Below are 257,711 nucleotides of genomic sequence, written 5' to 3' on the forward strand. Positions count from 1 at the left end.
CAAGCCTGTGGACTAGTTTGGTGTTGTCTTCCAATGTTTTGTGAAACATAATTAGCTCTTGAAGTGTGCAAACTTTTTTTAGTTGAACAACTCCTAATTGTTTTTCATATCAGTAATGTATCCCCTAAAGAAAATTCATGGTACATTTAAGTGATTAGTGCAACTAATGAGGAATAGCTAAGGACCCCGTTAAATGATATTTTAATGCTTATTATATGGAGTGAAAAAATCCTCTAGGCAACATATTCAGTAAGTGACTGCCCCAACAGTTACAAATGCGTTTTTCGGCTTTGAACACTGGGATTCTATAAAACATCCTCCTCCGCAGAGCATACTAGATAATAAACTTAAAATATGTTGAAGGTCAAACACAACAGAGGAACCACGAAGTTATTAATGAACAATGGAGGAGGGAGAACTGTGATTGTCAGTGATGCAGAATGAAGCTTTGTCTTTGTAATGTTCGCTTTTGCAAAGTTCTGTAAAATGATGTCTGAGAAGACTAAAGTGTGGAACAAACAACTAACTTTACTTAGTGCTACTGTAGAACTCTTATTACAAATAATATAAAAATGCTGATCTAGATTTCGGTTTGGCACTCCCACAAAATCCTTTTCTCCACACACCCCTTAAACATTTTGGTTTGCAATCATTACATTATGTTACATTACATCACCCAACTTGGGAGAAAGGCAGGATATAAATACATTAGAAAAGAAGGAGAAGATCACCTTCTAAAAGCAAATACACTTCTCTGTATCCAATAGAGTTTTTTTGTTTTCGTTTTTTGGGATAACTGATAGCTAGGCAACCACAATTCATAGACGTATGATTGGTAATAATAGTTTTTCTTTTTCAATTTTGAATAATTTCTATAAAAGGGAGGAGTAATAAATGGTTTTTTTAAAAAAACAACAACAACTTTTGGAATTCAGACCTGAAATTCACTTTCCTATAAGTCTTCTTCTTTTTCTAATTCATCTACCAAAGATGTTACCCAGGATCCAGGGCTATCCTGCATTTCGATGCATTTTCCCTCAAGTCACCTTCACTCCAACTTGAGTACTTTTTCCTTATTCGAGTTGCATTGAAACCCTGGTTTCAGAAAGCTTTCCTTTTTGTCCAGATTTCTGAGGACAGAGAAACCAACCAGCAATTCTGTCAGGCGAAGACATTGCCATCCAGTCTCCGCCCACTGGGATGGACACACAGTAGGGGATTTCAGTACACATCACCGCGTGCTGAAATTGTATATCCACTGGCAATTTCAACTTGAAACACAGCAAGACAAAACAGCCTAGCTGCATTTGAAGCTGGTAATGCATAAGGTAAAGGACCCCTTTGACATTCAGTCAAAGGCGACTATGGGGTTGTGGTGCTCATCTCGCTACAGGCTGAGGTAGCCGGCATTTGTCCACAGACAGCTTTCTGGGCCATGTGGCCAGCATGACTAAACTGCTTCTGGCACAACAGAACACCATGACAGAAACCAGAGCACACGGAAATGCCATTTACCTTCCTGTCACAGGGGTACCTATTTATCTACCTGCACTGGTCCACATACATACACAATCCACATCACAATGAATACAGAGATGGCCAAACATTGCCAGTGAACATAACCCCTCAGAAGGCATATTCACATTCCTGTTGCACATCCCACCCCAAAGCAATCCCTTTTGCAAGCATTTGCTTCTGCTACTTAGATGTCTACACAAGTGCCTGTAACCAAGAGGAACTTTTCAGTGTAAAATTGTATATATTTGTGGATGTGGCTGCTTCATTTGTTCCTTTATTGAAGGTGAATGAAAAAGATACAATAAAAGTCAGAGGTGGATACACTTTAGAACCACTTATTTACTTATTCTGTTCTTTACTTATTCTAAAACGGTCACATGAATACCAGTCAAGGTAAATGTCCACACTATAAAGTCAGAGGCAGATAATTTTAGAGCCATTTCTTTTACTTTGCATCCATTCAGTTATTTCAGTAAGCAATGTACTTCTTAAAATGTCTCGTGAACTCATGGTAAATGCCCCCACATTAATGCAACTAAGAGAATCCATTAAGCTTTTCTTTGCTAGAAGGTCACCAAAGTAAGAAGAGTTGGGAACAGGAACTACCGGTATATTCTCTTCTACTTACCCAGTGAGAGATAGGTTGCTGGCAATCCAGCATTCATTATGTTTGATTTTAAGCCAATTACCTGCTTTAATGCATGAACATCTGATGCAATGACTTTATACATGCAAGTCCTCCTGCCACAAACATTCTATATAGTTGTTGTTTTTTGCTGATCCTGATGACAGCAAGGGATGGGGTCTTCCAGATGTTGAACTACAATTGCCATAATCCCTGACCATTGGCTCTGCTGCTGGGGCTGATGTGCATTGAACAGCATCTGGATGGTCTAAGGCAGTGGTTCCCAATTAGGGGTCCAGCAACCCTTGGGGGTCCACAGAACACACCCAGGGGGGTCCACGGCCCCATCCCTAATTTTTTGCCATTTTTGCATGGTAATATCACAAATTTTATGGTCTGTTTTAGTGCTGTATGGTTTTTCAATATATTGGCCAAAATCAGTTTTGAAATCACACTGCAATAACAATATTGACCTGGCAATACACAGCAATACATCGCTCCTTGCACAAGGGAGAGCAGGACAGCTGGTTTCAAGGCACCGCTCTGGGCCATCACTTACAGCTGCTCCACTACCGGTTGGGTCAGGGGAGGCTGAGGCAGCCCCTGGGTCTAGTAACCCACTGATGTCTCCCAAGCTGCAGAGGCTGAGGTCTGAGAGAAGGAGAGACCTGAGTACTCGCAGGAGGAGCACTCACCTTCGGGTGAAACAGGGAGGTGAGTCGCTGGGGAATCAGGACCAGCCGCTACCCCGACAAAAATAAAAGGCTGTCGGACCCTGCCCCAGGTTGCGGGAGCAACTTTGTGTTAGGATATTTCTGTTCCACCTTAAAAGGGAGCAGGATGTTTGTGTCACAGCCTGCGTATTTCCTGTTCACAGGATGTTTCTGTTTTGATAGAGCTGTTGTCTCTCTCTCTGTGTGCCTGAGCAGACCGAAGCAGGCAGTCATGTTTTTTCTTTGTTCTGACCAACGCTGAATAAACTTCTAAATAATACTCTCCTGAGTGCAACTTTCGCTGTGCATTATCTGCTGATAGAGCGTGCATCAGTTCTGGAATGTGGAAAGCTATTTTCTGGAGCTCGTGTCGCTAACTGCTGATACTGTATCTACGGGAGGTCGATGGACGTCCAGAGTCGACGTGGAGGCAGTGATGGCCTTTGTCTCCCTGGCAGTATCCCAACACTTTGCTGTATGCTAGATCCTGTCTGAGATCTTGTACCTGTCCTTGCCTGGTTTCCTGAGTCATGTCCTGCCTTGGCCCTGTCCGTCTGACTCCCAGCGGAATCTTTGGATTCTGGACCAGTCCTGGACCACGTTTCACGGGTTACCCCCGGGCCCAGCACAATCATGATATATCAGAATATCACGATGTTTAGCACCTGATATATCACATTCTTAAAAACCAGATACTGCTCCACCATAGTCTGTTTTTTAGTATACCTAAAATTCTTTGCTTAGTAGGGGCTACCCCGCATTTTGTTCAAAAATGTGCTTTGCAGAGGCCATTACCATGGAGTTATCAAGGTTTTCAAAAAAGTCCACAGCTTGGCTTTTGAAAAATAAGGGGGTCCTCACTAATTAGCTAATTGGGAACCACTGGTCTAAGGCTCCTCATCCCTGCCATACAGATCTCTGCAACTTGGTTTCTTAGTGAGGAATTGAATACAGTAGACCCTCCAGATATGAATTAAATTTATTCCAGGGGTCCGTCCGCAACCCGAAAAGTCCACAGGCACGCACATGGCGCGATTGAGTGCTTCTGTGCATGTGCACGGGGTGAAACCCAGAAGTATACACTTCCAGGTTTGCCATGTTCGTAACCCGAAAGTTACGTATCCAGAGCGGTACGTTATTAAACGGGCAATGAAGTTCTTGCTATAACTTGTTAGTTCTCATTAAGATGGCTTGTATAAGAGCCGGCCTGCTTCAAACTGCAAGTGGGAGTTCACAGGACTGAATGCTCCTCCATACAGAGAGAGGGAGATCCGTACATAGAAAACTAGAATGATCTCCCTGCATTGATAAACAAACAGTTTTGGTCTATCCTTCTACCTCACATTTAGTTTTCTATGGACATGGGGTTTTAAATAAATATATATTCTATTATGTAAGACCACACCTAGGATTAATCATCTCGCCAAGAACCAGGAATTAATCCCTTGTTTATGTTACAACAAAAATGTCTTAGAATGCCGCTCATCCTGGCCACTACTGATTATCAAAGTCCTTTGCTTTCCTTATAAAATAGTTTTAACTTCCAGACAGCCTGGCATTACCATTAAAATAATGAAGTTTTACCTCCTAACCAACTTACAAATTGTTTTGTGCCTCTTGTGACATCTCTAGTCTAGAGCATACTACCCAAACTCAGCGATTTCTAGGATCATGCTCTTTGACAAGCCAAACAAGGGGCATTTTTAATAAGTTTGACATTTTCATCAAATTGTATGAATGTTTTTAGTACATTTAGTGTGTGTTTTTATAGCTATGATTTCTTGACCTTTAGTGGATCATTTGCATTACCACGGAAGTTCTTCAGCCTAACATTTCTGCAGCAAATTAGGCATGTCACTTTTCTAAAATAACGAGCACCACACTGAATGTATTATTGCAGCATTGCAGTTGAGAGTTAGCTGTACTTTTAATCAGCCAAAGTTGAGCATTGCTAACTGGAATAAATGAAATTCCACATTAAAGACTACTGTATTTTTTTTATTCAAATTTACCTGTTGGTAAAACCAGTGTGGTAGTGGGGGAGGGGGGTTGCCACAGGGGCAGTTGCCCCGGGCACAAAATTGTTAGGGGCGCAAAATTCAACACGTGTTGCTGCCTCAATACAGCTGCACGCTTCCATTGCTGGGCTCCATTGAAAACAACTTCTCCATGCAAACCAGGAAGTGATCTTTCTAGACAACGGAACAACTCTTATTATCTCTGTGGCTGCAATCTCCTGAGTGATGCAAACACTGTTAGGCAGTTGAATGCACATGCCTACTCCGTCTATTTCCCTCCTTCCCACTCACCCCTCTGCACAGCGCCTGGCTCTGGCAACCCACACTATGCCACTGGGTAAAACAGCATTTTCAGCTATTGTGTTGGACAACTTTAGAGTTGGAAAAGTTACTTCCAAATGTTAGATCAGAAGAATCTTTATTTGCATCAGCCACTAGCCATAGCAATAAAATAAAGTAAAATGTACTGAAGATAGAAGTAAAAACTTAACTATACAAAATACATTTTGGAGGTTCACATCAACAATCAAATAATAAATCTTATTCTAATTGTTCCCACTAAAAACCTTGAAGTTTTTGCTGTCACCTGATCATCTTGAACTGCTAGAATAAAGGACACAGTAGCAATGGTTGAGCGACCCGGCATGGACAGTAGTAGAAGAGTAATAACATCACTCCTCAAATCTTTATAAAGAGTGCAAGCCAGAAGCACATGAGCCACTGACCCAATACTGCCGTCTCCACATGGACATAACAGTTTTTCCAGTGGATTTTTTTTACATCGACCCTCAAGTATAGCCGAAAGCAGTATATTCAACCTTGCAAAAGTGAAAGCGCAATTTGGAATTGTTAAATTTTGCAAACAGGGTGCCAAAGTGTCAAAATGGCTAGGTGGGAAATAATCATACCATTGACAAATTTCCTTATTGTGGCCAAATTATTCTGTCGCTCGATATCATATAGGCGCTGTCTAATTAAATTATTTGCTTTACTGAAGCCCAGATGTTACTGTAAACAGGTTGTTGTGCTATCCCAAATGTATCACTGGTAGAAGTGTTTAATCTTGTTTTTCCCCAAGAAAAGGTCAATCCGGATTAAATTGGGGGAGGCTGGCATTTTGATGCCAATGATGCTGTGTGGATCCTACAAAAAAAAATCTGCATGCATGAGCAGCAATGATCCCACCATAAACAGCCACCTATAAGCACCAAAAAATAAACAAACTCCTCCTTGGAGATATCATCAGGGTAATTCAAGAATTTGTTTACCTCTCTTGCTATGACATCACAGGCCCCATTCTCACAACCTTACCCCACAGCAACAGAAGGAGAAAGCCATTTTGTGGTATTTACTGCTGATACTGTTTTCTTACTTGCAAGTATGAAACAAACTTTGCTTTTAGATGATCTCTGGGTGTCACTTGTTGTTGAAAGGTGTAAAAAGGACTCAGTTGCACAATGGACCTTTAGTGACAGAGACCACTGCTTAGTTTTCTATCAATGTAGTGTTTTGTGTTGATGTAGTGCAGTCCCTGAAATCTGTTCACATAAGAGTCGGGTGGGGGGGCAACATAGATTTAGTCTTCAATGACCAATCATCCTTTTATTATTAAGGATTTTATTTACCCTTTGTGGCAGGTGATGTTTGTTGTTGTTATGTTTTGTTTTTACTTTTATGTTTCATGAAACTTATAATACATTTTCTACTGTTGAATAACTCTGAGCTTTTTTGGACCTCTTGTGGCCATTCCTTTTTATACACCTTACATTCTTCTGCTTTAATATCTGCCTGTAGACATGTATTTTCAAGCCAATGTGGCTTGAAAGCCTTTATGCCCTTTTGGGTGACTATTTCAATGAGATCCTCTCATTTTTCTGCTTTTAATCTGGAAACCACCTGAAAACCACCTTTTGAGGGCAAAAAGCTGGAGTACAAATTTCTTTAAATAAATATGCACCAGAGTCTACTTTTGATATTAAAATAAGGTTACCAGACATCCCCGTTTCCCAGGGACAGTCCCCAGATTTACAAATCAGTCCCTTGACAAAGTCCATCTATTTAGTAGGAAGTTGAAAAGTGTCCCTGGATTCATTGAAAACAATCTGGTAACCTTATATTAAAATAGAACCATAACTAAAAGACACAAGCATCTCCCATAGGAATTTTGTTACAGTGCCTGGTGGTGTACAGTGTATTTCCCCCCCTTAGCTTTGCCTGCGTCAACACAAACTGCAGAACTAAACCAACAGACTGCAAGTTTGAGTGATTATTGTTCTCTGCAGCAGACCTGAATTTTAGGATTCTATTGCTGCTTCTGTTTTACTGCTGTTCAATGAACTGTGTTTTTATAAGTTTTCTAGTTACCTGTAAGCTGCACTTAGACGCTTTGACACCAGGTGATGGGCAATAATAATAATCACTGAAGAATCACATAGTAGCTTTTAATGCTTTCTCATCTTCTTTTAAAAAAAAAGATATAACAGATACCAATATAACGTACCATAAGCAATGCTAGACTACAGCTATTTCCCCTAATGTCCAGTTTTCTATTATCAGGGAAGTTTGGAGTTATTTTTTAAAGGAGGAGCACTCAGACAAAAAAATTCTTCTATCTTTTGTCAAAAACAGTCCAATCCAGGAACAGTTTTACCCCCTTATCAGCTGCTTGCATAAACTGACTCTTAGAACAATTTTATGGATCAGGAAGCCTTAAAAGTCATCTTTATTAGGCTCTGATCAGTGGCTGAGAAAAGCAGCCTGCATTTTTAGCAGGCAAATTTGTGAGGTATGGTAAAACCAGACATTTCCTGCAGAATACCTGCTCAGGTATAATATTCCTAGTGGCAATGAACAGCTACCATCACAAAAGTCACATGAAAATGAGATCAGTCGCAACTGTCCTCTAAAACCTAAAGTTTGAGAGATTTTACCCTGTGCAAGTTTCCCATGCAAGTTGGTTCCGCTCCATATGCTACATGCAACCATTTGTTTTTAGGATATTGTGTCCTGAAGAGTCAAAGTATTTTCAGTACAGGTCAATTCTCACTCAATTATGGATTTTACACTCCCATTGGTACTAGAAGGTGCAGAGATTGCCCGGAGCGATACCATTCAGGATATTGGAGGGGAAGAAACTCTATTATTTTGCTCTTCGAAAACTGTCTTGATCAGCAACTGTGCAGGTGCTTTATGACCCGACCTGTTTCTGCAGCCTGTTTGGGAGAAGGAAGAAAAAACCAGGAAGGAAAGTGTCAAACACATACAGAGGGCATGAAAAACTGTTTTTTTAAAAAGTTAAGAATGCAGAGTCTTCAGAAAGTAAATTTTACACATGCAGCATCACACAACCAATGCCAGCTTCAGATTATGAAGCGCTCTGGGTAAGATGCCCTAGGGTGACCCTCCACACGAGCCACCAACTCTAGGGATGGGGAATAAATTTAGTGTGCGTTGACTTTTAATGAGAACTTACCTTACTTGCAGTTCCTAAAACCACATCGGACAAAAAAAGCCATCTATTCTTCTGATTTGCTCTTCTCTGGATTTTGCCCTGAGGCTCCTTGACCAAAAAATGTGGACCAAATGTGTATATTGTGCAAAAGTGAGCACAAAAATGTATGCGTGTGTAAAAATAACAGAGAAATGTATTATCAAGGGGGGGGGGAATTGCTATGCCTTGACTGCAGAGGGGCCCCTGTAACATCAACGTCCTGGGTACAGTAAGCCTTGAGAACTACATTTCCCAGGGCTCCTTGGGCCCAGGACATTTCTGTTACTGCATTCTTGTTACCCCAAAGGAGGGAGGAAGGGAGAGGATGGTGGGCAGTGAATTTATTGTCAGTGCTTGCAGTCTGCTAAGTTTGGATTTGGAAGAAGGGTAAAGTGATGAAGAGCTTAGTCATCTAATTCACTTGCTTTTTGCAGTATTTCTAATTTGTAAAATAAGATACTGTTGTGCTAATGACCTTACTGTTAAGTTGTAGGTGAACATATCAGACAACACAGCGATTCTTCAAACAGCTCTTGTTTATTCACAGGCCAGAACAGAACTGAACAGAAGCGTTCAGCCAACCTGCTTATATAGAGCGCCACTAGAATGCAACAGTAACCATTTTCTGTAACTATCCAATCACTGAACGTCACTTTCCATCCCTTATTTGCATATGTGGACCTGAGTGAAAACTACAGTATCTCCCTGCTGGCCCAGGGTGAGAACTTCAGTACATAACACTTACAATGTAATTTCTCTGTAAGATTAGACTTTGTGGCGGGAGACTGAGAGATGTACAATGTTATCTGCCTTTCAAAAGGCACTGGAAGTGAATCTGAAATGAACAAGCTGGGACTGAGATTTTATAACGGCTGCCTAAATGATTTAATGGATCAGCATTTAAAATTTGCATATGTGTCTTATGTCACAAAGCATCTCAGACGACTTCTTTTTTAAGAACCCCTTGGGTGTATAAGTGGGCAAACACCACTAGAATTAATATATGCTTCTTTTAGCAGTTATGATCTTACATATCCATACAGCAAGAACAGCTATTGACTTGTGCCAACAATATGACTATCTAGCCACAAGGTGGCATCAGATTATCACAACACATGTTTTTAGCAACTTGGAAGGGAAGCGGGTTTGTTACAAAAGACTAGTAATCAGTCATCAATATTGAAATAAAACAAAGCTGGCCCTGTTGAGATTAGGCCACATTTCTTTTTAACTGCTACAATAAAAAAATAAAAAAATTAAATTACACTGTCGGAACATTCTGCTATTGTATTTTTGAGGATTTTCAAGCTTGCTGATAATTAAAAGCAGTGTACAATAATGCTCTTATCTATTCCTGTGTCCAATTCTTATCCATGGCACAGATTCCCAAAAGCTATATTCTACATATCTGTCTCATGGGGCTCAGAAAATATGTTGTTCCTATCTGTATATCAATAAAATAAATTAGCAAGATTTATATCCTATGTTTGCATCACAAGCTGCTGGTGCAAGATAAATATATTTGAATCTTGGGAGGGAACTAGGCCTTTCCTCCTAGCAGGCTTAGGGGCCCCAGGGGGGCTGTATCCACCCACCCCAATGTTTTTCAAACAAATAATTAAATCAGGAAAACCTTCATTTTTTCTTTCTTAAAAGCCCCTTTCTCTCTCTCAGAGGCCACACAAGCCCCCAGGCACAAAGGTAAACTGGGGACCAGGCTTTGTTTGCCCATCCTATTTAAGTCAATCAAAACCATGCATTCTTAATGTGACTATTTGCTCTTTCAAGTCTGAAAACTTCAATTTCTCCCTAGCAAGCTTGCAGGGGAAAGGAGAAAGGATTTGCTTTTTATTTAAGGTTTTTTTACCACAAGGCACAGGACAAGGGCCACAGATTTGCTTTGAGGTTTCCTTAAAGATTCCTTTTAAAATATTTTCTTCTATGCTAGTCCTACTCAGGGTAAACCCATTGACATTGATGAACCTAAGTCAGTAACGTCTTTTAAGTTCAATGGGTTTACAAACTGAGCAGGACTAGCATAGAATACCACCCACCTAGGCCAAAAGATGTGTATATTGGCAATGATAGGGAGACTTCTGGAGATTTTTGTTGAAATGCAAGGGCTGCTTAGAAAGACAGGGAGATTTATTAAGCCGTTTTCTGTTGTTAGTCTCCCCAACTTCAGCATAATCAGAAGTAGACTGCTTCTAAATCTGGAGTTTCATAGTTAATGTTAAGTAGTGAGTGAACACATCAGACAACACAGCGATTCTTCCAAAGCAGCTCTTTATTTGTAAGCTGAAACAGAACTGAACTGAAGGGCTCAGTCAGCCTGCTTATATAGAGCTCCAGTACCTCGTTACTGTAACAACTTTCTAAAACTATCCAATCACTGAACATCACTTTCGATCCTTCATTTGCATAACTATCTACAGTATCCCCCTGCTGGCCCAGGGTGAGAACTTCAGTACATAACAGTTAAGCTTGTGATCTGTGATATTTACTATTGCCCTATGTTACATAGCTAGCAATATATTCTTATTAATTACAGGTGATTATTATGTAGAACTTACCTCTGACTAACTCATGGGTTCTACATTGCTGTTGTTGGCGCCTGTCTGCCTTGGGAGACAATACTGTGTGATTGTTGCTAGCTATTCCTATCTACTAAATATGCATTCCAGCAGATTGGCACAATAATAGAAAATTATATTAAAAATTATTTAAACGCACAGGATGCCTGTTAAACTCACGTTGAAAACATTGCTGTAGTTACTATGAGAAATAAAACTGGCAAACACCAGGAATGCTTTTAAGGGACTTTCTTTTGTTATTGTTGCTTTTATTCCTGCCACGCCCCATCCCCATGTTAGCCTGACAAGATTAGCATGGCAACTTGTGGAGAAACCAGTCCATTCCAATGTTCATTCACACAGTCATCAGCTATTATCCATTCTGCTGCAATTGCTTTATTTTGCACAAACCTTCCTTCCATTTCCTGATCAGGTGATGCAGAAATATATGTTTGTTTGTTTTTACATAGCTCATAGCACATGACACCCAGGTATATCTCAGCCATCAACAGATGGTTGGCTGGCATCCATCTGTCTCGGGAGACAATGGAGGAGTGCGCCTTTGTGGGGGAAGTCAAACTGTTGGAAGGTTGCAGCACCTGCTGTGGCTGTAGAGATTGATACAGGAGAGACATGTTTTGTTGCAGCTGGAGCAGATGCAGGCGTCTTGTTGTGCTGCTGCAGATGCACCATGGCAGTTCTTCTCTCTGCACTCCTCCCAGCGGTCATTCCTCCTCTGGTCACCGCTGCAGATGCATGATTGTCTGCAAGAGATTCCCCCCGGTTGAAGCTGATGTTGCCAGCCTTCATGTCACATTGGAAACATCTTCGTAACGCAGAGTTGATGTCTTGCCAAAAGCAAGGGGGGTTCTTTATCTGGGATTCAGAAGCAGTACAAGACACAGGTGGTGAAGAAGCCTTAAGATTTAGTTAAACAGCAGGCAGATTACACAGGAAAATATACCATACCAAGCAAGCAACGCCTGCATTCACAACAACAACAATTTATTATTTATAACACACCCATCTGGCTGGGTTTCCTCATAGAATATTAAAAACACAATAAAACATCAAACATTAAAAACTTCCCTAAACAGGGCTGCCTTCAGATGTCTTCTAAAAGTCAGATACAGTGGTACCTCAAGTTACAAATGCTTCAGGTTACAAACTCCACTAACCTGGAAGAGTTATCTCGAGTTGAGAACTTTGCCCCAGGATGAGAACGGAAATTGTGTGCCGGCGGCACAGCAGCAGCAAGAGGCCCCATTAGCGAAAGCACGCCTCTAGTTAAGAACAGTTTCGGGTTAAGAACGGATCTCCGGAACAAATTAAATTCGTAACTAGACTACTGTAGTTGTTTATTTTCTTGACATCTGATGGGAGGGCGTCCCACAGGGTGGGCGCCACTACTAAGAAAGCCCTCTGCCTGGTTCCCCGTAACCTCACTTCTCGCAGGGAGGAAACCACCAGAAGGTCCTTGGAGCTGGACCTCAGTGTCTGGGCTGAACGATGGGAGTGAAGACGCTCATTCAGGTATACTGCTGAGAGCCGCAAAGAGATAGCAGTGGATAGAACCCCACTGTAGCCACTGAGTCACACAGCACCCCAGGCCTGTAGGTCTGCTAAGGCTCAGCTCCCAGGTTCTCCAAAGTTTGTTTGCCTGTCTCATGATGACTTACAGTAGCTGAATTCCCCACATGTGGTGTGGGCCACATGATCTGGGCTACAGCTGCAAAGAATAACTCTAACGCCCATGGGATTCTCCCAATGTAGCCGCTATCTCTTGCAGATATTAAAGCTAGGATCCTCCCAATTTCGTAGAGCTGCATGCTATCTCTTGCAGGCATTTCAGGTGGCAAGTGGATAAGGTAACTAATTTAGCAAATTAAGGCTAACGACTGCCTAGGAGAGCAATGAAGTCCTCATATGGGTGGCATGAAGGACCATTCATAGCAGGTCACTATAAAGGTAAAGATAAAGGTACCCCTGCCCGTACAGGCCAGTCGTGTCCGACTCTAGGGTTGTGCGCCCATCTCACTTAAGAGGCCGGGGGCCAGCGCTGTCCGGAGACACTTCCGGGTCACGTGGCCAGCGTGACGAAGCTGCTCTGGCGAGCCGGCACCAGCGCAGCACATGGAAATGCCGTTTACCTTCCCGCTATAAAGCGGTACCTATTTATCTACTTGCACTTAGGGGTGCTTTCGAACTGCTAGGTGGGCAGGAGCTGGGACCGAAAGATGGGAGCTCACCCCGCCGCGGGGATTCGAACCGCCGACCATGCAGTCGGCAAGCCCTAGGTGCTGAGGTTTTACCCACAGCACCACCCGTGTCCCGTGCAGGTCACTATAGGTAAAGGTAAAGGTACCCCTGCCCATACGGGCCAGTCTTGACAGACTCTGGGGTTGTGCGCCCATCTCACTTAAGAGGCCAGGGGCCAGCGCTGTCCGGAGACACTTCCGGGTCACGTGGCCAGCGTGACATCGCTGCTCTGGCCAGAGCCAGAGCCAGAGCCGCACACAGAAACGCCGTTTACCTTCCCGCTGGTAAGCGGTCCCTATTTATCTACTTGCACCCGGAGGTGCTTTCGAACTGCTAGGTTGGCAGGCGCTGGGACCGAGCAGCGGGAGCGCACCCCGCCGCAGGGATTCGAACCGCCAACCTTTCGATCGGCAAGTCCTAGGCGCTGAGGCTTTAACCCACAGCGCCACCTGCATCCCGCAGGTCACTATACCTTGATGTAAAATATATCTTCCTGTGTGTTTCCCATACAGCTGTATGCCAATGGGCCTAGCATGTTCCCTTTCAAAGTTAATACATTTAGAGTGGGATGATGCTCTTAAGTCTTTTGCAGCAAAGACAATGGCATCTCAAATACAAAGTTAATGAAGCAGCTAATGACCCATCACAAAGTCATTTATGGCTGCAATTCTAAGCACCTAGGTAGGCACCTGTCTATCTCAGGAGACGGTTCAGGAACGTGCCTTTGCATGCCCATTGAATTCAATGGGTCTTACTAATGTGGAATTAGAATTTCATCGCATTTTGCCAGCTTGATTTCACAGTTCACTACAGTTTAAGCTTGTTATCCCATCTTCTTTCCATTCCTCAGGCATCAGGGAGGAACAGTTTATCACCCCGTTGATATCTTGCTCCTTGTGTCCTGAATTGTATGATTTACTTCTGCCGCTTAACCATATAAGTCCATGTTTTCATTGTACTGTAGTGTTTTAATTCATAAATGTGTACTTTATTCAGAACATAGCTGGGTGCTGAAACAAACCGCTCAAGCTCATGTCCATGTGAAAAGAATAATGAACTATGCATGCATGCCTTTAGTTTTTAAAATTCACAGCAGGAAGCAAATTAAGGCTGCAGTTAAAGCAGATTACACCCTACATACCTAGAAGTAAGCTGCATTGAATTCAGTAGGATTTGCTTTGGAGTATAGTGAGAGTGCAGCTTTAGCATTTATAGTCTGCCCCAGCAACAACCAATCTACAAAACAAACAACTTGCATGTCAACAAACACTTCTGGAAAAAATAAAGCACCTTTCAGGACAGCAGCAACTGTACTTCCATGAATATGTAAATAGCACACATTACAAAGCAATGGATGTATGTATAATGGGCATATGTTTTTTTTAAAAAAACCATTTTGTTGTAGAGAACTAAGATAAATATAATTCATAGCAGGAGCAGAATGGGCAGAAGGAAATCTGCCTGATAGCCCATTTTCAACCGACTTCTCTGACATCCTTACCACAAACCCAGCATGGGATTTTTCTTTTCTCAGCAAAGAAATGTTAATTAATATGTAAGTAGCGCTCAGAGCTCTAAATTAAAGTAGGATTCTGAAAGACATTATTGCAAGATACTCATGGTTTTAATTTGTATGCCTCAAGAAAACAAGGGCCATATGAAAGCATAAATTATCTTTCAGAAAACCCTCCACCTACAGATTAAAAAGGGATATCTCAACAGAGGGAAACGCGTTTTTTGTGATCTGTGTGCCTATATGTAGATCAAAAGGTTCTGTTTGTCATGCTACAGTCAACGATAAAGTCAACAGTCCAGGTCCAAGATACGCTGTCAAACTGAGCACCTGCCAGCACAAGACATCTGGCACTGCATTAAAAAATCATTTTCTCCTACAGCGGAGATTTAAGCCAATCATCCTATGAATATTTTTCTGTGCCCAGCCAGATTTGTGCAACGCTAATGGCAGCTGGCTGCACATAGAGATGAAAAACAGCTTCATCTGGCACGGTTTGTCAGGATGTTTTATAACAGGTGAACAGATGGTGGGAAGTTGAGAGGTAAAGATAACAATATTCTCGGAGTTTTGGCTACCAGTTTCATTCTCATATACATATTTTATGCTGGCGGGAGTGTGCAACGTGGGAGAGCTAACAGCAAAGTACTTATGATGTATGTAGCTACCCTTTGTGTCTAAGGTTGCTGTTGACAAAAAAGACCCCTCACACATGCCATAGGAGGGCTTCTAGTTTAGAAAGGTATCCAATTCAAGGGCTTGATTCTAGAAGGTGTGCCTGTCATTTCCTTTGCCCCATGCTACTGGCAAATGTGATGAGCCACATGGTGGCTTTTTACATTGAACTGTCCTAGTCAGGTAACATGGAGCAATCCCCTTTCTAAATCTAAAGCATCGCCTTGGACTCAAGTCATAACAGACAGAAAAACCAACACACACTTTTGTGACAGAGAGAAGAAAAGCATTTTTCCTGTTTCCAGTCTAGCGTGTCAAATGGTCCAAAAAAATCATCATCATCATGCTGCACCACTTGCTTTATTTGCCTGCATGATACTAATTTAATTGCTATTATTGTAGATTTTGGTTTTCACCTTATTTTATGTGTAGGCTTTGTTGTTGTTGTTGGCATGCATCTGTCTTGAGATGCAATGGAGTCTGCCCCCAGGGGTGAAGTCAAACCACAGCGTTTGCAGCTCCAGAATGACCTCCCTGGAGCGTAAGTCTGGGCTGTGTGTATGGAGGTCCTGGGTTTTTATTACTCAAGACATTTATGTTTCTTATTACTTTTTAGCTTTTGTAAAAGTTACAGATATAAAGGTGTGAAAGCACAGATAAATGCTTCAGATATCTGATAAGGGAATGGAGAAATTGCATTATGATTCTTTGTAAGTGTTAAAGGAGGGACCCCCGTTTTGTAAGCAACTGCAACCCAAGTTGTCTTAGCAGCCAACAAACAGAGTGCTTCGCCAATACACTTTCAAATTCAAAGCTCTGGCAACATCAGCTGAAAAGGCCTTGTCCTGGCTCCCAATCAACCAAGCCTCTTGTAGCAATGGGATGTAAAACAAGGCATCCGAGATGCTTCCACTGTGTTTGGGCAGTGGCAGGAACGCGAGAGAAGGTAGGGATTCAAACAGCCTAATCCCAAACCACTGGGTGAAATCCAATGGTGCCCATCCAGTAACAGAATAGACACAATCGGAAGAATGAATTTCCCCTCCTGTATACCGTACCTTCAAAATGTGCTTCAGATGGTTATGGGACCCTCTGGAGAGGATTCTAAGGGCATAAAAAATGCAGGGGGAGGGAAGGGAAGGAAGGAGATGCCTGCTGATGTGAAGGTGGATGTTTTTCACAGAAATGTTAATACAGTGGTACCTCGGGTTAAGAACTTAATTCGTTCCGGAGGTCCATTCTTAACCTGAAACTGTTCTTAACCTGAGGTACTACTTTAGCTAATGGGGCCTCCCGCTGCTGCTGCACAGCCACCGCACGATTTCTGTTCTCATCCAGAAGCAAAGTTCTTAACCCGAGGTACTATTTCTGGGTTAGCGGAGTCTGTAACCTGAAGCGTCTGTAACCCGAGGTACCACTGTATATTTGAGTAAATCTGAATTTACCACATGATATAGGTAACCATTTCAAGGAATGCTAAGCTAAGACCTGACCTGTTTACACATGACAAAGACACAAAAAATGATCTTCTGGGCCTTGGTTGCTGTTTTTCTCTTCTACTTAATGCTGATCTGCTAAAAGGTGCATTCTAATGACATTCTTATTTTGCACAAATGGCTGGTTGTTCTTGCTTCCACGGGACTGCGATGCTTCCAGACGCTGCCAAAATAAATCAAAATCATTCATTCATGAATCTGTAATAAGGGTCTTAAGTTCAGCTCAGAAAGCTGCCGGAGAGGAAAGGAGGTCCTCACCAAAGGACAAACCCCTGTTAATAGCCTGCTCCACAGCTCTGACGCACTCGCCTCACATGTTTGAGAAAACACTCTGTCTCTCTCCCTGGCTCCATTCCACTAATAATGAGCTGGTCAAGGTCTAGTGACACAGGGAAGATTCATGCTGTTGAATAGGCAATATCGTTTCCTTAATGGGGCTTGCTAGACTACATCATAGATAAAAATGAAATAAAAGCCCTGGACTTGGCAAGGGGCGTGTGGGAAAATGAGAGGAACTGCTTAGTACACTTCAGTCCTTTAAAATCTCCTAATGGCAAGGAAGTCTATATGCATTACGTCTCATCAAGGTTAATTTTTTTACTCTCAGCAAAGATGCAGATCACTTTTAGTATGTTGCTTGCCTATACAAAAGAGAATAAGAGATTTGTCATACTGTGACAGGGGGTTGTATAATTAAATCATGGGTAGGCAAACTAAGGCCTGGGGGCCAGATCCGGCCCAATCGCCTTCTCAATCTGGCCCACGGACGGTCCAGGAATCAGCGTGTTTTTACATGAGTAGAATGTGTGCTTTTAATTAAAATGCATCTCTGGGTTATGTTGTGAGGCATAGGTATTCGTTCATTCACACACACACACCATATAGTCCGGCCCCCCACAAGGTCTGAGGGACAGTGGACTGGCCCCCTGCTGAAAAAGTTTGCTGACTCCTGCATTAGATGATCATCAGGGTCCATTCCAAATGTAAAATTATATGGGTCTATGATTCTATTATTCTTGTGTGATGTTATAATAACTCAGGCCCGACACGACTTGGATCTTTTTGGCTTGGTAGTTTCCGTCTTCATAAAAATGACACGGGTCACATGTCAGAAGCAAACACAAAGTCATATCACATGACTTTACCAAATCCAGACCAGCAATCTGCTTGCAGAAGTGACCAACTAAAGCTGTGATCATATGGTACCTGGGAGGATGGTTTAGATCTGCCTCTCAAAGGCGGAGAGAGGGGAAATTGGGAGGAGAAATTGTGGGTGGCTTTTAAAATGTACTTTCACTTGTCTGTCCCTAATCCACCAATCAGTTTCACTGGGTGACTACATCGTAACCATCCTCTGGTTTCCACACTTTGTGAATTGGCGTGGATCATTTTGTAATTAAAATGGCATCATCCACACACAAGAGACAGGTATCACTGTGTCAGAGAAACCCCAAGATGGCAGTACAAAACATCCTACATGGGAGCAAAAAACATAAGGGAAAGAAACCCCCCCCCCAACCCCAACCCCCCATCCTAATAGGAACTGAGCATTCTCAATGGCCACAAAATGCTGACCAACTATTGATGAGGGAAAAGAAAAACTAGGAAAGGGAAAAGGAATTCAGCATTTCGGAAAAGGATATGGCTGAAATTCTGACAAAGGATACGGCAATGTTTTGTTGCAGGATCTACTTGTTCCCAATGAAAAACAAAACAAAAGTACAAAACACATTTTTTTAAAGCAACCAAACACCCCAGCAACCACATAATGCTATTAGAAATGTCAGAGCTGGCAGCAGAATAATAGCCAAGGTGCCAGGTGTTCTGTTATTAATTGCTACTCTTACACATTAGACAACAGCCACATTTTTGTGCCAGCCTAATGCATGTAATTTAATTTTTAAACTACTGTATTAACATAAGGCAACCCTTTCAGAACAAGCCATTTTGACCTTAATGTTTGTGTTCCCTTTCAGTGCCATTTCTGCTTGCATCGCAGCAGGTTCAGTCTTGCACGGCAGAAATTCCACGTCTCTTTTTCTACCCTCAAAAGTGAAGCACACGTTTAGTGCTGCACCTGTTACGTTATGACAAAAGGCGATGAGAACTAGCTCTTAGTTTGCATTTTAGTGCGTCATCTATCCACAAGGCAGAAGTCAAAATTTGAGAAAGGAGATCGTTTGACTGCATGCGGATGGCTTTTAGTTGTTGCAGTTTGTTAATGTAACGAGGCACATCTTTGCATCTGCATTACTTACCTGAAATCAGTATTATATGCCCCTTAGTTCTGTTCTCCCGGTTCCTAAGGAAGCTTTCATAGAACTCTCTCTTTAACCAGGAGTGGCTTCCTTCAAAACCACACAGAAAGAATCCAATCAGCACTCCGTCTTCTGAAAGCTACTAGGCAACACGATCAGGTCTGATCAGTTCATGACATTTTAACAGCACCAATTACAAAACAGAGCAGTTATTTAAGTTGTTGAAATGGGACTGAAGGGAGCACAAAGATGATTCTTGATAAAGCTGTCCTTGTTATAATTTTAGATCAGCACGTCTCCATTGTCGTTGCTCAAACACTTTTTGTGCATATAAGGGCGGTGGTGTGTCCACATGGGACAATGCTGAAATGCAGAAACAGAAAATGTAGACAGACCGATTTTCTGTCTACTGTGGAGGTGTAGAATAGATTGAATTTTAGATTATTTCCACCTAAATGGGACATTCAATGGAATATTTCCATGTGTGCATGAGTAGCAGGAGTGGCGGAATTGCAGGTTCAGGGTCTTTGATTTTCTTAACAATCGATGAATTTGGGCAATTGCATCTGTGCATCAATACCCACCCACAATAAAGTTGATGTAGTGTGCTGAAGGGGTATGGGGTTGTGAGCCAGGGTTGTGAAGTAGCCAAGGCTCTGAGACAAAATTAGGTAAAGTGTCTGGCAGGAGGAAGCACAATTTTACCTTGGCAGTAAGACTTCTTGACAGGGGAAGAGGTGGGTGAGCAACAGCCAGAAACAGCAATAATCTGAGACTTTGACACAGGTCAAAAGAAGTACGAGATTCTTCAAAGGAAATCTGAAAGTGGAGCACAAACAGAGGCAGGTTACAGATTATGCTAGGCACTCTGCCTTCTTTTCTCATAAGCAGCATATTAAAATTACTAGTCATACCCAAATATTATGCCGTCCCCTGCAAAATGCAAACCAAAAGCTATTAGAGCTAGAATTTGAATGGCAAACAAAGGGCAAGGTGCCTCGTTACTTGTAGAATAAACAATATTCAAATGCAAGTGTGAATGTACAGTGTCTCTGCAGAACCAAGAACATGGAGTAGTGGTATTCATAATTTGGATTGGCTGGCCCTTCGTGGTTTGCAAGAATAGGTGCTTAAAACTTTGGGCATTTCTTATTTGATCTGTTTTCTCCCCTCCCCCTTTTAATTGAGCACAATCAGTTCTGACCACTATTGACTTGGTATGTGTTCTAATCAATGTTCATTAAATCTGCTTGTTAACAGGAAGGTGTGCTGCGCACTTCAATCACAGTCCTCCAACTATCTCTGAGTCCTAAAGTAGCAGCGAATGGGTCAATAATCCCTGGCCCTGGGTGGGGTGTCAAGAAACGAATATTCAGCTGATCACTGTGCTTTGCAGGAGGGCGTCCTACAGATACCATCTTATCAGGATGTCTGTTCCGAACTGTGCCAGAATCAGGCCTTTGGTCTATCAGACAGGCACCATCTCTATTGTCTTTTTAGCACCTGCTAAAGACTATTCTCTTTCAACAAGCCTTCTAAGTGGGAATTTTTATCCCAATTGCTATCTTTATTAGATTTGAAATTGTTTTTATATATGCAATTGTTTTTATATGCAACTTTTTCCATAAATGCAGTTGGTAGGTATGTGTATGTGTGTGTGTGTGTATATATATATATATATATATATATATATATATACACACACACACACACACACACACACATAGTATTGTAAAGTCACTTTGAGATCAAGATGCATCCTGGGAAGCAGTTCATATATGAAACTAATAATAGTAGGTCAGAAACAACTATCAGAACAATTATATACACATCTACTCAGAAGTAAGCTCAGTTATGCTTATTCCTAGATAAGGATATACGGGACTGCAGTCTCAGTGGTTGGGTTCTTCACTCTGATTATTTTCCTCTAAAACCTCGCAGTGCACTCAAAACACTCCCTACTAACAGTCTACATAGATAGGTGACAGAAAGGGTATTTCTTCGTAATTACCGTAAATGTCTTAAGTCTAATTTCTATTTACCAGTGAACAATTAAAATGTAACTGTGGAAGCTTTATTGAAAATACTTCTAACACACTACTGCATGTTGATTAAGGACTGGGGGGAAACTGCATGCATTCATAAACGAGATTAAATAAGATCCTAAAAAGCACTAGAGATTTTGATTCTTATCTTCCTAAAATTATCTTGTAAAAGACTATAAATATCGGGAGATGAGTAATGTGATTAGAAAAACTGTACAAAATGAGGATGTTAAGCTTTATGGAGTATAAATTAACTAATATGTGTCTAATGTTCAAGACACCCTTGAGGATCAGATAAATAATTTCAAAAGAAATCTTGATTTTAATGTTCAAATTACTACACTGGAGCTAATTCCTTTAACCCTGATGGGAATCAAACTGAGAATGACTTCCCCTCCCTTCTCAAATCGCTCTGGTAGTAGAAATTTGATTCTCCATCCAATCCAGTTCCCAGAGCTGGCCCAAAACAGGTTGGCACCTGAGGCAAACCACAAAATCTACATCAGGAACAAGGGGAGACTAAAGATCTACATTGGAAACAACAGGGGAATAAAGATCTACATTGAGAACAAGGAAGCCAGCAATCCCTCCTACTCCTCAATAGACTGCTGTAGAGATGGCATTAGGGGTGCTGCTGGAGAGGCAGATCCTGCACCACTGTGGCAGTGGCAGTGACAGCAGGCAATGCATTCTTTGGAGGCTGGATCTGCTATCCCTGTGGATTCTGCCTCCGGAGGTGGTTGCCTCACCTTGCCCTATGCGTGGGCTGGCCCTGCCAGTACTCTTTTCCAAATGCTTGCATTTTTTACAGTTTAGATCAGTAGTGACCAAATGTTCCCTGCCATGGACCACTTGAAAATTGCTGAGGGATTTGTTTGAACAACTTAATTATTTTTCTGCCTGTTGTAGCAATTGTAATGCGCTGTGCTAAATTCCATGTGATGAGCCTGAATAAAGCCTGTGGACCACTGGTGGTCTGCAGAACAGTTTGGGAACCCCGGATTGGATTTATATCCTACCACGTCTCCAGAGCTCATGGCAGCTGACAATATATATTTTAACACACAACACAAAGAAAAATGGTTCTGCAACACAATGCATTTCCCACCCCCACCCCCCAAGGTTGTGCATAAGATGGCACCCCTCCTCTGTCCATACCATGTGCAGAAGCCAAGTGGACTAGCACTTGAATCTTACTTCAGCAGTGTTGATGGGATGGTGTTCAATCTTCCACTGCATCTGAGGGCAACAGGATTGTGTATGATAGCCAGGACAGAGAGTGAAACATATGCAGCTGGGAGATAGCCAAAGGGCTGCCCTTGCTGCTCCCCACCACCAGTGTCTGCTGCCCAAAGTGGTCGCTTCCCTTTACCTAATATTAGAGACAACCCTGATTTTAACATTTCCTTTGGGCAATTTGAATCCCCTTTTTGGCAGCCATTTTAGAGTTGCAGTTCCTCCCATGTCAGGCTTCTTCTTTTTCGCTCATTTCCTAAACATGGAATACCCTGTGGCATGTAGTTCCAGCAACACAGATGAAATGCTGGTTATGCACAGTGGCAGTGGAAGGTGATCACGCTTAGAGGAGAATCACAATCAACTTAAATTCCATTGATTTCAGTGGGTCAACTCTAAACATGACTAAGTCTGGATTCAACTCACAGTGGGTCCCGATATATAAACTCATAGGCACAATCCTGTTCTGTTCACAATCTGCCTGACAAAGGATTGCATGCAATTTGGCTTAAAATCAGCACATTTTGGCTTGCCTGTGGGTATGGCTGGGTATCATATTGCTTATATGTTCCATTAATCCATTAATCTTAAAATGCCATAAATAGATAATCATGGCATCACATCTGCCTCAACTAAGCTCATTTCCAGAAAACTATATTGCTCTCAAAATTAAAGGCTGTCACAGATCCTAAAACATGATGTGTTGCCATTCCTACACGTCCTTTATGGCATTTCTTCTGCTAAATTTGAGTATTTATCAATTACATTTCTATCCACCCCTTCCCTGATCTTAAAGCATTACTTGATTCTACCTCCTGCAATTTATCCTCCTGTGAAGCTGAGAATGATGGCCCCTGGTCACCCGGGAGCTTCAAGACAAAGAATTTGAGCCTGGGTCTCTCCAGTCTTAAACCAACAGTCTAACGCAGCCTGTCCTCTGACATTTCCCGTCATTCTGGGGTTCCTGGACCTTAAATAAGGTAGGGCACTTCCTTGCGTTTACTAGCGAGGCTTGAGAGTTGTGCAAAGTGACTGGTAGTGAACAAAAGGCTACACTCATAACTGCATTACTGTATTGTTACAAGCAACTTTTGAATCCTGGGCAGAACCTATAGAACTTGAGAAAATTCTGACACTTCACACATAACAGAGAAAACCTGAAAGTGAAGCACTAATTGGCTAACTGGAATATCCTGGGACAGTTAGTGCTAACACCAGCAGCAAATCCATCTGAGTGGAGTGGGACTTTTCTCCAAGTGAATGAGTTCAGGACTGCAGCCGCTGCATAAATGAAAATGCTTCCGTGTCCGCTTTTAGGCTTGCATATTACTCTGTTGCGGGACTAAGCCTGCCCGTTGATGCAGACGATGCTGTGGTCTGACTCAGTGCAAAGGAGCTTCCTATGTTCCTACATTCTACTCACACGTTACTAGCTTTCTAAGAAGCTTAACAGCCAACTAAGCGGCTAGAAGCAATGCAAAAGTGTGTGTGTAAGACTAGAGGGAGAGTTACAGAGAAGACATAGCTTAACGATGACAAGCTGGAACCCAATTACCGGTGGGGGGGGGTGAACGACCCTGCGCATGTGCAATCGGTGCAATTCTGTCGAGGCTTCATATACCGCCTTGTGTGCCTGGGCGGGTGGGCAAGATGAGGGCGTCCCCGTCTGATTGGCTGATCTGCTTTCCTCTTGTGCTTTTGATTGGCGAGATGCGAGTAGAGGCGGGGGAAACACAAATATTGCGTCTACCCGGCTTTCTGATTGGTCCGCCTCGCTCTTGTCACAACCCGCCGTGTCCGGATGGCTGTTGCCTGCGCACCGGTTACTACCCGCTCCCCAACCTTCTGTCGTGCGGTTCGGCCTCAGGGATTGGCTGCCCGGGAAATCCTTCCTCCTCCTTTCACCAACCCCGCCCCGACGCGCTCCCACGCACACCCCGCCCCTTGGGTACACCCTGCTGTCCGCTGCGAGGGGGCGAATGAAGTTTGGTGGCTGAAGAGAAAAAGTGGGGCCGCCCGCCCGCCCCCTGCGACGAGCTCCTGGCCCCGCCTCCTGGCCCCGCCACAGTTGGCACGGCCTGCTCGCCGTGAGGAGCCCCGCCCTTCCCTCGCTCTGGTGGGGAGCGTGGCGGCGGTTGCTCCCTGCGTAGTTTGAGAGAGCGCTGAGCAGACACACGCACACGCACACACTCACGCAGAGACATCGGTGCGCGCGCTTCGAACGCTCCTGACTAACGGTAAGTGATGCGGCGAGCCTGGCCTCGCGCGCGCGCGCGCGCCTGTGCCTCCTTATAACGGTCAGAGGCGTCTCCTCACGGAGCCCCCTTTTTTTTTTAATACGCCGGCGGGTAGAAGGCGGGGAGGCTGTAAAGACCGGCTGTAGAGACTCTCCCGCTGCCTCTTGTTCGCCGCCGTGTGCATATATAAAAATGTGCGCCCAGGTACAGGAATACACAGCGCGTGCATTTGTATACAAGCCGCGCGGGCTCTACGTGCTGACAAAAAAGGAGAGTATTTTTCCTCGAGGTCTTGGCGGGGTAGATGCGTCGGTCGAGCTGTTCGTGACCCGTCGGTGTTAGGCCCTATTCTGAAGGAGATGGTAGGAGCCGGAAGGGAACGCGAGGGTCATCTAGTCCGACCCCTTGCGATGCACGACTCGTTTGCCCAACGCGGGGCTCGAACCCGCGACCTCGCTGAGATCCAGAGTCTCCTGCCTGGCCCCTTGGCGCTGCCGTCGGTCGTTCTCGTGGCCCCTGAGGCCACGCTGGCTTGGCAGGCTGCTTGCCTTCAACAGACACAAACACAACAACACCCCCTGGGGGGAAAAAAAGACAATTCACTTCTTGTAGCATTTTATTGTGGATTTTGCTTCTGGTGGCCGTGGTTGTAGTTGGACCCGTGCGCGATTCCTCATAAGTGGGATGCTGGAAGGAAGTGGATGTATGAGTGGGGTAACCAGCTCCTAACATGCGCTTCAGCTATTTCTCTCTCTCTTTTTTGAGGAGGGGGATGTAATCCACACGCAGCCTGGATGAACAAAGGTGGCTCCCCTCTCCCCTCCATCCCTTCCCTGCACATGCTTACATGCGAATTTGAAGCGCTTAAAGCCTAAAAGCAGAATGGTGTTTGTCCTTAGTGTGGTCTTGCATATGTATGCTGAGAGACCCTGGGAGAAGGAGGGAGAGAGATCATTTTTTGAGCATGAGTGCTTTAGCCTTCTGGACAAATACTGGGGATTGCAGGTGAGCTGCTTTCCACTAAGGAGATTAGCCACTAGAAATGTATTATAAATAAGGTAAGCTTTTGCCCTATGGTATTATTGCAGTTTTGATTCTCCATACAAATAACCCATTTAAGGACACTTCATAGATCGGATTAGATTATGCCTAATGTTCTGGGATTTGTAAAATAGAACAAATCTATATTGCTCTGAAGTTCTCTGGGAGGACTTCCTTTTGTTTATTCTTTGCTCCTCTTCCTGTATCTCATGTGATAAAGTGAGAGATACATCACTATATTCAGATTGAGAAATGTGTGGTTTGTGTGGTACTAAATTTCCATATTTTAACTGTCCAGACTGCTCTGGCTCAAGAATACAAATTGTTTTTTAACTTGTATTTTTAAAGAGACAAATGCCTTTAAAGTTCAAAGTAACTCTCTTGTAACTTTCACTGAGGCCTTCTACATAGTGAGGTGAGCTTACAGAAAAACAACTTCTGCAAGCAAGGCTTAGTCAAAATCTTTGGCTCACAGCTACACACCTCATGAACTTGGTATTTTCATGTTCTAACTCCATTTTGAAGATAAATACCCTAAGTAGGAATGGACCTGTCATGGCTGTAGCTACTTGTAAGAGGGGCAAGTTATATATTTGTGTGTGGCCAAAAAGGTCTAGGTAGTTCCTTCAAAAAGATTTCAACTCCGAAGTTCACTTGATTTTAAGAAAGAACTGCATGCATATTTGGTGTGTGTGGATATTCTTTAGTACAAATTTACTTGACCACAATATGTATAGTTGGTGATAAGAGCTGTTCATCCCAGATGCACTTTGTTGAACTCAAAATATAGTGTGATGGTACATAATTTTCTTCAGTATTTTCCACCTTCTGAAACCAGAGACCTACCTTCAAGTATGGCTTGCAATATGTGAATCACATTTCATGTTTGAAGCATCAATGTTCCTGCTTTTTTAATACCATTTAGTGTGGATGCCATCACTTCCTCTTTGACCTGCCTCCTCACCACATATCGTTCAGGCACAGTTATCAAGGCATTTTAAAGTTTATAAGTTGGTTCTTTAGTATATTTTTCTTGTTTTTAGCTGTTTCTCCCAGGTTGTTTGTTGCATTATATGTTCTTTTCTTAACTTTAAAAAAAAAAAAATTGGAAGCCTGGCCATAATGAACCACAAAACAATACTCATTTATCTGTTACCTAAATTTGCTCACATAAATAAACCTTCCACAGTCTGTATGGTGGATTATGTGTAATGCTTGCATAAATGTTTGCAGGATGATGTCTTTCAAGTTGAGTGTAAAATTTGTTTACAATTTCTGTATAGCTTGCTTGCAGAAAGAAGTAGACATAGATATAGGAAGAAGGCTAAGGCCAGTCTGACCAACAGCATTATATTTTCAGCATTGTTATTTTATGTCATATCTTTTGTGTACAGTCGCAGAGTCAGTGTAGAAGAATGGGCTGGTTTTTAATAAAGTATATTGTGCACCTGCAACAGCATAACTAGATCAGTGGTCTTTGGTCCCCAGAAGTTATAGGACTACAACTTCCATCATCCCTGACCATTGCCTAAGCCCTAAAATGGCTGGGGATGGTGGGAGTTGAAATCCAACAATGTTTGGGAACCCAGAGTTGAAGAATACTGACCCAGATAACAAGGATCTTGCTACTAGAGATCTCTTTAATATGAAATTTATAGCTTTTCAGAGTTGAGAATTTCTATTGCTGTGCAATGAGTTCTAGAAATGTTTATAAAAACAGCAGCAATTTTAACCTAGGGCATTATGCTACATTTGTCTTCAATGGGAAGATGTTAGTAAATTATGATTAATTGCTGTGAATATGTTTTGCATTTAAACTTCACTTGTATACAGTTGTATACAATTTAGATGATTCCTTGATAAAACTCACTACTGTGTTTATCTTATCCAGATTTTTCAAAATAATTATTTAAAAATATGAGCCACTGTCTATCTTTTGAGATTCCTTGATGTCCTTTCCCACAGCCTGCTTTTAGAGCTTAATTGGAAAGAAAAATTCTGGTGATCTTAACGTTCAAACGCTTTCTCAAATGTATAGCACACACTATGCAACGGGACTGAAGGATTGACATGAAACTGTGTTTTATTTAACTCAACAGATGCAGTTTATGTTGCTTTTTAGTCGTCAAGGGAAGCTGAGACTTCAGAAATGGTATGTCCCATTATCTGACAAAGAAAAGAAGAAAATCACAAGAGAACTTGTTCAAACAGTCTTGGCCCGTAAACCGAAAATGTGCAGTTTTCTGGAGTGGAGGGACCTGAAGATTGTCTACAAAAGGTGGTTTTCCATCCTTACACTTATAAGTTCTATACAACAAAAGATATTGAATAGTAGAAATAAGGATTTCTTCTCTTATGTGTGAAAAACATATTCAACTTTCCTCAAATATAATTCAATAGCATTGTAGGAATTATTCGTGTCTGCAGTACTTTTTCTGTGTTGTAAAAATGAGATAATTTTACACTTAATAAAAAGTTATGGACTCAGATTCTTCATTAAATGAGGCATACATATTTGAAAACTGTGTTTTAAAGGCTATTTAATGTACTTGAATGTTAAATGTTACATCATTTTATTTTATATAAGCTAGGACTTGATTTTGCTCAAATATAGAAAGGTTGCAGAATTACACTTGTCTTATTCTTCTCGCCTGTTCAACTGTAAATTTAAGAGCTATGGAATGTTGTACTGTCTGCTTAATGCCGTGAAGGAAAATTGTTCTTGCTACCACAGTGAAATTATTTCAATCTTTGTTTCAATAGCTAAACAGATCAAGTACCACCTGTGCTTCAGTGCATTCATAAATCTCTCACAGTTGGAAATGTCATGCCCTGCAAAACTACTTACCACTTTATTTATTTATTTGCCGTATTTTTCGCTCTATAAGACGCACCAGACCATAAGACGCACCTAGTTTTTGGAGGAGGAAAACAAGAAAAAAAAAATTCTGAATCTCAGAAGCCAGAACAGCAAGAGGGATCGCTGCGCAGTGAAAGCAGCAATCCCTTTTGTTGTTCTGGCTTCTGTGATAGCTGCGCAGCCTGCATTCGCTCCATAAGACGCACACACATTTCCCCTTACTTTTAAGGAGGGAAAAAGTGAGTCTTATAGAGCAAAAAATACGGTATTTTATTTGCCAGTTTTCTGCAGTTGAGAAAATGCAATAAAAAATTAAACACACTGTTAAACTGATAATACAAATGAGGACTTACTGATCGTACCCCACTGAAACAAGCCACAATGCCACACTTCAAATTAAGGGACAAAGAGAAAAGTTTTTGCCTGGCAGATAAAAACAGATAAAGGTTGTTCCAGGCATGCCTCCCTGGAGAGAGCATTCAACAAGCCATCATTGAAAAGGCTTGATCTTGTGTTGTCACTCTCCAAACCTCCCATGAAAGAGGCCCACATAAAAGTACCTAGGATGATGATTGTGTTCTAGAGTAGGGTGGGGAACCTTAGGGGCCCCTCTCTTAGCAAAGTCACTTAAATAATGCCGATGTAGCCAGAAATAAAAGAAATCCTGATAACACTGTGCCTGAGGAAAATGAACAAAAGCAATGTATAAATAGGCACATGCTGCTTCAGCAAACACCATTTTACCTTTGCTGGTTGCTAAGCAACTCCTCTACCCTTACTGTCTGGTTGACTTACGGATAACAAAGGTTACCCTTAAATTACAAACTGAATGATCCCTGCTGTAGCACTTCCAACACCCTCCAGGCCTCTATCTCCATTCAGGCCACACCCTTCACTCTGCATCAGCCTAAAGTGATTTGCCTGGCTGTAATGTGTTCTTGAAATGTATTAATGCACCTTCCTTGCCTGGGTGGAGGATAAAAGGTGTGTGTGTATTTAGAAACCTCTGGCTTTTATTTGGCAGAATATAGCTTACTGTACAAAATTAAGTATCTCATTCTACACCCCACTCACTACTGGTATGTGGCCCTTGAGATGGAAAAGATTGCTGGGGGTAGCGCTTCCACAGCCATCTTGAAAGTTTGTTTTCATAAAAACGATAACTTCTATTATAATCTTTCGAAACTTGTCCACAAACTGGCAACTACAATGAGGTACTTGGAAAAAGCCATAATACAGCTATTTTCAAGCCAGTTTGTAAAGTTTGTGAATTCAGGTTAATTTTGAAAGTTAATGCATTACTCTGAGGAAGTAGGCACTGTTAATTTCTGTGAAATATGTAATGGGTATGTATAATTCTTAAAACAATAATCTGGCAGTGTTTCATAATTAGAGTAACCTGTTTCTTTCAGATATGCAAGTCTCTACTTTTGCTGTGCCATTGAAGATCAGGATAATGAGCTAATAACCCTGGAAATAATTCACCGTTATGTGGAATTGCTTGATAAATACTTTGGAAGTGTAAGTTATTAATTAGTTTTTCTAGTCTCTGTAGGTGACATCCAATGATGTCTGCCTGCTTGGGCAGTGGAAATCCACTTGTGTAATGGGACTTGGGTTTCTTTTCTCACCATTTTCTCCCTGCTGCCACACATTCCCAAAATCTGCTCCAGAATTTCTTCCCAACCTCCAGAACAAATTTGGGGGATACATGGGGGGAGAAGAGAAAGCAGAATCCTCACTGACTAAGTAGATACTCACTCAAGCTCCATTGGGTCTCATCCTATATTATAAATTTCTGTAATGAAGTTTTTTATTTATGTAATACACAAATTAAGATGACTTATTTTTCCTGAAGAAAATAAAAAAAATGTTTTAATACACATAAGAAATAACACCCAGTGCTGTCTGTACATGAGTGGAACAGATTTCTGAAGAGGCCTTTCTCTTCCTCTCCTCTCCCTGCAGCCCTCAAAATTTACTCATAAGGTTTGCCAGATCTAGATTAACAATAGATTTGCCCTGGGAGCGGGGCAGGCATGTTGCAGGGAAAGGAAAAGAAGAGGAAGCTTCACTGTGGAAGTTTGCTTATGTGACATTAGTTTTCACCCTCACAGTGCTTTGGGGGAATTTTAATAGTATTCTGCACTCTGAAAAGTGCTGTAAAATAATAAATTTGGTATTTTGATTTTATATTACAGCATGTATGCATTATTACTGTGAATGAGAATAAAAAAGTTATCTATTGCATTGCATTATATAGGTCTGTTTCCTTACTGGGAACTGTTAATGAAGTCTGAAAGTAAAGAATTTGTCAGATATTGCATGTCAAATACCAATACTGTATGTAACAACCAAGAAACTACGGTAGTATTTCTTCCGTCAGCAACTTCACTGAATCTTCTTTGAAGATATTCAGTAGTGTGCTGCTGTTGTTACAAATGCTATTACATAATTCAGAGAACTATGTGGTATATATAAATGAGGCCTGGTTGATGAGCTCAAATGATACACTTATTTAAATGCCTGTTCCTTATATTTTAATGTTACTATTTAAATCAATAATAATATTTTCTCAAAAGTTTGTTCCTTACCAAATCCGTGACATGGCCTTTAGTGATCACACAGAAGATCATGACAATGTGTGTTTCTTTAAAAACTACAGGATCTTAACTTGGCAGTTTAAAGAAGGGATTAAATCTCAACATGTTTTTTCCTATGTTTTCTAGGTATGTGAACTTGATATCATCTTCAATTTTGAGAAGGCTTATTTTATTTTGGATGAATTTCTTTTGGGAGGGGAAGTACAGGAGACCTCAAAGAAAAATGTTCTTAAAGCCATTGAACAAGCAGATCTATTACAAGAGGTAAGAAAATTGTTTTGTTTTGTTTTGTTTTTTGCCAAAGCTCCACCAGCATGCTTTACTCTTTTCTAAGAAAAGCATCTTATTTCTCCAAAAGTTGTTGAAAAAGCTTTTCAGCATGTCTAGCATGTAGCTTCTCCTTAATATTCTTCTGTACAATATTGCTTTACCCACTTCTTATTCTGTTAGCTAGCATCACTATATTCAGTATATAACCTATAAAGAACAGTAATACTGCTTTATTTTTTTAAGGTTTCCTTTCATAATGTGTTTGGTGTTGTATGTGTTGCTAGACATGCAGCTACTGTCTCCATGTGTGTGTCTTCTTGTCTAGGCATTTCTGTTGTTTTTATTCAATTAATTTATATCCGTTTCTTTTTATTCAATTAACTGAATGATTATAACTAATTTTTGTCATACCTGATGCATGTATGCCTCTTTCATTGCTGAAATCCAGAAGCTAGACTCTCTCCTTTGAGACGCTAAGGTATAGTTAACATTAAGTGTTTTAAAAACAAGTAACAGTGCCATAGCTAACTTAAGTAGATGTACACTGTGCATTTAGAAAATAGTTATAACACTAGTCTTAGAACCGTAGCAAATAAAGTAGACTTTTGGGTTGAAACTTTGCACCTCAGCTGCTAACAAAATGCATTTCCTGTATTACATCCTGTTTTTACTTCCTGAGAGAAGCCCGAAGAGACTAATAGAAAACAACTCAATTAACACAGCATCAGAATAATCAATATAACACAGCATAGCATATATCAAAATATGTAATATGTTAAAGCCATAAATCTTTGAAATACGTAAGAATTAACTTAATAGTAAGGGTCCTGCTTCTGGCCTTGTTGTTCCCACCCCATATACTGACACCCTTTACCTAGCCTCATTGGTATACAGATAGCAGCTGCATAAATATTAGTGAACTCTGTTGCCTTTAGTGCACTGATTTAGAATTAGAGTTTCAACACAGTAGTTGGAACAACTCATTTTTTGTTAGGCTACATAAAATTCCTAAATCTTGAGGTGATAACATAGAACTGGCACTACACATGTTTTGAATGTTGGTTCAGAGCCATGTTATAAATACAGCAAGTCTGTTTCTACATAAAGGAACATGGATTTAGCCTGTGTGCTTGTACAGTTATGCAAATGTGAACTTTTGTGGCTTTGTATTGCAAACATGGGTGGTGTTTTGAGATGTGTATTTGCTTTGCTTTGATATGTGTTTTGTTGAAGTCCCATCTTTCAGTCCTCCTGTATCCACTCATTAGTGAGACTTTTAAAATAATAAACCATAAATTTGTGCTGGTAATTAAGTGGCCATCCCATCCAAATACATATTAACTTCTTGGGTTTTGCCACTTCAGAATATATACACTGGGACTACTTGTTTAAAAGCATTCTTCATTAAAAATTCACTGCCTTTAAAATGCTGGTGCACTGAGGAGAAGGCTCAACTGAGTAGAAGTTTTCATACGGATGTTGACAGTGTAGTGATTCTGAATTCCCACAAATACTCTGGCTTGTTCATATTATATAAGAAGCTTTAGAAAAAGTTGCAGAAGGAGCAGGTGGCAAATAGAATACTGTGATTAATACAACAGCCATCAAGACTGTTGTGATTGCATACAGTGTCTTTCAGTATATATTTTTCCATTTTCTTAAAATGTGAGATTCTTTATTCTTTACATGAGGTGTAACCTGCTCATGCTTGTTTAAAGTGCATGTGTGCAGTGCATGTCTGCAAAGTTGGCCATAGGGGCAACAGTCTGCATTACTGAAGTGCCTATGAGCCGAGGTGTTGGATGCAGCAAGTCAAGCTTGTGCAAATAGGGATAGTAGGATAGATGGCAGAGGAAGGCAGAAAAAGGCAATGAGTAGATGGGTGGGCTTTGGTCACTAAACCTCCAAACTTAATCCTTACCTGGGGGTAAGCCCTGCTGAATTATGTAGGATTTACTCCTGCATATACATAGTTAGGCTTGCAACCTCAAACACAGCTGAGAATGATTTTTCTCTTTTAACCTATCCACAGGAAGAAAATGTGATATTGGAAATTAGGGAGGAAGGAATATGAATTAAAGGGGTGGAGGAAGATTTTTTTTTTACAGCTGCAACACTGCACACTTTTGGGAGGAAGCCTTGCATAGTGTTGTTTGTGAGTAAACACACAAAGGACAAGGCTGCAGAGAGATCTGTTTGCTATAGTTGTATGATCTTACTTCATGGTTACTGTTGGTTTAGTTTGCTTTGATCTTAATAGTGCACAGTGCCATGTAGGCTGATAGGAAATTAACAGGTTTGTTTCATAAATACGATTTTACAGAGGTTGGAGTGGAAGGAAGTTGAAGGGAGGAGGATTTCCCTCCCCTAACAGATTTTTAAGTATTATAAAACAGAGGAAATGAGAACAGAAAGATTAGACAGGTGACAGCCGCTCGTACACACATAGCTATACATACTGCATGGGGTTATGGGGAGAGAGTTGAGGGCTGCTGCCAGGAAGAAAGGCAAGCAGAAAAGTGGACCCCATAAGAAGAAGAAGAGTTTGGATTTGATATCCCGCTTTATCACTACCCGAAGGAGACTCAAAGCAGCTAACATTCTCCTTTCCCTTCCTCCCCCACAACTCTGTGGGGTGAGTGGGGCTGAGAGACTTCAGAGAAGTGTGACAAGCCCAAGGTCACCCAGCAGCTGCATGTGGAGGAGCGGGGAATCAAACCTGGTTCACCAGATTATGAGTCCACCACTCTTAACCACTACACACCACACTGGCTCACTGAAGGGTCTGGCAGGGCAGCTCTTAAAGCGCTCTGGGGCTGCAAGTCAGACATAGCAATGCCTCTGTGGCCAGGGTAAAAGAGAAAGAAAAAGGGCGTCAGGGGTGTGTGTACCTCTTCCTCCTCCTCTTGGTAATGTATTTTTGTTGAGTCTATCCACTCTGTGAACTACTGCATGCCATGGTCCCCTCTAAGGATTCTTCAAAGTGCTGGCTATATGTTAAAAAAAAAGTAATGATACAAAGACAAACCATGTGGCAAATGTCATGTCTAGTTTGGCTCTATTATCTGGCTGGCATTACAGTCCAGAATTTATCTGGCTCCATAGTACTAGTACAAAATATTGGCATACTCTGTTCACATAATTTTATGGTGGATTCGTTTATTAACAGAATTTTGGCTGTCCTTGGTAGGCAAGCCAAAAATAGTGGTTGCCAGGACTTTTCTTAGCCATGTGCTCCAGTGACTTGCTATGCTTCCCCTGCAGGACAGGATTGTGGGTAATTCACTGGTTTGACTACTCCAAGTCAAGTTGCTATTGGGCTTGAAGCAACCAAGGAGGTTTTCCCAGCAGGAAAGTATGGTGAGAAGCTTGGTGAACTATGGCCCCAGGGTATCTGTCATAGTGGTAAAACACCCCCCAGCTTTGAGAAAGGATGGGATCATTACACAGCTGCTAGAGTAATTTGCAGCTAGCTCTATAGCTCCCAAGTTTGGGAGCAAAATTGGCCATTTGTTTTGCTTGCCAGAGTGCAGTGGCACACTAGCTGTTGTGAACAAAATTTTGCACATCTGTTTTACAGAGTAATTCTAACCTACCTTTCGATTAAAAGTGTCTGAGGTGGCTAATGAACCATAGTAAAAACAATATAAAATGCAGTTCCTTTTGGAATCTCTTCAAGAAAAAAAGTCCAATATTAAATTGCAGAAGAAAATCCATAGATTTCTCTTCCATACAAATCCCCTTTAAAATCATAGTTTTGCCAGAACAAATCTTGTTTAAGAAATTGCAAGGGAGGTATAGCTGCCCAGCGGAAGTTGTTGAATGTGTGACATCTAAATGTTAAAAGGAAATAAAATAATATTTTCCCCTTGTCAGTTTTACTCTTTCCCATCATCATTTAATTCACATAGACTTTCAGGGTTTGTATAATTGATAGTTTATCTTTTCAATAGTGTGTTAGTTATGTTCTTTATCTTTTCAGAATTTGTTACTGCAGTGCCTGTGTTAGACTTTGTGTTTACATAAAGTTACAAAAACTAAACATTTTAAAATTTTGTGGAATTTTGTGTTTCCTTTACATTGGTTAGTGTCTTTTTGGAAGTTAACCTATTTGTAATGGGTGATGTGTGTGTCATTCCGTTCCTTCGCTTAGGTTGGAATCAGTGCTGCCTTATATGTATGTAACAATCTGTTTGATAAAACAAATGTAAACATAATAAGTAGCTTTTCACTTGGGACTCTCTGTACAAAAGCTAGACAAGGAAGAGTCATTTATCCTGCCTTTGTAGCTAATACCATAATACTTCCTTCATACCCTAACACTGAAGGATTTTTAAAAATCAGTTTGACAAGCTGAAGCACAAGGACAAAAGAAGGACAATCAGTCCTTCCAGGACAGATTGCAAATGCTCTTATTCAATTGTGTATTTTAGAATTACTTTATTATCAAGCACATAGTTCATGGGGAGGGTTACATTAGTAGTACATTTCCATTATTTTTGGAAATTAAGTACTCTGTTAACTAGAACTGTGATTTGTTAAATTAGTGCATCATTGCTTCAAAGTTCTTCATTTCATGTTCTGTGAGTGGACAGTGTGCATGTTCACTTGCAGATAACAAAAAAGATCTCATAAGAATGCATCTACTACTTAAGCTTAAGTTCTGGTGAAAGAAATACTTAAGTCATTGCAGAACTGAGCTCCATGCAACCCATTTAAATCACCTTGGATGTGGCACAAGAAGAAAATATTTTAAGACCAAGAGATGCCTAATCCAGAACAAAGTGGGAACTTGAGAACAAAGATAATCAGAGCTGAAAAGCCATGGGAGGCAGTGTGATATGGAGTAGGGAAAAATGGGAAGAAATGCTTCACTCTTCAGTTGCAAGATGCTTTCCCTCAACCACACTTCATATGCTTGTCTCCCCAAGATTTGCAGACACATTTATTACGGCGAAAAGTAGTGAGCAATAGATGTGTTAAGCCCCACATTCCCTGTTATGGCCCAGTTACTGGTAGTGACTCAGATCTGTGCCAGCTGCCAAACATTGGTTCAGCTCCTAAATACAAGGCAGGCAAGATTCCTGCAGTGATAACTTTTTTTCGTTCAGAGTATTTCCATATGATTTCAAACTTGCAGTTAGCTTGCTGAAGATATGGAGAGGACTTGGGACAGTGTTTACATCTAAAGTGTTCTCCCATGTTACATACTTGGCCTGACTTACAGGTATGGCAGCAGTCCTTTAGCTCTGTCTAGAGCTGTCAGAGGAATGCAAGGCTTTAAAGTTTACATGGGAGGACGAAGATCACATGGAGAAGTGAGGGGATGCCATGGTTAAAAAATGTATTGTGTACTGTGTGCCTATATGCACATAATCTGTCCCTTCTACATGATTTCTAACTTCTTGTAATATTGGAGTGACATAGGGAAATAACAAACACATTGCATACCTAATGTAGTTATTGGGTTTTTGTAATACTTAGCACTGAAAGAATCAGTACCTATGCTTTGCCTCTGAAAGATGTGTGTTTCTGAACTGCTTGCATAAGTTATGAAGCAAGCACCTTTCTGTGTGGTAAAGCTGTTTAATCTCCCTTACAGAGCTTGTGCTTTGAATTAGATAACTGTCATCACCCTATTTGGATGTTTGGTACTTTGACCTCAGCACAGAGTCTTTAAAGTATTCGGTAGAGGCAGGAATATTGAATGAGAACTCTGTCTTGTTCTCTATTGTCTCTTCATCGATGTCTTACATCGTAGTCCTTTGTAGCATGAGGGAATTAATGTATCTTACATAGTACTAAATAGTTTGGGAATGGCATAACTCCACTATTGAAAATTAAATGCTAACTTTAAGAAAGGCTTAACTTCAGCTTTTTAGGTTTTATGTTGTACTCTTCAGAAGAAAACTTCAAAGAGGCTAGCATTCTCTGAGATACTGTCTTTTAAAAACCCATTAAAAATAAATCCAATAGTCCAGTTACATCTTGCAAGAGTTTTCAAAGCTGTTAGTAAGGATGAGATCTGAATTAATGTGATCTATTTGGGGACCAAATCAGACATGGTGGGAACTATAATTTATGTGTCTACCGCACTGTCATATAAAGTTGAGGGTCCTTAACAGTAAATGGCGTCCATGGGAGACTGACCGACTAACTGACTTTCCCATGTACCTCACCTCCCTGTATTCAGTTGCTTCAGACACTTCCCTGTTTCTAGCTCCAGTACCAGAAGTGGATCATTAATGGAAAAAAATGGTTGGCAAAATGAACTGAGAGGAAATAAGGCGCAGGAGGAGGGTAAGGGTGCAGTGTTCTTGCTGCAAGACCTGAGTCCCACCCCCATTTTATATGGGAATGGAGCTGACAAGTAGGAAGTATCTTCTACTGTCAAATATAGCTTGACTCTTAACAAATGCTCTCATTGTGTTCAGAATAACTTCCCCAACCTGAAGCTTGATTAGCTGTTGAAAAAGAAACATCTTGTGGTGTTGAGTTCTCATGTTTTTTATGTGGAGTTCATTGGAGTTGTTGTCTTTGTCACATTTTCATTAGCTTTGTCCTTGATAACACTGACTTTTTAAGCAATGCAAAGAAGCCGTTTACCTGAGAGCCTTAGCGCTCCTCATATGTACAAGTGTGTGTAATAGCGGATATTTTTTCAGATAGTTCTGCTACATTTTTTAAAAAAATGTTTAAACTTCAGACTTGCCAAATTTTCAATTGTGCTTGATTTTGTTTGTAGAGCCAGAATGAAGACTGGGGAGGTTTGTCTGAGGATATCTTATGATTAAGAGCAGTCTAAAGCCTTAGCGTTTTGATCCCATCCATACGATTGGTAACTACCAAATTTACCGTTTTGGTGGCATGGTTTACATGGGTGCTTTGCAGAGTTTTGCACGTGTAATGGAACTCTTGCCTGATAAGTAAAAAGAAGAACAGAAAAGTGGCCAGTGATGAACTTAACCTTGTGCAACACTTGCATGAAAGTATTGAAATATGCTTTGGGTGCTCTTGTCTTATTTTCCTTTCATACTAACAGCATCGGTTTGAAGTGTGTGGTGTGTGGTTTTGTTCTGGTGTTGTTAATCTTTAGGTGTTAATAGAAGTTGGAAGGTTCACAAAGTTTTTTGCTAGGTAGGGCCTAATTATGCATTGAAACATTACCTGGAAGGGCCATGAAATTACCATAGGCCTTGCTGCAGAACTATTTATTTATGCTTTACTAGTCAATTTCATAGGACAAGCCTAATTTACATCTATAGTGCATTGCAACATTTTTGTTGAGTATTTTAGAGGAATATGTTACACAAAAAGGTAAGTGTATTTTAAAGAAATCCCAGTGAACATTCAAATGGATAAACTGAAAACTTTCCAGAGCTAAATTATATACAGAGTAGCAGAAGTACTGTCATACCTTGGGATGAATACGCTTCAGGTTGAGCATTTTCGGGTTGCACTCCGTGGCAACCCAGAAGTAACGGAACGCGTTACTTCTGGGTTTCACTGCTCTCACATGTGCAGACGTTCAAAATGACATCATGCGCAGAAACGTGACCCGCAGACGCGTGTTACATTCGCTTCAGGATGCGAACGGGGCTCCGGAACGGATCCCGTTTGCATCCAGAGGTACCACTGTAGTTTAAAAGCCTGGTATCATTTTTAAAGAAAAAAGTTAATTACATCTTCCAGTTTTTTAAAAAAGCTGAATTTCTTTCAATAGAGTAATGGAATTACATGTAAAACAAGTTAAAACTTATCACACTTATTAATCCTGCCTTACCCCAGTAAGCTTGGGACAGTACAAATCAGGGTGAATAAATGATCTATATTTAAATAATAATCAAAGACCCATTAAAAAACTTCTGTTTTGTTTTATTTTATTTCTATTGCATTTATATCTTGCCTTTTCCCCGAAGGTGCTCAGTGTGACATACATGGTTCTCCCCTTCTTTGTTTAATTCCCAGCAGCTGTTAATAGCAGTTTACTCAATATATACCTTTTAGCAAATTAGGTCAGTAAATGAGCATAGAAATATCAATGACTCAGAATCCTTCTTTTAAAAGTTTTTAACAACTCTGCAGAAGGCCATTAAAGAGGAGGCAGGATGACCCTTCCTTGGGAGGGAATTCTAGAACTTGCGCATGGGCACTGAGAAGACCTTGTCTCTGTTCCCAGGCATCCTTTCAAAGTTGTTGGGACACACAAGAGTGATCCGTTGAAGACTCAATCATGTGCAGGCATTTACAGAAGGGAGTCCTTCAGAAAACCCTGTCCTAAATTGAATGACTTTTAAAGGTTATCACTAGCACTTTGAATTGAGCCTGGAAATGAATTGGAAACCTGAACAGTAGTTGTGAATGGACCATAGCTTTGTGATAGAGCATCTGCTTTGTATGCAGGAGATCCAGGTTCAATTCCTGGCATCTCCATGTAGTGTTTAGAATGACCCCTGTTTGAAACCCTGAGGAGCTGCTGCCAGTGAGTGTAGACAATACTAAGTTAGAAAGACCAATTGTCTTCATTTTCCTGTGTTTAATAGGAAAGTCCCATGGCCCCCAGTAATCTGCCACATTCTTGACAACTGATAGTTTTGAGACAGTTTTCAAAGGTAGCCCCATTTACAGCACATTGCAGCAATCCAGGTATGGTGTAACTAAGGTATTACATTGCCTAACCAGATCTGTAGACTCCAGGAATGGATGTAGCTGGCACATAAGATTAAGCTGAACAGAAACGCACCTGGCCACAGCCAATAATGAATTGGATGTCCTAGAGTTGTTGCTGATCTGCTTGATAGCTGGTGTGGACCCCTAGTGTAGATAGCAGCTGTTGCTAGATCCCACACCACAGGTGAAGAAACAAAAACTTAGGAAGTTGCCTTATTTTGAATCAGACAATTAGGAAGCTGTCTACACTGACTGGCAGTGGTTTTCAACAGGATTATCTATCGGGCCCTACAAAGAGATGACAGGGATTGAACCTGATTTCTGAGCTACAGCCCTTCCTAAAGATATAAGATGCTCCATACTCTAGGATTTGGTTGTCTCTACCATCATTTATGTGTGCCACAGTGATTATATAGAATGATTGCTGCGGGCCATTCTCCCCTTGAATAGACTGAACAAAAGATGAAATTGTTCAAAGTTACAATACATTCATCTGTTCTGTGGATTCTGTCCCTGGTTTGAGTGTGATTGTGGAGTAATTTTCCATCTAGTCATGCTGGTACATATCTTCAGCTCTACTTATGGAGGATACATCATGGCTCAAATAGTAAGTCTTCCCTTCTCTATTCCACTTGGTTGCAAAGTCCCAAACTTGATGAGAGAAGAGACACTTTCGTGTCAGCATTACCTACAATGTGATAGAAATTTGCTTAGGACCTGAGCTGCAAAAATTATGTGGGTGGGCTGCAGTGCAGAATATTGTCATTGAGAAGCTAACAGCTTCTTGACTCAGTGCGCCTGCCCTGACCTAATGTTTTAATTACTTTTGTAATGTTTTGAACCAGTTCATTTTTCACTACCTGTCTGAGGTTGGAAAATGTAAAAAATAAAATGTTTTGTTAAATAATAACAAATCAACTTACTGGTGTTTAGCTATCTTTGCCATTGTCCTACTCAAGAGTGGTTTGCTTAAGTGCTTCTGTGCAATTTGAATTTAAAAGAAAAAAATCGCAAAAGCTCAACATTAGTAAGTCAAACCAGACCTTCACACCCTTCTGGTAAAACTTCTTTCTTCCTTATATAATATTCTGAATGCAGCAAACTCCTTCAGAAAGGCTACACAATGCATGCTCACATGGGGCAAAGTGAAACAGAAGGAGCAAAATCTGATGCGGATGGGAACACTGAGTCTAGGTTATTGACTAATTATTTTTGTATTTTTAAGAACTTGTTCAAAGACACTGTAGGAGGGAATGCTAGTCAAGGTTAAAGCTGATGTAGCTCTTGCTCTGTTGCCTGAGAAGTTAACTATTGTTTCTTTGCAATCTTATGCAGCATCATGAGTTGTGTGCAAAAATGATCTAACAAGAACAGAACATGTTTAGTAAGCATAGAATGCAGACAATGTTGCAGGGGGACGGAGATTGAAAACTGGAGGGAAACTGGAATGGAGTGGCTGGAAATCTTATCTGAACAGGAACACTTCACATTAGTTGAGAAAGTTCATTTTCTTCTCATTAAGATATTACATGTTAAATAAATATAAGACTAACATGGATCCCAGTTGATATTAGAGCAGAAGAATTTTTTTTGGGGGGGGGGGGAGACTTTCCAGTTTAACATTTTCTGGAAAGCCCATATTTTTCATACATAAACACAGTGCTATGGGAATGTCCACAGGCTATTCTTATGCCTGGTTATTGTGCATGAGAATTTGGGCATTCCTATTTAAATGAGAATTCTCAGAAGGGTCTTTGGATTAGTCTTCTTAGAACTGGTCCTGAAACAGTTATATGAATAGTCTGATTGTACAGAAGCTCTTAGAAGTGTGAGAGAATTTAAGATCCTGTTAAATTGGCCTTGGTTGGCAGGAAATCCCAAAAGCCAAGTCTCCGAGTAGTTGGATTAACGGTTAGCTGGCTTGGAATGTTAATACAAGTGGTTTTAAAAATGGATTAGACAGAATGTGGTCATTGTGCTTAGAGATAATTTGCAAGACTACACTTTATTTTTTTGCTGATGGGGGGATATTCTAACAATCCCTTGCTTGCAAATTGCCATGCTGAAAAACACATTGGGTAGAGCGGGGATAGAATTTGATGTAGTCAATGCATTATCAAAAACTGAACAATTTGCGTACTTTAATTTCCACACCTCTTTCTGTGCCTCCACTAAAAAGGAAAAATGACAATTCTATTCAGCAGTAGGCAGGCAAAGTTCTGCCTTCTCTACTTAAATGTAATCATATGCAAACAAATAATGTTTGACTATAGCCATGCATGGTACAGACGAGTCACCACAAGCTTGTGAAATATGGAAGCATGCGTGCACACACACACACACACACACACACACACACACAGAGCAACATTTTTTAAACAAATGATTCATTGATGTCTAATTGCATATAGTTTGTTAAACATACTACAGTGGTGTGCTTTTCAAACCCTGAATAGCATGTTGTTTAATAATGCATGTGATTGAGAAGATTGGTGTAGAAATAGTGTAATAGCATTAAAAGTAGTGTTAAATAAAAAAACCATTTGCATTATTGTATGCATGCAAACTTTTGTACTATTTATAAAGAATGTGCACATTTCTTTTGTAGCCACGTCATGAATACTTTAATGTCCCAGTATACTAAATGACTTCATTCACCATGCATACAGAGACGTGATAGAGCCGATTTACTCATGGCAGAATACTTATCCTCAGCTGGACGAATCCAGTCATCTTGAACAAATTAGTTTATCACATTTGTTTTGCTGTTGTATATTTTTTTTCCCTACCATTTGTGATGTCTGTGTTTTTTCTTTTCATGTGTCTTGTCAGCATGCCATAACTTCCATGTTAAATCTTACCAGTAGCACTTGTCATAGCATGTAGTATTCAAGCTGGAATACGTTGAGCCCAACATTGAAGTTTAAATACGCAAACACCATGGTGACTGTATTTTTCAAACTAAGTATGAATTGGTATTTGTGCATATATTACAGAAATCCATTGATAGTGAATTATTGTTGGACCCGTTAAATGTTCGTTTAATAGATAATGAGAAAAACTTCGTAGGCCATAGAAAAAATTGTTTATATGACTATACTTCAGTGCACTAATGGAGCTGACCCAAACATTGCCGCAACAGGCAGAATATGTGCCTGCAGGTAATCATACAGAAATATCCACAGATATTCTGAGCCACTCTGCAATTTCTATTCAGAAATGTGAACATTCCAAGTGTGAGCAGTGGTAGACTAATTCTGTTTACATTGCTCAGGAGGCTGCTATAAAATAGTGATTGCAAAAATAGGAAAGGGGCAGGATTAGCCAAATGAACTATAAGTAATAGAAAATTCCAGATATACGTGTTTTACTTGAACAAAAATGTCAGTTATAGTTCACAAGTAAGGGGGTTTAACATTCTGAATTTACAACAGTCTGGGATGTATTAGTATCAAATCTTAGGATGTTTTCCCATTACAAAACTTTCCTGTTTTTGTTGTATTGCTTCTGTGAATGTATATGGTAAATGCTGCTTGCATTCTCCTCATGCCTGAATCTTTAAAGTGCTGTGCATGGAGTGCTAATGAGGTGCTGTGTTATGTTATAGCTTTATACGGCTGCATGCTTGTAAATTTCTGTGAATTAGTTTTCATGGCATGTCTATAATAAAGTATTGCATGCACTCCTGACGTGAATGGCTTCTTTTTTCCTCCATCTCTTTGCTATGATATATTTCATGTTTGTGCAGTTGGCCTTTGGTAATTCTAATCTACAGGCATAAAATATGTGAAAACATGTTTGATAAATGATTCAAACTTCAATGCATTAGCATTATTTAAATTGATTCTCAAGCATTACTCAGTTACACATTTTCAAACAGCTGTTAACATTTGTTTGATTGATATTCACAGCTACTATGTAGTTTAAATGCTCCCAGATTGCATCTGGGATCTTAACTAGTTGAGGGTGTGCTTGCTTCATTTACTCATAAAACATTGTTCATTAAGGTGCAAATTAACTTTTAATTTTTTACCCAGTATATGAAAATACACACAACAATAGTCTGATAGTATTTGCATATTGCCCAGAGTTTAGAGGCCATAAGCACTACTTCCTTTAGGTCCTGTCCTGATAGGAGAATATGAACATTTATGTGGATAGCTCCAACTAGCATGGAAGTCTAGCCTATGCTTCACATGGCATACAGTGGCTCTAACCTACCTCACAAATCAGTGAAAGGAAGAAGAAAATACTATCTTCTTGATCTGCAGCTGTTGATGGAACGTGCCCATTCCCAAGTAGTTCTTGTGTGGCAAGGAGCTGTAGTCTGCCTCACAAATGGGAAGAATGCTGCCTTTCACTGCCAATAGATCTATTTGTCAGGAAACACCTTCTTTACACAGAGCAGATTAGGCTAAAACTTAACTGCAGTGCTATCTCGTATCCTGCCCTTCAGTTCCATACACTAGCATGTCTTTCTATCAATGCAGAATGGTGGCAAGTGATCATACTGGTGATTGTATGTACCATCTATGCTAATCTAGAGGTTCTAGGAACATCCCGCCCCACTTGTGATAGTCCAGCTCTTTTATCCTTATATCCATGAATATTTAGAAGCATCGTTTATTTCTATGATATGTAAATGAATAATAAAGGTAAGTTTCTTGTGGTTTTAGTCCCCTGACAATAGCCTTTTCAAAATTTCCAGTTTTAAAATCATGAAGTAGAAATTCTTTTTAATGTGTTTGTCTTTAATCTGGTAAGTTTCGTGGCCCATTTCTGTTCCTTTAGTTGAACATCCAGAAATTCAAAATGCATCTTTAACTATATTCTTTCACATTTTCAATGCTGCCTTTTCTGAAAATTGTTGCCTAACTCTGACTCTCTCTTTTTGGTGCTGTGCCTTGTTTAGGATGCTAAAGTAAGTGTAAACTCTCTGTGTTTATACAAAAATTACAAGTTATGCTTTTAACAGGAAAAACAACATGGTGTGCTTTTCTTAAGGTAGTCTTAGAAACATCTGATGGTCAGCTAACATTACAGTTGCTATCAAATCACTTCAAGAAGTACTATACAAACTTCACATATAAAGTATAGAAATCTAACTTTTTGAAACTAGAAATGTTGATTCTAAAAAGTTTTAGTGGTATCATAGCATTCTTTTATGTCAAACAGGATGGGGAATCTGTGGTCCTCCACTTGTTGTTGGATTACAGTTCCCATCATTCCTGACCACTGGCCATGCCTGCTGGAGTGGGAATTTTAATAGCAATATCCCCTATCTCTGCTCTGAAAACAGAAAATAATTTGCTTCCTCTGTTTGACGACAAAAGAAAAGGGATGGGTGTGTGCGATGAGTACTATTATAAAATGCTTAAACATTGAGAGTGTTCTGCATAACTAGCGACTGCTTGGTGCATATCCTGAATTTCATCAATTCCCTATTAACATAGCACATATGGTTTGCCAGGAGCACAAAATCTGTTCATTCTCTAATTTTCCCTCCACAGGAAGCGGAAACCCCTCGTAGTGTACTCGAAGAAATTGGACTGACATAAACTTCCTTCTTTGCTGATGTCTTGTGTGATGTTTCCGCATAACTAAATGTTCACTGCCTTCATTTATTGTTAGCTAATGGTGTTATGATGCTATTTGTCAGTATTACTGTTCTGCTGAGCTACATCTTTTAGGCCTACAAGAAAAAATCCATTTACTGTAAAATTTAAAAATAAGGGAATGAAAGATTTAAAAACATTTTTCTGGGAGAAAAGGGATATTACAGTGATTTAAGCCACAGTAATTTACAAACATTGATGAGTCATAGATGGCAATTTTAGTGAATATATTTTGTAAAATGTCATACATAATGTATCAAGTACTGTACATTATGTCATACACTGAAAAGAAACAATTCCATATGGCAACCAGTCAAAATGTGTTAATTTGGTTTTGTGTAACCAAAGACTTTTACTATAAAGTCAGCATTTGTTATACTCAGTTTAGGTTGTTAGATTGGGGAGAAACAACTGTTTTTCAGCTGTTCATAATACCAAAGAATTCTATTGAGATCTGCAAGTCCAAGATCTGTTGTGAGATGTTAGTTGCTTTCTTTCTAGCAACAAGGTTGTAAACAGAACTTGTATCAGAATGAAATTGTACAGTGTGAAATTCAGCCAGAAAACTGAGTTAATGTACAAAGGGAACACCAGCTGAGGCTACATGGAATTTTCTGTTAAAAAACTTATTTTTTACTAGCTTAAATGCTTTCTTGATTGCTCATGTGATCCTTTCAAAAGTGTAAAGCAGTATTAAGCCAGAAGTCATTGAGATAGTTGGCATAATCTCAAAGGGAAAAATGTAAGAAGAGAACGTTACAACACATCTGTCTACCTTTCTCCAAATATATCAACTATACTTAAACCGGAACTCAAGTAGCTATTTTGATAATCTGACAATCTGTGTGTTAATCATTGTTTTTCATTTTTCATTCTACTTTGCAAGGATAGGTTTACTCCCTAAACCTATCTTTGAACACTTCTAGTGTGTTCAAATCTGAGCACACTAGAAGCAAACATTACACACAAACTCCTTAAGTCATTGGCATACCTTACCTCAGCTAGTTTTTCAAAAGGCTGCAAAGCTATGCACACTTTATTTGGCAGTAGTAATAATAATAATAAAAACAATAATAGCAATTTATTATTTATACCCCGCCTGTCCGGCTGGGTTTCCCCAGCCACTCTGGGCAGCTCCCAACAGATTAAAAACAGAATAAAACGTTAGGTCCTATTGAACAAAGCAGGATTTACTACCATATAAACAGTTATAGGATCAGGCAACATGAACTTCACAAAGTCAAACTCTGTTTCTGTCTTGCATTTTCCTGCATGTCCTACACTTCACATAGTGCAGAACCCCAGTACAGAACACCTGCTGTTGAAAGCAGTGTGACTTCCTGCACATTGTGTTTGTGTGTGTTACTGCACGCCTTTCCAATAATATGACTATCACGTTCCCCTCCTGTGGGTCTATTTGCTGTGATTACTGTGTTCCAAAGCATCCAAATACTTTATAAGCTGTGCCAGGCATTTGAAAGATCATGGCTTCATGCCATAATCACAAAGGAGAAGTTATGAAAATATCATGTTTGCATAAGATACCCAGGAACCCTGTTCTACATTTCACTCACAGAAAATCTGGAATGAGTTTCAAGAAACGTTAGAGTGGCCCTCTGTGTGATGTTGAAGTGATCAAATTACTTGACATTTTAAAAAGTCGAAAGCAATTTTTTTAATGTGTATTCAAACCATGTTTAAGGTTTACAATGTTGCCTTGTATGTGCTTGGTTGGAAGCTTTGTTGTGACTGTGACATAAGCTGTGTGGACACTGTCTTAGTATCACACCAGTTGAGTTGTAATAAATGTTCATTTTTACTCCATTGCTACGTCTGTCTGTTCAGAAACTTGTGGAAATAATTCGTTTCCTTTTACAGTTAAGAATTTTAATCTTTTTCTTGACAGTTAAATATAGCACTTGTAATGCAGTAGAGGTTTTTTTTAACAGCAAGCATATCATGACAATATACAACATTTTTTTCTAAGAAAAAGTACTTTGTGTTTTTTGGGAGTTTTGTTTGTTAGTTTGTTTGTTTAACCAGTTGTCCATGTTTTAAAACGTAGACATCCAGTCAGTGGAAGCATTAGAACACAATTTATAGAAACAAAACTTTATTGTGTAGCACATCTTAGTTTATAAGGCGTTTTTCTTTTTTCTTTTGTGTTTTTTTCTTTACTTACTTGCAAATCAGTTATAAACAATAGTTCATATACAGCTGGGGGTTTTTGTTTTTCGTTTTTACAATCCCACCCCTCACAGAAGCACCAAATATCTACTTATTTACCTTTAACAAAAGTCATTTCAGTTTTTAAACAAAGGTATCATTCCTCAGGTCGTATCATCATTCCTCAGGTCACCATGAATTCTTGCAGGCCTATAACAATATTCTATATAAGGTGTTTTTCTGTTTTTCCATTATTTCGGAATTAGTATTGTGGTACTCTATTGCAGGGGTAGCCATTGTGGTGCCTTCCAGATATTGTAAGGACTCCCATTAGCCTCAGCCAACATGGCCAGTGGACAGGGATGATGGGAGTTGTAGTCCAGCAACATCTGAAGGCACTGTGTTGGCTCCCCGAGCTCTGTTGTAATTCACAGGAGACATAAATTTTAGAGTCTTGTTTAAAACCATCAACAATTTATCTCCTCAGTTACATTTAGGTTTATCTCAATTGCTGAAGAAAATCAGTGTCTAGATGATAACCTTTCCATTCAAAACAAATTTATTGACAGATTATTGACAGATGGTTGTTTTCTGGCCTTTGGAAATGAACATTATCAACTTAAAGTTCATGGGTAGCAGTGTTAGGAACTGATATATGAAAGATAGGAGCTAAATGGCACCTTATAGCTAGGTTATGGTTGCAACAACGGAATGTCTAGGCACGCTTTTTATAACAAGAATACAAAGCTGAAAACCAAATGAACTGCAGCTAAGATATTATGTTCATTTCCCACATGGTCTAGTCCTTTCCCTGCCCACCCCCCTAATATTCTCTTCTCCAGTCTTCAGAGAGTAGCTGGAAGTAGCAGAAAAAGGCCCTCCTTTCCTTCCACTCTGCACTTTTAATCTGAAATCTTAGGCTCCCAGAGCTCAGAAACTGCTCACTCTAATGAATTTCCCTGCCACTAATGTGCCAAGAACAATGGGAGTTTCGAACACTGATGGGTAAGTAGCCTGCCAAAATAACTCTTTTTAGAAGTTTAGAGTTTTGTTTTGTTCTTAAAGAACTGCAAGGCTCGAAGTTGACTTTTAAATGTTTCACAGTGGTATTTATTTACCTCCGAAGTCAAAGATGTGGGTGTTTTGTAAAAACAAAGTCTAGATTGTGAGACGAGAATAAATTATTCCACTGTGTAATTCACTTTTACTACTTTATGCAAATTGTTCATGGAGAGGGAGGTAAGAGCTGAGCAGCTTGTGAAAGCCATATCCTTAACCACAATAAATGTCTAGTTTCTCTGATTTGCAGTCTTCAGCAGGTATAATCCATCCATTAAAGCATAATTGTGTAGCCCTAGGACTACAGCCACACCAAGCTAGCACTCCCTCTGGCACTCCAAGGATGCTGAATGCAGTAGTGTTGTACCACACCTACAGCTCTGATTACAGCAGAAAATGTTTACCTTATTTGTGATTATTATTTGTTTATTCTCTGAAATAAACTTGCATATAGTTCTTGAGGTTGGGGAACATATAAAAGCTATCTCCCCACCCTGACAATTACTGTAGCCGATTGTACTCTTAGCAGATCCTGCCTTTAGGGGGGAGAGGGTTGCAAATAGTGTGACTGGATGAGGGAGTCGTTTTACGACTGTGTTAGCTCTCAAATGTCTTGTGACTGAATAATGGCCATTCTTTTCCTTCTCCAGCAACCAGCTCCAGTACCCAATCTGCTCTGTATGGTCTCTTGTTCGTATTTACTTGTAAAGAAATAGAAGTGATTGTTTGTACTTCTAGGCGATGTGCATAAAAATAGTTCACAGAAAATGAGTCAGGAAAACAAGAACAATTAACATCATAAAGCCAACACAGTCGTAAAACGACTGATGAAGCAAAAAAGATTAGATTCAGAGTTCAGCAAGGATCTCAGTTGAATGCAGTTTGTAGTAGTTGTGAGCTGTTCATCTGAGCCACCAAAAGAGACTCCCCCAAAGATCTCTGTGATCAGGCTAGAATATCAGGGTTAAGGATATTGCAAATTAACATAGGAACCTTGACCCCATCCTAGTAACCGGGGGCAGCCAGTGAAAACTTTTAAGTGCCAGGTATGTATTTTGTACCAGTTGGAGCTTCTGGGCTGGGCACATAAGAGCATATTGCAATAGTAAAAGTCGAGGTTATCAATGTATATATCATCGTAGCCAGGTTATTCCTGTCCAAGAAGGGCTGTGATTGGAACACTAACCATAGCAGGTAAAAGGCATTCCTAGCCATTAAGCCTCAGCAGCAAAGATGGATCCAGGAGCACCCCCAACCTATGCACCTGTTCTGACAAAAGGAGAGTAACCCCATCCTGGACAGGCAGATGGCCAATCCATCTCCTGGAACTGGAGCTACTCTGGGTTTAAGCTTGGCTTATTACCCATCCATTCCACAAATGCCTCTGGTCAGCATTCCAGACTAGGCTCTGCCTTTCCTGACTCATATGTTGATGAGTCTTAAAAAGTAGAGCAGCATCTTAAAAAGTAGAGACATCACCTTGCCAACAAAGGTCCGTATAGTAAAAGCTATGGTTTTCCCAGTAGTGATGTATGGAAGTGAGAGCTGGACCATAAAGAAAGCTGATCGCCGAAGAATTGATGCTTTTGAATTATGGTGCTGGAGGAGACTCTTGAGAGTCCCATGGACTGCAAGAAGATCAAACCTATCCATTCTTAAGGAAATCAGCCCTGAGTGCTCACTGGAAGGACAGATCGTGAAGCTGAGGCTCCAATACTTTGGCCACCTCATGAGAAGAGAAGACTCCCTGGGAAAGACCAATGTTGGGAAAGATGGAGGGCACAAGGAGAAGGGGGCGACAGAGGACGAGATGGTTGGATAGTGTCTTCGAAGCTACAAACATGAGTCTGACCAAACTGCGGGAGGCAGTGGAAGACAGAAGTGCCTGGCGTGCTCTGGTCCATGGGGTCACGAAGAGTCGGAAACGACTAAACAACATGTTGATGATACCCAGCTCTAGATTTCTTCATAAGACATTTTCCCCCAAGCTGTGAATGACTGCTCCTAACACAGCTATTAAACAGCATTGGCAACATAATTGTGTCCTGCAGCACACCAAAGTACAAGGACCATGGGACCAAGACACAATCCCTCAATGCTCTTTTCTGGCCACACTCTTCAGGTGGTGGGGAGACAGTTCTCTTTATGAGACTTCTCACACTGTAAAATGGATTTTTCTTACTGCTGTGAGATTAACTCAGGGTAGTTTAATATACTATACCAAAATTGTACTTTTCATAGGTGTGGTGTGTCTACCCTAAATGAAAAAAAAAAATACCAGTAATCCTCATTGGTGATGTAATATACAGAAATAATTATTCTCAGTATGTGCCTCTTCTAGACCCAGAAGCCTATTATACCTTTAAAAAGTGTGATGGCAGCATCACCTTAATTTAAAGTGCTCTTCAAATCTATTGTAAACTATTTGTGGCAGTTCTTGGTTACCTGCTTTGTAGCATTATCCAGCTCACAGTTACACATGGAACTGGAGCAGGATTTCAGTTCCTGGCTCAGTCTATACACCTTTCATGTAGTTTGGGTAACTGCTGTATGTGAACTCTGCATACATTTATGTCTGTAACTTGCACAAATAACTTACCTTACAGCAGCTCCCCACTGCCAAATATGATGAGATGGAAGGAGCAGAATCAGGAAGCACATTCCTGCTTTCTGCCCTTTTGGAATTGTAATCACGTAAGACAGCTGAATAGGGCTTATTTAAACCCCTTTGACAGTAAGTTCCAGGCACCAGAAAACCATGAATAATGCTTCTAGGCAAACAGCTTTCAATACCTTTCACATAAGCTCCCCTCAACCTAATATTTTTTATCCCTGGCTAAACTTCTAGAAACCCGCATTCCAAAAAGAGATTGTCTGCTCGCAGTTGATGTTTGCTAAACATCTTGCACTAAAACACCTGAGACGTATGCTTTTGCACAGTGTTTTAATCTGAATGATACATGACTCGGGATCTGAAGTCTAGAAGAGAGTCCCAGGTGGATCCTGCAAACTACAAGAAATAATTACAGGAATCCATATGGCTAAGAATAGATGTCTGAAGCAGGGCTAAAACTGGGCAACCCACTTCCCAATTCTGATAAAGACCTACTTTCTTAATAAAGAATTGCAGTAACTTGTCTTATAGAAGAGGATGCACATTAGTGCTTTGGATCTGTATTCCAATATCAGAACAGCAAACACGTCTTCAGAGGCTAGTAATACTAAACTTTTCCTATACTTACAAGCAAGAAAAAAATACAGTATAAAACACAGCCTCCAGACTCCACACACAGCAGCTCATTTGTTCCTAGCAATACCCCCTGAAATAAGAGCTGTATTTTACACTTTGGAGTAGCTTGTGCTGATCCAGAAAGATGTGATTATGTATACATGTGTTTTATCGTGTGCTCTGTTGCCTTCCACTTGTACTCAGACCAAAACACATTAGCCAAGTTGCTTGTTTTGAACTACTCCCTAAATTGGTGTACCAAAACATTTCACATGCAAACAAAGGAGGATCGCTGCAGAGTAAAAACCATGCCTTGTTAGTTTTGCCCCCACATTAGCCCTAACAGTTCTAAATAATTTTAAAAAGGGCTTTTTGTATCCTATCCACCAAAAAGTCATTTTGCCATTTTAAGAAACAAAATCACGCACTGAATTTATTTACAAATTTCTAAACAAAAAGATAGGTAGAACCTTGGCACAATTGCTTAACTAAGGTACACTGTTTACATTAGAATGGGGGGGGGGGATTTATAAAGACCACCAGACTTCCATGACAGAATAACAAATAATTGGGTAAACAAGTTTTGAAGATTGTGAGATGTATTCCCTTAAATAATCATTGCCAAAAATAAAGATAGCCCACATCAGCTCTATTTCTAGGGCACAGGCAAGTCTCTAGTATGCAACAGCTCTGGTAAGCACCAAATTTTTATATCCACAAATATCTTGAAAAGTAGTTCAGCAACAAATTCAACTATTTCTTCCTCTGCTGCTGGATCGTTTTCTACCTCGACTTCTCGACCGAGAGGAACTTCTGCTACGGCTACGTGTTGGGCTCCTATTGCGGCTCCGGCCTCGCCTCTTCTTACTGCGTGACCGTCGCCTTCCACGACTTCGTGACCTCTCAGGAAATTGTCTTTTCTTACGTTTGTGATAACTCTTTTCCCTTTCAGAGTCTCCATTTCTTTTGCTGTAAGCGTGATCTGGACTTTGACTACTTCTTCTTCTTGACCTGCTGTAATAGTTTTCATGGTATCCCGCTCTATTTCTCCTTTCTGAATATTTACTTGCCTCTTTGGTCCATTCCGAGGTATTGTAAATATCTCTGTTGGCCTCCCAGAACTCATTGTTTGGATTTCTGAACACATGAAGAAAGTTGCAATGCTTTCCTCTTGGACACTTTTGCCTTTCAAACAAACCTGAAAACCAATTTTGAAACTGATTATCAAAGTCTGAAGACAACCGTAATTATAACCTTTGAAAGCTAAACAGACTCAGTGGATACTTCTATGTTTATTTTTATCTGCAAGATATTTCTTATCACAGATGTATGGGTGAAAGGGGTGGATCATGTCTTGTTTTAATAACTGTAGGAAATCAATGTTGCATTTGAAGACACAGTTGGATTCTGTCCCTGTTGCAGATTTTAAGGTGGTGCAGGAGAGGAAGAGCAAATCCCGTTTGTGCAAGCAGAAGTCTGTTGCCTAAGCTGGATGTCACAGCTAGATATTGCCCCTTATCTTGATACCACATGGACAAAAAGCAAGTGCTTTGGGTAAAGGCAACTTGCCCAACAGAAAGGCAAGTTTGAATCAGAGCCATATATGATCTTGTTCACTTTTAGGTGTATTCTAGCAACTGTGATATCTGTTTCTGTCTAACCACATGGCAGTCAAGCGGAAGGCCCATCAACTTGTATCAGACAGCTCAGTGTGGCCCAGGCATCCCTACCAGAGGTATCACTGAACCATATTCAGGGTGTGGAAGCCAGCAGCTCTAGCAAATGCACTGACTCAGAAACAGCTGCTACTGCTGGGCCCTGGCATCATCTCTCATAGGTGCTATCTTGTGTGGTGTATATATATGTACAAATTCCTGTTTCACAATTGTATTTTTGAATATAGGAAATGCTTGATCCTGTGATGCCAAGGTGTAGCATGGTGGGTTTGAATACACATGATATCTCCTGATGTACTTTAAGCTCTCAATGGTGCGGATACTTATTTATTACTTAATGCAGAACGGGGTCTTTCAAATAAGATACTATCCAATGAGTTGATAGGGTGTTGCCCCTATCAGTTGCATTCACTTTAAAATTATAATTTATGTATAATTTAATTACATGAAAAACATTTAGGCTGAAAGATATCAGCTATTAGAACTGGAGGTTTTCACTGACTTACCACAAATAGCTGTTTTCCACCTTGTTACTGGAGAAAATTCACATTGAAGCTGCCGACCTGCATACCATCGACCATTGAATAAAGCAAAAGCCTGCTGACATTCTTGTTCTCTTTAAAAATAAAAAAGTGTTATTAGAACCTCATAAAAGCAATACAATTCAATCAAGTGATATTGCATCAACATGGAGAATTAGCCATCTTTCCTGGGAAAGAGCTTTACCAATATACCCACCCATACCACATAAACCTTCCTTATGAGTTCTCATTCAGTTTACCAACTACTAAATTTTAAATACTTACGTTTGGTACTGAACGTAAACATTTCCTCGAAGATGAGGTTCAAAGTTGCAGCTCACCTATATCAAAAACAGGTTAAAACTTAAGGAAGCGCAGTTTCTTTGTATCCTTACATAGCTGCTTTAGTTGAGTAGTTTACAAGATACCTTATTTAATTATAGCACACAAAATGCACTTTCTTTCATGGTTTGGTGGCCTTTTTTCATGTATTAATAACAATCACAGGACAGACAGATTATCACCCATCCTATGACAGATATGGCTATCATAACATTGATATATGAACATCAAATCGCATCATGGCAACAAGCTGATGATCTTTATCTCCACTTGAGTGGGTAAACAAAATACCTGAACTCCTTCCGATTATTCCAAGTTGCACAAGGAAACAAAACTGATAAGCATAATAATTCTTAACGGATTTGTAATCTAACTGTACCACTGAGGACTAGGGAGGTGGGAGAGCAGAAAATGTGGCATGTTTTGTTGTTATGTCTTGTTTTAGTTTCATTTTAAAAACCGCACACAAGTGCAATCCCTATTATTGTACCCCAAGCTGATGTATGGGGGGGGGGCTATATTCAATTTGGAATGTATGTAATATTTTCAAGTTCTAGGTATGTCAAATTCAAATGCTTGTCTTGTCACCTTCAAGAACCGATACTTAGCCCTTCTGTCTAACCAACACACACTTCAGGATTCAGCTAGATTTTTGACATAAATAACTGGCACACAGTGTGGCTAACCCACACTGCATTAGGCCCATCTGCCTGAAGAACAATGTGCTGTGTAAGTGAAATCCATGAACTACGATTGCTATAAATATTTAACATTGTCTGTGATTCGTCAACTGCACATTCCAAAACAGCTCTCATATAATGCAAAGTAAGAAGTGTTACTTTTTCCTTGATTTAATGGGTTATACAGTCATGGGGAAAAGAAAAGTACACCCTCTTTGAATTCTGTAGTTTTACATATAGGGATATAATAACAACCATCTGTTCCTTAGCAGGTCTTAAGATTTGGAAAATGCAGCCTCAGATGAATAACAACACATGACATATTACACCATGTCATGATTTATTTAACAACAATGAAGCCAAAATGGAAACACAATGTGTGAAAAACTAAGGAATTAAGAGGGACTTGTTCTGACTCCACCCCCACTGAACACACAAACACACAGAGTGTTTCATGGTAGAGATCCTGGTCTAACTGCTTCCTCCCCAATTTTTTACTCTCCACATCTGCATACGAAGGGACATTAGGAATGCCTAGGATGATATCCAAATGTGACGGCCCATTCACACAACAGTCATTCCACTAGCATAAGCCTTGTTCTGGAGTAGCACAAGAGTTACAGTGAGTGTCTTGTGTTTGCAAAAGCTGTTGTGAGACCCCAAGCACAACCACCATGATACTTGGTGATACCTCAAGCTTCTGGGCTACCACTTGCCCAAAATCAGCTTTCAAATTTCTTGCACTAACATTACATTGGATCTCAGCCTGCAATTACTTAAGAGAGTAGCAAAACAGTATTTTGCGTTTTACCTTGAACTGAATAACCTTTCCCACATTCCTGAATTCAGGAAGTACATCTTCATAGAAATCTAGGAACTGTTGGTGCATTTCTTCCTCACTGTACTCCAGGCTTGCATCTGTGTCATAGTCATCTCTTTTACACTGCTCCATCCCAAAAGTGAAAAACATACCCCTAATAAGGAGTGTCTGACTAGAGGTTGGATGGTTATGCCTCCGCGAACATCTTCAATTTAAAGGAAGGAAAGAAAGAAAAAAAGCACTTATTCCAGCTGCTGAAGCTGCAACCATATATTATGCACTTTAGCATAAATACTTGGTCCCTCATACGCATAGGCAATCCGATAAAAAGTTCTCAAGGCACCTTATAAGGTTTGAACTCAAAAACTTAGGTTAGTATAGACTGAGCATGGGGAGCCCATAGCCGAATTACGATCCGTTATGTACCATACAAACAGTTCTATAAAAGAAGTGCATAAAAATTGAAATAATGCGTTGTATTCTTGCCCAATTCTATTTCATAACGTGCAACTTGTAGACTCTTGACCCAAGCAATCTGTCTGAAAAAGTTGGGGAAGCAAAGAATTCAGTACAAAGCTAGATGCGTTATAGACAAATTCACCGAAACTAGCTTGCAGTTTTGTTTGATGTCTCAGTTGTGACTTGTGAAAGTAACATTCCCCCCAGGTCTAGTTAGCTAGCAGCATTTGGGCTTTCTGGAGTCACCATTTCTGTCGGAGGCATACTTTGGTATGAATTACCTAGGTGGATAGATCTCCCCTTTGCCAAAAACGCTATTAATCTGACCCTGAATGCAGTTTCTCAATTTCAGAATCTAGGTTGCATTTGCAGTGAAGCTAAAAACACAAGCACCAACATAGATTTTAGTTCTCCAACAGCTATAATTAACTTCAGACTTTGAAGTGGTTCAATTCTGTCCCATCCATCATTTATTCCTTTAGCTATGCCTGTCCTCCTTTCCTAATTTTTATGGGCTTAATATGCAGTGGGGGAAATTAAAAACTAGAACTTTAATACAAGCAGCAGTAGCAGTTATTTAGATCTTTGATTTAAAATGGAACAGTTCAAGAAACAGCGACTTAGATCCTATATTTCCCCCTCCATGAATGAAAGGTGTTTCCATTCACAGGCTTTTGAACATGAAAAAGCAGAAATCTCTTTCCTATCCCTGTGTGAAAATGAGAGCTAAACTGAAGTATTGAAACAGTAATGCACCTATAGATTCCCTGCCCCCAGCAAAATAAAATGCAAGTCATACCGGTATTTTTAAAAGGCCCATATAGAACTGAATTACCTGTCTCCAAATTTGCAAGCTCCAGTTTTAATATAGAATGGGCAATTGGCACAATCTTTCTCACGTCCCATATTCTCTGGGGGCTCTGGATTATGCCAGGTGGTTCCATTTTCTACCTGGATTTTTTTTATAGAAAACAAGAACATTATATGTGTTAAACTGAATACTGGTCATGAATAAATTCAATTTATCTATGAAAATGGGAGTGATTATAATTGCAAGATGGTGGGAAGAAACAATCTTAGCACTGAAATAGAACGTCACTGAATGGTTTAGGGAAATACTAAAGTCTGCTTTAAATATTGAAATCTAGACCCAAGAAAAGACTGGAGAGGTTTAACCCACTTTGACTTACAAGTGTGAAACTTTGCATACTTGTACACTGAATATACTGAACAATTTTGTTAGGCATCCCAGTAAGCTTCAACAGGCCTTGTACATCCCACTAAATTCAACAGGCCTTGCTCCCAGGAAAGCGAGCATAGAATTGTAGCCCAACTGCAAGTGCTGTTGAGTGTATGCAGAGTGCTAAAATACTTCTGGGCACTGCACTTACGCACTGCAGAAGGCAACTCTCTTTCCAAAGAGAATAACACCTTTTCTATACCATTAGAACCTGTACAATCCCTCTCCTCTGACCTTCAGAGAGACTTTAAAGCACAGGAATCTAATTCAGTCACATCAACAAATTTATGAGCATCTTCATGGTCCATCAGCTCTTAAAAATTATATATCAGGAGTGCATTGAATCTCTGAATGACTGATACCGAACAGCTCCATGTTGATTTTGAGCACATATTCTTAAGAAAATAAAAAGCATATTTTTGGACCAGGATGCGGTCCACACAGTCTAGTTCTTGGCAAAATTCATAGCAAGCTGCAGGGCAAGCCTGTGTCAGGAATTGTATAATCTGTTAAAGAGAGACGTATGGTGCGATACAAGCTAATTACATAACCCATATGAAAGAACAAGCTGCCATTGTTCTCCAGAAAGAAGAGCCTCTCAGTGATCCATTTTCAAAAGCTCTAAACATACCTGACTTTCAGCCTGGTCCAACATCTTCTGCACAGCTTCCTATAAATGGTGCAAACATAGGACTAGTGAAAACCCTGAATGGAGACATCATCTGGTTTCTTCAGTCAAGACCATAATATTCAGGTTTTATATTATGTTCTGTTAGTTTTGTCAAATAAAACTGGAAAAAGCTTCCATGTTACTAAGAATGCCCAAAGAAAAATGTAGAAAACATTCTAGTTACATTTAAATAATTCCCCCCATTATTTGACACAATTCCAAAATTTTGACACAAAGAGCTTAAAGAGCAAACAGAACTGAAGGTTAAAATTTATTACCATATTCTTTCAATTTCCAAGTATCTGCAAGTCAAATAAAGACAGCAGCCCAGTCCTACAAGTGATTTAGCATAGGCATACATCTTTTGAAGACCTTTCTCAACTTCTATTTGAGTTGAGTGGCCCAGATTCACCATCCAGTTTCTTATCACATGGAATTTTCTCCTGAAGGATTTGATGCCAAAGACTGCTGTGAAGATTGTGCCTAGAACCTGGTTTTGAAACAGTTTACTCAGTGATGTCCAGAAGGTCAAACATTCCCAGGCCCACCGGCTGCCACCAATGCAGTGGTGTCTGAGAGGGAAAGAGTCTGTGTAACTAGAGTTCAGTTCCCCAGTATGTATTCAAGCTGGGTACCAGCATACTGAAAGTCCAGCCTGCAAAAAGGAAGCTTCCAATAGAGTAAGGAGAATTAATAACCAGCTTTGGGGTTTCTATTGGACTACCAGAAAGGAGTGCCTTAGGAACCCAGTCACCCAAGTTTAGCAATAATATATTTCCCCTGACATACACACACTTGTTTTGGCTTAATTGTCAGCTTGCACTGATTTCCATTGTACATCTTCCCCCTTCGTTTCTCAATGTCTAGATGCTGTAATGGGCTGGATAATTGCCAATGAACTGAAGCTGAATTCTGAGCACTGGCGGAGGAAGAGGAGTGCGGGGGAGTGCACTGCCCCTGGCAGCACGATCTTGGCAGGGTGCCATCGCGGTTGCCCCCCCCCCGCCCCCACAGGCAACACGCCCTGCCCCCAGGACACACGCCTGCCCCACCCCCACCTGCTCTCTGCCCCCCAGTTCCGTAGCATGAAGCTCCGCCACCGTTTCTGAGTTCACAGATTTGGTAGGTGGCCTGTTCTGGATGGAGTTGCATTCCCTCTGAAAGATCAGGATCACTGACAGGGTGTACTCCTGGATTCTACCTTGTCTGGAAGCGAAGGTGGTTTCAGTGGCACAGAGTGCCTATATTCCTCAACAGGGGTAGTCTTGTGGCTGTGATTCAAACTGCAGTGGCCTCCCATTTAAACTACTGAAACACATTCAACTTGGTGCAGCCCTGAAAGGTGGTTCAGAAGATATAGCTAGTGCAAAATGAGGCCACCAGAGACTTGTTGGGTATGCTGCCTAGGGACCATATATCAATTGAAGATCTGCATTGCCTGCCAATTAACTGCCAAACCCTCAGGGTGCCTTCAAACTCTACAATTCCATTTGCTCTCTATATGCTGAGCAAGGCATTCAACAAATTAACCTACAAGAAGCCGAAAGCATTATATTATGTTCCTTCCCACACCCAGCAAGCTATAGAAAAAGATACATCTTGATGAATGAGTCAGGTAAAGATGAGCTGTAACATCTTTGAGTGGAAAAAATGGTTAAGGAATCGCAGCAGTAAAATTCCTTGTGAAGTTAAGTTCTAAAAAGGAGTTAGTATACGTATACTTGCTACAGTTTCTTTAGAGAGATTACACTACAGTTAAACATAAGAATTCATAGCTTGTGCCCAGAACCTCCCAACAATAATTCTGTGTGTGAGGACTGGCCTAATAGTCACAAGAAACCCTTCCCTCTGCCAGTTCCAGAACAGCAGGGAAGGATAGCCTGGCAGCAGCTTCCAACAAATGTATGAATAGCTGCTGAGAGTTTGTGTCCCTTCTCCCTCATGAAGTGTAATCACAATTGCCAGCTGCAGTGAAGCAGGCTGCCAGAGGGCCCAAATATTTGGGAGCATTCATGGAACATTTCAGGAGAGATTCTATTTTGTCATTCTGTTTCCTGTGCCTTTTAAAAACAATGAAAAATAACAAGCATTTGCCCGGAGCCTTAGTAATAAGGCAAGATACTGCAGCAATAATATTAGCAACTTATATGCTGCCCTGAATAACGAAGGGTGCATCTACATTTACAGTGCTTTCTTAAACATGTCTACTTGGAAGTAAATCCTTTTGAATTCAATGGGGTTTACTCCCAGTAAGCAGGTATAGCATTGCAGCCTCACTTATTCATAATATGTTCCATTTACGTTATGCAGAAGCACTGAAAGAAAAACTTTTCAACCCTCGTGTCCCAACACTATGTACTTTTGTACTTTTTTTTTAGTCCTATTATTACTGTAAGAGGATATGCACTGTGTTTTATCCTCCTAGAGCAGGAATCACCTCTCTCTCTCTCTTCACTTGTTTTTTCCGGTCCTCCTCCTCTTGTTCTTTCCTTTGCTGTTCCTCCCATTCTTCTTTTATTCTTTGCTTTAAAAAACAAACAGAGACTGGCATTATGCTAAATATCTCCATGAAGGCTGAACAAATAAAATAATTTTAGTTGCTATTTGCTTTAACCAATAAGTGATAAATGTAAACTAATTTGCCACTTACTTTTTTTGAGATACTGAAGAAAGCAACATAGGTCATTAGGTGTGTGTAAACTTCTTCCCGCCCCCCTTCATTGCAGATTACAGTTAACACAGAACTGAACGAGCCTTAAAAGTCCAACTTTGCCCTCATCATTTAAAATCAGCCTCCCAACAATCGATGAAAACTTTCCCAGAAATAAGCCAGCCTTAAGCACTATACTTTAGTGCTGTGTTTTCCAAAATTAGTCAAAGGTAAAATAAAGGTGTGAAATCTAACACTGTCCATCTGCCAGTGGAAAAGTCACCTCTGACAGAATTGGTTCTCATTTCCCCCCTGCAGTTCCTCCAGCAACCCTGCTCCAGCAGGTTGCAGGGTTTTCCAGCAGAGACAGATGGAGGTGATGGGTGGCTGGAGAGAGAAGTCCTCTCACACAACCATTGCTTTTTGGTGGTGTTGTTTTTTTAATAAAGACCTCAGTAATTATTTTTATGTTTAGAATGTCTGCTCCAAAAAGGTAGTCAAAGCATATACTGCACCTCTTCCTCCTCTTGACGTTTTCTTGCTGCCTCTTCTTTTGCTTTCCTGATCTTAAAAGCTTCTTGTGCCCTTTCTTCTCGCAGCAACCACTCCTCATGAAGCCTCTGCCTGCAAACAGAATCTGATGAATGCTGGGTTATCACTGAATATCATCAAACTTACTATGTTTTTATTTCTTAAAAAAATAATAATTCTGCCTTTCTATTTAAAATAGTAATATTCAAATTAAGTACTGTTTAAAATAGCAAAAGCACAGCAGTAAAGTAGCAGCCATATGGCTAAACCATATAAGCTAATTACTAATAAGAGTGGGCACCCAGGGGGAAACATGGCCTGGTGTCTAAAAGGTAATAATGATGGTGTCAGACTAAGCAACCTGGGGATAGAATTCCAGGGATCTCTCTTGTGTAGTTGCTCACCTAATCTTCAAAGCAGACGTCTAAAGAAAGGCCTCAGAAGAGCTAGGGGGCACAGGCTCCAATTCATACAGTGCTAACTTATACATGTTTACTTGGCATTTAAAGCACTATGTTCAATGGAGATTACCCCTAGATAGCTATGAATAAGGTTGCAGCCTCAAGACTATTTAGCAGAGTAATTCCTCAGAGTTTTGGACTATGGCCTAAAACAGGCAATTAAACACTGCAACTTTACACTTCACTTGGACAACAGCAGTAGGCTGGAAGGGGAGACGGAATTGGCAAAAGTCACCCCACCTCTGCCAACAAGAAGGTGGAAGTAAAGTCTGGATCCAACCCACCACCTTTGCATTTGGTCTGTTGAGCTAGCTAAGCAATGTTAATATATCATAGGGGCATCCTCTTGTTCCATCACATTTCATTGAATATCAGCCACTGGAACTTTATTCAAAGTAAATATGCATAGAGCTGCCAATTATATGTAATTTTAATTTACCTTTCCTCTTCGAGTTGTTTTTCTTCATCATCTAGGTCGTCATCTTCTAGCTTTTCAGAAACCTGTTCATCTTTCTCTCCTTTTTCTGAAGAGAAAAAAGTGTACCTCTTTTTAAATATATAATATAGATAGCTTACCCTTGCCATGAGGCAAACCACTGCATTCTACACAATCTAAGGTCCAAGACAGTCATCAGTGCATGCACAGAGCCTACGTTCTCAAGATTGCCACAGTCATGAATTACACTTCCCAACCTATGATCAGATGAAGAGGCTGCAGCCTTGTTGACAATGAAATATAATTACCTATTATTTTCAATCTAAAACAACATTTTAAAACACTTTTGAATACCAATGACAACCATCTTCTGAGAGCTGAAATTTAGCTCATATTTCACAAGTAATCTGTGCGGTTCATCAACTTAGCTTTTACCTGAATCTCTCAGTCTTGCTAGTGCTTGTCTCTTTTTCTTCCGTTTCTCTTTCTTCAAAAGGGCTCTGTACTTTTTGTGGCTGAAAATGGAAAAAAGATTCTTCTTGGTTTTTGTAGTAATTGGCCAGCTAACAGTCAACTAGGATTTCTCAAGTGTTGAGCATACAAACATTTATAACAATGTTTTCTTATTGGATTAAAACAACAAACAAATGTTATTTTTTCAGATAGTATTGCCATGGAATTCTACTCAATATGATCCAGAGCAGAACTCCGATGTATAGTTAGCGGAGTAAAAACTTAAACACATTGCAGGATTCCCCAAAAATAGACCAGAGAAAATTATTTCATCTAGCAGAGCTTTACTGCTACTGAAGGCAAATGAGCATAATGGTCACAAATACAATACACTCAGGATTCGATGTAATCCATAAGAAATCCAGTTGCAGCAGACTTAACTTAAACTTACAATAACTTATAAGTCTAAACCTTAACACCAAGCATACTATGTACAGTGGTGCCCCGCAAGATGGAAAACTCGCTAGACGAAAGAGTTTTCCGTTTTGGAGGTGCTTCGCAAGACGAATTTCCTATGGGCTTGCTTCGCAAGACGAAAATGTCTTGCGAGTTCCTGCGGGGTTTTTTCCCTCCCCCCCCTTTTTCTAAGCCGCTAAGCCGCTAATAGCGCTAATCCACTAAGCTGTCAATGGGCTTGTTTCGCAAGACGAAAAAACCGCTAGATGAAGAGACTCGCGGAACGGATTCTTTTCGTCTTGCGAGGCACCACTGTACAGAACACCACACCAGAAGGAAAAGAGATAGAAAGAGAAAGTGAAACTTAGGCTCCTTCTGGTCTATTTTTGTAGTCAGAATGACCCTGACAGAAGAGATAAGAAATTAAGCCAGCTGTACTCAGCTTCTCTGAAGGAATAACCCAAACATCACGAACCACCTGCTTTTTTCTTTCATACAGAAAAGCCCCCAGAACCCTCTTGAATTAATTAGAATAGGAAAGATCTCTACACATCAGATCAATACTTTCTGCACTAAGAAATGCAAACTGATAAGTATATCACAAGAAACCCAGTGGGACTTCAGTGAAGACACGTGTGAGTTTGCCCTGTAAACTGGTTCTTTTATGGCAAAATCCTACGCATATTTATTCAAAGTTCAAAGGCTGCTGGGATTGCAGCCATTAATGTTAAAGTTGAATTGTAAACACTTAATTTACTTGTTTTAATATTTTGCTACAAAACATTTTTTGGAAAAAAAGGAAGAAAGAATGCAAGCTTATTATTTGAACCAAGAAATAGAGGAAAATACAAAACGAATAATAAACAAAAGATAGAAAAACTGGGCAGATTGTCAGTTCTATACAATTTCTAGTTCAAAATGTATACATATTATCAAGTCTAAGAAATGTTTCAACAGCAGTTCCCCAACCAACTATAGAAGTACAATGTCTTTGTTTTAAAATGTACCAAACTTCCCAGTGCCAATCCTTAAGACGTTACTGTACTTCTTTACTATTGAGTTTGCAACAGTTGGCATAGCCTCAGGTGTCTTTTTAATTACATACCAAAGGCCTAACGGCATCCACATAAAAGGGGCACTTATTTTTCTCACTTTCTTGGATCGGATCGGTGACCCTTTCTCTATAAAGGCTTAACGATGTTGCAATTTCACTAAGCATTAAGGGTTTTGCATTCGCTTCAAGCCACAGCGATACTTCAGAGCTCACCACCTACTTATACGTTCCCCGCGGCAGCGCTCCCCTTCCTTCCTTCGCATCACAACAAATGACATCTGCCTGCCTCATGGCTTTGTCCCAGGTACACTTTAATCCCACCCATTCGGAGCTAAGTAGCACCCGAGGCACGCAAAGCCTGTCAGGCTTCCCAGCGGCCCCTGGAGAAACCTCCCCGCCCTTATGAAGCCCAGCTCAACCTTCCACTACCAGAGGCAGGAGGAGCCCAGCTTACACTTGGGTCGGGGGGGGGGGGGGTTGGTGGCGCGCTGCCTCATCACCGAAAGCGCCACGTGTGGGAACCGGGAGCTAAGGCGAGCGGATGAGCGAGCGAGCAAGCGAGCGCCACCTCCGGTTCCCCCTCCGTGCGGGAAGCTCCCCATAAGGGGGACCAGACCCTTCCGCAGAGCCCTCCTTACCTCACTTTCGCCGGCCCTTCTTCCGCCACCAACGGCGGAGACACGGGCGCCGCCATGTTCCACAGTTTCTAAGGCAGTCACGTGACGGGGGACCGCCGGAGGTGACGTCCGCTCACTTCCGGGTTTACTGCGGGGAGGTGAATGGTCTGAAGCTAAGAAACGTAGAAAGCGTCGGATTCTACAGCGCCTCCTTTCCTGCTGCTCTGGAGTTGGAACGGGCTTCCTGTACTCACTTCCAGTGCACAATGCAAAAGCGGCGTTTGAATTAAGAGAGAGGCAAGGCATAGGGAAGTGGACTATCTCTTAAGTTTCTCCCTTTTTCTTTTTTGCACTCTTCTCCCCGGGGTGGAACTAGAATTGTCTATATAGAAATCATTGGGGGAATCCAAAACTTGAAGGCTGCAGACAGAAGCAAAGATAGGAGCCCTTAGTCCTACTCAGAGTATCTCCTGTTAAGATAATGAACTTAAGGTCGTGTCCTTTAATTTAAGGTGAGTAATTGAGTAATTGAATGCAGCCATGGGTGTAGCTGCCCCCCATCAATAAAAATCAATAAACATATGAGGTCCTGTCCCCCTAACAAAAGCCTGCCCCCTAACAAAAAAACTGGCGACACCCATTAATTTAGCCCTTTCAAGTCGCCCGTCCATGTGAACGGAAGCCTTTTGCATGCAGTTAAATGCAGGATTTCAGATTCATAGCTGTCAACCTTCCCTCTTTTTTTGCGGGAAATTCCCTTATTCCAGCGCCGTTTTCCGCTGCTTCCCACTGCTATCCCGGATTGTTAGATATCCCAGATATCCCGTAGACTGTCCCCGGGACAGGTGAGGCTGCTGATCCCTTATTTTCGAGGCTGCTGATCCCTTATTTTCAAATCTGAAAGTTGACAGCTATGTTCAGATTGGGGGTGGGGAAGTTGAATAAATGCCCTTTGCTGCAACCTGTGGGCTGTTTTTATGCAGGGATTTTGGCTGAAAATCCATACCAACCATACCTCTGACCTGCAATGTTGATTGCGCTATGTTGCCTCCTGTTCAAAGACACCCTCTTGTCAGTGGTTATCTCCCCAGTTACAACAGGGCCATGGTAGCAGTAGACAACACTACAGGGTTGTTGAATGCTATTTTCTCAACCTGACCTCCCAACCTGCATTGTGGGGATATAAACAGTGGGCAACGTTACAAGGTTGTGTATGCTACTCTTTCAGCCTTAAATCCCCACAGTGCCATGAAACTTGCTGCATGATCTTGGACAAATCACTATGTCTCAGCCAAACCTACTTCACAGCGTGGGTGGGAGAAGCAAGCATACTGCCTTGAGCTCATAGGAGGATGGGTAGAATTAAAATGGGAGTAAATAAAGAATAAATAATTAACCCCCAACATGCAAAAGAGATGTAATTCCAAAGAACTGTGTTACAGGGTTGTTCTAAACCACTTCCAACTGGCAATATTAATTAATTTATGGTATTTATGGGTTAAAGCCTCAGCGCCTAGGACTTGCCGATCGAAAGGTCGGCGGTTCGAATCCCTGCGGCGGGGTGCGCTCCCGCTGCTCGGTCCCAGCGCCTGCCAACCTAGCAGTTCGAAAGCACCTCCGGGTGCAAGTAGATAAATAGGGACCGCTTACCAGCGGGAAGGTAAATGGCGTTTCCGTGTGCGGCTCTGGCTCGCCAGAGCAGCGATGTCACGCTGGCCACGTGACCCGGAAGTGTCTCCGGACAGCGCTGGCCCCTGGCCTCTTAAGTGAGATGGGCGCACAACCCCAGAGTCTGTCAAGACTGGCCCGTACGGGCAGGGGTACCTTTACCTTTACCTTTACCTTTACCTTATTTATGAATCCAAAGGAGCTCAGGGTCATATACAAGAAACAGTAGGCAAAATACATTGAAAATGAATTAAAAACATACACAAGCTAAAAATGAAATAATAATTCTAGCCCCATTTGTCTTCAATTCAATATGACTTCTGAGCAGACTTTGTTAGGATTGCTAATCATCAATCATCAAAACACTGACTCCTACTACTAAGGATTAAACATCTCATTGTCAAAATAAATGTCTAGATAAATAAAAAAGTTCTTCAGATGATGTAAATCTAGGGTAAGATCATTCCAAAGCTGTGTTTCCACCACAGAGAAGACCTTTCTGCACCCTCTCGCCATGAATCCTGGCAGGGATCAGAAGCAGAGTCCTCTGCCTCTGCGTCACCACTCTGCCTCTCTCATCACCCCCAATTTTAAGGAGGAGGCAGTCCTGCAGATATTTGGACCTTGAGTCTTTTAGGGCTCTACAAACAGTTGCCAACACCTGGAAACCCAGTAGTACAGAGGCAGCCAATGCAGAACTTTTAGGGTCAGAGATACCAGGTCATATATCACTGCCCTACTTAATAACTTGGCAGACACATTCCGCACTAGCTGTAGTTTCCAGTTTGTTTTTGAGTGCAGCCCCACTTAGGCAAAGTGCAATAATCCAAATGAAATCATCAGAACCCAGGTAACTGATAGCAGGTTGTCTTGTTCTTTGAAGGGCCATAGCTGGGAAGAGATGCTCTTTGCTACCACAATCACCAAAACCTCCAACAACAACAGTGAACCAAGGAGAAACCCCACGCTATGTAGCTGCTCCTTCAGCGGGGGTGCTACACGTACCAAATCTGGCTGTCTTTCCGTTTCCTGGACATGAGAAGTATGTGTCCCTAGTACCTTCAGCTTATCAGGGTTCAGTCATAATTTATTGGCCCTTGTTCAGTCTGTCACTGCCCACAGTACATCTGTTGCTCTCCTGATTCAGATGGCAAGAAAACTGGCAGTGCTTCCCCTCATAACCCTGGATGTCTGCGCCTAGCAGTTCCATAGCATGGGAGACAAGATAGAATCACAATTAAGGATCATATATCTCTTTTCACATTTGAAATTGGCTGCAACTGTCTTGTCTTTTCAGTTTACTAGGAAGGGTCAAGCAATTACCAGACAAGTCTTCCAAAATCTTCCAGGACAGTAATATATTTACATACTTGGCCAAGGGAAGTTAATTTTTAGTGCAAAACAGTAGTGATTAACTCCCCCAGAATTTGACACAGTTGGAGGTCTGTGCATAGCTATTAATTAACTTCTATGAACGTCTAGTAAAATTTTGACTGTCCTGGGCATTTAAAGCGAACTAGAGAAAGAAGAGTTTTTGCCACATTGTCCTTATTTCTCCTTTTGGGTCCCTTAGAGCTAAACAAAGATGAAGAGAATAAAGAGGCATGAGGTCATTTAAAGAGAAAAAACTAACCAACTTGGCATAAACCAGCAAAGGAGAACCTGTGGCCCTCCCAAATGTTGCTGGCTTCTAGCATCTCCAACCATTGCCCATGCTCACTGGGACTGATGGGGACTGAAGTGTGACAATATTTGGCAGACCACAGGTTACCCATCTCTGGCATAAATGGTGCAGCAGCTGTTTTGGCTCAGTTTGGGTGTCCCGGCAGCAGCACCAGATTGACTCCTGCTGGTGTGCCTGAACTGCCCTGGCCTTCTTGCTGTCTTCCCCCCTCACGATCCCAGTATGTGTCAGAGATGTTTCTTCCAGGAGGTTGGGTCTGTGGCCCCTCAGATTTGCACAAAACCAGAAAAGTGCACTATTAGTTTGCTTGTGTAGGTTTCTGGTTTTGTGCACATCTGAGGTATCAATATGAGGAAAATGCTCAGTTCAGGGGTGCTAGGAATAGTTAGCATCACAGCTGGAGATGAAAGCAATTGTATTTTCTCAGTGCACACTTTTCAGATTAACTTGCTGTGCTGTGCAGTATAATGCAGTATCTGGTATAGGAATTCTTAATGTGGTTTGCTAGTAAAGGTAAAGGTAAAGGTACCCCTGCCCGTACGGGCCAGTCGTGTCTGACTCTAGAGTTGCATGCTCATCTCGCTTAAGAGGCCAGGAGCCAGCGCCATCCGAAGACACTTCCAGGTCACGTGGCCAGTGTGACGAAGCTGCAGCTGGCAAGCCAGCACCAGCACAGCACACGGAAACACTGTTTACCTTCCCGCTATAAAGCGGTACCTATTTATCTACTTGCACTTAAGGGTGTTTTCGAACTGCTAGGTGGGCAGGAGCTGGGACCGAACGACGGGAGCTCACCCCGCCGCGGGGATTCGAACCGCCGACCTTACAATCAGCAAGTCCTAGGCACTGAGGTTTTACCCACAGCGCCACCCGCGTCCCATGGTTTGCTAGTGCAGTTGTTCAAATCTGAGGGATCAGAGGGGGGAAATGTAGTTCAGGAGCCACAGGAAACAGTTATAAGCACAGCCAGGAAAGAAATGAAAGCATTGAGGAAGTAGGAGGCATGGAAACAGAATGTCTGTCGACTGATCTACCCACCCAAAACTACTGAAAATTTTTTTCTGTGATTGCATTTTCCCCAATCAGATTATCCCCATATTTGGCAAACCTGATTTTGCTTGGGGAAAGCATCAAGATTGTTGTTGTTTGAGGGTAATGTCATGTGAACTACGCAAACAGCTGGAAACACAGTGTGGCTGAGCCCCTGCTAGGTGTAAATAAACTGTGTTCATTTACTTTGCAGTAGCCTGTCCTGCACTGACATCCGAAGCAGGCCGCATGAGTAACCACAACACTTGTTGCTGTTTTGGTTTTTAAAGCATAAGAATATTAAACAGAATGTTTCATCTCCTACCAAATCTCATTACATTTATTAGAGAGCAGCTGCAACTCAGATGCCTTCAACAACATTTACTACCTGGTTAAGAAGCTGTAAGGAGTGAGTGAAAAGGAAATTGCACCGCCTATACAATTTATCATGGAGGCTGGTGGGTATAAAGATGGATTAAAAACAACTCACCTTTTTTAGAGTGGAGTTCCGGAACAAAGCTTTTCTTCAGTTATAAGCTGTGAAGCCCGGAAACCCAAAGTTCAGCTAATCCTGAGATTAGCTGCTAGCCGCAACATGTTTACTTTGGTGATGGGAGAGGGGGGGAGAAGTCAACAACTACAAATCTCAGAAAACTATTGACACTGTTTTTACCAGTGTTGGATGAGCACTCCATCCTTCTTAATACTGTGAAACTGATCAAGGGGTGTGTGTGTGTGTGTGTGTGTGTGTGTGTGTGTGTGTGTGTGTTAAGAACATTGTTAAATTGCCATTTTGTCTGGCATCATCTCCAGAAGCCCCTAATTTTACATAACCAGTGTCTGGTGACCTTAGGGCAAATGGTTAGAAGAGACTCATTCAAATGCTTCTTCACACATCTAGCTGATTATTCTGCACAGAAGGAAGTGGTGAGTAAATCTATTCACCTCCTGTGCTGAATCATGATCTGGGGCCAAGTACATCGCTCCCTGTTTGATTACTGGATGACTTACAAGTGAATGTGGCCACCATTGAAGAGTACAGTGATGTGAGTTGTCTGCAATATTTGATCTGCAGAGGCTATTTCACACATGCAATTCATCCCTTGAAGTTGGAGTCACTGAGTGATGAGCACGTATGTGAAGCTTCAACTCCAAAACCAAAACATTAAACTACTGCTTCATTATACCGCACTGTGGAATGTACATTTACATACCCTCCAACATTTCTCCAATGAAAATAGGGATGTCCTCTTCCATGATGATGATGATTGTTTTATTTATATCCCACCCATCTGACTGGGTTGCCATCCTGCACTCAGCTCTCACCTGTAGCTCCTAGAAGCTGTCAGCATGGGGCAGCAGCCACACCCCAGGAACAGATTTGACTGGCTGCCTAAACCAGGTGAGGGCAGCTGGTGGGTCTCAAACCCTCAGTGAGTAAGTGAGACAGGTTCTAGCAGATTGAGCGGATGTGACCAATAGTGGCTCCAATGGTCAAGAAGGTGGTTTCTGCATTATAGAAGGAAGTGAGGGGCAGATGAGGCTCATCAGTGTGGGAAGGTAGCCCATCTAGAAGAAGGAAAATTCTGATCCTAAACCTCCACTGCCTTGTGGGATATCTTTGGAAAAAGAAAAAGCTAAAGAATCCAGAATGGATCCCTAAGATGGTTGGAATGCACCTCCTTCCAGCAACTCCTGCAGGCAAGTTGGTGTCTAATTGCTCTAATTTCCTTTACACCACATAATTGAGGTTGTCTGGGCAACCCAGGACCTCCATTCACACTGTCCAGGCTTGTGCCCAGGGGAGGTCATTTCAGTGCTGCAAACACAGCAGTTTGACTCTCAATACAGATAGATGCCAACAGCACACGAAGGAGGAAAGGGAGAGTGACAAGAATGGTTTAAAAAATTCCAGCAATATTGTTCCAGAGATAGTTTCACCATGCAAAACAAAAGCAAGTAAAATTGAGCCTCAGCTGAAGTTATTTTGGTATATATGCTACAAGCTTTCAAAGAGTAGAATTCCAAGTATATGTTAATTAGTCTGTGGTTACTACCCAAGATGATGCTAGACACACACCATTTTGCATTACAGAGAAGTCCCAGTGATTTCCTTGGAACTTAGTTTCCCCCCCCCCCATACAACTACACATAAAGGCCAGCTAGACAGAGCCAAATAACTCGTACACACGTGAGTTTCAAGAATGAATACATAAATTATTGTTTGTATTATTTATTTATTTATTTAGTTAGTTAGTTAGTTAGTATACCACCCTTCCTCCAAGGATCACACGGCAGTTTACAGTTTATAAAAATACCAACGTACATAACATAAAAACCAACAAAGCAATAACACCCTCCACACACACAGTTTACACGGCCATAGATTGTTTAATTTGCCAAATGCCTGAGAGAAGAATAATGTTTTTTGCCTGGCACCTAAAGATAGGTAACGAAGGCACCAGGCGAGTCTCCCTGGGGAAGAGCATTCCACAAATGGGGAGCCATTGCAGAAAAGGCCTGTTCTCATCTCGACACCCTCCGGACCTCTCGTGGAGGAGGCACACAAAGAAGGGCCTCAGATGACGATAACAGGGTCTTAGTCTGTTTGCGTGGGGAGAGGTGGTCCTTGAGATACTGCGGTCACATGGTGTATTTGAAAGTCACGCCTCTGAAATTCATTAAGTCTTAGGGCCCTCCAGCCAGCTGGTTGTGTGTGTTCCGTTGGTGATGCTGTGTATCTGACTGAGTACAGTAGCCACAGGTTCAAATGGAGCTGGCAAACAGCATCTTTTCCCTTGATATGTCCTCACATAAAAATGACTGTTCAGGTAGCCTTTACTGTAATGCACAGCTTGGGACTGAGATCATCAATATTCTAAAGCAGACATACTTTCTGCTTCTTCTGAAGCAGCAGATGACATCCAGCAGGCAAAAAGAACATGTTGCCCTCCAAAAGCTGATGGACTCCAGCTTCCATTAATCCCTCCCAGACAGCGTGACTAGTGACCAGGGATGGTAAGAATTTCAGTTCACAGCATCTTGAGGCCACAGGTTCACCACCTGTGCTCCTACAGACTGCTGAATTGTCAAGTTTTACAATGCAAAACGGATTGTTTTTCTCTCTCCCTCATATCCCGTGATCTCCAGGAGGTCCTGTTATGTCACCACAGTGGAATGCAGCAGAATGCCAACAACAATCCAAAACCCTTTGAAAAATATTTACAACTAACAAACATAAAATCAGGGCGAAAGTTTTGTATGGCCATTTAGCTGGGGACAAGATGAGAGGTCGAAGAGTACAGTTCTCTAGACAAGTGTGTTGCTTCCCGGTTGTTTTGTTTACTTCCATCCAAGGCTATTTGTCTACGTGACATATTCTTTTGGCAGGTAACTTCCTTCGCAATTTATGATCGTGTGGGGCAGTATAGTACAAATTCACTAAATAGGTTAAAAAAACCCAGCATTTAAATAAGGTGGTATGTGTGTGGTGTTTATGACTGAGAGGATAAAGTGTTCAGTTGTTGGATATTTATTATATGAAATGTTATGAGAAAGAAATACTTCTTACCTGCTTTATTCAGGTGCACCTAAAGAGATAAAAGGATGAAAACGGATGCTTCCCCAACTGTTTTTGCTAAGATAAAGGGGGTTAATTATTAAACTTTCTACTTCATCATTTCCTAGTTCTGCTGATGCTTTAATCCTGGGTCATTGGAAGTTTAAGACTGCATTACAGTCTTTTTTGTTTTTCCCTGAAGTTTCCAAGTCTGGAAGGATGTTAGGGGGGCTGCTGCTTGCATCTGCCTGGGTTGCTGTTGCATATCCTGAATTTTGCAAACCAGGTAAGATTCCATTTTATGCCTTAACCTTCAGTCGCTGTCGTTTTGACAATCTGGCACATTGAAAACCCAGGACCGTAGTTCTATGTATACTTCGAAGTAAGCCTTAGAAGTGGGACTGATTTCTAAAGAACCATTTCTGAATACGAAATGATACTGGGTTGCCTTTGCAATCAGGAATGCCTTTATTAGGGTTAAAATAACTCTGAGAATCCTGATGGGGCAATTCACAGAAGCTTTCCAATAATATCCTCTTTGTCACCAATCGTTTAACACTGGTTGGCAGGTCTTTGAAAAATAATGACAAATCTGTATAAGCGGTCCATGATTTCTCCACAATTTGTTGGTGGGTGGGTGGCATTCAAATGTACAGATTTTCTTCTTTTATGTCCGAATCCTAAGCAAAGTTATCTGGAAATCCCCACCCCCTGACATCAGTAGAACGTTCCAAGTACAGTAATTGTACTTGGGGGTCTCTATTTCCTGAAATATATTCAGAACACATTTATTTGAAATACCTCTGAACTGCCCTTCATCACATTGCAATATAAGGGTGGGGTATTTTCATAGCTGTCAACTTTTCCCTTTTCTTGCGAGGAATCCTATTCGGAATAAGGGAATTTCCCTTTAAAAAAGGGAAAAGTTGACAGCTACGGGTATTTTTGCTCAACATAACAGGGATAATAATATAAATTAAGACCAACCTATAGAACTACAACATAAAAATACAAGGAGGAGATAAAATCAGAATATGAGCAATAATGATAATAATAATGCTCTGATGCACTGAAGAACACAAATGAATAACAAAGCTCCATTGACTAATTTATACGTGCATGAATATACATTTTACTTTATCCTTTTTCTTTGTAATAGATGCAGAGAATGCTTTCAAAGTGCGGATTAGTATCAAAAGAGCTCTAGGAGATAATGCAGTAAGTGAAATATTTACATCCACTTTTTCTGGTGAAAGTTTTACAAGAGGCCGATTAGTGCTAACTGTGTCGTAAAAGAGATATAAGCTTGCCTATGAAAGTTATTAAATTATCCATCCAGTAAATTTTCTGACAAATTGTTTTTTCCTTCTTTGAGATCTGAGCAACGCTGCTTGAGGAGATACAATGCTTTTCATCCATTTTAAAAACAAACACACTTTCCACAGCAGACTTCCAGACTGTCATTCTTTTCTAAACTACTGTATTTCAAGTACTTACGCTTAGTATGAAACACACAGTTTATGAGGCTGTCAAACCCTATTGGAATCATTATTTTGGTTGTCAGCTGCATAGATCGAGACTATTGAAGGATTAAATGAATGTTATCAAATACTGTGGTCATGTAACTCTCTTTGTTGGAGTAAGCGTATTTTATGTCAGCTTCTGGCTGCTTCAGACATCTCTTCTAGAGAAGGAAACAACAGCTTTTGTTCAGTTGCATGTATACCATATGGTGCCACTTGAAAGAATAACCAGCTGTCCTCTACCCTGATAAGACAAACCTGTATATGAAGGCTCACCAGGGTCTGCCCCTCTACAAGTCCCAATGCTCCTGGATCTACCAAGGCAGCTCTGTCAGCTATACCAGTTATTTTTATTAACATTAACAACATTAACATTTATATACCTCCCTTCATCCAAAGATCTCAGGGAGGTTCACAAGATAAAAATACATAATAAGAATAATTTGTTATTTATACCCCACCCATCTGGCTGGGTTTCCGCAGCCACTCTGGGCGGCTCCCAACAGAACACCAATAACAATAATAAAAAATCAGCAACATCCCTAAACAGGGCTGCCTTCAGATGTCTTCTAAAAGTCAGATACGGTGGACGCTTGGGTTGCGAATGTGATCCGTGTGGGCTGCACGTTCGCAACCCACAGCATTTGCAACCTGTGTGTGCGCATGCGCGGGTTGCGATTCAGCGCTTCTGCGCATGCGCAAAGTGCGATTTAGTGCTTCTGTGGATGCGTGACCGCCGAAACCCAAAAGTAACCCGTTCCGGTACTTCCAGGTTTTGGCGCTCCGCAACCCGAAAAAACGCAACCTGAAGCGTCTGTAACCCAAGGTATGACTGTAGTTGTTTATTTCCTTGACATCTGAAGGAAGGGCGTAGCTCAGGGTGGGTGCCACTACCAAGAAGGCCTTGTAGCTTCTTGCAGGGAGGGAAGCGCCAGAAGGCCCTTGGTGTTGGATCTCAGAAAAGCACAAATAAACAGAACAAGAACAAAACTATAACCACCCCCCATGAACACATGTAAAAGGTTGTAGAATACAGTGGTACTTCAGGTTAAGTACTTAATTCGTTCCGGAGGTCCGTACTTAACCTGAAACTGTTCTTAACCCGAAGCACCACTTTAGCTAATGGGGCCTCCTGCTGATGCGACGCCGCCGGAGCACAATTTCTGTTCTCATCCTGAAGCAAAGTTCTTAACCTGAAGCACTATTTCTGGGTTAGCGGAGTCTGTAACCTGAAGCGTATGTAACCTGAAGCATATGTAACCTGAGGTACCACTGTATTAGTTTATATGAGGAGAGACGCTCCTTGAGGTATTGTGGTCCTTAGCCATTTAAGGCTTTATAGGTCAAAACCAGCTCAAATTAAGAAGGTCCTTAAGTGGACTTTTCCTAAGAAACCAGAGGCTTTTCTCTTGGGCATGGTTGGCCAATCGGTGCTAAAGAAGGATAGGATTTTCTTTATGTATGCCACTACAGCAGCAAGAATTCTACTGGCAAAGTATTGGAAGATGCAAGAACTACCTACTCTGGAAGAATGGCAAACAAAGGTGATCGACTTTATGGGACTGGCCGAGATGACGGGCAGAATCCGTGACCAGGGGAAAGAGACAGTGGAGGAGGACTGGAAGAAATTTAAAATATATCTTAAAAACAATTGTAAAATTGAGGAATGTTAAGATGTCAGGGGGTAAGAGGTAAAGAATTGCAGCAGTAACTAAAAAATTAAAGGAAATTTTATGAAAGGGAATTAAGACAATGGACCTAAGGGTTGCTAAAGAATCATTAAACAAGGATGCAAGGAAGGGGAGGCATGGGGAAGTCAAAAGAAAGAAGGGTATGAAATGAGGAATTTAAAGTTACATGGGTTTAATTGTTATGTGCCTTATCTGTTTTTTGTTTTTCTTTTGTCTGTTCTGTTGAGTTTTTATTACTTGTTTGAAAAATCAATAAAAATTAATTTAAAAAAAAAAATATAGGTCAAAACCAGCTCTTTGAATTGGGCCCAAAAACTAATTGGCAGCCAGGATGAGTGTAACAGGTTCAAAGCATTTTTCCTCAGTGAGCAACCTGGCTGCTGAATTCTGCTCCAGCTGAAGTTTCCGATCTGTCTTCAGAGGCAGCCCTATGTATAATGCATTGCAGTAATCCAGCCTAGAGGTTACCAGAGCATAGACTGCCGAAGTTAGGCATGGGCCACATGCCAAAGCTGATGGAAGGCACAGCAAAGGACCCAGGAATACCCCAAGCGATGTACCTGCTCCTTCAAAGGGAGTGTAACCCCAGCAATAGCAGGCAACTTCCCATCCATCCAGTCTAGCGAACCACCCACTAACAGTGCCTCGGTCTTATTAGAGTGAGTTTGGTGGCTGTCATCTAGTCCATTGCCGGGGCAAGGCAACGGTCCACCACATCCACTGCCTCACCTGCAGATGTAAAGAAGTAGAGCTGTGTGCCATCAGCATAACCCCAAACTCTGCATGGCCCCACTCAGCAGTTTCATGTAGATGTTAAACAGCATGGGAGATAACATTGAGCCCTGAGGAACTCCACACTGAAGGCTCCATGGGGCTTCTCTCCAAGCATCAATGACCATCCAAATAGGACCAGAACTACTGCAAAGCAATGCTACCCATCCCTGACTTGGACAGCTGCTCCAGAAGAATACCATGGTTGATGGTATTGAAAGCCACTAAGACAGGGTGGTCCAAATTTTCATACCAAGTGGGTTGCAAGAGTGCTGCCTTGTCATGCGGGGGCAGGGAGTGAGGTCAAAATTTGATGCCCCCACCCAGATTTAAATACCTAGAACAGTGACATAATCATTGTGAAATATTTTATTTGTATTATATTGTATTTAAGGACGTCAAATTCATTAAAATACCAATTCACCTGATGTGCAAACCTTTTGTATGTCTAGTGAGTCAGCATTCATAGCTATGGGTACATTCGTCTACTGCATCTAACCTACTTTACTGGAACACAAAAGGAATATTTTGAAATTCTAGGAAATTACAAATCATTCTTCCTAACTAAAGAAACAAGGAAGAGAATTTTTAACCGGGATAAAAATTTACATTGGATATAAAGATACATTAAGTTCAAACTTCATTTAATTACAAATGAACTAATCTGAATTATTGCCCAATTAAATGTGGATGCTTTGATTATTTCTAGGTAACATGTTCAAACATAAATCATTTTTGCATTCACTGTTTTGCTCTTTGTTGTTCTTTTCACAGGAGAGATTGGGAACTGGTGATATCCTGGCCAAATCCAGATCCCTAACAGTTGTTGTCTGCTCCCTCTCCCCGCAGCTGTGGCCCAGTTTCCATATTAGAATAATAGAATAGAATATGTAGCTGTGATCACGGGATTCTGGATCAAACTACATGTTCCACCTCTGCTGCATGTCTTCAAACCAAGCCTGACTGCTTTTTCTTCTTTGCTAAGGACTTTGTAGGCCAAAAGGGCACTTGGAATTGTGCCTGGAACATAACCATCAGCTCTCAAGTACAAGTGACAGGCAACTGCTGGCTAAAGTTTCCAGATTTTATCTTTGTAATAAGAGCACCTTTTGATAGGAAGGCCAGATACAAACTTAACTAATTTAACAAATACATTTAACTAATTTAACTAATAAATACACAGCACATTGTAGTTACCTAGTCTGAGTTTCTCATGAGCATGTTAGGTGAAAAGTAATAAAATCTTCTCCCTCTGCCTCACTATCCATAACAGTGTATGTGTGTGTTTTTACAGTATACTTGGGATGCTAATGAAGAATACCTGTTTAAAGCAATGGTGGCTTTTGCCATGAGAAGATATTTCAGCCAAGAAACCACCCAGTGAGTATGCCTAATTTTCCTGTCAGTCAGCCTTCCCCAACCTGGCGCCCTCGAGATGCTTTGGATTAAAACTCCTACCAGGCCCAGCCAGATGCAATTCAGAGCACCCACACTCCAGAATGATGCAGAGCAAAAGACTTGAAACACAGAGCACTTGCTAAAGTAATTTGGGATAAAGCCCAAGGCCCTGCTGTTCCAAAAAAGGAGCCAGCAATCTCAAGTGGTCCAGTAAACTAAACATTCAATTGAACATGCCTAAAGTAAAGTAAGAGCCCAGAAGGGGGAAACTTGTTTCCTGGAAACTGGAAGAAGAATATCAGCAGCTCCTTTTGTTTTATCTCTTTGTCATCACTATCTAGCTTGAAGGAGGCTCTTCTGCATCAGATATTCTGAACAGGTTTACATTTGTTTATAAGCATATTTGCTTTTTGCTGGAGCAAGCAGAAACAGTCCCAATGTAAATGCAAATTTTGCACATCCATATTAAGAAATAATAACATTTTGACAAACAGCTTTCCCCCCAGCGGTGATTTAACCATACTTTGTGTCTTACTTAACAGACCTGTCAAATTATTTGTGCAATTCCTAAAGGACAACACACTAGGCGTTGATCATTCTATGTTAAAACGTACTGTAGCCTTTGTGAGGGGTTTGTTACTTCAGTTTCCATAATCTGTGATTTGTTTAAAATGCTGAACAGATGCTTAGTGTGTCAGGGAAGTTAAACTTCAGAACAGCCAATAAGTAAGAACACTTACTTTCATTCAGATGTGTTATGTTAAATCCTTGAGTGCAACTGGGTTGAGTCCAGACCAGTGCCGGAACTACAGAATTTTCCATAGGGGACAAAAGTCTGCCCTGTTGCCCCCTCTCACTGCAGGTTTGTGCCCCCCTGCTAACATGAGAAGGAAGCCTTCATTCTCTTCCTCCATAGAGGTTGGAGTCGGCACCCACCAATGTCGGGTGGCTCAAGACATTTTGCTGCCTGAAGCGAAGGACAAGATGGCACCTTCTCCCAAGAAGCCAATTTGACTGGTAGTTGAATCTTACTCTAATACTGGTGAAAGGACAGTATCTCCCACTGCGCTTGAGGATATCAGGTTAGCATAGGGAGAACAGGGCAAGTCACATGGCATTCGCAGTTCTGTCCCCTCCCTGCACCTCAGCATCTGCCGCCTGAGGCAGCTGCTTCACTCTGCCTCATTGTCAGGCTGGTCCTGTTTCTTCTCTTTGTCAGCCTTCCACCGCTGCCACCACCAAGAAAGGTATTTCTCCCCTACACTGTGTATGTGTGAGAGAGAAACCTCCTCCAGTTGTGATTTTAATTTGTTTTAATGCTGTATTTTATAGTATACCAATAAGTAGTAGCGGAGGTGGTGGTGCTGGTAAATATGCCTTAATTTTTGTATGTATCATGATGAATGACTCCACACCAATTCCATTGATAAAACTAGCAGCAGATGCAACCGAAATACCATAACATGTTATTAAATCTGTAACTTAACATGTAATATAAAAAATAAAACATCAGTAATAAGTAACAGAAATAGTGTTACAGTGCTGTTAAGCAGCCAGAAGATGTCACCGTTAAACAGAGGTAAAATCCTGTGCCGTTTTTTTACCTCAGGAGACTTTTTTTTTTAAAGAGCCATGTTGCGGATGGATCAAGGTCAGAAGGGCCACCAACATTGGCTCTACACACTGATCATCTCCTGCACTAGCCAAAAAGTGGGTTGGACTTTTTAAAGCCCCTCCTTTCTAGTGTGAGCAGCAGAGATGGTGGCAGAACCTCAGCTGCTGGCTTCCATTTTCCAGCTTTGACCACATGGATGGGCAAAAGCAACAAAAGTGCTTTTGTTCCTAGAGGGGAAAAGAATTATGGGATCAGCTATCATGAGAGACAGATATTGAACCTCCAGGCCACCTTTTCCATTTGCTTACAGACTTGGACTAATTTCTGTGAGGCAATGAAGTGCAGGCCAGAAATGCAGGTTTGCTCAGATAAAGTGCTTTGACACTCTAACACAAGCATTTTTGTAATGGGCTTTTTGCAGTTAGGAAAGTAATGGTGAAATGCTCTGAAAAGTGTGGGGTGAACAAATGATTAATAGGAAGATGTATAAATACCCCACAAGCAAATTGGGGTGAATGCTCGATAAACAGGCCTAAGCTGTAAGGAAGAACGATGAGACAGCAACCTAAAAGATTTGGCTCAATGGGCAATCATTGCCTTCCAGAGTCCACTGTGCGACTGGTCTTCTCTCAGTGCTCCATATCCTGTTTTCCATACCACATCTTGAATTGGGGACGTAATAATAAAGAAGAGCGCCTCCTTAATGAAGGGGCTTGATTTCCAGATAACCTTGAACCTGCCCCCTGTCTTTTGACTACTTAGGACTTGGTTGTCATTATTCCCTGTTTGTTGATAATCCCTTTCTTCTTCTTCTTCTTCTTCTTCTTCTTTGTACTAAACTATTCACAGAATTTCCAACGTATTGCTCTGCAACGTAACAGATCGGGTATCATTTTGGTTTGTTGTCACAGATTCATCCACAAACGCAACAATTCCTAGGAGTGATGTGGAAGCTGCCATAAGGTACTGCATCAGCCATTTATATCTTCTCACAATGTTGTTCTAACCAAACATATTGTCTGTTAGTAAGCATTTGCATTGCATTGCTGGTCAGAATTGCTTAGAGTTGCATTTATAGCTCTCCAGTAATTCAATCTTGTAGGCTAGATTCCAAGAGAGTGCTGTGTTCAAATCTACACAGTGGGCTTCATACTAGAACAGGGTTTTAAACCTATGTTCTCTGACTCCATGCCCAAGACTCATTTTTTCACATAAATTTCCTGTTATCAATGCTTTTATTCACTTTGAGCTATATATACAGTATATCCCTTTCATTTGTATCATTGTAAGAATTGCTTTCTGCTTTTATAAAACACAGTGGAAATGTATTTTTCTCTCATTTCCTCATTTATTTATTTTTTAAATCACATTTAAACTGGGAAGTGGGGAGCTTATTTGAGGGGAGAAGAATATCCCATTTTGGGACCTCCATTGTACGTTAGGAATTTGTTAATGATAGTGCCTGTAAATGGGGAATCCCGGAAGATTTCAGTGGAAAACAGTTGTCATGGGTGTTTTTAACTTGCTATGGAACTTAGGTTGTTGTTTTTTAATCATGTTATCTTTTAGAAGTGTATTGCTTCTGGTTTGAATAAATGCGAATGTGTCAATGAATGAGACTGCATTCTTCAAGAAAGATTAACTTTTAAGCTTATGAGCAGATTAAACTGTTTTCTACAGAGAAACTCAAAACCAACTTCACTGCAATTGTGTGTGTCTGGGGCGGGGAGGGGATTACTGATTTGTTGGACCAGGGTAAGAATAGTGGAATGCACTTTGTTTTGGCTGCTCTTCGAAGCATTTACACTCTGCATAAGAAGATTTACCGTAAGTCTCTTTCTTCATCCAGGGCATGCAGTTCTAGCACCTTGGACTTAGAAATGTTGGTCATCATGATAGGAGATGTTGTTGAAATGTTTGTTATGGTACCATCAGCTCCTATTGCTAAAGGACAGCTAAGAACTAATAAAAATGCTGCCCAGTGCTGAATTCAGGGTGGGGGGGAAACAGAATAGGTTTTTAATGAAATCCACAAGCCCCACACCCCAATTTTAACCAAGCTATGGTCTCCCAGAACATTGTAAAACCAGTAAGAACTCAACGTGTGGTTTGGTAAAAAGGACAAGGTCCTTGTAATTCAAGCACCGCTCCTTTTGATTTTTGCCATCAATTTTGATTTTAATTAATTTTTATAATGTTTTTATAATGTTGCACTGTTTTAGTGTTGTTAGCCACCCTGAGCCCAGCTTCGGCTGGGGAGGGCGGGATATAAATAAAATTTATTATTATTATTATTATTATTATTATTATTATTATTATTATTATTATTATTTTATGTGGCACCACAGCAGCCCAAAGCAGACTGAAGGGCTGAAGTGAAGAGGAGAGGAAGGGGAAATCCCATCCAGTGGTATAACGTTGGATCTTGCCCAAAACGTTTACGTGTATAACAGTTGTCATAAAATGCATCACTATTTTTTCAGTCACCAAAATTTATAATGTGAAAACAAAACAATTAATGAAAGGGGGAAATGAACAAGACGTTCTACTTCGTATCTCTTTTTAAGGAAGAACAAAAACCGAATCAACAGTGCCTTTTTACTGAATGATGATGCGCTGCAGTTTCTGGAAATCTCGTCCACTTTAGCACCACCAGTTGAAGGCTCTGTGCCGACGTGGCTGATTGTGTTTGGTGTTGTCCTTTGCATCATTACGGTTGGAATTGCTTACCTTATAATATCCGGAATCCATCAACGCAAGAGGTGAACGCTGCATGTTTTTATGTTTTTGCATTGGCTTTTAAGGGAACTGTAGGTTTTGGGAGGGAGCGGTTGCTTAAAATGTATTTCCATCCCTTCACTGAGACTTCAAGAGACCTAACAGCAATAATTCAGAAACAAAGAGGTCAGTTTTAAAAAGTTCAAAAACAGAACTTCCAAATTTATGGATTTTCCCAAAAAGTCAAAGGAGAATAATACATTCATGAACTAGCCATATCATAAACATGCCAGGAGAAAACAGTTTCATTTAGCACTTAGCACTTGAATACTGTGAGGCAGGGGATCAGCCAGATCTACTGAGAAGAGTTTGGATTTGATATCCCACTTTATCACTACCCGAAGGAGTCTCAAAGCGGCTAACATTCTCCTTTCCCTTCCTCCCCCACAACAAACACTCTGTGAGGTGAGTGGGGCTGAGAGACTTCAAAGAAGTGTAACTAGCCCAAGGTCACCCAGCAGCTGCATGTGGAGGAGTGGTGACGCGAACCCAGTTCACCAGATTACAAATCTACCGCTCTTAACCACTACACCACACCAGCTCTCCACACCGAGGCAATGGGTTCCATAGCCTAGGTACCATAATGGAGAAGAGCTCTCCCATGTACAAACCAGCTATTCCTTTGAAGGTGGTGGGACACAGAATTGGATCACCGACCTGAGCTGGAGAGCAAGATATATGGGAGGAGGCTGGTCAAATTTGTTGGTCAAATTCATAACAAAAAGGGAAAAGTCATATTTAACTACCAGTTTCTATTTGGGGGCAGGGGAGTGCGGTCTTGCTCCTGCTTCTTGATCTCCCTGCAACTTTCAATACCTGGCCTCTGGCAGCTAAGTTCTAGGGTTGTCACAGGGTGTTATTTTCTCCCCAGTGCTATTTCATATCCATATGAAGTTGCTGGGAGATTTGGAGCAAGGTGTGAGTGCCTGGATCAGTGCCTGGATGCAGCGGTGGGATGGAATAGAGAAAATAAGCCGAGCGTGAATCCTGGCAAGGAGGCGGCAGTGTAGGCGAGTGGTTCCAGTGTCTGATCAATTGGTCCATTGCCTGCCCTGAATGGGGTTGCACCTCCCCTAAAGGAGCAGGTATCAGTCTGGTAGCATTTCTGCATCCAGCTGTGTCACGGGAGGCCCAGGCAGCCTGTGTGGCTAGAAGCATCTTTTACCAGCAGCAGATGGCTGTTCCTAGACAGGAAGAGCTTGACCTCAGTAGCTCAGGCATTGGTGACTTCAGGGTTGGATTTAAGTCTCTGCTCTCTTATGTGGGACTTCCCTTGTGCCTGACCCAAAATCTACAGTTAGTGAAGGATGCCGCAGCACAGCTGCTGACAGGTGTGCGACCCTGTCAACATGCAACATCTCTGCACTGGCTGACAATCTGTTACCGGGCCAAGTTCTAGGTGTTATTACTTGGAACCAGTTTCCTTGTGGGTCCACCTTACTCCATATATGCCCACCTGACATTGCACTACACGTGGCCTCAATGGGTGAATGGCTTTGGGCCATTTGAGGGAGACATGAAAGTGAAGGCAGTCATGTGAACAAGGCCTCTGAAGATGCGGTTGTAGAAGATCCATGTTGCAATCAAGGAAAGCACTTTCCATTTATTTTTAGCAAAGCTCACCACCCAAGGATTTGCAGCAGAACTATATACTTTTATGGCAGTTAGTATTGCTGATATGCAAGTCCTGACTGAGCTTGTTCCCGCATGTATTATGGAGCTGAAGAAATGCTGTGGCTGACCTTTGAGTCTGTTATCTCCCCATAGCAGCTGATGCTTCATCATATATGGCAGGGGAGGGTCCCTGCGAATCAGTGGTTGGCAAGGTCAGAAATCAATCGGGAAATAGCCCAAGAAGAGATTGCTAAGCTGTTCCTTCTAGTCAAGAAGGAAAAAAACAGGGAAATTTTGGTAGGACAGTCATTGCTTTTATCACAATTATATCAGAGGTGGGGTCATCTAGAAAATAAGTGATGTGAAAGGCAGAATAAACAGATGAAAAAATTGGTTGTGACAGAAGCTGTAGGAAAATTTCTAACTGTAAATGAAGTTCATTTTGTTGATCATGAGAGGTTGATGAATGTGCTAGAATCTCAGTTCTTAAAACAGTATTTGCCAACCTGCTGCCTTCCAGCATGCTGGATTGGGTTGGCAAAGGCTATCTTAAACATAGACGATGCCTTGCTGCTGGATTACAGCACACATACTCAGAGATCTCCTAAGATTGCCTTTAGCCAAGAGCTGTGTCAAATTGCATTGGCAAAGAAAAAGCACAAGGAATATGCCTTTCTCCGGTGCAGCCCTCACAGGGCAGACTGAAGATCCGCATTTATCAGGGTGTAGGTTTTGCATCTTTTGAAGGTGTGGGAAGAGGGCTTACTTACACAGCCAGTAACACTCTAGCCTCGCCTGCTATCTGGCTGCACTGCAGCCCAGATGGTACCAATCCACTGTACTAGAATGGGTTTAGGTACGTTGAAATTATGTTTCCCAAGTCAAGCTTCTCGAGGACAATAACTTCCTTCTCTACTCTTTGCAGACGTAATAAGGCACCTGAAGAAATAGAAGGTTTAGAAGATAAATGTGAAGCAACCGTAACAATGGAAAATGGAATTCCCTGTGATAACTTGGATTTAAAAGCTGGTCGTATTAATGGAGTCTATGCAGCAACAGATGACGAGCGGTTCACACCCTTATGAACTGTCTCAGTTTCTCTCGTGCCCTTCCTTGAGACTCTGCCCTCGTTTTATCTAGCAATTAATGATGATTATCGGAGAACAAGAAGAGAGAAAACTTGTGTACTTTGCCTTGTTTTCATTTGGCGATTCCTTTTATAAGCGTGTTCATACATACACACCCAAATTCAGTTCTCATCGAAAGGTTCATGGAAAGAGCAAATCTGACTCTCAATGCTTAATGTTCTTTGGACCTATCAGAGATTTGAGGACAAAGGCCATTTCACAGCAGGAACAGTATTAGTAGGGATAGATGGATCACTCCATTCCTGCTCCTTATAACTTTTGCATATTTAATCCATAAGCTTGTTCCATCCCACATTCAATTAAAAGGAAAAGAAAAATTGAATGCGTGCACTTTAAAAAATTTAAATATTTTTGAACATATTTCCACAAAATTATTCTTTCAAAAACACATTTCAAAATGTGTATTTCTGGGATCCAGGAACAACCATTTGGATTTCTAACAGGACCCCTGTGTAGCATTTAAAAATGCATTTTTGTATGTTTGGAGCCAAAAGCGACATAACAAGATGCAGAGAAGTGTGAAAGCCGAAGAATAACTGCGTAAGGATCTCTATATATTGATGAGGGAGGTTCAGATCACCAAAATCAAATTCTTCAAGCATCCTGACTTGTTACTAGTATTTAAATGTTTAGTTTCCCTTTGCCTTTTACTTTCCGAGTGAGGGGAAAGAGTGAATTGCTTTGATCCAATATATTAACCAACATGTGAGGCCCATGAGAACAGAGAAACATTGAGAACATTGAGGCCCATGAGAACAGAGAAATGGGGAAATGGGTGAGAAAGGAACATTTGCTGCCCTTAGGGGTTTACGGATGATCACTTTTCAGAGACATGTTGTGCTCTTGTTGCTGTCATTGTGCCTTTGAAGCAAGTTCATGATCTCTTCTGGAACGGCTTTTGAAGATTTCTGCAGGGCTTCAAGAAGTAAAGATGGGGGGGGGGGGACTAGCTTCCTGCTCCATCACTGCTGCCAATAGATGTGCATAGTTTGGTGTAACTGTTATGACCACCTCTGGGCTAACACTCAGAGGTTGAACAGAGGGAAGAAGATTAAGAGGAGCTCATAGCTTGAACCGCAGGGAGCAAGATGAAGCAATAATAGTGCATGTACTGATGTTCAGAGGGAGGAAGCATGCTCAATAGCAGGCCTGTACATGCGTCCTTCTCAACTTGCATGCGTCTCTGCCCCTTCATACAAACTGTGCTTACTGTCTTTTCCAGCTGTAAACCCCATTGAGCAAGGGGATGTATGTCTTTTCCATACATGCTATATGGTGTACTTTTTTAGACAATAAAATATACTATTGCTGAAAGCATCTCAGTCTTTTGAGTTCAAGAACTGTAAAGCAGGTATGGATATCACTACACGAGAGTTTCATTGCGGGGGTTCTGTCATGAACCAGTGACCTTGCACGCTTCTTACACTCAGAACTGTTATGGGATGTCTTAGATAGGCAAGATGAGACATTGCTCTGTCTGTCTAATTCTAGTAGCTGCCAACACTCTGCTCAAGCAGAGAAGGGGTACTGGGTATCCACAAACAGGAGTTCACTAATATTTGGGTGTCTCTGCACTTTCCTTTCTACATACATGGAGAAATGGCCACCATACCAAAGGTAACATGTTAAATTAGGCCTGGGTGTATTCAGGAGTTAAGGGAGTAGAGATGTTACTCTAAACTTGTAAGAGCTCATCCAAGCCTTTAAGTGTTTCTGAAATCAAAAGCACTAGGTTCACTCTTATTAGAAAGGCAGCATTAACTAGTGAAAGGCACAGAACTACCACTGAACACAAATATAGTGCTGTTTTTCTTGGACTAAGATATTCAGCATGTAGAAATAGACCTGCCTTGGGCACATGCTGGGGTCAAAGAAAAGTTGCATTCTTGTCCTGACTGGGCTCAGAATCAGAATCTTCCCAGTGCCTTTCTCATCTTCCACAGGAGGTGTGAATGATAGCCACCTGCCATTGCAGAACTCTCATGAATTCTAGGATGACTTCTGGTCCAAGTCTTGCAAGGCAGAAATATTTAGATTGACACTGGATAACAGTTCTGGGTCTAACTCTGCAAATGCACATCCCCTTCCCTACCCCTGCCTCTCATTCTTTGTCATAGGATGTAGGCCTTCTTGACAGTCAAGCAAGACTTGGACTTGGGGGAAATCATATGAGTCTTGGTCAAAGTGCCATACTTGTCCTCCAGATATAAACATGATATTAAATCCTATAGATTTCAGTGGTACCTCCAAGTTGATTTGCTTACAACAGTAGCCTTACAGCACAATTCTATGTACGTCTACTCAGAGGACCATTGACTTCAATGGGGCTTCCATAGAACTACAGCATGGGTGGTTCCCTCCAGATAGTGGTGGACTACAGCTCCTTGTCTTTCCTGACCATTTGTGTTGGTTGATGGGAGTTGTAGTTCAACACCATCTGGAGGACACCACATTGATTGACTCTTAGATTACAGCTTTAAAACCATAAAGAATCCATTCGGTCTTCAGCCGTTGGTCTCTAACATGTGAGTGGGCCCATTAGTGAGCTGCGGCCTAAAATAAGAATCATAGACTCATAGAATTGTAGAGATGGAAGGGACCGTGAGGGCCATCTTGTCCAACCCCCTGCAATGCAAGAATCCACATTTTGCCCAATGCGGGGCTTGAACAGACAACCTTGAGATTGTCTCATGCTCTACTGATGGTATTATTGTAAGCAAAATGACTGTTCTGCCTTACTTGGCAAAAATCGGTACAAGCAAATGAGGCACCCACAAAGCCTTTGAGTCAGACATGACCCTTGTCTTATTAAGAGACAACTTTTTTAAAAGGTCACAGTGATGCTACAACCGCTCACTGAAAAATCTCAACATTTATATCCCATACATTTCCAGGAAACAGGTTGCAGCACTGGAATGAGCAAACAGAGCTTTCCTGATTTTCTGTCCAGGAGGCAGACAGACAATTGATGCATCACAGAGACACCAGGCTGAAAAGAGATAAGGTTGTTAGCACATAATCGGGAACAAAGAAGAGCTGAGATGCTTGATACAAGCCTAATTCTTTGCAGTTTTAAAGGAAAGAGGTTAACAGATTTTAACACAGAGAATACCCTTTCAGCTCCAGAAGTTAATTGGCAATTTACATTTTTAAATTGCCAGCTGAGTAGCTTTGTAGTAAGATTTTTGCAAATTAAGTTTAGCTTAACCATCCAAACCTTAGAAATATATGTTTATTGTTACTGAGCTATCTTCAGCGATGTTAATAGATATGTACTGTAGTACAGAACAATAATAGTACGGTACTATTACGTACCGTTATAGATATTGAAATGTTAAATGTGTATATTATGATTCTGGGTGGGTGGGTGTGCAATAAACAATATTCCCAGTTTAAAGATTTCTGTGAGTGTAAATTACTGGGTAAATCTGCCGAGATGCACTATTGCCACTTTATAATCATCCTAATTCAGAAGACTCCTAGAACATATGCAAAATGGGTCAACTGGGAATGCTTGCTAACATGTTTGAGAAGTAAGGTATTACGTTTTGGGGGAGAATAACCAATGTGGCTGATAGTTAAAAATCGGTCTATCACATTCTACCAAATGTCTGACAGTAGAGGAATTACATTTGAAGCTGGCACCAGAAATATGGCAGTGTCTGTGAACAGCAGGCTTTCCTGAGGAAAGCATTCCACAGATGGAGGTTATAATCTAGTAATTTCTGGAGGGCCACAGGTTCCCCATCCCTGTACCAGCGGCAGAGCATAAGCCCGCGCTGCCCAGGGTGGGCACGCTCCCGAGTGGGGCATGGCGCAGAGAGGGCCCTCACAGGTGCGGGATGGCCGCTTGGGTGCCTGGAGTGGCATGCACGCCCTGCAGCCAGGGGTGGAGTGAGCTGCCCATGGTGGCCATTCGGCATACCATCTGCCCTCGACTCCCAAACCTCCCCCAAGCTGTCAAAACGAAGGCTGAATGCCGCTGGCAAAGCAGCTCCTCCCCTTACCCTGACGTAGGCTTGGGAGTCGAGGGCAGGCGGCGCGCCGAATGTCACCCCCCTCAGCGAGGGCACCCAAGTCGGTCTGCCCCCACCGCCCCCCCCCTTCCTACCCCCCTGCTCTGCACTGGAAGTGATGATAAAGCACAGGTAGTGTGCAGCTCTGGTGCCACCAATCAATAGTGCTGGCATAAAGGTCTGAAGGGGATCAGTGGTCTAGGAAAAGAGGAGTCAGGGGTCTCAGCAGGCCAAAGGAAGAAGCAAGGGGGTGATCTACAGTAGGGGCTGGGAAGCTTTTGCCGTACAAGGGCTGCATTCCCTCACAGGAAGCCTTCTGGGGGCTATGTACCAGTGGTGGTGGTGGTGGGGTGTGAAGAGGCTAAAAGGGGGCAACATCATTAGATGTGACTTCTATCTTTGAGCTGTAGGCCATATTCTAGTCATGGAAAAGTCAAAGGTTTTTACACACACACACACACACAGAGAGAGAGAGAGAGAGAGAGAGGTTTTCACAGTTGAAGGATACATTCCTTCCAAGCGCAAGCATTTGAGGAAGAAGCAGAGCAGTTAGGAGTGTGATCTGGGGAGGAGTAGTGGCCTGAGGGCTGAATAGAGAGGCTTACTCTCCCCCTTAGGCCAGAGAACCCCCCACCCCTGTGTAGAGGAAAGGAAATGGGGAGAAGGACAAGAGGGCAAGCTGGACGAGGCCTCACAGCCAAGTCCACTGCGACGAGGTCTGTTGGGATGACACTGAAGTCTACATATTGGAGCAAGCCCAATCTTTGGCTGCAGATGACTTATTCCCGTTCTGAAACATGTTCTCAGACATCTGTAAAAATTCGCAAGTTTCCCAAGCTCCGAAAATCTGACAGGACAGATGATAACTAGCTGTTATCATTGACAGGATGTTGGGGAAATATTAACTATAAGTAAAAGCCTTTCAAAAGAAAGCCATAAAACACTACAGGTAATTATGCCTCTCCAGAGTTAATTATTCACTTTTGCATACTTAATTTTTTATTTTTTTTAAAAAAACAAATACCTACACACCTATCCTAGGGTTTGCCTTTTTGCTAGTTTAAAGGTATAAAATGCCCAGTAGATAAGATTCTGCCTCTTTCCTCATAGCCAACCTACATCTGAAGGCTGATGAGACAAGCGCTAATAAGGAAGCCTTCTTGAAGGAACCTTGTTTATTTGGTATTTCTTGGCCCAAGAGGAATTATGTTGGCCCAACTCTGCCTTATCTGGAGCTTGGCTCTTCAGACTGTAGCAGGGGATGTGGTTCAAGAGGCTACAGATTTTCTGATGCAATTTAATGCCCGTGCAGAAGACCTGTCTTATGAAAATTCACTTGCTTCATGGAATTATAACACCAACATCACGGACGAGAATGCCAGAAAGATGGTGGGTACCTTTGACTAGCGTTTGTTATTGTGTTTAGGAAATGAACGGAAGCATTGGAAAGATAAAACAATATACAGTATTATAAATAAGTTGGAATGGTGAATGAAATAAAGGACTAAGCCTATTTAGGCAGGATGCCAGTGTGGTGTAGACACTAGAGAGACAGACTAGGACATGGGAGGCTGGGGTTCGAATCCTGGAAGCTCACTGGGTGACCTTGGGACAGTCACTGCCTCTCAGCCTAATCTGCCTCACAGGGTTGTTGTGGGGATTAAATTAAGAGGGGGAGAAACTTGTACACCTCCTTGAGTTCCATGAAGAAAAAGGTGGGGTAGAAATACAAATAATAAAAATTATTGTTATTATTATTATTATTATTATTATTATTATTATTATTGGGTGGGTTTAAACATTATATACTGACTGAGTACTTTGCCAATATTCCCGTTTTGTGGCTTGCATGAATTGAGACTGAAACCCATTTCCAGATGGGCAACAGAAATAAATTATTATTGATTATTAATCATTAGGTAGAACTTTATTTTATTTTATTAAGAATTGTGTCATTTCCAGAATTCCCCATAATGGAAGACAAACTTATTACACAAACTTCAAGAAGGATCTCAGCTACAGTTTCCTGCCCCGTGTGTGCCTCTCACCTTCTAATGATAAAACTTAAGTTGCCACCTCAGCAGCGGTCAAGCACAATCCTGCAAATGTTAGCGGGGGGGGGGGGGAGCAAATTCACTAAAATAAGATTCACATTAGTTTGTGAGCCATTAGCTGTTAAATGAGTCCCATTCTGCTGCTTCCAATAGGAATGAGTTTCTAATAACTTGCTAAGTTGGGTGTCAAACATCTCTTACCCTTGGAAATGTGTTAAGAATAGTTTGAAGATTCCTTTCCAGTATCTGTTTTCAGCAAACAGTGGTGGCTGGCTATATCTCAGCCTGTTATCACTGTACAAGTTCCATTATATATCCATCTAAAACCAGAAGCCATCTTAAGGCCATGTGGTAAAATGGTTTAAATGCCATCAGTGAATAAATAGGGACCACGATAGCCGCCTTCTCTCTTAAATCGAGCCAAGCCCCAGTCATTCTTTTATAAATTATTCTGGGAATAATGTTTTCTGACATTCATTTCACTAGATCCGTGCCGCTATTTATGAACACAGTCCCTCTTGTTTCAGCTTTGGATCTCCCAATTTAATTTCCAGTTTGGGATTTCTGACTGCATTTGACATAGGGCAGTTTTAGTTTGGCACATTTCCCCCCTCTGTTTTGATTGCTAATGAAATGACCTACATGTTTAGCAACACAAATTTCCATTTCAATATAAAAACCTAACAGAAGCGTGCTGAGTCAGGCCAAAGGCCCATCTAGCCCAGACTCTGTGTTCTCACAGTGGCCAACCAGATTCCCATGGGAACCTGAAGTGATCAGTGCTCTTCCCACCTGTGATTCCCAGCCACTAGTATTCAGAGACCTATTGCCTCCAACAGCAGAGGTAAAACATAGTCATTGCGTCTAGTAGCCACTGATTTTATGCTGTTCATCTCAGTGAATCATATACATAGTGGTACCTCAGGTTACATATGCTTCAGGTTACATACGCTTCAGGTTACAGACTCCGCTAACCCAGAAATAGTGCTTCAGGTTAAGAACTTTGCTTCAGGATAAGAACAGAAATCGTGCTCCGGCGGCACAGTAGCAGCAGGAGGCCCCATTAGCTAAAGTGGTGCTTCAGGTTAAGAACAGTTTCAGGTTAAGTACAGACCTCTGGAACGAATTAAGTACTTAACCTGCACACACATACAAATTTTATAAATAAATAGAATAAAGTGTCTGTAGGAGAGGGGGTTATTGGTTTGTTCTTGTTCTTGTTTTTATTATGCACTTTGTGTTCTCATTTTGTATTTTTGTGTTGTGAACTGCCCTGTAATCTTTGGATGAAGGGCGGTATACAAATTTATTAAATAAAAAAACGAATATATTCATGCATCAGCTGCTGATCCAGAGGTTGGAATCTCTCTCTCTCTCCCTTCCCATCTTTATTGGTTTTGGAACAACACACATCTGGAACACTTGATACTTACACATAGAGTTGCCACATGTCCTCTTTTTCCAGGACACGTCCTCTTTTTCATGGGTAGGTGGTCGTCATAGCGATCCATAGTTCAAAGCAGAAGTTGGCAAATGTATCCTCTCTTTTTTGTTCTTCAAAATATGGCAACCCTACAACATAAGTAGTGATCCATGGCTACTGTGCATGCTCAGTGATCATTGGGCTATCTTTGTTAGTGGCAGCTAGCCCTTTAAGGGTTTTTAATGCTTTCTACAGCAAGATCAATGCACTCCTGTAAAACTAAAAGGAGTCTCTTGAGCATGTACAGACCTCCCTCCTTGTTATTTAATTGCAATATTTTGGCTCCCTTTCTGTCAACACCAATAATTTTATAGTATAAAAATACTGGCATAATAAGCAGTTCTAGATGGGACCGAGAGGAAGGCATATCTTCCAAATGTCCCTATTTTCCAGGGACACTTCTGGATTTAGAGAAGCCTGTCCCAGTTTCTGATTTGATCCTGGAATGTCCTGTTTTTGCCTTAGGACATCCCTGATTTCATGTTGGAGGGAATTGAGTTATGTGACCCTCAAGCCAAGGAGATAAGTAACCTCTGAAGGCAGCCCTGTATAAGGAAGTTTTTTTAAAAAATGTTTAATGTTTTATTGTGTTTTTTTATATGTTGGAAACATACCCAGAGTGGCTGGGCAACCCAGTCAGATGGGCAGGGTATAATAATAATAATAATAATAATAATAATAATAATAATAATGGAATAGGATGTCCCAATTTTCATTGGAGAAATGTTGGAGAGTAGGGGAAGGTGCAGAGTAAGTTCCAAGAGAAAGGCAGAGAATAATTTTACACTTTGCCAGGAACAAAGGACAGCTTAGCCCAGAATGGACATTCTTTTGACCCTGCTTAATGAATGCCAGAGACTGCAGTAGATTAACAGCAACACTTTTATCGCTTAAAAGAAGTGACACATCAGCTTTAACAAACACAGAGATTCAGATCTTACTTGTGCTCCAGGGCCCCTCCTTTTTATTGCACATTCGTGATGATTTGTGCTCACAACACTATAGGGGCAGTCATGCACAATCTCAGTTTCAATACTCTTTGCGCCTACAAAAGTTTTGAGGCACTCAGTTCTGTCTGCGCTGACTGGCAGATGCTCCTCAGGGTTTCAGGGGAAGTGTTTTCCCACCAGTCCTACCCAGAGATCCCAAAGATTAAACTTGTGACTTCCTGCAGGCAAAGAGGTTTTCTACCCCCAAGGCTATGGACCTTCATCTGTTCCAACATTCTAGGCATGCCACACTTTCCTGCAAATGTATAATTCATAATTCAAATGGATCTTTTCCAGAATGCAGCGGGCTCCAGATGGTCAGAGTTCTATGAAGAAGTCTCCCAAAATGCCAGCCGTTTCAATGTGGATGACTTTTCCAATTATGCTCTCAGACTCCAACTTCAGTCTCTACAGAGCAAAGGGTCATCTGTATTGCCTCAGGAAAAACAAGGCCAAGTATGTTGCTAAACGTCCCTGTTGAAAGCAATTCATTACATGGTGGTTACAAAATAATTGTTGTTGTTAATTCATTGTCTGGTAATATAAACTATGTGCTGTTATGGAAACTTACACACATTCATGACAAACTATGCTGGAAAACTGCAAACAAGTACTTTTCAGTTTGCAAAATGACTATTTCAGTTCATAATTTCCTTAATTTTATTTATTTTATTTTTTTAATGTGCAGTCCCTGCTTAAGAATGGGAAACTGAGAGAAACAAAAACTGATTCTTAGGGCTCTTTTGCTATCACCTGTAAGCCACGATGCCATACAACATTATATATAATTCTCTATTCCTTATCAAAGTATTTAATGAGGCTTACACTCAGGTAGATGTGCTTAGGATCACAGCCTTAGGCTGCGATCCGAAACACACTTACCTGAAAGCAAGCCCCATTGAACCCTGTGGGATTTCAGAGTAACGTGCAGGATTCTGTTGTCAATGAGGCATTTATTGCTTCCTGTCAGAAGGATAGATTGTTACCTATGCCTTTAAAAACAACATTATCACTGCTATTTTGTAACACACACACACACACACACACACACACACACACACACGTAAAAGGACTGTGACTTTCAGCAGTTCCCCTGCTATTCTTCCCATTGGCTGGATCAAGCAATCCTGTTGGTTATGGTCTATCATAGAGCTAGGAGTGAGGAGTCAGAGGGATTAATTCTGTATCTGAAGTAATACAATGAGGCAAGCTTCCCCATCAGCTGTGATTCTAGAGCTAAGAATGGGTTGGGAAGACCACAAGCAAGCACAGGCTGCTGAGTGACGCTGGCAAAACGGTTCTGCCAATCCAGTTGACAGAGAGGCGTGCAAGCGCAAGGGACTATAACTCTCCATGTCACCGCATGTTATGTTTCCATTAGTATTTTTAAAGACCTGTAGAAAGCCACTTGCCTGGTTACTTGTTGTAAGAATGAACCACCTCTATCCAGGCAGGAAAGTGGAAGAGGGTTCTTCTTTTGTTTCAAGCTACCCATCATGTTTGTTAGCAAATTGCCTAGTAAAAAATAAATAAATCGTCAGCTTACAGCCCTGCTGAATTTATATGCAGGGCTGGTGTTTCAACATCTGTTCATTCAAATCCTTGATCCACCTACACTAAGGTTACCATATTTTTTCCCAATGAATCCAGGGACACTTTTCAACTTCAATGGATTTTGTATGGGGACTGATTTGTAAATCCGGGGACTGTCCCCGGGAAACACGGAGGTCTGGTAACCTTAACCTACACCACTGCCCCCTTTTGGATAAATAAAGCAGTGCTGTGATCTCTTGTTAATAGTTTTCTTATTTAAATTGCAGCTCAGTGCTGTTTTAAACAAAATGAGTACCATCTATAGTACCGGGACTGTGTGCAAACCAGATGATCCTTTTAAGTGTTTTCCCCTGGAACCAGGTACGGTATAAACAACAAACATCTCCTCCCCATAGTCGCCTTTGACTGGACTTATCCGTCCAGGGGTCCGTTACCTTTTACCTTTTTACTGCTAAAACAATAGTAAAACTGATGAGAAAGAGATTCTGTACTTCATGATAAGCATCATTTCTCCATATGGCCACCTGGTGTATCAATGTAAGTGGAACCAAGTAGGAGAGCTGGGGCAGAACATAGGGTGAGAATCCCAGTGACCTAGAGGGAGGACATAGACTGAGGGGGCAGCTATGAGGAAGTGACTTGGCAAGCCCCACAGGGAAAGAGCTGGCGGGACGCAGAGTGGTACACAGAGTAGACCTATTACAATGAATGGCTATAACTTGGTCATGTTCATTCATTTCAATAGGTCTACACCAGGCATAGGCAAACTCGGCCCTCCAGAGGTTTTTTTGGCCTACAACCCCCATGATCCCTAGCTAGCAGGACCAGTGGTCAGGGATGATGGGAATTGTAGTCCCAAAACATCTGGAGGGCCGAGTTTGCCTATGCCTGGTCTACACTGAGGAAAACTTAGTCAAATGCCAGCATCTAGGCGTGATTTTGTTCTGTGAACCGCCCTGAGACCTCCGGATATAGGGTGGTGTATTAACTCAATAAATATTAGTAATAATTAAATAATAATGAGGGGCTAAGTGAAATTGCCTGTCAACAGTACGTACCTGGATGGTAGAGTGGGCAGGCACGCAGGACACTTGGTTGGTCCCATCCGCTTTGCTGAGTTATATTTTATTTCTATTTCCATTTTAGTAATTATTTTGAGATTTGCACATGCACATATAAATTGGATTATTCAAATGTTCAGCAAATCTATGTTCCCCTTTTTTTCGCCTGTCACATCCACTGAACTCTTAAACCTGCAACCTTTTATTGGGATGAATGTGTTTTTGGACCTATTCATGGAGGTATCTCCAACACCGAGGGTTGGCTGGCTGCAGCTCCTTACGGAAAGGACACTTGGTGGCATGTCCAGCTTTGCTGCCATGTAATCTGTGATCCTTCCATATTCAGAAGCTGCGTCACACCAGGGCAGACTGTTTGTCCATCTGCTGCACTGTTTCCACTTCAGTAGTATGCTTTTATGGTGACAGGTTTGGATGAAACCATGGCTGTCAGCACCAATTACTTAGAAAGGCTATGGGCTTGGCAAGGCTGGAGAGCTGATGTTGGCAAGAAGATGAGGCCTTTATATGAAAGTTATGTCCAACTGAAGAATGAGGTTGCAAGAGGAAATGGTAAGTTGCACTTCACGAAAATGGCTCCCCATGTACATGTGATCACCAGCAGGAAATTAAATTATTTCTCTTACTTGAAGCCATGTTTACAGTGGCATATGATGAGGCTGCACACTAGAATTTTTAAGTTTGTTGAATACCTCAGTTATTCTTCCTTTTCATAGATTGCTAGGCTTGTATATAGTTACATACTCCTCAATTCTCCAAGTACCGTATTTTTCGCTCTATAAGACGCACCAGATGACAAGACGCACCTAGTTTTTGGAGGAGGAAAACAAGGGAAAAAATATTCTGAATCTCAGAAGCCAGAACAGCAAGAGGGATCGCTACGCAGTGAAAGCAGCAATCCCTCTTGCTGTTCTGGCTTCTGGGACAGCTGCGCAGCCTGCATTCGCTCCATAAGACGCACACACATTTCCCCTTACCTTTTAGGAGAGAAAAAGTGAGTCTTATAGAGCAAAAAATACGGTATATATTCTTTTCTTTTTTGGCAATTTGTTTTATATTGTGTTGTGAAACTATATTGTTATATATTAGAAGTAAGCCACCCTGAGTGGTTTTCTTTTTTCACTAGAAGTTCAGGATATAATTTTTAAAATATAATATATCGGTAAATCATCTTTGAGGGTGCAACGTTTATCAGCATTCAGTTTCCTGTAAGAAGGCTTATAGCATTTTCTAATATTGTCATTCATCTGCAAAAATACAGGCTGAGCATAGATGGAGGCGCATCGTTTAACACTTCAGCAGACAAATCCCAAATCCAGTGATCCCACAACAGCTTTCTAGGGGAACAAGCAAGAGTTCAGTTCTGTGACTCTGCCCTTTCTCTGACTCATTCCTCTTCCAAGCTCAAAACTTGAGTCTGACCTCTTTACACAGGCACTAAGTTGGGTTACCCCATTCCTTACTGGGGAGAGGGGAATCCCATTTGGATATTTGCTGGGCATTAAAATCCATTAGCATAGTATTTATTTCCCATGACAACGTATCATCTCTTATTTACCTAACAGAAAATATGCCAGCAGTTTTCAGGCCCATTAACCATCTGGAAGGTCATTTATTCCAACCCTCGTCTTAATTAATATGATGACATGCTTTCTAAACCAGTCATGGTCTGATCTCCTATTTTTCCATATTGTTCTTAAAAGAGTGGAAACTTAAACCTTGCTATCATGTGTTCAGAGCGACATAACACAGTGCAAACAACAATTAACAATTCATTATCCTTGCCCAGGGCCATGATATTTCAAATGGGGACTTATTTGATTATTGTGTATAATATATCATCCTTAACAGGCACAAAGAGGTCTCCACATATTTTAACATGGCCAGCATGAATTTGGAGTTGTATTGGATCAGAGCCTGCAAAATGTGCTTTATGTTAATCTGGTTATGATGACTGATTGTTTGGCTGCTTTTCAGGTTACGCTGACTATGGAGCTTACTGGAGAGGAGATTATGAAATACAATTTCCAGCAGAGTATCAGTACAGTAGTGACCAGCTGATTGTTGATGTGGAGCGTACATTTGAAGAAGTAAGATTACATTTCGGAGCGTGGGGTGGGTTTCGTTTTGGGTTTGTTATGTTTTTCTGTACAGAGGCCTGGCTCATTCAAAATATGACTTTAGTCAGTTTGCTATCAGAAAGCTTCTCTGAATCACGCAAATCATTAACACACGCAAGGAAAGGCAGCAGTTATGAAGCTCACTGGGTGAAACTGAGCCATGCTCCAGCCTAACCTACCTTCCCCCATGTTGTTGGGAGGAAGGGCAGGATACAAATGGGATTATTATTTTTCAAGCTCGCCAAAATGGAAACATGAATGAAATAACACCCAATGTGAAAAATTAAATAGAGCTCCTCTCTGTGGTTTCCCCCCCAGATAAAACCTTTGTATGAGCAGCTTCATGCCTATGTAAGGCATAATCTCCAGAGGACCTATACCTCAGGCCGCATTGACCCAAATGGATGTCTTCCTGCTCATTTACTTGGTATGGAAATGTTGATTTAGTAGCCACGGCTGGCATGGGTCTCTCTAGGACCCAACTTGCAGCTTATAGCTTATAAATTTTGTATTTATTTGTAATTCTGCTTTTTCTGTTGAAGGTGACATGTGGGGTAGGTTTTGGACAAATTTATACCCCTTAATGGTTCCTTATCCAAATAAACCAAACATTGATGTATCTTCCGCCATGGTGGAGAAGGTAGGATATGCACAAATTGTCAACTGATTATGCTCAAACAAATACATTGCAGTTTAGGAACATGAATTTTCACCCTGGACTTCAGCTCTGAAAGGCAAATTCATGGTCTTATGGCTATGCCATTAGCATTTATTAGTCTTTATAGTATATCTCAGTTCTCAGAGTACTGATGCTTATGTAGTCACAAGAGGAAAGTATCGAATTGGGGAAACCCCACAATTTGCAAAAATACAAAACATCTGGAGAACACACCCTCAAAGCAGGGATGGAGAACCTATGCTCCTTCAGATGTTGTTGGACTCCAACTCCCATCATCCCCAGCCATATTACTATTACTATTATTATTAATTATTATTATTATTATTATTATTATTATTATTATTACATTGCTTGGCCAGTTGTCTGGGATGATAGGATTTGTAGTCCAGCAACACCTGGAGGGCCATAGGTTTCTCATTCCTGCTAAGGAATTCGCCCTCCCCTCAAACAACAACAACAACAACCTAGCCAATGAAGCCTGATCATGCTCGGTGACCACAGAATGCTGGTTGACTGTTAGGAGAGGAAACAGAAAAACAGGTGGGAGAGGAAATGGAACAAAGTATCCAAAATTACAACCTTTTTGTTGCATGTACATCTTGTATAACTGTCACACTTTCCTTTAGAGCTGTGCATGGCATCTGCTGCTTTTATGGCTAAGCCAAACACATATGGTTGATATCTTCTAATACATTCTTATGCCTCTGGTGTCTTCCTTTTCCTTTTCCTAGAACTAATCACTCCTGCCCCTCAATTCTTTGACATGTTTTACTCAAGAGTAATGACTTCTAGGCAAGCCATAGTTATTCGCTGACCATGTTACTTAATGTAAATACCAGATGGGCAGGGTATAAATAAAAATTAATCATCATCATCATATCATCATCATAATCATCATTGTAAAGGGTTATAAACTCACCAGATTAGCTGAGCCAGAGAACTGCATAAGACAGGAGGTTGCTGAAACCAATGTGGCTTTAAAACTAGAATAGTAACAAAATAGAAAAAGATACCGCTTAGCACTTAAGAAATTAATAATAGTTAATGCCTAAATCCTGACTTTTTTTTTTCAGAACTGGAATGTAACAACCATATTTAAAGCTGCGGAAAGTTTCTTCGTCTCGGTTGGACTCTTTGAAATGACTGAAGGTTTCTGGAACAATTCTATGCTTGTGGAACCCGGTGATGGCAGGAAAGTTGTCTGTCACCCCACAGCTTGGGATATGGGGAAAGGAGACTACAGGTACTGGAAGGCCCTAAGATCCCCCCCCCCCAACTTATTCCCATGGAGCATTTGCATACAGACCACAGGAAAATGAAAACACAGGTGCTTATAGGACTGGAGGCTCCCCTACATATTGTTAAGTCCTGATATGACAGTTGTCCTTCAATTTATATAAAAGATAAAGAAATGGTAAGATAAGGAGATAAGGGGTTTGCATTTGGATGTGGGAAACCCAGATTCAAACCTCTCTATGCTTACTGAGCAGTAAAATCACTACATGTCAGCAAAGAAAGCATTTTTTAATCTGCCCTGAGTACACTGTAGGAGCTTTCTCACCCACCCACTAGGAACAGCAATTTCTAGGTCTAAAATCCATTAGGAGCCCAATTTAAAGCTTGCCCATAAAAGAGTAAATTGATGGTGAGGACACCTGATTCTTCTGGACAACCAATCAAAGCATTACCCAAAAAATTGATGCAGTTTTGTCTGAACTGCATTTGTCTGCAGGATCAAGATGTGCACCAAAGTGACAATGGATGACTTCCTGACAGCACACCACGAAATGGGGCACATTGAATACGATATGGCCTATGCCAACCTTTCTTATCTGCTAAGAAGTGGTGCGAATGAAGGCTTCCATGAAGCTGTAGGAGAGATCATGTCCCTTTCTGCAGCCACCCCCAAACATTTGAAATCTCTTGGCCTTCTGGAGCCCACCTTTCAAGAAGACAGTGGTGAGTTGGTTATGTCAGGACGATGTTGATGTCAGCCATTTTGGTACAAAATGTTCACGGCAAAGCAGTGTGACTGAAGTAAAAATATTGGGAGCAATTTGCAATACTTCAATAAAGTGTAGATTTCAAAACATTTTCAGTATTATAACAATATTGTTTAGTTTGTGTTTTGAAATTAATTATTTGTTCTTTGGCAAATTATTAACCACTCACCCTTTTCTGTTGCTTTTTAAACATTTCTCTCTGTATCATCATCATCATCATCATATATTTATTTATACTCCACCTTTTTACTTCATGGCTTACAGATTAAAAACAAGAACTGCTAAAAACATAGAAAAGGCAATCATTTAAATGCAATTAAACACTGATAGAATTAAAACTATATACATATATATCCGTTTAAAACATTTAAAGCACGATTTTAAGCATTCATGAATTGTTCCCCTACAGCCTTTTTGAATCAAAGGCCAGTATTGCTATTTATTTTTATTTAAATTATTTTTACTGTACTCTTCAACCACAAATGTTTCTCTCAGAGTGCCTTACAATGATAGTTAAGAAGGCAAATCCAGCCTTCAGGCTAGGAAGCTAAAAGCCACTGTACTCAAAAAAGAAAAAAAATTGGGAGGAATGGAGACGCAAAAAGCCAACCAAGGCACTGCTACTTCTTCATTCCAAGCATGGAAGCTTCGTTGAGGGGATTGGGGGTGATTTTTACCAGCCTTTGCTTTGCAGGATTAGAACTGCAATGAAAGTTTGAATCGGCAGCTCTCAGGAGTTAAATTCTCTCTACATCCTGTCAGTTGGCTGTGCTCTTTTCCAGAGACGGATATAAATTTCCTGCTGAAGCAAGCACTCACTATTGTTGGAACGTTGCCTTTCACTTACATGCTAGAGAAATGGAGGTGGATGGTATTTTCTGGTGAAATTCCAAAAGAACAATGGATGAAGAAATGGTGGCAGATGAAGCAAGTACAAGTTTATTAATAATCTGTTGATAACTCAAATTCCCAAATCAAATAATGGATATCGTACATTGATTGGGGGGGACGGACTCCAAGGAAGTCCAGTAAGTTCTGTTTCCGTTATTAAAAAATGGCAAGACAATTCAAGCCAATACCCCTTGTTCTGTAAAGGTTGCTTATGAATTTTTATAGTGCTTTGAAACTAGTAAGTAAAGGGAGTTTATCAGGCAGGCTGAAGGCTCCCTGAACTTAATTCTTGTTTGTTTGTTTCATACCTGACCTAGAAGAGAAGGTTCCAGGGTGGGTTACAATAATACAAAGTAGAATAATTTATTAAAAAACAAATAAAACAATTCCAGTCAAAAGCAACACATTTAGGTCAAATGCAAATGGGAGAGGTGGAGTTCCCACAAAACATCTTAACAGTCAATGTACCTCAGAGTACTAGCAAAAGTACTGCTGTAAAGGAGGGCTGCTTCAATACACTTCAATCTATTGGAGATGCACATGCCTTTAAACCTCACATCCTTCTCTAATACTGATGGAAACTCCTGACATTCTTCTTCTCTGCAGGCGAGAGATAGTAGGTGTGGTGGAACCAGTGCCCCACGATGAGGAATATTGTGACCCTGCAGCTCTCTTCCATGTAGCCAATGACTACTCTTTCATAAGGTATGTCAAATGAGCGCCTTACTCCTGTTATTTGACCTTAAAAAGGTAAAAGGACCCCTGACCATTAGGTCCAGTCGTGGCCGACTCTGAGGTTGCGGAGCTCATCTTGCTTTATTGGCCAAGGGAGCCGGTGTACAGCTTCCAGGTCCTGTGGCCAGCATGACTAAGCCACTTCTGGCGAACCAGAGCAGTGCACGGAAACGGCGTTTACCTTCCCACCGGAGCGGTACCTATTTATCTACTTGCACTTTGACGTGCTTTCAAACTGCTAGGTTGGCAGGAGCAGGGACCAAGCACCCGGAGCTCACCCCGTTGCGGGGATTCGAACCACCAACCTTCTGATCGGCAAGCCCTAGGCTCTGTGGTTTACCAGTTATTAAACAAACCAAAAAACCCTCTGCTATTGTATAGATTGCTTTTTAGAATACAAAGAGTGGGTCTGGCAACAAAATGTGGCAGCATATCCTCTGAATAGGCGCCTGTTCAGGGTTCCAGCAAACATTCTGCTGCCCTCTCCCTTTTAAGCACTTTTGTTTTCTAACTGACACTTAGCATCCTGTAGCTACTACACATGCCCACTCCTCATTGGAGAATTTCTGGAGGTGGTTCCACCATAAGGCTTTTTTAAAATTTATTTTGTACTTCTGCAACATTGAAGGCTCCCAGAGCATGCTGATATGCCCCCCACATCCAGTTTCTTGGTTGGCCTGTTTTGCCTCCAGTTCAGAAGGCACTCAACCACCAGAGCTCTTTCTTAGCAATTTCTGTTCTCACTTCAGCACCTGCATACAGAAGGTCCCAGGCTCAGGTTCTGGGGGCTCCACACACAGCTAGGAAAAACACCTCCCTGAAGACCTGCCACCATTCAGAGCAAATGGTACTGAGACAGATGGACAAATGAACTGACTTGGTATACAGCTGCTTCCTATGTTCCTAAATTAAGGATAATACAGCTGCCTTTAGACTTCTACTCATTCCCTTTGCATCTCCATCTCTTCATTATTCTCCATTGCCCAGTTTAAAACCCCAGGTGTTGACAGGGATGTGTAATTCACCAATGTCCAGGTGCTGAGACCACTAGGCCTGAGCTGTGGTTTGTTTCCTTGAATAAAGATTAACTCAGGTGATATATTGTTTTGTTGTTGTTGCTGACCTATGCCTGATTTAAGCCCTGACAAATGATTTGTCCCTTTTTCCCTTCTCTCTCTCTTGCGCTAGATATTACACGAGGACAATTTACCAGTTCCAGTTTCAAGAAGCACTTTGCAAAGCTGCAGGCCACACAGATGAACTTTACAAATGTGACATTACTAATTCCACAGCAGCTGGTGACAAGTTGGGGTAACAAAATACTGCATAAAACCTGGAAAGAAAACATGCCCTATATTTTAATTTCTCCTTAGGGGAAACTCTGATATGGACTGGACCCCAGTCTGCCTCCACTTGAAAATCTGGGCTGCTTTGCAAAGGAGAGCTGGGAGGACTTAGCTTCCAGCAGAGAAATCAGCAGATGATAAGAGAATAATTAAACCTTCTCTCATCTGCAATTTCCTCCTCTTGCCCAGATGCCTTATGGTAGGAATGGGCAGGCTTGCGGGATACACTTTCATTGGGGTTGTTTTTTTTACTAGATCTCTTGAGATCACATGTTTGCATAGTGGCTCAGTGGGGCAGATGTATGCTTATATTTTATTTTTTTATTTTAAAGTAAAGCTACCACTGAGTACACATTTTGTCCAAGAGTTTGTTTTTGTCACCAGAATAACGGAGATCCACTCTTGGCTTCTCCACCCCACAAGCATCCTTCATTTCAGCAGCCAGAAATGCAGAGAGAGACTTTTTATTGTTTCTATTGTTAAATAGCCGGAAGTCAGAAGCATATATAGTTGATAGATGGTAACATAAAGCCTGCTTTCTGCAGGGGAACTCAGTCATGCGGCCCATCTGGTGGACTGCCTATCAGCTGATAGATGGTCACTTCAAGTCTCACTTGGCTTGGGTAATATTTTGCAACACTACCAAAAAAGAAATTGACCACCAGGTGTCACAGTAACACTAGTGGATTGAAAGGTGGGCAGGACCCAGCAAAGCTGGGGGAATCCAGGATATAGAGCAGGGGCCAGCAAACGTTTTCAGCTGGGGGCCGGTCCACTGTCCCTCAGACCTTGTGGGGGGCCAGACTATATTTTTTTTGGGGGGGGGATGAATGAATTCCTATGCCCCACAAATAACCCAGAGATGCATTTTAAATAAAAGGACACATTCTACTCATGTAAAAACATGCTGATTCCCGGACTGTCTGCAGGTCGGATTTAGAAAGCGATTGGGCCAGATCTGGCCCCCCGGCCTTAGTTTGCCTACCCATGATATAGAGTTAAGAGAAAGCATGGGCTTCATTTTTAGTTGAGAATTTCATTTCGGTCCATCTTCTCTATATGGTGCCACCTTGTGGTCTTGGAAGTCACATAACAGCAAGCATGTGGATGGTGTTTCATGCTTACTTCTTTATAAACCATAGGGCCATGCTTGCCTTAGGAAGATCACAGCCTTGGACCAAGGCATTAGAATCCGTGACAGGAGAGAAGACAATGAATGCAACACCTTTGCTCCACTACTTTCAGCCTCTGCGGTTGTGGCTGGAGAAAGAGAACGCTGGCAGACGGATTGGCTGGGATACAGCCTGGACTCCATGTAGGTTAATGTTGTATTGGTGGTGTGAGTTGTATATGCACAACTAGTTCTTGCCTTCACCACCTTTCCCCACTGTTCGATCATCCCATGGAGAGCACTGAGAAAAGCAACAACTCCACCAGCAATTTTCAAGGCTGGACAGATCGATTCCATTGCCTCAAAGGCTGGGAAATTGTGGTATACAAAAAAAAAAAAAAAAGGGGGGGGGGGAGATCCATTAAAATACAGAAAGGCAGAATGCAACACAATGTAACAGTAAGATCAATACTAAAAAATATAAGTAAAAACATCCATGAAAACACCATAAATTACTGGGTGGTAAAAACAAATTCATGTTTCAAAGGCTCATCTGAATATCATTTTTTGAAAGGCATCTAAAAGAAGGCAGGTAGGATTCCCGCTGCTGGATGTCTATTGGCAAGGAGTTGCACAGGGCACACCTGGTACAGGCCAACCAAACTTCAGCACCAGAGGGATCCATTTCAGAGGAGATCAGTGACTGGAGATTGAAGTGAAGCATTAACAGAACCACTCTCAAAAATCAAGGCAGAGATGTGCTCAGAAGTAATGAGAATTTGTAGGTCAGGTCACATGAAAGTCTCTAGCATTGATAAAACTCTACAATATCTTTGTAGCCCAGCATGTGGTCTCTGCTGATGGATGCAGCATAAACTAGTGGCAAGATGTACATCGGGCATCTATGACGAGAACCAAACACACAACCATCTCTGTATAATAATGATATATGTTGTGGTTGTACACAAGCTATCAAAACACTGGCAGTGCTTTTTTTTTTTTTTTAGCATTAGCTATGTGTATGTTGGGATGCGGGTGGCGCTGTGGGTTAAAACACAGAGCCTAGGACTTGCCGATCAGAAGGTCGGCTGTTCGAATCCCCATGACGGGGTGAGCTCCCGTTGCTCGGTCCCTGCTCCTGCCAACCTAGCAGTTCGAAAGCACATCAAAGTGCAAGTAGATAAATAGGTACCGCTCCGGCGGGAAGGTAAACGGCGTTTCCATGCGCTGCTCTGGTTCGCCAGAAGCGGCTTAGTCATGCTGGCCACATGACCCAGAAGCTATCTGAGGACAAACGCCGGCTCCCTCAGCCAGTAAAGTGAGATGAGCGCCGCAACTACAGAGTCGGCCACGAGTGGACCTAATGGTCAGGGATCCCTTTACCTTTACCTTATGTGTATGTTATGGAAATGAGTTTGGAATTCTGTGTCAAGACCTGTTTGTTTTACTTCATTTTAATCCAGATTCTGATTATGCAATCAAAGTGAGGATCAGCCTGAAAGCAGCACTGGGAAGCAATGCGGTGAGTAAATTCATAGGAAGATGATCTTATGATGATATCTTATGAAATAACATGAACACAGTGTTGGAGCTAGGGGAGGGCAGGAAGGGTGGATCATTCCCAGGTAGCAGTGGGCCTGCCACATTCCTCCTGAGCGCCCTCCAGCTGGAAGGGATGCAGTGACTTGGACGCCCTGCAGGCCCAGCACTGCCCGAAAAAGCATGCTGGCTGAGGCTCATCTGGAGGGCCGCAGGCTCTGTGAAATTGCTCAATGGAGCCCCAGGTTGGGGAAAAACCAATTTAAAATGGCCACAGAATCGATATCCTGGTAATGTAAAATGTTCAAAAGTCACTCCAAGTGCAAATATGATTTCAAGCTCTGTTATCGAAATGTTAAAAGAAAGGCAGTTTAGGATGGGAGCAGTGAGGACGTTTTCAAAAATGAACAGTGAGGAATGAACAATACCAGCTATAGTGGGGGGAACAATCATTGCTCAGTCTCCTTTTCCTCCTTTGCCATTCCACATGCCCAGCATGACCCTAATAATAACTCTGCTTCAAATGTATTTTGTCTATACATCTCTGCCATCTTATTTCTGTATTTAATGTTTGTTTCCATCTCCAGAAACAGGTATGCACTTTATAACCACAGGGGTGAACTATGAAGGTCAGGAATGGAGATGAAGCAACTAGTAGGATACTAGCCTACTCCAAGTGTGATGCAGACTAGATTGGTTTAGGATAGTAGAGGCAACGTTCCCTAGAGATGGATGGTTCCCTCTTAAGTTCTTCATTTGTCCAGTCTTAATTTCAGTTCACCTGACTTCTGTATTAGTTTGATTTTTTTAAAAAAAGTTCTCATTAAAATTCAGACCCATTTCTATATGCATTTCTGCTTATATTCACCTTTCTGTATGCTATTTTGCCTAACAATGTGCATTTTTTGCAAGTTCTCCCCTCTGTTATAATGGATATTTGTACACTGTTCTCACTGTGAACAGAAATGTGATTTAAGCTTCTAGTTCTTAATTTTACCATTTATCCATTTCCCTATGTAGCACAAGAAGTTAATCATATGTTTGATTTATTAGCCAAAAGTATGCTATACATAAATCATATTAAGGCAGAGTGTTACTCCCTGCAGAGTCCATCTGTTTCAAAAGAGTTACTAGGCGACTGAATCTAAGTCAATTGGACTATTGTTTTGAATTTGCAGTACCCGTGGAATGACAACGAAATGTATTTATTCAAGGCAACAATTGCCTATGCCATGAGGAAGTACTTTTTGGACTACCAAAATGAAAGCATAGCATTTCAGTAAGTTAATTTTTTTTCTCATTTAGCTTTGCTGTGGGCAATTGCTACGCAGCACCTGAGAGAGTTCCAGATTCCCCCCCCCCCCCCACAACAATATCACAACCAGTTTTCAAAATAGGAAAATGCACATATTTCAGTGCCCTGGGAACATTCAGAATTTACCTAAAAGGAAGCCCATCAAGACAAGCACTTCTTCATCACAGGTCTATTCTTGACGGCATAGCTGCCCCTATGGTACTGCATTATACTTTTTACAGAAGCCAAGAGGAAGCAAATTCTGCTAACTTTTTAGTGTTCTTGTCAGGGCTGTCTTAAGCATATGTGGCGCCAGGGTGCAAAGATCCACCTGGTGCACCTCCCCTGGTTGCCCAGTCCCAGGCGCGCAGGAGAGCGGAGCTGGGCAGCTGCCTCAGTGTCTCGCTGGCTTGGTCGCCCCCGAACTCGCAGCACAGAGCTGCCCACAGCAGAAGAGCCAGCTGCAGTGCTCTGACCAACGGGTGGGCTCTTCCCCAGACTCAACTCTCAGGCCCCGGACTCTTAGCCTGGTGCCCCTGAGAGCCTGGTGCCCGGGTGCCCTGCACCCCTAGCGTCTATGGGTAAGACGGCCCTGGTTCTTGTGCTAGTGGAAAACAGAAGGCTCATAGCTTAGTGGTAGAACACATGCTTTGCATGTAAAAAGCCTCTGACATTTCTAGGTAGAGCAGGCAAAGATTTCTGTCTGAAATATTGGAATGTCAAAGCCACTGTAGACCAGGTGCACCTAACCACCCTTTTGCAAGTTTTTATCTCCTGCACCAAGACTCCACTGATTTTGATGTCAGAAAAAGGGGGGGGGATAAAGTAGATACAGCCCAAATGAGATTCTCTTTCCAGTCATTACATCAATCATTTGATGAGGGGTGATAATAACCCCCTCTTCTATGCTGATTTGCAGGGATCAGCAGAAGAGGGGGGAAGCTATGTGCCTGTGTGAGAATGTAGAGTATCAACAGGCACCACTGGGCTGTGGTCTCCAAAGGGCTAGGAAGAGATGAGTGTGGCCCTCAGGCTGGAAAAGGTTAGCCACCCCTGAGCCAGATGAAACAATGGTCTGACATGGTATAAGGCAGCTGTGAGCTTATGAGACCACCATCACACTTAACTGCACATTGGTTTTTGCTGGGGGAAGACCCTTAAAATGGTATATCAATACACTGTGCACATTAAAAAACCCCACACCAATTGAACTGCATAGATTTTGTAAAACGTTTTGCCACATGCAATGAGAGTTTTAAACCAGTGACTTTGGTCTTGCTAAGAACTCGTAGCCGTATAAAATGTGACTTAAGTTGGACACTTCTCAGGTGGAAGATGTATGTTTGGGTTGATGGCTAATTGAATAATTTGCCTAAGTTACCTGTGTATATGAAACCATTAGGTAATCTATGTGTACAATCAATATATTCCAATGACAAATATGGAGATCTCTAGGACAGCATATTGAGAAATATCTGCATGGTTTTTTAAAGCTTGTAATTCTTGTAGTAAAGACATTTTTCTCCCCATCAGATCAACGAATGTCCATGTAGGTGACGTGACGCCACGAATCTCCTTCGTTTTTACTGTCAGCATGCCCAATAATGGCACTAATGTCACAGACTTTGTTCCCAAATCTCAAGTGGAAGACGCAATCAGGTGAAATTTTTGCATTGCAAGGAATTAGCTTGCAAGTGAAATGGAAGAAGCGAGAGTGTAGAAGCTGGAATATTGGGGATATTTGGGGGGGACGGACTTGCAATATATGCCTGGCTTCAATCCTACATTCACTTATCTGGAAATAAGTTCCACTGAACTCAGTAAGGCTTACTTCTATATTGTTAAATAAACCCAGTAGAAATAAGTGTAAGCAAACATGGTTTGTCAATTTCCCATGAATTCAGTAGAAATAACAAACCATAGTTAATACAAATTCAGCTTTTAAATCAGCTTTCAACTGCAATTTCAAATATCGGATTGGCAGGCACCCTTGGATTCAAACATAATGTCAGACCATGATTTAACTAAATAAACCAGTTGGAAGTGGGGAAATTGCAGTCAACTTTGCAGTCAATTGCAGAAAACCAGGAGACAATAGTGAAGAGGATGAGAACGACACTAGAAATATGTAAACATTTAAGCCATTTTTTTCACCTTTCCTCTTTTTTTTTTACATGTTGCATGCTTTCTCACATCAGACCAGCTTCACATTTTAGTAGAGCGACAGGAAATATTTTTAAGGTGAATCCTTGTTTACACTGTAATTAGATTCCCACCCACCCCTTTATTTGGCAGATTGTCTCGAGGACGCATCAATGAAGCTTTCCAACTGGATGACCAAACTCTGGAATTTGTTGGTATTCCTCCAACACTGGCAACACCTTACGAACCCCCAGTCACCATATGGCTTATAATTTTTGGAGTCATCATGGGTCTTGTAGTGGTTGGAGTTATCACCTTGATCATCACAGGGCAGAGGAACCGAAGAAAGTAAGTGATGTTTTATAGGCAGTGCATCTCTTACACTGTACAAAATAACTCTGTTCTTCACCTCTCTATTGTGTGCCCTCTGGATGTTATTTACCATCAACTCCCATCATTTATACGGGTGGCACTGTGGGTTAAACCACAGAGCCTAGGACTTGCCGATCAGAAGGTCAGCGGTTCGAATCTCTGCGACGGGGTGAGCTCCCGTTGCTCGGTCCTGCTCCTGCCAACCTAGCAGTTCGAAAGCATATCAAAGTGCAAGTAGATAAATAGGTACCACTCCGGTGGGAAGGTAAACGCCGTTTCCGTGCACTGCTCTGGTTCACCATAAGCAGCTTAGTCATGCTGGCCACATGACCCGGAAACTGTCTGCGGACAAACGCCGGCTCCCTCGACCAATAAAGCGAGATGAGCGCCGCAACCCCAGAGTCAGCCACAACTGGACCTAATGGTCAGGGGTCCCTTTACCTTTTACCCATCATTTATGATAACTGGCTATACTGGCAAAGGCGAATGGGAGTTGAATCCACAGTATTTACAGGGGAGCACATTGGCCATCCCTGATGTAAGAGCTGGGAAAATATAAAGGAACCAAGTTTTGACCCGAATCTGCAAATTCTATTGTTTTCAGTCCCTGTTAGTGAATTGAATCAGCCTATTGAACGTAGGTGCTTGTCAGAATATATATACAGCTCATATTAAGTATAGCATTGCTTTTTCTCTAGTAAAAATTTCCCCTTTGTTGTTTGTGCATATGTTCATGGTTTTTATAGTTGAAACTCAAAAATAATTTTTCTTAATTCGCAGAAGAGCAGCAGAAAACCAGTTAGTCCAAACTGCAGCAGTCAATCCATATGAAGAAGTTGGAAAAGACAATCACGCATTTGGATCTGAAACAGCATTCTAAGAAGGAAACCAGAAAAGCTAATATATGTCTTATTTATCACTGTGTGTCAATGCCAGCAATACAACACACGGAACTGTATTGCTTCGGATTGTGTTTAAAAAAATATAAAGGCTCTGTGTATGCAGGAGCAGATGGACAGAGCACATCTGAGCAGCTAGTGCAGAACTGATTGCTGGTATTCACATTTAAGCAGAATCAATCACCTGTTTTCAGCAGAGAAGGCATGAACCAGAGACCTACCCTTCTAGGCCCATGGACAAATGAGCTACTCAGCCCTTCCAACAAAGTAATAGGCACCCTCAACGCTTATAATACCAACCATCTCTTCAGCATTGCACATGTGGCTCTTGCTCCAGGATATCTGAGTGCGACATCCTGAAATCCAGTCCTAGAAACCCAGAAGGGCAGGATACTTGATCAAGGCAAAACAGCCACACACATAAGTTATCAGGGCCCAGCTATGGAAGACAGTCAATCTGTAATTAGATGTCTTGTCTCTTCAGATGTTTGCAAAAATAACAGCGCATGCCCTTTCCCCTGATAATAATCTCCCTGCCCCTCATTGGGAGTGGCCATTTGCTCCAGCAAGGAACCCTTATGGGCATGGTTGCAAACAGGGGGAAACATCTTGAAATATTGCTGAGAACCTGCCATTCATTTAGGTGCATCTAGGTATGTCTCCATATTAAACTCTTGCTTTCAACAGTCTTTCATGAGTTTTTATCCAAACCAAATGCTGATATAGTGGATGTCGGTATAAGACAGTTAACCAGGTAGCAAGCTTGAAACGTCTTTTGTTTTTATAAAAGCCATTAGAGCCAGTTATGTGTTAACCTTGAAGCACTTATTTTTATTTTTATTTTAAATCCAATTGTAAGAACTGTTTTCCTTTTATTCTAATATCCACAGCTGCAGAGATTTGGTTTTAGCTTAACTAGAGACATGGGTATGAAAAAGTCCAAAAGAACACCGGTAAAGATTTTTCTAAGATTATCTCACATCTTGGGTAACCATTGCAAAACTGTATAGATCAGGAGTAATAGATTCATGATACAATAATCTGATTGTTGTGCACAAGCAGATGTTTCTAACTAAATGTTACTGCTATTTAGAGATGGGAAGGCCTGGAAACCCCCCCCCCCCGGGAAAAACCAGGTTTTCCCATGTTTTTCCCCAAAGCAGTTTCCCCCCCTGGAAAAAATGGAAAAAAAGTGTGTGGAATATTCAAACTATATCAAACTATTATTTTCAATTTTTCTGGGAAAAACTGGTTTTGGGGAAAACCAGGAAGGGGGGGGGGACTCGGGACTGTTTTGTTTTTTTTCCAATTTTTCCAGTTTTTTCCCAGGCCTTCCCATCTCTACTGCTATATGCAAACTGCATTCTACTACAGATCCTCAGCAGCCTTTAGAACTGATAACAAAGCTGTAATCTGAAGAAGAAAAACAACCCATGAATATTTAAATAAAAATTCAATATGTGTTTCTCATGCCATTTCTTTTATTCATCTTTTAGCCGTTTCACTGGTTTAATAAATCATTGGGGTAAGAGTTTCCAAACCAGATTTTAGAGATGGCTCACAAAAGAAAAGGCTGGACAATCCTTCAGTGCTTGTCATCTTCTCTGTGTGGTTCAATGAGAGAAAGCAGATGGCAAAATGTGGGACGTTTTTCAGGCAGCTGTATGAAAAGGAGAAACCAACCAGCTCAGCACTTGCCATTGATTGGTGGCTATTATTATTATTATTATTATTATTATTATTATTATCGTGATTAACAAATACAAAACACACAAAATCAACATGTAACAATAATTAAAACCAACATACAATAAAACAGTACAGCAAGCAGAAGAAATTGGACTAAAAGATCTCCTCTAGCTGTGTAACAAAGCCATGGACATAACTGGGGCACCACCATCACCGAGAAGGCCTTGCCTTATATCACCACCCCATGCGTCACACCCACTTGGGGACCAAAAGGAGCTCCTCCTCCACCACCCATCGCAAGGCCTTGGCTAGTAGGAACCTTAATATGTGGGGAACATTCCGTGCCATAGCATGAAGAACTTTGGAAGGTCATCTACATTTCATTTATTGTTTCGTCTTTGGAAACTTTTGTCAAACAAGCTCCTCTTTGAGCACGTGATGTTCCTTGCTCATCCTCATAGCATTGGTCTATCTAGCCCAGTATTGTGTACTCTGACTGAGAATGGGTCTCCAAGGTCTTAGGCAAAGGTCTTCCCAATCCAAGATGAAGAGAGTCTTCATCTAAGAGGGTATCGGGGATGAAACCTGGGTTGTTTTACATGCCTTCTGAACCTGAACCATCTTCAATGCCCACCACAAATGTGACCAGTCTGAACAGTACCTAGATCCAGGTGCCATAATAATAAAACATGGAGTGTATTTTTGGATCAGTACCTATAAATAGTGCCTATAGCAGTACCACACACTCATAAACTTTTTGAGCGGTGTTAAAACTTTTTTTAAAAAATGAAGTCAGGTGTGAAATGAAGGGTACACAGCTACTGATGCACTTAAGAATAAGGTGGACTAAATCAAAAGAGGTACACAAACACATTTACTTTTTTGTAGGCATCCTAGGCTACAAAAACAGGACTACAGCTTTATTTTTGTACATCACAGCCTTCCTGTTTAAAAAGTCAAAGAAGCTTGTGTGTGTGTGTGTGTGTGTGTGTGTGTGCTTTCCAGGGAAGGTAATGCTTCTCTTATTAATTTAAGCAAACCCTTTGACAAAATAATGCTTTTATGAAAACCATAATCATTCAAGATTCTGTTCAGTTCTGATGTATTATCATTTAAACTCAGGCACCTTAGTCCAAACCACTGCACACACGTGGGACTCCTACACACTTAGTCTTCTCACTACAATGGAGTGACAAGTTCTGTGCTTGTGCGGAGTTTGTCCTCTCCCATTAAAATAATAAGTGAGCCTTTACTGACAAGAGAAGGTCCAGGCGCAACCAGAGGCCTACAGCTGCAAAAGACAGCAATAGCGGGGTGGTCGTGGTGGTAGTAAAATCTCTTTTCTTTTTCATGCCTCAAGTGAACTAGGGCACATACCTCATTCCAGCAGCTGTACATTATTTGATAGATTGCCTGGGAAGCCAACTGCGGGCGATAAAGCCGATAGCCAAGGCAAATCTTTTCGATCACTTGCATATTGTCATACTGCTCATAGGGTTGCTTCCCCAGAGTGAACACCTCCCACATTAAAATTCCTATAGACATGTCCACAGAGTGGAGGAAAACAAGGTATTATCATGGTACATAAAACCCAGAAGGACATTAAAAAATAAAAAAGGTTGCTTTCGGGCCATCTGTTTATTGAGCATTCATGTGGATTTGTTGGCACTAAGTTTGCAGGCAGGTTAAGAAGACGTCTGCTGTTTGTTGAGGTTCCATTCCAATTTGTTTGCAGGGATGTTAGATGATGAGGCATCAGGCAATCATCATCTCCCACTTTTCACTGCGTTTCCCCCATCGCTTTCCTCATTGCAGAATGTCGTATTTTGGTTACGCAAGACCATTCAATCAACTTCAATTGTGCAACATGAATTTGCAAGGTGTGACAATGAATCCCACCCCCAAATAGCAACAGCCTGGAAGCATCCTTATTTGTGTGACAGTTATTTCTCAATATAGGAGCATCATATTCTGCATAAGATGCCCATTAATTATTTCATTCCATTCATGAATCGTTTCTCATAAAATATCCCAAAGCTATTTCACAGTAAAAATATGATGAAAGACCAGCTGTATACTGAATTGCCTCTGCTGTTTAAAAACCCACAGCCTCTCTCACTAATTTAAGTGTTTATAACTTGTTCTCGTTCCGTCATGCATTTTTTGTGCTACCAAGCTACTTCTCTTTGACTTCACAGCTACCTTTTTTTTTTTTCAAAGTGCACTTGAAATATCCACAGGCCAAAAAAGGGAGCATGTCAGTCTCTGTGTGAACTGCTGGCAGCTGGTCCAAATGCTGGCAGCTGGTCCAAATGGGCAGGATGTGGAAAGGTGTGGCACAGTACAAATCGGCAACTGATAAACAGCATCCTTGTACTAGTTGCTGCCACTAGTTGCTGAGAGGTATCCTTTCCTCTGATTTTTGTTTAGTGCTGCTATGGCTCGGCAGAAGCGTTATCTAGATTTGATCATCTATCTGACTGCATATTTTTTAAAGACTGCTGAATTTCCAAAAGTGTGTTAACATCCACATTTTAATTGCTTTGGGACACTGAGCTACTTAATTAGGAAATAACGCCAAGCTGGAGAGAAAAAGAAAGAGAACAAAGAGCTGTCCATGCATTTGGAACTATATTTCCTATATGGCAAAGAAAGTCCATACAATACAGACATTCACAATCTGGGCATAATCCAACAGGGATGCGTCCTGCACAAGTCCTATTGGTTTCACTAGAAGAATTCCTTAGGGTGCATTATATCATCACTCTGTGCCTGATCAGTCGCAGGTCCGTCCATTTATTTAGATAAACAACATCTAAGGGCTTTTCTTCACTTCATGTAGCATTTTCAATAGTTGCATTACATACTCACCAAAGGCCCACACATCCGATTTGCTGCTGAACTTGGTATAATGAAAAACCTCTGGTGCTGACCACTTCACGGGAAATTTAGTTCCTAAAGAACTCACATACTGGTCATCAAGCACATATCTATAAGGCAAGATTCACTGTTTAGGCTTCACGGAACAAAATGAAGGATGTATCCGAGTGACACCTCAGTTGAACCTGCTCTGCTGAGAGGTTTACCCAGATGGTTGTACCCAATGACAGGCCTAGAACTAACCCATAACTAACTTAGATCTATTCATGTCAATAGGTTCACTCTGAGTAAAACTGAGCTGGCTACAACCCAGTAATACAAATATCAAAATATTGGTTATCAAACCACCCATCTATCCATTTTTTGTAGAAGCTGGTTTGGACATGGAATGTGCACTGAAAATTCACAACAACCTTCTGGCAAATGTAAAGTACCGTATTTTTCGCCCCATAGGACGCACCGGCCCATAGGACGCACCTAGTTTTGGGGGGAAACAAAGAAAAAAAATTCCCCCCCCCCAGGTGCGGGGCTGGAGCGGGGGAAGCCCGAGCTTCCCCCGACCCCAGCCCCCAGAACAGGTTGCTATCCGCTAGCCGTGGGAGAGCCGCGCGACTTCGTGCGGCTCTTCCACGGCTAGCGGAGCACTGCGTGAAGCCCCAAGCTTGGGGCGTGCTGAGCTCAGCGCGCCCCAAGCTTCTGGGTGCCGGCAAGGTCTCCGCTAGCCGTGGGAGAGCTGCGTCTCCCATGGCTAGCGGATAGCTTCCTGAAGCCCCCCTTGCTCTCCAGGCTTCAGCGAAAGCCTGCATTCGCCCCATAGGACGCACACACATTTCCCCTTCATTTTTGGAGGGGGAAAAGTGCGTCCTATAGGGCAAAAAATACGGTATGTTTCTTATAAGCAATATCAATATGAAAACTTCCCAAGATCCTTAGATAACCACTAGCTTGAGGCTAGTTTATGGATGGACAAATTTCTCCCCCGCCCCCCGCCTTGCCCCCCAATAATTTACAGCTCACTATGAAGCAGAGATGTTTCTATTTTTAAAAAATCCATCTCAAAATAGTATTTAAAAATTAATTCATATTTTAAGAAGATTCAATCCATATTTTGATACATAAGCCAGGAGTGGGATGAGAATTGCCAAAACATTGTTCAGGCAATCTCTGTATGAAGACAGACAAAAAAACAAAACCCTGAGGGGGTTGTGCACTAAACACTCCCTTACTTCAAGAAGCAGTGGAGAAAGCAGCTTCTTTTAAAACAAACAAACAACCTCAAAACCTTGATTTAGCTGCTGTCTGCGATTCTGGTAGCAGTAACGCAACTCTGATCTTAGCAGCCCGGCCATGAGTTTCTTAAAACAGAAAGACTTGACTGCAGTTTAGTTCCAGATTATTTGAGTAGGAAAATGTGGTGCCTCTTAGGTTCTCATGAGAGCTGCCATTTTTTAATGTCTCGTTAATGTGTGTATTTTTAATCAGCATTATAATATTTTCCCCCATTGACGCTAAAGATTGAGACTTACCTTGTCATTCCAAAGTCGGACACCTTCACCGTAAGATCAGTATCAACCAGGCAATTTCTAGCAGCCTTTGCAGAGAGCACAAGAAACAAAATCAGCTTAGAAACAGATGTGATGCTGATCAGTGCTGTGAATCTCCTAAATCACCCCCCCGCCCCCCAAACAACCACAGGTTGTTAAAAAACAAAAAAATCCACACCCATTCCAAGTTCTGCTTTCCAAGAACTTACCAAATCACGGTGTATGAACTGATGTTCCTCAAGGAAAGCCATTGCTTCACAAACATGGTAGCACATCTCCATCAGTTGAAAGGGATGCAGCTCTTTGCCATGGGCTTTTAAGTAACTAAGCAAGCAGCCATTAGCCATGTATTCAGCCACTATGTAGATAGGATAGGTCTTTGTGCAAACACCATACAATTTAACAAGTTTGGGGTGATTCAGTTTCCTAAAACGAAGTACTGGATTTTAACACTTATATAAACATACACGGGGCACTTGTATGCACCTCCAGAAACCCATGCAATTATTGTCTATTCTCAGTCCCCCCCCCAGAAGCTACATAAAGACATAATAATTAATAACACAGTGTAACGGCTGAGCAATACTAGTTGGATCAAAAATATATTCAAGGAAGGCTTGACATGGCTAGTGCTTAAATAGGGTAAAAGGGACCCCTGATCATTAGGTCCAGTCGTGACCGACTTTGGGGTTGCAGCGCTCATCTCGCTTTATTGGCTGAGGGAGCCGGCGTAGAGCTTCTGGGTCATGTGGCCAGCATGACTAAGCTGCTTCTGGCGAACCAGAGCAGCGCACAGAAACGCCGTTTACCTTCCCGCCGGAGCGGTACCTATTTATCTACTTGCACTTTGTCATGCTTTCAAACTGCTAGGTTGGCAGGAGCAGGGACCGAGCAACGGGAGCTCACTCCGTCGCAGGGATTTGAACCACCAACCTTCTGATTGGCAAGTCCTAGGCTCTGTGGTTTAACCCACAGCGCCACCCGCACCCCTTTCTTCAATAGGGTTTGCAGTGCAAATATAACCCATATTGGCCAGAACATCCATTCATATGCATCACAAATGTTTCTCATCTAAAGAAACACTAATCAAACAATATTGTAAATAACTGACAAAAATGCTTCTTCATACTAAAAACATTGATAGGGCAGACAAAACCTATGGTTATCTTAGTTATGTAAAGGTAAAGGTAAAGGGACCCCTGACCGTTAGGCCCAGTCGTGGCCAACTCTGGGGTTGCGGCGCTCATCTCGTCTTATTGGCCAAGGGAGCCGGTGTACAGCTTCCGGATCATGTGGCCAGCATGACTAAGCTGCTTCTGGCGAACCAGAGCAGCACACGGAAATGCCATTTACCTTCCCGCCGGAGCGGTACCTATTTATCTACTTGCACTTTGTCATGCTTTCAAACTGCTAGGTTGGCAGGAGAAGGGACCGAGCAATGGGAGCTCACCCCGTTGCAGCGATTCGAACCGCTGACCTGCTGATCAGCAAGCCTAGGTTCTGTGGTTTAGACCACAGCGAATCATATAATTTTAGAGTTGGAAGGGCCAAGAAGGTGATCTAATCCAATGCTCTGCAATGCAGTAATGTTTCACGTAACATGGGACTCGAACCCATAACCCAGAGATTAAGAGTCTCGTGTTCTGCTGATTGAGCTGAAGCTGAAATTATTGCATGAACGATACGGATGCTATGTCTACAGTTGCCAAAAAGTTTAAACAATCCCCTTTGGAATATTTAACAGAGGCAATTAAAAATTAGGGAAAGGGTGCTTAAACACTTCACTCTGCCCCCGAGAGCTGCATATTGCCTGTCCCTTTCGTTTATTGATTTCTTGCAAATGTTTTTTTATCACCGTTCAACAAAGGTTCCGAGGGCAGTTTACATAAAAGGAAGCGGAGGAAAAATCTTAAAATACAGAAGACAAAAACTAAAGGGCTTCAAGATCTCAAAAGCCAGATCAATACAATAAGCAGGGCTCACATTAAGGCTGAAAGGCTTGGAAGAACAGGGCGCTCTTTGCCTGGTGCCAAAATGACAACAAAATAGGTAGAATTCTATGGAGAGAACAGGAGCCACCACTGAGAAGGCCCTCACTGTGGCTGCCACCTGCATTGCCTCAGACAGGGCTGATACTGACTGTCAGAAGGATCTCTACTGCAGTTCCTAAGTACGGGTAGGCACATATGGACTTAGTGTCACTTAGGGAAAACCCTTGCTTACATCATGGTTTCAGCTTCTTCCAAGAATTCATCTTCAGACATTGATCCTTCTTTGATCATTTTAACAGCAACGTATTTCTTTTTCCACTTTCCCACCTGCACCACTCCAAACTGACCACTCCCTATTTCCTTCAGCAAGACAATATCTTCACGCTTTAGCTCCCAGGGGCCTAAGTTTGATAGAAAGAGTTGTTATATTAGATCATATATATGTTGTTGTTTTTTGGTGTGGGTTTTTTTTTTTTTTTTTTTTTTTTTTGCTGTTGGAGAAGGGTTTCCTGGGAAAACTATTACTAATTTCCTACCACAGTCAAAAAAGGCTTTCCCCTACCTTTTCCCAAAGGTGCTGTGGATGGAACTTTGTTTGCCTTCGTGGACACTGCATGTCGAAGTCTTGTAACTATACCTAGAAATTAAGTTCACCAAATAAGGTAAGTTTGCTGAGAAAGGGAACCTGTGTCTTAAGATCTGCATGAGAGGCACTGCTGATTGTTCTGTCTATAATCATGGCACACTCCATGGCAACTCATAACAGGGTCTTCTCAGTTATGAGACCCTGGATATGGAAATACGTTTGTCCTCTTTGTTGACGTCTTCTCAACTTCTCTTAAAGAGGTATCCATTTTGTAGCTCAGTGGTAGAGAGCATCTGCTTTGAATGTAGAATGTCCCAGGTTCAAACCCTGGCATTTCTAAGTAGGGCTGGACTCCCAACTTCATCGTCCCTGACCACTGGCGGTGCTGACTGGGACTAGTTGGAGTTGAGGTCCAGTAATCTCTGGTAGGCCACAGATTCCTGATCCCTGATTTATGGGAATAAACATGACCTACTTCCAAGGGGGAATAAATATTTACTGTGACTAAAATATGCAGATAATTGGAGAAATCAAAAGCTATTGTCAAATATAGTTAATGTTCTTTGTCTACTTTTGCCTGGATCTGTACTAGTTATTATCATTTATAGATATAAAGGTAAAGGACCCCTGGATGGTTAAGTCCAGTCAAAGGCGACTATGGGGTTGTGGTGCTCATCTCGCTCTTCAGACCAAGGGAGCTGGTGTTTATCCACAGACAGCTTTCCAGGTCACGTGGTCAGCATGACTAAACTGCTTCTGGTGCAACAGAACACCGTGAGAGAAGCCAGAGCGCACGGAAACGCCATTTACCTTTGAGCCACAGCAGTACCTATTTATCTACTCACACTGGTATGCTTTTGAACAGCTAGATTGGCAGAAGCTGGGACAGAGCAATGGGAGCTCACCCCGTCATGGGGATTCGAACCGCCGACCTTCTGATCAGCAAGCCCAAGAGGCTCAGTGGTTTAGATCACAGCGCCACCCACTCTCCTTATCATTTACCCAGCACTTGAAGATGTAGGATCTTTCCATAATAAAAGAAAACCAATAAATAATTAACAATTTGCTGTCCTTTCTTGAAATTCAACAACAGCTGCCAAGAAGCAGCAACTGCACTGCCCAATGATAGGACCAGCAATGGTAAGCCTTAGTAGAATCTTCTCAGGCTGTAATTCTATGCCCAGTTTGCCTTGGAGTGAGACTCACTGAACACAATGGGACTTACCTCTGAGTAAACATGTTTAGGCACTGCCAGTATTGCCTTTAGGAAGCTGAGGCTAAGAGAGAGCGGTTTGCGCATAAGTCTACCTAGCTGGTCAGAGAATGAAGTAAGGTGAAGATTGGGAATTCCCAGCTCACACTCTTAGACTACAATCACAAATACACCTAGTAGGGAGTAAGACCCATTGAACACAATGAAACTTACTACAAAGTAGACATGGGTAGGATTGTACTAAAAGCAAACACACACAATAGGGAAATTGACATTCATGAACACAATGCAGATCATGAAATGATAAAGCGATTTACCTGCTGAATTGTGCTGATGATAATGAATAAGCTCAGGAACTGAATCAAAACAGTAATTCTCAGCCAGGTAAAACTGTTTTTTGTTGTTTACATTGACATGGTAGTGTTTAACGATTCCTTTTTTATCTCTGGAAAAAATGAAGACAAACCATTCCAAATCTCTTAGAGGAGGGGTTTTTCAAAGCCCACATGGGAGGGCTAAACATTATTGAGGCCCACTAGTCACAAAGGGTGGTAGACAGCGATGGAGCTAGACATAATCACCTGGCTATCACAGACATCATTCACTATTGATAACTAATCCCTTTGGTAACAGCTAAATTATTTGCTACAGCAATTCCCTTGGGGCAGAGTTCTGTAGCTTTCCTCAAGTTTAGACATTGGTTCTGGAGGTATCATGACCTGGGCTGAATCTAGACATATATAAAAAAAAAAACCCTGTGAGAATACTTTTTTTAAAAAAAAAAAAGTTTAAAAATATATATTGAATTTGCCATTAGCTCACCATCGCCATCTAGTGTCACAATTGTATAATACACTTAAAACACACTTTAAATGTTCTATTTGCAGCTGTATAGCTGAGTCTTCAGCCCCTCTTTTCTTTTAGCAGAATTTGCTGATCCAAAGGCTCTAAGTAGAGAGCGCAATCTGTTTTATATTTTCCCCTTCCTTCTGTGTCTCCAAGTGTTTCTGCTCATCTCCTGTAATTTCTTCTCCTTTCATGTGTGTAGCTTTTAACTTATTTGCCACAAGCTGTCAGTTCCTATCATACCTGCTAATTTCTCTCTCCACTTCCCACTCTCTCTGCCCGTTTCCCCATGAGCTTTAATATAGACAAGCAGGTAGCACTGAAACCAGCCTTCAGAATAGGGACACTTTAATTTGAATTATATATGAACACAGATGCAATCTGAATCCAGAAAAAGCAACTGTACAGCTTGGTTCACATTTGAGGGAAGGCCAATACATTAAATCAGGTATACATTATATTGGAGGGGTATATTATATATACCTCGCCTACTTACCTGCAAGTTATGCTGAGTACAGATACAGTGTATTTCCCTGCGTGGCTGGAATTACGAACCATGTATGCCCCATCCTTCCCCTTTTAATAAAAACCAGAAGAGAACCTTTGTAGTAGTTGAGAGGATGGATGCTCTGTTAGTTTTTCACAAAATGTGAGGCCTGTTTCATTGATATACACTTGTACCTTGGTTCTCGAACGCCTTGGTACTCATACATTTTTGCTCCCGAACGCCAAAAACCCGAAAGTAAGTGTTCCGGTTTTTGAACATTTTTCGGAAGCTGAACGTCTGATGGGGATTCCGTCAGGAAGCTCCTGCAGCGAACCGGAAGCAGCGCCTTGGTTTTTGAACATTTCAGGAGTCAAACAGAATTCCAGAACGGATTACGTTCGAGAACCAAGGTACGGCTGTATTAGAGATGTTCTAAAAGTGCATCAAACTATGCTTTTGTATAGCTCCTTACCAATCACCAAGGGTCAGTGCAAGCAAACCATATGCAAGGACGGACATCACCAACACACTGAGAGGCAGATGACATGCTTATGTACATTGTTCACCCTACACACATATAAAAAAAAGTTCTGAAAATGCTTTTTTAAAAAGCGTTTTTAAAAATACGCTGAATTTTCCATTAGACTCACCACCGCCATCTAGTGTCACATTGTATTTTGCACTTAAAACACACTTAAAGCCTTTTATTTGCAGCTGTATAGCTGAGTCCCATGACTCCTTAATTTGCCCCAGGAAAAAAATATTGAGGGGGGTAGGCACAGAATGGAAGATGTTAATTGGGAGGAGGGCTGGAAAGCTCTTAGCCCTCTGAAAGAGAAATAATAACATAGCCACCCATCCTAAACACATTTCCTCTGAATTCAGTTTGTGGTCTAATTATAATGTTTATGCGGAAGAGTTCATTTTCTTCAGGTATTCACAGGGGTCCATTAATGGAGAGGCAGGAGGGGAGTCAGCTGCTTGTCTCATGAGTGTTCAACTCCCTCTTGATGCCCTCAAATTTTAAAGTTAACACAAAATGAATATTTTGAGTTGGCATCTCTTCCACTACAGTCTTCTAATTCCAGGAGTGTCAGGGCCATTAAGTAGACTTGTTTTACTCTCATTGTGAACAGGCAGGTGTGTGGCAGTGATGGGGGTTCTAATTGGGAGCACAGCCTGATCTAGCCTGGCCTCTCTGCATCTGCCGTCAGAAGAATTAGCTATGCAGTGTGAAGCTGCACAACAAACGGGGCGTGTATAGTCTGGCCCTCACTAGCTGCCTTGAGTATCATCAGGGGAAAAGGTGGGGTATAAAATATATAACAGCAGCAGCAGCAGCAGCAATATAAGAAGGCAGCAATTTCAGTTCCAACCTCAACTTTGGCACAATCAGTGATGTTTCCATTCTGCTGAAGTTCTGTTTCTGCCAAATACTACATTATCCATCTCACTGTATGCTATTTAACATAATATAAATCATTCTTTTCATATGCTATGGATTTAATGTAAACAATGACATAATTGTTTCCATACCATTCACTTTGATGTAAAGGAAATGTTGAAACTCTGTATAAAGAAAGTCATTAATGGCGTATTGGTTGTAGGCTATACATATGTATATATAAATAAACATGTTGTGAGTGAATACCAATCGTATTCACTGGATTGATTTTCATTCCAGATCTGGGATAAAAATGTGAAGAGCGGCAATTTCCACTTCCGTTTCTGACTGAATTCTCTGACACTCCCAGCCTGCACTATTACAAAGGAAGAAAGCAAATGCTTGCAGCTAAAGGCAATGCAGAAACCTAATAAATGTGTAGGAATTTTTAAACACTACCTTCTGCTGCAGCAGTTGTTCTGCCTGGGCCCTTGAGAGTTTACCAGCATACCAACTGCAACAAAAGAAATTGCTAACATATTACATTCACAGCACACAATTATTGTGTAATTGCATTATTATGGAGTAACACTTTCATTATTTGAACGAGGATTGAAGAATCACTCCCGCGCAATGAGCATGCCATGATTTTGGAATAAGGTTATCTGAAAAATCACTTAAAGAATATGTTCATGTTGTTAAGCATCCCATGGGACAGGTTAAAAAGTTATGAAACTCACTTTTAAAACCCTCACATATCTACTAAGCAGTGGCTGCTACATGCAGTTTCTAAGTAAATACTTCTGTGAAACCTTTAAAGGCTTAAACTCCTTTGAAAATGAATTTTCAATTACTACTGCAGCATGGATGATTGCTGCCACATTTATTTAATGCTGGTACCGCAACACACACACACCACAGAGAATATATGTATACATCGCTTCCCCCCACCCCAAATGCTTCACGGACATTATCTCATATATCCTTACAATTTTCCTAATTGCTGAAAAGTGCCTCAGCAGTCCTTACAACAGAGTATTGCTATCTACATGTTGAAAATGTTCAGATGAGATGGGAAAATGACAGTTTTTCTAGCACCACCTAAAACGATTGTGACTGGTCTGGGGTGTGTGTGGGTGTAATGGGAGATTTGGAAACCCTTTAGATGGAGGAGGAAGAGTGGGATGCAAACACAACAAACAGTAATAATGTTTGCACAGACAGAAGCATGGGGAAGCTGGCAGTAGCAGTAGTGGTGTGTATATCAGTGCCAGCAGGACAGGGCATTTATATCTCTGCTTGCCTATCCTGTAGTAAAGGTCTTCCTGCACTGAATACTTAAACTAATGCATTGTGCATGCATTGTGCAATGATCAACCACACCCAATATCCGCCTCACTCATTATTAGCAATGCTTTCCTCCTCTTCAGTTGATGACGCTTTAGCTATATCGACGCTTCTTCTGCAAATGCAAAAAAGGCACAATGAGTTCTCCATTTACTCCCCCGGTCATCAGGAGAACTGCAACACTGATATTAATCTACACCTAGGTGATAGTGAGCCAGAAAGACCACAATCTGACTCAGAATAAGGCTGTTTCCTATGTTTCTCACTGAATCTGAGGGAGCACAGCCTAGTCACTCCTGATTTCACAGAATAATTATATGGATTCTCTCTTTGGTATATTCAGCATAGAATATGGAAGTCAAAATGGATGGTGATTTACCCTGGTTTTTCAGTGGCCTGGGATACCTCCTTCAAATAGACACGGGGTGCAAAGCCCTCATTTCTGCAAATGAAAAATACAAAAAAGGTTATTTTTTAAAACCTACATGAAGCACTTGGAAGGAAGACGATGCGCAATAAAATGAAACAAACAGGGACCAGGTGACACGAAGTTGCCATGGTGTTTCTGCTGGTACTGCATGATAATTGGTGCCTTCCATCCATGTGGTATCAGGGGCAGCAATGTGGTTGGTGGATAGTCATGATGTTGCTAGTGTCTTTGTGGAAGTGGGTATCATAATTGGTTTATTACCTCTTTATTATGATTGGGCTTTTCCCATTGCTGCTGGGACAAAATCAATGTAAACTCTGGCATAACAGCAGATTACTCCACTGGCTGATAGGACTGCACAAGTCAAAGCATGTACAGCCAGCTAACCTCTCTGGCACTTGCAATTTTTCCAATCTCAGAGAACTCCAATTCTTATACAAGCACTTCCCATGTTGTAGATGTAGGTAGATCATATGCACAAGTACTCATCATGGTTATTCATAAATAACCTTTGCTGTTTGTATGACAGCATACATATGGTTTCTCCCCATTTTATCCTCACAGAAACCCTGTGAGGTGGATTAGCTGAGAAGGACTTTGAATGAACCAAAGTCTCATGGAGTTCTAGGCTAAGATTTGAACCTAGTCCAAGACCATCAACCGTCCATGGAAACATACTCAGTTCATGCACCATCCAAATTGATCATTAGACAAGCTTTTAACAAAATAACACAGTGGGGTTGTTTGTTAAACTGAGGTAATTCTTTGTTTGAATTCTTTTGAGTACATTGGCTAAAAGAATATGAAAACTATACCTCAGTAATATGGAAATCTCTCTAAACAATGCAGAGAAAACTTACCCGTCCAAATCCTTCACGAGCCACCAATCAGGAGCCTCATCGTTCATAACATAATATTTATTGTTTCTCACAAGAGGAACATCAGAGTTTCCTTTTGGCTCATAATTATAAATAGCTACTGCTTCTTTCAGAAATGACTTGTGAAGTGTTTGACCTGGAGGTTGATGGTTGTACTCGTTGTTCTGAAAGCCGGTAACATAAGATAGGCCACACAGAGAATTAAGAAAAAGAAATCATTGCTGTTTCAACAACAACAACAAATTACACAGCGCTTTTCAAGTGCCCAGTGTACTTTACAAGCATAACCTCATTAATCCTTAAACTGTGGCTAAGGAAGGTCTTTTATCAGCATGAACAGAAAAATCAGTATCTGTAATTTGTACAATTATAAGATGCCAACAAACTATGAACTAATCACTGACCTACAGCACCCTCCCCCACTCCTGTGTCTGCTCACAGCTGCATGTGGCCACTGGGAGTAAAATGCTGCCCATTTCTGAACAATTTGGGACAACGTTATCATGAATGTTTCATGTATATGCAAAGAGAGCACTAGGGGTCGAGAGTCACAAACAACTATTAAAATTGTATCCTGGGTCATCCTGTTTGCTGACTTGCCTGTACAGTCTAGAGCAGAAGTGAATAATCCTGTGCTTGCTCAACCAACCCTAAGCAAACAAGCGACCGGGGGCCACTAGGGGCGCATCGGAAGATGGCTGACAATAACAACTCTCTGACCCACAGGAGGTAATTAGGAGGCTGTGATGGGAGTAAATAGCCTCCCTACCCCCCCCCAGGATTGGGGGGGGGGCTGCCTTTGCCTGCTGTGCCCTATACCACCCCCAAATTTGTGGGGATGGGGGCACTAGGCGGAATGCCCTTCTGTGGATTTCGGTGCTCCTGGACGCCGTCTCTGATCCGCGCCGCTAGCTGCAAGAACTTCAAAAGGAATAATTAGGAAGAAGCGAATGCACATATTTCAAGGAAAGAGGGGGAGTAAAGACTGCTAACAGAAGAGTTCTCTGATAAACAAGACGAGTCGGAGGAACAAGAAGCTATCATGAGAAGATACCGGTATGGCAAAAGGGACTGGATGGGGGAAAAACTTTCCTTTCTTTCCTCTATGTGATTAAATAAGAATCCCCCCCCCCCCAAAGTCAGAAATGCCGTTTTAATGACTTAAGCTGTGGATTTACGACTGTGTGGAGATGAACTTTCTAACCAAAGCATGTTTTAAGAAGAGCATGGAAAGTTTAAGAGCTTTGGAATGACGCAGTTAAAAATACCGTCGCCATGATGGCCAGCTCTGTCGGAGGACTTGAGTCTGGGAGGAGGAAAAGAGATGTTTTTATATTGTGAGTGACTCCTCAGTGGGACTTAAGAACGACAGATCCTGAGATTAATGATGGAAAGAGCGATGTTATTTATGAAAGTGATGATATATGGAAACCACCTCGATACGAGGACTGGATGAACGGAAAATCCACACAGGATATAATTGGTGTTTATCTGCTTAAGGAGATTATCAGAAGAGATCATAAAGAAAAAAAGAAAAAATATACGAACAAGATGAGATGTGGAAACAGCAAGATAAGACTGGATAGAATTATGAACTTTATTTGGACTGATTTGGACATTAACTCAGTAGCAAGAAGATGATCAGAATCCCCCTTCGGATCTTGAAATATGGGTCCCTCCCCTCAACAAAAATTTAAAATTCAGCTTTGTAATTCGGAATTTATGTGATGTGATTTGATTTGATTTGATTGGTCGGGTAATAAAAATTATTTTTTTAAAAAAGCAAACAAGCTACCACTTGGGTTTGCAGAAGAGATGGCCTATGAATGACTACCATGGTCAAGGGGATCCAGTGCGAAAGATACACCAATCTGATTAGGTTTAGGTCATTGATAGTTCACTGCATTTCTTTATGGCAAGTACAGAATTAGCCTTGAAATGGTCAAACGCAGTGAAAATCCTGTCTATGTATAGAGTTGGCACAGATATAATCTAAGATTGTATGTTTTGGCCTGGACTTAGGGGCGGGTGAACTATTTTAGATGCCCAGAGCAGACATTTAAGCTAGGATGCTGGCTCATGAAAACTGAATAAGTTGACTCAGTTTCAAGATTATTAGCAGAATCAGTGCATATGCCAGCTAAACTGACTTAATGGGGGTGGGTCTGGTGGTCTTATCTGTGCTTGGCCAATAGAGATGCTAAACAGCTTGATATCACAAATGACCCTTTGTGGGGCTTGGCAGAGATAGCTGCAGGGTTATAAAATCACACGTTCATGGCCATCTCTTAATAATCTGATTCTTGTGAGGAGTCCCATTTTAGGAAATGTCTTTGTATGTGTAAGCATGTTAACTTTCTGCTATAACCTTCGATCTTCTTTACTGTAATAATTCTGGAATAAAATTATCTAGTACCTATTCGTGGTGTGTTCTGAATAGCTTGGTCCGATCCCTTACAAGTTTTGAGAAGACGACCCTACATGAATATCCTTCACCGTTTATGTGATTACAAAAGTCTACTCTTTCCATCTGTACCAAGAGAAAGATGAGGCAAGGGCCCATCTTCTTTCAAACAGTCCCACATTGTTCATCCTAATGGAAGCAGCATATCTAGAATATAAACAATCCATATTCACTGTGGCAAAGTTTTATTCACCTGTGTTCCTGGTACCGGTGGAAGCGGTTTCACTGCACTGCTTGCACTGTGAAGAATGTAATCTATATCAAGAATTAAGGGGGGAAAGGCTGGGTGAAATTAATGCCCTGAATCTCCACTGACAAGCAGACTTTGGAAAACCCTTATCAGGCAGCTTTGTTTATTACCATAGGAGTAATGGACTATCCCAGAGTGGGCTGCATTGTTCCCTCATTACCTTTTGAGAGCAAAATCTGGTTGAAAACTGTGGGGTTACAGTGTGGACCTTGGTCTAATCCATTTATATTCCTACGCTCTAAACAAGCATGGTATAAACACGCTTCTTTAAAAGCCTGAACTGTTTGAAAAAGACAGTACTTAACTGCATTGTGCTGAAAACCTCAGAGTCTAAAGGGTGGTTGGGAAAAGTTCCTTCCTCCTCATCTAACTGTACAAATTAACTGGCAAACAAAACAGTGATGTTTTGTGCCAAGAACTCGGATGGAGAGCAATATTTGCATGCAGATAGTTTGTTTTGGAAATACTTCAGCTCACTGACATTTGCAGCTTTGTAAAAACAACAGGGCATTGCTTATTTCTTTTCCAGCAAATTTGCTGTGGTTCCCCCCTCACTGTTGGGAAAGGCTCAGTCTGAGCAGTACTACTTCCATCTGCAAGTGGGTTGCTCTTCTTCAAATAAGCACATGTGGTAGGGCAGGCACCCCCAAATGTGGCCCTCCAGCTGTTTTGGGACTACAGTTCCCATCATCCCTGACCACTGGTCCTGTTAGCTAGGGATGATGGGAGTTGTAGTCCCAAAACAGCTGGAGGGCCAAGTTTGGGGGTGTCTGTGGTAGGGGAAAAGCTAGGCTGGAACGCTCTCCTCCAATATGCCAGTTTTCTATATGGACGGATTTGATTGATTAATTGATTGACTGATTGATTGATTGATTGAATGAATGTATGGAGCAGGAGCATCCAATCATGTAAACCCCTACCTGCAATCTGAAATTATACACCCCAGATACAGAGGGTGGTACAGTATTTAACAAAGTTATACTCAGAGCAGACCTACTGAAATTAATGGCGCTAACTTAGTCATACTAAAAGGCTCAGGACCGCAATACCTTAAGGACCACCTCTCCTCATACAAACTGACATAGACCCTGCACTTGTCATCTAATAATAATAATAATAATTCATTTATACCCCACCCATCTGGCTGGGTTTCCCCAGCCATTCTGGGCGGCTCCCAACAGAATTAAAAGCACAATAAAACATCAAACATTAAAAACCTCCCTAAACAGATGTCTTCTAAAAGTCAGGTAGTTGTTTATTTCCTTGACAACTGATGGGAGGGCGTTCCACAGGGCGGGTGCCACTACCAAGAAGGCCCTTCTCTGTGTCCCCTCTCCCTGAGCGGTTTGGAGAGTGGCAACACAAGAAAGGACCTTTCCTGTGGTGGCTCCCTGGTACCATTGGGACTGTTATGATTTTTTTTCTGTGACTGTTTTATTGTTTCTTATTATTGTGTTATGTCAATTATGTTTTTAATGTTGTACACAGTCCTGGGATCTTTGGATAAAGGGCAGTATATAAATTGAATAAATAATAGATCATAATAATTTCAGTGGGCTAAACTGAGTTGAATGTCGCCCATAATAATTACTCACACCATGCATTTAAATCACTAGGACAATGCTTTAAACAGTTATGGTGGTTTCCCTCAAAGAATTATTGGAGCTGTGGTTCATTAAGGATGCTGAGGGCTGTTAAGGAAACCTCTATTCCACTCCAAGAACTACAATTCCCAGAGTGCTTTAACAGTCAGTCACTCTTCACATGGGCTTACTGTTACTGACATCTTTGTTGCTTTTATTGTAAAAGTGTGGTTTTGGTCTGTATACTGCCTTGTGATATTTTATATGAAAGGGCAGTTTGTAAAAAGAAAGAAAGAAATGCAAATGCCTAAGAAAATAAAAATAAAATAAATAATATTGGAAAGGGCACAAAAAGCCTCAAATTTCCATTGTATGAATGATAGAAAGAGATGAAACAACACATTACACTTTCCCCAGATTATGCATCCAGGAGCTGCTTTGCAGGTTTGATTGCAGCACAGGAACTTCCCGTTGGAATAGAATCTGCTGTGGTACTTGTTTAGTAAATCTGTATTGCCCAGAATCTCTGGAAAGCATAGAAAACAGAGGAGGTGGGGGTGGCAGGGGAGAGAGAGGAAGAGACTGAAAATGTTTTCTGCTATAAAACAATAACCTCATATAGACTAATAGTTCAGATGTAGGGCCAATTCACATGGACAAGGTGCAAATGCTGAGAATATGGACTGAGGTCAGGGCTGGCCCTGCCATTAGGCAGATGAGGCAACAGCCTCAGCAAGCAAATGTTCAGGGATGGAAACCAGTGGCGAGGTCATAGTGGATAGGGCTGTGGTTGCCCCAGGGCCTAGCCTGCACCTCCTAGGTTTCTACACTCAGAAAGAGTGGAAGATGTTGTCCTGCTGCAAGTCTCGAAGTAAGATTCAGCCAGGGGTCCGGTCAACTTTTGCTCATGGAACAGGAGGGACTTCATTTTGGTTTTCGGCTCAGGCTGCACAATATTGTGGACCAGCCTTAACTGAGTGTATCAGTGCAGTGTTAACTGTACTAACAGTTTAGAAATGGTTGACACTGCACTTCTATATACGTTCTGCTCAAAAGGAAGCTTCAATGGGACTTATTCCCAGGTCAGCAGATACGGGATTGTAGCTTTAGCCTCTGGTTCAGAGCTCCCGAGTCCTCTGTTGCTTTAAAGCATTTATATACCACTTTACATCACCTTAATTACAAGGTAATGTACAGCATAAACATAAAATAAGACACAAAAGCAAAGGTAAAAGCAACAGATAAAATCCAACTTCTTGCTTTTTTTATTGCTCATACTGAACTTCAACCTGAGCTGGCTTTCCTCATTCTCTTTCATGAAGGGAGCAGTTTTACATACATGGGAAATGCCTTATTTACACGTGTGTGTTTGTGTGTGTGTGCGCGCGCGCATGTGTGTGTGTGTGTGCCTTAACAAGCCTTTTAAATTGAGATCTTTCCCAGCCTGCATCTGTATTGTTTCAAAGGGGTTTGTAAAGACGTTTCGTCATTTGTTGTTTGGTGCCCTGGGCTCCTTTGGGAGGAAGAGCAGGGTGTAAATTACATGAATAAATACCAAGTCAGAACATTGATCCATCGGGCTTAGTGCTACCTACACTCAAAGTAGCTCTGCAAGGGCTTAGGCAGGGGATACCTCCAGCCCTACCAGAAAATCCTGGGGCTGTCCGAATGCAAAGCAGATGCTCTGGCCCGTCCTTATGAAGCTTTCTGCTTCCACTGGAATGAACAGGGGAGCTGTGTGTGTGTCCATCAGCCCTCAGAATGTCAAAGAAGCACTGACGTTGAACTTGTGGTGCAGGCATATACACTATGTATGATAGAAACCAGAGCCATAGCTAGGTGATCTTGCGCCCCTGGCAGAACCATCCAGATTGTGCCCCTAAAGGTAAAGGGTGAAGGGACCCCTGACCATTAGGTCCAGTCGCAGACAACTCTGGGGTTGCAGCACTCATCTCGCTTTATTGGCCGCGGGAGCCGGCGTACAGCTTCTGGGTCATGTGGCCAGCATGACTAAGCCGCTTCTGGCGAACCAGAGCAGCGCATGGAAACGCCGTTTACCTTCCCGCCTGAGCGGTACCTATTTATCTGCTTGCACTTTGACGTGCTTTTGAACTGCTAGGTTGGCAGGAGCAGGGACCAAACAACGGGAGCTCATCCCGTCACGGGGATTCGAACCACTGACCTTCTGATCGGCAAGTCCTAGGCTCTGTGGTTTAACCCACAGCGCCACCCGCATCCCTTAGATTGTGCCCCTAGCCACAGACAAATTGGCTCTTTTTTCTGCCTCTCCTCCAACCATGCCCCTTGCACCCATTCAATTCCTCACTTACTTCACCTTGTAATGAATTCTTTTTTTGTAATGAATTCTTATTGAAGGATGCTGAAACAGATAGAGGTCACCAAGATGGGGAAGGCTGACCTAGATGATGGTATATAGGCATCTCCCCACTTATGTGCGGGTTACTTTCCGGGCCCCTGCGTGCATAAGTGAAGTTGCATAAAGTGAGGAGCAACCCACTTTAATAGGGAGGAGGGCATGGGAGCCAGCTCCTTGGGGTTCCTTCGCCTCGTCCTATAATATTTGAGAAGGCCGCACCCCCCCATTAATGGGCATTGCCATTCAATTAGCAAGCATGCGCTCTATCTCGATTATACAGGGTGGTACTTACCTGCCCCCCCATATATTTTATTCAACTTGACACCCTTGAAGGAGGGTGTGCGAGAGGAGAGAGAGAGAGACAAGTGACTCTAGAGTAGGCAGGCTGGACAGGGCACCTGGTGGAGGGTCTTGGCAGCCGATTTTGCAGGGGCCCCCCTCACCTGCGCCCCTGGCAGGGTCCCACCCAGTGGCGTAGCGTGGGTTGTCAGCACCCGGGGCAAGGAAAGTAATTTGTGCCCCCTAACCTGTGGATTTGCGCCCCCTAACCCGTGAATTTGCGCCCCCTAACCCGTGGATTTACCCTAACCCCAGATGTTGCGCCCGGTGCGGCCGGCCCCCCCTGCACCCCCCACGCTACGCCACTGGTCCCACCTCACCATCCACTAGCTACGGCCCTACTAAAGACTAGCCAGCCACCATAAAACAAATATGCCATTTAGATTGTTACAAAAATTAGTTTTCAATTTCAAAGCGGCTAATCTGCTAAAAAAAAAAAGTTCAATTGGTTGACTGAACTCTGCAAGCCTCCCATCGTGTTTTCTTCTTCAAGCTGGTCTGTAAAGAGCTTTCTCACAAAGGCACTATCAATTTCCTTAAGTCAGCCAAGTTTCATTATGCTACAGTGGTACCTCGGGTTACAGACGCTTCAGGTTACAGACGCTTCAAGTTACAGACTTTGCTAACCCTGAAATAGTACCTTGGGTTAAGAACTTTGTTTCAGGATGAGAACAGAAATCACACGGCGGCAGCAGGAGGCCCCATTAGCTAAAGCGGTGCTTCAGATCAAGAACAGTTTCAGGTTAAGAACGGACCTCCAGAACGAATTAAGTTCTTAACCTGAGGCACGACTGTATTTGGAATGGAAATCCTTTCAGGTTAGCTGTTAAACGTTAAAGAGTCCTCAGAGTCTGATAAAACAGCTTGTTACCTTTATGCAAAGCTTCCAGCCATCGGCTCCGGCTCTCTTCATTTGCAGAGAAAACATACAGGAGGCCACCTTTGTACACAATCTATGCATAGGAGGAAACAGTTTTGTAGTTACTGTGCACTAAAATAAATAATGCACTGCTGGCCTGCCAGATGCTGGTGTATTTCATGCGTGATATGGGTGAAACCAGTATAATTTCAGACTCTGCCATGTGCAGAGAGTTATAAATTACAGTGCATGGCGGGGGAGGTAGATGAATTAATTCAAGCTGTGCATACAACAGATTTGAATGTGTATATTTGGGAAATCAGTCTGAGCTGGGTTTAGATCTGAATCCAGAATCAATATCAGCATAAAAATAAAAAATAAAATGATAAGACGCAATAGCAAAAATATTATCAGCCCAAAAATTCAAATAAAACAAAAACATGTCATCAAAAAGCAGCGTTACACCCAGCATTTATCATAATAACAGCAGAAATGAGTTTAAAACAGCTCCCTATGCCTCAAATGATCTTTCAAAGCATACTTTGCAGCAAAGTATTATCTGGCTAGGAACAAGACAGGCCACTGCCCTAGAAAGGGTGCTCCAAATACAGAAGTTCTGTGGAAACCAAATAATTCATCTCCTAGATGATGTTAACTTTTTGGTCATTTCCTCCGAATCACAAGTCATTTGGTGGCATTCAAACCGTAAAACACACCAGGAAGCATCCACCAAGCAAATCTCCAAAAAGATGGCTTTATATTGTTGCATGCCATCCCAATTTCCAAGCAGTGCAAGGTTCCAGGTGCTTGCCCTCGGTTCAGTTTCCCGGGACTGAGGGGAAACGGAGACTGTGGTGTTTTTAGGATGTATGGTTTATTTATACATATATACAACCTGAGCCTACGATGGAAGGGCTAACGGCATTAACACCCCAAAAAGGTCTTTCTTCTTCCTTGGATTCAAACAGGAATCAGGCATGACTCTGTCTCTCCCAAATGCCCAGCCTGCTGCCTGCCCCTTCTCCTTTCTAGCTCTCTCTTTTCCAACTCCCAGCACTGGCCTTTGCCTACCAGTGAGTTGAAGGAGGATGGCCCACCTATTTGTTATCCGGCACAGAGCCACTTCTTTTGTTACCTCATTGGCCCATACTTAGAGGACCATTACCTCACTAGGAAGCTAGCCTGCCTATTCCAGGATTTGAATCCGTGCTGGATCCAGGAATTAAAGGGGGCTCAGGCATACAGTCTACCCACCCTAAACTCATAACAACACACTTGCTAAAACATCTGGTAAAGGCTTCCTTTCAGCATTGCTGCATTTAAGTTATTGGAGGAGACTTTTTTTCAAGATATCTGAACAAGTATACCAAGCCACTGAAGGAGGTCTTTTGGCTGAAACGTCTTGGGCCACCAGTATATATTCATCAACATGCTGAGGCAGGGCTTTCTCTTTTTGGAGGGGCATTCAAACTATAGGCACCATCCAGCAAAATATGAATTTGCTACCGAAAATATTTTATTGTATACAGTTTTACCTGGAAGGGATACTGCCTCTCTGGCGGGGCTGGTTCATCTAGATTCACTTCCTCCGCACATCGAATTTTCTTAATGTCAATTGATCCTTTTCTGGTTCCTTTTTTCTAAGAACATATAAGGAAGTAGGGAGAAAGTTTCCAACACCCATAAGAAGGAATACATAACATGAAAAGGTGTTAGCCAGAGGTTGAATACCCAAGAATCTCTTACCCGCTTACACTGCATTCTAAGAAATCTATTTCTCACCTCTTTGTCATATTCATAGTAGGAAAGGCTTGTTTTCGTAAGAACAAAGAGTCGTTCTTTGTAATTATTTGGAGATATTTTTTTCTTTTGCTGAGACTTCTTCATCAGCAACTCTTCTAGAATGATTCTGTTCTCCATGGTTTCCATTTTACGGTCACTAAAAGAGCAGGAAATGTTCCAAGTTAGAGAGCACCAATTAACCAACTGCAAAACTGAATCAAATTTGCAATTAAAATAATTCAATGTCAAATCTGAGTCTAGAACATAGCCCTTGTTACATATTATTTACCTACTCTCAAAATAAACAGCAACATAGAAACATTAGTTCCTTTGACTAAAATATAATGCTTGTAAATAGTCCCATTTATTCCAGTGGATCTTGACTTTCAAATATGCATTTATAAATATAACCCAAGCAAAATTATGTGCAAGATGGCAATTCTGAAGCAAAAAAACCCAACAAATTAAAGTGAGCAACAAAAGGAAACATCGGTATATTTCCTAGATTGTACAGACGTAAAGAACGCTCCCCGGCTTAATCCCAAATATCACTGGAAATGTCAAAAAACATAACTTGCACTTATTTTAAAAAGGTTATATGCGTACAGGAATACTAAAAGGCAGTAGAATTCATTATGTGTTGCTATAAGGCGTACAAAATACTAATACTAATAAAATAAAATAAGAAGAAATGAGGCTTACCTCAACAAGGAACTTCCTATGGAGACAATATTCCTCTTCTCATGATGGATTCAAGAGGAAGTATCCTTCTCATTGCTTCTTTTACATATTTACCAAATATAGGAATGTCTTTCAGATGTTATTTGCATACAACTCATATTGTCCAACATCCCCTTTCCCAGTTATAACACACCTGTCTCTTGTTAGTTCGTCCATTTTTTGTACTAAGAGAAATATTTTCCAATGAATTGTTTAGGGTACGTTTTCACAAAGCGACACAACTGGAGTTTTTATTGCTTGTCTGCCACTGTGGGAATGAATGCCCTATCTGCGCAAATGTGATAGTTCCCCCCCTCCCAAGAAATCTGGATAACTGAAGTTAGGACTGCTGCACCAGACAACGCTCTCCCCATTTTGATTTTCACATGCGTAGTGCTTTTAAGGAAGGTTGAACTATTTCCTAGGTAGAAATATTAATTATGAGAATTATAAAAAAAAAATCACACTCAGTGATATTTATTTTGTTTCTTCTTCCAACTTCTCTGCTATCTTTCTTCTAGGGCACTTCCACACAGCTGTTTATTGTGGATGTGGTGCTGCTCAGGCATGCATGTTTTGTGTTGCATCCACACAACATCATCCTCATCAAAATGGCACCCCATATTTCCCCCTTTAATCCAGTTTTATCCAGGCTTCCTAGAAAACCTGATAAATAAATGGGGGAGGAGAACCCCACACTTAGCAGGAATTGTAAATTTGGTTTAAATTGGAAGGAGCGGGGAATACGAGGTGGCATTTTGATTAAGAATGTACCATGTGGACGCTGGAAAAAATTCCACTCATGAGCAGCACTGAATTCACAAATTACCTCCTTCCAGCTTCTGTCTCATTTTGTAGTTCTTGGAGTTTCCATAGTTGTAAAGACCTCATTTCCTCTTGTACCCTGTTGCACTTCCTTTCCTCCAAGCAACCAGGATGCAGCTTTCCTCTGTTGGGTTATTTTGAAATCAGATACCGCTTCAGAACTGTTATAAGGAAAAACTGCTCTGGGGGCGCTCAGGGAACAGTTTTTTTCTTTTAACAAAAGTAATTTTGCACAAATACTACTACACAGTATGTGGTATGTTTTTTTTTTTTTAAAAAAATCTCACCCCATGGCAAATGTAAAATGTGAAAACTTTGCAGAGGTGAAGTCACCATATTGTTAACTTACAGTGTTGTGGCATACATACCTATTCAGAAGCAAATATTTGTGTTTAATGGAGCTTACTCCCAAATGGGTGTAGTGGGTGTAGGCTTGCAGTAATCAAACCAGGTTCAGATTGGAGCTGTACTAATTTGCACACGGGGTTTAGGGGGTGGGGACACACACACCCAAAAAGGCCTTGACAGGCCCATGCATAGTTTATCTGAGGCCTAGGGCAGCAGTCTTGTTAGAATAAAGTTATAAACTCAAACAAAAAATGCAGGAAACCCTGTCCCGCCCTGCAAGGCTCATGTCAAGTGTAGGCCTACCTGGCTGCCCATTGTCCCCCACCCTGGCCTGATCCTTGATACAGTGGTACCTCGGGTTACATACGCTTCAGGTTACATACGCTTCAGGTTACAGACTCCGCTAACCCAGAAATAGTACTTCAGGTTAAGAACTTTGCTTCAGGATGAGAACAGAAATCATGCTCTGGTGGCGTGGCGGCAGCAGGAAGCCCCATAGGCTAAAGTGGTGCTTCAGGTTAAGAACAGTTTCAGGTTAAGTATGGACCTCCAGAACGAATTAAGTACTTAACCCGAGGTACCACTGTAGTACAAAGATGCACCACTATGGTCAATGGCAGTTACCGGAAGAATAAGAAATCCAGATAACAAACTTTTTTATTATAAAAGAATGGAAATGGTTTGTTGAATATTTATGGAAAAAATTGTAAACGGATAAGAACATTATCAGGATTATTGTACTAACCTGCAGTTTCATAACAGTACGTATTTAAAGTAGATGAATAAATGAGCCAAATTAAGTTAATTTGGACATGCAGGAGATATTAAAAATAAATTTTAAGGAAACACAGAAAAAGGGGGAAGGAAGTCAAGTTTTGAAATGTTAAAATGATTGTAAAATTAGTGAAATGTACTGTATAAATCTGGAAAGCTTAAATAATAATAAAAACTATGGTTAATGGCAGCAAGGTAGATTAGGCTGGGTTATTGACTGACCCAACAACAATTGACTGTTGTTTATTGAGATAATAAAACTGGTTTGTCTGCCTTTTGGTGCAAAATATCAGGAATGGATATTTTTGGTGCAAAATATCAGGCACAGGGACGCAGGTGGCGCTGTGGGTTAAAGCCTCAGCGCCTAGGGCTTGCCGATCAAAAGGTCGGCGGTTCGAATCCCTGCGGCGGGGTGCGCTCCCGCTGCTCGGTCCCAGCACCTGCCAACCTAGCAGTTCGAAAGCACCTCCGGGTGCAAGTAGATAAATAGGGACCGCTTACCAGCGGGAAGGTAAACAGCGTTTCCGTGTGTGGCTCTGGCTCGCCAGAGCAGCGATGTCACGCTGGCCACGTGACCCGGAAGTGTCTCCGGACAGCGCTGGCCCCTGGCCTCTTAAGTGAGATGGGCGCACAACCCCAGAGTCTGTCAAGACTGGCCCGTACGGGCAGGGGTACCTTTACCTTTTACCTTTTTATCAGGAATGGAACACAGCAACCAAACCACCGAGGGCAGGGAAGATACTTCCTTTCCTAGCATTGGGTTTTTATTTGTTTCTTATCACCTGATTTACCCGTGAATGTAATTCATTTACAGTTACGGATGTTCATCTATACATACATACATGTATATATTCTAAAAATATTCCCCAACTATGTTGTTTCTACTCTTAAATCTGAGACATCTACACGGTTTACACCGTTGGGAGTGCAGGACTCTTGCGTCTTTAACAACTGTGTGGAAGGTAGCCATGAAACAGGGTTAGCCTCACCTAGTTGGAAAACACAATTGCAGCAAAAGCTTCGCCTGTCAACATTCTATCTACCAGTACTTTTACTAATGGCTTTGCAGCCCACCATTTTGCTTTGGGGTCCTGCATCCCAAAGAGAGCTCCAATTCCCAGAGGGCAAAGTGTACATGCGAACGTGTGCCTCTATGTCCGGGGCCAGGAAAATCCGGGAAGCCGCCACTTCAAAGGCTCGTCACCTAAACTTTCCCCAGCCCTTGCTGGAAAAGCCAGGGGTCGCACCTGGGACCGTCTGCACGCAAAACAAATGCGTGACCACTGCGCTGCTGCTGCTGCCCACCCTACACCTATGCCTTGGGACTGCGTTTGTGCTGCGTGCGACTGGATCTGATCCTGCCAGATCCCTTCTTCTGGTGCATGTCTCCTTTATGCAACCCAGCTGTGTGCTGGGAGGAGGGGGGAATTAATTTCCAGACCGGAAATGCCTCCCGGGCAACGGAGGGAATCACAAACACGCCTCCTCGCCTTCCCTTGTTTACAAAAGGGCTCTCGGAGGTCCCGCCTCTTAAAAGCCGATAGGGTGGCTGCCCTGCTCGTTTGGACAAAAAGGGGCAGGGCACAGCCAATTTTAGAAATGGGCGGGAGCACTTTGTCCGGGCGTTCCTATCATTTGGAAACGGCGATCCTTCCTTTGCATAATAATATTTGCGCTTTATAATGATCGCGGTGGCAGGTGGACTCGAGCGCCGCCTTTGGAGCGGAATCCCAAACGCCTCTCTCGTTCCTCGGGAGTAAATGTCACTTAGTCCCATCGCAGCAGCCGGGATCCGATGCACCGCTTACCCGGGAGTAAGCCCCGTTGGAACACAGCGGGGTTTGCGCTTGAGTAAACCTGCTCTGTGAGTCTGCTTCGACTCGCAGCTTTATGCAACTCGCCCACGCCCTTAGCGCTATTGTATTTGCTCTGTCCGGCCCTCCTGTTTGTTTTCTTTACGCGTTATGTTTTTGTAAAAAAGAAAGTCTAGTGATTTGTTGAGTCATACCGAGCTTGCTGTTTTCCCCAGCACTTCAGCAAGCAGCGTTTTCTGCCGGGTTTGTCCATCTCAGATCGGGGAGAAGGTAGGGAGCCGATAGTGGAGAAGAAAGGGAACAGCTGCGGGACCATGATAAAGCTCACTTTATTTGTGGAAGGGAGGGAATTAAGAAAGCAAAGCAAACTTCTGATGGGCATATTTGCAAAGGGGAGCAAAGCAATTGTGCGATCCTATGCATGTCCTCAGGGGTAAGTCCCGGTGAGTTCCGTAGGGCTAGCTCTTTAGGTAAAGTGCATAGGATTGCCAGCTTAAAACCACTGACTAGTTGAAAAGAAAATCCATTGCTAAAGGGAGCGTGTCGCCCCTTTGCCTAACTCTGACGCCTTCCGGCCCAGAGAGAGAGACTGTGGCTGGACGCTATTTAGATGCACGTCTTCTTTTGGGCAGGTGGTGTGAGGTTTCTTTTTCGGACTTGGTGCTGTTTCCTCAAGGATGGCTGCAAGGAAAGTTGTCAAAACGGTGCTGAGCAGGGAACAGGCGGAAGGAGTTGGCGCTCGGGTTCGCAGAAGCATTGGGAGGCCTGAGGTAAGGAGGCGCCGGTTGTTTCTGTTTCACATGATGCCCTAATGCAGCCTTGGCCAACTTGGTGCCCACCAGTCATTTTGGACTAAAACTCCCGTCAACCTAGCCAGCTCCTGGTCATCCAAAATTGTCACACCTATGTGGTGTTAAGGGGTGGCTAAGGGTACCTGGTGGCGCTGTGGGTTAAAGCCTCAGCGCCTAGGGCTTGCCGATCGAAAGGTCGGCGGTTCGAATCCCTGCGGCGGGGTGCGCTCCCGCTGCTCGGTCCCAGCGCCTGCCAACCTAGCAGTTCGAAAGCACCTCCGGGTGCAAGTAGATAAATAGGGACCGCTTACCAGCGGGAAGGTAAACGGCGTTCCGTGTGCGGCTCTGGCTCTGGCTCTGGCTTTGGCCAGAGCAGCGATGTCACGCTGGCCACGTGACCCGGAAGTGTCTCCGGACAGCGCTGGCCCCTGGCCTCTTGAGTGAGATGGGCGCACAACCCCAGAGTCTGTCAAGACTGGCCCGTACGGGCAGGGGTACCTTTACCTTTACTTTAAGGGTACCTGATATTTTGTGTCACCCCCTTCCCTCATTGCCTATCCCTTTCCCTTCCTCTTTTACTTACACACACACACACACACACTATATATATATTTAAAATCTTACCTTAGAGCAGTGGTACGCAACCTTTTTTTGGCCATGCCCCACCTAAGCATCTCTAAAATCCTGATGCGCCCTCCCTGTGACATATAATTCTTATTATTCAAAAATGTGGAGGAAGCCTAAAAGGCCATTAACTGTTAATAACTCATTCTTGAATTGCCCCCTTTAAAAATCAGATTTCCTCACTGTGGGTCGTGTGCCCCATGTTGGGAACCACAGCCTTAGAGGGTTCAAATGCTCATTTGGCCATGAAGCTCATCGGGGTGACCTTGGGCCAATCACAGCCTCTCAGCCTAACCTACCTCACAAGGTTGTTGTGGGGATTGAATAAGGAGGGGCAGATGAACCATGTATATGCCACCTTGAGCTCCTTGTAGAAGAAAGGTGGGATACAAGTCCAATAGATAATAGTAAACTTGTAGGCACAAATTTGTACCTTGGGTTCTTTAAGTACCTTGCTATTGGTGTATGTATGTTAGGGTGTTTGATGGGGAGCGTAACACAGGGGTGGCTAAGTCAGGGACCTGATGAAGCCCCCCAGCTTATTTTTATCCCCACCTCCCTCAAATCCTACCAGGTTTCACAGTGGCAGCAAAAAAGTGTATTTTTTAAAAAAGGAGATTTAAACCTCTCCACTTAGCAACCTGGTTCATACGAAGACCACACCCTCCTTGTCATCGTATCAATAATGAGCAGAGGAGAGCCATAGCCTCTGCCTCAGGTGATCTGCATGCTCATGCAAGTGTGTGGCACTTCAAGCCCAAAAAAAGGATTAGCCTCCCTGTGTAAAGCAGATTCTTTTCTCTATACTGTCATCTCCAGGGTCCACTGATAACTTGAAAGACATAAGGTGCAATGGCGCTGTGGGTTAAACCACAGAGCCTAGGGCTTGCCGATCAGAAGGTTGGCGGTTCGAATCCCCATGACGGGGTGAGCTCCCATTGCTTGGTCCCAGCTTCTGCCAACCTAGTAGTTTGAAAGCACGCCCAAAGTGCAAGTAGATAAATAGGTACTGCTCCGGCAGGAAGGTACGGTAAATGGCGTTTCCATGTGCTGCTCTGGTTTTGGTGGTGTTTTGCGCCAGAAGCGGCTTAGTCATGCTGACCACATGACATGGAAAAACTGTCTGCGGACAACGCTGGCTCCCTTGGCCTGTAAAGCGAGATGAGCACCGCAACCCCAGAGTAGTCTGTGACTGGACTTAACTGTCAGGGGTCCTTTAGCTTTACCTTTAACAGCATTGGTACTCTCCCCTTCTGGCAATTATGTCGGTAGTTCCCAAATTCTTTACCAGTTAACTCGAATTGAATTCTGAACAGAACAACCCTGCGAGGTAGGCTAGGTTGAGAGTGACTAACTGGCCCCAGATAAACCCAGTGAGCTTCCGTGGCTGTGGGTGCAATCATTTGGCATTCTCCATTGACTTCAGTAACTTAATGTCACTTAATTGGGGCAGGAGTGATTTGAGCAAGCATAGTATACTGACATAAACTTTCATTTACAGATAGGTAGCCGTGTTGGTCTGCCATAGTCAAAACAAAAAAATTCCTTCCAGTAGCACCTTAAAGACCAACTAAGTTAGTTCTTGGTATGAGCTTTCGTGTGCACGCACACTTCTTCAGATACACTGAAACAGAAGTTTCCAGACCCTTCTATATAGTGAGAAGGTGGGGAGGGGTATTACTGTATTTTTCCTTCTATAACACGCAGATTTTTTCTCCTAAAAAGGAAGGGGAAATGTCTGTGCGTGTTATTGAGCGAATGTGTGGTCCCTGGAGCCAATTGGTGTGAGGGGAGGCAAAAAAAAGCAGACAAAAATCAAATCGCGCGTCTCCTAGAAGGGAAACTTGAAAAGAGGAAGCGGCTGCTTTCCGGCATTCTGCCTCAGGGTCTTACTGCCCACCCACCTCTGTTTCCTTGCTGTGTTTGCTCAAACGGAACAAAGAGCAGGGAAAGCCCCTCCCCTCCAGGCAAGCAGAGGGGAAAGCTGAAAACATGCAGGAGGGAGAGAGAGAGCGAGCGAGCTGGCTGGCTTGGGTGGGTAGGTGAGGGAAAACTTTTGCCTTCCTTTCCTCCCTACCCCTCTCCTGCATTCTTAGCCAGCTGCTTCTCTGCACACCCCTCTCCTGCTCCTTGTCCCTTCTGTGTTTTTCCTTCCCTCCCCACTTAAAATGTGGTTAAAAAGCATGGATCCACATGGATCCTCAGGATCTTTGCATTGGGTCAGCCCAAATTCACCATCAGATCACATAGCATGTCCATGGCTACAGCCTGCCCCCCCAAAATCACGCACCCACTGTTGCCTGGGGCTGCAATGGTGCAAAAATGTGGTTAAAAAGCATGGATCCACATGGATCCTAAGGATCTTTGCATTGGGTCAGCCCAAATTCACCATCAGATCACATAGCATGTCCATGGCTACAGCCTGCCCCCCAAAAATCATGCACCCACTGTTGCCTGGGGCTGCAATGGTGCAAAAATGTGGTTAAAAAGCATGGATCTACATGGATCCTCAGGATCTTTGCATTGGGTCAGCCCAAATTCACCATCAGATCACATAGCATGTCCATGGCTACAGCCTGCCCCCCCAAAACCACACACCCACTGTTGCCTGGGGCTGCAATGGTGCAAAAACATGGTTAAAAAGCATGGATCTACATGGATCCTCAGGATCTTTGCATTCAGTCACCCCAAATTCACCATCAGAGCACATAGCATGTCCATGGCTACAGCCTGCCCCCCCAAAATCACGCACCCACTGTTGCCTGGGGCTGCAATGGTGCAAAAATGTGGTTATAAAGCATGGATCCACATGGATCCTAAGGATCTTTGCATTGGGTCAGCCCAAATTCACCATCAGATCACATAGCATGTCCATGGCTACAGCCTGCCCCCCAAAAATCATGCACCCACTGTTGCCTGGGGCTGCAATGGTGCAAAAATGTGGTTAAAAAGCATGGATCTACATGGATCCTCAGGATCTTTGCATTGGGTCAGCCCAAATTCACCATCAGATCACATAGCATGTCCATGGCTACAGCCTGCCCCCCCAAAACCACACACCCACTGTTGCCTGGGGCTGCAATGGTGCAAAAACATGGTTAAAAAGCATGGATCTACATGGATCCTCAGGATCTTTGCATTCAGTCACCCCAAATTCACCATCAGAGCACATAGCATGTCCATGGCTACAGCCTGCCCCCCCAAAATCACGCACCCACTGTTGCCTGGGGCTGCAATGGTGCAAAAACGTGGTTACAAAACATGGATCCACATGGATCCTCAGGATCTTTGCATTGGGTCAGCCCAAATTCACCATCAGAGCACATAGCATGTCCATGGCTACAGCCTGCCCCCCAAAAATCACGCACCCACTGTTGCCTGGGGCTGCAATGGTGCAAAAACGTGGTTACAAAGCATGGATCCACAGGGATTCTCAGGATTTTTGCATTGGGTCACCCCAAATTCACCATCAGATCACATGTCTGTGGCCACAGCATGAAGCACAAAAATGATACATCCACTGTTTCATTCAGAATGTTTTTTCCCTTGTTTTCTTCCTCTAAAAACGATGTGCGTGTTATGGTCAGGTGCGTGTTATAGAGCGAAAAATACGGTACTCAGAAGGGTGGTGGGAATGGGTGATTGGCAGATAGCTGTGATGAGCCTGTTGACGACTCTTAACGACTGCAATAGGTCTTACAGGAAAAAGCAAGGGGTGAAAAGGTGAAAAATGGCTTTGTCATGTATAATGAGATAAGAATCCAAGGTCTTTGTTCAGACCAGGTCTCTCCATGGTTTTAAGTTTGGTGATAAGTTGCAATTCAGCAGCTTCTCTTTCCAGTCTATTTCTGAAATTCCTTTGTAGTAAAACAGCTACTTTGAGATCTTGTATAGAATGTCCTGGGAGATTGAAGTGTTCTCCTACTGGTTTCTCTGTCTTGTGATTCCTGATGTCCGATTTATGTCCGTTTATTCTTTGGCGTAAGGTCTGGCCTGTTTGTCCAATATAGAGAGCTGAAGGACAGCTACTTTGAGATCTTGTATAGAATGTCCTGGGAGATTGAAGTGTTCTCCTACTGGTTTCTCTGTCTTGTGATTCCTGATGTCCGATTTATGTCCGTTTATTCTTTGGTGTAAGGTCTGGCCTGTTTGTCCAATATAGAGAGCTGAAGGACACTGTTGGCTGTTTTACTACAAAGGAATTTCAGAAATAGACTGGAAAGAGAAGCTGCTGAATTGCAACTTATCACCAAACTTAAAACCATGGAGAGACCTGGTCTGAACAAAGACCTTGGATTCTTATCTCATTATACATGACAAAGCCATTTTTCACCTTTTCACCCCTTGCTTTTTCCTGTAAGACCTATTGCAGTCGTTAAGAGTCGTCAACAGGCTCATCACAGCTAAATGCCAATCACCCATTCCCACCACCCTTCTGAGCAATACCCCTCCCCACCTTCTCACTATATAGAAGGGTCTGGAAACTTCTGTTTCAGTGTATCTGAAGAAGTGTGCATGCACACGAAAGCTCATACCAAGAACTGACTTAGTTGGTCTTTAAGGTGCTACTGGAAGGAATTTTTTTGTATAAACTTTCATGTTAACTTAGAAATAAATCTTGTTGAATTCAGGTAGGGTTATGATTGCAACCTAAGACCCTTGTGCCATGCCACAAACTCTGCCTATCATTATCATCATCATTATTATTATGCATTTTATGACAATGTAAACCCACTGTGTCCAACATCTTTGTGTTCCACAGCTGCATAGGATTTAGCATTGAACTCACCCAACAGATTTATCACCCATTTTTTACAGAGCAGCTTGTGATCTGAGTAAAATAAATTATCACTAAAATGACACCAATAACAATAAAATACTAGCATGGATTAAACACGGGGGCATGTCAGAACAAGAGTTGGCACTAAGTCGGGGTGAGAGGCTTGCCCCAAAAGCCTTGACAGCTTTCCTAAAAGCTTTCCTAAAAAGCACTTTCATCCTCATCAAGTGGGTGTGACTTGGAGAACAGGACCACACAAGTTCAGTTGTACATGGTCACTTAAAAAAAAAACACTTTGTAAAATTCTTGCTGTTTTAATTTTCAGTTGAAAAATCTGGATCCGTTTCTGCTGCTTGACGAGTTCAAAGGAGGAAAACCGGCTGGATTTCCTGATCACCCTCACCGAGGTTTTGAGACTGTAAGTTGTTAAGGCGTGCAAGCCTATGTCTGCCGGTTTTTACCATTGCTATAGTACATAGTTTGGGAATGGGCCACAGCTCAAGGGATAGAGCCCGTGGTTTGCATGCTGAAGGTAGCAGGTTCAGTCCCCAATGACATCTTCAGGTAAGCCTGGGAGAGAGAATCCCTGTCTGAAACGCTGGAGGGTTGTTGTCACTCAGTGTAGACAATACTAAGCTAGCTGACCAGCGATCTGGTTCTGTAGAAGGCAGCTTGCTATGTCCCTGAGGCCAGCTGACTTGGGCCTCAACCCATGACAGGTCTCACATGAGACTCATTAAAGAGTTGTTTGTTTGGCTGGTTCTGTGAGATCTCTTCCCCTGCGGGGAGGGGAGAGAGAAAACAGAAGAGCCTACAGAGGCTGCCCACTGTCTCTCATTCCTATATTCCAGTTGAAGTGGCCTACATTGCCCTCTCAGAAAGCCCGGGCTATTCAAGAAGCACCTTGCTATGAACGAACAGAGATATCATCTTTACAATGAAGTAATTCTCTTTCTTTTATTAGTGGCACGGCAACTCATAGCCCCAAACCGGAAAAGTCTGATTATCTCCCTATGGAGACAAAAGGTCACATTAGTGGAAAGGCTAGCTAAACACATGAAAGCTTCGTCTGGCAAGCAATTTCATAGAAACGCTGCATCCTTTTATGCCATTTCTGTTGAGTGGCCTCTCCCACAAATGCACATGCAATTATGGCAGACTGTATTCCTGTTTACGGTCTTTCTTTCTTTTTAATTACAGTGGAAAATCAGTAAAATACATTTAACGTCCTACATTTCAAGCACATGGCTCCCCCGTAAGACTCATGGGAACTGTAGTTTACCCTTCACAGAACTACTATTCCCAGAACCCTTCGCAAACATTTGCCAGGATTCTTGTGCTTTAAATACATGGTGTGTACACAGCCCGTGTCTTTGCTGTCTTATTCCACAGTTTTAATGGATGCTTCCTGTTGCGAACGTTATTATGTACAGTGCTTAGTGAGGTTTCCCTGAATAGCAGTGTACAAATCTTTCAAATATCTGTAAAAATTCTAAAATTACCAAAAAAACCCACCAACCCTCTTACAGTACCTTAAAGACTTAGCAGTTCTACTATGGCCTGACTGTGTGATCCGGAGTCTGAAAAAGGCTATGCTACAAAAAGACTTGCTCATCTTTAAGGTCATGCCAGACTCTTCTTAATGCTTTTGCTGTAACAGATTGTGGAACATTTCTTACATCCCGCCAGCAGGCGGCACTGCTCAGCAGCAGTAGAGGCAAGGATGAGTTTGTGTAGGGCAAAATGATTTCTTAGTGAACACGAGACTTGCAGGGAAAATCTCTTTAAAGATCACCGGCTTTTTAAGCGAATGATGCATTATCAAATCCAGTGGGTAATACCTTTACAGGTACACAAAAGTAAAAAACAACAACACAAAAACCACCCAGGAATTTATTGGGATTTCACCAATGTGACTGTGTAGGAATACAGTCCAAGTAAATATTTATGGGAAAATCACACCTATTTTCCCAGTTCATTCTTTCACTAGCAATATGATTTGTCCCTTAAATTACATTCATTTTATTGGCTTTCAGTTGCCCTCATCTATGCCTCCCCCTCTTCCAGTGTTGCTTTTAGTTTGTACAATAAGTATGCAGGATATCATTCTACCATGTCTAGTTTAAATGAAAAACAGAATGTCTCTGTCTTTGGGGTACCACGAGATACCATGGGGATCAATACAGTACAGTGTAGTGCCATTGATTTCAGTGGGAAAACATTAACAGTCTGTCTAACTCTCCTGTTTAAATCAATAAGATTATAAAATGTTAACTGGCTGAATTATACCCAATATTTATTTGCTCTGTGGGTTTGTTGTTGTTGTTTTTGCTTGCTTATTTTAAGCTGTATTTTTACTGGAAATGTTATTGTAAGTCTCATAAGGCTTTGTTCCATGTTTGGAAAGAAACAATGTCATTTAGATTACAGTTCACTGGGCTTCAGACTACAAACTCCGTTGGAACAAATGCCTTCATGATTGTCAGATGAGGCTATAAAACCTGCTGTGAGCTTGGGCTTCCCTGATGCTCTAAATCTTCTCTTTCTCAGGTAACATACTTACTGGCAGGCGGCTCCATGGCCCATGAAGACTTCTGTGGCCACGCAGGTAGACTGAATCCAGGAGATTTGCAGGTAAGCTAAAGTGATGAGAACAGAGGTTGCCCTGTCTTGCCCTTTCACTTTGAAATTGGTTTTGAAGACTAGAAGTTTTGCAATGTATTTCCCCCCGCTCTGTCGTCTTCCTAGTACAGTGGTACCTCAGGTTACATACGCTTCAGGTTACATACGCTTCAGGTTACAGACTCTGCTAACCCAGAAATATTACCTTGGGTTAAGATCTTTGCTTCAGGATGAGAACAGAAATCGCGCGCCGACAGCGCAGCTGCAGCAGGAGGCCCCATTAGCTAAAGTGGTGCTTCAGGTTAAGAATGGACCTCCGGAATGAATTAAGTACTTAACCCGAGGTACCACTGTACACTGATTTCTGTAATGAGGAGCCTGTGACCTCTCCACCCGTCAAGATTTTGTTGGGACCCAGATTGCCAGCAGCCCCCCATGGCCAGTGGGTCAGGGACGATGGGAGTTTGTGGTACAACAACATCTGGAGTGTCACAGGATCCTCCCTCCTGGGGCAAACCATTGGACTTCAGGATTCCCTGCATCCCAATTTGAGGTGGGTTACAGTGGTGGTACCACCACTCTGTTAAGTTTGTTTGAAAGAGATGAGGTTGGGGAGCTATTTAGGTATCCGGGAGGAGAGGAGAGCTCCCCTGCCTTGAATTGTTTGCAGAAGAGGGAGTTTTGTGAGATGCGGTTTTTCCTACCCGGCCTAAAGAAGTTTATACAGAAAACTTCTCCAGATAGGAGCTCTGCCTTCCCCTGCATTTGGTCATCCTAAACAGAAAAAGAATTAAAGTGGCTTCGGTTTGGGATTGAAGATGGGACCTAGATCTGAAAAGAGTGAAGACCGATACTGTAGACAGGGGTAGTTAACCTGTGACAAACCGCCCCCCCCATCATCCTTGGTCACTGGAGAAGTCTGGTTAGGGTTGGAGTTCAGCAACATCTGGGGGGGGGGTCGCAGGTTAGCCTGTTCCTGTTACAGATGATGTTAAAGCTTCCAAATCCAATTCATTCTAATACAACATTCTAAAGACCTTTAATGCAACCCTACATGTCTATTTAGACCAGGGTTTCCCAAACTTGACTCCTGCTGTTTTTGGACTACAATTCCCACCATCCCTCACCACTAGTCCTGCTAGCTAGGGATGACGGGAATTGTAGTCCAAAAAAGAGCTAGAGACCCAAGCTTGGGAAACCTTGATTTAGACATACGCCCCATGAAGTTCAATGGGGCCTTACTCCCAGGTAAGCGTAGGATTATTGAAGCCCTAGGATATTTACATTCTGGGTCAATTCCCATCATACCACAATCCGCCATGAAACTTTTTGTTTCCTAAGTGTTTAAAACTCATGGATTATTTTTAGCTAATAGCATAACAAATTATTAGACCTGTATTTTTGCATCTTGTTGTGCTTTGGCTAAATAATGCAAGGTGGGGTTGCCAGCTTTGAGCACAACACTGGATCGTGTGTGCAATTTGGGGGGACGGGACTAGGAACTGAGTTTATGCTTCACTTCAGTTTCTGCAAAGCAAAATGTTTCAATTCTCTTACCTGCTCCTTTACCTTTTGGCATATAGTGGATGACAGCCGGCCGTGGCATTCTCCATGCAGAGATGCCTTGCACTGAGGAACCAGCCCACGGCCTGCAGCTTTGGGTCAACCTGAGAAGCTCTGAGAAAATGATTGAACCCCAATACCAAGAACTCAAAAAGGAAGAAGTCCCCAAGCCTTCACAGAACGGCGTGAGTGTGTCCGTCATTTCAGGAGAGGCACTGGGTGTAAAGGTAAACACATTTGCTGACAAACTAGTGAAAAGAGGCCTCTTTTTTAAAAAAACTGTGAACAGTTCTGATAGTTATCTTATGGCTTAGCACAATCTGCAGCCTTTTAAAAAGTGAGTCCCTTGTCTTAACTATACCTTCAGGAGGGGGGAGGGGGAGGTAAAGCCACGGCAGGGCAAAATGAGGGTGTTTGTGAGTGACTTTTCCTTCTCTGATAAGGCGCAGTAAGATTACGGGGCAAGTTACTGTGTACTCCTTGTGTTTACGTAGTCCACATGCTATTGGGGAAGGAGTCCACACTACTGTATTTCCTTGGAAAGCTAATCTGTTGGCAAGGAAAAAGTGGAATGGAAAGAGCCCTTATATACAAAAGGATCTGCTTGCAAAGAAACTCTGTGACCTATGCGCTTAGATTTGTTTGCATGAAAGGCCTGCAGCCAGCTCAGTGATGGAGGAAGCTGTGCTCTCCCTCCTCCTCCTCCTGAACAGAGCCGCTGGCTGGAAAGAAAGCCACATTGCGATTTGAAGGCAGTTACCACACGGTGCTCCTTCAATGGAGCCCTACTGCCACAAAAAGATGTGTACTGTTCAACCTTCCCCAACCAAATGACATTTTCGACTACAAGGCCCATCAGTCCTAGCCAGTATGGCTTGGGGTGATGGGAGTTGGAGTCCAATGACCTCAGGAGAGCACCAGGTTGGGGGTGGCTATCCAAGACATGCTAGATAATAATAATAATAATAATAATAATAATAATAATAATAATAATAATAATAATAAATTTATTATTTATACCCTGCCCACCTGGCTGGGTTTTCCCAGCCACTCTGGGCGGCTCCCAACAGAATATTAAAAACACAATAAAACATCAAACATTTAAAACTTCCCTAAACAGGGCTGTCTTAGATGTCTTCTAAAAGTCAGGTAGTTGTTTATTTCCTTGACATCTGATGGGAGGGTGTTCCACAGGGCAGGCACCACTACTGAGAAGGCCCACTGCCTGGTTCCCTGTTACCTCACTTCTCGCAGTGAGGGAACCACTAGAAGGCCCTCGGAGCTGGACCACAGTGTCTGGGCAAAACGATGGGGGTGGAGACTACAGGCACCGTCAGTGTCTTTAGCAAATGTTTTCTGGCTGCATGTTTCCCCTCAACCTGTCATATGCTTAAAATTCCAATTCACTGAAGTTACATGTTTCAGCTAGTTAATTATGTAACCCCTCAGGGTCAGACAAGTGGAAAACAAGCAGGCCAGTCGTGCTACATCTGCCATTTGTATGGATCTGAATGACTGAGCCTTTAGTTTTAAGAGGATGTAATTGTATGGGATATCATCCCTTTTGCTTACCTTTCTGGAAAGTGTTTTTACTGTCAGTGAGATGCTGTGAGATGTATGAATTATTATTAATAGCATCTCACTTTCAGGAAGCAGTGCCTGTATAGTCAAGCCGTGGTTTGTTCTTACAGCAAGGGAGAAAAGGAGTCGGGGCCTTGTTAGAGGAGGTTGAGTCTCAAGGGTCGTAATCTTGGTATTTCAAGCAAGCATTTTATTGGGGTTTTTTTTCCCTTCTTTTTAACAAGCTGCCTTGCTGTGGCCCATCTAGAAGCACATAAAATAAGTGAGCGAGTCTCATCCTATATACTGTCGAGGCATGCCTTGGTGATATACTGGAATGTGGCTCGCAAAGGAAGCCGGACGCCTTTGTTCTTGCAGTGAACCAACAGCCACTTCCAATCAGGAAAGGTTACAGAGGGAAAACAAGCCGCACAGCTTGCTAAGCCAGTTCCAGCTGGCCCCACACAGAACACTTAAGCCCACCCCACACTTTCGGAGCTGACCCCTGACCCCTGGGCTCTGCCTCTACATTCCACTTCTTTGTTTTATTAACTGAGCCCTTGCCTGTGCAGAAGCAGAGTAGCAGATGGGTTGTCTTGCCCAGGCATTCCTCCATAGCCCACTGTTAGCTTAGAGGCCGCTCAGCCTTATTTCTCATTTCAGTTGTGGCATTTGGTGAGAATTCTAGGAAGAACAATGTCAAAGCAAGGCTAGAGTGGGAGATTCAATGTGGGGAAGGGCCATCTGCTTTGCTCAATGACCGGCACTTCAGGTTAGGGTTGCTAACTTCCCCTGTCTTGAAACCCTGGAGAACCACCAACCTAGAGTGAATGGTCTGGCCCAGTAGACCTATGTTTTCCTGTATCCTTAAAACCTTTCGTCATGGAACTGGCAGTTCCCCCACTGTGAGAAGTGAGGTTACAGGGAAGCAGGCAGAGGGTCTACTCTGCGGAACGCCATCTCTTCAGAAGCCAAGGTTGTAACTATACAACCTTTAGAAGACACCTGAAGGCAGACCTGTCTAGGAAAGTTTTTTAATGTTTTATTATGTGTTTGTATATGGCAACCCAGTCAGATGGGCAGAGTACAAATAAAATAATAATGTATAATCTGGTTTCTCCTCCCACAAGGCATCCTTTTTTAACCAGCCCCCCACTCTAGAGTCTGTATAATTTTTATTTCCTAATAATTCAGCCTCATATCTGAAGAGGTTGGCCAAGGTTGTCCCCAACAGTTAACAGCACAGCTTCTTAGGTGATGCTCTATTTCTGTGGCCGAAGCTGTGTAAAATGCACCCGTCGGGCCAGATTCCTCCTGGACCACAATTTTCAAAAGCCTAGTCTGGTACGTCTAGAAAGAGCATAGCCAATTTATCAGTCTGATATTACTTGGCAAGATGAAGAAAATACACACATTCTGTGGTGCATTAAAATAATTTATGTAGACACGCTATACCAGAGAGACACATTACTCTGTTTTTACATTTATTACCTGCACTGCATTTTTCATTCCTTAAACAATTGCTGAAAGTCTTCCAGGTGGAAGAACTCGAAAAAGTTTCATGAGGAAATGAAAGCTTTGGCTATTTGCAAACCTAAAGCACTAAAACAATCTGCATCCTATTTGCAACCTACCATTGGCAGTTTGACAGCTGGATGATGCTGGGTGGAGTCAGTTGATCAGAAGTTTGGTACAAAGTTTCAGACGCAGAGGGGTGGCAGATGCCTACTTGGATGAAAATTTCTGCAGACTCAGCATGCTCACCTAAGATGTCAGCACTTGGCTTTAGATGCTCATGGGCATGTCCAGCAGCAATGAATTCTGGGAACGGCTACTGTAGCTGCATGAACTGGGTGAGGAGCCAATTAAAATAGAGAGCCCCTGGGTGAGAACTTGACTGTGGCTCAGTTAATCCTGAGTTGCCTGGAAACTAATATTCTACGCTATAGAAAAAAGTATGTTTAAAGTTGGACTTTAGAAAAAACAATCGCTCTAGCAAACTTCATTTTACTATACAGTGGTACCTCAGGTTACAAACACTTCGGGTTACAGACTCCGCTAACCTTGGGTTAAGAACTTTGCTTCAGGATGAGAACAGAAATTGCGCACCAGCAGCATGGTGGCAGCGGGAGGCCTCATTACCTTAACCTCAGGTTAAGAACAGTTTCAGGTTAAGAACAGACCTCCAGAACGAATTAAGTTTGTAACCAGAGGTGCCACTGTATTAGATCAGTATTTGAAAGTTCCTGGGGTAAATAACACCCATAAAGGAAATACTTAATCCACTTTGTGCATGTTAAATACTATTTGTAGCATTTTCCATGCGTTTAATGAGCCCATACTGAAAGCATTGTTGCCACAACAACTAATTCATTGTGCTCAATTTTGGGATCCATCAGACTGAACACAGTCCATGAGCCATGTGGGGTTTGTTGTTATTAGTCGTCTTTTATAGTCTCAAACAGATAAGCTAAAAAAGGCTCATCAAGCCATTGCTGAGCCACAATTATAAATGATGGGCTGTGTTTGGCTTGGTGAGTTAGCCAGTTGTGCAGACATGATGTAAGTGCTTGGGATAGGATATACCCAAAACTCTGCCAACACAGCGTTGACAGATAGGATTTGGCATGGCAGAAATACTATACTCTGATGGCAGATAAACTGGGGGCATAAGGTAGGCATCATGGTCTATCTTTACACATTAGCTCTGACGGAGGAATGAAAGAATCTCTACTTCGCTTTCCACCTTTAACAGTGATTTTAGAAGCTGCTTCCATTGTGAAAGAGAGGCAGCTGCTGCTCATTACTCCAGTTTCTAGTGCTTCACCAATGGAAGACGTTTCACATTGTCTCATCAGTTCAGCCAATTAACGTCAGAAGCTTCATCACCGCATTGCCACCGGCACAAAACCCTTTGCATAAATGTCAACACTGAATATAGCAGCAAATATGTTGACAATCATCACAGGGTCATATTTTAAGTTACTCGTTTTCATTATAATACCTACTTAGACTTGTGTGGAATTCTTTAGCTGTAATTTTTGCATTGTAGGGGGGCTGGACTAGATGCGCCTTGGAGGTCCCTTCTATAAGTCTGTGAATACAGACTGAGTAATATTAGTAAGCATGGCTCATTGCCCAGCTACTGCTATGCAACAAGTTCTAACCATATGCATATATCCCGCATTTAAAAATGAAGATAATGCCTGCAGTTACAGTAAATGTTGTTTGCAAACTCAAGGGATGACTTCACATTGCATACTTTTCTGAAGCTTTTCCAATTGCATGTCTTTAATTTTATCACCTTCTAGCATTCCTCCCATTGTTTTTATTAGCAAACGTGCTATTCATTATGAAGACAAATTAATGCCACATGTAAGCTGTATGGCCTAATGAAATCGTGACCATACCAAGGGGAAGTTGCTGCCCTTTCTAGTGCAGGTATAACAGACAGAAAAACCCACCACCTTCAGATCGGTCGTAAATTCTCTTTCTGCGTGTTGAAGATGCTTTGTTGAACCATTTTAATGCTGGTGCCTTATTACCACGAATAACCTGAAAAAAATGTACGCAAGATGAGCCAAAGTGGGGTTTGCATACCAAAGTAGTCATAAATTCTTTCAACATGTGGCTTCAAATCTTTCCATAAGTACTTTGCAGTGCTGTTTTAAAAGGCATTTTTGATTTAATGCCTCTTTTTGCCTTCCGGAAGGCACCCTTTAAAAAATTCAACGTGATGCATTTCCACTTCTGATTCATTTCCTGACCCAAGATTGCAATTTGTACATTGACTCCGGTACAAGACACCGCTGTTTGAAATTTCATGTTTGAGGGGAACTGGTTTTCCTGTTCCTTATTTTAAGAATAGCCATTCCCTTTTCTAACAAGAAGGCAACATGGATTTGGGTTGTATGAACTGTTGTTTAGTATAGGTTCACAGGGCAGGTTCAACAAGCAGGAAAGGTCTTGGGGGATCTTGTAAAATAATTGGAAGCAAGCACCGTTGGAGAATGCAGTTTGTGTTTCATTACATTTCATCTGATGCCTTTAGGGCATGTCTGCGCACGGAGTTATAAAGGGCTTTTACTAATTCTTATAATCAAAATCCCTGGCATCTGAGTGATGGCAATGTAGGATATTCATTGGGAAAATGTAGCAAAGAGGATTGCGAGAGGATGTTCTTCCTCTCTCGTAAGCCCAGAATTGGGGCATCCAATAAAGTTGTTAGTTGGGAGATTCGGTATAGATAAGAGGAAGGACTTCACACAGCACATACCTAAACTATGCTGCCACAAGATGTAATGATGGCAGCCAGCTTGGACAACATTAAAAGGATTGTAGACAGATTCATGCGGAATAAGGCTATTGGTGGCTACTAGCCAAGATAGCTGTATTAGCTCCAGAACTGGAGGTGGAATGTCTTTGAAATCCAATTGCTGAGGACAACAAGCAGGAGAGGTCTTTTGCTCTCATTTCATTGTGGGCTTCCTGTAAGCAACAGGTTGACCACTGGGAGAACTGGCTAGAAAGACCTTAAGTCTGCCCTAGCAGGGCTGATCTTACATTCTTGTCGTATAAGAAATGGCTGTTAGTATCAGGCACACCATAATGGTATGAATTACATGGAAATTATTAGAAGTAAAGATGATTCTAGTAGAGCAGAGAGATTTCTAGATTTTGTTTACATCGTGTTGGACTATATCTCCCGTTCTCGTGTCTCATTTAAAAAATGCTGACCACAATGTCTGAAGACCTCTTGCATTAGTCCGTGATTGCAGTGCAGGTCTTACCCAAAAGGGACACCTCCAGGGGTGAGAGGTTACTCTCTTTGCTAAATTAATCCCTAATATCCCTGTTGAGCCCCATGGAGTCTGTGTGGGTTTGGAGGATTAGGTTACTAAAACACTGGCAAAGACAGAGAATGAAATAGCTTTGTGCTCACTTTGCCTATTAAATTTGTTTAGAGGAAATTCATTTTCTCCAGACATGCCCCATAGGACTGACTTGCACACACAAAAGTATAGTATTTCCACATAATATTTTTAAATGTTAAAATTAATTGTATTGCTTATTGGTTCTGCAGTTACGTTGGGGTTAGTAGCCATTAGTTTATTTATCTTTCATGAGTTTGACAAGTTTAAAATTGGGTTAGGCAAACTATTGACTATCATTGCATTTTATGGCAGCCAATTCTATAATTTGGGTGAAAAAGTACTTCCTTTCGTATATTCCCCAATTAAGTTGTTTGCACTCTTCCAGTTCTAGTTTTCCAGGTCTTCAATGTCCTTTTTGAGATAGTGACCTGAACTTTAGGCCACATTCAAAATGCTGGCAATTCTATTTTTCAGTCTCTTTCCTAATAATCCGTAGGATGGCTTTTGCTTTTTTTCAGAGCACTGAGTATTCCTTCATTTCCCCCTTCTCTGTTTAGAAGTCTCTCTTCATTAAGCCACGAGCTTGACAGCAAAGCAAATCTTTTAAAACGTATCTGCAGGAGAACTAAACGAAGTGCTCTCTAAATCCTGCAGATCTTTATCAGAAAGAGAACAGTCAGGAGAAAATGCCATGTTTGTCATATGGACCGAGAGAAATGTTCATACCTGAACCTGTTCCAATAGGAGTAATAAGATGGTACGATAAAGTCTGCTGAAGTACAAACGTGTATGGTGCAGAACTGTGCCCACCCATCCTAAAAATGGTTTATTCAGTGCTACTTATCCATATAAAGTATCTTTCTCCTCTTTACGATTCTTCAGCATTTCCTTGAGACTTCACAGTACTTGGCTTCTCAGCTTCTAGGTCAGTGATGGAAAATCTGTGGCCATCCCAATGTAGTTGGACTCCATCAGCCCTGATGGTTGCCCCTTGTTGGCTGAGTCTGATGGGAGTTGAAGTTCAGCCACATCTGGAGGGCCACAGTTTCCCAATCCCAGTTCTAGGTTAAATGCAGGCAAGGTAGCCACTGATGCTGAAAGACCTACACTGTCTTCCAGTACGTTTCTGAGCACAATTCAAAGTGTTGGTGCTGACCTTTAAAGCCCTAAATGGCCTTGGCCCAGTATACCTGAAGGAGCGTCTCCACCCCCATCGTTCAGCCTGGACTCTGAGGTCCAGTGTTGAGGGCCTTCTGGCGGTTCCCTCACTGTGAGATGTGAGGTTACAGGGAACCAGGCAGAGAGCCTTCTCAGTAGTGGTGCCCGCCTTGTGGAATGCCCTCCCATCCGATATTAAGGAAATAAACAACTACTGTATCTGACCTTTAAAAGACACCTGAAGGCAGCCCTGTTTAGGGAAGTTTTTAATGTTTGATCTTTTATCGTGTTTTTAATATTCTGTTGGGAGCTGCCCAGAGTGGTTGGGGAAACCCAGCCAGATGGGCAGGGTATAAATAACAAATTATTCTTATTTATTACTAAAGAAGAGAGGCCTCCTGTTCTTTTCATAGTAGTTTAGAAGAGAGAATTTCAGTAAGCTTAGCTTGCAATGGCAAGCTGAAATTCTCTCTTCTACACAACTTTGAAAGTCACAGGCAGCCTGCACTATTTCAGATCTGCCCACCACATATGCAAGGACTATGCATTTCGGGATTCAAATATCTTGTTGCTGCAACCATGCAGCCATGTGGGGAAAATAACACATGAGCATTTGGAGGCCTTGCTCATGTAATTTTTGTCTCCCCTGGAGACAATTTTTTTTTGAAGGCAACAGTCTGAATATGGTGTCTATTTGAATGGGAGGCTGTGAATCTTGCTCATACATTACACTTTTCTATGCCACCTCCTTGGATTCGGAGTGGGAGTGGGAATTTTTAATTTCAGAACTGAGGCCAGCAGGAGGTCTCCTTATTCAGAGTTGAATTAGCCTTTCACTCCCCCCACCCCCCCTGCCTTCTTTCCAGTTCTTGAATGTAAATATCCATCTTTTTTGTTTTTACTTCGTTACCATGTTTGTTGTTCTGACTCCATGCAATTTCTTTAGGGTTTGTGGCTAGCATAAAAAGAGCCTCTCAAATATTCTTTTGAACAGTTGTGCTGACGCAGATTATAATTGTTTGAAGAGTGCAGCCTAAAATATATATAAATATGCACAATCTACAGGCCCTTCCATTAAATTAACTCAGTGGTAGACAGTTATTCCTGAGGAGACATGTATAGGAATGCTACTGTTCTAGAGGTAGTTTTTTGTCATCATGACCAGTTACAACTGATAGCCTTATCCTCCATTGAAATGCACTGCTGGTGAACTCCCTCTTTGTTTTGATGTGTTTTATGCTCCCAGCCCATTTTCCTCCTCCTGAAATGTAAATTTTCCTTGTTGCTATTCAGTCTAAGGTGTATACCCGCACTCCGACGCTGTATCTGGATTTCAAGCTAGACAAAGGAGCGAAACACACCCAGGCTGTTCCCAAAGGTAGGAAACGTTTCCTTCATCTCATCAAAAATGGAATTTGGAGCAGCTTCAATGGTGATGCTTCAATCTCGTTAATGGTGCCTTGTGATGGGATGAGTTCTTAGTGTGGGCTTAACTTCCATTCCCATTTTTGGCTGTGTGCTTGGGCCTTTTTACACGGCGAAATATCTGAGGGTCTGTTCTGCGCATAGCACCTTTTTCCCACATGGATTGCCAAGTCATGTCAGAGGTATGGCCCAATAGCCGCTTCTGGTGGACCAGAGCAGCGCACGGAAACGCCGTTTACCTTCCCGCCAGAGCAGTACCTGTTTATCTACTTGGACTTTGACATGCTTTCGAACTGCTAGGTTGACAGGAGCAGGGACCGAGCAACGGGAGCCCACCCCATCGCGGGGATTTGAACCGCCGACCTTCTGATCGGCAAGTCCTAGGCTCTGTGGTTTAACCCGCAGTGCCACCCGTGTCCCAATAGGTACATAGTCACACTTGAAAGACTTAATAGCTACAGTGGTGTAATCTCACTGGTGCAGCAGGGCCTCTGGTCTCTCGCCTCCCTCTGTGCACTTTTAAAATCTGCTTTTGAGCATCCCCAACCCTCCGGAGCCAATTTGGAGGTTGGGTGCAGGGACTGAAGAGGACAGGAGAGGAATCTCTGTTGGGCACACAGACGTCTGTTGTGCTGGTGCATATGGCGTGTGGCTTCCCTCCAGGAATAGCCATAAGCCCTGTTCAGTCATTTTTCCATCACGTGGTCACCATCTCATGCCCTCCGTGGGATGCAGCTGCTGGCCCCGCCCTCTCTGTCACATTTCCAGCAGCCCCGTAAATCAAACACAGATTTCTGTGGGTTGAGGTCTGAAGCCAGCAGCCTGCTCTCCCTGTGTGGTTTCTGAATTGTGCGGGGAGCCTCCAGACATAGAGTAGGCCCCCCTTTTCAGACCATTTCCTCTAATGTGTAGAGGGCTGCTGGGCCGCATGACAGGGGCAGAAGCAGAGGAGGCAGGGCAACAAGCACAGCGTCACCCTTTGCTTTGGGCATCGTGAAAGGAGGACTGAGTGAATAGGATGATAGCGAAATAGGCAAATGCTCTGGACCTGGGACTACGCGCATTGTCCGGTAGCTCTTTCGCAAGTTAATGGCTTCACTTCCATTCTTGTAGGAAAAATACGTGTTCCACTGATTTAGGGTCAAACTGTTTGGTATATGGGAAATCTGTGACCTGCTTTTATTTAGTACATTCCAATTTGATTAGAGCAGTTGGATAATGGGATATATTTTTTACCCTTTCTCTACATTGTGCCATTTTCACAATCTAAATTATACTCTTAAAATGTGGTTTGCCAAGTGAGGTAAAAAGTACAATACCCTTTAGGGGCAGCTGATTGGGGAAATTGGGGTGAGGTGGGGGAGAATGAAAAATGCACTTTTCCATTGCTCTAATCAGATTGGTAGCCTCTTGTGGCTGCATTTCATTTAAAGACAGAATGGCAGACAATCCAATCCCATGAACACGTAGTTCAGCCCCAGTTCTTGCAGAAAACAGATGGCTGCTGGCTAGATACTAAGGCCAGTCAGTAAGATTTTTATGTATTGTAAATGCTCTGCCTCAGTTGCAAAGAATCTGAGTTTGGATCCAAAAAACTTATGCACACACTTATCTTGCTACATATGCTATCCTGACTTTGGTAAGGCTCATTTGAATAAAGATTGCCAAGGTATTTTTTTTTTATAGTTGTTATTAAATGAGCTGAGGATCTGGAGTTGCAAAATTCCTTGGCATTTGCCACACATGTTTGTCTGTTAGGTAATGGGCAAAGAATTAGCTGCAAATTCGCTCCATAAGATTTTTCAGCCATTTCTGTGAGAGACGGATGTTTGTTTCTGCACATTTGTGTTTGTATGTAAACAAATTTATGGAAACTCTGGCTTTTTAAAGCAATATACTAATAACCACTGAACAGTTAAGGAGCTGACACATAACTATATCAATAAATACTCATTTGCTATCTTTTGAACTATATCCTGAGTTCAAGTAAATCATTTTTAACACTTCTAAAAGGCTGCTGAAGATTTAAGAAGGGAAGGAGAATTACAGGCTTCTCTCTTAGGTATTTATAGAGCTGGCTTCTTTTGAAGAGATATATGATGAGCATAAAGAGATCACAATCCCTTGATACAGAATATTAGCAAACAATGAACCATTAGTTCCTCAGGGGATTAGCAGAAGCTCGAGAGAACTATAGAGAGCAGTGCCTCCCCCACTTCCTGCTTAAGATGATGTGTGTTGCCCTGAGGGAAGATGGAAGGGGAGAAGACGAGTCCAGGGAATGCATAACCATCATGGACCATCAATAGCCTGAGAGAGCTATAGCTAAGGCTAAAAGATTCCAGGCCAAGGTTGGTGAGCAGGAGTACTGGGTCTTAGAGGAGACCATATAGTGTCCATTACAGACACCTGCTGGAGTGGAGAAGACCAATGGGACATGGTTTCCTGGATGCAAATTGTTGTTAGATCCAGGAAACATGTACTGAAGGTTGTGTCATTCTGTATTTCAGAGACAACATAGTCCTTAATGTGCTAGAAGAAGTCTGCCCTGCTAAGCTCGCATGCTTTCCCTTTACTCTTCTTCAGTGCAGTCACAAGGAGAGATCAGAAGTTTCTGCTTCTGCTTTAGTTTTACCACAGTTTAGCATATCAGCCGAAACCGTCAACTGTGGTTAATCTTAACTATGATTAGTGAAAACAAGCCAGCTTGGTATTCTGTGGCTCCAGTGGGTCAGCTCAGATCAGATCAGCTGGTGTTTTCCGATGCAAGCTAGATTTCTAGCTGAATTCAGCAGTCTTCCTTAGGAATCTGTGATGGGCAAGTGGGGGGCCTGCAACAAAACGTTATGTAGGTTAATGATTGGGTTTAGTGCTGCAGACAACTCCACCTTTCTAGGCCTCCCACTCTGCCATTCTTGCTGTGCCTCCATTTTGCATCCCTTCCCTGTCCCATACTCTTGTTGTGTCAGTTACCATGAAATTCCCCTCTCTCCACATCTGTTCCTATCCTGTGTTCACTGATTTGCTTCTTCACCTTCCACCTCACTTTCAAGTCATGTCTTGATTTTTTTCACCAGCCTTCCTGCTTTCCCTTCTCTCTCCTGCTTCTTGCTCTCAGCTGCGTAGTCTTCTTGCTCATAGTTTGTTCACTTTCTTCTAACCCAGTTTTTGCTTTCATAATTTTTCACCATCAACTTCTAATCTGCTGGGTCTGCTTCCCCTCATCTTGTTAATCTTTTTCCTTCCTTCTGAGCCAGTGTGGTGTAGTGGTTAAGAGTGGTGGACTCATAATCTGGGGAACCGGGTTCGCATCTCCGCTCCTCCACATGCAGCTGCTGGGTGACCTTGGGCTAGTCACACTTCTCTGAAGTCTCCCAGCCTCACTCACCTCACAGAGTGTTTGTTGTGGGGGAGGAAGAGAAAGGAGATTGTTAGCCGCTTTGAGACGCCTTAGGGTAGTGATAAAGAGGGATATCAAATCCAAACTCCTCCTCCTCCTCCTCTTCTTCTTCTTCTTCTTCTTCTTCTTCTTCTTCTCCCCTTGCCCCAAACTCATTGTCCTCCTAGCAGATACAGCCAGGAGCCTGGGCAATGGAAACTTATCAAGCAAGACCTACTTCCAACATATTTTTTATAGCAACAGACATGGATGAATCAGGCAGGCCATGCACACGTATGCAGTTGTGTTTCGGCCTTTGGAAGGGAGTTTGCCTCCTTTGTGTGTTAACATGTTTTTGTTTTGTTTCTTGTACTCCTGGTGTTCCCCTGAGCCTCTGGATGCTTGTGTGGGAGGTTTTAGGTATATAAGTATCACCACTCACCCCAAGAAGCAGAGAAATAAAGGGGACAGGTTTGGAATGGCTGCTGTACAATCTATCCATGTCACAAATTCAGTTATCGGCCCACTGTTTAACTTCTGAAGAAGTCTTAAGCATAACTATATAGCCACAAAATTTGACTTTTTAAGGCTACCTTCCAATCTCTGTCTATTTATGGCGAAAAATTGTGGTCATTTAATTGGAGCTTAATGTGTCAGGATTTTCATGTCGAAATGATGGGGCTTGCTGCTTGTTCTGAGATATGTGCCCAGAGAATGAGAAGGATATAACCTTGAAAGTAGAATTGCTGTGGCTTATTTGCATGTGGTTATTTCAGAGGTGCATCTGCATTTAAAAGAACACATTTACTAACTGTTGCAGACTGAGCAGTAACGCTTTAACGAAAAGATGAGCGCCCTTTATTTATGTTATGAATTGTTTCCCATGAGGCATCCCAAAGCAATTGACAATATAATAAAACATTTACGAAGCAGGTAGAACAGTTGCATATCTAAAAACAATTTAAAAACAATTATATCTTTAAAAAAGCCATTTAAAGCAGCAGTGCATAGGTAAAATCAATTCAGACCCAATATAGGTGCCAACTGGGATAAAGAGAACAGAGTTTTAATCAGGTTACATGGCAATATTTTTTTTCATCCACGTCAAAATGCTAGGCATTCAGCTTGGAAGAAGCAGAGCTGGTGGTCAGATTTAGCAAATAAGGATTTCATCTAGCTGGCGTTCTGGTGGCTGCATCATTGTGTACTTTTAAAGCAAACAATTCCCTTCAAACCAAGTAGGATTTCCATCTGAGCAAAAAATATTTACAACTGGGCTATGAAGCAGCAAACCACCAAACAATGGACTGGCCCCACCAGTTAAATGTCTTTCCCAAGAAAAGGTCCATTTTGTGTCTCCTTCTTACAGAACTGCAGCTGAAGGATAAATGGGCAGTAGTAAAAGGCTAAGCAGCCTGTTGGAGAGGCCTTGGTGGGCTAGAGGTGACATACAGGTCTTAAATTGCCTCCCAGTATAGAAAGTTAAAAGCATATTGGGAAATGATTTATAATGAACTGAAAAAAATGTTTAAAACTACTTTCCAAAAAACAACCAGAGTCGTTTTTGTTGGGGATAACCCATACTGAAATTCCCAGGTGTCAGAAAAGGTTATTTATGTGTGCAACAACTGCAGCCTGTGTTTTGTTAGCTGAAAAATGGAAAGTGAATGAGGCCCCAACTAAAGAGGATTGGCAACTTAAGTTGACAGAATCTGTACAACTTGCAGATTTAACACCTAGAATAAGAGAGCAAGAAGAACATGCATTTAAAGAAGACTGGAAAACATTTATTGAATATATGGAAAGTATTCAGCTGAAATATACAGCTAAAAACGGTGGCAGCATTAAGATAAATTCAACAGAGTAAATAATTTTTGATGGATGTAAAAGTGGAAAACTGATTTGAATGGTTATAGTAAAATATGTAGGGATGTATGTTATGTAAAATCAACCATGGGAAGAGAAGAAGGGTAGACACTGGATATTTTAAAGTTTGTAAAATGTTTATTTGAGATTGTAAAATAGAAAATGTAATTAAAAAAATTATAAAAAATAAGTTGCCTCCCAGTAAGCCTCTTAAAATGGAATAACTTAATTATTTATCCTATTGTTAAACAGAACAGTTAATGAATACATTGGAAAGTCCAATGTATTTTGCTGTAGTGAATTTCTCTCTACTTTGGGGAGGTGTGGGAGGTTGGTAATAATGTTGTTTCATTAGTTATGTTACATCTGAAAATAAGTAAAATATAGTTTAAAAAATGGAACCTTTACACATGGATAGAGTTACACCTATACCTTGCAAATTACAACTTTGCATGGCCTAATACAGGCCTCCATATGTTTAAACTTTCTATGTATCTGACAGTATTTTGCCCTATTACATTTCAGGTTGGACAGCATTTATTTACACGCTCTTTGGTAATGTATATGTTGGTAAGTTGCTTGTTGACTCCACCCTGTTTTGATTACTGGAAACTGCTTCTGTTTTTGAGAACCATTTTTTTATTTTCAAAAGCTAGTACGATCTGTTTTTAGGGGTGAAATGGTATTCAGACGGTTGTAAATGTCAAACAGGCAGCATTTGCTTGCTCTGTAAAAAATTCAGCCTTTAAAGATTAGCAGGTAGCTTCCTATTGGTTTATGACACTGGGTTGCTCCTCTATAAAGCCTACTATGGTCTCTGCACAGTATTTCCTAGAGACTGCTGCTCTGCCTGTGAGCCCACCTATCTATAAACAATACATCTGTGGTTGACCCTTGTTGAGGGTCCTCGTGGCGCAAATGAGCCGCCTTAGTTGTGGCAGGTTGGAGAAAGCTTTCTTTGTTGGGTAATGAAGCGGTGATCTGCAGAGGACCATAGTGATGCTAGATATCCTTTCACAGAATCAGAGAGTCGGAAGGGACCGTGAGGGTCATCTAGACCAACCCCTGCAATGCAGGGATCTTTTACCCCATGTGGGGCTCGAACTCACAACCCTGAGATTAAGAGTCTCATGCTCTGGCTGAGCCATCTCAGCTGAAGCATTTATTTCAAAGTAGAAAACAGATATTGCAGGGAGAACTGTAAAATGCCCCTTATAGAACAATCCTCGGAGGGAAGACCCATCAAGTTCAGTGAGGCTTAATCAGGTAAATGGTTATAGCATTGCATGCTTGGGCATCGTAAATCTTACCTTGCAGTTAAGTTATTCTGTGATCAGCTGTCTGCTTAGAAATTTTCATGAAAGGTTTAATTATTCAGATATGTTTCAGAAACAGTGTGAATTAGCCAGAAATGTTAGCACAATCACTTCTTGAAAAAAAACACCATTTTCCAGGTCCTTCTGATGCTCAGCAAAAAATAGAACCGCACCACACTGCTGTGCTGGACGATGGAGACTGTATTCAGTTTGAAAACAAGGTATTCTGCAACTAATCTGTCTGGCTCCAAAACATCACTCCCACTCCCAGAATGCTTTCAGTAGTTTTTAACGATAGTAAACTGGGTCAGAATGAATCCCAAATAAACCGCCTTAGCAAGAACCCCCAATTAAACTGTTAAAAGAAGTGCTGAACCTGTCTTCATTCCCTTCCTATACTAAATGTTTAAGTGTATTTTGCTTGGTTGTAATTCTTGAGAAGCTCTTATTCTGCAAGAGCCCATTGACTCTTGTGGAACTAGAGTAAGTGGACTGGATTTCATCGGCTTCATTTATTCTTACTCTTTGTATTTTACTCCCCGCACCCTTCAAGCTCCTTAAATTGCAGTTTGCGAGTGCTTTCAGGTGTTCTCTACAATGGAAATGAGGTGTATTCTGGGATACATTCTGACTCAAGGTGGCCCTGAATAGCAGTGTGTCTTCTAACAAATGTCTTGACGACGACTTCTATAATACAGATCCATTCTTTGCCCACCCCTCTCTTCAGATATTCAGTTCAGCTACACTGGAGCATAGGAGGGGCTGTGTTTTTATATCTAAGCTCTCCAGGGAGCCTCTCGCATGCTGGTTATGATATAGCGGTCTTCAAAGAACAGCCAGACAAAGAAATTGCCTGGCTGAGCCCTACAAAACAGGTTGAGAATTGCTGAGCACATAGTAACTGCTTGGCTTATTCCTAAACGTATCACTGTGCATGAAGCAAGGAGCTAGCTACACAAGGTTTGTGCCCCAGTGCTGGCCCAATGGACTCTATTGACCTCATGAACAGTGAGCAAGGAACAGAGGCAGCAACAATGTTGTATATTTGTATGTACTAAAAGAGCTCCCCAGATCCTCTAGAACAGGCTGAATTTTCCTTGGCCCCTTCCTGGTAGGGACAGGGAAGGATTATTGTCTGAAACCCTAGACAGCCACTGCAAATCATTGCACACAAGAGTGGCCCTCTAGATGTTATTGGCTTTGAATTTCCACCAGCTCCAGCTAGCTTGGCTGAAGGGTTAAGGGAGTTTTAGTCCAGCAACATCTGAAGAACCAAAGGTTTAGCCAGCACTGATGTAACCAGTCCTGTGTTCTGACAATAGAAGGTAGCTTCCTGTGTTCGCTCAAGTTGAATCAAAAGCACCTCCTTCAATCTGTTCAAGTTATTACTGATATAGGAGAGTACAGTTTCCATTGGCCTCATTCACACGCCGTGGCAGACATACAACTCAAATGGCAGGGACCTGGCTCCTTCTTCTGCCAAATTGCAAAGAGACGAATCTCAACGCAGTGAGCCAAGAACAAACCATTGTATAATTCATGTTGGGGAGTTAAGATGGTTTGTTTGTTTGTTTTGCATGCCCCTTGAATCCAACTTTTCTTTGTATGCTTAACCGTCTCTAGGCTGGAAAAATAGGTTATATTCTAGGTTGTTGGAAAGAGCAGTTTATTTTGTGAGCAAAATCATAGGAAGTTATAATTTGCTTTCTAAAAAATATAGTCACTTCTGCTTTTGTGCTTTTCCTAAAAAAATTGAACCTGACATGATTCGAAAGTCTTGTTTATTTTTCGGTACGGGCTACACCCTTATGTCTCAAGACAGTTTTGCAATACTAAGACTACAATAGGGTCTGTCGCAATTCTTTTCTTACATAATATCCAGCAATTTATCTTCAGTGCAGCCAGACCCTATGAGCACTGCTAAAGAGACAATGCTGCTTTGACAGGGTAGTTTACCTTAAAAGCTACAACATGCCATAACACAGGAGTGGGATTCTTAAGATGCCTCTTTTATCCTTAGGAGAACTGCCACAGCACAGTAAAAAGTTCTGTCAGTTCCAGTGGGAGGCCCTACACACCAGAAGGAGCTGGAGAACTTATTTTTGCTGTGACAATTTCTGCTACCTCTCTGGAAACTATTCCAACAGATGTTCAGCCCAGTTATGCTGGGGGATGCTCAAGAGTTGGGGTGGGGAAGTTCCCTTGTGGAAAATCTTGGGTGGAGAAGCATTGTCTATTTGTTTTTGGCCTTTAGCTCTCACCAAGCAAATTCGCACAACTGCCCCCTTTGTTTACATGTTTAAATTCACCATATATTTAATAACAACTTGCATGTGGTCCATAGTATTGTATTTAGATAGGATCCAAATCCCACTTTAGGCACAGGGCCCTTTCCAGATGACCTGCTCATTTGGGTTTCACGCTGACTTGCTTGCAGAAAACTTACCAAGAGGTTAGATTGTACCTGGTCTTTATTGAGCATTGATTCTGGTTTTTTTGTGGGGCAGTTATACTGCATCCACCCTGATTTGCTTGGTGTTTATTCGCCTTCCCACTAACCATTTGTTCAGCCCACATGGAGAGGCCATGGGTCATCACTTGGGACAAGCGCTGGCTCATCCTTCTCCCTGAGCTTGGCAGCAGTGGGGAAAACAGCAACATTCCAGGGTCAAATCAGAAACCTGGAAGGCTCTCATAATTCTGGGACTGTCCCTGGAAAGTCGGGACACTTGGAGGGTATGCTGAGGCACCACACTTGTGATCTACTGTATTGTAATTTGCTCCTGCTTTGGGTATCTAATCTCAAAAATCTCAAAATGTAATTTATATGCTGCTGATGGATGCTTTCTGCTCATCCTTTTAGGATCCTGAAGTGAGCCATTTTGTCTTGGTGGCTGGGGAGCCCATTAAGGAACCAGTAGTGCAACATGGTAAATATCTGTTTAACAAGTTGTCTTCTTTTTAAACAAATGGGGCATACAGAACGTGTTTTCATCTTCAACCTCAGTCGTTTATTCTGGAATATCTCCCCCTGCCCTTCTGTTGAAAAGTCCACAGCTGAACATCAGTGACTTGCTGCTTTGGCCTTCCACTGGTATTTATAGGGATATGCCCTATTTGTAAATCACTGTATTTGAGAGGCCTTGCTTGGAATCTTTTGTTACAGTTGTGTTTTGCTCTTGGAAAAACAGGCTGTGGTTTGAGCAGTCAGATCATTCAGATTATTTCCCAATAAATTTTTGAAAAGAAGTGCATAAACGTTGGAAAGCAAAGTACGTACAGTGGTACCTCGGGTTAAGTACTTAATTCGTTCCGGAGGTCCGTTCTTAACCTGAAACTGTTCTTAACCTGAAGCAGCACTTTAGCTAATGGGGCCTCCTGCTGCTCCTGCACTGCCAGAGCCCGATTTCTGTTCTTATCCTGAAGCAAAGTTCTTAACCTGAAACACTATTTCTGGGTTAGCGGAGTGTGTAACCTGAAGCGTATGTAACCTGAAGCATCTGTAATCCGAGGTACCACTGTAAATAAATGTTACCAGCCTCCTAGCAAAGGGACTCAAAGCTGCCAGGCCTTGCCATTGTTACTAGTTATATCTTACCATCATTGCACAAAGCTACTGGCAGGCAAAATGTGAGAAAGGGAGGACGGGTTTGGTGGAGAAGAACCGAGACTGTTACTCCCATGGAATTTCAGTAACTTGCTTACCATCTTCAGAGCCATCTGCATTGATGCAGTGCTGTACATGGCACATAAATGCATGGGTGGGGATGGCTATGAACGACAATGTGAATAATGTTGTGTATGTGTTAGTTGGGTTGAGTCCATGCATTCCTGCAAGTAAATACATGATGTATGAGTGCGTATGATCTCGATGCACACACATGTAAAGTGACTGAGAACTTTCGTGTGCTGTGGCCTGAGGGGGGACCCTCGGCTTCACCTGAATCTGTAGGCCTTTGTCTGTGAGTGTCTGTGGAAACAGTTCTAGAGAAGACTTGAAGGTTGGAAGCAATGTGTCCCTCCCTCTGCCTTGCTCTGCCCTCTCAACCAGATGCAAAACGTGGCAAACTCCTCCATCATTTACAGCATGGTGGCTAACAGTCTGTGGTACAAGGGCCACAGTCACCCATGGCCAGTCCATCAGGGGCTGCATACAAGCAGTGGGTGTGCTCACCCCACAGCCCTCCTCCTTATCAACCAACCAGTCTGATGACCAGGGAGGGGACAGTTTGCATCCCATCAGGGCGCTGTGCTCCACCCACATGTCTACCTCATTTCCCCCTCTTTCTGTTGCAGTGGCCAAAATCAGTGGGGTCAGGGGGCAGATGAGGCACCCAAAGTATTGATTAGCTGCCCCTGATTTATAGAGTCAGATCTTCCCCTTCCACCACTAGCATGTGTGGAATCCCCAAGATTTCCCTTTAATGTGAAGAAGGGAAGAGAAGAACCTGCCGTCAAATGCTATTGAGCAATCCTTGCTCAATTGCTCACTCAGCAATCCTTTGCTCACTCAGGATTGCTCACTCAGCAATCCTTTGATGCAGTGCAACCTCTATGCCAACCTTCAACACAGCTGAGCCCTTGGGAATGAATCTGGGGACCAAAAAGGAGGAGAAAGGAGAAGGAATGAGATGCAAATTGAATTCATCTACAGAAAGCCTAAAGCCCGGAATAATTAAATACTATCCTGAATTTTGCAATTTATATCTTAGGTCCATTTGTGATGAATACACAGGAAGAAATTCAACAAGCCTTTAATGACTTTAGAAATGCAAGAAATGGATTTGAGAGAGCCACCACTTGGAAATCAAAGATTGGAAACAAATGACGTGGGGTAGCAGAACCCAGGCTGATTGCCTTTTTAAAAATAAGTGTGCAGCTGTACACCTTGATCTTTACTGCATTTACTGATTCCATTTGCTTCATTAGTACTGATCATGCGGGTTTGCCACATAGAGCCAAAGTTAGCTATTAAGAGTGTCGTAGATGGGTACAGCTGCATTTTTATTACTCTCAGATATACATGATATATAAACATTCTGTTTATCTGTAATAAAAAGCGTTTTCATCTAAAACGTACAGTCTCATGCCCTTTCTTTGTAAAAGCACTGTTTTAATAAATGAAATGGTTTTGTCAAAATCCTTACAACACAGAAAATGTAAAGGAAAGCGGGGTGTGTGTGTGTCTGTGTGTGTGTAGCTGTAGGAGTGCACCTATTGTAGTATGTATACTTTGTAAGACCATGTGCTGAAGTTTCATGTTTCAGGTAATACCTTTTAAAATAATGGTGGCACACATTGCATCAGTTAGTTTAGTAAATGCTACACCATTGGTAGGGACAGAATGGGATAGGAGCCAACATGTGACTCTTGTTTTCTGCCAGTGTCTGTATCAGATTTAAGACGCAGGCTTCTGCAGGCTTCCATGAAGGCTGTGAAAAAAAGTTTCAATACAGAGAGTTGGATTACAGCTCTCTCTAGCTCAAAGCATCGGCCGTTCTACTGCCGTCTTAAAAGGAAGCTTGTAACATGGAGCACCAAACCCCCTCAGCAGATTTTAACCTTTCCTGGACCACGAATTAATATTGAGTTTCTCTTTGTGTCCAGGTGGGAGATGGATTGATTATTTTTTTTAATAGACTGGGACCTGTAGTTGCCTGCTTCTGGAAATATTTTTTAACTTTTGTATTTTTATATCTAAAAAGTACCTACAAGAAAGAGATGACATTGTTTAAGTGAATTTTACTCTTTTTTTTTAACTGTGCTGTTTACATCTTGTGTATACACTTTAAGTTTACGTGGAGAGTAAGATTCTGGGTATGCATTTTTAAAAATATTAGCAGTTTGTAGAGAAATGAATTTCGAAACGTTCTTCTCCAGCTGTGTGACTTCAACTATATAGCAAAGTGTGGACGTCAACCACAAGGATGTACAAGCCGTGGACAACTGTAAACATATTTATAGTGTCTTTTCTACATCTGCTGCAAGGTTCTGAACATGGATCTGTAAAGGTAAGTGGGCTTTATTTTAGAATTGTCTGCATCAATAGGAGTCTCGAGACCACATGGGTTTTCCTGTCTGAAACGATCTTTGGACTACAGTGGCACCTTTTAAAGTTCTTTCTGGGGTGACTCTTAAGTATTGCATAAATAAACAACTTTGACACATGTAATACCGTCAGAGAAGATTTAACAGCACGGTCCAGCCAATTTAAGCATTTTTCTGACCTGCCAGATTTCCAAGGGGAAGACTAAAGTGCATGTTCAACTAACCCACTGAAATAAATAGTATTTAACTTTTGGCTGACTTCTGTCTTAAGGAGTATATAGAAAACAGTAATGTAATGAATCTACATTCACAGCTGATTGATACTTTTCTTTTTTGGCCACTTAAAATATATATTGTGTTAAACGATAATTCATTTTCAGCGGTGGCACATGACCAAATGGGAACCTTTTTGAGAATTCCAGTATGACAGAACTTTTTGCAATAACATATCCTTCTCTTAAAATTTTCACCCTCAGTCAGTGCTTTTGCTGCATCTCTCCAAACAATTTGTGCATTAGCTGTAAGCCTTCCCTTTCTTTGGCAAGATTAGGAAAGTTGTCTTTTTGACCTATCAGTCACTCTGTTTTTGCACGGATCCACTTTAAAAATAATTAGGTTTTAAATACTGTTCCCAAATAACGTATTTGCTACTGCCCTTTAATATCTAGTTCCTAGAAGTTTTTGTCATTCCAGGACATTGTCAAATGTTTGTGTGTGATTAGAGAAACACCTTACTGCTGTATAATGTACCAATCCAGTCTGAATAATTAAGGCTGAATTCCTATATGGTTTGAGAAGTAATTCTTTGCCAGATCTGATATGAGAAATGCCTTCTAAGGTTGGTTCATGGTGTAAGCTTTCAAAAGATAATATTCTAGCCTCCCTTACAACTTCATTGTGTAAATAGCATATTTACGAGACTTTGAAAGTTTAGAAAAGGCATCAGTGTTCCTCATTTCCTTAACTTGTTACATTCTACTGTTAGCTCCTTCAGTAAATCAGAAAACTGAATTGAAGATTCAAGCAAGAATCCTGTTATGTTCAAATTAACGGGGGTGGGAAGGGGAATGCAACTGCTGGCATTTGGCAAAAATGTGAATCAGCCAGGCCCCAGGGTATTTCTGCAGTACAATGATATAATGCCAATTATATTGCAGAAGCAACATGGATATACTGTGTAGGTCAAACTAAAAAGAGAGAGAGGGTAATCATTACTTCGTGCTAGAGTAGAAGTCAGCCTTTCTGGTATCCTCCATGAAATGATTTCCTTTTATCTTATCAAAATGCTTTTACTGTTAATAAAATTAAGGCTGCAAACTTATGCTATGCATAATTGCTTGGGAGTGGGCTCCACTGTTGACTGTCCTTGCATAAGGATTGGGCTGCCAATGATTTCTACATAGGAATGAGAAAAGGCTACTTTGTGCTTTCTGTTAAATCTCCGGAGGTTTTGAAATCGTTTTTTTTACACCAATTACCTATTATTTGCTGATTTTTCTATAGTTTGGAATATATTTCAGCTGATGCAATTCTATACCTGCCTACTCAGAAGAAAGCCCCGTTGAATTGCAGGGGGCTTATTTCCAGGTCAGTGAGTACAGAATTGCAGCCTGTGGCTCAAAAGTGCTATGAAACATTTTGAGCGGCAGGTTATTCTAAATCTCAGCGACATCAAGCAGCTCTTCTTTCATGTAGAACTATGGGCAGCTTGGTGTGAAGTAGACTGATGGACTGGACTGGCTTTACTATCCTCTTGGCAGGGATCTTATGCTACAGAGAAGAGCCCAAGCTTAAATTATGTCCTTTCTGTAGGGCAAGTGCCTTGAAACACCTATGTGCAGAATTCCCTTTAAGAACATAAGAAGATCCCTGCTGGATCACACCCCAAGACTCATCTGGTCTGCCTTTGGGGGACCCTGTTTTAAAATTTCCCAGCAGTGTATGGCAAAAAGTGTTGGTTTCCCTCACCGTATCATATTACAACAGCAGTGTGTGTGTGTGTGTGTGTGTGTGTGTGTGTGAGAGAGAGAGAGAGAGAGAGATTTCCTGAACTTAACACAATGACTGTAACCTGCCTAATTAACATGGGCTTGGTCCCAGTATGGCAGCAAGTTGAAGCCTGTGTTTCATTAGACAAAGAGAGGATCTGCCTGTGTGTGTGGCGTAAGGCCAGAGAGGTGTTGGAGTTTAAATACAGCTCGGTGCTGCGTACCTGAATCAGTCAAGTCCAGCGGGAGTGCCTATATAGTTGGCCTCTCTCTTATGTATTGTTGCTGTTCCTGTAGCCCCCAGATGCTGGGCTAGGCACTCAACTCCATCACTTCACAAAAGGCCAGATACTGCGCCTTCTGGGAAAGAAGAGGAACCATTGCTTTGGCAGTGCCCCTGACCTGTAAAGACAGCTGCTCTGGTTTGGCCCAATTCAAGCAGAGCTCCTCCCACAGGCTTGGGCCAATAGATGGAGAGACCACAGAGGAAGTTTTGGAAGAGGTTGGTATGAGCTTGGAGAGACAGAACAATGCCTCTCTTGTTGGGTAGGGAGAGTAGCCAGCAGACACTGGGTGGGAGAAAGTGGAATTTAATCATCTCCAGGAAGCAGCAAGGCAGAAGAAACACTGTGTGTGTGTGTGTGTAGAGGCTCTTGTCTGGGCAAAGTAGCTTCAGGGTTCTCCCCTCTTAGCATTTGTGAACCTAATGAAAGGCAGTGACACCCAGGGCCGGCCCACCCATGAGGCAAGGTGAGGCGATTGCCTCAAGTGGAAGGATCCATAGCGGTAGAGAATCCCAATGTAGATCTTTATCCCACCCCACCCCCCATTTCCAATGTCGCTCTTCACTCCCCACTTCTTCCCTGATTCCAAGCAGGAGTTCAGAACCAATGTCCAGGCTTTCCTTTGACCAAAGCCAGGATGTTTGTGGTAAATCTCCATCTGTCTTAAAAAGGTACTTGACCCTATGGACGTGTGCACTGAGCAAAGAAGATTCAGGCTGTTTATTGAGAGGTTTTTTTTCTCCCAGACAGATATTCCAGAAAGAGCTATGAGGGGAAGTTTGGCAAAGCCAAATCTGAAGAGCAGGTGCTGTAAGAGACGGTTTCTTCAAGATGTTTCTTCTGCCCTAGGGGAGAAGGAAGCACTATTTTTCAGGGATCCAAATCTGACTTCCAGGCTTGGATAGTCAAGTGGCCCATTTTTTATTTTTTATTTGTATGCAGTTTTGACTAATGTATTCATTTTTGCAAACAGTGCCCCCACATTATCATTTTTGTCCCCCCCCCCACTAATATATTCATTTTATGCACACCTTCCCCTTAAGTATGCTTTGTTGTAAACATAGTTTGGTGGGAATTCAGAATAACTCGGTCGGTAGAGCATGAGACTCTTAATCTCAGAGTCATGGGTTCAAGCCTCACACTGGGCAAAATATTCCTGAATTGCAGGGGTTTGGACTAAATGACCCTTGTGGTCCGTTCTAACTCTACAGTTCTATGGAGTGCTGCATCACAAAATTCAGGTAAGTACGAATTTTAAAGGATGTCTGTGTTTTAGTTCTTTTATTGTTTCAGAAAGTGAAAACTTGATAGTTTCACCTTTAAATGTGCACTGAATTTAATTTCTGCTCCCATCTCTAGGTGGCCAGCTATCACACCCTGCTCTAACCCAGTAAATAGCCAGGCCACCTCAACACAGCTCAACTGATTAGCCATGGGGATATTCTCTATGTACATGCCTGCTTAATTAGCAAAATTTGAGAGATGAGAGATCAAGCTTATTTTTCATTTAATACAGCAATTGGAAACACAGCCCAATGTTCCAGGGCTACCGCCACAAATTACATTTCATGGCATGTGCCGTGAATATTTATTTCCTCAGGAGTTAAGAAATTTTGTAAAGTACACATGTTGTCAATGAACATATTTATTGGCTTTCTGAACCCTCTGCTCCTTTCAATTCCTTGTGACTAAAAGTCATGATGAGCTACAGTTTCTACATAAAATAAATGTGGTCACAATATTCCGGAAAATTGATCCCATCAATTCTCCTGGGGAGTGCCATTCTTCTTTGGTAGGTCTTGAAAGAGAGCCCTCTTTTGTTGGCTGTTACCATGCATCATCTTTTTAAAACAGCAAGAGCAGATAAAAAGCACATGTTTTTTAACATCCCACTGCATGTCCTTCATGTACTTATCACTTTGAGGGGGGAGTGGGGAAGGTAAAGGGAACTTGGAGAGCTTTATTCAGCCCATGCCTTTTTTGTTCATGAAAATGAGTAGAAAGATATGCCCTCCCTTTCCGGTGCTTCAAAGTTCACAAGAAATACAATTGTGTGTTTTACTTGGTTTTTAACAATGTGGCAAGCTGTTACAATAAATCAAAAACAGAAATCCCAAGACACAGTAGCTAGGGAATATGAGTAGCTTTCAGCTATTTTATATATTCCATTTTGGGGGGAATGTGGCTGGAGCCACCAACCAGGTTCTTTTATCTCCTGGATTGACATTTTTGGTACTGCTTGGTCATAAACCTCTTCCACGTGCCAGTGGCATGGTACTGTACCCTCTGTGTGTATGCCAGGTTAAGGAGCTTCTACAGCTTGGTTCCTGGGTTGCTTGAAAGCAAACCATGTTCCATAAATGTCCTCAAATAATTCATAATTCCCCGTGAGTCAATACTGCAGAGTGTGAAGACCACAGATGCAACTTCAGGAGACAATAGGGTCTTCTGAAATGGAGGAGAAGTCTTAAGTTCCTAAATCTACCTCCCAGTTCTTCTCTCACTGCTCTCTTGTTATATGCTGGACCCAAAGCTATGACTTGGCAGTCTCCCTGGCAACCTAATAGGGAGACACAATCTGTGTTAATGCTGTGAGCACTTCCATCTTGTGCATGCAACAGTATGCTTTACATATCAAGTTAACTGTAAAATGTTAGCCTTGGGAAAAAAGGGACATTGTTGAATGGTTTTCATGGCTACTGTAAGTCAGTTCTTGATGATTCTACTGACTGGATATATGTTTGTTTATCCCAAGGCACTTCTTGGTATGCTAGGGAAATTCTTCATATTTCTTTTCTATGATTAGTAATTCTTGATCAGATTTGAACAAGGGACAGACTCCTGACATTTTGGGTCATTTATCCAACAATATCTCAAGGAGCACCTCTCCCCTTATGAATCGACCCAGACCCTGGCAACCATGTTCGGAGGCCCTTCTTTGTGTGCCTCTTCCAGGAAAGGTCTGGAGGGTGGTAACACGAGAACAGGCCTTTTCTTTGGTGGCTCCCCATTTGTGGAATGCTCTCCCCAGGGAAGCTTATCTGGTGCCTTCATTACATATATTTGGTCATCAGGCAAAAGCATTCCTCTTCTACCAGACCCTTGGCTAATTAAACAACCAATGGCTTTTATTGCTTTTGTTGTTAGTATGCTATGTATTTTTCTGTTTTTATATTGTAAACTGTCCTGTCATGCTTGGATGAAGGGTGGTATATAAATTTAATTAATAAATAATAGAAAAACCATGGGCTGGTGATCCCATATCTGGCATCCTTTGTAACTAATTCTTTAGTTATAAACCTTAGAAAATAACACCTCCTTTAATCCAAGAGTAATTATTTAACCCAGCCTGATATATATTTTTAAGTCTATATTTTTACAGTCTGTATTACATTGGCACATTCAACAGAAATGTGTGCTCTTTGCTACCTAAGGTCTATATATGTAGGCACAGGGCTGATCTTCTGTTTCCGCCCCCTTTCTTACAGAGAACGTCACTTTCCGCCCTGGAGTGGTCAGAGCAGCAGATCAGGAAAGCTTCTAGCCTGGAAGAGCTTCTTCGCATCACCCACTCTGAGGACTGGAAGCTTTGGAAGTGCCGGCTAAAGCTTAAGGGCATGGCCAGTCTGGATTCCAGATCAGCCTCGCATCGCTCCACGAGATTTGCCGCTGCTTTCTATGATATTGAGATACTAAAAGGTAGGCTGACAGTTTATGAACTGAATATTTCTGGATCCACAGTGACATATGTCAGGTTGTTGTCTTGTTTGTACGCAGAGCTGACCCACCCATGAGGCTGGGTGAGGCAGCTGCCTCAGGTGGTATCCTGCAAGCAGCATCACCCCTCTTCCACCCCGCAGAACATCTCCTCTCCTACCAAGTTGGCGAGAGGAGAGGCATCGCTGACAAGTCAGTGGAAGATTCGTCCCCTCATTGGGCAGTGTGGTGGGGCTTTGGTTGGCTTCTCCTGAAGGGAAGAGCCAATGCTAACTCCACTGCTGGGCAGGAAGTGGAAATCAAAAAAGGCTCTTTCCTCACCACCACCCATACCCTGGTCTGATGAAGAAGACTTACAGAGTTTGCGCTCGCATCTGGGTGGGTGGGTGTGTGTGTGGCAGGGTGGCGGCTGTGAGACGTTTCTCTTTTTTGTGTGTAAGTTTTTTTTATTTGATTTTTAACAAATATAAACACATATAAAAAATAATTCAAGATCCATATATCGAGATTGCTCTGAATCTCCTGACTCCCCCCCCCCATCCCTTCCATGGGTCCTAATAATAATAATAATAATAACTGGACATCAATACTTACCCAAGTTTTAACCATCCAAATTATCCATACTTTTGCGAGATGCTTCTCCTCAGGTATCAAAAGGTCTTTGGCCACCCCTGTTTTTATATGAAAGGCAGGTTGTTATGTGTTTTTTGTGCCTCACACACACACACACACACACACACACACACTTGCTGATGGGTCTGCTCCTTGTTCATAAGGTTATGTCAGTGCTCTGAGTGATATAAGCAGGAAGCTGTCTTTTTTTAAAAAAAAAAAATTCCATTTGAAAATAAAGTAAAATAATATTTTAAGAAGTTGAAAATGGTACAGTTAGGAGTCACCATGTGTCTAGAGATGTCACAGACACTGTCCAGTATGTATTGATATAGTATAGCCACTGTACCGAAAGCATCCCACAATCGTGTTTGTGGCGCTTGTTTGGCTGGGAGGAAATGATATTTTGTCGGCAATAAAGCAATGGACTTTTTTTGCTTGGGGTGCTACCCTGGGAGAAGCTGCATGGATCCCTGGAAGGAAAGCAGAAGCCATGAAGCATTTATTCCATGATTTAATGTGCTCACCTGGAAAGGTGTCTACAAACTTGAAAATTCACACCCTGAAAAAAACAAAACCAAAAGCACTGATAGGGTGCTTGATTGAAGTTCTGAGTCTGAAGTGCAGACAGGTGTCAAACCCATTGTTGCAAGCTCTGTATCAGGCATTCTGTCTCATGTGTGCTGAATGCAATATAGGCAGTGGCCTTACATACCAAAGGAGACAAAAAAGAGGAGGAATGTCCTCTAAACCTGCTACAGACTTCTTTAGATTTTCTGCACAAAACTAGGTATTTTTCTTTGTTTCCGCTCACAACACAGTTTGAGCAACTCTGCTCTAAACAAAGCATTTTTCCACTGCAAGGAAAAATGTAAACAGACAGCAATATTTAAAAGGAATGTGCCAACAGCAGCTTGAAATGCAGAAACATTCAAATGCCTGTTTTTATTAGGTGTGCCCTGATGTAAAACACTTTATCAGCTTGGACATTGCTGGGCAGGAGCTTCTTGGACATCTGTTCTTACAAAAAAGAGGAAGAAACAGAGACTAAAACATTGGAAAGGATGCAATGGGCTCTGGTCATACCCTATGGGTGTGCTATGGCATCTGCATTTCTGTAGTTAGACCAAGGGTTGCTAACTCCTGAACTGGCTCTTATAGCTGTCCCTTTTAACAGCCGTTTGATCAGGTGACCAAAGAGCAGGTCATAATGTGTGCCGCCATGTTATGAAAAATTTCACCTGCCCGCTTTGAGCTCATCAGATATTTGCTAAAAGGTCAGGAGAAGGCCAAACATGATTCCCACCCCTTTTCTGGCCAGTTACATCAGAAGAGCTTGACTGGATCAGCCCAAGGGCCCAGTGCAGTCTAACATCCTGAACTCACAGTGACCCAACCAGATGTCTTGGAGAAACCCACAAGCAGAGCCTGAAGGTCACCATGTTCTCCTCAGTTGTGAGTCTCTGCAACTGGTATTCATAAGCTTCATGTCACCCCAAGCTGGATCCCATGATGATGTTGGATTATCAGTGTTGGGCAGCATTGTGTGATCTGGCAGATCATGAGGTTAGTTACCACGTCAGTCCTGCACCTCTTAGGGGGCTGATGATAGAATCTATCATATCTGGGTTTTACAGAACACATTGTAAAGCACAGAAAGGATAAGGGGAGAGATTATAACTACATCAGCTATGGCGGTCAGTTGGTAAAGCTCTCACCTTGATTGAAGCAATTCAGAATTGAGTATGATCCTTCTCTTTCCAAATTGCCATTTCAGAGGTGAGTGTGCATCCCTGCAGGCCAACAGGAGACCATCCAAACACAGAAAGGAAGCACAAACTGGTTTGCAGCAGTGCCAGGTTTTTGCAGGGAAAACTCATGGGAGAACCATGCCCATCAGACATGTGAGGACTGAGCATGGCCATGAAATGTTGACTGGTTCAGGGGTGGGTGGGAATGAAATACCATGGCGGAGGGAGCACTCCACTCTGCCGCATTTCATTGCACAACTCGCTTGGCTCATTTATATTAATAAACAGCAGATGTCATGATGTTGCTTTCCCCCCGTCAGAGTGCAGTGCTGCATCTCACACAGGACTCAGAGAGCAGGCCAGTGAGCTGGTGAGTCCAGTTGTGTGATGACAACTGCCGCTTTTAGAATGGCTCCCTTGTTCTCCAGTCATAGATGAGGAGTGGCAAAGGACTCAGTGCGTGCCGAGGGAGACCTGCGTGGAAGTTGCCAAAGAGCTGGGCACGGCCACCAATAAATTCTTCAAGCCTCCTTGTGTGAATGTCTACAGATGCGGAGGCTGCTGCAATGAAGAGAGCCTAAGCTGCGTGAACACCAGCACATCTTACATATCCAAAATGGTATTTGGACTTTTTTCTACTCTTCTGCAGTTTGTTTCTCCTTAACCGTCAAATCCTATGCAGGTTGACTTTGAAGCAAGCCCCTCTTAATTGAATAGACTCATAGATAGCTCTTTCCTAAGTAAGTGTGTGTAGGAAGACCAGCCACCCAATGGGGTGTCCTCTGGCGTTGAACTCCCATCAACCCTAGCTGATAGGAGTTGTAACCCAAAACACGCAGAGGACGCCATGTTTGGGAAAAACAAGGCCATGAAAGTTGCCCATAGCTATGAATCTATTCACCATGGCAGAGCAAGTGTGGCTGTCCCACATTCACTCATGTCTGTAGAACTATAGACTGCACAATGTGAAGAGGAGGACATGGCGTGAACACATGACAAGGAGCTGCAGGCTATCAAAGATTTCAAGTACATGTTAGACTCATGCTCACCGCATGTCCTTACGGGCGAATTGTAACTGAAGATTCCTAACATGAAGCTCAAGCCTCTATTTTGCTTCATTGAGCAGGAAATGTGGATGCTATTTAACAATGAGGGGAGGCTATTTAACAATGTGTTTTAATAGTGTAAAAATGCTGTATTTCATCTTTCCAGCTCTTTGAGATTTCAGTTCCTTTAACAAATGTGCCAGATCCGATTCAAGTCAAAATTGCAAACCACACCGGTTGCAAGTGCTTAACAAATGCTCAGCGCCCATCGTACACCATCATACGAAGATCTGTTCAATATCCAGAAGAGGATAGGTAAGATGGGCAGTCTTCTCTCTATCCCACTTTTTAAAAAAGATACGCAATCAGTTATGAAGCTTTTCTGAGTGTTCATGAATTGTATGCATTGTTCCAAGATCAGTGGTTATCCGATGTTTTTAAAAAGTATGTTTTTCAATGCTACAAAGAAAAGTTAATGACTACTTGGTAAAACAATGTAGAAATATGTTACATAACATATAGACTTCTCTTCTAGCAGCATTTTTTAATTACTATGGCATCTTTAATATTTACATTTTTAAAAAAGAGAGTCAAAACTGTCACAGGCAGCTGTGGCAAATTAATAAACAGCAGGCAGTTGGAATGTATCGAGGCCCCAGTTTGATGACTTAGCAAATGTAATTCCTTGAACTGTTCCTTTGACAGCAATGAGGCTTCTGGTCGAAGTTCCTAAGACACGTCTCTAAATGCAGAAGCTTCTCAACAGACTCTGAGCCCCAATACACCACGGCCATATGCCGTCTGCCTACTTAACTCAGCCTTTCCCCAACCTGGTATATTCCTGATGTTCTGGGCTGTAACTACCATCTGCTTCATCCAGCATGTTTGTGCTGGCTGGGTGCGATGAGAATTGTAGTCCAAAATATGAGGAAGGCACCAAATTGAGGAACCTTGGTTTAATGTATTTGACTAAGCGTAGGGACACGGGTGGCGCTGTGGGTTAAACCACAGAGCCTAGGGCTTGCGGTTGGTGGTTTGAATCCCCACGATGGGGTGAGCTCCCGTTGCTCGGTCCCTGCTCCTGCCAACCTAGCAGTTCAAAAGCACGAAGTGCAAGTAGATAAATAGGTACTGCTCCAACGGAAAGGTAAATGGCATTTCCGTGCGCTGCTCTGGTTTTCCAGAAGCAGCTTAGTCATGCTGGCCACATGACCCGGAAGCTGTACGCTGGCTCCCTCGGCCAATAAAGTGAGATGAGCGCCACAACCCAAGAGTCGTCCGCGACTGGACCTAATGGTCAGGGGTCCCTTTATCATTACCTTTAATTAATTTGACTAGTCCTGCCCCCAAGCTGGCTCTCAAATGCCATTTTTGCATGTATTTATTTGAATATTTATATACCACACTTCCATAAGAAATATATAACGAAGCGGTGTGTATACATCAGTTACTTTTTAAATGTGTTCTTAACATATTTATTTGGCCTTTTGTTTCTTTCTAGTTGTCCTCAAATAAACAAACTGTGTCATAGTGGCTGGATGTGGGACAGCGATAAATGTGAATGTGTTGTAGACAAAGATCGTCCTGGCAGAAGGGAAGGTATATACTAGTACTACTTATATACTCACTTTAATAGCGAAATCTGGACCAGTTAAAATAACAACATAACAACATTATGAATAACAACATTATCAAACTGGAATAGGTGGGGTGGAGGTGATTCCCGCCCCCCCACTTCTGTAACTCTGTATCCAGGAACAAAAGAGTGAATCTGGGCAGATTGGTAGTTAAAAGCATTTTGCTTTTGCTAGAATCAACTGAAATGAGAAGCTCAGTCAGACAGAAGTAACACTCCTTCATTTGAAGCAAAGCATTTGTCCTCCTCCCAGATACTCCCACCCAACTTTACATGCGCAGCGGGATTATCACCGTCGTCGTCATCATCATTATTGATTATTCTAGGCTATGTGCACCTGGAAAGATAGTAAAATCTGGGCAAGTTTCAAGAGCAATTTCCTCATGATATGGCATGAGAACCTGATGTTCAAAGCCGGTGGGAAGAAAATACTTACCAAGTGATTTCTAGCCATTGCTGAGACAAATACTGCCCCACCCCTGGGAAGAGAAGCAACTCCAGATAATTGTGATTGCAATTAATGACCTGGAACAAAAGCGCTGCACAGGAGTGCCTGGCGTGCTCTGGTCCATGGGGTCACGAAGACTCGGACATGACTAAACGACTAATCAACAACAACATATGGCTGTGTATACATCATACATCATACACATAGTGCTGCAGGGGGGAACTGCAGTTCCTAGAATACTTGGGGTGTACGGTACACTTGAAATGTATGTATATTGCTGTCATGACTTTTAAAGTCCGTATCCATACAGACTCTGTTTATTTCTGCTAGAATATCAACTTCATCATAGTTGTATTCTTTTCAAGCTGTGGATTCCATAGTTTTAACTGTAGGTTGATAGGAGTTCAGATTTCTGGACGCACAGTGCCATAAATAGTGCATTTTATAGGTTAAGTTCAAGTCTTGCTGTACACCTGCAGGATATTACCTTTGAGTGACACCCTATATCTGTGACGTATAGCGAAATGATGAGGTGCCAACATTTTCGGAAGACGGTGGGGAGTTTTATAAATCTCTCTCTCTCTCTCTTTCTCCCTCTCTCTCTCTTCCCTCCAAAACATGTGCCAGGACTCCCTCCACTTGCTGAACTTGCAATGTGTGCACCAAATATGAACTTTGATGAGGAAAATTGCGAGTGCATCTGTAAATGGAAATGCACTGGCAATTTATTTCAGAACAAAGAGAACTGCAGCTGTTACTTGTGTACAGAGAACCAAGACAGCTGCCTTCAGAAACACAAGGCGTTTAATGCAGAAACATGCAGGTAAGCCTTCCTTTACATTTGAGTTCAATGCTGCATGCTTGGTCCACACCCAGGTTGATTGATTCCCACCCCGGGTTGAAATTTGTACTAAATGATAGGGCTTGTGTAGAACGTAAATCTCCCATGTAACAAAATGATAATGAATGAAGATCCTCCATGCAATGTGGAGCCATTCTGTACCTCCCTTCCCATGATCATAATGGACATAGTTTTTTCATGCATTCCTGTACATATTCCATGGAACAGAAGTGCGCACTTACCACATTGTCTTCTCTGACTTACTGTCTTTAAATAGCTGTGAAGACAAATGCCCATTCCAAGCCAGAATGTGCCCAACTGCTCGGCCGGCATGCTCGAGGCACTGTTGCCGCCCAAGAGGGGAAAGAAGTCCTCACGGGTCCCAAAGCAGAGAAACACCATGACTGAGCTTTTGTTATCTCCTGTACTACCACTACCACACTGCTTTGCAAAGTAGCTGCCCACCATCGACTGTTAAACAATAATAATCATGGATACGGGTGGCTTTACTGCTAAAAAAATATAATTAAACTCCAGTCTGTCTTTGTTATTAAGACGACGAATGGATCTGCAAGGACATTGCCACCAGACGGCTGATATATGCTACAACAAACCTCATCCTTGTTCTGTAACGGACTACCAGAAAGACCTACATTCATTGATGTTGTATGAAAAAGAAAGTGGCATGTTAGAAGCAATGGGGATATCTTTACCAAGCAACTTTGAAATGCAGAGAATAGTTCTATGCCTTCAACCTGCTTATTGGTCATATTTTTTTTTAGACCAACTTTTTCAGGCCTTCTAAAATTTGGTTCCTTAATGCATTTAGCACTGAATGATTCGATCTACTGTCTGTCTGTGTTTTATTATTTGGGTTTATCCTAGAACTACTGTCTGATGTGCCATATTTAAAATGTATATAGAAAAATAAAGGCACCAGTTATTAATTAATATGCATTGACGTGTATAATTTCTATTGCAGGCTTGGTCAGAAGGAAAGAACTAGAGGTTTTCATGTGCATCCTTTCATTCCATACACATGGCATAAAAGTGTCCCCCCACTCCTGCTTTTTAAAGAATGTTCTACCACTCATGTGGTAAGACTTGGGGTGAAGCTAAATGCTATTCCTGTGGCAGGGGATTTTTAATTTGATGCTAGGGAGAAGGAGGGGAGGTTTCACACTTCCCTCCAGATGTAATCCTCTCCAAAATCACTCATCTGCATTGCAATTAGCCTTCTTATTACTTTACACCCTGCTCCCAAAGGAGCCTAGGATGGCTTCTAAGAGATGCAACAATAAAATTACCTTAAAAACAATTCCAGTACAGATGCAGATGAGGAAAGACCTCAACTTAACAGGAGGGAAGGTCTTAAGCAGGCACTGAGAAGGCATCAAAAATGGCACCTTCCTAATATTCAAGGGGAGGGAATTCCAAAGGGAAGGCGCCACGGCACTAAGGCTTGATTCTTCCATTGTGTGGAAGGGACTTGCTGATAACAGTGGTATTTACAGGAGGCCCTCTCTCACCTGTGTGAGTGATCACTTGGATATATACGGGCCGAGGCCATAAGGAGAATAATGCAGTAGATCAGGACTATGTCATGTGGGGATGGCAGCTTGAACCTTTTGCCTCCATCCCAGCCATGATCGGAATTGGATCCCACTCCCACCCCCAAGTCTGCTATTTGCAGTTGGACGGAAATCTCCCTGGGTCTGCTGGGAGCTGAAGTCCAGCATGAATGGGCACAGGTTCCTTGCCTCTGGTTTAAAGGTTTGGTGGCTGAGAAAGTCAGCACTGTGTTTTTCAAATACTAGCTTCTTTAAGGGAAAGGATTGTATCTTAGTAGTAAGGCACAGTAGTAAGACCCCTAGGTATAGGGCGATAAATAAATTCAATAAATAAAGAATAAAATGTACCAAATGTAACAGGTTCAATTCTGGCATCACTAAAGAAGGCTGGGGAAAAACAAGTACTAAGCCTTTCCCCCCTCACAAAGTGGTTTGACATTTGTCCAAATGGTTCTCTTTCTCCATAAGACTCACTTGTGATGAGGTGGATGGGGGAGTTAAATGCAATTTGGAAAATGGCTTTCGCAGAATGACAACTTTTGGGACCTGAAATTCATGCAATGATAATGGCTTGCAATTTTTTTGCAGTAGCTTGCAGCAAATTATCATATATGGGCTAATCTCCTTTTGGTGTTAAGGGCAATTAACTGACCACTTTCATTAATGTCTTGTGGATGTAAATTGGTCTAGACTACATAAGCAGGCATAAACCTTTCTTTAGGGACGCAGGTGGCGCTGTGGGTTAAAGCCTCAGCGCCTAGGACTTGCCGATCGAAAGGTCGGCGGTTCGAATCCCTGCGGCGGGGTGCGCTCCCGCTGCTCGGTCCCAGCGCCTGCCAACCTAGCAGTTCGAAAGCACCTCCGGGTGCAAGTAGATAAATAGGGACCGCTTACCAGCGGGAAGGTAAACGGCGTTTCCGTGTGCGGCTCTGGCTCGCCAGATGCAGCTTTGTCACGCTGGCCACGTGACCCGGAAGTGTCTCCGGACAGCGCTGGCCCCTGGCCTCTTGAGTGAGATGGGCGCACAACCCCAGAGTCTGTCAAGACTGGCCCATACGGGCAGGGGTACCTTTACCTTTTTTAAACCTTTCTTTTGGCCTGCCACACTGTGACAGATTACACAGGAAAATATTGTATTCCAATAGCTCCACCTAGTGTTGTCGAGACATTATTAACAGGTTCCTAAAACACTGCAACTTCGAAACATATGAATTAAAAGAAAATGTTCCATGCAAACGTCCATAAAAATTAGCTCAAACCTAAATAAACTACTATGTAAATTTAGGAATGCTGAATGCTGCATTTCCTTGTGAGATCACAGGGCTGATTGTTCCTCTTTTAACAAATATTAAAATGGAATATACAAATAGAATACAGTGGGATGAAATAAACATGGATGAAATAAACATGAATTTGTACAAATCTGAACAGGAAGAGAAAAAAGCATTAAGCTTTTTAAAATCCTAAGCATTGTTATTTAATATCAATAGCTTGCTTGGGACAAAAACAGGGTGTATTTTTGGTAACAGAGGAACATCAGCGGCCGGAGAGTTTAAAATAGATGTCATATGATACCAATAATAGTGAATGTAACTTAGGAGACCTGTGAAGTTATACAAAGGGCAAAACAAAATGGAAGGCAGTACGATACTCTATGCTTTCAATAACATTTATTTTGCAATCTTTGCTTTGTTTTGTTTCAAGCTCTTAATCAAAATCTCTTTGGCTTTACTGACCCATTTCTATATTGTGAAAGGGAACAGGAAAGAGGCTGCAAGGATAGCAGAAGAGATCTATGGAATAGCCCCAGGTAAAATTGTAGAGATAAATGTTTAAAAAACCTAACTGATCTAAAAAATAAATAAATCACTGAAATTGTCAAAAATTGGTACTCATGACTGCACTGTAATCAAGCCGGGTGGAAATATAAATATGTGTATAATTTTGTTAATACAAGCATAAGCTAGAAGGAATATGTCTAAGATGAAGAATTAAAGATTCGCAGGGAAAACCAATGTGCTTCAATATAAGGTAATATTTATTTTTGTTATAGGAAATAAGGTTTTCTTTTTATTGTTGTTATCATTTTAAAAGCCAGAATTCTGCAATGCTGCTATTTAAACTATTTCGGTATTTATTTAATGCAGTCTTATTGTGGGTCTGTTGCATCATTATGCATAAGGTAAAGGTAAAGGTACCCCTGCCCGTACGGGCCAGTCGTGTCCGACTCTAGGGTTGTGCGCCCATCTCACTTAAGAGGCCGAGGGCCAGCGCTGTCCGCAGACACTTCCGGGTCACGTGGCCAGCGTGACAAGCTGCATCTGGCGAGCCAGCGCAGCACACGGAAACGCTGTTTACCTTCCCGCTAGTAAGCGGTCCCTATTTATCTACTTGCACCCGAGGGTGATTTCGAACTGCTAGGTTGGCAGGCGCTGGGACTGAGCAACGGGAGCGCACGCTGCCGCGGGGATTCGAACCGCCGACCTGACGATCGGCAAGTCCTAGGCGCTGAGGTTTTACCCACAGCGCCACCTGCGTCCCTATCATTATGCATACAACAATGCAAAAGATTTAGAATATGCCTTTTCTGAAAGAAGACACTTGCTGGGAGAGTGAAATGTGTGCTTGAACAGCAGTTGCACGTGGCTTGGCTTGCTTTTATTGGAGGGATGAAACTGGATTGTTCCTGCTTTCTCTGCCAAGCAGGGCAGCAAGTTTACAACTTTACTATATGTGAATGAGTCACAAAATGTTAAGCTTGGGTCATTGGCCAGATGTGTTGACTTTATGTCCTTCTGGGTTCATCCCAGTCCTGGCTATTTATGAGTCATCCATGGCAATAAAACGATGGAGAATGCAGGGATAGGGGGTTTTAACATCATTTAAACTGACATTAGCAAAAATCTCCCATTATCGCCGGCTTATTTCCTAGGCATTCTTGTAGCCTTGCAAATACAAAGTTGTGCACGCTACAAATTTTAATCTGCAATATCAATAGCAATATATTTATTAGGTATAATTTATTTGTGTCTAGGCTACATAAGTATCAATGAGCTGTCCCGTCGGAGTCAGTAAATCTGTCAGAAGCAGTAATGGTTATGAATGATATTATTAATCTCTCTACATTTTATGGCCTGCAGTTCCCACTTACCTCTGCAATTCTATACGGTAGCATATGTTTATTTTCAAACACATCAGTTTCCCTCACTGAAGGCTTAAATTTTTTTTAAAAAAAACAATTTAGATGGTTAGCTTTGGGCACATGAAAAGGTGTTGGTTATCTACGCTCTTTTTCTCTGCCACGTTGCCTTTTGCCAGTCTGTCAAACTGAGTATCGTTTTTCAAAACACCACCTGACCACCAACTCTGACCTCTATTAGATTACTTACACACCGTTACCGCTAAGCTTTAAAGTAATGCTGTCCAGCGCTGCTGCATTTACCCTCAGAGCTTCATGAAAAATACCGTTTCTGGGATGCCTTCCGTACCTGGAGCCTTAAGAGGTGTACCTTATGGGAATTACATTTGTCATATGTTTCAAGGAGGTATGTTCTAGATTGCTTAGAAAACTACAGCTCTCTTTGTGCAAATACATTAGGCAGCTGCATGTAGAAAGCTTGTACTTAAAAGACGGACATGTACAGATATTTATAGCCTGGGCCTGTTCTTGTTTTCATGGTTATATTTAACCCTCACATTTCGCGCTATTTTGTATGTTAATGCATCTCTTGTTTGTAGCATCACAGGTAAGGCAATATTTGCTCCTTTGAGCTTCATGGCTTAAGAGTATAAAGAGAGCCCAAACCCCAGTTACGGAAAATGGAAGGTGATGTCAATTAATCACAAAACTGGCACAGTTCTGCTTAATGTAACTGGAGCCCCTGCTCCAACTGCTATATATCACAATAAAAATTACATGGATTTACTGTGTGCACCTATTTATTCAGAAGTAAGTCACACTGTGTGTGTGGGGACGCAGGTGGCGCTGTGGGTTAAAGCCTCAGCGCCTAGGACTTGCCGATCAAAAGGTCGGCAGTTCGAATCCCTGCGGCGGGGTGCGCTCCCGCTGCTCGGTCCCAGCGCCTGCCAACCTAGCAGTTCGAAAGCACCTCCGGGTGCAAGTAGATAAATAGGGACCGCTTACCAGCGGGAAGGTAAACGGCGTTTCCGTGTGCGGCTCTGGCTCGCCAGAGCAGCGATGTCACGCTGGCCACGTGACCCGGAAGTGTCTCCGGACAGCGCTGGCCCCTGGCCTCTTGAGTGAGATGGGCGCACAACCCCAGAGTCTGTCAAGACTGGCTCGTATGGGCAGGGGTACCTTTACCTTTACCTTTACCTTTAAGTCACACTGTGCTCAGTGGGATTTGACTCCTAGATATGCATGCAGGGCTGTCTTTAGCATATGCACCGCCGGGGTGCAAAGATCCACCCAGCGCCCCTTTTTTTAGGGGGGTGAACTCAAAGTTGCTGACCTTTTTTTGGGGGGGGGAATCACTCACCTGTAACAATGTCGCAGCAGAAAAAACTGCTTTTGTTTGACACTATGGAGTAACAGAGCAACAGAAGGTGGGTGGGGACTTCCGCTCCATTGCTTTTCACTGCCACCGATTGAGAGGTAAACATTTGGTGCCCCTTGCACCCCCAGGTAAAGACGGCCCTGTATGCATGCACAAAATCACAACAGAAGTATGGTTGTTCTCTCTCTCTCTCTCTCTCTCTCTCTCTCTCTCTCTCTCTCATTATTGACTCCAAATGGGCCGTGAAGGAACAGAAGTCTGGTCAGCAGTTTCTGATGGCTGAGTCTTGCAAAGTGTTTCAAATGGCTGTCTACTGGGATCTTGCAATAGGTTTTGCGAGACATGACAATTGGCAGATTGTCAGGTTGTGCAGAGTGCCTTGTGCAGCCCACATGGCTTGATTTCATTATGTTGTCAGGCAATCGACAGGCGAGTGGCCCCACCTACTTGTTAAATTTGGCTTGCGGGAGGTGGGGGAGATAACGGCCTAATGCTCGGTTCAGACCACTGTTCCCTGCCCCATGTTAAAGCAAAATCATTTGCATTGGGCCACTGATGGTGGCGAGTGGAGGAATACATATGTGTTTGATATCAGAGCATGGTCGACGTCTTCTTCTTCATCTTCATCATCATCATCATAATCTATATACTACCTATCCAAGGTTTCTGGGCAGAAAGTGATCCTGCATGTTATAGCAAAGGAGAGAACTTGAGGATGCCATTTTCCCTCAAGAAATTCCCAAATAACATACCTCTATAAAAAGGGGCATAATTGTATTTACACCTCTGTAAATCTCTGTTCTATAGACTTATCCTTCAGTGATCTTATTTTAGGCTCATGGGCAGACAGATCTCCCCTTCACGAAGCTGCCTTTCAAGGGCGCCTCCTCTCGTTGAAAACCTTGATAGCACAGGTAAGAAACCCTAATATACTTCCCTGATTTTACAATGCAATCCTACATGTCTACTGAGCAGCAATGAGACTTGCCCTCAGGTTAAGTGTGTATAGGATTGCACCCCAAACATTCTATTCACAACAATGCATACAGACTACACAAATAAATTCAGTGTTGAGTGTGCAAATTCAAAATTGAACTGAGCAGAGCTTGCAAAGATTGCATGAAAGGGAATAAACTTAGGGCCAATTCACACAATTACTGCAGGTTGCCCAGGGTGTTTTCACCAAGATTTAGAAACAAAAATCCACCTCCTTTTCCAGATCTGTTTATTGTAGTGGTGAAAGTGTCAATTTTTTGGAACAACACAAGAGAGGGATAAATTCTAGACTGCAGCCTGAGGTATTGGCTTAGCAGAAGTCCAAAACCATGAATTCTTTAGAAACAGCCACATACATAGTTCTTTTTTTTCTCCCAATGCAGTTTTTCTTCACAAACTTTGCTCATGCTCACACCAGTTCAGCATCCGTAAGGAGACAATGGGTGATTTATTAATCAATTTCTTACCAGATTCTCTACTTACCTGTCTTCACACTGATTCCCCACAAAATTCTGTTTCCAGGGGAACTGGGCACATCAATTAGTTCATATTGTGGAGAAGGCTCTATTGCTGAGTAATGTTGCTATGTTAAGTGTTTTTAAAAATTATTTTTAAAATTGCATTTTTATTTCACCTTTCCTTGAAGTAATGCAGAGTGGTATCCATGTTCCCTCTATTTTATTCTCACAAGAGCCCTGTGAAGTAGGTAAGACAGTGTAGCAGTCTGATATTTTATACCTCTTGCATCCAATCTCTCTTCAGTTAGAGAAACTGGATTGCTTAAACTATGCTTGTTCTGGGAGAACTCTTGCAGATTTCATTTTGCCGAACCACAAATCTAACCACTGGAAAAGGGTGTTTTATTTCAAGCCAATATTAAATCTATACATTATTATTTTTTTGGAACTGCTTATTATCCATACCTTTTGTTCTCAACTGTAGGGGTTCAACGTGAACATTGTTACAATAGACCATGTTACTGCTCTTCACGAGGCTTGCTTGGGTGGCCATGTTGCTTGTGCAAAAGTGTTACTGGAACATGGTGCTCGGGTGAGTACTACCATGACTTCCTGCAGGGGTTAAACTAGGCTTTATTTCACCAGGGTCAAAGACCCAGTTTGGCACACCCTCCACGCGCATTTGTGTATGCACACAGAGGCTGGGAGCTTCAGTGCTTGCCCCTCTGGAGGCTTACCCAGAGCAAAAAACCTGGCTAGCCCCCCGTAGCTACGCCTTTGCTTTCCTGTACAGTGGTACATCGGGTTACAGATGCTTCAAGTTACAGATGCTTCAGGTTACACACTCCGCTAACCCAGAAATAGTACCTCGGGTTAAGAACTTTGCTTCAGGATGAGAACAGAAATCGCACGGCGGCGGCAGGAGGCCCCATTAGCTAAAGTGGTACCTCAGGTTAAGAACAGTTTCAGGTTAAGAACGGACCTCCAGAACGAATTAAGTTCTTAACCTGAGGTACCACTGTATGAGAGATGCTGCTTCAAAATGGGATCTAACAGGGTAACTGTGTGCATTTTGTATTATTGGGAATGTCCAAGAAGATAATCAAAATGGAAGAGTTAAAAGTAGGCACAAATACCATAAAAAGAAATCACTAACAGGAAGTGTTTGGCTCTCTAACGGCATCCACCCACTCCCTCAGTCTTGTCTTTGTTCTGTGTTGCAGGTGAATGCAGTCACTTTAGATGGGATCACACCTCTGTTTAATGCTTGCTGTTGTGGCAGTGCCCCTAGCGTCGATATGCTGCTTGAATTTGGTGCCCGGCCGCAACTGGAGAATCATTTTGCTTCCCCAATTCATGAAGCTGTCAAGAGAGGTAACAGTAGTGGTTTTGGACAATTTTAACTAGATACAAGAATGTCAGATTCTCTACAGAGCTTGTCGGTCCCAAATGAGATTCCAATGGTGGGTCCAGCCCATTCCCCCTGCCCTCCCAGCCCATTCCCCCTGCCCTCCCAGTTCCGGGCCACTGTTGATGAGCGGAGCAGGTAGAAAGCCATGAACAGTTATCAGAGGCATTAAGCTTCATTGGTGATGCAGGGAGACTCAGGATCCCTGGAAGCTGCCTCACCAACCTCAGTCTTCAACCAGCCCAGGAGAGGATCCTGCCTGTCAGCTTCCTCATCTTCCACCTAAGTCACAGTGTTAACCATTGTAGAACTCAGCAAGGAAGAGGATGGGGACAAAACCTTTCTAAATAAGTAAATAGAAACAAGGTGCGTGTGGAATTTGGGCAGGAAATTGGTGGGCAAACATCAGTGATTGTGTGACAAAGAAATACAACACATAAACAAAGGGAAGGGAAGCAGCTGGAGGAGATTTTAAGTAGCAAAATGGCTGTGGGGGAAGGGTTAAGCAGTCCATCCCACATCCTTCCTCAGAGGCAGGATTCAGGTCACTGGGGTTTAGGAATGTCTAGTTATAGAGCATTTAGAGGGTTTCTAGGGATGCGGGTGGCGCTGTGAGTTAAACCACAGAGCCTAGGACTTGGCAATCAGAAGGTCGGCGGTTCGAATCCCCGTGACGGGGTGAGCTCCCGTTGCTCGGTCCCTGCTCCTGCCAACCTAGCAGTTCGAAAGCACATCAAAGTGCAAGTAGATAAATAGTTACTGCTCTGGCAGGAAGGTAAACGCCGTTTCCGTGCGCTGCTCTGGTTTGCCAGAAGCGGCTTAGTCATGCTGGCCACATGACCCGGAAGCTGTACGCCGGCTCCCTTGGCCAGTAAAGCGAGATGAGTGCCACAACCCAAGAGTCGTCCACAACTAGACCTAATGGTCAGGGGTCCCTTTACCTTTAGGCCACTTGCTGCCCCATAGTTCAACAAGGTTTTCTCCTCTCTGTGTTTACATAGGCCACAGAGAGTGTATGGAAATTCTTTTAGCCAATGGTGTTGATGTGGACCAAGAAAACCCACAGCATGGAACAGCACTGTATGTGGCCTGCGTGAATCAAAGGACAGACTGTGTCAAGAAACTTTTAGAACTAGGTACTCTGGCGTGTGTTGGGTTTTCTTGGATGGCATTGGTGGGCTGCTGCATTCCTAAACATCCCAACACTATTTCAGGAACACACTCCATCGTAAGATGGAGCAAGGCTTTCAGAGCAGCTGTCCCTGTTCTGTGGAACAGCACCTCTGTTGAGATACGGCAGCTGTCCGCTACTTGTAATTTCCAGAAACCATTGAAGACATTTTTGCTTCAGCAAGCTTTTCCAGCTGGGTGTAAAGGTGTTTATTTTGTATTGTTTTTAAACCCATCTTATTTATCCCCCCCCCATTAAAACAAACTGTTTTAGTTGTTTTTACTGTATCTTTGTAAATAGTGTTGAAACTCAAATAAATAAATAAAAATACTCCAGATGGCTGACAGGGAGATATATATGCAAGTCTGGAACATTCTGTGCAGACCTTGGCCTGCTATCACCTCCAGTTCCTAAGCTTCCATTTCCTAGAAGCGGGCAGAACATGTAGCCCGGCCAAGTCTCTAATACAGATGCTGAGGGAAGTTTGTTGTTGTGCTGTATCTCCGGGCCTAGGGAGACTGCAAGAAATCAACTGCCCTGGTGCCTGGGAGGGACAGGTGTCAGTGGGATGCTCCCTCATCTCCCTAAATAATATTACCGTAATTTTTGCACCATAACACTCACTTTTTTCCTCCTAGAAAGTAAGTGTTATGGAGGGAATGCCTACGGGTGGCATGCCTATGGATTTTCCTCCTCTAAAAACTACGTGCGTGTTATGGTCGGGTGCGTGTTATAGAGCGAAAAATGCGGTAATTACTCCAAGCCTTGAGAATTGTCCTTGCCTGAAGGAAAAGGAGGACTGGTGTCAGTATACCTCACTTTTGGAGGCTGGAGCTAGTCTTGGTTCCAGGGGCTAAGATATTATTGTTGTTGTTGTTGTTGTGATGATGATGATGTCATTTTTGCAAGTAATTTTCCCTAACAGAATGCATTTTGGTATGTTATTTCCATTAATAAATGCATTTCTATGCACATTTTACCCTAGTAAATGCATTTTGTGCACATTACTTGTCTGGAGCACAGCAAAATTCAAAAAAGTCTGAATTTCAAAGGATAGTTGTGTTTCACATATTGTTTCAGAAAGTGAGTTAAGTAAGTTTGCCTTTAAATGCAGACTCCATCCCTACTTCTCTTATCTGTTCCTCAGTTCACTGCGGGGGGGGGGGAGGGAACAAACCTAGCTGCTGACATAGAAATAGTTTTTAGAGAAGAAATTTATTCCAGCATTAAGAAAAAGTATTAAAGGAGGAAATAAAAATTCGCATTGCTGTCTTCTTGTCTTCTTTCCATGTAATGCTAACTAGTTTGTTTTCATTTCCATACATTCTCTCTAAGGAGCTAGTGTCAACCTGGGTAAGGGACTGGACACACCACTTCATGCAGCCGCTAGAAAATCCAGTGCAGCAATTGTCAACTTGTTAACAGACTACGGGGCCAGCTTGAAATGTAGAAATTCTGAATTAAAATGTGCTCTTGATCTTGCTGCACCTAATAGCTCTGTTGAACGGGCACTGTTGCTTCGGGAAGGTAATGGCCAAGACATTTATCACCGTCATGCTTCTTGCAAATTGTCAGGTCTTATTGTTGTCCACCGAGGTTCTTAGGGATTAATTGGTTACAGGGATGTCCTTGAATGACTTTAAAAGAATTTGAGCCAATTAGATCATGGCTATAAAATGAAATATATGGAGATGGGGAAAGGAAGTGATCTGCTTTGCCTGTGCATAAAAATCTGGGAAATCCTATGCCTGTAATATTTCAGAACTTTGGGGGCTTTCATTAAATTGTAAAGCAAAAATGGAAATGGGAAGCCACCAGACAAGAGTAGCATTTATCTCTATATACAGAGTAGTGAAAATTTTATTAAATTACTTTGGTTTAACTAAAGCCCAGGTTATGTATTATTGTGCTTCAAAAATTATTTAGTGAGATAAACATACTGTATATTGTAATCTAGCTTCCCAATTATTCCAATGGAAGCTAAAATCTAAATTTGAATTGATGATGCTTTTTCTATCTAGCTTTTTACCTGGATTACCTGCCTACCCTTGATTCACAGTCTCCTTATAGACTAGATTTCTGCGCACTGATATATGCTGTACTTATCTCTGAGTTGACATTATTGAATTCATACTACATGTACTGTTCTTTTTTCTCTCTTCCTCCAGGCCCTCCTAGGCTGGCCCAACTGTGCCGATTGTGTATCCGAAAATGCTTGGGCCGATCATGCCTTTATTTAGTCCACAAACTACACTTACCTGAACGACTTGAAGATTTTCTTTTGTTCCGATAACCTTACAGTTCTTTGTAGGCTAACAGAACCAATGAAAAAGATTGTTTACTCTTAATATAATAAAAACTAGGGTGAAAATTAACAAAGACACATGGGGTTTAAAACCATAATATAGGAAGCTTGAAAAGAGCATCTGTGCATTATTTTCTGTGCAAAGCTTGTTCTGGAGGTTGAAAGTTTGCTTTTCAAATGTTTAGCCAAAATGAAGCAGTTTCTATGTAATCACAGCAAAATGGGCTCTAGGGTTCTTCTCATACCTTCCTCATGGTTTATTGTACCTCTTTGTATTAGTACTACTTTGTACTACATCCACAGCACATCCATATTCTTACATTTTAACTGGTGTAGATGTTCAGTAAGTCCATTAAAGGTTTTTCATTTTAATTAAACACACCTAAACTTACCTGCAAGTTACTTTGTCCTTTGTTCTTTGATAAGCAGAGTATATAATTCAATTGCCATATCCTTTTTTAAGGCCACTAAAATTCAGAACAGGATTAGCTAACACCTAGAAGATGAAAATACACCTGGTATAACAACAAGCTCATACTTTCTCATCTGCTTTAAAAGAGGAGGAAGAGGATCCATTAATGCTGGCGTTATCACAGGCACATACACTATGAAGGCACATACAGTATTAACAAATGGATTCATGGGAAATGGTTGATTGCTTAGTCTCTGAAAAGATAAATGACACTGAATCAGTAACATCTAGTCCATTATAGAAAACAGTTATCTTTCTGCCTGTGAAAATTACCTGTAATTTTTGCCATTAAAAGCTAACTCTACTTAAATGTACACAGGAGGGCTCTCTGAGACCAGGTGAACGTTTTGAATCTTGGTGGATCTATTTCAGAAACGGTTTTGCTAGGTTTGACATACTCCAAAAAGTAGAAACCAGGACCCCTAAGTTGAGGTTTTTTTAGACAAACCCCTAAGTTTGAGGGTTGTGTGTGTGCCGTTTTTTATTTTTACAAAAACACAAATAAAAATGTGATTTTTCAATTAACTTGCTTAAGAACCAGGACAAAGCGTCACCTTTCGGCGATTCCCCCTGGATGTCAATTCCGTCTTTGAAATCCCAGACATATGGCAGCCCTAGTTTTGCTCTCTTTTCCACAAAACCAGTTCATTTTGTCAGATATTAAACTTTTTGCCAATTCACGTTCACTATTTCCTGTGATATCTGAGTGCCAAACAATCTCACTATTATTTAGGCAGAGTGCACAATAATGCAGGTTTACTGCTGCATTGCTCAGAGCCAGATATGTGACAAGGTGACTTGTCTGAGACATAAGAAAATGCCCATCTAGTCTAGCATCCTATTCTCAAAGTGGATAAACAGATGCCTGGGGAAAATATACAAGCGTCCTGTAGCAGTAGGTTCCATAACGTAACTAAATTTTAATTGTGCTTAACGTTTCAGCATTCCAGTTCATTGGAGGTCCACAAGTTCTAGCATGGGTGGGGGGGTGGGCTTTTCTCTGTCCACTTTCTCCACGCCATCCATAATTTTATAATATCTGTTACGTCACTTCTTACTCGTCCTTTCTCCAAACAACAAAGTCGCAAATGCTGCAACCTTTCTTCACGGAGCAGTTGATATAATAAGTAAAACAGTGACTATCAATGACTTCACTGTCCAAGCGATCTCTTCTCTGTCATAATAATAATAATAATAATAATAATTTATTATTTATACCCCACCCATCTGGCTGGGTTTCCACATCCACTCTGGGCAGCTTCCAACCGAATATTAAAAACAATACAGCATCAGATATTAAAAACTTCCCTAAACAGGGCCGCCTTCAGTTGTCTTTTAAAAGTAAAATAGTTGTTTATTGCCTTGACATCTGCTGGGAGGGCGTTCCACAGGACAGGCACCACTACCAAGAAGGCCCTCTTCCTGGTTCCCTGTAACCTCACCTCTCGCAGTGAGGGAACCACCAGAAGGCCCTCAGCGCTGGACCTCAGTGTCAAAGCAATAAGCAAGATGCTACAGGGGGAAAATTGAAGAAAGTGCTGTGCTTGCAAGCACCCTATGGGTATCTGGTTGGCCACTGTGGGAACAGGATGCTGGACAAGATGGTCCTTGGGTCTGATTCAGCAGAGCATCTCTTATGTTCTTAGCTGCCAGAAATGGCAAGAAATCTTCAGAGAAGACAGAGAGTCCTAATAGCCAGGGCTGAGTTTCTGAATGTTTTCAGTGGCAGGCCTTGAGCCTGGAATACATGAAATAGTAATAGAAGAAGAAAATGCTTCTAAATATGTGTATAGCAGTTTCCCCTTATTATCTCTCCTATCCCCAAACATTTGTCAGTAAGCTAGATACGTGACCATTTACCAAGCGGTAGCACAGTGTGCATGTTTAGTAAGCCTGTTACCCTGCCAGGATGTAAAAACAATTTTATCCTACATCAAGTTCAGGAGGGGGTAACAAAGGGGTCATCTCTAACGTCCTATAAAATGCCTGACACATACTATTGAGCAGCAGTGTCACTTTTCAAACAAACAAACAAACAAACAAACAAACAATAACCTATTTTTTATTTTTTAAAAATCTGTATTTATATTTTTTTATATAACTTAAATTATTCAGACTAGCACACATAAAAAAGATCACTGAACTACACCAAACTAGTCTAAAGGTTTTCCTATTAAGCAACAGTAAATATCTCTCTGTCTAAAGATTTCAAAAGGGTTAGGTGTGTTCCACTGTTTGACATTTTTGAAACCATTTCTAAATGTTTTGACAGCTTTATTTATAGAGCTACAGTACCTGGATCTTACACACTTATTGGAAGGAACCAAAAGTTGGGATTTGGTATGCATACAGAGGACTAGAAGAGTTTGAAAACAGGGCACTGTTATACCAGAAATGTGTGTTGGCTGGTGCCGCAAAAAGCATAATGAATTCATGAGTCTTAAGAGGCTTTGGACATCAAATCTGAGGTTCTTAGGCAAAAGGAAGCAAAGATATGAGAGGCATCTGAAAGCCCAGCTCCTTCCAACAGCCTGTGTCTCTGCCAGCTCTAGAACTGGGAGGGAGGGAAGACTTGCAGGATCATGTGGTTGCAATGTTAAAGGCCTTGCTTCTCCTGGCCCCACCCCAGCCAGCCATGCCCAGCAGGTAGGCCCCTTCAGAGAAGACCTATATCTCAAGAAATCCCCTGGGATCTTACCTACTCCTACTAGATCCCTCATGCACTTCTTTTGAGCATGCTAGCAGCAACAAGACTGGGAAGAGCAACGGAAGGAAACATGAAGAATATGGCTCCCTAGTGCCTGGCGTGATCTCCTTCCTGCCTTCTTTCCCTGCCCCTTCCCTGCCTCCTTGGAGCTGGAAATGAAGTGTCTGGGGGACCAACTGTGAGGAGGTAAGATCCCATGAGCTTTCTTAAGATCTAAACCCTTTATCTTCCGGCTTCCGTTTTGACCCCTTTCAAAGGTGAGCCACCATCCCACCACAGGCTTGAGACCACCTATTCCATTAGCCTGTTATCTAGTCATGACCTTGCTTTTTCAGAAGTGGGGTTTCTGCCCAGCAGAATGTTACTTTCTTACGTAATATCAACCTGAAATGAAGTCCCGCCGCCCCCCCCCCCCCGACTATGACTAATTCATTCATTGGTTTATGATCCATAGTAAAGGCTGTTTGGTCAAGAACTGAATTTCAGGTTGAAGCCGTTTCCTGGCACCCTTTCTACGAATGAGTAAGCACCTTATGCTGAGCTTAGTCCAAAATGCTGGGACGTGTTTACACTTGGGTGCTCTTAATTTTTATTTAGGGGGTAGCACCACCTTGACACTGGGTGGCATCCCGGACTAAATCCCATTTGAGTGCATATGTGTATATTTATTTACAAATGGTGCTTTAAATGGTTTATGTTAAAACAATGGCGTTTGGTGAAACTTCCTAAAAACAAGATTGAAACAGCTCAAATAAAACGGAGTGGTGTACAAAACAGAGAATGAAAAAGTTACAAGAATCTGAATCAATGGACGCTTGGGGGCAACCATTGGTGTTTAAGAGGAGTTTAGAATATATTATTGTCTCTGCCTCGTGAATTGTGCAAGGGAGGGCACCGGTCTGGTGTGGGTGCTGTCCCTGAGAAGACTCTGTCCCACATTGTCACCGAATGACGATCTGCTGGTTTGGGTCAATGTGTTGCTTTGGGGTCCCTGCACTATAAAGGCCCCTCCCTCCACATACCTCTTCACATGTTCTGTGCAAGTACACTAAGAAGAAATGGAAGGAGGAAGGGGATCGCAATTGCAAACCTTCCCCTGACACATACATGCTCAGTTGAATGTGGGAAGTGACACTAAAAGAAACCATCACATTGCCCAATTATGTGGCCAGAGCCGACACTCATGTTTTAGATCCCTTCAACTGGAAAGCTGTAGGTTGTTGGGGCAAGGACTTCCTGCCATAATGAGTGTGGTGTGGTATATATCTATTATATATACATACATATCGTGAGGCTAAAGACTGGTATTTTAGTAGTACAATTGGGACCTGCAACAGAATACAGTGGTACCTCGGGTTACATACGCTTCAGGTTACAGACTCCGCTAACCCAGAAATAGTACCTCAGGTTAAGAACTTTGCTTCAGGATGAGAACAGAAATCGCACTGCAGTGGCGCGGCAGCAGAGGGAGGCCCCATTAGCTAAAGTGGTACCTCAGGTTAAGAACAGTTTCAGGTTAGGAACGGACCTCCAAAACGAATTAAGTTCTTAATCTGAGGTACCACTGTAGTGTAGTGTGGAACGTTCCTGTCCATTATTACAGTCAGTCCGCCATGCCTGTACCCAGGATACTCCATTACCCTCCTCATCCATTTTGCCACCATTCTGACAGCTGATTTGCATTCCATGACAACTGAGCAGGCTCATTAGGCTGTCTTTTGGCTCCCCTCCTTTTCAGGGTTCCCTCCCCAGATATTTTCTATTTCTACAAACTTAAGAGCTCCACCAGGCGGTTGATGGTTTCATCTTGTCCATTTTGCATACATAAGCGCTGGCACTTTACACTTGCACATCAGAATCAGAAGGTATGATGTTCAGAAGCAAAACCTGAATTGTGGAAAATCGCAGCTCCCTTTGATTTGCTGTTTTTTATAGCGAAAAACAGGCACTGTTGAAAAGACTGGATAGCTTTACCTTGAGCATAATGAAAGCAGACATAATGCAACTGTTCCTACATTGCTCTGCCAATTCTCATCATTCAATCCTGATGTATAGCCCCTTCTCCCACTTTAAGTTTACTGTCAGTTATGTGAAATGCGGTCAAAGACCAGACTGTCAGACACATCAATGTGTAGGATTAAGGCTGATGTTTCACTCTGGAGGCTAAGAGCTATTCTAACAAATGGAATAATGGCATGAACTACCTATGCTACTCAGTCTGTTCACATTTTCCGAAAAGAGCTGTTGTGATAGGCTGTGCTTAGTTCCTAAATGAGAAGAACACTGAGTCACGATTTCTGAAGCGCTTCCAGGTGTGTGGAAGCTTGAACGGGAAATATATTCTTAAATATTTCAGAGTTGCTGGTTGGGGATAAATACTATTATTTGTATAAATCATTTAACATACTTTAGAATTGAATTAAATTAAGGGACGTGGGTGGCGTGTGGTCTAAACCACAGAGCCTCTAGGGCTTGCTGATAGGAAAGTAGGTGGTTTGAATCCCCACAACGGAGTGAGCTCCTGTTGCTCCGCCCCAGCTCCTGCCAACCTAGCAGTTTGAAAGCACACCAGTGCAAGTAGATAAATAGGTACCGCTGTGGCGGGAAGGTAAACGGCGTTTCTGTGTGCTCTGGCTTCCGTCACCGTGTTCCATTGAGCCAGTAGTGGTTTGGTCATGCTGGCCACACGACCCAGAAAGCTGTTTGTGGACGAACGCCGACTCCCTCAGCCTGAAAGCGAGATGAGCGCCACACGCCATAGTTGCCATTGACTGCACTTAACCATCCAGGGGTCCTTTACCATTTTACCTTACTTTTAAATTAACTGATGATGCCACAGTGTGTTTAGATAACCATTTTTTAAAATTGAATTCTACCTTTTAATTGTCTCATTAATTATCCACAACACAAAGCCCTGGTTTTTTTTTTTTAATCATGGTTTCTTCAACACACTAGGAACCATTCCACAAACGAGGAAACAAACCACAACTTATTTCACTGCCCGCCCTACTAGGGTACTGATTGGCCCATTTGAAATTAGAAGTTTGGCGGGTAATCCCCCCCCCCCGCACTTGTCCAGCCGTGGCTATTACTGACATCAGCCGGCCCCACAGGTGATTCTCACCCCACCCACCCCAGCTCTCTGCCAACCCCAATCTGAATCGCCACTGCCCACATAGGGTAAGTGGTTTTATCTGTACTTTAATAATAGTAGTAATAATAACAAACTGCCAAAAGAAGAACACAGGATCCTCATACATTGCAGTCACCGCTGTCTTATAATATGCCAGTCTCTTCCTTTTTCCCTTGCTCAGTGAGCCTTAGAGAGGCTCATGAGTGGTCGTTGCTCCTCTCTGTTTTCATTTAATTATAGTTGGGGAGTTGCCAGCCATTTTTCCTTGAAGGGCCACTAAGTTAATAAGTTTCTATTCAGGTAAAAAATATATGCAAACTACCAAGTGTAATATTAAGTCCCTAAACAGAAACGGATGGATGGGGGGTGTGGGTGTGGGTGAATAGAACAGTTATTCTAACTGGCGTGTTGGTTTGAATGGGGTTTTGCTTTGTTTACCCTTCATCATGTGTCGTCTTGAGTTCATTCGCGGTCAAGATATCAAAATGACATAAAGAAGCTCTGCCTAACACTGTGCTTTTTCATGCCATAGAGAGTATAAAGGAGCAGTTGGAAACAGCTCTCCAAACATGTGGTTTTAATATTCTTGTGGTATGTGGTGCAAAAACTTCTGTGCAGAAAGGAATCAGCTTGCCATTTCTGCGTGTAGTCATGCTCTTTTTGAATGTCTGTGATGGTATGTCTAAAAAAAAATTAATTTGTGCCTTGTGATAAAGGCATTGCAGACAGAGTTACCCCCCCCCCTTCTCTCTTTCTCTGTTATAAATCCCCTGAAGGCACAGTTTGCTGAGCTAGTAAAACTGGCTCTTTCTGTCTTGTTTTTTTGGCAACTGAGAAGTTCCTTTCTTATAAAAACAGAAGGCAAACTCGCTGATTGGACATGGTCCTGGAAAGGATATGACATCAGCCACATCCCTCACTTTGTTCTCTGTGCCCGAAATCTTCATGTACTTTTTAACCCAGTCAATGAAGAGGTGTTCTGTTAAGCTGGAGTGCCCAGGTATTTGGGTTCCTGTAAACCTGAAGCCTTGGTCTTCTGCAAAATGTTCTTCACTTGCATGCACACTGCTTAATAAATGACTCATAGAACTTGGGATATTTTTTTAACAGGCGAGATGGAATTTGAACTCTTATGAGCTCAGCTGTGAAGTGAAATCACAGTAGCCAGACTGTCCAGTGTCGCAATGGATGTGAAAGGGGCAAATGCGAACGCTGGCATATCCCAGAGATCAGAAAGCCAGCCTCACCCAACATACCTACCTAATCTACTGATGGGAGGTAAGTAATAATGCTGTATTTACAAAAGGGAAGGGAAGAGATTGTTTCAAAGTGGAGGTGGAAGGATCATAGCTGCACAATGAGAGTTAATGTATAGAATTATGTCTTTAGAACATTTCTATACCATCTTTCAGAATAGTTTAGCAATGCAAATAAAAAACAATAAAATGCAGCAAAAAGCAAATGTAAATGTGAAAAGCACCACAGTGCTTAAAATAACAGAGTGATCTATGTAACAAGCATTTTAAAAGCATATGGGAGGCAGTTAAAAAGCCTAGATGAATGGAAAAGTTAAGGTGTTATCAGTCTAACTTGTGACTTGTTTTGAACCATTGCCACCAGATGTGAGCAAGTATACAATAAGTTAAGATAACTAGCAAACCGCTTTCGCTAGCGTTTTTTTAAAAAATATAGAACATTTGGCATTTGTGATAAAGAATAGTTCTTTCGCAGTTAGATGAATCGATATTTGCTTTTGTTGTTGATTTAGAAACTGAGTTAACGATACAGCATGTGAGCTGAACATGCTGCCACAATGAATGAGTGTGTATTTATGCTTAGAAGTATGCGGGTTGAAGATACATATAGACATTTGCTTTATAAACATTCCTGTTTTACCAGATCTACTTTTACTAAGGTATATATATCATAATATTGTAACTGTCAGGAGTAGCTGACGTGGGGCAGTGCCATGTCACTGCCTTCCCAAGAGAAGTGTTGTTGCTTCTACTACTTACTGGGACAATGTGACGCTAGGGTATTATATAGAAGTGAGGTTGAGACTCTATAGGTGTATACGGGAGGTGTTCTACCAGAGTGACTCTGCAACCCTGGCTTCACCAACCCTTCCACCTGTGCCCCAACCCCATCCTGGTAAACAGAAGTGACACTATGTGCACATAGAGTAGGGCCCACCTGCACTATACATTTAAAGCAAGTACAGTGGTACCTTGGTTGTTGAATGGCTTGGCTCCCAAACAAATCGGCTCCCGAACGCCGCAAACCCGGAAGTGAGTGTTCCTGTTTGTGAATGTTTTTTGGAAGCCGAACGTCCGACACAGCTTCCGCGGCTTCAGATTGAGTGCAGGAAGCTCCTGCAGCCAATCGGAAGCCGTGCCTTGGTTTTTGAACTGTTCTGGGAGTCGAATGGACTTCCGGAACGGATTACGTTCGACAACCAAGGTACCACTGTAGTGGCTTCCCCCAAAGAATCCTGGGAACTATAGTTTGTTAAGCGAGTTGTTATGAGACCCACCCCCAAATTCTCCTAACAGAACTACAATTCCCAGAGTTTTCCAGGATCAGGAATTGACTGTTAAGCCAATCTGAGAATTGTGGATCTATGATGGGAACAACTCTCAGCACACTTAACAAATTAAACTTTGCAGGATTCTTTGAGGGAAGCCGTGGCTGTTTCAAGCAGTATGATCCTGCTTTAAATGTATAGTGTAGACGGGGGCCTAGTTCTGCTACCCTCAATATTCAGTTTAGTGGAGGAACGAGATCCACATTGCTTATTTAATCTCCAAGTGCCATAGCAATATACAATTTTTTCCCCTTTTAATTCATCTATCATTATTTTAAGTCTATTCTCTGAGACTTAATTTAGATATAGCTTTTATTTATTACATTTGTACCCTGTCTACAAGCTCAGTTTTATTTTTTTAAATCTCAGAATAGTCATGTGAGGTAGAACAGGATGAGAAGACTGGGTACTTTGCCAAATGCCAACTAAGGAATTTCATGGCCGAGGGCACCACTGTGCATTACAATCAGTGCAGGAAACACTGGTGTTAACATCAGCATTTCACGCAGCAAATATGCAAATTGCGACTAGGCATGTACATGTCTCTTTAAACATCCACATGCATGTGTATGGGAAATGAGGATTCCTGGATGCACATACACAATGCTTTGTGGCATCTGCGGTGCACGCATTTTTTGCAGGGAAGTCCAGTGTAACCAGGGTGTTTTCCTGGAGCAAATGTAACAGGGGAGCTTCCCTGAGTGAGGATTGGAACCTGGCTATCTCACATCTTAAGGCAAACAGTTTGGCTGCTGTACCACACTGCCTGTTATGTTTATGGAGGACTGGTGTACAAATTGCAGTGGCAATCATGTTTTCCACAGTTGCACCAGAAATCCTAGAGGGAATCATAAAATGGCGTGGGAGGGTCAGAACAGCATGTGGGGGTGGCGAGGACAAGATCGTTCTGTCTGGCAGGCAGCAGTCCATCGATGGAACATTCATGCAACATTCAACTCCACCCAGTATATTCATTTCACATATTTGATCAACGAATTCAGAAAATCATACATTGCAGCCTTCTCCTGCAGGTGGAGAATTACAAGCCTGAATGCTCCCCACTCTAAAAACAACCCACCCTTGTCCATGAAAAACTAGCATATCAAAGAGAAGAGTTATGACCAGGCTTTCTCTCTGATGTAGAAGCTTTCTTTATGCAGGAAGTTTATGGCATAGGGAAACATTTAAACATTCAGAATCCCACCCTACATTCTGAAATGGAAAATGTGGCGCCTCCTCATACTGAGTGGGACCATTGGTCCATAGAACTCAGTACTCCACGGGTGAGGAACCTGTCGCCTTCCAGATGTTGCTGAACTACAGCTTCCATCATCCCTGGCCATTGGCTGTGCTGGCTGGGGCTGATGGGAGCTGGAGTCCAACGATATCTGGAGGGTCACAGTCTACTCTAACTAGCAGGATGTTTTCTGAGCGCCTGGAAGAGGCCTGTCCCATCACTTGGCACTTGCACATTTAGCTGACATTGAATTTGGGACCTTGCAAGGCATGATGTGATCTACCACTTAGCTACGGTCTTCCTTGGGTACAGTCTCACGAGGGTTCTATTACATGATGTTCTGCAGATACAGATTGGATCATAGCTGGCTGTAACCTTGGAAAATCCTTCACGGCAGACAAGTAATTCTGTTTGCATTTTCCTCTTAGTTTCCCTGTTGATCTGATGGGGGAGGTGGTGATTTTTACATGGATAAGACACAGAGACATTAGTGCTGAGTTCAGGATAACATATTATTTTTCAGGATGTTAAAAACAAACTGCTGATGTAGCTACTTAAGAAAAAGTGCCCAGGGCTTACAAAATTTAATCAACTTATTCAACTATGATATGCAAGTGACAGCAGCAAAATAGGGAGAAGTGTCCCCCAAATTAAGCAAATTCAGCTCCCATTTAGAAAATAAAAGTTTTGTTTCAATGATTTTGTCTGAGCTAGTGTTACCACTGTGGTCTCATGGTTGTCATTATTACATAGTCAAACGTTATTGAAACCTTTGAACAGTTGTACTCCAAGCACAGAATTTATGCTGTCCTGATTCTGATCAGTTGCGCAATACTGTTGATTTTATCATCTACCTTGTATAGATAATGCAACAAGTGAGCTGCATCCTCATTAGAGGCAACCTACTTCTCTTTGAGGATAGGGCAGAGGATGGTGGCCTGGACCTACCACAATGCATCAAAAATAGACCGCCAGCAAGTCCGACACCCATAGCATGTAATAACATAGTCCTCTGGTAACTGGCACCAGGTGATACCACCCAGGTGGCTAGATATATATACTCTAAGGACTACGTCAGTGGATCATCCTGTAGGTATTATATTCTAATGTTAAACCATTCATAATTTTAAAAATAACATATTCATATGATGTTTTGCATGTCTGTGGCTAAAAGCTGGAAATTAAGATTTAGGTATGGGCCAGTAGATTCATTTCATCTAAATTCCCCTCACTAATGTGTCACAGATTAAGGTACATCACAATGAAATGGTGTAGTTCAAATGTGTAGAGTGCTACAGTGCAACCCTATGCATGTCCAATAGAGTTTACTCCCAGGTAAGTGTGTAGAGAATTGCAGCTTTACTCTTGGAATGTTGGGATTTTGGTTCAGATTCTCCATGAACACCACTAATTACTTCGAACCAGTCACTGGCTGTGTTTACACATAATGCTAAGCCATACTTTGTTCAACAAACCATGAGTCATGTCACAAGCAAGTGAACAAGCAAGCCATGCCTTCTTTTCTCCAAATTTTGGCTTGTTTTCCAGCTACTCTTGCCTTGTGCCGTTTTAGCTTTACAAGTGTCAGGGGTGAGGAGAACAGACTCACCATGGTTCAGCAAGGCTGTTGGGTTCAGACGTGACACCAAACCATAGTAAAAACAAGGCAGAGTTCATAAGTCAACAACCAGTTATGGGGGTTTTTTGGCGGAAAACAAACTGTTATTATTTTACTGGGATGGGTTTGGACATTCAAACAAACCACAGTTAGGGTAAACAAGCCATGGCTTAATATTGTATGTGAACCAGGACACTTTGCCTCAGTCTAACCTCAGAGGTTGTTGCAATGATATAAGCATAAATGTGATTGGCCTGGAAGAGTTCTTGTCAATGAGAATGAGCAGAACTGAAAGAAAAGTATGAGGGCATGGATGAGATAAAAAAATGGAAAGGAGTAAAAAATAGTTAAGGAATAAGTTATTGAGAGGGTATTTTGATACCTTTTCAGGTTTCACTGTTTTGCTGAGCTGTGTTTCCAGTGAGCCATTATTGAGGATTTATGTTTGTTTAGCAGTTTGGTTAATGATCTGTGACAAAACATGGAAGAAGGAGTCTCCTCTCACAGATAGGTACTGCAGCATCTTTATTATCAAATTGAGCGGAAAACCATATATTGCCAGCAGCTGGACCTTCTCTCATGATGACATTCTGAATGGTATATCAGTCTCTAAATCATTCCAGAATGTACCAATTGCTGCTGCTGCTTTTATTAAACAATCAAAGTGCATGCTGTCCTTATTCTGTGGAGTTTACCAGCTAAAATCTGACCCAGGAGAAATAACAGAGGAAGGGAAGTAAAAACGGTATAGGTAGGCACACCTGGCATAATCTGTTGTTCTGCCTACTGGGTAATGCAAACAAGGAGAGTATATCAAGGTAGTATATATATGGATACTAGCCAAGCATTATCATTGAAGAGGAAAAGAAAGGAAAAGACATGCCAATGGATGTGTTATGACACTGACTTTTTATCTGTTTCTCTAGCATGCAACAGTTTGGTCTTCCCTCGAAGTTCATTGCCTTGAGATCAGGTTGACAGGTCGGGTAATAAAACACAATTGCTTTTGCTCACTGAAGCAAGGATGAAGTAATCACATTTAAACACATGGATATCGCTTAACCTTTAAGAATCCTTTTAGACAGTGCCGGATTTACTGAGCTACTTTCCCCAAACCAAGAGTAGATAACTTCATTTAATCACATTCTTAAGCCTTGTTTCCCCTCTTAATGCAGATTTTGTTTCTGACTGGTCTCCTTTGCACGATGCTTCCATTCATGGGCGGCTGCTTGCTCTGAAGAAACTCATCCATCAGGTACTGCACCATTAGGGAGATAAACATTGAGTTTGCCTTGCTCATTAAGCCTCTTGTTGAAGGCACATTCCATTTTATGCAGTAAGGTAGCAAACATATGTGTTGACCTGAAGGAGAACTAAAATGTAATGTTTTCAGAAAATGGTAGTCTTGTGAGCTATTCAAAACAAAAACAAAAACAAAAACAAAGCACCCCAAGAGTTGAGAGTTGGAAAGGGAAGAGTTCCTTTCAGTTGTTCTTTGTAGGAAGAATGGTGATTATCCATCTCACTTTTGCATAAGTCCACTAATGACAGCGGGAGCTTTCTGGAAGCTACATGTTAATGTTGACTAAGTGGGCTGAAAAAAAGAATCATATATAAACATGTAGCATAGCTTAAGAGGAACACTATGCATGAATCCCATTAAGAAAGTTGTATTGAAGGCAAAAGGAAGGATATCATTGAATGGACGAGACCAGTAGCAGCTGGTGAGGTGGAGCAGCATTGCTCACTCGACTTCCCATGTGGAGGTCACTGCCGATAACAGAGCAGGTGAGGCAGTGGTGACGCTGGCGTGGTGCAGATGCAGCAGCAGAGCCAGTCCAACACTTCTCCTGCAACCATGCTGACCTCTCTGCCACCTCAACACACCCTTGATTATCGGTAGCAACCTGTTTTGGGAGGCCAGGTGAGTGACACTCTGCCCCACTAGCTGGTACTGGAACAGACTGCCTTGGAAGGCGGTGGATCCTCCTTTGTTCAGAGTTTTTTTTTTTTTTTTAGTGGAGGCCTGAAGGCCATCTACCAGGGATGCTGTGACAGTTGTTTGCTGCATTGGCAGGGAGGTGGGCTACATGGCCTTTGAGGTCACTCCCAATTCTGTGAACAGGGATGCTTCCATATGAGCACTTCTTTCTGTGTCCACTCACTTTTTTAATAGGCACCCATGTTGTTATTAACTGTTGCAGTCTAGTATTTGATGGGTAAACCTCCCAAGTTTTTGCACCCTCAATTTATAGTGATTATTTTGCAATAAGATGCAGTTGCAGCATCAGCTTGTCCAGGGTGAACAGGTGAAATGCTATTATGGTATTTCGGGGCTCCAGTGCCTTTAAATTGAACACTCTCTCTTTGCAAGTTCAGTCCATTTTATTGATGAACTTTTTATTGCTTTTGATCCAGGTCTAGGGGCGAGTAGTTAATAAGCCTGCAATAGACCCTATCTAATTCCCCTGGTGTTTGTTTCGCTTTCCAGGATTGTAGCAGGGTGTGGGGCAGAGTTTTACAGTGCAATTCTAACCATGTCAGAAATCAGTCCTATTGAGTGCCATGGGATTTGCTGTCAAGTTAGGATAGTAGCCATACTTAATTGATTTCCTCTCACTTCCTTTTTCTCATTTTTAAATGTTGAAACTTAATTTCTTTTTATAATGCCATTTTACTGTTTGAAAAAGAAAAGAGAAAACAATGAGAGGGTATCACCCCCACCACTCTGGAAAAGAAACGGACATTGCGGAAATTTACAAAGGCTATTTAGATCAGAGCCCAGATCAACAAGCTGAAACTGCAAACAGGAGGCTTGTCATTAGCATCGGGATGAACCTTCCTGAGTGGAATTTACTTGTAAATAGGCATTGCAAAAGGAACATGGGTGTGGGGAATGGCACTGCTGACTAATGCAGTAGTATATTAACAACAGCTGTGCAGAGTCTCTGAACTTTGCAATGTAGTTCTCCAATCAGAGAATGTGAATATGAATGTATTAGATGAAAGAGTGCAATTCTAGATTTATAAAATGCATCCTGTTAGGGGGAAATTGCTTACAGAAATGTATATTAGCTGACACTGCATATAAAAATGTGTTTATTAGGAGGAATTTGCATGAAAATGCTGGTGGTTTTTTGTGAGAATTAAAAAATAAATAAAATCCCACATTGCTGCAGAAATGTCGAGCACTGAATTTAAGATCTGAAAAACGGATATAATGAGAGAACAAGCTGACAGATTTGTCCATCATTAGCTACCAGTCAGTGTTTGGAATACTGAACTAAATGGACCATTGGTCTGAGGCAGTGTCCTATGTTCCTATGTTCTCATTTTCAGTTTTTTAATAATGGTGGATTAGCAAAAAGGCCCCTACAATTTCTAAGGAAGCTGGGAATAGACAGATAGGGAAGCAAGACATCTGCATTCTGCAGATGCAACATTGTTGAAGTTAGTTTGCATATCAAGAATAACCCTTGAGTGAACCAATCATTCCTCACGTCAGTGGGACTTACGCAACTGAAGCAACAATCGCTACTGTCTCTGAGACCAAGGGTGCGCCAGTGCTTAGGACTGTGATGCTATACACAACACTTACCTCATTTAATTTAAATTAATGGGACTTGCTTCTGAGTAGTAGTGAATGGACTTGCACTGCTGGCAACATAAAACATTTCAGATTCATGTGGTAATGCAGGGATCAGCCTCTAATTATCCTTTTTTTTTTAAAATCAGGGAAGTAGTGTGAATCTTGTGACGGCAGATTGTGTTTCTCCTCTTCACGAAGCTTGCTTAGGGGGACATTCTGCCTGTGCCAGTGTCTTGTTAAACCACGGGGCCAATGTGAGTAACTTGAAGATGTCTAGGATTTGGGTGCATGCAGAAATAAGATGCCCTGATAGCTCAAGAAAGTGAGCCATGCCAATGATGACACACACCCCCCCAACGGCACTACTTTCTCATTGTCACTGACCAATCTGTGGTTGGGAAAAAATCCTTCCCAATCACCGCCAGGACAATCTATTAAGAATAGAATAAATATTCTAGAATTGCATATGCTATGTGCAAGGTTGCTGCTGACTGACTGCAGTAATTTGTTTATAGAAAAGAAGGCCAGGGGCTGGAATCTCTCTGAAAGTCATTGCCCCTGATCTTGGCTGGGTGGGAAGAGGGTGTGAGCAAACCACATTCTGATAATGCTCCAAAGCGCTTTGTTATCAACATTCTTAGGACTGTGTCTTAGCACTGAAAACAATAAGAAGGTCTCAAATTGAAATCTAGGTGGTATATGCTTATTTCTGGCTGATGAAAATGTCATGCTTAATGCCATCAAAATGACTTAAGGTGGGGTGGTTAGTAAATATTCAGTTGTATGGCTGTTTTCCCAATGTTTGTTCCACCACTTTAGGCAACAGCTACATTGCTGGCTCTTTTCCTTTCAGGTGAACATGGCTACCATTGACTGGAACACCCCTTTGTTCAATGCTTGTGTCAGTGGCAGTGTAGACTGCTTGAACCTGTTACTGCAGCATGGAGCCAGCCCCCATGCCGTGTGCGATCTGGCATCACCTATCCACGAAGCTGCTAAGCGAGGTAAATGTCAGCAGATGTGCCTTTATGCCAACACAATCTTTGCATCCATTGATTCATTTGAATGCATGGGTTGCAGATAAAACCACCTGTGATGTGTATGTATGTTTAATCAAACCACGGTTTATGCAGCAGGTTTGTTTTTACTAACCAGCATCAACCACAGTGCAGGGTTTGGCTGACACACCTAACTGCAGTTAATCTGAAACAGAAAGTGATTCCAATCACTACCTCACAGATGCACCAAAGGAGGGAGGGGAGGGTGCAAGTCCAGGAAGAGAGTAGGCTTATTACCATAATGGTAAACGATGGTTTAGTGTTATCACAGAGCACAACTTCTATCACACTGACTTTCTAAGAGGGCTAGCCCTGTTTTCTTGGGGTGGTTAGGAAATAAGATAATGCGGGAAACAATGTTTGTTTGAATTTCATTGTGCAGAAGCAGCAACCGTTGATCCCACCAAATAGGTTCATTAAAATTTGGCAGAAAAAGAAACCTTAATGCTAGAGACAAAGAGAGTGGATGAAACTGGAATTTTTTTGAAAAGACAGCAAAGCCTTGCTGATTTCTATCACAGCTACAAAGTTTTAGTCATCAGGTTGGTTTTGATACGACTTATAAACTGCCTGTAATCCTTTAAGGTCATACCAAATGTGTGGAAGCCCTTGTATCCCACGGAGTCAATATTGATCACAACATAAAGCATCTTGGTACTCCACTCTACGTCGCTTGTGAGAGCCAGCAAGAGGACTGTGTCAAAAAATTACTTGAGTCAGGTAATTTTTAAAATGTTATATCTTGCATCAGGGGTAGGCAACATGGTGTCTCCAGACATTGTGGACTACAGCTCCAGTTATCCATGACCTTTGGCCACACTGGCTGGGGCTGATGGGAATTGTAGTTAAAAACATCTGGAGAGCACCATGTTGGCTACCTTTGACTTGTAAGCCAATAGCAAACTCCCTCTTCAAAGATGGATCCTTATGAAGCCAAAATGGCATCATCCACGCACAAGAGAAAGGTTATGAGCCAGCCTGGGGAGATCTGTAATAATAATAATAATAATAATAATAATAATAATAATAATATGCTGCCCATCTGACTCGGCAGCTCCCAACAAAATACTAAAAACACAATAAAACACCAACCGTTAAAAACTTCCCTGAACCTTCAGGTGTCTTCTAAAAGTTAAATAGTTGTTTATTAGTTTATCTGCTTGACATCTGATGGGAGGGCGTTCTGCAGGGTGAATTCCACTATCGAGAAGGTCCTCTGCCTGGACCTCTCAGTATCTGGGTTGGATAATGAAGGTGGAGTCACTCCTTCAGGTATACAGGTATATAATAGTTTTTAGAAAACCTAAGCAGAGGGAGGGAATCCCCCAAACAGCAAGGGAATGCCCCACCCCCAAAAGGGAAATAACAGTGATGCAATAATTTTGCCTGCAGAATTTGTAAGGTGTTAACAGATCCCAGGGTCTCTCTTTGGACAGCAGCCACTGAAATAAATGAGCTCATATTTTAACAAGTTAGATCCACCACAACAAGGTTCTCCTTACTCAGAGGTGGCCGTGGCCGATGCAAACACAAAACCACCAATGCTCATAGGCCCCTTCTCAAACCTGTCCACCTCATCATAGCAATACAGGAAGCTCCCTTATATGAACCAGATCTTTTGTCTATCTAGCTCTGTTTGTCTGAGTATAGACTGGCAGTGGTTGGGGTTTCAGTCAGATGCCTCCCAACCCGATGTGGAGATGCTGGGGACTGAACCTGGGACCTTTTGCATGTGAAGCCTACTGAGCCACAGTCTCTCCTCAAATCAGGAGTACAGAGGGTATTCTTCTCCTTGCACTGATTGCACTAAAATTGCAGATTTACTTAAGGCCACTAGGAACATACCATACTCTTGTAGCAGGGGTGAGAAGCCTGCTAAACTCCAAATCCTATCAGTTCCAGCCAGCATGGCCAATGATCAGGAATAATGGAAGTTTTAGTGCAGCTTCATCTCTCTCTCTCTCTCTCTCTCTCTCTCTCTCTCTGTGTGTGTGTGTGTGTGTGTGTGTGTCTGTCAGTCTGTCTGTCCCCTAGTGGTGGTGGGGAATGCACAGGTTCCTGCCTTACAGTAGAATAACATATACAGTCAAACCTTGGTTGTCGAACGTACTCCATACTGGAAGACCGTTTGACTTCTGAAATATTCGGCAACCGAGGCACGGCTTCTGATTGGTTGCAAGAGCTTCTTGCACTCAAGTGGAAGCTTCGCAGGACGTTTGAGTTGCCGAACTGAGAGATTCACACCTAATGAAACCAGAGTGAGTACCTCAAGTTTGGCTAAACTGACACAAAATGTGCACAGACAGAAGTGAGCTTTGCCTTGTAGCTTTCTACAGTTTGCTCTGTGTTCTCCTGCCAACTCAAACACCTGCCTGAGACAACCTACGTGGGTTGAAATATTTGCTTGTTAGGTTAATTGTCAAGAACACTGGGACCTGTACTGTGCAAAGGCATCAATCATTCTTTGTGAACATCCCCGAATCCTTTCATGCGTGTTCAGTTTCCACGTTGCTTTGGCTGCAAGCCAAAGTCCGTGAACAGGCTTGAAGCCAGTTGAAATTTAAACTAAAAAAACCCCAACAACTAATGTGCATATATAGGAGGAGATTGTGTGAGCCTTAAATGATCCTTAAACTGACCAGAGGTAATAAAGAACATGGGGAACTGCAGCTTTTGCTAGTTTTAACTTTTTCCTTTCCTTTTCTCCCTCCAGGAGCGAGTGCAAATACTGGGAAAGGACTGAATTCCCCTCTCCACATGGCTGCTCAGACCTCCAATGCTAACTTAGTGCATTTACTTATTGAGTTTGGAGCAGATATTGGGGCTGTGAATGCCGAGGGCAAAAAGCCAACAGACCTGGTTCCTCCAAACAACACGCTAGTGCAGACATTGCTGCAGAGAGAAGGTGCCTATTAATCTTGGTTTCATTCAAATTCAAAGTATTTAAGGGTGCTGAATCAAGCTTTGAAAAGGACACACTCTCTTTCTCTCTCTCTCTCTTTCTCTCTCTCTTCTCCCACCACATTGTTAATTATACTTGTTAATCTGAGCTAAATAATAAAAAAACCTTGCAGATAACTCGACTTGGTTACAACAACTGATGCCACAATGTGACCCTGAAGTTATGTTAGGGAGTACACATGGCGATAGCTATGCATTCAAGGGCATCTTTGTAGGATCCAGGTCTCAGAAGAAAGGAGAACAGTGTGTTCTTGTAACTCCGAAACCTTGGTTTTAATCCTTGTTACACTTTGCGATTTTTGTTCAAAGACTAGTATCCACGCCCGGATTTCTTGGTATGAAACAGAAATAAGTTGGGTGGGAAAGTGCTCCAAGAAGGGGAAAAAATCTTGTAGGATGTACCGCCAATATGCATCATCTGGTGTGACAATAGCATGTGAATGCTTTGATAGCAGGTTCCCTTCTGTTATGCACTTCTTTTCAGCAAATTTATACCCATCAAAATAGACTCGATTTTCTTGTGCATATGTGGTTCATTATTATTATTATTATTATTATTATTATTATTTGATACTATTTGTTGCATTGAAAGAATACAGCAGATAGTATAAAAGAAAAACAGACCAGTGGGACTGTATTGTTTCAGATCTGTAAGCAAATTTGGGGACCCTCCTTATCACACAAAATTAATATTTCCTTTTGCATATTTCCTGATGAGCATAAAACTAATTCATATTGATTGTGCTTGTTATGTTTTCCAGGATAGGAGACTGTAAGCTCAGTCTGACTCTTTATGCAAATATTTATATCTACGTCTACACACTTAGACACACATATTCACTTAGATCAAATTGTTATATACAGACACTAGGGGATATGCATTGTATGATATAAATCAGGCATAGGCAAACTCGGCCCTCCAGAAGTTTTGGGACTACAACTCCCATAATCCCTGACCATTGGTCCTGTTAGCTAGGGATGATGGGAGCTGTAGTCCCAAAACATCTGGAGGGCCGAGTTTGCCTATGCCTGATATAAATGATGGTGGGTTGGTGTTTTTTTGTAACGCTAGTGTAAATGTCTCATATGAAGCCATAGAAGGTTTGCTGTATAGGCCTGATGTACTACAGTAGACTATTCCTGCCAACATAGTTGCATCTGTGTGGAATCATTTCAAGGGATAAATAAAAGATGAAATATGTATATAGCCTAACTCTTGCTATCTATGTATAGTTATTATACTATTGTGAAATGTTTTGAAGGCCGCAAGTATGAATCTCACTGAGGAAAGGCTTTTAAAAGCTCTGTTGCCATATTTAATTACCATGTTTTGTAAGAAAATACGACGTTCATCTTGCAGTTGGCAGATAAATAACATAGCTGCTAATGAGAGCTAAATAGTGGATATGAATGACTGTGCTCAGCTCCGTTAAATCATAATGAGATGTTTGACTTCAGTGTGGCAGCTCTAACATTTCTGTTGCAACACACATCATTCATTCATTCAAACAAACAAACGAGCATCGTTGTTTTCCACGTATGATCTTGGATAGAGTTGGCTTTCCTCTGGGTTATCACAAACTGGCACAATAAGAAACTGGTTATTGGATGATATAACATTCCGTCTAGAATTAGTGATATAATATATGCCAAGCATTTTGAATATTTGAAATGGGCTGTACCAGGGCTGGATTTAGGTTTGATGAAGCCCTAAGCTACTGAAGGTAATGGGACCCTTTATATGTCCAGCTGTCCTTTGTCAACAACGAATTGTCGCTGTTTTTTGTGTTGAATATATGCTATATGGTAATTTATAGACCTAATACATATCTAAAGCCATTTGCACATGACAAAATATTTTATCAAAGTAATTGTTGAACTGAAATACAATTAAGAAGTATATTAATTTTGAAATAAAATTAAGAAGTATATTAATAGTGAATTAATTGTTAAGTTCTAACTTAAAATGATTTTTATTCACAACAAACTTAATAATGCAAACACATTTACATATATTTTGGAAATGTACATCCAGGTTTTTTCCCTTTAATTTTTTGGGGGGCGCCCAACAGAGTGGGGCCCTAAGCTATAGCTTGTTTAGCTTATACGTAAATCCGGCACTGGGCTGTATGTAAATAAATATTTTGATTTATTTTGATTTTTTTTAAAAAATCATTGGAAAATCTCTATACTGTGCTCACATCCAGATATGTAGTCCTTGACGCTGGAAAGGCAATTTGCCCCGTTAGCATTGGATCATGGTCCCAGAGGAGAGCTTTCCCTTTTCTGCCTGCTGTTCATTTACTTGAGCGACCTAGAGATCTGTATTCTGCTTCTACTCTTGCAAAGTGTTGTTGCTCCCTGCTTGAAATCCATTGTGACATGGTTTGTGCATGCTACTCTGTGCGGGGTGTCAGGGGCGAGAGAGATAACTTTTTGCTCCCATCAAATTCATTTTTTGACTTTATATCAGAGGGGAGGCCACTGCAACCACTAATGTAGCTGAGGGATAAATTTAGGGGTTTTTTTCTGACAAAAGCTGCTTCCACACTGAGCATCTGCTCTGCATGATATCATAATCAAAAGATAATCCTTCAATTTTTTCCCCTGTTCAGCTTTGAGGTTGTCCCCCCCTCCCCCAAAGTTCAGAAAATCTTACCCTTTTAACCCAATTAACTTCCTATGTATTTCCCCCAGGAGATCAGTTATTCAGTTGCTTTTCTGGATGGTTTTGAGCTGTGCAGAACTTGCACTAGCAACTTCTTGTTCTATAGACTATCTCTCCTGTCTAGAAATCAGCACTATCACTCTGACCTTCTCCTTTGTATCTATTTTTCTCTCTCCCTCCACCCTGCCCTGCAGTTTCAGCAAGGGGAGAAAAGGATTGCAAATTCATTGAGGTAAAGGCAGTATTTAACTCTTTTCCACAGATAATGGTCAAGGATGAAATCCCACTACTATCACCATTTGGGGCTGGAGAAAGTAGAATGGCCCACTTAGCTAAAATCAATGTTATTCCAGAAGACTGCTATTTTACTTTCATCTTAAAGCCGTATAGCAATAATCGGTTGCTGCAATTTTTTTTTCAAGATTATAGACCCAAAGATTACAGACAATCAGATCTATTTTTATATTATTTCATTGCCCATTTAGCAATAGCCTTCGTAATACAGTCAGTTGCTTTGTTTGTCTTTGTTTCAGCCCATATTTCTCTTATGCAGTAATTTGCTTTTGACCTTGAACAATATATCTCAATTTGGAAAAAGTCAAACGCAAGAATTTCTTGAAGCTTTCAGGTGCACTGTGAGAGCAGAGAACTCAAAGCTGTCTTGTTTCAGTGCAGCTGCTCCGGGTCTCAGAAAAGCTGACCTTGTGATGCAGCTGCAGACGGTGTTTTGTGGGAAAGTGTTATGAAGTCAATAATACCTTGCTTGTATCTTTGGCCTCTTTCCCTCTCCAGGGCCCTTCTCCTTGATGCAGTTGTGCCGCCTTTGCATACGGAAGTCCTTAGGATGCAAACAGCGACAGAGAATGAGTGAACTTCTGCTACCAGATGAGCTGAAACGGTTTCTGTTGTACCTTTAAGTGTTTTGTTTTGCCTGATGGGTTATTAAAGTGTTGTTTCTTATCCAGGCATATTTGTTGTTGACAGCTGTCTGTCTCAAGAGACAATGGAGTATGCCTCCAGGGGTGAAGTCAAACCACTATATTAGCAGCACCAAAGTGACCTCCATGGTACATAAGCCTGGGCAGTATTTGTGGAAGTCCTGGGCTGCAGAGACAACAAAACCCTCCTCTTGGCCTCGCTGGTGTGGTCCAAAGGAAAGCAGCTTGGCTGCAGGAGTTGCCAGAAAGAGGCATACAAGGCACCATCCAACCTTAGGGACTCGACTCTGGATCTGAAAAACTGGGCAAGTGTGTATGTGTGTGTGAGAGAGAAAGTGTGTGTGTGTATCTATCAATCTATATCTATCTATCTATCATCTATCTATCTATCTATCTATCTATCTATCTATCTATCATCTATCTATCTATCTATCATCATTATCTATATCTATCTATCATCTATCTATCTATCTATCTATCTATCTATCTATCTATCTATCATCTATCTATCTATCTATCAGTCATCTATCTATCTATCTATCTATCATCTGTGACCTCACAGTTTCTATCCTTGTCAACCTATGTACTGAACAAGTAAAAAACCCCAGACTGTAGCATTTAAAGCACTTCACTAAGCAACTGTTATTTAATAACACTGTACGGTTATTATATGAGCCAAGGGTGGGGAACCTTAGACCCAGACACCAAATGTGGCCCAATCCAGATGTCTCAGTCTGACCCTCAGGACTCTCCCCAGGTCACAGCTCTTCCTCAGAGACACCCCTCAGTTGTCCTACAATGCATCCTCCACAAAAATTTACACCTGGCTGGAATGTCTCCTTGAACTGTGATATGGCATAGTGCTTGTCTGTTATGGAGATATTTGGTGTGTGTGTGTAAACATATGATTTTTACATAGCTCAAATGTCACCTACTGTACAAAGGTAAGATTCTCACCTGTTGCTCCACCCACTGTTTGCCTCTGGCCATGCCCACAATCAACATATGGCCCAGGAAAGGTTGTCCACAAGGACATTTGGCTGTCAGGCTGAAAAATGAAGAGAAATTGGTCAACTGCCCCCACTTTGAATCCAATAATGAAAGATAAATTTGCTTTGAAACTTGTAAGGAAAATGCATACATAGCAGTACATGTTCCAAAATGAGCAGGCTTATTTTCATACATTGGGTTCTGATCCAACTAAAGTTAACAATGGTTAAGTTCTTTTGAAGCCAATGAAGCATATTACTAGTGACAAATACAAAGTTCTGGTCTTAAACAAGCCTGCTAGGGAGTAAGCCTCCTTAAACCTAGTGCGTCTTACTTCCAAGTAAACATGCATAAGATTGCGCTGCGCACCTTTGCTTTCAGTGGAGCTTGTACGTGACTAACTTTTAACTGGATTGTGGCCACCATTTGAGGATCAGGGTGCCAGTTCCCTGAAAATTCCAGCCACCTATTTTCTCATGTAATTTTTATCTCTGACATTTTGAGAAAACAGCTCTTGCTTGTACTGTGTTTTTTTCAGGCTGGTGCACTGTGTCTTCCAGACTAGGCTACATGCATCAAACTGTCAGGGTGGTGAGTTAAACCATGTGAAAGGGTGTTGCAATTGATGTTGCCCAGTGTGGTGCAGGATGTCACTGAGCAATCTTTGTCTAGGATGGTGATAAAAGGGAATTAATTCGGTAAGCAACAATTGCGCACGGCATCAACTGACTGGTTCCTCTTCAGTCAGTGGGATTGCAAAGTTGTCAACGGGAAAGTTCCCCCCACGGGAAGTGCAGTGCTGTTATGAATGAGTCACAAAAATGTGAAAAGGGGTATTTTGAATATTTCAAGGCTCGCAGTTTCTCAACAAAATAGGTGCTGGCCCATTTGAAAAACAATACCTGAAATCCATTTTAGGGTTGCAGCTCTGTTAGGCCTACCTACCTACGGGACCGCCTCTCCCAGTATGCCCCACGGAGAGCCTCAAGATCCATAAATAGCAACACCCTAGTGGTCCCGGGCCCTAAGGAAGTTAGATTGGCTTCAACCAGAGCCAGGGCCTTTTCAACTCTGGCTCCGGTCTGGTGGAACGCTCTGCCTCATGAGACCAGGACCCTGCAGGATCTGATTTCTTTCCACAGGGCCTGTAAGACAGAGTTGTTCTGCCTGGCCTTTGGCTTGGAGCCAATTTGATTCCCTCCCTCTCTTTCTTTTTTCTTTTCCTTCTCCTCCTGCGATGAGGCTACATTTTAATATTTTAATGTTATATTTTAATGTATTTTTAATTTTGTTTTTAAGTTGTAATCATTTAACTTGTTTTTATTATTGCTTGTAAGCCGCTCTGAGCCCGGCCTTGGCTGGGGAGGGCGGGGTATAAATAAAAAATATTATTATTATTATTATTATTATTATTATTATTATTATTACCAAAATGCCATGAAAAGTGGAGGCAAGCTCTTGAGGTCTCTAGAACTAGGCTAGATTAGCCTTCTTTGACCCAGTGCCATTCAGTGGGGCTGCTAAATTCTCTGATAGGTTGGACTGCTCAAGCCTCGTTTGGGTCCATGGGAAGCCCCACTCTCCCAGAGAGATGCCTAATCTCTGGGTCTCCGGTTTGATACCCACACTGGGCAAAATATTCCTGCAGGGGGTTGGACTAGGTGACCCTTGTTCCTTCCAGCTCTTCAGTTCTATGCTTCTATAAGCCCTGTCTGTGGTCAGGAAGAGGAGCAATCCAATAAACAGACCACCTGTGTCCGCAAAGAAGGAAATAATAGGTAAAGGTAAGACAAAATCCCCATTTTTCTACATGCCTGACCCCACTCGCAGTATATTCAGTATGACTTCAAATCGTTCTAAATAGAAATCAATTGATGTTTTGCTATTGATTTTGACACAACCAGGCTTTGGTTCTTACTTGGGAGGCTTCTAGATGGTGCTTAGAAGAACTGGGACTTAGAGGGTATGATAAATTTGTTCTGGCACATAGGTGAAGAACCCAGTGAACATTGAAAAAAAATGGCACCGGAATTATCTGCAAAGCTCACCTAACATGAAAAGAAAAGGGTAATGCATTACCAAATGTCAACTCTTCGGTTCTGAACAGTATGCATTACAACAATAAAATGAGTATTCCATATAAAATTATCTTTGAAAGCTTAAATTCTGCTAACCCCCATGCAAACATGGTGAATAACTGCTTTCTGAAGTGTTTTGTTTTGATTGATACCAACAACAAAAGCTGCAGATATTGGGGCAGATTAGACTGCAGATGTTATGTATTCTTATGGAGAACTGGCTTTTCAAAAATTACAGTTGGGAAGGTCTGAACAGTTTTCATTAGTCTTAGAAATTCTGAGAGCTAGTTCACAAGGGGAGCTTGTTGGTCCATTGTCTGTGCATAAGGAGAGACTGGAGTTAAGTCTGAGCACATCGCCCTGCTACGTATAGAGAATAAATTTGTCACACAAGGCCCACATGTGCATGTAACCCAGTCATGTTGTTGTTATTCACATTTATTAGATACTTATTCCATCCAATGCCTTGAAAGCCCATCAAAAGATAGCATTTAGACAACAGACATATCTCCTGTCATAACCTTCCTCACTATTGTGAGATGTACAGTGGTACCTCAGTTAAGTACTTAATTCATTCCGGAGGTCCGTTCTTAACCTGAAACTGTTCTTAACCTGAAGCACCACTTTAGCTAATGGGGCCTCCTGCTGCCACCATGCCGCTGGAACACGATTTCTGTTCTCATCCTGAAGCAAAGTTCTTAACCTCAAGCACTATTTCTGGGTTAGCGGAATCTGTAACCTGAAGCGTATGTAACCTGAAGCGTATGTAACCTGAGGTACCACTGTATTGTATTTCTGCTTAATTAAATATTTCTCAGTTTGCATCTCTACCTATATACCAGTAAGGGTAAATTTTATGCAAATACAAGTGGCCACACTATTCCATTGTATCGATGGCATCTATCTCATGTTCTTATTCCTTGGCAAACACCTAATGAACCTACAATATATTTGGGCAATGCTTGGAAAGCTCATTTAACTGAGCTATCCGGCTGGAAACATGAGTGAACAGAATTGGCAGCCCTGTCTCCAATAGACTGCACAATGTTAGTTAAGATGCATGCCTCTTGTTGAGTTTTATTATATATATTAAACATTTACAGCTGATCTCTCTCTCTCACCCAACCACCTCTATTTCCTAAACTACATTTCCCAATATAAGCACAAGATGGCACTCTTCTACTGCCTTTCATCCGGGCTCACTCCACTCGTCCAGGAACATTGCGCTCAAACAAAATCCCTTCAGAAGTGATAATGTTAGCTTTTCTGCTGAAAAGAAGAGCAAATGGACTCCTCAGAGTTCAGAAGTCTTAGCGGGAAAATGCCAGATGAAGTGAAGGCTCATGAAGGCTCATTTTAGTATACAGAGAGAAAACTCCTCCCAAAGAAGATGGGTAACAATGCAATTTTGTGCACGTCTTCTCAGAAATAAGCCTCGCTTTGTTTAGTGGCACTTACTTAAGTGGGATATACGGGACGCAGGTGGCACTGTGGGTTAAAGCCTCAGCGCCTAGGGCTTGCCGATCGAAAGGTCGGCGGTTCGAATCCCTGCGGTGGGGTGCGCTCCCGCTGCTCGGTCCCAGCGCCTGCCAACCTAGCAGTTCAAAAGCACCTCCGGGTGCAAGTAGATAAATAGGGACCGCTTACCAGCGGGAAGGTAAACGGCGTTTCCGTGTGCGGCTCTGGCTCTGGCTCTGGCTCTGGCCAGAGCAGCGATGTCACGCTGGCCACGTGACCCGGAAGTGTCTCCGGACAGCGCTGGCCCCTGGCCTCTTAAGTGAGATGGGCGCACAACCCCAGAGTCTGTCAAGACTGGCCCGTACGGGCAGGGGTACCTTTACCTTTTACTTAAGTGGGATGGCAGCCTGAACTGAATTACCTGAACTGCTTTGCTCTATCATTCAAGCAATGGACCCAGTGCATGCAACATTAGGAACAAGCTGGCTTCGTTCAAAATCCACCACAGACACAGACTCTCCAATTGTCTCTATTTTCTAGGGACAGTCCCAGATTTACAGAAGCCATTCCGATTTCTGATTTGATCCTGGAATGTCCAGTTTTTCCTTAGGACATCCCTAATTTGCAGTGGTGTAGCGTGGGTTGTCAGCACCCGGGGCAAGGCAAGTAATTTGCGCCGCCTAACCCATGGATTTGCGCCCCCTAACCCGTGGATTTGCGCCCCCTAACCCTAACCCCCAGATGTTGCGCCCGGTGCGGCTGGCCCCTCCTGCACCCCCCACGCTACGCCACTGCTAATTTGATTGGAGAAATGTTGGAGGGTTAAGTGGCCCCTGAGCAAGGGAGATACAACCTTTAGAAGACACCTGAACATATCCTGTATAGGGGATATGTTTAATATTTCATTCTCTTTTTATATATGTTGGAAGCCTCCCAGAATGGCTAGGGCAGCCCAATCAGTTGGGCAAGTTGTTGTTATTGTACCTCTATTTTCATCAGAGAAATGTTGGAGGACATGTGAACATCTGGGTTGACAGAACTCCTCAGGGAAAGCCAGGCCCCATTCCTGCTTTGGAGGGCCCTTCGGTCGGCTGCTTTCATAGCTGGCCTGCACCAACCAGGTCATCTGAGGGCCTGATGCCTTGGAACCCCCATTACCATGCCACAAGGTAAACATTGGAGCAAGTGCTACCAGGAAGGCAGTTTGCCAGTTGACAGCCTCTCTGTTGTCCTCACTTGTGTCCTCAGGGCAATGAATGAAGGGCAGGCCAGTCTGTTAGTAGCAGGCATTTTAGACAAGAGTCTGAAGCCCTGTAACTGGCAAATGTCCCCCCCCAGTCCCATCCTGGAATGCTGGACCTGGGAAAATGGGACTGTATGAATCATGCCCACTCCTTAAGAACATAAGACAAACCCTGCTAGACCAGACCGAAGACCCATCTAGTTTTGTTCTCATGATGGCCAACCAGGTGCCTGTGGAAAGTTCTCACCAGCTTCCCATGGGCATCAGATTGGCCACTGTGGCTACTGACACATTACAACTATGGCCTCGACGTACCCATCTGCTTTGATTTTGTGTCCTGGTTTTTTAAGGCTGGCCGCAATGGGAGCAGAACTGGTTGCACAAGTCTCTGCTCCAACCTCCTACATAAAAGCATTGTAGTCACTCCACCTTGTTTTCTTTTAGGTGTGTAGCTTTCTTTTGGTGAGAACACCGAGTGTGTCCTTTGGAAGGATGCGAGATAAGTTGTGCTTTGAAGAGGAATAAAGCACCATGAGAGGGAATCCAAATCAAGTCAAGGTGAACCCTTTCACCAGGAAGGACCATACCAGATACTATTAAAAATAAAATAAAATTGAATAACTTCCTCATGTGCAGATGCTATGATTAAATGAACATCGTATTGTGTAGTTACATACAGATGTCAACTCAGCATACTCTCCAATGTTTCTCCAATGAAAATAGGGATGTCCCGTTCCATAATAATATTATTAATACTAATTTTACTATTTATTCCCCACCCATCTGACAGGGATGCCCCATCCACCCTGGGCAGCTTCCAACATAATATAAAAGTATAATAAAACATTAAACATTTTTTAAAAAAACTTCCCTATACAGGGCTGTCTTCAGATGGCTCAGGGGTCGGATAACTCCATACCCTCCAATATTTCTCTGATGAAAATAGGGATGTCCTAAGGAAAAGTGGGATATTCTGGGATCAAATTAGAAAACTGGACAGCTTCTGTAAATCTGAGACTGTCCCTGGAAAACAGGGACACTTGGAGGGTTTGCCTCAATAGTCCAAAGACGGTTGTACTGCTACACCATATATTTGACCTCAGCCATAAGGCCAAGAAATTCACGGCTTCCTCATTGAACCAGGGATCTGGGCAGATTCGTAAAGGGTAGGTCTAACTATGACTACTACCCATGTTGATTATATGGAGCCTCTGTGTTCACAGGAAGTCTACTTTTCTGTGCTCTCCAATTACACCATTGCGAGAGGACCATCGCTTCTGAGCCCTGCTTGCGGACTTCCCAGAAGCATCTGATTGGCCAATGTAGGAAGCAGGATGTAGGTCCTAGATGCTTGGTGTGATGTGATGGCACTATTACGTTCTTGAGCTAATTTCCCATTGATTCAGTGAAGTGGGAAAGCTCCACTTTGCATTGTTAAAATATATGAGTGAGAATGTGTCAGAGCCAGGACATTGTTGGGACTGATACATTAATTTTAAAACACTTTTATCATAATATGTTGAAGATGCCAGAAGGCTATGGGCTTATGGCAACTTAATGATTAAAGTTATATTTCAAACAGATTTAAACTGAGATTATCCCATCTGCCTACTAAATATTGTAAAATGCAGTCTTCTGGTGATCTATCAGCTACACGTGTTATATATTCTCTCTATGGCTAGGATATTAAATGACCAAACCTGGAAAGTTAAGCCAAAGAGTCCCATTAAGGTAGAATTAATATGAAAGTTGTGGAAACACCTTGGGGTTGTCAAATTTATGCAAGTCAGAAACTTGCATAAAAGAGAATTAAAAATGAAAGGTCATGGTAACACCTTCAAAACACTATGGCTGATCCATAGTCATTTAGAAATTATAAGGGATATCATTATTTTAATACTCAACATGAGAGGAATGAATTGCATTGAATCTTAATACATTTTCTACTAGTAATGTTGTTAATAAGATAAAAATTGGAACCATGAATCCTTTCACCTCTGTAGATCTACATATTCCTGAAGTCAGACCACTGTTCAGCTCTGAAGTATTCAATTGACAACCACTTTCAAAGACAGTAGTGCGAAGTTGCCCCGCTCTCTCTTGTTCTTAACAATAGATGCTTGTATAATAACTGCCAATCATTGCAAACACTGGCCTGGCACACAGACCATGCACATAATTCACTCAGATGCTACATATCACTTTTTGGCAATCTACATCACAGCAAGTCTTAGGCAAGTCAAATGCAGTCTAATCCAAATTCACATTGGCACCTCTTGAATATTGTATGCATCTCAGCAAGATAAAGTGCATTTCCATGCCATTATGCCATCCTTTTCAGGTTCCTTTTGACATTATTATAACAAATCCTTTTGTAATTCAATGTATAGTGCAAAGAAAGACCTAGCAAAACTGTTCTTTCTAGCTATACAAATGCTTTGGCAAGTCCACATTTGAAAAGAACCCTGATTGCCAAAGCTATTCCAACTGTTCTGAGATTATGTGGCACTTTACTTGAGTTTGGGAAGATGGACTCTGAACTTTAAAGTCCGCTTTTACACACAAAGGAAGATTTCTGTAGATGTGAAGAAGAGAAAGGGGCTGTGTCTTTAGCTTTGATTACAGATAATTCTGGAACTATTTATCTCTGAGATAATGGCTTTCATCCTAGCCAAAGCACCAGATGAACCCTTTTATGTTTCTCTTACATAAATGACTAGCTGCCATTCACTGATATGAAGAGGAAGTAGGGATATTGCAATGGGAGCAATGCCTGGCCTGGACTCTACTAATAGGGACGCCATTGAGTGAGTACAAGATGTAAAGAGAGACACTCTTTCCACCTGCACACCCCATCATCACAATATGAGCATCACATGTACAAACATGTCAATATAATGGCCCAGCCCCCTTAGTCCTCTGATACCTGCATTGGCCCTTCTATCCCAAAGGAGACATTGGATTGTCTGAACCCACTGTCATGGTCTCAACTTGGGGGGAGTAACTTAAAATGGTTGCTGTAACCAGCACAATGCTTTGCTTTCTATCACTTGTTCCATTCTTTTTCTGCTTTTTGAAACATATTGTTTGCCTGTTCTTTGTTTTTGTTTTTATTGCATCTCTGAAGTTGCATAAACCACCCTGGGGATTTGTTTGAAAGGCAGGGTGGAAATCTCTATAATACTTAATCGGAAGAAGGCACCAAATTAGTTTCGATTGTGCTTCGGTTCATGGAAAATTATGTCCACTCGCCAGTATGTAGTATTACATGACTAATACAAAGCTCCTGTTAACAAGATGCGGTGAGATGAGATGGGCTGGGGAGCATCACAAGTCACTCACATGCTGTGCAAAGAACCTGCATTGCAATAAAGCATGTGGAAATCTTGAGCCTTTGAGAAGTACATTTCACCATAAATTATCCTGTAATTGCTTGGCAACCATTAGACTAGCATAATATGTTATTTACAGATATAGCCAAAATTATAATTGTGTCTAAGGTACAGGCAGCTAAATCGGTAACTGAATGATTCATTCCCTAAATGCTTCAAGGCAACTCCAGGTGGCAAATATACCTGGAGCTGTATGGAAAGTCATTAGTATTTACCAGCAAGTCATTGCCAAGAAGTTGCCAACCTCTGGTCTTGTGTACGATGAGATGGTAAATGTGATAAGACACTTGCTGAAAACCCCAAGACAGATTTCCAATTACTTTCCATTAGTCAGATGGTGAGATGGAGGTTCTTTCCCCATTCTGCTTCACAGCAGTGACGGTTCACATGAGTTTTGGGGCATAGCGGCTGTGTTAAATTTTAGGATATGGAAGCCCCTAGGCCAGGGTTAGCCAATGTGGTGCTCTCTAAATGTTGGTGAGCTATAGGATCCATCATCCCTGACCATTTGCCATGCCAGCTGTGGCTGATAGGAGTTGGAGTCCAACAACAGGGCACCACATTGGCTGAACCTGCCCTAGACACCTGGCACGCTGGCTGAATAAAACATCATCATCATCATCATCATCACCATCACCATCATCATCATGTATTATTTATACCCTGCCCATCTGGCTGAGTTTCCCCAGCCACTCTGGGCGGCTCCCAATCAAATGTTAAAAACAATACAGCATTAACATACAATTATTTGTGTTCTGTGGGCTGCTATCTTTTCATAACAGCACAACAGGCTATGATTTTAACTTTTGTTATACTCATTCCACCACAACTCTGCAATCCCTGACTGTGTTATATAGCTATCCTGTAACTATCTTGTTGTTTCTTGAGAAAACTGCATTTTGATGCAATTTTCCCCAAACCAGGTTTGTTCCAAATTGAAGAAAAGAATGACCTAGCAGTGTTTTAGGTAATGCATACACATTACTTTCAGCTGAAAGTAGTATCATGGAGTTTTTGATACACCATTTGTCTTTTCTCTATGACAAGGCGGTTCTGGAGATCATAGTTGATGACTATCTCTGACAAGTCAGTTGCATTGTAAACACAATATTTTTGACACCTATCTTTCTGGGAAGCAATACCTCCACATTCATAATTAACATTCAAATATGGAAAATAGCTTAAGGGAAACAAATGGGGTTTGCTGTACCATTAACCTTAGCAAAGATTTATTTCCTGGAACTAATGCTTGAATTATATTTTTGATCAAAGAACTTTACCAACATCAATTCCTGTCTGTATCCCTTTTTCAGAAATCCATTGGTCTGGCTGGTTTTTGCCAGTTTGTTCATTGTCCTTCTTGGCTGGCATAGCTTAATCTGTTCAAGGTTAGTGTGTGGGGTATTCGCACTGAAACTCAGATAATGGCAAACTTTTTTTGAAGACAATGGTTGATGTGTACTTTAATGCTCCACACTGATTTCCATTTCAATTGTCTCCAAATAAAAACAAGGCATGACTGACATACTAACATAATTCACAGTATCTGTTGAGAATTACTAATGGGTGCAGACCATTTACACCACACTGAAAGCTATGACAAAATTCCCATTAGGGAAAACCCATTGGGAAGTTTCCTGTGTGAGCTCTATTTAAACTAATAGACCTGAGCAAAAGAATTCCATTGAACGTTGTGTGTTGTTGAACAACTCCCACTCACTCTGATTCTGCATCAATTAGAGTGTGATGAAGGTTGAACCACCTATTAGTTCTCAACAGGTGCTGTGAAGTCACCTGATATATCAGCACACCTTGCTTTCATTCGGAGACAAGTTAAACTGGGTGATCATGGTTTAATTAAAAGATCAGCAGTGCTTCCTTGGGTGTATTACAGATGTAGATCGCAAGCTTACTCACTGTATCCCAGCTGCAAACTGGATCCCAGAACTACTAGTCTTTTGTTTCAATTAAAAAAAAGATAAAATAAATTGGCCACGGGGAACAAACCCTTTTCCTGCCAGCTTTCAAAATACCGTACCTATACAAATGGATGCACTTCAACCATTTCTCCCAGGTGCTATTTCTGCCATAATCTACTCTGAGTAAGAGAACATTTCGTTTTAACATACAGAAGCCAGAGTATGAGTCACTGCCTCTGCACTTCCAAAGCATTTGGTATCCTTATGAATATACCGTGGTTGCAAACACATCCTTATTTCCAGCTCTACCAAGTGCAATTACTCAATACTGCAACATAAACATATCCTCATTTTTATTTTGTTTTTAATGGGAATGTCTGTTTGTATGTCTGTCTTGTCTTAGCCATGAAACAGGATAGGCTAAAAGCGTATCCACACAGGGATGGAAAACATGTAGCTCTCAGGTGTTGCTGGATTCTAACAACTCCCATCAGGGGTCCCAACTTGAATAAAATATTGAGGAGGCACAGGTAAATGCTCATAAAACATTTGAGGAGGCTGGCCCCCCAAAACTGATGGGCATTGCCATTCACACACAGTCTTGTGGTGGGGTGTGGCTTACCTGTGCCTCCTCAATATTTTATTCACATAAATGTTTTATGAGCATAGGGACTCCGGCCCCTAGGAGTTGACTCCTATAACTCTCATCATCCTCAGTCAACATGGCCAAGAGTCAGGAGCAATGGGCATTGTAATCCAGCAACATTAGGAAGGCCACAGGTTCCCCTTGCCAGACTAGTCAATATATTGCTTTCCTTCCTCCAGTAACTATGCCAGGGCCAACCTCTTCCTTTATTCTGTCATGAACTGTCAGGACAACGGGGAGGAGGAAGATTGGGGCCCACTGGGGCAAACTGGGGGTGGAAAAGGAGAGGTTGGGGTTGCAGAAAGTACACAAGAGGTGATGGAGGACAGCAATGGGATGGAGGGTAAGTGTGCAGGGACCAGAAGAGCAGGACCCATAACCAGAGCCAGAGAGGCCCCTGTCTCCACAAACAAGGAGGGTCCTGAAGCATAGAAGGAGGTATGCTCTGGGAGGCTGAGTCAGGCAAGGGCCCACAGCCCAGGTGGGTCTTGTTAGCTCAGAGAGGAGGTATGTGATTCCTCAGCTTGATTAGGCTTAGTACAGGTGAGGGTCACATGCCTCATCAAGCCCAGATGCTACAATCAAGACTCAAGAGAGGGAAGGAGAGCAGAGCTGAGATGTTGTGTCTGCTCAGCAGCCCATATTGATGGACCTCAGCATGGATGCTCCAGAACCTCTACAGGACTGTGCTTCAGGTTTGACTCTGGACTGTGTTTCCTGACTGCTGGACTTGACATACTGTGTACGCCAGTGGGACTTGCTTCCAGGTAGGCCAGGGGTTCCGGACATACCCTCTCTATTCATTTATTCACCCAATCTGGTCTCCCTTTTTTTTTGCTGTTGCCAACATTTACCTTTCACTCAAATCCAGATTCATCTCAATTGTACTGTCTGTCCTCTTGCTACCATTTCCTTGATGCCGGGTTGTTCTTAAGGAGCTGATGATGCAGTTTCACACAGGGCTGTACACCTGTAGGTGTACAGGCTACCAGAAGCTGATGGCATTGTTTCACCAAGGCTGTTGTCCCATTTGTCCTGTAGATGAGCATGTCTCAAGTGTCAATCGACACAACCAGGAAAAATGGGACAACAATGGCAGCCATCACTTGAGACTATCCATTGTGAATGAGTATCAATTATGCCTGTTACTTGAGGTAAAAAGGTTATACCGAGTCAACCTTTCCCTAGAATTAGGGCACTAGGATGGATCTCATTACAATATTCCTCCAAAGGCTTTCAAGAGGCCCCCTGCTGTCTTTCTTCTTTAATGTAAAAACATGTTGTTAGTTAGGACAGGAGCATTGTGCATTGTTTCCCGACAAAGCCTTTTTAATATCGGAAACTTTATGAGAAAGAACATGTTGGGTGTGCGTGTGGGAGAGAGTTAGTAATTTGGAGCAAGTGTCTCATTAAAGCCTCGATAAACGCCGCGTAACATGTACACCTTAATGATTCCCCCAGATGCTCTGGTTCCCGTTTGTTTGGTTTCCCACAGGACGTATTCAATTCTTCACAAGCGCATTGTGATATGGCCTGATTTCTGAGGCAGTCCTGGAACAGCACTCCTTTAAGTCAATCTCTTGATATATTCATAGACTTGAAGAGTTCGAGGGCCTGACCGCACTTTACATTAAATGCACAGGCATAAAACTCTGTGGGCCTTTTTACAACATGTAATGATACTAAGAGCGCAGTGTGTGAGAGAGAAAGTGTGATTTTCATCAGGACTGCAGCAGAAGCGGTGGCTTAACTCTTCCCATCTCAGCTGTAAGGTAAAGGTAAAGGGACCCCTGACCATTAAGTCCAGTTGTGACCGACTCTGGGGTTGCGGCGCTCATCTCGCTTTATTGGCCGAGGGAGCCGGCGTACAGCTTCCGGGTCATGTGGCCAGCATGACTAAGCCGCTTCTGGCAAACCAGAGCAGCGCACGGAAACGCCGTTTACCTTCCCGCTGGAGTGGTACCTATTTATCTACTTGCACTTTGACGTACTTTCAAACTGCTAGGTTGGCAAGGAGCAGGGACCAAGCAACGGGAGCTCACCCCGTCATGGGGATTTGAAACGCCGACCTTCTGATCGGCAAGTCCTAGGCTCAGTGGTTTAATCCACAGTGCCACCCACGTCCCATGTCCTACAAAAAATCTGCTCCACCTTTTATCAATCAAACTTTGGTGGCATTTGTAGTTTCCGAAGACTTATTGGGGGGGGGGGAGAGACAGTGATGTGGGTCAGAAACTTTTCTGGAATTTCTTTTTTCAGTACTTCATTTTCAATTGATTCCCGCCCCCCTGCACCTGCTTCATATTGTAATAAAATTGGATGTCAACTGCAGATACCATATTAGACCATCTAATTTTGTATTATTATTTTGCTTGAATTTAGGAAAGCACTTTAAAAGCTTCTAGCTTTCCTAAATTCAAGCAAAATAACAATGCAAAATTAGATTATTATCTAGGACTAGGGCATCAGAAAATGTTCTGATGCAACTTACCTACACCAGAGGTATGCCTAAGACAGGTCTTCGGCTCCCTCTACCTGGATTTTGGAGCTCTTCTCAGCCCACATCCTAATTTCAAGTTTACATCTTGTATCCCCAGCCTATACACCCTGTGTGTGATAGAGAAAAGTGCCCAATTCAAGAAGCACTGAATTAAACCAATGGCATGCATCAGTTGATTGGGAATTAGAAGATGGTAATTTCCTCCCTAGAATGCACAGACCTTTCTGTTGTCTTCTTCATATGCTCACAAAAAAAGCACTCAAAACAATATTATTGCAATTACATAAAAGACTGCAGTGGAAAGGAATTTTAGATTGCACAGATGAGCCTGGAGGAAAATAAACCAAGACCCTGCCAATCTAACATTGCCAAACAGCAGAATTCCGAGCATTCCTAAGGGGATAATCTCACAGATCTGCCAGAGCTGGCTTTGGAATACTTGCTGTCATTGCCCTCAAGAACCAGAGATCATGACATCCCCCTTCCCCAAAGGAACAGGAATCCATACACTCTGCATGCAGAGGGCTAGAGCAAGAGTGACTGCGCCCTTGGTAGGTCGAAGTTTACAGCTCCAGTGGTGGATTTGGGGCTTTCACATTTCAGCAGTGCCCTGTGCACCATTAAAATTCAGCATCCCCTGCCTCTTGTGCTCCATTCTACAGCATTGTTGTGGCGCCCCCTGCAGCGCTGCACCCATACCGGTGTGCTATCCTAAAACCACCTCTGACTGCACAGTGGCAGCTAGGCCATGTTCTGTGTTTGGTGGCAGAGCAAAAGTTCCCAGGTTCAGTTCCTGGCAACTTCAGGTAAGAATGGGAAAGCTACCCCCCCTCTGAAACTTTGGAGAGCAACCACAAGTCAACACTGAGATAGATCAATGGCTTGGCTTAATATGAGGTAGCAATCTGTGTTTTGCTCCTGATATAACAACTTTTGCCAACCTCAGCCTCTCTACTGCCACTTTAATGTTTTTGTTTCTCTACCTGAAGCCTTTTTGGGCTTCAGGTGAGAGAGCAGTGAGTTAGGTATTCATATATTTCTCCCTTCCCTTCCCCAGAATGGTTATTGTTGACCTTTGGGGCTGTATTCAAAGCCAGTCCAAGTCAGCATAGACCTCTTGAAATGAGTGAACACAACAAAGGGTCCATCCATACTCTTGCTTGACCCATATTTAATTGGCTTCTGCACCGATTAATTCCCTGCGTTCAAGAGCTTTTCATGATGTTCTGTGGCTGTGCCAGAGGTTTCCTGTGAAAATCTGATCATGCCAAGTGTGTGGAAAAGCTGAAGAGAGATTTGACCCACTTGATACGCTGATTTTAGAAGGGCTTGAGAACAGCTTTCTTTGAAGTTTCCATGTATCTGCAGGCATGGGCAATTTTCCTCCCACCCCCCTTCCTTCCTTCCTTTCCATACAGCCTTCCCTCACCAGTTTTTAAGTAGTTTGTAACTGTTGAACAGCTCACTTCCAGTTATTAGCTGGCTGGGAGCCGGGATTTCCCCCTCTTTTTCCAAATGATCTCTACATAATCATAAAGCCTGTGCTCTAAAAAAATTAAAGGGTCCAGTGTCTCCAGAGAATGGAAAGGGAAAAGAGAAGGAGAAGGGGCAATGAGTCCAAAATCCCAGAGCACCCTTAGCAAATGCCTCTTAATGACAGAGAGGGAATGAGTCCTGGGAACCAAGAACATCCTTGGCAACCTCTTTTAGGAAGAGCTTCTCTGAACAATGAAAGACATACCAGATGTATGTAAAACCTGAAGAGATTTAAACTTTGAGACAGCCCTTTCTGTGTTTTATGAGTTTTTGTGTTTTGTCTCTTTTGTATGGAATGCTTTTATCTTGTAAGCTGCTCTGGGTTGCTTATTTTACATTAGAAGGGTAGCATATAAATATGTGAATAAACATAATTTTAACCTTTCCTCGTATCCCACTAAAATACAGACTCCTTAAGGGAAAAACAAGAGCTTAGTGTAAAACAAAAAAGTAAAAAAGAAAGAAAAAGGAATCCCTCTGCCAACTCTTAGGAATTAGGTTTCATAACAGCAGCAAGGCATCACAAGAGAGAGATTAGATTTGGTTTTAAGGCCATGACTGACTTTTAATATTAGAAGCATTTATTACCGAGCATAATACTTATGGTTGACAGGCATCCAATCTCCTTGTAACCCAACAATGAGGCTTTCACATTCTGAGAGTTAAAAAGTGGTCTTTGAAAAGTAGGGCTTGGAATTTACAGTAAAGAGGAGGGGTGGAAAAATGCTAGTTATATCAGCCATCATTTCCCAGAGCCATTTTCTTCAGGGCCCCAGGGGTTATTAGGACAGTTCTTATGGCTGCTTCCTATATTAAAACTAAAGTTCATATAAAAGCACATGAGTGACTCTTTCGTTAGGTCAACAGCAGGGATGGTAGAGAAATCGGCTGCAAGCAGACTGAACACAGAACTAGCCTGTAGTTAACTTGTTTGCTGTCGTTGCGAAGTAGTAGTCTTTGCAGCAACTTTCTGCGGGTTTCCCCAATACGGGATTCCACCCTCCCAATAATTTTGTGAATATCGTGACATCTGACACAATTTGGTCAGCTACCATAATCATCAGTGTTTGATCTTGGGAAATGGTTTTCAGAACAATGAAACATAAGAAAAGTGATTAGATGTATGCACAAGTCTTCACATTTGAATACCTTTTCCAGGATTATTCCAGTAGGCTTTTCCTGTGTCATTTTAGGAAGAAGTATGCAGGGTTAGCCCAGGATGCTTTGCCGCTTGATGCAAAACAGGAAATGCCCCCTTGGCCGCCTCCTCCTACTCTGTGAACCGTGTTTAAGTAACAGAGAAGTGTTAAAGAAAACTCAAGATCTGTATTTTTACAGGTGGTATGGGGTTGGGTGGAGCTGTTAATAAATGTACCTAGAACTAGATGAAGGATGAAATAGAAATTAAAAGTCAGTTACATTTTTCTGTTGGTCCAATATGCAGGATCAGCATGAAAAGTCAGTTCAATAGGGTCTACTTACAGGTTAAAATATATATATATCTGATTGCTTGTATATTTACTTGGAAGCCTATCTCATTGCAATCTATGGGCCTCAGCTCCAAATGAATGTGGCCTCGGCTAAGGCTACAAGCTGCTGAAACTTTCTTTCAAATATTTGGGAACAACCAGCACAACTAGGAAGTCTCTCCTGCATTTTGAAATGAAATCAACGCATGGCCACTGAACCTTTGCTAAGAGGACAGATGCCGTTAGCACAGCGTGTTCCCTTTTGCATGTGACATCTGGAAAGCAAGCTGTTTGCTAAACATAGGAGTAGTAGCTTCTATAACTGGGGACACTTGGTTCTAAAACAAAACCCATTTATAGAGCTTTCCTTAGTCTTTGCTCTGTGAGATGTGCGGTTAACAGCTGGAGAGAGTCATATGCTCTATAGCCAAAAAGGACTATTCCAAAGATCAAGTCTGACACCTTATTACTGATATGTGTGTGCGTATTAAACCACATAAGAGGGGTTACACAAGAGCTAGGGAAAAGAACAGTATCCTAAAAAGTAGGGGCAGTTCCTACAGAAACTCTCATTCACACACACACACACACACACACACACTGCACAAATTATATAGTTAAGCGGGAAATGTACAACATATTTTGCCAAATAATTAGCGAATTATTAGCATAAGTAAGAGATGATCCCTGAAATGGGGAAGTGGATAGCTTTCTATTCCAGGGCTACAAGTCATTCTAGATGGCTTCTAGTTCTTTCCACCTTGCCAGCAATGCCTTAAGTTGCAAAGTTGATGACAAATAAAGCTTTAGCCTAGTTCAGTAAAAGAACGTGGTTTTCAAAGCCCACACAACTAGAGAGGTTATACTCAAATGTGGCTCCATGCCATTTATAGGAAGACGATGCATTGGCACTAGCAGAGCTCAGAAAGTTCCTCTTTAAAAGGAACTAGGGGTAGCTGGAGTTCAAGCATGTCAAAAAAGGAACTAATTCCTGTTCCTACTCATCTCTTTACAAAACAAACTAGTTAAGTTCAGTCAGTTCAGTTCAAGTTAATCGAAATGATCATCTGCATCCCCACTCTAGCATCCAGAATGGAAGAAGCTATGGTGCTGAAGTATAAAGTACACTTAAGAGGACTAAGAAAACATATTTTTTAAAACAAGCAAACAAACAACAAACGGCAGTGGAATGTAAATTGTGTAATCCCTGTCCACTTTCTTTAAGCTGAAAGGCCCAAAGAGTATAAAAGACATGTAAGATATTGAAGATCAACTAGGAAGCACTCAGAGTTCTCCCTCCTCCCACAATGAACTTAATTTACATTCTGTTCACCCAGCAATTATGGGAATTACTTTCAAGTGCAGTTCAGAAATTGTTGAACTATTGCAGTGAATTTCATTAAAGTGAACTAGTTCATTCCAAGCGTTAGGCATCAGAGAATCTACATAGTTAGGTCAACTATTAGCCTTTTAGGTAGCGGCAGTTCTGGAAAAATATAGGAAGGGTGGGGGAGGATTGGTAGACAAAAAGAAGATTCTGAGAGGAAGGCAAATTTTACCTTGCATATTAGAATTCTCTCTCTCTGCTTCTCTTGGCATATTGCACTAATGCCCAAACCCAATGGTCATATTTTGCATGTGAGAATGCTTGTTCAAGTGCATTCTCTGAGGCCAAATAACTGCCTTTGGCTTTATGTCACAGTAAGCTCATTTCTAGAAGTCACAGTAGACCTCTAGCTGCTAGATCAAATGTTCAGCATTCAGATGTGCCTGTCAGGCTGAATGGGGCCACTGCCTCAGAGTTTCCCAAAACACAAAACAATTTTTCCTCTCACAACTAGCTGCCCCTGACATGGGCCCACATTTTAGGCTAAAGCAGAGAAAATCTGAGCGAGTCATAAATCCATTATTCATCTTTCTGGTGAACTAACTATGCACGATGCCCTCCAGGAATTGGCACAAGATGCAGAAGTTAACCAAAAAATATGGAAGCAATTGCATGAATCATTCACAAACCCCTTTGCACTCTATCCAAGAAGGATATAAGAAACTTGCTAAGGAAGACTACTGGTCCAACTAGCTCTGTATTGTCCACCATTTTGGACAGCAGCTCTCCAGGGTTTCAGAGAAGGGTGACCTCAGTCCTGCCCAGAAATGCCAGGGATTGGAACAGGATCCTTCTGCATGCAAAGCAAATGCGCTACCTCAAAGCCATAGCCCCTTCCTGTCATGGTGCAACTCCTCAGAAGTTCGTTATACATCTAGGTTGAAGGCTAACAATGATTTATCTGCCATTAGAAAGGAAGGAAATATATTAAGGTAACTGATTTGGAACTTGTCTGCTGATATTTAGTTCAGCATATGCAATATGCCACTAAGAAACATCCCTATTTCCTATTGCAATAAACAAAGCTGGTATTATGAAGTTTTGTTGCACAACTCGGGTTACCTTTCCCTGCTTTCCCCCCAGCACACATATTTTGCACACATATTTTGGACAGTCATGTCATTTCTGCTTCAAGAGTCTTTCAGCTGGAGGTGAATGTTGCTTTGTCTCATGCGCCCACGCTGCGTTCAGCTGGCAAACTGACTTCATCCTGAATGGCTTTAACTGCCAAATTAGATATCAATTGTCACCAAGCCTCGGAATCTGCTTGATTTATCATATTCCTGAACAGACTTGATCTTGCAGCCTTGTGACTTGTGATTTGGACCCCTCAAATCACATTGCCGCTTCGCATCACACATAGGACTGTCTAGATCATATCTGAACAAGAACCGAGGAGGCAAGATAGGGACAAAGGGCAAAATTAAAGGATAAGAGAATATATGGAGCAACATATTAGAGGACCAGATAATTGCAAGGTGGGAATCTGTCTCAATCGATGCCATGTCTGAGCCTGTGGAAAAAATCCTGTGCTTAAAAATGTCCCCACTGACATAGCTTTTATCCTAAAGTTCAGTGTTGGAGGAAATAATATTTTATTTTATTTTATATTTTATTTATTTCAGAAAATGTATACAGCACACTGCTTGATTGTAAGAGACCTCAAAACAGCTTACAAAAAGATATAACAATAAAAATGAGGGGGGAAAGTACAACAATAGTATAAGACATACAAAAAAGTTTTTTTCCTGCTGCACAGTCTAGGACCCAAACCAACGGATTTGACTTACAAGAAAGGAGATTCCACGGACTCTCCTTCCTTGGAAGTTTTTAAGCAGAGGTTGGATGGCCATCTGTCATGTATGATTTAGCCGACATTTCTGCATTGTAGGGGGTTGGCCTTGATGACACCTGAGGTCCCTTCCAACTCTATCATTCTATGATCCCTGCAACATTGCACCAATAGATCTATAAAAATTACGAGTTACTGCTCATTCCTAGAAAAACACAGCAATGCTAAGGTTTGGTCGACCTTATCGGAAAGCAGAGATACCATTCTTAATTCTTCCTATGACCTCAGGGACCGATATAAGAATTATCTTTGCTGGGAAATTGCTTAAAGTCACATCATAAATCATTCGGGGTTACGTTCAGCAAGAGAGCTGGCTTTAGTTGTTATCATTTTAACTGTAAAATGTGACAAAACTGAACACTGCATGGTCAAAGGCTCTGCTTTGCATAAATGTCAAGCTTTCGTAAAACAAAAAAATGTATAATGTGACACTTCGATACTGCTATAAACAGGGGTGAAACAATCAGTTACATATGGTGTTTGAGTTTTAAGTAGCAGTGATTCACACTTGCGCCAGAGTTTACCATTTACAATTGACGTAATGTTAGCCATGTCTTGAGTCAAGAAAATGCGATTCAGTTTTTCAGCTTAGTCCTTCAAATGTATCTTGGGTAGAGATGGAGAAATTCAGGCCTGGCCACTGTTCAGAGATGCTTCCAGTCAGTGCAAAGCATTTGGGGGGAAGCCTCTTGTTTTTATTGTGTTATCTTTTGCTAAAGTTCAACAGAAAGTTTTGAGCATTTAGTTTATTTTTGTGTCCTGTTGCAAAGAGCTGCGCTGATGTCTGAGTTGGTTTCCCCCCACCCCCTGTATAGTACTGGCATTTAAATCTGCCAGCATATCCCTATTAAATGCCTGCTTTCTTTCAGAATTTAACATGGGGGGGGAGTGTTGTAAAGTCGGCCTGATCGCTCCTGGTGAGCTTGTGCCAAATACTTTCAGACTGTCACAGACAGCTGGTGTTTTTTCCTTCCATATGGAAAGGTCAGATATTTATACGGTGACAAACATGACAGCACATTTTCACTTTAGCTCAGTGCAAATTTTGTGGAAGTTGCTGTGATGTGAATAATGAACTACTAGGCTGCAAGTAATCCAGTCTGCCGAATGCTGTCGGTGACGGGTGAACTGCCAAAGGTTGAAAGGTTTTTCCTCTGGAAACGAAGAGGAGCTGCTTCCATCACAGTTTAGCCCAGTTTCTCTGAAAGGATACAAGATGGATAGCTTAATTGCTTCTTGATTCCAAAAAACGGTTAGGCAAAAACAAATAGAAAACGCCAGGGACTTTTGTACAAGTTTATAATGGTCCAGTCCAGAAATAATTTTGTCTCAACTCTCATGTGCATTTGGCCTCGATATAAAAAAACAACAACAGCAGCAACAACAACTGCTAGGACTGATCAACATGTTCTAGCTAGACTATTTTAATATGTGCAGTCTTTAGCTATCCTTTCTTCAAAACTTCTATTGGAGGTTAATTATTGTGGATGGGAGTTGTGAAAGAGAGACTGTAGACTAATTCCTACAAACCATAGACTACTTGTTCCTTTCCAGTGCTAGAACAGTTAGTGTCCTTTTCCACCTACCCACACCTCAAGCACTATACGGTGTGAGAATTTAGCAAAGTGGAGAAACTGGACTTAAGATCTTGTTAAGGGAAAGCTCCCATGATCCTGGCCCATACTTGAAGGACCACCAGTTCTGCAGCATTGATTTAACACATAACAGCCATATGTCTTGTAGCTCCATTTACTTCATGAGAGATTGCACAGACAGGGCCATCCCATGTATGGCCATGTCTTTACCTGAGATGTTGGGGGGACTGACAGACTCCCACTCCCCCTGCAACACGGTCCACCATCTAGTTTGAAACCATACTGGACCTGTTAAGCTTTGCAAATGTGCTAGCAGATTTTTTGAAATTGCTGCACCACTTCTGAGTAGGCTTGCCTAGGAATGCAGCATTCATTAACCTTTTAAAAATGGATGCCAAATGTACGATTCATTTTTCTTGGGATGATGCATATTACTGACAAGACAAAACTTAAATCATTTATTATTTTTTATTTTGCACACAGTGGATAACCAGCGGGCATCGCCATGGAAACATAGTCACTTTGTTTGAGTTTCATCTCTCTCTGTCCTTCTAGAAGGCATCCTGTTTTCTTCACACTTGACAGTTTCCTTTTGGCAAGTGGCCGTCCTGAATAACAGGACAACTTGTGTTAAGTTGCATTAATCCATATCTGGGAAAGCCAGTTCTTTCCTGGCAGTTCTTAGGCCTCCGGCAGCAATGATACTGCAGTATTACCAGCTGGAATGAGGGGGGATGTCAACAAAACTGACACTGCAGAGAGGTTTTAGTAGAGTCTCTTGGAAATAATGACCTTTCTTTTGTTCACTCCAAGCCTTTGGGACAGGTCAGAAAACACATTAGTTTCCTTTACTAGCACAGAGTTGATCTGTGTTTAATATTGGCAGAAAGGCTTCATGAATCCTCTACAGGCACTTTTAGGCCCCAGGAATGTGCAGTTAATTAAAGCAACTCAACTCCATTATGTTGCAGTGTCTCGAAGAGAAGTTGGCTATGAAGAGAGCTTCAGAAAACAGCACGAGCTTTTAGGCATCCTTCACTCCATTCTGGGGAAGCTTTGAGTTTCTCTCCCACAGCGAGAGAGAGGTAAGAAGGCACACTTTAATTGATATTGAACACTGAGGCCAACTATATACTGATACATTGCCCAGGCAGATTTAGGCAGGTCCATGCTGCGTTTGAATTTATTTGATCTGATATTATTTTAAAATCTTTTTACTGAGCAGTGTACCAATAAAACATCTGGGGGTGCCTTGATTTATCATCAAATGGGAACGAAACACATGGAAGTGTAAAGCAGGAAGGAAAAGACACAGAGCCGTTGAAAGACACCTCCCCAGGTGCTGCAGACTTGATGTAAATGCTGCATTGTATCTGAGATCATTTAAAGAAACAAAAGCATAGAGATCATTTAGAAAGCAAAAGTGTGCTGTTTCATTCCAGGGCTGGCCCTGTCATTAGACAGAGTGAGACAGTTGCCTCAGGAGGGAAGATTCTCCCGCCATTTCTCCTATCACCCTCCGCACCAGCCGTTCTCCTGTATTGGAGATGAGAGCTGTGTGTGCCATTCAGTCTGTCTCATACACACCCCAAATAGGCTTCTGATAGTTGCAGTGGAGGATTCCTTCCAGTTGTCAGCTTATAATAATAAAATAATAATTTTTTTATTTATATCCTGCCCTTCCTGGTTCAGAAAATTGGGCTCAGGGCGGGTAACAACAAATTTTAAACACTTAATTGATGCAACAAAAAACCAGCATAAAATACAGTATAAAACATGAATAACAATAAATTCAGAATTCAAAAATCAATTTAGCGGGGAAATCCATCCAATAAACATTAGATGATCACCAGGGCTAGCTGGCTAAATTAGTCTTATTTGGGCCACCAAGGAGTCCAGGGGAGAATTAGAATTATGCACATAGCATGGGGAAAGCATCTTGTTCTTTGCCTCAGCTAGCAAAATGTCTTGGGCCAGGCTTTGGGCTGTTCTTGTATCTCAGTGGAGAGACAAGTTTTCCATCTTTATGAAAAGGAAAAAGCATTTCATTCTATCCATTGAACATTCAGGTATGCAGCATATCCAGGTACGTATTTGTTGTGCAGAGGTGACTGTCTCTTCAGGCTTTGGTATAGCTCAAGCATCACTAAATGAGCTTGTTGAAGAGCATTGGGAGAACTCAAGAGCTTGCCACACTTTTGTGCAACAATGTTGTGATGCTTTGGTTGGACTTAATAAAGGAGTTGCTCAGCTGTGGATTTCATAGTTTTTGCTCATCATGCAGCACACAGATGGTACATTGGTGTTTTAAAAGCCTGCAGGTCAAGACTTTCCTGCCTTGATGAAGACTGTACTCACTATGACAGGGAAGAGATTAAGCCAAAGCGCACATGCCTTGTTCACTTCCATGTCTGGAGGTGATGTCAACAAGGCATTCTTGAGGGAGAACAATGCCCAATTAGTCTTGAAAGCTGAGGCTGGAAAGACAGAGAGACGTGACAGTGCCGAGGGCATTCTGGTGGTTTCCTCGCTGCGAGAACTCAAGTTACAGAGAACCAGGCAGAGGGCCTTCTTGGTAGTGGCACCCGCCCCGTGGAACGCCCTCCCACCATATGCCAGAGAAAAACAACTACCAGACTTTTAGAAGACATCTGAAGGTAGCCCTGTTTAGGGAAGCTTTTAATGTTTAATAGATTATTGTATTTTAGCATTCTGTTGCAAGCCACCCAGAGTGGCTGGGGAAACCCAGTCAGATGGGCGGGGAATAATTAATAAATAAATAAATAAATAAATAAATAAATAATGACTTGCTCTCTGTGAGAATCCAAAGTTATGATTTGGGTGCCTCCCTGAAACCTAGTGAGGCAGCAGGATTTGCTAGAATGTTAATGGTTAATGCCATGGACCTTCTATGAACTTTCGTGTGCATGCACACTTCTTCAGATACCACACGAAAGCTCATACCAAGAACAAACTTAGTTGGTCTCTAAGGTGCTACTGGAAGGAACTATTTTATTTTGTTTTGACTACAGCAGACCAACACGGCTACCTACCTGTAACTGTATATATATGTATGTGTGTGTGTGTAACTCGACCTTCTATCACAGAAATGTCTTCAGTGACCAGCATTTCAAGGAAGCCAAACCCAAGTTTTGCAGTGGGACCCCTGAGATCCCTTACCATTCTGGTATCAGCGAATACATAACAATACACTTTTGTCAATTTCTCTGCAGTGTGAGAAACTCAAGCAAAACATGTTACCATAGTGATCCACTGTCTCTGGGAGAATCAAGTGGCTTTATACCATTCTTACATTATTTTTCTAACAACTGCTAACAACTCAAGGGCTGGTACATCTTTATAACTGTGTACTTTCTAAAACTAAGCTTACAGAAACGAGACACGCTCCTATAACGTCACGATAAGGCATTTAACGGCAAAAGGTAAATGTGCTTTGCTGTGGCTATAAATGAAGTTGGGTATTCATGTATTTATCTGTAGTGTTTATAGGCTGTCCTGTAAGAAGAAATCTCCAGTTTGGCTTAGAGGATAAAAATAGTTAATCTCTCTGACTTTCTCTCTCACTCATTCATACATGTCTATTTTATCTCTCTTGTGTGTTTAAATACATAGCTCTACCCTCTACCTGGAACAATGATGCACAAGTAGAGGATTTACTGTAGAGAATTGCATTGCAGGGCTTTGCTCCTGCGAATTAATTGGGACAGTGCTGCTGATGCCAGACTTGCTTTCTGCCTGCCCTGTTCCACATGGGATGGACATTTGGAATTTGCTTCTGTGCTCCTTTGGGAAATTCTAAAAATGCACACATCCTGTCATGATAAATTTCCACATTTCTCCTGACAATTTTAATCAGATTGCTGCATCGACTCATTTGACACGTGAAGACTGAAAAGTACTCTGGCATTTCTTTTCTACATATTGATTCCCCTCCGCCCCCCCATGAACATGGAGCCAGTATTTGTTGGAGGTCATTAAAACACTGCCTGCAGAGTCAGAGTTTTAAATCAGGCCAGAGTTTCCATGCCAATCTGACCTGTTCCTGGTGGTGGCTGATGCTGGCATAAAAAGATTCACACGAAATCAAGTGACTCAAGTAAAAGTACCAGGCAGAGAGTGGAGCTATGCTACATACTGTAGTAGTAGAATTGGTTACTTGTCACTTAGTGGTAAGTCACTCACATGTTACAGAATCTTGCCCTCAGTCTGGGGATGAGGCTGTCTCAAATTCAACTGCATGGTTCTAGGAGTTGTAGATACATATGCATCTTAATCTAGCAAAACATCGCCACCCAACAGTATTATTACTACCAACAGCCATAATTAAGCCCACTTCTCATCCAATGGGGCTGTTCCTCACTTTAATTAAAACTGCCTCTGATTCCTGAATGCCGTGTTTTTCATTGTACAAATTATGGTTCACTGTGTGCTCTAGATAAACTTCTGCTCAGGGCTTTTTCCCCCAGCCAGAATTTACCAGAAATCAGTTCTGGCACTTCTCGGGTGGGTGCCATTGCCATTATTAGAGAACGAGGGAGGCATCCATGATGTGTTCCAGCACCTCTTTTTCTAGAAAAAATAGCACTGCTTCTGCTACAGGGACAATCAGTTACAACATAACAGAAATGGTTCGTTTGAATATAGGAAACTAATATGCCCTCTCTGCAGGAATGATTTTGTAACACTATTTTGTACTGCCATGAGTGAGTGAACCCCACAATTTCATGACTGTCAGTTATAGAATTATAAAGAGTGATCTTTCCTAACCCGGCATCCTCCAGTTGTTTAGGACTCCAGCTTGCAGCAGCACCAGCCTGCAGACCCAATGGCTAGTGATGACGGGAGCTGAGGTCCAAAACACCTGGAAAGCACAAGGATGAGGAAGGATGAGCAAGAGTATGGGAACTGGAATGGCAATATATTTGCCCAGGCATGCCTCCCTGTGTGATCTGTGGCTGCTACCTTTGTGAAAGGTAATATCTCATTCTATTGTTTTCTGCCTGGTCTGGAGGAGTAGAAGAGTTTGGCCTGGCAGACTCCCTTTTGTTGGCAGAATGAGCCTTTGTATAACTAAAGAAATATCCTAGTACAGGTGATACGTTGCCAATAGAAGTTAAACAGCTGCAGGTCCTTCTGGAAGGGTATGTGCCTTCCCTACCCGCAGGCTGGAGGTGATGCCATCAAAGTGTCTGGGTGAGAAAGAGAACGAAACAACCTTGTCTTGGAACTGGGGCTGAAAGAGACTTGCTCTCTGTAAGAACCCAGTGTTTTGGCCAGAGCCGGCCTGTTCATAAGCGGAGTGTAGCACTCCCTTCAGGCGGTGGAAGTGCAAGAGGCCCAGCAAACTAGGCTCTCACTGAGTTTAGCGAGAGCCAAGGCACAGCTGCAGCATAGTTGGTGGTGGGCATTGGCATGGCAGAAGTGTGGCAATAAAAGTAAATGTATATCCAATCCCTTTAGGTTTTGCCCACACGTTTGCCTTGTTTTGCTTTAAAATCTTCCAAGAGATCCAACTTGCCAAAATATTGAATTGCTTTATGATCTACTCTGGGAACATAAAATAACACAATGCACATTCTGGGATATGATCCAGAAATTCTTGGCTACTGTCCTCCATAATTAATATACATTTAAGCTCCATAAACTTCAAGGGGACTTGCGGAAGATGTAGTTGTGCACTATCCAATTAAGATAATTTTGTCATGACCATCTTCAGTCATCGGTCCAACACAGTGCTCACACTCTGGGCCTTGTTTTCTTGACTGGGCAGGAAGAGGATGATCTGAAAGTGGGGGATATTGACATCAGTCCCTTGTCATGGTCAGATCCTGTTGAGATTTAGGCTCTTAGGATCCTTCCCCCTCTGCAGAGGTGGGGGGCCTATGGAGATGGTTTGCTCTCAGATATTGATAGATGGCCCTACAGGAGTTCATTGGTGAGATGACTGGTGCTCCTGTCAAAGCCCTGGCTGACATATGGAACATCTGGCTGGCTCAGGCCATAGACACAATCACCCCTGAGCACCCTCTCCTACTTCTTGTAGCCCAAAAAATCTGAAGGGCACCAGGCTGGCAAAGGCTGATGAAGCTAAATCCCATTGCACTTGAATCTCAAATCTATGCATGTAGGAGAAGTTTCCGTAACTCAGAGTTCAGCATTGTGAATTCTTTAAGAGGATGAGTGTATCAAAAGGAAAGGTTAGGAAGGCCACCGTGCTTTCTGGAAATGTAAATTTCCTTGAAATTGTCAAGGCAGAAAATTGCTTCGTAGAAAAACAGAAGGGGCTGGATGTTGTACATGGAAATCAATCTGTTCCAAAGCACATAAAACATTTTTATTTAATTTTGCTGTTGGTTTTCTGTTTTCTTTTTTTAAATGTATCAATAGCATCATTATTCTTTATGAAGTGTCCATTCTGCATTTGTCACTATTGCAACAAATAACCTCCGTCTTAAGGTGCTTTACTGAAAGAACAGACAACAATTAGGTCTAGACACTCTTCCCCCACCCCACTCATTTTCCAGCCCAGATAATGTACACTATAATGCCATCCAATCATGCATAAACTCAACCATCACGCAAGCATAAATATACTGTTATGAAGCTGCAAAGAAAAATACATTCGAAAGTTGTTTTGCCTCTGAGAACAGGCATAAACAATAACAATTAAGACTGAAAGGAGGAGTAACCCGGAAGATACACTGCAAAAGGTTCGTGATGTGCTCTGAAATTGGGGATGAGTCTATCATAAACTGAATGGCTCTTGTAGTACAGATCTTATTGGGCCAGGATATGTGGTTTGGAAACTATATGTCAGTTGGCCTGTGATTTGTGTAAGCTGCAGAGATGTACCTTATAAAAGTAATAAAAAATGAGCACATCTGTGTCTTCTGGTATGGGCACCTCTTGTCTTGAGGCAACATCAGAAATGGTCTTTGGGACACTGTGTAAAGCAGCTGGATAGCCAGGGTAGTCCAGGAGATAGAAGTCCTGGAAAACTGGTGGAGTCATTACTGCGGGTTTTGTCAAGCCACCCATGCCAATCAGTATTAATGATTACAAGTGCAAGGGGATTCTGTGGGGAAGGTGGGTCTGTCCAACTCTGGCACAATTGCTATTCTGATCGCCCTCTACCCATTCTGAAGTGGAGAGGCTCTTGTATCCATAGAAGCTCCATGCACATTTTGGAACCTGTAAGCAATGTTGACTACTATACACATGAGTCACCCCTTAAATCAACCGGGTAATGTCTTATGAGAGTCCTTTGCTTGATTTACAAAACTTCAAGCGCACCTCCCTCTCTTTGCTTAATCTCTGTGTTTTTGCTTTCTTAGAAGAACGCTCTGAAACCAGACTTTGATACCTTTCTTACTCTAAAAGTCTCTTTCTAAATCAGATAAATAATGTTGATGACTTATCTGCAGTGCCAAAAATCTTCAGAGTTGGCACAAGAAGAGCAATAATGTAGATCTCTGCCCCACTCTCTCTGACAGCTTCCCATTTTCAGTATCTCATGAGAAGAAATTGATGTGGAAGTCACACTGACATGAAGAGATATGTCATTTGTGACATCATTCTCCCACTGTGCTTTGCACATGACAGGTGTTTGGCATTTTTATTTTAAATCTGTCCATTCTTCAGTGAAGAGCAAACACTTTAATTCCATTATTTTCCTGTTACAGGGAGTTAGATTTACAGGCCTTCAGTTGATAACACTAATGAGTTTACTTCGGGAGAAGAAGATTGGGGTGGGGTGGAGGGAACTTGGAGAGTTTCTCATACTAATGAGGTTCAGATTGTTGACAGAATGGTTGGTACCTAATTACTACCTTCATCAGAAAACGATTTTAAAGCATAATATTTACTTTTACCTCTAGCTGTGGTGAATTGCTGCTTTAATCATCATTCTGCATTTAATGTCAGTACCTCTTGTGATGGGAAAATGCCAGTGCAAAATGATGCTTGAAATAGTGAGGCTCTTGGTACTGAGGGGAACTGGCACTGTTGTAATACAGCAGCCATCTTGAAACGACAGAGCAGGGCTTCAGTTAATCACAAAATTACAAACTGGGGAAACATGAGTTCTTCTACTTCTGCCAAGGGATTCTTTAAGGCCTCTCAAACTTCCATTTTTTGCAGCTGTAAATGAGGATTAAACTGAATGGTTTCATTGTGGGGTGGTAAGGCTTAAGCCTGTAAAATCTGGAACATACAGCGAGAATTTCCATTGCTAATGACACAAGGAATGTAGATAAAAATAGGTTTTCAGGTGAACGTTTTAAGATTGCAGTTCCATATTCATTACCTGCTGAGGGTAGTAGATCTCACTGACTTTAGTGGGATTTATTTCAGAGTAAACACACCTAGGATTGTGCTTTAAATGTTTTTGGCAGGTCATGCTTGCTCATTCGTTTCTATAATACAAATTCATCGTTTATAGTGATCTTAAACAAATGTGTGTAATTTCGTCTGTCACATGCTGGAGGGTGTACACTGTAATTTCTTCATTATGAAAGCAAACGTTTGCCTTTGAGAGGTAAACCCAAGTATTACTGAGTGACTTTGCTGCCTCTCAAAATATTATCAATGATTTATATGTCTTACTGATGATCATACAGCATGGTAGTATCATCCAATCAATTTACAATGTGGTGCATTTCATTCATTTTTTCCATTCATCATCTCATCCAGCACTTGGGTCAATATCCCTGCAAATGGAGCCCATCTACCCTCCTTTTCATTCCCTCTGAGCTCAGTGAATGAGTGGATTTCTGTGAAGCAACCTCATCTTGCTGATGCATGCTATAGCCCAGTGGCTACTAGTCAGGTGTGTACTTCGGTGTCGGGATCTGGCATAGAATATTTTGCAGTACAAGGTTCTCCTAAAGCAGGAGTGGGGGCCATTTAGCTCACCAGAGACTGTTGCACTCAGCCTTGGCCAGAATAGCTAAAGAGCAGGGAGACATAGTTCAACAACATCTGAAGGGCCCCATGTTCCCAATCCAAGTGTCAATGTAAAAGATATGCCAAACCTTACGCTGAATGGATCAAAGTGAATAATTAGATGGAGAAAGGCATTTTGGCGACAAGTGGTGGGAAGACTTTGAAAATAAGGGGTGGAATTCTCTCCTGCTTGTCTGATGGAATCATCTCCCCCCTCCTTCCATGAGGGGTCTTACAACCCTTCAGGGGAGGCATAGGGTGCACATGGAGAGGAGAGGGTGGGGAAAGCCCCACTGAACGAGTGGGAGCCATTGTGCTAGTTTCTGCTAGCAGGGCTGGGTGGCTGAATCTGGCTCAAGGACTATCTTGGGGACGTGGACATCTTTTTAATGAGGTAGATTTTTTTTTAATTCTGGGATTTCTTTGTAGTCATGCAGGTGCACACTTGCCCTCATGTTTCTGTATATAAAGTGTTCCAGAAATCACTGAGTCCATGAGAGGCATGTCTGAGAATAGAAGGCCTTGGTGGGAGATGGCAGCATTGAGGGCTCAAGTAAGAGCACTGCTTCTGGCTACCTGATAATATTTCACTTCCTCCTGCTGTTCTAAAAGCAATTCCTGGAAAAGATACCCAGACTAGACATCTTTGCCGAAGTGATGTGGCTTGTGTCACTGGGTGCTATGTTCTTAACCCCACATGCCTGCCCACCTTCCCTATCAGTGGAAGAAAAAGCCATACATTACAGCAGACAAGGTCACTGTAAATGGAATTCCTTGTAATTTGTCTACTCCTGAGTAGGTCCCAGACTTAGAGAACAATGTAGGTCCTGAGTAAGGTCTCAGACTTAGAGAACAATGTCTCCCATTTTTCTTCCTGCAGTTCACTGTCATGTTAAGGATCTTATCTGAGTAGAACAAACAGCAACTGATCACTATCAGGCCTGTGGCAGATGAACCTACTGGAAAATAATTATACCTACATAGCTGACAACCATAGAATATATTGAAATGAATATTATTGGGCTTTTCTTAATTCAGACCACAAACCAATTTTATTCGGTCTTCAGAGGCCCTGCCGTTTTTCTTTTTTAATTGTTCATAATTTCACTTGTCATGAGGGAAGTTATTTTCAAAAATGGGGCAAAAAGTACATGAATGTTACATATTTTTTAAGAGGGGGTATCATGTCTACAAATCTTATGCCAGAAACGGCAAACCTTATTCAAAAAGTCTTAGTATATAGAACTGCCTTCCACAACCTGCAACAACAAATGCAAAGTCTACCTTTGCATAGTAAACCTGGTTTCTGCACACACCATCAAGACAAGCAGTGAACATGATCAGAATTCAAGGCACATTCCAGCCAGGCAAAATAATAATAATAATAATAATAATAATAATAATAATAATAATTAATAATAAAACAAATTTATTATTTATACCCCGCCCATCTGGCTGGTATTTCCCCAGCCAAAAGCATTCAAGAAGGGCATAAAGTGGGGCTGGTGAGAGTTTTTGACTTACAGAGAGTCCCAAGAGTTAGACCTAGAGACCTGGGGGCCACTCCCAGCCTCAGGTTCCCCATTCTGGTCTAGAGGCAAAACTTTGTGGTGGAGCACAACAAGGCTGCGAGTGTCACAGGATTTGCCATCAGCAGTACATTGAAGTGTGTCGCGGGATCTGAATTTGTTCCAATCCAATTATAATATTTGGACTTGGTTATTGGTTACTATTCATTTGTCAAATGGGAATTCATTGCAGTTGGAGCTAACAGCATGCAAATGTATTCCATAAGGTGCCCACTTGCTTAAAATCAAAAACCTTCTGTTGGCATAGCTTGCTGAAGCATTCAGCAGCTGGGTACAGTCACCTAACCATTCCCTCCAGCAGCTGTGTTTGCTAACTGGCTCTGCCCTCATTTAAACTAGCTGTCATGGCAGTCCAGAGGATCAGAGGGAAGTGAAAATAATTCAGAGTCAACAACTAGCAACTCAACAACAACATCAACAACAAAATAGCAGCCAAAACAAAGCAAAGAAAATTTCAAAAGGAAGGAAAAGCATCCATATCTATCTATCATCTATCTATCTATCTATCTATCTATCTATCTATCTATCTATCATCTGTCTGTCTGTCTGTCTGTCTGTCTGTCTATCTATCTATATCTCCAGCTGGCAAGGTAAGACAGGCATTTATTACAAACCTCTAGAACAGATCAATATCTCCCTACTGAAATCTGACCAAGTTGATGTATAATTTTTTTAAAGGAAAGTTTTAAATAAATCAACCAAACAACCAAGTAGGGTGAGCAAAACAAACAGAAAGCTCCATCTTTCAAATCTGGCTCTAAAATTACATTTGCTGTAGTGGATAGCATAAATGTATTATTGCTGCAAAGTGGATCCAGAATAGCATGGCAATGATTCCTGTCAGCATATTTGTGCAACTGTTGTGAACGAGCCCCCCCCCTTGTCTAAAGTTTCTGCTGTATTCAGACTTTCTTTGACCCACAATGCGTCAAAAATGGGCTGTGTTGGTGTGCAAGGTGGGGGGGAAACCCCTCATTTGATATGCCACAGCACAGTCTATGTCTGTGGAGGTTTGTTTCAACCACTTCTCTTCCACTTTGGAATGCTTGCCTAGTTCACTTCATGCCTAAACTTAAGTGTAAAGGGGATCCACCATATCAAAGTGTAGTGAAGCCTTGCTCCTGATGTTGTGTCCACTAACCGGGCTCTGTCTCCATGTGTTGGGAGAAGGTCTGAGTGGACAATCAGTTGTATTGCTGGAGGCTCTTCCATGTGATTGGGTAAACCTTTATCCTTTTGTCATGTGGAGTCCATGTAGCAGAGCCAGAGCCGGATTTAGGTTTGATGAGGCCCTAAGCTACTGAAGGTAATGGGGCCCTTTATATGTCCAGCTGTCCTTTGTCAACAACAAATTGTCACTGTTTTTTTGTGTGTGTTGAATATATGCTATATGGTAATTTATGGACCTAATAGGTATCTAAAGCCATTTGCACATAACAAAATATGTATTTTATCACAGTAATTGTGTAGTATATTAATAGTGAAATTTTTGGGGGGCCCCAAGAGAGTGGGGCCCTAAGCTATAGCTTGTTTAGCTTATATGTAAATCCAGCACTGAGCAGAGCCTATGAAGGCAGCTTCTGTTCACACCCTTTCTTCTCTCTCTGTGAGGACTACTGTGTCACCCAGGCACAGCGAGCCATTTCCCATGTCTGCCATATTCACAGTGGAAGGAGAGGGAGTCGGAGCAGGTTGTGCAGTTACCTTGGGTGCCTTGTGTGCTTGGAAGGAGCTGGCCTGAGAAAAAAAGCAATAGCTAAGGGAGCCTTAGGGTACATGACACCTAGAGAACCAATTCTGTTGTTCTCGAGTCTGGGAACTTTGTTTTCAAAGAGTTCTCAAAGCCTCCACTAAGGAACATTTCCAAGGAAATCATCGTTGATTTGATTTATTATATTTCTATTTCATGACAATTAATAGACAAAGTGTATCATTTGACAATATTGCCCTGTAAGCCAGCTGTGTGACCTGAAGTCCAATAGATACTTCAAATGCAAGGCCAGAATGAGATATGTACACAGACATGTTTATCTCAGATTTACAGGAGAGAATATTATTTGCCAGCTGTTGGGACTGATGTGTACACTTGAGGTGGTGAGGTGCTGTAGCAGTCATGGGAAATATCCAGCAACAGATGAACAGGCTGAGGACATTGCAGCACCTCTGCCTGTTGTTCATTTGGCCATTTCTTCTCTGCCACCTCATGCACTTAGACCCCCCCCCCCACTGCCCCTCCTCAACATCAATACAGAACTCTAGTCCTCCCAGCATTAATTAGCTTAATGTTTGGCATTCAGATAGCTGAGGGTTAATCCTCTGTCTCCTTTCATTTTTCAACAAGTGAGCCTTTTGGCCATCTGTGCTAGAGGATTCGCTGACAGGACCTTAATCTAAGCTGAGAGAGATTGATTTCAGGCTCTCTCTTCCTGTTTTATGGCCACCTTTTGTTCATTACCACATTTCTATCAAGCAAATGAACAGCCAAGCGAGGCCATGTGTTTTGCTGACATTTTCACGAGAGGATTCGGTATTGCCAGCCGTACAATAGTTGAAGATCTGAAAGGTTAATGTACCCTCAGGATTGTGTAGTCTGATTCTCCCCCTCCTGAAACCTAAATGCATAATCACCTCCTTAATCAATGCCTTTAACCTTTCTGAATTTCATCTGAGATGTAATGTTATAATGAATCCAAGATTCAAAGGGTGAAATGAGTGGGAAATGGTGGCAAAGCATCTTCTCTGAAGTGGAGGTGGTGGGGGAGGAGGAATGAAATGGCTTTTGGGGAAAAAATATATAACAGGCTGCTGTTATCTTGGCAGTTCTGCCACATCATGGGCTGCAATGATATAATGGCCCCTGAGCAAGAGGTAGGCTGCTTGGGCTGTTGACGCAGATGCCATAAGACAGGCCTATCGAGACAACTGCAGCATACCAGTGCTGTACTGGGTGGTTTGCCAATGCTTGAAAATCCATTTATTTTGCAATCTTAACTGGGCAGCAAAAAGAGGTTGGTAGATTCTCTGTTGGATTGCCATACATGGCTGGGCTCATCAAGCTTGATGAGTTACAGGTTGTGCACTAAAGCAGCAAATAAGATCTATAGTTCATCTGATACAGGATGTGTATGGCAATGTGCCATATTTCTCTATCTGCATACTACATACTCACATGGTTGCATTGCCCTGTGTTCAACTGTCACAGACCAAGGTGAAGAGATACACCCTCAATTAAGAGGGAAGTTTCACAGTTTGGGAGACATGAAGGAGAAGACTCTCTTACCAGGCCATCACCCCTTGCTCCTCTGAGGGAGATGGCACCCTAAGATGGCCTATCTGTCTTGTAGATTGCAATGTCCTGGCTAGCGAATAAGAGAAGAGAGGCTTTTTCACACACATGAAAATAGACTTCACCTCTCTTTGTTTACTATCATTTGAGAAAGATGGAAGGCTCAAGCTTCACACTCTGCTTTGCTTAGGATACAATCCAACCATGGGATGCTGGTGCTGTGTTTATTGTGATGCCCACCAATCTTTTTGCCAGCAGTACTCCATGGAAAGTTCTAAAGCAGGGCATTCTGGAGGTGGGGATGGACTGATCTGACCTGCAGTCTGCTGGATTTCAAGCCAGTCCCAACAAAAATGACAAATGTTGTTCATCTTTATTGATGTGAATGCTCCATTGTGAAATTGCATTGTGGGGAGGGGGTATTTGCTTCTGTATGGGCCACTGAGTTTACTACGTGGTTAATTGTAGCTTCCTCATGTATACAAGCATCACACACACACTCTCTCTCTCCACTTCAAACATGACAGTGTACACCACAATGGCACATGCTGTGCATTCTTAATGCACAGCCACTTGGCTCACTTCTTTCAGCAATTTGCTGCCAAGGCTCTGCAGAGTGATGGGAAAACTCTCCTCCCCTTCCCTGCAGAATTAATCA

General features: G+C 42.1%; 9 protein-coding genes and 5 long non-coding RNA genes across 39 annotated transcripts; 10 read left to right on the forward strand and 4 right to left on the reverse strand.

Annotated features, from left to right (window-relative positions):
* Positions 1 to 15,656: 15,656 nt before the first annotated feature.
* On the reverse strand, positions 15,657 to 24,106 carry LOC307214361. 4 transcript variants are annotated; one of them, XR_013837977.1, is made up of 3 exons: positions 22,342 to 22,837; positions 19,139 to 19,957; positions 15,657 to 17,043 (listed from the first exon to the last, which is right to left on the reverse strand). It is a non-coding gene; the product is annotated as an uncharacterized lncRNA (long non-coding RNA). The 4 variants fall into 4 exon arrangements; XR_013837978.1 differs by lacking the exons at positions 15,657 to 17,043; positions 22,342 to 22,837 and adding an exon at positions 22,846 to 24,106 and having other exon boundaries at positions 18,747 to 19,957; XR_013837979.1 differs by lacking the exon at positions 15,657 to 17,043 and having other exon boundaries at positions 18,747 to 19,957; positions 22,381 to 22,837.
* A 396-nt stretch (positions 24,107 to 24,502) lies between these two features.
* AP1S2 (adaptor related protein complex 1 subunit sigma 2) lies at positions 24,503 to 47,539 on the forward strand. 6 transcript variants are annotated; one of them, XM_079973118.1, is made up of 6 exons: positions 24,702 to 24,860; positions 27,797 to 27,975; positions 29,970 to 30,078; positions 31,287 to 31,424; positions 38,176 to 38,268; positions 45,611 to 47,539. In XM_079973118.1, the coding sequence occupies exons 1-5, from the start codon at positions 24,849 to 24,851 to the stop codon at positions 38,218 to 38,220; spliced, it is 483 nt and encodes a 160-aa protein (XP_079829244.1). In that variant the 5' UTR covers positions 24,702 to 24,848; the 3' UTR covers positions 38,221 to 38,268; positions 45,611 to 47,539. The 6 variants fall into 6 exon arrangements, with proteins under 6 accessions (XP_079829246.1, XP_079829244.1, XP_079829248.1 ...); XM_079973120.1 differs by lacking the exons at positions 24,702 to 24,860; positions 38,176 to 38,268 and adding an exon at positions 24,503 to 24,656; XM_079973122.1 differs by lacking the exons at positions 38,176 to 38,268; positions 45,611 to 47,539 and adding an exon at positions 31,879 to 31,914.
* Positions 47,540 to 52,797: 5,258 nt separating this feature from the next.
* ZRSR2 (zinc finger CCCH-type, RNA binding motif and serine/arginine rich 2) lies at positions 52,798 to 65,406 on the reverse strand. The gene is made up of 11 exons (XM_079972865.1): positions 65,257 to 65,406; positions 63,091 to 63,170; positions 62,659 to 62,743; positions 61,743 to 61,851; positions 61,015 to 61,101; positions 58,539 to 58,577; positions 57,503 to 57,618; positions 56,200 to 56,413; positions 54,652 to 54,707; positions 54,352 to 54,461; positions 52,798 to 53,367 (listed from the first exon to the last, which is right to left on the reverse strand). Exons 1-11 carry the CDS (start codon positions 65,310 to 65,312, stop codon positions 52,919 to 52,921), a joined length of 1,401 nt encoding a protein of 466 aa, XP_079828991.1. The 5' UTR covers positions 65,313 to 65,406; the 3' UTR covers positions 52,798 to 52,918.
* Positions 65,396 to 68,521, forward strand: LOC307214390. Its single transcript, XR_013838025.1, has 3 exons — positions 65,396 to 65,532; positions 67,787 to 67,945; positions 68,479 to 68,521. It is a non-coding gene; the product is annotated as an uncharacterized lncRNA (long non-coding RNA).
* Positions 68,522 to 72,221: 3,700 nt separating this feature from the next.
* On the forward strand, positions 72,222 to 87,027 carry CLTRN (collectrin, amino acid transport regulator). Of its 2 annotated transcripts, XM_079973094.1 has the most exons (8): positions 72,222 to 72,634; positions 72,767 to 73,006; positions 73,378 to 73,461; positions 74,335 to 74,393; positions 78,455 to 78,540; positions 81,023 to 81,136; positions 82,741 to 82,935; positions 85,491 to 87,027. In XM_079973094.1, the coding sequence occupies exons 3-8, from the start codon at positions 73,395 to 73,397 to the stop codon at positions 85,648 to 85,650; spliced, it is 681 nt and encodes a 226-aa protein (XP_079829220.1). In that variant the 5' UTR covers positions 72,222 to 72,634; positions 72,767 to 73,006; positions 73,378 to 73,394; the 3' UTR covers positions 85,651 to 87,027. The 2 variants fall into 2 exon arrangements, with proteins under 2 accessions (XP_079829220.1, XP_079829219.1); XM_079973093.1 differs by having other exon boundaries at positions 72,222 to 73,006.
* Positions 87,028 to 90,821: 3,794 nt separating this feature from the next.
* ACE2 (angiotensin converting enzyme 2) lies at positions 90,822 to 113,006 on the forward strand. Its single transcript, XM_079972613.1, has 18 exons — positions 90,822 to 91,118; positions 94,553 to 94,711; positions 96,076 to 96,169; positions 97,297 to 97,440; positions 98,866 to 98,978; positions 99,327 to 99,435; positions 99,551 to 99,648; positions 100,761 to 100,930; positions 101,420 to 101,646; positions 102,473 to 102,617; positions 103,188 to 103,286; positions 104,505 to 104,627; positions 105,805 to 105,977; positions 107,237 to 107,295; positions 108,491 to 108,591; positions 110,140 to 110,265; positions 110,902 to 111,096; positions 111,901 to 113,006. Exons 1-18 carry the CDS (start codon positions 90,936 to 90,938, stop codon positions 111,998 to 112,000), a joined length of 2,418 nt encoding a protein of 805 aa, XP_079828739.1. The 5' UTR covers positions 90,822 to 90,935; the 3' UTR covers positions 112,001 to 113,006.
* Positions 113,007 to 113,482: 476 nt separating this feature from the next.
* BMX (BMX non-receptor tyrosine kinase) lies at positions 113,483 to 138,884 on the reverse strand. 3 transcript variants are annotated; one of them, XM_079972698.1, is made up of 19 exons: positions 138,862 to 138,884; positions 136,949 to 137,105; positions 136,702 to 136,806; positions 135,179 to 135,260; positions 131,998 to 132,117; positions 129,952 to 130,013; positions 127,277 to 127,458; positions 126,366 to 126,428; positions 126,039 to 126,101; positions 125,099 to 125,153; positions 123,265 to 123,344; positions 122,240 to 122,367; positions 120,686 to 120,760; positions 120,356 to 120,524; positions 118,342 to 118,558; positions 118,115 to 118,179; positions 116,580 to 116,698; positions 115,086 to 115,243; positions 113,483 to 113,679 (listed from the first exon to the last, which is right to left on the reverse strand). In XM_079972698.1, exons 2-19 carry the CDS (start codon positions 137,093 to 137,095, stop codon positions 113,605 to 113,607), a joined length of 1,965 nt encoding a protein of 654 aa, XP_079828824.1. In that variant the 5' UTR covers positions 137,096 to 137,105; positions 138,862 to 138,884; the 3' UTR covers positions 113,483 to 113,604. The 3 variants fall into 3 exon arrangements, with proteins under 3 accessions (XP_079828824.1, XP_079828822.1, XP_079828823.1); XM_079972696.1 differs by lacking the exon at positions 138,862 to 138,884 and adding an exon at positions 137,823 to 138,121; XM_079972697.1 differs by lacking the exon at positions 138,862 to 138,884 and adding an exon at positions 137,651 to 138,120.
* A 2,341-nt stretch (positions 138,885 to 141,225) lies between these two features.
* Positions 141,226 to 172,462, forward strand: PIR (pirin). Of its 2 annotated transcripts, none has more exons than XM_079973040.1 (10): positions 141,226 to 141,699; positions 142,062 to 142,199; positions 147,950 to 148,042; positions 150,175 to 150,258; positions 151,830 to 152,036; positions 160,695 to 160,779; positions 166,597 to 166,641; positions 167,526 to 167,608; positions 170,251 to 170,317; positions 172,100 to 172,462. In XM_079973040.1, exons 2-10 carry the CDS (start codon positions 142,107 to 142,109, stop codon positions 172,213 to 172,215), a joined length of 873 nt encoding a protein of 290 aa, XP_079829166.1. In that variant the 5' UTR covers positions 141,226 to 141,699; positions 142,062 to 142,106; the 3' UTR covers positions 172,216 to 172,462. The 2 variants fall into 2 exon arrangements, with proteins under 2 accessions (XP_079829166.1, XP_079829167.1); XM_079973041.1 differs by having other exon boundaries at positions 141,226 to 141,479.
* Positions 145,423 to 146,812, forward strand: LOC307215362. Of its 2 annotated transcripts, none has more exons than XR_013838485.1 (3): positions 145,423 to 145,559; positions 145,728 to 145,867; positions 146,190 to 146,812. It is a non-coding gene; the product is annotated as an uncharacterized lncRNA (long non-coding RNA). The 2 variants fall into 2 exon arrangements; XR_013838486.1 differs by lacking the exon at positions 145,728 to 145,867 and adding an exon at positions 145,882 to 146,021 and having other exon boundaries at positions 145,423 to 145,713; positions 146,190 to 146,208.
* Positions 172,463 to 172,789: 327 nt separating the features above from the next.
* VEGFD (vascular endothelial growth factor D) lies at positions 172,790 to 186,709 on the forward strand. The gene is made up of 7 exons (XM_079972971.1): positions 172,790 to 173,398; positions 179,196 to 179,406; positions 182,216 to 182,406; positions 183,000 to 183,148; positions 184,335 to 184,432; positions 185,545 to 185,740; positions 186,036 to 186,709. Exons 1-7 carry the CDS (start codon positions 173,315 to 173,317, stop codon positions 186,160 to 186,162), a joined length of 1,056 nt encoding a protein of 351 aa, XP_079829097.1. The 5' UTR covers positions 172,790 to 173,314; the 3' UTR covers positions 186,163 to 186,709.
* A 2,048-nt stretch (positions 186,710 to 188,757) lies between these two features.
* ASB11 (ankyrin repeat and SOCS box containing 11) lies at positions 188,758 to 198,575 on the forward strand. Of its 3 annotated transcripts, none has more exons than XM_079973006.1 (7): positions 188,776 to 189,139; positions 192,681 to 192,760; positions 193,785 to 193,892; positions 194,524 to 194,674; positions 195,710 to 195,844; positions 197,215 to 197,406; positions 198,048 to 198,575. In XM_079973006.1, the coding sequence occupies exons 1-7, from the start codon at positions 188,962 to 188,964 to the stop codon at positions 198,170 to 198,172; spliced, it is 969 nt and encodes a 322-aa protein (XP_079829132.1). In that variant the 5' UTR covers positions 188,776 to 188,961; the 3' UTR covers positions 198,173 to 198,575. The 3 variants fall into 3 exon arrangements, with proteins under 3 accessions (XP_079829134.1, XP_079829132.1, XP_079829133.1); XM_079973007.1 differs by lacking the exon at positions 188,776 to 189,139 and adding an exon at positions 190,631 to 190,874; XM_079973008.1 differs by lacking the exon at positions 195,710 to 195,844 and having other exon boundaries at positions 188,758 to 189,139.
* On the reverse strand, positions 197,385 to 199,734 carry LOC307214402. Of its 2 annotated transcripts, none has more exons than XR_013838042.1 (3): positions 198,723 to 199,734; positions 198,138 to 198,191; positions 197,385 to 197,516 (listed from the first exon to the last, which is right to left on the reverse strand). It is a non-coding gene; the product is annotated as an uncharacterized lncRNA (long non-coding RNA). The 2 variants fall into 2 exon arrangements; XR_013838043.1 differs by having other exon boundaries at positions 198,700 to 199,734.
* Positions 199,735 to 201,226: 1,492 nt separating this feature from the next.
* On the forward strand, positions 201,227 to 221,179 carry ASB9 (ankyrin repeat and SOCS box containing 9). 7 transcript variants are annotated; one of them, XM_079973038.1, is made up of 9 exons: positions 205,308 to 205,496; positions 205,607 to 205,774; positions 211,111 to 211,190; positions 213,671 to 213,778; positions 214,378 to 214,528; positions 215,168 to 215,302; positions 217,296 to 217,487; positions 220,406 to 220,443; positions 221,004 to 221,179. In XM_079973038.1, the coding sequence occupies exons 2-9, from the start codon at positions 205,681 to 205,683 to the stop codon at positions 221,016 to 221,018; spliced, it is 813 nt and encodes a 270-aa protein (XP_079829164.1). In that variant the 5' UTR covers positions 205,308 to 205,496; positions 205,607 to 205,680; the 3' UTR covers positions 221,019 to 221,179. The 7 variants fall into 7 exon arrangements, with proteins under 7 accessions (XP_079829162.1, XP_079829161.1, XP_079829163.1 ...); XM_079973036.1 differs by lacking the exons at positions 205,308 to 205,496; positions 220,406 to 220,443 and adding an exon at positions 201,227 to 201,302; XM_079973035.1 differs by lacking the exons at positions 205,308 to 205,496; positions 220,406 to 220,443 and adding an exon at positions 201,309 to 201,549.
* A 10,535-nt stretch (positions 221,180 to 231,714) lies between these two features.
* LOC307214437 lies at positions 231,715 to 252,058 on the forward strand. 4 transcript variants are annotated; one of them, XR_013838087.1, is made up of 4 exons: positions 231,715 to 232,759; positions 233,510 to 233,642; positions 244,186 to 244,299; positions 246,448 to 246,652. It is a non-coding gene; the product is annotated as an uncharacterized lncRNA (long non-coding RNA). The 4 variants fall into 4 exon arrangements; XR_013838088.1 differs by lacking the exons at positions 231,715 to 232,759; positions 246,448 to 246,652 and adding an exon at positions 251,927 to 252,058 and having other exon boundaries at positions 233,128 to 233,642; XR_013838089.1 differs by lacking the exon at positions 231,715 to 232,759 and having other exon boundaries at positions 233,128 to 233,996.
* The last annotated feature ends 5,653 nt before the right edge of the window (positions 252,059 to 257,711 follow it).

The sequence above is a fragment of the Podarcis cretensis genome (genome assembly GCF_951804945.1).
Source record: "Podarcis cretensis genome assembly, chromosome: 4".
Classification (NCBI taxonomy): domain Eukaryota; kingdom Metazoa; phylum Chordata; class Lepidosauria; order Squamata; family Lacertidae; genus Podarcis; species Podarcis cretensis.

Bases quoted from the DNA above. Each gene is read 5' to 3' on its own strand.
- PIR (XM_079973040.1), top strand. From the start codon at position 142,107: ATGGCTGCAAGGAAAGTTGTCAAAACGGTGCTGAGCAGGGAACAGGCG. The intron at 152,037-160,694 runs GTAAACACATTT...GTTGCTATTCAG, and splicing joins GAGAGGCACTGGGTGTAAAG to TCTAAGGTGTATACCCGCAC. The intron at 160,780-166,596 runs GTAGGAAACGTT...ATTACATTTCAG, and splicing joins CACCCAGGCTGTTCCCAAAG to GTTGGACAGCATTTATTTAC.
- AP1S2 (XM_079973117.1), top strand. The intron at 30,079-31,286 runs GTAAGTTATTAA...TATGTTTTCTAG, and splicing joins TTGATAAATACTTTGGAAGT to GTATGTGAACTTGATATCAT. The intron at 31,425-45,610 runs GTAAGAAAATTG...TTCCCTCCACAG, and splicing joins AAGCAGATCTATTACAAGAG to GAAGCGGAAACCCCTCGTAG.
- CLTRN (XM_079973093.1), top strand. From the start codon at position 73,395: ATGTTAGGGGGGCTGCTGCTTGCATCTGCCTGGGTTGCTGTTGCATAT. The intron at 73,462-74,334 runs GTAAGATTCCAT...TCTTTGTAATAG, and splicing joins TCCTGAATTTTGCAAACCAG to ATGCAGAGAATGCTTTCAAA. The intron at 74,394-78,454 runs GTAAGTGAAATA...GTGTTTTTACAG, and splicing joins GAGCTCTAGGAGATAATGCA to TATACTTGGGATGCTAATGA.
- BMX (XM_079972696.1), bottom strand. From the start codon at position 137,845: ATGGACGAACTAACAAGAGACAG. The intron at 126,429-127,276 runs GTAAGTTTTCTC...TTTCATTTGCAG, and splicing joins CTCGTGAAGGATTTGGACGG to AAATGAGGGCTTTGCACCCC. The intron at 120,761-122,239 runs GTAAATCGCTTT...CTTAATTTCTAG, and splicing joins TCATCAGCACAATTCAGCAG to GTATAGTTACAAGACTTCGA.
- ASB11 (XM_079973006.1), top strand. From the start codon at position 188,962: ATGGAAGGCAGTACGATACTCTATGCTTTCAATAACATTTATTTTGCA. The intron at 193,893-194,523 runs GTGAGTACTACC...TCTGTGTTGCAG, and splicing joins TACTGGAACATGGTGCTCGG to GTGAATGCAGTCACTTTAGA. The intron at 195,845-197,214 runs GTACTCTGGCGT...ATTCTCTCTAAG, and splicing joins CAAGAAACTTTTAGAACTAG to GAGCTAGTGTCAACCTGGGT.
- ZRSR2 (XM_079972865.1), bottom strand. From the start codon at position 65,312: ATGGCGGCGCCCGTGTCTCCGCCGTTGGTGGCGGAAGAAGGGCCGGCG. The intron at 63,171-65,256 runs GTAAGGAGGGCT...TTCCATTTTCAG, and splicing joins GAAGGGCCGGCGAAAGTGAG to CCACAAAAAGTACAGAGCCC. The intron at 53,368-54,351 runs GTAAGTCAGTGA...ATTGGTTTTCAG, and splicing joins GTGGAAAACAGCTATTTGTG to GTTTGTTTGAAAGGCAAAAG.
- ACE2 (XM_079972613.1), top strand. From the start codon at position 90,936: ATGTTGGCCCAACTCTGCCTTATCTGGAGCTTGGCTCTTCAGACTGTA. The intron at 99,649-100,760 runs GTAGGATATGCA...TTTTTTTTTCAG, and splicing joins CTTCCGCCATGGTGGAGAAG to AACTGGAATGTAACAACCAT. The intron at 110,266-110,901 runs GTGAAATTTTTG...TTTATTTGGCAG, and splicing joins CAAGTGGAAGACGCAATCAG to ATTGTCTCGAGGACGCATCA.
- ASB9 (XM_079973036.1), top strand. From the start codon at position 205,681: ATGGATGTGAAAGGGGCAAATGCGAACGCTGGCATATCCCAGAGATCA. The intron at 211,191-213,670 runs GTACTGCACCAT...TTTTAAAATCAG, and splicing joins TGAAGAAACTCATCCATCAG to GGAAGTAGTGTGAATCTTGT. The intron at 214,529-215,167 runs GTAAATGTCAGC...TAATCCTTTAAG, and splicing joins CCACGAAGCTGCTAAGCGAG to GTCATACCAAATGTGTGGAA.
- VEGFD (XM_079972971.1), top strand. From the start codon at position 173,315: ATGTACAAGCCGTGGACAACTGTAAACATATTTATAGTGTCTTTTCTA. The intron at 173,399-179,195 runs GTAAGTGGGCTT...CCTTTCTTACAG, and splicing joins CTGAACATGGATCTGTAAAG to AGAACGTCACTTTCCGCCCT. The intron at 185,741-186,035 runs GTAAGCCTTCCT...GTCTTTAAATAG, and splicing joins TTTAATGCAGAAACATGCAG to CTGTGAAGACAAATGCCCAT.